The sequence below is a fragment of the Thrips palmi genome, unplaced genomic scaffold, assembly GCF_012932325.1.
Source record: "Thrips palmi isolate BJ-2018 unplaced genomic scaffold, TpBJ-2018v1 HiC_scaffold_5, whole genome shotgun sequence".
Taxonomy (NCBI): domain Eukaryota; kingdom Metazoa; phylum Arthropoda; class Insecta; order Thysanoptera; family Thripidae; genus Thrips; species Thrips palmi.
The window spans coordinates 12,596,620-12,868,510 of NW_023144632.1; the positions used below are offsets into that span (position 1 = coordinate 12,596,620).

The 271,891-nt window shown below is 57.9% G+C and overlaps 20 protein-coding genes and 2 non-coding genes across 42 annotated transcripts; 10 read left to right on the forward strand and 12 right to left on the reverse strand.

The window, feature by feature from the left end:
* The first annotated feature begins 12,964 nt into the window (after positions 1-12,964).
* On the forward strand, positions 12,965-40,526 carry LOC117650965 (proton channel OtopLc-like). The gene is made up of 9 exons (XM_034394641.1): positions 12,965-13,301; positions 37,309-37,555; positions 37,654-37,768; positions 37,848-38,079; positions 38,323-38,477; positions 38,562-38,841; positions 39,171-39,619; positions 39,692-39,901; positions 39,974-40,526. The coding sequence occupies exons 1-9, from the start codon at positions 12,965-12,967 to the stop codon at positions 40,424-40,426; spliced, it is 2,478 nt and encodes an 825-aa protein (XP_034250532.1). The 3' UTR covers positions 40,427-40,526.
* Positions 19,122-20,071, forward strand: LOC117650966. Its single transcript, XM_034394642.1, has 2 exons — positions 19,122-19,259; positions 19,693-20,071. The coding sequence occupies exons 1-2, from the start codon at positions 19,203-19,205 to the stop codon at positions 19,996-19,998; spliced, it is 363 nt and encodes a 120-aa protein (XP_034250533.1). The 5' UTR covers positions 19,122-19,202; the 3' UTR covers positions 19,999-20,071.
* Positions 40,527-42,763: 2,237 nt separating the features above from the next.
* On the forward strand, positions 42,764-46,392 carry LOC117651182. Its single transcript, XM_034394990.1, has 8 exons — positions 42,764-42,814; positions 43,733-43,912; positions 44,172-44,435; positions 44,518-44,781; positions 44,859-45,166; positions 45,354-45,615; positions 45,732-46,049; positions 46,178-46,392. Exons 1-8 carry the CDS (start codon positions 42,764-42,766, stop codon positions 46,334-46,336), a joined length of 1,806 nt encoding a protein of 601 aa, XP_034250881.1. The 3' UTR covers positions 46,337-46,392.
* A 92-nt stretch (positions 46,393-46,484) lies between these two features.
* Positions 46,485-55,569, reverse strand: LOC117651063 (glycine receptor subunit alpha-4-like). 2 transcript variants are annotated; one of them, XM_034394790.1, is made up of 8 exons: positions 55,336-55,569; positions 49,642-49,816; positions 49,258-49,570; positions 48,998-49,174; positions 48,755-48,910; positions 48,500-48,665; positions 48,268-48,421; positions 46,485-48,182 (listed from the first exon to the last, which is right to left on the reverse strand). In XM_034394790.1, exons 1-8 carry the CDS (start codon positions 55,449-55,451, stop codon positions 47,814-47,816), a joined length of 1,626 nt encoding a protein of 541 aa, XP_034250681.1. In that variant the 5' UTR covers positions 55,452-55,569; the 3' UTR covers positions 46,485-47,813. The 2 variants fall into 2 exon arrangements, with proteins under 2 accessions (XP_034250681.1, XP_034250680.1); XM_034394789.1 differs by lacking the exon at positions 55,336-55,569 and adding an exon at positions 52,435-53,036.
* An 841-nt stretch (positions 55,570-56,410) lies between these two features.
* On the reverse strand, positions 56,411-62,416 carry LOC117651062 (dolichyl-diphosphooligosaccharide--protein glycosyltransferase subunit STT3B). The gene is made up of 13 exons (XM_034394788.1): positions 62,022-62,416; positions 61,256-61,474; positions 60,929-61,172; positions 60,639-60,837; positions 60,201-60,551; positions 59,897-60,111; positions 59,623-59,810; positions 59,375-59,546; positions 59,101-59,274; positions 58,901-59,014; positions 58,680-58,804; positions 58,513-58,600; positions 56,411-58,401 (listed from the first exon to the last, which is right to left on the reverse strand). Exons 1-13 carry the CDS (start codon positions 62,216-62,218, stop codon positions 58,324-58,326), a joined length of 2,364 nt encoding a protein of 787 aa, XP_034250679.1. The 5' UTR covers positions 62,219-62,416; the 3' UTR covers positions 56,411-58,323.
* An 84-nt stretch (positions 62,417-62,500) lies between these two features.
* LOC117651059 (protein transport protein Sec31A) lies at positions 62,501-70,001 on the forward strand. Of its 3 annotated transcripts, none has more exons than XM_034394781.1 (23): positions 62,501-62,964; positions 63,563-63,784; positions 63,868-64,036; positions 64,121-64,256; positions 64,352-64,449; positions 64,538-64,680; positions 64,774-64,876; positions 65,002-65,166; positions 65,292-65,417; positions 65,508-65,846; positions 65,937-66,029; positions 66,116-66,212; positions 66,294-66,448; positions 66,550-66,700; positions 66,789-66,934; positions 67,012-67,176; positions 67,279-67,434; positions 67,521-67,752; positions 68,136-68,485; positions 68,569-68,655; positions 68,735-69,010; positions 69,089-69,160; positions 69,247-70,001. In XM_034394781.1, exons 2-23 carry the CDS (start codon positions 63,582-63,584, stop codon positions 69,433-69,435), a joined length of 3,651 nt encoding a protein of 1,216 aa, XP_034250672.1. In that variant the 5' UTR covers positions 62,501-62,964; positions 63,563-63,581; the 3' UTR covers positions 69,436-70,001. The 3 variants fall into 3 exon arrangements, with proteins under 3 accessions (XP_034250672.1, XP_034250671.1, XP_034250673.1); XM_034394780.1 differs by having other exon boundaries at positions 62,502-62,909; XM_034394782.1 differs by lacking the exon at positions 62,501-62,964 and adding an exon at positions 62,999-63,134.
* Positions 70,002-70,512: 511 nt separating this feature from the next.
* On the reverse strand, positions 70,513-74,513 carry LOC117651060 (protein SPT2 homolog). Its single transcript, XM_034394784.1, has 8 exons — positions 74,312-74,513; positions 73,766-73,909; positions 73,558-73,693; positions 73,252-73,412; positions 71,272-73,183; positions 71,016-71,175; positions 70,854-70,933; positions 70,513-70,763 (listed from the first exon to the last, which is right to left on the reverse strand). Exons 1-8 carry the CDS (start codon positions 74,369-74,371, stop codon positions 70,675-70,677), a joined length of 2,742 nt encoding a protein of 913 aa, XP_034250675.1. The 5' UTR covers positions 74,372-74,513; the 3' UTR covers positions 70,513-70,674.
* A 210-nt stretch (positions 74,514-74,723) lies between these two features.
* LOC117651061 (E3 ubiquitin-protein ligase RNF19B-like) lies at positions 74,724-108,645 on the forward strand. 3 transcript variants are annotated; one of them, XM_034394786.1, is made up of 12 exons: positions 74,724-74,975; positions 94,088-94,290; positions 94,535-94,671; positions 94,826-95,012; positions 95,177-95,291; positions 95,412-95,602; positions 95,689-95,833; positions 95,916-96,150; positions 106,118-106,563; positions 106,670-106,829; positions 106,917-107,048; positions 107,154-108,645. In XM_034394786.1, the coding sequence occupies exons 2-12, from the start codon at positions 94,089-94,091 to the stop codon at positions 107,589-107,591; spliced, it is 2,388 nt and encodes a 795-aa protein (XP_034250677.1). In that variant the 5' UTR covers positions 74,724-74,975; position 94,088; the 3' UTR covers positions 107,592-108,645. The 3 variants fall into 3 exon arrangements, with proteins under 3 accessions (XP_034250677.1, XP_034250676.1, XP_034250678.1); XM_034394785.1 differs by lacking the exon at positions 74,724-74,975 and adding an exon at positions 79,384-79,653; XM_034394787.1 differs by lacking the exon at positions 74,724-74,975 and adding an exon at positions 79,384-79,653 and having other exon boundaries at positions 94,829-95,012.
* Positions 100,708-105,525, reverse strand: LOC117651064. Of its 2 annotated transcripts, XM_034394792.1 has the most exons (6): positions 105,330-105,525; positions 103,657-103,809; positions 103,348-103,581; positions 102,842-103,186; positions 102,465-102,767; positions 100,708-102,374 (listed from the first exon to the last, which is right to left on the reverse strand). In XM_034394792.1, the coding sequence occupies exons 2-6, from the start codon at positions 103,780-103,782 to the stop codon at positions 102,084-102,086; spliced, it is 1,299 nt and encodes a 432-aa protein (XP_034250683.1). In that variant the 5' UTR covers positions 103,783-103,809; positions 105,330-105,525; the 3' UTR covers positions 100,708-102,083. The 2 variants fall into 2 exon arrangements, with proteins under 2 accessions (XP_034250683.1, XP_034250682.1); XM_034394791.1 differs by lacking the exon at positions 105,330-105,525 and having other exon boundaries at positions 103,657-103,914.
* Positions 108,646-109,337: 692 nt separating the features above from the next.
* Positions 109,338-113,710, forward strand: LOC117651067 (Krueppel homolog 2). 2 transcript variants are annotated; one of them, XM_034394797.1, is made up of 6 exons: positions 109,338-109,492; positions 110,223-110,378; positions 110,736-110,917; positions 111,007-111,074; positions 111,165-111,298; positions 111,418-113,710. In XM_034394797.1, the coding sequence occupies exons 2-6, from the start codon at positions 110,224-110,226 to the stop codon at positions 111,635-111,637; spliced, it is 759 nt and encodes a 252-aa protein (XP_034250688.1). In that variant the 5' UTR covers positions 109,338-109,492; position 110,223; the 3' UTR covers positions 111,638-113,710. The 2 variants fall into 2 exon arrangements, with proteins under 2 accessions (XP_034250688.1, XP_034250689.1); XM_034394798.1 differs by having other exon boundaries at positions 109,398-109,421.
* Positions 113,711-114,023: 313 nt separating this feature from the next.
* On the reverse strand, positions 114,024-116,132 carry LOC117651066 (15-hydroxyprostaglandin dehydrogenase [NAD(+)]-like). 3 transcript variants are annotated; one of them, XM_034394793.1, is made up of 6 exons: positions 115,929-116,132; positions 115,450-115,573; positions 115,266-115,372; positions 114,986-115,159; positions 114,733-114,887; positions 114,024-114,644 (listed from the first exon to the last, which is right to left on the reverse strand). In XM_034394793.1, exons 1-6 carry the CDS (start codon positions 116,019-116,021, stop codon positions 114,536-114,538), a joined length of 762 nt encoding a protein of 253 aa, XP_034250684.1. In that variant the 5' UTR covers positions 116,022-116,132; the 3' UTR covers positions 114,024-114,535. The 3 variants fall into 3 exon arrangements, with proteins under 3 accessions (XP_034250684.1, XP_034250686.1, XP_034250685.1); XM_034394795.1 differs by lacking the exon at positions 115,929-116,132 and adding an exon at positions 115,880-115,917; XM_034394794.1 differs by lacking the exon at positions 115,929-116,132 and adding an exon at positions 115,730-115,870.
* Positions 116,133-116,396: 264 nt separating this feature from the next.
* On the forward strand, positions 116,397-117,589 carry LOC117651068 (methylated-DNA--protein-cysteine methyltransferase). Its single transcript, XM_034394799.1, has 4 exons — positions 116,397-116,710; positions 116,853-117,004; positions 117,093-117,194; positions 117,276-117,589. Exons 1-4 carry the CDS (start codon positions 116,529-116,531, stop codon positions 117,470-117,472), a joined length of 633 nt encoding a protein of 210 aa, XP_034250690.1. The 5' UTR covers positions 116,397-116,528; the 3' UTR covers positions 117,473-117,589.
* On the reverse strand, positions 117,580-172,686 carry LOC117651058 (low-density lipoprotein receptor-related protein 2). Its single transcript, XM_034394779.1, has 39 exons — positions 171,975-172,686; positions 137,826-137,942; positions 137,266-137,397; positions 136,113-136,367; positions 135,344-135,598; positions 135,149-135,265; positions 134,483-135,029; positions 134,175-134,380; positions 133,889-134,080; positions 133,661-133,804; positions 133,367-133,576; positions 133,090-133,285; positions 132,758-133,011; positions 132,443-132,678; positions 132,156-132,360; positions 131,807-132,066; positions 131,506-131,719; positions 131,145-131,421; positions 130,875-131,052; positions 130,605-130,791; positions 130,122-130,509; positions 129,730-130,030; positions 129,411-129,642; positions 129,109-129,320; positions 128,774-129,033; positions 128,290-128,690; positions 127,986-128,207; positions 127,577-127,895; positions 127,286-127,487; positions 126,905-127,186; positions 126,659-126,817; positions 121,348-126,577; positions 120,943-121,239; positions 120,753-120,866; positions 120,511-120,663; positions 120,263-120,421; positions 119,886-120,144; positions 119,679-119,799; positions 117,580-119,596 (listed from the first exon to the last, which is right to left on the reverse strand). The coding sequence occupies exons 1-39, from the start codon at positions 172,228-172,230 to the stop codon at positions 119,252-119,254; spliced, it is 14,094 nt and encodes a 4,697-aa protein (XP_034250670.1). The 5' UTR covers positions 172,231-172,686; the 3' UTR covers positions 117,580-119,251.
* A 9,574-nt stretch (positions 172,687-182,260) lies between these two features.
* LOC117651110 (protein virilizer) lies at positions 182,261-194,323 on the reverse strand. The gene is given in 19 exon segments (XM_034394866.1): positions 182,261-184,509; positions 184,597-184,690; positions 184,781-185,173; positions 185,255-185,418; positions 185,541-186,062; positions 186,065-186,318; positions 186,405-186,658; positions 186,746-187,024; positions 187,108-189,926; positions 190,017-190,314; positions 190,398-190,484; positions 190,565-191,189; positions 191,273-191,558; positions 191,688-192,615; positions 192,700-192,891; positions 192,980-193,189; positions 193,268-193,403; positions 193,496-193,608; positions 194,096-194,323. Coding segments are annotated over 19 exon segments (8,148 nt in total). The 5' UTR covers positions 194,153-194,323; the 3' UTR covers positions 182,261-184,072.
* A 133-nt stretch (positions 194,324-194,456) lies between these two features.
* On the reverse strand, positions 194,457-196,785 carry LOC117651112 (enoyl-CoA delta isomerase 2, mitochondrial-like). 4 transcript variants are annotated; one of them, XM_034394876.1, is made up of 8 exons: positions 196,709-196,785; positions 196,037-196,186; positions 195,701-195,812; positions 195,445-195,620; positions 195,252-195,372; positions 195,077-195,166; positions 194,859-194,999; positions 194,457-194,765 (listed from the first exon to the last, which is right to left on the reverse strand). In XM_034394876.1, the coding sequence occupies exons 3-8, from the start codon at positions 195,800-195,802 to the stop codon at positions 194,607-194,609; spliced, it is 789 nt and encodes a 262-aa protein (XP_034250767.1). In that variant the 5' UTR covers positions 195,803-195,812; positions 196,037-196,186; positions 196,709-196,785; the 3' UTR covers positions 194,457-194,606. The 4 variants fall into 4 exon arrangements, with proteins under 4 accessions (XP_034250767.1, XP_034250769.1, XP_034250768.1 ...); XM_034394878.1 differs by lacking the exon at positions 196,709-196,785 and adding an exon at positions 196,460-196,476; XM_034394877.1 differs by lacking the exon at positions 196,709-196,785 and adding an exon at positions 196,307-196,322.
* LOC117651111 lies at positions 196,453-206,722 on the forward strand. Of its 8 annotated transcripts, none has more exons than XM_034394867.1 (11): positions 196,453-196,609; positions 197,786-198,265; positions 198,349-198,657; positions 198,755-198,903; positions 198,976-199,320; positions 199,395-201,177; positions 202,369-202,649; positions 202,745-202,920; positions 203,015-203,225; positions 203,309-203,452; positions 204,858-206,722. In XM_034394867.1, the coding sequence occupies exons 2-11, from the start codon at positions 197,920-197,922 to the stop codon at positions 205,026-205,028; spliced, it is 3,915 nt and encodes a 1,304-aa protein (XP_034250758.1). In that variant the 5' UTR covers positions 196,453-196,609; positions 197,786-197,919; the 3' UTR covers positions 205,029-206,722. The 8 variants fall into 8 exon arrangements, with proteins under 8 accessions (XP_034250758.1, XP_034250763.1, XP_034250761.1 ...); XM_034394872.1 differs by having other exon boundaries at positions 202,456-202,649; XM_034394870.1 differs by having other exon boundaries at positions 198,349-198,633.
* LOC117651113 lies at positions 203,441-204,841 on the reverse strand. The gene is made up of 4 exons (XM_034394880.1): positions 204,462-204,841; positions 204,129-204,314; positions 203,798-204,049; positions 203,441-203,722 (listed from the first exon to the last, which is right to left on the reverse strand). Exons 1-4 carry the CDS (start codon positions 204,579-204,581, stop codon positions 203,543-203,545), a joined length of 738 nt encoding a protein of 245 aa, XP_034250771.1. The 5' UTR covers positions 204,582-204,841; the 3' UTR covers positions 203,441-203,542.
* Positions 206,723-213,303: 6,581 nt separating the features above from the next.
* Positions 213,304-214,301, reverse strand: LOC117650504. Of its 2 annotated transcripts, none has more exons than XM_034393978.1 (2): positions 214,142-214,301; positions 213,304-213,958 (listed from the first exon to the last, which is right to left on the reverse strand). In XM_034393978.1, the coding sequence occupies exon 2, from the start codon at positions 213,938-213,940 to the stop codon at positions 213,350-213,352; it is 591 nt and encodes a 196-aa protein (XP_034249869.1). In that variant the 5' UTR covers positions 213,941-213,958; positions 214,142-214,301; the 3' UTR covers positions 213,304-213,349. The 2 variants fall into 2 exon arrangements, with proteins under 2 accessions (XP_034249869.1, XP_034249868.1); XM_034393977.1 differs by having other exon boundaries at positions 213,304-214,053; positions 214,142-214,288.
* A 5,130-nt stretch (positions 214,302-219,431) lies between these two features.
* On the reverse strand, positions 219,432-219,503 carry Trnae-uuc. Its single transcript has one exon. It is a non-coding gene; the product is annotated as a tRNA-Glu (tRNA).
* A 14,346-nt stretch (positions 219,504-233,849) lies between these two features.
* On the reverse strand, positions 233,850-236,902 carry LOC117650913 (protein extra-macrochaetae). The gene is made up of 2 exons (XM_034394558.1): positions 236,223-236,902; positions 233,850-234,228 (listed from the first exon to the last, which is right to left on the reverse strand). Exons 1-2 carry the CDS (start codon positions 236,619-236,621, stop codon positions 234,169-234,171), a joined length of 459 nt encoding a protein of 152 aa, XP_034250449.1. The 5' UTR covers positions 236,622-236,902; the 3' UTR covers positions 233,850-234,168.
* A 6,947-nt stretch (positions 236,903-243,849) lies between these two features.
* Trnay-gua lies at positions 243,850-243,940 on the forward strand. The gene is given in 2 exon segments: positions 243,850-243,886; positions 243,905-243,940. It is a non-coding gene; the product is annotated as a tRNA-Tyr (tRNA).
* A 10,818-nt stretch (positions 243,941-254,758) lies between these two features.
* Positions 254,759-256,979, forward strand: LOC117650432 (kynurenine formamidase-like). Its single transcript, XM_034393859.1, has 4 exons — positions 254,759-254,934; positions 255,018-255,247; positions 255,330-255,629; positions 255,709-256,979. Exons 1-4 carry the CDS (start codon positions 254,859-254,861, stop codon positions 255,949-255,951), a joined length of 849 nt encoding a protein of 282 aa, XP_034249750.1. The 5' UTR covers positions 254,759-254,858; the 3' UTR covers positions 255,952-256,979.
* The last annotated feature ends 14,912 nt before the right edge of the window (positions 256,980-271,891 follow it).

Here is a 271,891-nt window from a genome sequence, read left to right on the forward strand (position 1 = left end):
TTTCGGTGCGACCGCGACACCGCGACGCGGACGTGGACGTGACTCGGCCGCGCCGCGCTGCCCCGCTACCCCGGCGTCGAGTGCGGCGTCGCTCTTACCTCCAACCCAAGGCAGGGCGTCGGCGTCCTCGTCGGCGTCGTCTCGTGGCCGTCATTGCAGTGGACCGTACGGACCGTGCCCCCGCCGCGCGTGTCGTGTCCTTCGGGACGACCCCCCGACGAAGCCAGGACGTCGAGGGCGTCCCCGCAGCGTCGCGACGCCACGGCCAGCAGCGCCAGCAGCGCGGGGCCCATGTGCCCGTCCTGGCCCTGCCCTCCCGCCAAGGGATGTCAGTGACCGGTGAGTGCAGAGGTCGTACCTCCACCTCGGCGAGTGCTGGGCGCCGACGACGGACCAACCCCCGAAAAAGCCCCGCGCTGCAGACAACTTTTGCGCGGTCAGATTGAGGCGGCACACAGGTAGAGGCCTCGGAGGAGCCTAGGTACAGACGGCAGCAGGCAGATGAGAGGAATCGCAGTCCAGCGCAGCGCGCAGCCAAGCCCGGACGGCAGCATGACGGCAGATCCGCGCCCAGCCGGCAGACACTGCTGGCTGGGCACTGCCAGCCGCCACAGGGCACATGGCGGCACATGGCCACAGAAGGCACGTATTAGCAGTTAGAAAGTGTTCATCAACGTGAGGCAAGGCGCGGCGAGGAGCTGACCAGACAGACGGTACGGCACGGCGGGGCGCGGCTGGGGTCCCGAGTCCCGAGCACCGCGGAGTAGCCGAGGGAAGCCGTGAGCCGTTCTCAAAATTGGAAAAGCGCGTACGAGCCGCGCGGCGCTGGCCTGGTTGGCCTGGTTGCTGGCTCAAGATAGGGCGTCACCATGGGAACGAAAAGGGCCCGGAAGTGCACTCTGCGAGGGGCAGTACACTGCGAGCAGTACGGCTGGGGCCTGGGGCCGCTGTGACAGAGCCTGGAGTGCACAGCTGTTGGCCAGCTGCGCCACGGCAGTCTAGTGGGCCCGGAGCCTGGCCTGGAGCCTGGCCTGGAGTCTGGCCCGGAGCCTGGCCCGGAGCCTGGCCTGGAGCCTGGCCTGGAGCCTGGCCTGGAGCCTGGCCTGGAGCCTGGCCTGGGGCCTGGCCTGGGGCCTGGCCTGGAGCCCTCCTAGACCTCGAACTAGATAGCTACGGCGACGCTGTGCGCTGACCCAGAGTCGATGCCACCCAGGCGGGTCAGCCCCAGCCCATCTGCTGCCCAGCGAAAACACTCTCCCTCAGAGAAGCAAGACTCGGTGAACTGCAATGGGAGCGCAGAGCGACGCAGGAACGACGCGACGCCGAGCCGCCGAGCCGCGTGCCTGCTGCAACAGAGTGCAACTCTGCTCACGCCGCTCCAACGCCCCGCCCATCTCGATCTGTCGAAAATAAATTAATATCTCGTCACAGCGAGGAAGCGTCACGGCGCGGCCCCGCCCCGCCCCGCCCCGCCCCGCCCTGGCGCGGCCCGCTTTTTAGTGTCGCGTTTCTCGGCGCCGCGCCCTGACGGCGCCCTGACGGCGCCCTGACGCAACACGGCGCGGGGATTCGAAAAAGACTCATTTAGTACTGCCGCCTTGCCTTGCCCCCCTCCGTCGTAACGCCGACGCCGCCGCCCTAACTGCCCTTTAATTGCCGCCGGGTTACACGGAACTTCCCGGCCCGCCGGCCCAGGACGTACGCTGGTCGGGCGGAGGGTGAACTGTGGGACTGTCCAAAGTTGCTGGCAGGCGCTGACAACCCACTCACTCCCCGCAAAGACAAAAACGCGGGGCTTTGCGTGGACGGTGCGCGGTGCGCGGTGTGCGGTGCGCGGTGTGCGAAGTCCGCCACAACCTCGGCGGGATTCGAAGCACCGCCGCATCCCATGGCGCCTGCACTGTCGCCGCTGTCACCCCGCGCGAAAGCTCGTGCGTCATGTCAGCTGACATGTGCGTGTGCGTGAGTCCACTGAATTTTTAGAATTGCACTCACCTCTATAAAACGAAACGGCAGGCGGCCCTGTCGCCCCGGGCAGCCTAGCCAGCGTCCGTCCAGCCCGCGTCCCGAGGCGTTTATTTCGCGTTGCGTGATGGCCGCCTCGTGGTCGCGTCGCCAAGGCGTCGCGGTGCCGGGTACGGAGAGAAACGGAACGGCGAAGGGGATCGAACCACTTCCCCGACCATAGGCACGGCCAAGGGATGGTGTGACTCTCAGGGCGAGGGTGAGACACACCACGGCTCGTCCACTTTGGACGCGTCCTCGTTCCCTACCTCGTTGACGTGGTTCACGTAGTTCACGTCAGCCGGGGCATGGTGTTGCGGGCGTTGGCGTCGGCTTAATTGAGTCGCAGAAACTGCTCTGCGTCGAAGACGAAGGTCCGGCCGCAGACAAGAAGTCCGTCCCGGACTTGACCTGCTGGAGCACGCTGCCCGCCCCGCCACGCCCCGCCCCGCCGCGCCCCGCCACGCCTCGCCACGCCCTCGGTCTGCGCGTCAGTCGCCGTGAAGACGCGAGAACCAGGATAGCCACAAAAAGGGGATCGACGAGGAAAACGGCAAGCCTTCCCCTTCCCCTTCCTCCGCCGGGCTCGTGCCGCCATCTGGCCTGCAGGGGTATTCCGCGCAGAGCGGCAATGCGGCTATCGGTCGCCGTCGGTCCATCTCTCTCGCACTCATGGGACGTTCCGTATATGTGCGAGAGAGGCTGACCGACGGCCGCACTGCAGCAAGATGCGGCCTGCGGGGCAAGGTAGGCCACCCACGCCACGGCGAGACACCCGTGTCACGCAGTGTTGCCTATCCTCGACTCGTTGGGCGCCATGCCGTCGCGCTTGCTGTCTCCGCGCTGCCTCCGTGCGGTGCGTGTCTACGGTGATCGGTCTTGGACTCGGTCTTCGGGGCATCCGGCCGGGCGTCACATCGGTTTCGACTTCTCTCCGTCTCCGTGCTCCAGCAGCAGCCGAAATGAACTGGAGTCGGACTGGAATGCCACGCGAGCACGCACTTCGCGTCGCTAGGCGTCCATCACGCGACGCGACGCACCTGGAGTGCGGAGACACGGACGGACCGGTGTCGGGTGTGGTTCGGTGTTCGGCCGCACGGAGAAACGAGAAACCCGGCCGGGTTGGCCCGCCACGGCCCGCCACCCCAATGCTTGCCGCGAACTGCCGCGAACCGGCGGCGCGGCGCCACACTGGACCAGCTCTGGAGCACACCACCTCACTGTTAGCCGCACACTATTAGTAACACGCCGTTGGCATCGGCAACGCCGGGCAGCGCCTCATTAGCTGCAGCGGCCTTTCGTTTGGGCGTTTAGCAGGGACCGGCAGGGACACCGCCACGCCAGCCTCACCGCCAGCCTCGCCAGTCACTCCGGCATGACTCTGCAGAGACGGACTATCGGAATGCACGATGACAGCCTCCTGGGCGTAGCACAGCGTAGCAAGCGTAGCGGCCCGGCCTGGGTGCCGGCGGCCTCGGGCTGGTCGCTCGTCGGGCTCGGGGCGCTGAGGCCGTGTCAGATGCGGAAAGGGAGGCCCCCGTGCCTGCGGTGCCTCTGGCGAGCAGCAGAGCAGCAGCGAGCCACGCGCCGGTCGACGCGAAGCACCGCCAAGCACCGCCAAGCACTCCCTGACGGTGTCCCCCTCTGCCTTTTCCAGGACTCGCTCCGTCGCAGAGCAAAGAGCCCCGGATCGTGTACGCGGACCTCCGTAGGCCCGGCGCCGGCGAGGGTGAGTACGGATTCTAGGCCCCCGTCGAGGACAGCGTGGTGGCCCTCCCTGGCTGCAGGCTGGTTCCAAACACGGCTTTCATTTTCGGAAAGATTAAAATGGCATGACTCGCAGGGGTGCGAGAGAGACAGCGTCAAAACTCCGTTCGGAGTCAGTCTACCTGCCACTGCCGGTCGCTGCCTCGGTCGCTGCAGGGCGCTTTCGTTCCTCCCGGACGTCCCTGCGTACGTCCCTGCGTACGTCGTACGTGTCCTGGGGGGCCGGGGGCTGGAGGGAAAGGGGGGGGGGCATCCCCAGCGCGTGTCGCCGAGCCGTGTAAAAGGATAACATCCAGCGGCGCGAGGATGCGTGCGATCGGTGCGCGGCGTGTCCGGGCCAGCCGCGGCCACCACTACACTGGCCAACTTGGTTCCCATAAATCAGTATCAAGCCGAGTCTCCAGTCGTAGCCGCGCGCGCTCGTGTCTTCTGTCTTTGTGTGCGTTTGCGTACGTACGCGTGTAACGTGAAACAAGTGCCTCATGAGAGCGACAGAGACAAAAGAAACGCGTCTCCGGAATGGGGCTGCAGGTTGCTGGGCCCGGCTGGGCTCGGCTGGGCTCTCTGCTCGGGGGATGTCGATGTCGCGGTGTGCCCATCGTCCCCACTCCCCACTCCCCACGACGCGGCGAACGCGGCGTACAGCACCACGGCTTTCACTGGCACACGCCTCGAACCTCGAAGCGCGAAATCCGAGCAGCGAGCAGCAAGGGCGGCGCGGGACGCAGGGACTGACAATCGCAATCCGCTTCATAGAAAGCGCCGAGTTGCGAGTACGAGAGCGGCAGGCGCAGCATCGGCTCGCAGTGCCATCGTCGTTCTGCCCCTCTCGCACCTCCATGGAATGGAACCCCTCACGAGTGCGAGAGAGACGACGGGGCGACGAAAGCGCTTTCGGAATCGCTCTGCAGGTGCTGTCAAACACGGGAACAGGGACTGCCTGGACGGCATGTCGCCGGGCGGCCAGGCAGGCAGGCAGGCAGGCAGGCAGGCAGGCTGGCAGGTCTGCATTAACGAACGCAAAAGCTGGCTGGCCGGCTGTCCGTTTGTTTTTCAATTCCCGCTGCCGTCGAGGCTGGCCAGGCTCATCAGACACTAAGTGGCGTTCCAGCACCGACGACGACCACGACGACTAGCCGTTTGGCGTTTTTTGTTTCGACTCGCGGGTCTTGCAGTGTCGCGAATGCAGTCCGACGGGACAGCCGTTTTGGTTTTCACACGCGTCGTGGGTCGGCGTCGCGGGTCGGCGTCGCAGGTCGGCGTCGCGAGTCGGCGTCGCGGGTCGGCGTCGCGGGGTTCGGCGTCGCGGGTCGGCGTCGCGGGGTTCGGCGTCGCGGGTCGGCGTCGCGGGTCGGCGCTTGCTACAGTGCACTCGGTGCACGGTGCACTCGGTGCCGGGCTGCGGATTACGCGTTACGCCACCAGAAGGAAGGGGGACGGGGCGCCGGCGCGATTTCTTGCGCTGGGATTTATGTCTCCATCTCTCGGCGTCTCGGCATCTCGGCTCGGTCGGGGAGGTGCCGCGCGATCTGCTCCTCATCAGAGTCGCTTTGGCGCGCCGCTCCCGCTGCCCTTCCCCTCCAGGCCCTCGGGCAGCCTTGCCTTTCCTCCGCTCTCGATGAAAACGGTCCCTTGCACACGTCCTTGTGCTAATGGCACATCGGAGCCTGAAAATTGCAACGCATGCGCGCTCGCGCGCACACACAAGGGTCGCTATTCCCAGCTTCCGGCCATGTGCACGTCAGCAGGGAAACAGAGGAGAGTGAGGAGGGGGGGGCGTCGCCAAGCCAATGAGCGGCTCGGATTTTTAATGACCGCTCCGTGGATGCGCGTCGCGGCGCGTTGCGGCGCGTTGCGCGGGGAGGAAGCAAAGCCGAGCAAGGCGCACGGTGTCGCGTCCCTCGATACCACGACGAGAGCCATGAAGTAGGAAGCACACGTGTCCATTTCTCGTTTCCGAAGAGAAGACTCCAGCACGGCGCGGTTCATACTTGAAAGCCGAGAAAGTGAGAGCGGTAGGAAGCTAACCGATTGTTCAACGACTTTTACCAAAATATCGTCCCGAGCGGTGGGATGCGCGGGCTGCGTCTGCTGCGGATCGTTCCAGGAGCCCTGAAATGACGTTCCAGTGGCCTTTGCGAAGGGGTAACGGGCCCGCGCTGGCCTACGCCCTGGCCGCCGTGGCCGCTAAAAGGTGGCGTCCCCGCCCCGGGCCCGGCTGCAGACCTCGGGGCCCGGGGGCCTGGGACTGGGACTAGGAGCCCTGCAGGCGGTCGGCTGTCGGCCCATCCCGTCGGCATTGGCTTCCCTTGACCCTTGCCGAGGCTACGCACGCCATGCCGCAGCCTCGCCAGCCTGGCCCACGCCGGAGGGGCCGAAGGGCGAGCGGCGCGGACTCGGCGTGCAAACGGTGCAAACGCGGCGTGGCGGCAACACGCACATGGACCCACGCCCTCGCTCGCACTCCAACGCTCACGAGACGAAGCCAGGCCTGGCAGTACCCTGCCAAGTCCATCTACATGGACCACAAATTTGACTGTCCTTCTCAAAGGGCCGAGGAGGCGGAATGGCTGCTCCTCGGCTCGGGCTGCCCGAGCCCACAGCTTGGCAGCCCACGGAGTTGGAGGCACTGGAAGCTGGAGCCCTTCCAGGCGGCTACCGTCACGCTGGGCTGGGGCGGCGTCGGGGCGGCGGTCCATTTTATGGACTCAAGTGTTTTCCTGGTCACTTGAGTACTCGCGGCTCGCCGGAGCGGAGGCGGAGGTGCAGGCCCGGTCTTTGACGCCGTCGCCAACTGCCGGGCCCCGGGACTGTCCCGAGACTGTCCGCGACGGCGCGCGGCGGCACCACGCTGGAGTCGACCTGGAGCAGCCTGTCCTGGAGGCGTCCCGATGTCGCGGTAGACTTCATGTCCGCCCCGTGCGCGCGCAACGACCAGTGCTCCTTCTGCGGGTCCTTGGTCTGGTGGATGGCCCGCTGCGGTGAGTAGGCGGCAGCGACGCCGTCTCTCGGCTGAACTCTATTTTACTCGAGGCTGTCAAGTTTCCAACCGAAACGACGTGAAATGATTTGACGCCCGTAAAAGGGCTGCATGTCTCGGGCCTGCTCGGCCAGGCTTTTAAACGCTCTGCCCTCTGCCGCGCAAAGCAATAACAATAACGCATGGTCGCACCGTTCCGCGCGGCAGTACGATTGGTGCCACGTCGCCGCGGCCGTCGCGGTGACGGCACGACGGACCGACGGACGACGGACGACGGCCAGGCGAGGCTCGGTGGTGGGAATGTGGACCAGACCAAGTCGGACATGCGCTTGTTGCTGCAGGTTGCAGGCCATGGCCGGTCGTCCGGTCGGCCGGGAATTGTGATTGGTTCCCATTCTCGGAGTGCAGTCGAGGAAACTGGAAGACTGGAAGGCGGTGACCGGGTGACCAGGACATGTCGACTCGTCTGCCGCGCTCCGTGCTGTCGCCCTTGCGGCCCTGGCCGCAGTGTAACGGTGTGACTGCCGGGGCTGGGCCGGCAGCCCGCCGCGCACCGGCGTGCCGGTCAGGGTAGGCCACCTGCTCGCCGCCAGGCATGCGGCAGGCGTTGACATTTCGCCCCATTCTGCCCGCAGGTCCCAGCGCTCTCCTGGACGCCGGGGCGTCGGGGGCTGGAGGAGGGGCCGGAGGCGGGGCAGGGGGCGCGGCTGCCGCACCGCCTTCCGCGGGGGCGGCGCCGGGGGCAGCCCCCATCTCGTCCGGGGCGCCGGTGGAGCGGCGGCAGAGCGCCAGGAGGGCTTCAGTGTCCAGGCACTCCATCGTGTCCAGGGCCGGGTCGCAGCGCATCCCGCGGCCCCCGCCCCCGCAGCACAACCACCAGCGCTACTCCGGTGAGTACGTGGGCACGGCCGTTGTGGCGGGAGCCGGGAGCATTGGCTGCAAGCATTGGCTGGAAGCACTGGCTGCAAGCATTGGCTGCAAGCGGCGGCTAATGAAAGGGGCCGTCATTTGGCTCGTCGGCGCGGCCAGCAAGGATCAGGTCGCTCACACGCCATGCCCCTCTGTTGCAGATGACTCCGCGGCGAGCGTCAACACGGGTAAGTCACGCCGAACCACAAGCCGCGCTGTTCAGTTGTCCGCGAGAAGGACAACGGCGTCAAAGCGCACGCTGCAGACGCTAGCGAACGCCGTGCGCCGTGCGCCACACGGCCACACGCGCTGAGACGCACACACGCACGAAGTGTTGCCGCTGAGGCGGGCTGAGTGGTGGCGGCGCGGCGGCACGCTTGGCGGCCTGCTTCTGCCGCGCCTCTCCCCGTGCTTCTCCCCGCGCCTGCCCCGCCCCTCGCCCCGCCAGACCGTCGCGGCCGGTCGCGGCACTCAGTGGCAGTCACGATCTGCCTCGCCTTCTTCCCGTTCGCACTCTCCTCCCCCCTCCCCCTTCCCGGTGCCCGCAAACGGACTCGAACTCGGAGTCTCCAGTCACTATTCCAGCAGCTTTGCATCGCTTTAGGGTTCGATCCCGCGACAAAACGGCAAAAGGTGAGCACGGAGCGGGTTTGTCACTAGCGGTGTGCGGTGGGCGGCCTGCCTGCCGGCGCCCCTCGCCGTCCTCGCCGTCCTCGCCGTCCTCGGCGCCCCAAAGTGCGTGTCCATCCAGCCGGTGCGGCGGACCGCGATGCCGCTCATTACAGGCACCAGGTGCAACCGGGTGTCGAGGAAGGCCCGGCCGAACGGTACGCGTCGACCGGGCAGCAGGCCGGCGACGACACGGCGACGAGTCGGAAGGCGAGGAAATAAAGACATGATCCCCGCGCTACTCTACACCTCCGGCGCCGCACATACCACTTCTTGGCACCATTTCCATCCGCCCCACCCCGGCCCACCCCGGCCCAGCGCATTGCACTGCGCGGCGCTCCAACACCGCCGCCACCACCACAACAGTGCCGGCGCAGAACTGCACTCGCTTTCACGAGACAGGCTGATGGAGATATGCAATACTCTGCTTATCACTCTTAAGTACTCATGACGATCGGCCCACTGCTCATCCTTCCGCCCAGATGGGCGGACGCACGTACATCCAGTGTACATCCGCCCCGGCCGGCAGACGTACAGACGGACTGACAGACACACAGTTAAGTTTATTAGTTCATAAAATGTCATGTATCGTGGGGATTTGAGATTTACAGTATTTGGGATGATGGTATTGACTTGTGTGACACAGACAGACAAACAGACACTCTCAGGTACGCGAAACTTTGATGAAAGAAATTTGTTTTCTGTCCAGTAAATCACCAAGTACTTTTTACAAAGATGGTTAATGGAGGCCCGAGCCGGACTTGAACCAAGGTGCTGGAAGTGCGGACGCGGGATTGTTTTCGACTCGGAGGGCGGAGCGCGGAGGGCGGCGCGTGCCGCGTGCGTGCCGCGTGCGTGCCGCGAGTGCGTCAAAACAGCTTCATTCCCCGCCTGCCCGGCCCGGCGCTGCAGCGCGCAGGCCCGACCTGTCCGCTTCCTGGTCGTTGCTGGTCCATAACTACTCCATTCCGCGTAATCTTTATCGTCTGGTTACGCCTCCCACGCCCGGGATGCGCGGCGGGCCGTGGCGGCCGTGGCGGCCGGGCGGGGGGGCTTGCGGGCTTTACCTCGTTCACCCCGATTCCGCGGTAGGAGGCCGCCTCAAGCAAGGACACGCATGTGGTGTTCCCGACCCTACTGTCGCGCCCATTTTTCCATTCTCTCACAGAATGAGTCCGAGTCCCCAATGGATTGAAAGGGGCCTCTCCGGCCTGGCACCCGCCCTCAGCAGGATTCACCCTACCGCCTGTCTTGATGTCCTTCTCTCTGGGAACATGAACATGGTAGGCTGGACCGGAAGTGACCCTCTGCCGATTCAGGCCCGCGGAGGGGTTTGGGGATTCGCCCGGGAATGCGGTTCCATTATTCCGGAGCTGGAGCGCATGGCGACGAGTGCCCTCCCCGACCCCGACCGCGGCACCGCGGCACCGCGGCCCGCCGCGAGGCTAGAAGAGGCTGCGACTTAATTGCCTGTTAATCGAGGCAGGTGTTTCCTCACCCGGCGTGCGTTACGCGGCGGTGCAGGCGGGGCTGGCCGGGTCACGGGGCCGTTGCGTGGCGCCGTGGGGCCGCGGGGCCGTGGCGCGTTATGCCCGCAATCAGTGCGCACACATGCAGTAATGCTCGCCCACGTCTTCAACACGGAGAAAGTCGGCCGGACGCCCCCCATCCCCACGCGTGGCCTGCGCGACTTCGATGCCAAAACAATCCAACTTTGTTGCCAAAACAATCCAATTTTGATGTCAAAATGAATCTATTTTACAAATTTGATGTTAGGGATATCTTTGACGACATTTTGACAAGACTTGTTCCGCCTTGGGTCCGGAGGAAATGTCAGTCGGTACGGTAGTGTCGCCTCATAGGTAGGCAAAAATTCCCACGTTGTATTAGTGGAGTGGTGAGAGGGTACTACACTCTGCGTAGTGACTGAGCGATGTTCTCGAGACGTTGCTGGGTGGGCATTCCTTTTCCCCTTTGCGACTTAGCATACTAGTGTGGCGACACTGTGGGCGAGAGCTGGGGACTGGAAACGCCGTGGTCTAGCCCGTAATGGTAATGGTAATGGCTGGGTAGGCCGGCGGGCGACACGTGTGCGCGCGGGTTGCCTACCACGAGTTCGCAGGGGCTCCACGCCGGCGGCGGCGGCACCATTCCCATTCCAGTCCACGCTCGGTCATCGGCACTTTCTTTTCAGGGTAACCGAGTGCGATCGAACGGGGCAGCGTCTCCAGCGTCGGCCTCGCAGGCCGCGGAGCGCCGCGAGGCTCCTGGAAACGAATTCCCCCTCCCCGCCGCTGCCCGCCAGTTCCGCCGCCATGCCGCTGCGGCTCATATGTATAACACGGATCGCTTATCTGCGGCCAGGCCGTCCGCCTTGCCCGCTTTGCTGCTTTGCTGCTTTGCTGCGGTTTCAGACCCATTTCGCTCCAAGGCCGCTGCCTTGGCCTAGCAGGCCGCCGTTTTGCCGGATAGCGCCCCGATTTGCACCCTGATTCGCGAGGTGTTTGCTGTTCCGCGCGTGCGCCGTGCCGCGCCGTGCCGCGCCGTGCGCGTGAGTGCGTTCCGGCGGCCTTATCGCGGCGTTATGCCGCGTTGTGTTGGCGACCCTGCCGGCAAGCGGCTCGTCGATTAGTCGATGTTCGTTGATTAGTCGATGCTCGTTGATTAGTCGATGCTCGTTGACGGCCGTCGGCAGTGACGCGCTGGACGGACCGAGAGACAATACGCCGGGGCGGCATAAAGTTATTTGGGCTCCGAAATCGGGCAGCTCGGGGCTCGGGACACAGCCTGTCCTTTTTGGCTATAAGGGTGATGCTGTTTTGAGCGAAAAGTTCTGGGTGTGGAAACAAATGCGCTGCCTTAACTAACCCCGCCGCGAACCCCAAAACACCGTGTTCGAAAAAGTTGAGATTCACGGCCTTCCGCTTCCGGTGCTTCCGATGCCGGCGGCACCTGTCGGCCTGTCGGCCTGTTGGCTGTCCTGAGCAGCGCGCGCAGCGTGGCGCCGCGCCATGCCAACCGACTGCCGACGGAAGCCCATCACTGGGTTACAGTGTCGTGCGCTGCCGTCCTCTCAGCACGTCCGACCCAGTGCAGCCACTCTGTCGTGGCACACTGACCGCCAACCAGCCGCGCCGCCCCCGCCCCGCCTCGCCCCGCCCCGCCCCGCCTCGCCCCGCCTCGCCCCGCCTCGCCCCGCCCCGCCTCGCCGCGCCCTGCTCCTGACCGAATAAGTGCCTTGAAAGGCAAAACTTGCCATTTCCGCTTGCCGTGAGGTCGCGCAGTCGAAAATAATGTCAAAATGTCGTTCATGGAAGGGCCAGGCTCCTTCCATGGGCTGCACTGCGACGTCGGTCGGGCGTTCCGCGAACGTTCTCGAGCGCTGCTTGAGGCGCTCGAGGCCCTTGCGGATGACCCTCGAGGCCGCCGTGCTGAACTGCCGTTCGATGAGAAGGCGGAAACGCGGCGGAGCCGTGCAGATGTTCGTCTGGTCCGAGTTGTACGGCGTGGAAAGCGGGCCGGGGAGTGGACGGCCAGACGGCCACCATGACCATAGGACCGCCCAGCGACCCAACGCCAAGTCGCGCATCGCTAAGTCGAGAGCAGTAAGCACTTTCACGCGTCGCGACGCGTCGCCTTGTCTTTCAAACGGTTCATGTCTTCGCGCGGCGCATCCTGCTGCTGTTGTCGTCGGGGCGGGGCGGGGCACCAGCTTTGGCGCCACCTCGGCCACGCCGAGTGGAGAAGCGCAGTGCCGGCCGCGGTCCTTAGTCCTTGTTTCGGGACTGGCGCGAGGGCGTGGCGGCGTGGCGGTGCGGGGCGCCCCGTGCCCGGGAATGTGTGCTGCGACGTGACGGCTTGGCGACGTGACGAGACTCGCAGGGCCTTGCTGGCCTTGTTGGGGTGCCGCAGGTGTGGCGCGCGGCCGGCAGGGCCGGGCTAGGCGGGCCGGGCGGGGCACCGGTCAGCCCGAGGTTACTAAAGGGTGCCGCGGCCGCCGCGTGGGGTCAGTCCGTGTGTCGCCGAGGCCGCGAGGACGTCGTCGAGGACGTCGTGGAGTGTCCCGTCGCGTTGAGCCGGCCGTCGGTAAAGCGCGTGGAGCGCGAAGAGCGCGCTGCCGTTGGGTAACGCACCGCCCGCTGCGCCACAGGGTGCGTCGCGAACCCCTGCGGAGGCGCACGACGCACTGCGCACTGCGCACTGCACGCACCTTACCGTCTGGGCGTTTCCCCCTGGCGTGCTCCTCCCACGCACGTTCCTCGGCGGTTCCTCCTGCGCAGCATCTTCTATGCAGAAAGCGTAATCGCGGAGAGGCATCTCGTCATGGTGGCGGAGCTGGCGGGGCGCGGGGCGGCGGCGGGCGCGGCGGGGGCGGCGTGGTCTGGCGGCGACGGCGTGCCGAGCACGGGCGTGCAGTTGCTACCGCGCTGGCTTCGGAGCGCCACCCGGGAGCATGTGCCGACTACCTCGCTGCAACGCGCGCACGCCCCGCCACAGCGCCACGCGCGCCACGACGACCCGCCGCCCTCGTACACGTGGAGCGAGAACCGCCCCCGCCGCGCGTGGGGGGCCGTCCACGTCCCCGCCGCCCCCGGGTGGCCGGCGCCGCTGCCTCCAGCCACAGCCCCTTGGACTATGAGCCCGCCCCAACGCAGGCCGTCGCAGGACTACGACCCAGCCGGGGCCGCCGCGGGCCCCGCCCCCGCCCCTGCGCCCGCCCTCACCCCCGTGCAGCCAGAGACCAGCGTCGACGACCAGGATCACGTCGAGGACGGCCACGACGCGGAGCCCGGCCAGGATGACGGCCCTCCAGAAGCCTCCCCCCGGAAGAGGGCGGCCGGCGAGCGCGGCGAGCAGACAGGCACCTCGGCGAGGACCCCAGGCAGGACACCGGCCAGGACGCCGGGCAGGGAGAACTGGAGGCTGAGGGATGACCCCTCCATCGGGCACGTCTGGCCCAGCGACTGGGGAAGTGAGTAGTGCGTGTTGTGTGTGTGTGCTTGTGTGTGAGTGAGTGCGAGAGTGTGGGTGACAACGGCGCAGTGCAGCGACTTGAGAGTGCTAACAGTGTTCTTTTTTGTCTCGTGTCCCCGAGCGCTTAGAGTGCTTTTTGAAGCATCTCTTCCCCCTTCCCCCTGTGCCCGGTCCCCTGCCCGGCCTGCACGGTCCAGGTGATCCAGGGCGCGAGCCAGGGCGCCCTGTGTGACAGCGTGTTGTGGCGCTGCGCGCTGTGGCGATGTGGCGTTAGGCTGCACTGTCTTAGACAAAAGCCGCGCTAATTAGTGGCTTCTGCTGGTGGGGCCAGGCAGGGGGCAGGCCCTGTAGGGCCCTGTAGGGGCTCGGCGGCAGTGCCGGCAGACTGGGGTAGCGCAGGGTAGCGTGTCAAGTTTGACCACGGCCGGCCGCCAGCTACCGCCGCTACGCTGTGCCAGTGCCGACTCCCTGGGGCCGCCACCACCACCAAGCCACCACCGTCTCTGCCGTGTCATGTCGGAAGTGGCATTGATCCCCGTCGTGCCGCGCCAGAGCCCCTCGAGACTCTGAGGAGTGGTCGGGTTGTGAGCTGCGGACTACAAAGGCCACGCCGTGTACGCCGTGTCACCCGGACCGGAGGCTGCTGAACGCTGAATGCCCACAGTGGCCGTCTCGCGTGTTCGGCCTTTCATCGTGGCCAGGCCCCGTGGCTGGGCAGGCCCCGCGCGACGCGCACGCCGCACGCCGCTTTGCCCTTTGATCTTTGTGCTCCGCCCGCCCAAGCGCGCCGAAGCGTCCCGTCTGGCCGCGGTCCCCCGCGATTCTCTTTTGTACATGAAGACGAGACACCTTGTTACCGCCACTATGCTGCTCTGCTCCCCAGTTAGATAGCGTGCGTTTTTGGTTTGCCGTGTACGGCTTTTGGTCTGCCTCATACGGTTTTTGATTTGCCGCATACGGTTTTTCGTTTGCCGTGTACGGCTTTTGGTCTGCCTCATACGGTTTTTGATTTGCCGCATACGGTTTTTCGTTTGCCGTGTACGGCTTTTGGTCTGCCTCATACGGTTTTTGATTTGCCGCATACGGTTTTTCGTTTGCCGTGTACGGCTTTTGGTCTGCCTCATACGGTTTTTGATTTGCCGCATACGGTTTTTCGTTTGCCGTGTACGGCTTTTGGTCTGCCTCATACGGTTTTTGATTTGCCGCATACGGTTTTTCGTTTGCCGTGTACGGCTTTTGGTCTGCCTCATACGGTTTTTGATTTGCCGCATACGGTTTTTCGTTTGCCGTGTACGGCTTTTGGTCTGCCTCATACGGTTTTTGATTTGCCGCATACGGTTTTTCGTTTGCCGTGTACGGCTTTTGGTCTGCCTCATACGGTTTTTGATTTGCCGCATACGGTTTTTCGTTTGCCGTGTACGGCTTTTGGTCTGCCTCATACGGTTTTTGATTTGCCGCATACGGTTTTTCGTTTGCCGTGTACGGCTTTTGGTCTGCCTCATACGGTTTTTGATTTGCCGCATACGGTTTTTCGTTTGCCGTGTACGGCTTTTGGTCTGCCTCATACGGTTTTTGATTTGCCGCATACGTTTTTTTTTGCCGTGTTTTTCACGTTAGCCGCTGTTTTGAAAACACCTTGTTGGTTAAAAATATTTATATTTTATTGGTGGACGCTTTTTTGGTAGACACAATGATGCCATATCCACCTTTCATCTCCCATTAATTTTTGTGACGATTTATTTCCATTTACTTTGACAAGGCCGACCCACAACAGTGGGAAAACAAAGTAATGCCGAGCCTTTGCCAGGCCGCGCTCTGTTCGGCGACAAAGGCTGGGCGCACAAAGATCCTTCCCAGGCGACATGAAGCAGTCCGCGTGGCTGGCGGCTGTCACCGGCTGCCCGTCTCTGCCGTTGCTGCAGCCACTGCTGTCCCCAACAATGACGGAATCACTTTCCCCGCCGACCGGCCGCCCCGCCCCGCCCCGCCCCCACACGGATTGTTGTATTAGTTCCGGCAACATGGCGCGCACACGCACGCAGCCCGCTCTTTATTTGCCCCTCGAAGCGAGGCCGGGGGAGAGGGGAAAGGGAGGGGGGCTCCACGTGCTTGAGCACCGCCGATCCGCGATCCGCGTCACATTTCAGTTCGGTATTTTGCCTTTCGTGCCCATTTGTGCCCCGCCCCTTCTTTTTATTTCTATCCTCAGTAAAAGGTTACTTTCGGCGTGGTTCTGCATCTGCCTGGTCCAGGATTCGCGCTTCGCAGCTGCCGCATTGAGTGCCACGTTCGGAGCCCTTTGGAGCAAAGCATGATGGTGGTCACTGCAGCAGATTGGATGGCCAGGCGCCAGGCGCCTCACGCGTTGTGTTGCCGTGTTGCCCCGGGCACCGAGTACGCGGCAGTCTGATTCCGAAACGACGACTTCGTCGCGCTGTCTGTCTCTCTCGCACCCCATGAGTCTCCGATTGCGACCGAGCGACGAAACCTCTGCTCGGAATCAGCCGGCAGTGCACTGTCATGACTGTCATTGCTAACCAGGAGCAGAACGCGCCGTGTGTGCTCTGCCGTGGCTCTGCGCGCGACGCACGACTCTCTCGCCCCGCGGCGGCCGGGCCTGGGGCTGCCCGGGGCTCGGCGTGGGTGGGGCGGGGCGGCCTGCGCCAGGGCTGGGTCGTCCGAGAGCCCCTCGGCGGGCGCTGGGACGGGGGACGACGCGGGCTGCGGCTTGGCTTCCCCTCCAGGCCTTCCAGGCCTTGCAGTGCAGGCCCGCGGAGACACGTCAGGACGTCGCCGTCGGGCCGCCCGGGCAGGGCAAGTTGGGCGCAGAGCACGTGTAATTACCTTGTAGTGCGGGAGAAAGTAGTGTAGCGTCCCCCGCGGTGTGCGGCGCGTGCAGTGCACTGTGGGGCGGCGGGACTGTCGTGAAGTCACCCAGCGAGAAGTCTGCAGTCGGCCCGGCTGGGCCTGGGCGGCACTCCACCAGAACGCAGTGAGCGCACTCCCGACCCGACGCGTCCCCTCCGAGGGGCCCACCAAGCCACCGCCACAGACAATGGCCAGACCCGTGGCGTGCCGGGAGAAACGGATTGACTGGCTAAACCGATGGTGGCCGAGGCCGAGGCACCGAGGTGCGCACGTTTTGCGCCTTTGCGCCGACCGGACGTGCCGCGGTGGTGGCGTGGTGGCGGCGTGGTGGCGCTGCGAGGCCGCTGGCCCCATGGCGTGGCGGCGCCTGGAGACAGGCCGCACCTCCGGCGTGCCCGCGCGGCGGCCGGCCTACCCACACGGCGCTGCCCCGCGCCAGCTAGCGCCAGCTAGCGCCAGCCCGCACGGTAAGACCACAGGACCGCACGGTTGTGTGTGCACCGCGGTACGCAGCGCGCGGAGGCCGTGGAACCTCGCGCGGAACCCGGTTCCAGACAGAGGACGGACCTTAGCAGAAGCACTCGTTTCCAGGACTGAGTCTAGCCCTTGGACGAGCGGGGCACTATTTTACAAGGTCCGTCGACTCGTGAGTAAAGAGCAGGCTCGGACTGGCCAGGGCAGACAGGCAGAAAAATCTGCCGGGGCCTTCGGGTTTGGGGCCAGTAACGCCACAAAGTTGGTCAAAAAGTAATTGAATCTCCGAAAGTAGCCGTTTTTGCTGAATTGGGGTGGCCACTGTGTCCAATCTAGTCGCCGTAAGGCCTCCGTCGAAGTCCTAGTATTCTTAAGACCCTACTCTTTCATGCCCTGTATCGGGAAGACGTTGACCACAACGATTTTGGCTTTGACCGCAACGATTTTCCTACCAAGTTGGTCAAAAAGTGACCGAATCTCGTAAATTTGCTGATTGTGCTGACTTTGGGTGGCCACTGTGTCCAATCTAGTTGCCGTAAAAGGCTTCCCTCGACGCTCTAGTATTCTTAAGACCCTACTCTTTCATACCCTGTATCGGGAAGACGTTGACCACAACGATTTTGGCTTTGACCGCAACGATTTTCCGACCAAGTTGGTCAAAAAGTGGTCGAATCTCGTAAATTTGCTGATTTTGCTGACTTTGGGTGGCCACTGTGTCCAATCTAGTTGCCGTAAAGGCTTCCCTCGACGCTCTCGTATTCTTAAGACCCTACTCTTTCATACCCTGAATCGGAAGGCACTTGACCAGCAACGATTTTGTTTGGCCGACGGTCCTCACCAAGTTGGTCAAAGGGTAAGAAATCTCGTAATGCTGATTTTGCGGACTTTGGGTGGCAGTGTCTTATCGCCGGGCTTTCCGTCGAGCTCTGGTAAAGAGCCGCGACTCTATCATACTAGGGAGCGTTGCCCGGGGTTTTGGCGCCGCAACGACCGACCAAGTTGGTCAAAAAGTGTCGAATCTCGAAATGTGCGTTTGCTGACTTTGGGTGGCCACTGTGTCCAATCTAGTGCCGTAAGGCTTCCCTCGACGCTCTGTATTCTTAAGACCCTACTCTTTCATACCCTGAATCGGGAAGACGTTGACCACAACGATTTTGGCTTTGACCGCAACGATTTTCCACCAAGTTGGTCAAAAAGTGATCGAATCTCGTAAATTTGCTGATTTTGCTGACTTTGGGTGGCCACTGTGTCCAATCTAGTTGCCGTAAAAGGCTTCCCTCGACGCTCTAATATTCTTAAGACCCTACTCTTTCATACCCTGATCGGGAAGCGTCTGACCCAACATATTTGGCTAGCCGTCGACAAGTTGGTCATGAAGGGTACAGAAACCGTAATGCTGATCTCGCGGGACCGACGGTCCTTATCCGCCGGAGGCTTGCCAGCTCGAGCCTGTACCGTCTTGCCCACTTAGGCGCCGTATGGGGATGACGCCGCGACGACGATGCCTCTGACCGCACGATGCCGCCGTGGTCAGTGGTGTGCGAAACGAGCCTGCGGGCCGTCAGTGCTAGAGTTCCTGAGCTCGAAAGCTTCTAGTACCGATAAGCGCCCACGTTTGGCTTTACTCGCCCGATCAACTGTCCAATGTTAAAAATTGAAGCTCGTAATTTGACTTTAACTTGTGTAGAATTTTGCCACAGCTTCCAATACACGTTGTAAGATAGTTACGGTTTTCTGTATAGTACAGCTTAGTCTTGTCATACAATCGGCATGCTTACTGACCACTATATACTTGACGGTTGTCGAATGTTGGCAAACGAAAAACTGTATCGGATTTTGCTATCCGCCTGGCATTTTGAAACCTCGACTCTCGTAAATCCGTACATGTCCTCCTGTACGCCATTTGGCGGAACAAATTGTTGCGCCACGCGCGACGGCTGTCTCCACAGCTTCTTGTCAGTCGTCGGTCTCATCAGTGCGACTTGCATGTCGCGTTAGCCTACCGAGGGAGAAAGTGATTCGGCCGCGGGCTGTGTTTAGAAACTGCCGCCGACTCGCAGACTGGACACTAGACTCAAGGTCAGCGCCCCGGCCCGACGCCACGCGCACCGAATCCAACTAATCCCTGCGGGGTGGTTCCAAACAGGTATTTTGTCGCTGCGTCTCTCTCGCACCCTCACTTCACCGAACAGCCCGTGAGTGCGAGAGAGATAGAGTCACGAAATCCCTCTTGGGAATCGCTCGGCTTTCCGCAGCGGCGTCGTCTCTGATTAACCGATCGATTGCCAGATGACGGCGTCCGCGCGGGACGGGACACGCACCCGCCGTACACCGCGCCGGTCCGTGGCGCGGGGCTGCAGACTGATTCGTCGCTCTGTCTCTCTCGCTCTCTTTCTCATAAAATGTGCACCTGTCGCTCTACCAGGTGTCAACACGATTTGCTCGTGACGAATATTTCATTGTCATTGCCTCGTGCCTTGGGCAAGATAAGACCGATGGCTCACGTAGAGTATAAAAATGTTGTCCCGTCAAGAAATACTGCAGTGTCAGCGCCACCATGAGTGTCAAGGTGTTCACTTTCTGCTTTGCCTTCGCGGCAGTCTGCTATTTGTCGGTAAATACTGCTCAATTCGAGTTTCGCCATGGCCTCACTGTGCCTAAAAGTGTTGAACAAGGCATGCAACTAGAAGCACTCGAGCCAAAACGCCATACACTGTAAAAAGTGATCGGAATTTTACCATACAGAGTGGTATGGTGAAAATTCCTATGCATGTATAGGAAATACCGAAATTCCGATGCATGTAAAGGATTTTTGCTATACAACAAATTGAGCTTTGCCACTTTATCATAGTTTTGGATGCATCCCTAACCGTTTGTCGACTGCTCACCAACGCAATCGGTGCGAAGTAAATCATTTTCATTTCGGCGGTGCCTGCCAAACGAAAGGGAGAATGGAAGGGATTTCTCTCCAATCCCATCTGAGAGTCAGCAAAATTGTCCGTTGCCATTTTCGATTGCTCGCTTCTCAGGTAAAATTGTCCCCACAGCAGGTGCAGGCCGGCCGGCTGCCCCCGGGACTGCCCAAGCCCAAGTCCAGCTCCGTGCTGACCGCCGCCAAGCAGCAGGCCTTGCTCCAGGGCTGCGTTCGCAGAGTGGTGAAGGGCAAGGAGAAGACCGTCCAGGGCCAGAACTTCGTCTTGTGCTTCCGCGACACGTACATGGCGCTCAAGGTCAAGCCCGCGTTACCGACAATCCTCAAGGACATGAACCAGTGCACCCGCCCGGGAGGATTCAACAGCAAGAGCGCGCTGTACACCTCGCTGGAGAACTGCGTTTTGAGCCTCGTCGGTTAGACAGAGAAGTCAACGTGGAAGCCACACTGACCCACCACTAATAAAGTAAAGTTTTCCGTTTGTGTTGCTTGAAGCTCAGTTTTTGCGATCGTAACGAAATTCCCGAAAGTACTGTAGCATTAACGCATTAACTCTGACGGTCACTTCCAAGACTAGAGCGACACCGACCGGACGAAAGGGAGAGGAGCTCGGAGAGGAGCGGCGGCGTTCGGAAAGTGGCGTGTTGGTCCAGGGACACCCAGTGACACCCCGAGTCCAAACGAAAGTGAGTGAGGCTCTTGATCGACACGCATAGCAGGTGCCGGCCTGGTGCCGGTCGGCCGGCCACGCCGGGTCCTTGTTGGTCCTTGTCTCCCCGCCTCCTTGTCGCACCGCGGCCCGCGGCACGCGTCGCCACTCGTCCGGGCGGCCACGCGCCGCACGGGGCACCGCCTCGGCACCGCCGGCACCGCCCGCCACGCCGCCTCGAACTGGAAACCGTTTCTCCGGAGAGACTCGTCTCTCTCGGCGCGGTTCTCGGCTCGCCGTGCGTTCAGGTCTCCGTCCCCGTCTCCGCCGTGTTCCTTCACAGCCTTCACACCCCTGCCGGCCTCGCGCGCCGCGGGCCTCGCTCCGAGCTGCCGGCACTGCCGGCGCATATCGGTCCCACGCATCGGCTCGGCGCATCGATTCACGAAAAGCGGCGCGGCTCGGCGTGGAGGAGCACCGCGAGGAGCACCGCGAGGAGCACGCACTCCAACGCGAGCCTCCCGCCGGCAGCCGCCTCGCCTCGCCGCCCTGCGGCCCGACACCGTTCCCTCCACGCTTCTCTCGCGCAAGGCCGCCAGGCCACCAGGCACCGCGCCCTGGCATCGCGGCAGGGGATCATGATTGGAATGATGATCGTCATGATCGGTCGTGATGATGGTGGCGGCCGCTGCTGCTCGTGCTGGCTCGTGCGCGCCGGAATGTGAGATGCTACACACAAAGACACACACGCACACACACACACACGCACACGTGCAGTACTCCGCACACGTCCATGTGACCGCAGTGATTGTGCGTATGTGAAAATACATTTTCTTCATTCTCAAGATCCTACTGAGCTTTTTCTTCGTTATACGAACAAAAAGTTTAGTATTATGACAGCACAGCGAGGGCACCTATGGTAAAGGGTTCTCAGTAACTTACGACCAGTTTCTTCATATTACGAACGAATTTCTCAGTATAATTGACAGATTTGTATCATAAAGAACTGAGAATGGGCTTAGTACAATGACGGCACGGCATTTTTCAAAGTGGAAATTGGGAGTGTTCTTCCCCTTTTTGTGTGATATGGGTCTTGTGGTATTGTGCAGCTAAGACTTGATCCAATGCCACGCCTCTAGGTTCGCATTTCGATATCCAATATGCTGGCGACGGGCCGGAATGGTGCTCACGACTACGCGCGCGTGCGTGCGATTTTGCAACACGATAGCACTGCCCGGCCCGTATCGCAACAATCTGCAAGTCTATTTTCTGGCCCGCGCGATGATTCGTTTCATTTTCAAAATCTCCCGAGAGTCCGGCGGCCGGTCTTCCTCGGTGCTCCTGTTTTTGGACGGGTACACACGTCATCGGGCCTGGAAGGAAGGAAAGCACTTTCTGTTTCCGAGGACGAGGACGTGGACGCGGACGTGGCCGCCGCTTAACGGCCGCCCGCCCCACGCCGGCCACGCCATCCCGCGGGACCTGGACTGGATGGCCGTCCCGGCCGTCCCGGGTCCGAATGGGGAGCAACAATATAAAACCAAGTCGGTTCAGAAACGGCAAGGGACCATCGTCGCCTCGAGGAACCCGGCGAAAGTCGGCAGGCCCTCTCGTCTGTGCGTGTCTCCCGCTCGGTCCCTCTGCGTTCGGTAAAAACATCTTAAACTTGTTGATAAAGACGTGTCGCCCGAATGACATCGCCGGACCGCTCGGCATGCAAATTTCGTTACGAAACTGGAATCGGCGTGTCAGCGCGTCATCGGCGTGCTCTCCGCCGAGCGCAGCACGCGTCCGACGGGTCCGGCGCCCGCGCGCATTGTCCGTGGCCAGGCGGCGCGGCGGCGCGGCGGCCCGGTGGTAGTGCGGCTTGGCGGACAGCCGGTGAAAGAGGCGGAGGCACTCGCTCGTCGCTTCTTGTCCTAGTCCTGTTCCGGAATACCTAATAAACCGAAACTGGGCGGCGCGGCATGCGTCCCGCCTGCCGCCTGCTCGTCGTTACGGGCCGCCTCGCGCCGCCGCTCTTGTTAACGAAAAAAGCAGAAAAGTGACGGCTTTCTTCCCGGCAGGGTCCGTCGGGGTCCTTCGGGTTCCTTAGCCCCTCCCACCGGGCTTGCCTGCTTCTACCACGCGTGGCCGACAGTGGCGTAGTGGGAATCAGCCGCTGCACGGGGTATCTGACGGAGGGACGGAGCAGGAATGATTGCCCACTTGCGGCACTTCCCCCGTACCGTAGACACAAGATGCCGCGACACCCCCTCGCGTGAGCGGCTGTCTACTTTCGACACCTTCCTCATTTCAGAGGCAGGCGACCAGAGCAGACACAGCGATGAAGCGTCGCGTCGCTCTCTGTCTCTCTGGCGTCCCTGCCCCCTGAGTGCGACAAAGAGAGACGAAACGACTCCTCGGAATTGCTCAGCAGGCGGCGAGGGTGGGGCCGTGGTCCGAAGCCGGCCTTGGCGACGTCAAGACCGTCAAGGCGGCGATGGGGCGTCGGCCAATGGGCGCGGAGCACTGAGCGGCGTGCTGCAGCCCCCGGGGCACCCGGCCGCCGCGCCTTCCCCGCCCCAGGACGGGACGGGAGTCGGCGGCCCGCCCGGCCCGCCCGGCCCGGCCGGCGTGGCTGGGAGAGCGGCGGCGCGGCGAGCGGCTAGTCGGGTCCTGGTCCCATGCTGGTCCTGGCGTCGTGGTCCAGAGTCCAGCATCCAGGCGATCCAGGCGCGGGGCTCAGGTGCAGCGGACAGCGTCACACTGCCCGCCGTCGCGCACGCGCGAGGTACGCCTTCGAGAGCGTGTTGGATCGCGTGTCGCTTCACGCGTGTGTGTGCGTGCGGCCGCGAGTGCGTGTGTGTGTGTGAGTTTGGAGAGCAGTCGCGCCGAATCAACGTCACCGCTTGTCGACCGCGGCGTGGCACCGCGTCCGCGTGAAGCGAGTGGATACCCAAAGGGAGGCAATCAGTTGGCGTGTGACTTGCAGTGCATCGGTTAGTTGCGAGTGACATTCGGTGGTTCGACGCCCTCCCCACGCCGCCTCTTTCCGTTCAGCTTGGCGGCCCCCGAAGGCGCGGAAGGCTCTGACGCGGTCCGGCCTGCCGCTCGCGGTGCCCGCGGTGCCCCTCCGCCGCCACCACGTCCACGCCATGCTCGTCGTGGCTCATCAAGATGTCGCCGTCCAAGCCGGTGCCGCCCATGCCGGTGCCGGGCGGCCTGGGACTGTCGCTCGCGCCGCTCGCGCCGCGCACCTGTAGGGACCCGCGCGGAAGGTCCTTTCCGCTGCCGCCGTCGGGGCGGCCCGCCTCGGCGCTCACCCGCGACAGCCTGGAGGGCTCCTCGTACGTGCCGGCGCCCAGCCGACGCCCGCACCCCGGCCGCGCCGGAGCTGTCGCGCCGCCACCGCCCAGCGGCCTCAAGAACAGCAACGGTAAGAGTCGGCCCGCCCCCGCCGCCCCCGCCGCGTCCGCAGACCCCGCGGCCCCCGAGCCGCAACGGCCGAGCCGCCCCCCGCCCCCAGGCGCGCCGCGGAACGACAAGTGCGGCCAGCTGTGGCACCTCGGCGGCGGCGTCGTCGTCCCGGACGACTACCAGGAAGGTGAGCGCAGCGGCGGCGGCGCCCCGGGCCACGACCCGACCAGGACGCCCACCGAGAGGAGAGAGGGACGCCGCGACGCCGCCACGGGGATTCGAACCGGCAACCGGCACGTTTGGCCGCGCGGAGCTGCGTAGCGGTGTCAGCCCACTTGCATACGGCCAGGTGGCAGGCGTGGCAGGCCGGCCGAGCCACCGCCTGGTTTTACGGGCCGTACGGTGCCTTTTCCACACGCGCTGCGGGCGTGGCGTGGCGCCGCGTCGTGGACGCGCAGGCTTGCCAACTGTCGCGGCCTACTGCCCCGCGGCAGCCGCGCCGCAGCCACACCCCCTGCCCCTGCCCTCGCCCAGTGCGCCCCCGCCGCCCACCCCGCCGGCCAGTGGCCGGTGGCCGCGATCTCGCCCTTGTATCATGCCCAGTACCGCAGAGAAATTCGCCGGTCGCGCCGGTTTTTCCTACGCTCTGCCCGGAGACGCTCTAGGACGCTCGGTGGCGGGGCCGGTGCCAGTGCCGCCAACATGCAGGCCGGAATGTGGGCGGGACGAGGCCAGGCTTGCCAACTGCCGCGGGCATCGCCCCGCCACGCTACGCCTGCCCGACTTGCCAGGCTGGCCGCATCGGCACACCAAATTGACGCCTGGTACCCGGCCCTAGTTGGCGCAAAGCAGCGGAGCGCACTGTCTGCCCCGCCACGCCCCGCCACGCCCCGCCACGTCCCACCACGCCACGCCACGCCCCACGGTCCAGACTCTGCAGTACAGACGCTGGACGTGAAGGCAGTTACAGGGTCGTTTTGGATTGATTGCTGGAGAGGCCCTGGAGAGGCCCTGGAGAGGCCCTGGAGAGGCCTGACGGGGACCGGGTCCGCTCCGTCCGGCGCCGGCTTGGGGACTTTCACTGACAGGGCGCCCCGCGGACGCAGCCTCGCCGCGTTCAGCGCGCTCGGCGCCTCGCTGCAACACGCCCGTCGCTAGAACAAGAACGGAGTGGAACAGAGAGCAGGCGCGGCCGGAGGGCGCATGTAGGAATGCATTGCCGCAAAAAGCCTTGCACGTTCGAACTCCTTTCCTTGTGCCTGCACTCACTGAAAAGCTGGGTAGTTCCCCTCTGCGGCCCAACAGCAGGACAAGCAGGCTCCGACTGACCAGGGCAGACAGGCAGAAAAATATGCCGGGGCCTTCGGATTTGTGACCAGTAACGTCACCAATTGGTCAAAAAGTGATTGAATCTCCGAAAGTAGCCGTTTTCGCTGAATTTGAGCGGCCACTGTGTCCAATCTAGTTGCCGTAAAAGGCCTCCCTCGACGTCCTAGTATTCTCAAGACCCTACTCTTTCATGCCCTGTATCGGGAAGACGTTGACCACAACGATTTTGCCTTTGACAGCAACGATTTTGGGACCAAAGTTGGTCGAAAAGTGGTCGAATCTCGGAAATTTGCTGATTTTGCTGACTTTGGGCGGCCTCTAGTTGCCGTAAAAGGCCTCCCTCGACGTCCTAGTATTCTTAAGACCCTACTCTTGCATGCCCTGTATCGGGAAGACGTTGACCACAACGATTTTGCCTTTGACCGCAACGATTTTGGGACCAAAGTTGGTCAAAAAGTGGTCGAATCTCGGAAATTTGCTCATTTTGCTGACTTTGGGCGGCCACTGTGTCCAATCTAGTTGCCGTAAAAGGCCTCCCTCGACGACCTAGTATTCTTAAGACCCTACTCTTTCATGCCCTGCATAGGGAAGATGTTGACCACAACGATTTTGACTTTGACCGCAATGATTTTCCGACCAAGTTGGTCAAAAAGTAGTCGAATATCGGAAATTTGCTGGTTTTGCTGACTTTGGGTGGCCACTGTGTCCAATCTAGTTGCCGTAAAGGCCTCCCTCGACGCCCTAGAATTCTTAAGACCCTACTCTTTCATGTCCTGTACGGGAAGGCTATTGACCGCAACTAGTTTGGGAGCGGTAGCCTCACAAAGTTGGTCATGAAGGGTAAAAACAATGATGATCGGGGGCCTTTTGCGGTCTTATCTGCCGGGGCCTTTCGGGGGCCAGTCCGAGCCTGAGGCCAAGCAGGCCGTAGAGAAGGGACGGACAACGATGTACTCCGGGACGGACCTGGCAGATCTTGTCTTGTTCCGATTTCCATTAAGGTTGTCCGTCAAAAGGGCAGTCGCATCCTGGTGTGCCTAATCACTCCGGTGCAGTTTGTCTCAGGCTGGAAGGCTCACTCTCCGCATCGATTAGTTTCCTTTCAACAGTCCTCGGCTACTCGGCTAGCAAACCGCATTGAGCCGCTCGAAAAAAGGCCCTGTTTTTTAGCGCCCTGCCGAGCGGGGCGTTTCCACGGGCCGCGAAGGTGTTCGCTGCTCGTTGTCCACCGCCAGCGCATAAATCGACTGGCTTTATCGAACGGCTTCTTTTTCGTGCCCGGGCCGGGCGAGGCGAGGCGGTTCGACTAGCTTGTGATTCTGGCAGAACCCAATCCGCGAAATGAAGTGGTCGGCGTCGCCACCGGACATGAGACGAGTCGGGACGAGTCGGGACGACCTCCCCTGATCCGCGACACCAGGCCGTGTGGGCCTCGGCCCTAGCAGTGGCCTGCCGTGGCAGGTACAGCCGTTATGGTCATCGGCCACTTTATTGGCCCAGTCTGGCTCAGGAGCGCCGCGGGTCCATCGCGTGTCGGCTGCAGTGCTGCCGTTTGCCATAAACCCTTCGACTCAACGCGAGCACGGCGAGTGCGTACTGCGTGCAACAACGCTTCATTTTTTTCTGCCTTTAAACGATTCCGTGCCTTCTCGCAGCTCGGCCGTGCAATCGCGGCTGTCATCACCCGCTGCAGGGCTGCGGCTCTAGCGAGGCTCGCACATCACCGTCGCCCCCCTCGCCTCACGCTCTCCCTCGCGAGAAAAATGCGGCTGCACAACAACGTCCACGTCCTTGGTGCAGATTCAGGCGTCGGCTGACCCACAGAGCGTCCCTCCGCGCGAAGACGCTCGGCAGCCGAGGCCGTGGCGGGGCGGAGTGGTGGACGGGACGCCCGGGACGGCTGCCGTTTCTATCAGAGCCGAACCAATCAAACTCGAAATGAAACTCCACGTGGCTGCGCCTTGGCTGCGCCGCGGTCTCTCGGTCTCGGCAGATGGAATTCCGCGCAGGATGAGCTGCTGCCGCCGGGCCGTCCGCGGACTCGGTCGACCTGGCCGACCTGGCCCTCGCGGCGGCCCGGCGGCACTTCTCTGGTCCAGGCGGCCGCTCTTCGCGCCACCTAACGCGCCGCGCGCACCATTACTCCGGGCCGCAAAACATGACCGCGTGCTGCAGCCCCGCCGCCTCCCAATGGCGTCCACTTAGCACCACGCTGACGACTCGTCGACGAGGGAAGTGCCGACCTGGTGGACCTGGCAACCTGGTCGTCGGGGGTGTTCGTCTTCTCCAAGTGGGAGAGGCGGCACTGCGGGGCAATGCGCACGGCCGGGTCGGAGGTTAACTCACACTGTGCCGCCGTCATGCCCACCGCCGCGCCGCCCTGGCTTGTTAACTAATCGGCCCGCTTGCTCCACTTGTTGGCCGGGCTGGACCCGGAAACAAAACGCGGTGCGATAACGCGCCCAGTGCGTGCACTGGCGGAGGGCACACAGAGAAAGCATGGGAGGGGGAGGGGTCCTGGTGCCCCACCCTAGCCCTTGCCCCCGCCTGCCCTAGCCCTAGCCCAACCTAGAATACATTTCACGGACGCGTGGATTTAGAAACCGCCACCTCCCCGAGCCTCGGCCCTCTGGGCCTTCTGGGCCTTCTGGGCCTTCTGGGCCGCCCACCGTGCCTTACGTCCGCGGCGTGGCGCCGCGTGCCTCTGCGGGAGGGGGGTTCCCTCGGCGCGTGGTGCGGCCCTGCCCCGGCCCCTTCCGCGCGGCCGCCAGTCGCCGCCAGCCACCGCGCGCAGCCGAGCGCCTTCCGGACCGCGAGGAGCCTTACCGTCTATGCGGGACTCTCGCGGGGGCCATGGCCTTCCCCGCGGGGGGTCCCTCGGGGACGACGCGGGCCGCCACGAGCACCACGAGCACCACGACCACGGGCCGGCTGGCGACCAGCTGGGGGCCCCGGCGGCGGACTTCGGGAGGCTCGGTAGGTAGTGCCGCCCCTCGCCGAGGCCGACGACAGCACAGAGGGACATCGCCGCCGTCTCCACCGGACCTGCGGACTCTTTGACCTGCAAGTGGATTGTGTTGTGTGCTGTTAGTGCGGAAGTGAAGCTGGCCGATGGCGACGCAACCCGCGCACCGATTGGCGCTGGTTGCTGGTCGGCCGCAGACCGCGGCGCCGGCGACGTTCTCACCGGAAGCCCGAATCCTCGACCCCGCCCCGCAGCCCCGCCGGACCGTCGCAGGGCTCCCAGTGCTCCCAGGCAGGCGGCGCCGATCCTGGATATCGGACGCGAATCATGTCGCCGCGTGCAATGCAGTGCAATGCAGTGCAATGCCCCGTGCGAAGCGGAACAGCCCAAGTCCGCGGTCCGGCCCGGAGCAGCGTGGAGCCGATGCGGACAATGACAATGGACCGGATTACGTGGAGCCAAACCCCCCGCCCTCCGCCCTCCGCCATTCCCCACCGTTTCTTCCTGACGTCAGCGCGTCAGCACGAGGAAGCTACACTCGTGCGGCGTGCGTGCGTGACGAGTGTGTGGGGATGCGCCGCGCGTGTGTGTGCGTGTGTGTGCGTGCCGCCGCGTGTGTGTATGTGTGCCGCGTATGAGTGTCTCCTGGACAACATGGGGGCGGAGTCGGTCGGTAAACGAGCTCTTCGTGAATTTCGGGGAGAAACCGCGTGCGTCGCCTCGCTGTCACGAAACTAGCGACTCCACGCTGCAGCGGCCTCACAGCAGTTAAAACACACACACAAAAAAAGAAACTAATCTTGCTGAATCAAACCCCGGCTCGAGTTATTAACGGCTCGGCGATCGGACGTGAGAACCCGGCGCGTGTAGTGACAGGCGCTTTTGGTTTCTTTGGCCTCCGCTGCCTAATCGCATCGATCGTCATCGACGCGCCCCAGACGTATGGCGGCACGGCGGCACGGCGGCCCAGGCGATTCGTCTTCGGACGTTTTGCCGGCTGTCCGTCTTGGCGTGCGGTGCCGTGCCGCCGTGCCGAGCGGCGCGTGGCCAGCAATCCCCTTTGGGCAAAAAGAGGTCCTGCCGGCGGTGCTGGCCGCCTGCCAACCTCCAAACCCCTCCGCCTCTTCATTAGCCGGCTCGCCTTTCTTCGGCCGGACGGCGCGGCGCGCGGCACCGCGGCACCTCGACGGGGCCCTTCCGTCCTTGCGCCTTCCGGCCTGCCCCGCCCTGGCGCCAAGGACGCGGCGTCGCCCTGCAGGCCCTCCGCGGGGCCCGGTCCCGGCCGCCCTGCCCCGGATGGCTATTCAATGCAGGGAAAGTGGAGTTGGGGCTGCGGCGACGCACCGTCGCCACTGGACGCAGAGCGACGCGGAGCGCCTCCGGGCGACGTCGCCGCATCGCCGCATTGCCGCCGAGCTAGCCCACTGCCACCGCGGCTAGCCGGTGCTAGCCGGCTGGCCAGGCCGCCGGACAACACGTTCCCTAGACCGGTCTTATCTCGCTCCGGGGATTTCAAATTTGGGAAACGGTAATTATACGGCCGGGAGGTTGGGCTGGCCGCGCTGGCCGCGCTGGCCGTGCTGGCGGTCGGACGCGGCACGCCGTTAGGTTTGACACGCCGCGGCCTCGGCGCATGGATTCCATTATTTTGCTGAAATATTTAACCGGCCGCCGCGGACCGCGGACTCGCTGCGAGCGCGAGCGCGATCCAGGCTTTGCCGTTCTCGAGAAGTCAGGCTCCATTGCCGCGGGGCGCCGGGCCGGAATGGTCGGCGGGCCCTAATCTTGTTCCTGCCAGAAAACGGCGCCGCGGCGATGGCCGCTGCACTCGCATCTCGCACCACACTCCGAAGACAGGTGCCATTCCCCCGCTTGCCCCTGCCCTGCTCCCGTGCGTCTCGTCCCGCGGAGCCGCGGAGCTTATAGCTTTCCCCGGCGCTGCCGCTCCGTCCGCGCGTCCGCCCTTCATTTCGGCGTCCTGCCGTCCGTCTCTGGCTGCCCTGGCTCTGGCCCGCCGGCCAATCTGACGAGTTTATTTTCCGTGTTTATGTTTCTGCACGCCCCCACCCCCGCCGCTCCCTACGGCCCCCGCTTTCCCGCCGTGGTCCCTGCGGTCTCCAATTCGGGCACGCTGCGCCGCGCTGCGCCGCGCTGCGCCCTGTCCCGTGGAAGTCGATCCCAGGCCAGGCCTCCGGTGCCTTTGGTCGTCGCCGGGTCGGCGCGATGACGGCGGCGGAATCGTTTTGTTACCTTATCACTTTCTCCGCTGCTTCCTAATGAGATGAGCGCCCCGCGCGGCCAGTGGAAGGGGGAGGGGAGGGGGGGGAGGGGTCTGCCACGCTCCGCGACGCGCGAGTTATCTGCTACGACTTTGTTACGTGGCGGGCAGTGCGGGCAGCGCGGGGCAGTGCGGGGCAGCGGGGGCCCGGGCAGCTCATCGCCGTCACGGTGGTGGAGGGCGCCGGCGCAGTCATGAAACGATTTTAAACCCGCATCCGTGACGTCACCCTATTATTAATTGCAGCTCGCAAGCTTCTTTTCCTTCTTTTCGGCGGGCGGAGCGTTCGTTACTTTATAATTTGGCCACTCCCTCCCCCCCCCCTTCTTCTCATCGTGGTGGTGCCTCGGACACTCGCGTAACTCGCCTACAGGGGAACATTCGGAGCTTTGCACCCGGTGGCGCTAAGTTGGATCATGGTTTGATGCAGGCCCGACTAGTCCGACGACTATTCAAGAACTGCGGCGATGTGTCGCTCCGATATGCTGCAGGATTGTGGCGCCTGAATTTATGAGCTACTGGCCCATTGCCGCCTGGGAGTGCGAGTGTGTGCGTGTGTGCGTGCATCAGTGAGCGCGCGCGCAGGGACCTGCTACAGCCGATCTGGAGAAAGTATATGGCCCATGATTGGACCCCTCCGGGTTGTGTGCCCCGAAATGTTTTCTGTCGGTTTCTGTTGGTGTCGAAGGCGGACTCCCGCGGGCGCCCTCGAACTCTCGCGGCGTCCCACGCACGACGGATGGTTTTGGTTTTGCGCTTGTCGCAGCCGCCGAGGCTCGGGACAGGCAACAGGCAACCCGCCGCCCTGCGGAGACCTGCCGTTGGACCGCAGCCGGCTGGCCGAGCGTCCCCCAGAGCATCGCTATGTCGCTGAAGATGGGCGCGACCTGGACGGGCCTGAATCGGCAAAGGATCATTCCTGCGGTCCAGCCTATCATGTTCATGTGTCTCCTTCGCACCACACTGGAGGCGCCATCAGAAAGACAGCGACGAAACGACTTCTCGGAATCAGCCTGCTTGCTGGCGCTCCCTTTGTTTTCTCGTCTTCTCCAGACGGACTGTGTTGTTGCCATTAAGTGAGGAAGACGGAACTGGCCTCATCGTTTTACGAGCAGTGCGCCGTGCCGTGCCGTGCCGTGCCGCACTGCGCGGACAAACACGTGCATCTCATGAGGATCACGGCGACGATGACGACGACGCCGTCCACTTTCGCCGCCATGCCATCGGCCGTCTCGAGGCCGCCCCGCCCCGCCCCGCCCCGCCCCGCCCCGCCCCGCCCGCCCCGCCCCGCCCCACGGAGGGACACTCTACGGGCATTTAGACGCGTCGGGTCGGATTTCAAGAACGGCAAGTGAATGCATCGTCCAGCGCGACGTGCGCGTCGGAGGAAAGCGGAGGATAGACCCGCGGGCAGTTGTTTGCGGCAACGAGGATGAGCTTTTCCAGTTACTCATTTCTTAGACCATTCGTACATCCTACATATTTATTCTAGAATTAAACACGAAATTAAATCATTACCTCCCCATTTAGTTAAATGTGTCTTTTCAAATAGGTCATTAATTTACTGCATTGCTGTCTCGCTCTCTTGCGGCGAGCTTAACAAACTTGGCTCTTGGAGACTCTCTAAAGACCTGTCCAAGTCCGAGCCCCTCCCGGCTGCCGACTGCCTTTAATGATGCCACTGTAGGTCACTAGCGCAGCGCTTACCAGTGGCGGCGAGCAGGGACGTGTCACAATGCGTTCCGGTCAGCTCGTCAGCTCCAATGTCAGCTCCCCGGCCGGCCGCATACAGTCGGCGCAGGCGGTGCTGCAGTCCGGCCGGCCGGCGCGGCCCGTACAAGGAGGCGGACCAGTCACGTCAGAAGGAGGGACGGACGACGGTGCGTCGGCGTCGTCCTCAGTCCTCGCAGTCGCGGTCGCGCTTCGGTCTGGTCGCGGTGCGTCGCGGTGGGTCGCGGTGGTCCCGCGTGAAGTGTGCCGGCATGTGAGGCGACGACGGCCACGCTCGCCGTGTCGCCGTGGTGCCGCATGGGGTCCTCCGCGTCCGTCAGAGCTCGCCATGGCGGTCCGGGCGGCCAGGGCCATGCGCCGCCCGTCACGCCGCCGTCGCCAGGCGGGCTGGACGTCGACGGGCTGGGTGGGCTGGTGACGCCGCCGTCCGGGCTGTCCGTCGCGGGCTCCACGCGCGTGCTGCTGCTGGAACACCCAGACCACCCGGGCCTCCTGGGCCGCCACGCCATGGCCGCGGACACCGCCCCTCGCCGACCCGGCAGGAGCCTCACGTTCGCACCGCGGCCCGACCGCGTCCACGGCCCTCAGATCCAGGACGACGTCCAAGACGTCCACGACGAGGACTGCGAGTGGGCGCACGCCCAGCGGTCGTTCGTCGTAGACGGCGGACTTCACGGACTTCCACGCGTGCAGCGGGAGGCGCCACGAGGGCGCCGAGCTCGCGGGCAAGCGCGCCGAAGCCGCGGCACCACGGGTATGCGTATGAAGCGGACTATAAGAATGCATTCGCAACCCAAGCGAATGCGCCTCGCGCGGGCGCGTGTGTGTGCCTGTGTGTGTGAGTGTGGGTTTGTGTGTGTGTGCGCGCGCGAAATGCCACGGGATTTGAACCCTGGCCGGCGCTCCGCCAGCAGGGACACGCAGCTGCAGGTGCGGCTGCAGGTGCGTGGTGGAGTAAAAGCATCCTGCCCACTGGCTCGTTGCTTTTGACTGATGTCCCCGCCGTGGCGAAGGCCCACCCTGCGGCCTTGGGGACACCAGGACGCCGTCGTGGCTCGGGCGACGATCTAGCCACAGCCTCTCGGCGACGTGGGCCGAATGCGAGCACCAGAGGCTTTGCGTCATCCCGCTGCTCACGTCCGGCGCGTCGTCGCGGTGCGTCGCGGCGGCGTGAGACGTCCTGCGGGATATGCGATCGAACCACTTTCGCGCCGTAATGTCTAATGTCCCCGCGCTGGACGGCTCTTGGTGGCGGATGGCTGCAGGAAAGCGGTTGGGTCTACTCGGGTCTGCTCGTTCGCTCGTCAAGCCGGCCGGCCGGCCTCCGTCCCCCGCCCTTCGTCCATCGTCCTCCGCGAGTGTTCGCCGCGCCGCCCGACTCCGACGCCGCGCTCCCCGTGTGTTCGCGGTCCATCACTCTCCAGTTTTTGTGCCTGCCAGGCGCTGCCCTTGCCGCCGAGCGTGGAGCGGTGTCCACTTCGTGCCTCAGTTCAACAACGCAAACTGCAGGGAATGGAAGTTTGGCGTTCAGGGCAGAGCGTCTCGCTTAGCGCCTGCGAGTCGCGCCATGCTGTACCGCGCGGCACCGCTGTGCGGCGGGCTGGCCTATCCGCTCGGCCGGCAGGGGCTCTCAGCGATGAAGCCTTTCACATATTCCAAATTTTTGACTTTTCACCACTATTGGCTTCAATCAGATTCCGTGGAACAGTGCTCTCGTCGCTCTGTCTCTCTTGCACACATGGGGCGTCGTCAGCGCTGGGCTTTGAGAAAGAGAGAGGGAGCGACGACAGCTATGTTCGGAATGGAGCCGCTGCAGCACTGCAGCTCGATCCGGACATGACACTGTCGACCCACACGCCCTGCTTGTCGCTGCCGCGCTGCCGCGATGCTCCGGTTGTCGCCACTGGCGTGTCCTTCATCGGCAAGGAGAAGCAGGCCGCGCGGGCCAGGCGGCTAGGGGCTGCCCATGCTGGCCTTGCTGGCCATGCCGTGCGCTCCGTTGCACTGCCCAAGTTTGTCGCCGCGTTTCTCCCGTTTTTACCGTCCCTGATTGGCTCGGCCTGCCAGTGACTCCGGCATCTTGCGACATCTCCGGACTCGTCGCGGCGCTGCGTGCCGACAAGACAAGACAGGCCATGACGAGGACGTCGCCGTCGACGCGCCGGCGACACTGAGTGACAGTGCGGGCCGCCTTTGCATTCCCGGCCAGTCCAGCTCCGGGGCGTGGTGGCGTGGCCGTGGCGGTCACGATCGTGGCCGCGACCTCCGCGACGGCCATCGCGACGCCCTGGCGCTCGGCGTCCGGAGCGTGCGTGCCCCCGGCGCCGCTTGCCTCGTGTCCCTTGCGGCTCTGCCCGCCACCCGCAGCGAGTGGGCGGTCTGGCTGCTGTGGCACTGCGCAGCGCACTTTGGCTGCTTTGGGCGTTTGACGGAACGCGGTGCACTTTCTCGCCCCGTGAAGAAGCGCTTTGGCGGCGCGCCTGCCCGGCCTGCCCGGCCTGGACACGTACACGCCGCGGCCGGCGCGGCTCGGCTCGGCACGGCCCGTGTAATTGCAGCAACCGCGGTGTTCGCGTCTCGGCGGCGCGGACGGCCGGCACCGCGCTGCTGCGCGGACCAAGGGACCAGTTGTAGTCGGCGAGAACGACCGCCGTCGTGCCTGGCCGTGCCTGGCCGTGCCTGGCCGTGCCTTGCCGTGCCCCGGGCGTCGGACACAGCAACTCTTTGCAGTTGTTGGACCAAAAAACGCGGGGAGGGGACGAAAGTGGTGCTCGCATGATGAGTGTGATTGTAGGCGGGGTGCAGTTTCCCCCTGCGGGGTGAGTGGCCAGTCCTGGACACGACTCCACCCGCCAGCCTGCACCGGGACCACCACGCCCCGCCCCGCCCCGCCACGCCCCGCCACGCCCCGCCCCGCCCCGCCCCGCCCCGCCCCGCCCCGCCCCGCCCCGCCCCGCCCCGCCCCGCCCCGCCACGCCCCGCCCCGCCCCGCCCAACGCTGGCTGGTTGCCAACCCATTCCCTTTCCCGGTGTATGCCATGCGGCCCAGGCGAGCCTAGACCTCGGCCTAGACAGAGAAACTCCAGCCCGGCTGCTAATACGGCCTGGTCGCATGCATCATTGTGGACACTAGAGTCGCCTCGCCGCGAGCCTCCGGGCTGGAGGCCGCTGCCGAAATCTAAGTGGACGATCGGGACGTGTTGCGACCCGCCGACTTAATACTTCAATACCGGCACGAAGCAAGAAGCGTAGTCCGGGTGTTTATCGTTTGTCCGACCCTGTTTTGCCCATACTGTGTTTTTGTCCGACCCATTCTCTCTGGGTCAGGCTGCAGCTGGAGAGCGTCTCAGCGGCGCTCCATTGATTCAAACAACCGCGGCTTTCTCGCTCTGTCAATCAATACATAACTGCAGGACAGTTTTCCCAAAACCTGTCGATTTGTTTTGATAAAGTTTGTTCTCCTGACGATAAAGAAAATTTCAGCGAAAGAGGGCACCCCGGCGAACCGGCCCTCTTCCCTGCGGGAGTGGTGCTCACCAGACAGTTCCCCCATCTCATCACAGGAGCAACCTCAGAGTTAAACCGCAGTGGCCCCGTCATTGGTCACGTCATCTGTGATGTGGAGGAGTCCTCTCATAGTAGGCCAGGCTGCCACCTTTCCCAGTAGTTGGGTTTTGATCCCCGGCCCCCTTCCCACTCAGGGGCCATGCTACTGGTAGTCAGGAGTCTGCGTCACCCTGCCCAGCAGCGGAACCACTGGGCTATGAGAGGCACGCTTGTCGTCGGCCGATTTTGAACACTTGAACCGCCCTCGTGAGCGATGAAAGCTTGGTAAAAACATTTCGGACCGGACGGGTGTCGAACGCCGGACCCTTCCGTCGATACCCGACGCCTCACCGCTCTCGACCACCACGGCTCGTGTGGAAGAGACTGTGGAACAGAGTGCTTTGAAGCCTAGGTTCGCGCCGCGAGTCAAAATGTGTGGATGCTGGGATTCGAACACTCGACCCATCTGTCGAATGAAAAGTACAGACGACTCTCCGCACTCCGCCGCCGTGAGGCAACGCGGGTTCGAACCGCAGCGGGAGACTCAGTGAAACAATGAAAAAGTGTGTTAGTACCACTTCTTTGCATTTGTCGACTGCTGGGCGATCGATTCCTAACACACTTTTCCGGTGGATCGGAGCGCGGCGCCGCGCGTTGGCAGCGTCGCAGAGCTGCAGCGGCGGCGGCCGCGGAAATGAGTGTCACCATCTGCGGAGTGGCGTGGCGTGGCGTGCGTTCGGCGCGTGCGCCGAGCGGCCTCCTTCCTTGACGCGCCGTCCACGCCGGGCACGCCGGGCCGTCCGCGCCCTGACGAACATTGACGGCGGACTGCCCCGCGCCTGCAGCCCCGCCCCGCCCCGCCGCCAGGGCCCGGCCGGCCCTGCCCACCAGGTAGCCGTGGTAGGGCGGGGCGGCGCCGCGGTCGCTGGCGTGGAAGTTATAGCGGCCGCGCCTCGCGCCTCGCGCCTCGCGCCTCGTGAGCGATATGATAAGGGGGCGTTGCGGCCGGACGACAGGGCCGAAGCAATGTTTTGGAATTATGGACTGTAAACAAAGAAGGGCGTCACGGCTCGTCGCAGCGGTGCCTGGAGTCGAGCCTGGAGTCGAGCCTGGAGCCAGGAGCCACGGCCGGGCACTCGCGAGCATTTCACTCGTGGCCGTGCCGCCGTGCCGGCGTGCCCGTGGCGTGCGCCGGCGTGCTCGCGTGGCCACGGACCGTGGTGAGGCTTCTTCCTCATATACGTCCGGGATGGCCACTCGGCGAGACGGAGGCATCCGGCCGTCTGTCTGTCTGGAGTAAAAGGATCATTTCCAGCGCCTTATTTCTTTATGCACTGGAATTCTGGGGCCCGGGGGCCACCGACACCAGCTGCCTCGAGTCCTATGGGCTTTACGCTTCGGGAGCGAAGTGGTTGCCAAGCGGCGCTCCCTCTACCCTCCTATCCTTTCCCCTAACGGAATCAATGCGTTGACACGTAGTGTCTCCGTCGACGAATTTCCCATGGCCCTTCTCATGGACTGGATCCACCCCGAGTTGGCCTCCTCCCCCGCGGCGCTGGGCCGTCCACGCCGGGCTTGCCGCTTGCCGTTGCCGTGCCGCGGAGTGAGAAAGTTGCGCTGAAACACAGATGCCTTCAGTCGGCAGGCGATCCGCCTCAATGCGGAAAATGTAGGCGTTCCCTTTTCATTGCGCGCTTCCGCTCCGTGCCTAGTGACGAGTGGACGAGTGACGTCACCGCGTGGGGGTCGCGGGTCGTGCCCCAAAGCCCGCCAATTTCAAATGGATCGATTCGTGCAACTGTCCTCACGGCTCCTTGTTTTTTCCTTGTTGCAGTGTACAATGAGCACCACGAGCGCGACAGCCTGAACGGGGCCGCCTCCTCCGCCGCGGAGTCCCCCACGGGTCTCGGGGGCCTCGGCGGGCTCGGCGGTCTCGGCGGCCTGGGCGGCCTGGGCCTCCCGGACAAGAACGGCGTGCACGGCCGATGCGGACGCCTCCGGGGCGGCCGCACCTTCCTCAATCTGCTGTCGGGCGGGCGCGCCAATGTGGCTGCCGACATGCTGGAGCACACCGAGCCGTTGTGAGTGCCACAGTGCGACCGCGAGCACGCCCGCGGCCATCCTCCCCACCATACGACTCCGGTTTCTCTCGCTAACGCGCGTCCTTTCCCGGTTGCAGCTGCCACCTGTGGGTGACGCTGAGCTCGCTCTACGGCAAGCTCGTCATCGTCTTCATGCTGGCCTTCTGCCTCACGGAGGTCATGGACAACCCCGTGAGGCTGCTCAGCTTGCAAGTGAGTGCCCTTGTCGACGAGCATCTCCTCGCACTGTGCAGGGAATCCTGGAATCCTGACGGCGTCTCTCTGTCCTCAGGGCGTCTTCCTCATGTACCTGTACGTGGGCAGCATCGCCGTCATCATCTGCATCTACATCTGGGTGCTGATGGACTCGTGCGCCTCCCTGCACCACGGCGACCCCCGGCGGCCGTCGGCCCTGGACGCCGAGTGCGGCCACGCCATGTCCCGCTTCGGCTCCCTCAAGCGGGCCCACATCTCCAGGGACAAGACGTCGGGCACCAGCTTCTACCTCCGGGTGGGCGCGCTGGGTAAGCCTGCCTGCCTGCGTGTTTGTGGTGACAAACGAGGCGAGTAAATCTGAAAGTCGCTGCGGATGACACCCCATTAGCCGGCGAGGCCGTGCGTTTGCCGCGTTTGCCGACCGGTCGTGTTTTAATTCAATCGGCTGGCAGCTCCATTCCCACGTTTCTTCGGATTTTTTTCGACGCCAGACGGACCGCGTGTAAATCAAATTGAGTGTGACGGTCCCTGATTCCTGCATTTGTTCGCAGCCTTCGGCCTGGGCACGCTGGTGTTCAACGGCCTGGAGATGGCCATGCACTCCATGATGGAGGGCTCGTGCCTCAACGACGTCGTCTTCGTGCACCCCGTGCTGCACGGCCTCTTCACCTTCCTGCAGATGCACTTCCTGTTCGTCAACTCTCAGGTGAGGCATCGCGCGCCCGCGCACCTCCCGGCGGGTGGCCCTCACTGCAAACAGCCAGCCTAACTTGTTTTGAGTCGAGTGTAGGTGCTGGTGGAGAGGTTCGGACTGGCGGCCCGCTTCGGCTTCATGCACTTGGCGGCCACTAACCTGGCGCTGTGGATCCGCCTGGTGGTGTGGGAGTCGGGCAACGAGTGGACGTACTTCGTGCACCTGGCGCAGAGCGACGGCTACTCGTACTCGTACGACGGCCGCGGCGACCACGTGCCCACGCCGCTGCAGCTCCGCGGCTTCCCCCGCTCCGTCACCGACAGCATGACGCAGGCCGCACTGTCCGCGCCGCGCGCGCGTCGCGACCTGGGCCTCGGTGAGTACGAACGGCAGCGAGATAATTCAAACCAAGTCCATCCGTCAACCCTGTCAAAAGGCCATAAAGCCGGCAAGCGCTAATGGTCAGTCACAACCACGGACGGGCGTGCTGCCTGCCTGCCTGCCCGGGGGGGGGGGGCTGTGCGAAGCGCGTCGAGCGCCCGGCGGGTAGGCCTCCCATCCGGCAGCGAGCGCCTGTCGGGCGGGCCGTGCAGCCTCACAGCGCCGCGCGGCGGGCCGGCCTACCAGGCGCTCTCCGCTGAGATTGTGTCCACTGTCCACCCGCTAACCGCGTCTGTCGTTGTCTGTCCTGGTCTGTCCTCGCAGCCAACCACACCTACCGCACGCACTACCAGCCTGTGTCGGACAGCCACATCTCACAGGTGGTGTCCCTGCACCAGTGCCTCAACACCAACTCGCTGGGGCAGCTGTGGACGTCCTCCATGCCGTTCCTGTACCCCTTCATCATCCAGTTCAGCCTGATCGCCGCGGCCGTCACCTTCGTGATGGGCCAGCAGGTGGGCCGCGACCGGCTGCCCGCCGTGAAGCACCGCAAGGGCTCGTCGGGCGGCGTGCTGAGCGGCAAGGCGTGCGGCGTGCGCACCGCCATGCACGCCGCGGCCCTGGACTGCGCCGGCGCCTCCAAGGGCCTGTTCCTCGGCCTGCTGTGCCTCGTGGCCGGCATCGTCGTCATCATCATCTTCCTCGTCGTGAAGGAGGACACCGACTTCCCCGCCGAGACCGTCTTCTGGCTCACCACTGGCGCCCTGGCAACGGTAACAAAAATGAAATAACCGGCAAAACGTCTGTTGGAAGTAGATGACTACGTGGCCCTTGTCGTGGCGCAGGTCCTCACGCTGAGCATCCTGATGACGGCCGTGGGGCTGGTGCAAGTGCGCAAGCTGTCGCACTCGGGCCGCGAGCCGTCCGCCCTGGACCGCCTGCTGTCGTCCGCGACGGTGGCGGGCGTGCAGCTCTACACGGCGTTCGGCATCGTGGTGGGCGCCGCGGGCGTGGGGCTGGTCCCGGACATCCTCAAGCCAGCGCCCTCCTTCCCGGTCAGCATGTCTTTCTGGATGCCGTTATGCCGAATCGAATTCCCTCTGACAGGTTTGTCGATTTGCCCGCAGGACGGCGCCAGCGTTGCTGCCCCGGACGACGACGTGGTGTCCATCTGGCCGCCGATGACGCCGGACCAGCGGCGCCACGCCATGCTGCTGGCGGTGTCGGGGCTGCAGATGCTGCAGGCCTGCATGCAGAGCACCATGCTGGCCGAGGCGCTGCGCCGCACCTCCATCACGAGGCACCAGGCCGAGTCGCGGCCGGCGCGCCAGGTCGTCACGTTCCTGCTGTGCGCCAACGCCGTGCTCTGGGCCTACGACACCTTCGTCACGCAGAGCTGGCTGAGCCAGGAGCTGCAGCTGCGCTTCTACGGCGTGCTGGCGTGGGGCGTGGTGTCTCGCGTGGGGCTGCCCCTGCTCGTGTTCTACCGCTTCCACTCGTGCGTGTTGCTGCTGGACGTATGGCGCCGCTGCTACCAGGCGCCGCCCCGACTGCAGGACCTGCTCGACCCGGGAAACTGACGTCGGCGGCCGTGGGGATCCCGTCGTGCCCGCCCGGCAAGGGCGACCGCCACCCCCGGCCCAGAAGGCCCACTGCCCACCACCACCTCCACCCCCACAGACCCCCGGCCGCGGCCTCCGCCCTGCGCTGGCAGCGGCCCCGCCGCCACTCCGCGCCGTCCACGCCGTCGCCCCGCCTCGGCCACGACGCCGCCCACACTGACGACTCCGACGGCCTGGCCAGGGGCGACGTGCCGTCCTGGCTGGTGCGACTCAACGCCAGGGTGTCGCAGCGCGTGGCGTCTCACGCGCCGCGCCCTCCGATCCGCACCGACACCTCCTCGGCGTCCGAGCAGGAGCCGCAGGAGCCGCAGGAGCCTCAACTCAACGAGCGACCCCCTTGCCCGGAGCAGCGCGAACACCGCGCGGAACAACGCGTGGCACGCGAACAAGTGCGGCAAGCAGAGCAGCGGCCACCACAGCCACTTCCAGAGGGACCGCCCGAGCGGCCACCAGAAGAGCAACCGCCCGAGCGACAGCGCGGCCCACCGCAGCTACTGCAGCAGTTGCAGGAGCAGCTGCGACGAAGACCGCAAGCGCCCCCGCCTCCGCCCGCGCCCCCGCCGCCGCCTCCGCCGCCGCCGCCGCCACCACCAGCACCCCCGAGGCCGCCGCAACACCCGCCTCATCCAGCTCGGGCGGCTGTGGTGGAGTCGACTGCGGCGAGGATGCCGCAGCAGCCGCCACTGCCGCCTCCTCCTCCCCCCCTCCCCGGGGACGTCCGACCCGCAAGAAGGCCCTAGAGGGAGTCCTGGTGCTGGGTCACCGTTCCGCAAGGCACCCTGGCACCCCAACCTCCACTTGTTCAAGTACTGAAGCGTGACCCCCCCTCCCCCCTCTTCCCCATGCGCCCCGCGCGGTTCTGTGCCTTATTAGTTTGTCCCTGGTCCTTTTTCTCTCACGCTTAGACTTTCGTCGCAGCCACTGGTCGGATGGGAGGGCGGCCTAGCAGCGCGACGCGCCGGCGACACCGACACCAACAAGGCCGTCAGGAGGAAGGCCGCGCCGCTAGCGCCGCCAGCCCCTCGCCCGACCCGTCCCCGAGCTGGATGGAAAGCCTAAGTATGATGGTGTAAGGTGTATACGGTACTGATGCAGTATTATATTGTGTGTAGAGTAGATTATGACCGGGACTAAAACGTCGTGGTAGACGACTACAGTAATGCTGGGTCTATAGTAGCTCAGATGAGAAAGATGTGAAAAAGATGTCTACGTTTCCCTTTTGTGTTGTTACTGTGATAGGCAAAGATTTGGTTGTTTTCAAATGAAAATTATTGTTATCGTTTTTGTTTATTGTTTCTTGTTATTTTTTTTACTTGAAATTTTTTTCTACTTTGTTAAAAATGAAGAATCATTCATGGCTAATTTATTGTTTATTCCAAAGTCAATATTTATGTATCGAGGTGAGATTCTTTAATAAATGCAAATTATGAAAGTAAGTGCGTTTGGCTAGGTCTTTATGATAACATACTTAGTGCACCAAGTACAGTATGCTGAATGAAACTGGTTACAGTGTCATAAACTTGGTAACTTTGTACAAAAAGAGCTCTTTTGCGTAAAGAGCTAAATACTGTATAAAAATGTGTACCTACAATAATAAATAATTTTACTTTAAGTTTAAGAGAAGCTTGTTCATTTCCCATCCCAAGAGCCCATCCCAAGTGTCACAGAGCTTGCTGCAAGAATTCCATCATTTTTTCTACATTTCTGCATGGTGGAGGGGAGCTTCATCTCCAGCGAGGGCGTCCTGGTGGCGCCAGGTTTGTTTGGTTGGACATTGCGGCATGTCGTCAGCGAGCGTCCAATAACCGCGCCGTGAGATACTGCAAACTGCCTTCCCCGCGGCGCTTCATTTCGGCGCTAAAATTAACGCAGGGGCTGCAATGCCGGGAGGGGCAGGGGGCGGTGGTAGTTAGAACAATGAGGTGCGCGGCGGAAGACACCGAGGCTTCCAAACGGGGAGCCGGGGACCACCACCCGGTGCCTCCCGGCCGACGACGCCATCCGAGCGGACTTGGGCGCGGGTCGCGGGGTTCGTCGCCAGGCGAGCCGATTCCGTCTACTCTCCTACACTAAGTTTAGCCCACGCGTCTGGGGGGAGGGGGAGTCTTCGGCAAGCCGCGGCGTGCAAGCCACGCGCCGCGCACTGCCGCACTGCCGGCACGGGGCTCGTGCTAAGTGGCGGTACGTGCGGCACGCGCGAGCCTGCACGAGTACGCGCGTGAGGTCGTGCACGCGCCGGCCCGTGTGTCAGTGCGTGTCAGTGTGTGAGGCGGGTGCGCGGCCGTGCACCGAGCCATGGCGACCAAGCAGCTGAAGCAACACGTGAAGCCGCCGGCGCCGCAGCAGGTGGGTCCGTCCCGTCCCGTCCGGCCGTGGTGTCAGCGAACGGGTTGCTTCGGTTGCTTTATGGCGCGAGTAAGTCATCGGTAACGAGGCCCGGCCGACGCCGCCGCCGACACGCCGCCTCGCAGATTCGGCAGGAAGGGCAAGGCGCTCGGAGCGGAGCGCTGCGCTGCGCACTGGCCGCGCGCCGCGCGTCCTGCGCATCGGGCGGCCGTGGGGCGGCCGTGGGGCGGCCGTGGGGCGGCGGCGCGGGGGAGAAAGGGGCGGGGCAGCGGCCCGGCCGGTCAGAGACCCCTCCCTTGCCCCTCTCCGCCCACTGCGCGGCACAACAAACGAATGGACTCTTCTGGCCCAACGTCGCCTGGATCAAAGTGATGTCAGTACGAATTTCCGGTGTTTCCTCATGTTGCGCCATCAGCTTCGTTCTGTCCGCAGGCCGCGGGCTAGTACAGTGGAGTGGGTGGCTTGCCGGCAATAACACTGATTGAAAGCAAGTCGGAAACGGCGGTGTTCGCGCGGCTAATCGACACTCGACTGCCAACGCGCGTCACTTATTAAGGGGAAAATCACGCCGCTGGCACCACGCCGACCACGCCCCGGGTACACGGCCCGTATCGGCGCGCTGGCGGAGCCCTGCGGCGACACGGCCACACGGCGACACGCGCACAAAGTAACCAAGCGCGTGGTCGCCGACCGCGTCGCCACTCCCCGCCCCGCCCCGCCAAGCCACTCCACTTGATTTACACGCCGTCGCCGCCGTCGTCGCCGGCATGACTTCGGCCCCGGAAAACGACTTTAACAAAACCGCTTCCTTCCGCGGCTGGCGGGCCGCATGATGGACGACAGTGGACGACAGGCGTCGCTCTGCCCCTCCTCGCCGTGCCCGCTCTGACCGTTTTGCGCATTTTGCGCGTTTTGCAGGGTCCGTGCGCGGGGGCGTGTGCCGGGCCGTGCGCGGGGCCCTCGGCGGGGCCTGCTTGCGCCGTCTGCGGGGCGCCGGCCGGACAGCGCTGCGCGGGCTGCGGAGGGGCGTACTACTGCGGCAAGGACCACCAGAAGCAGCACTGGAAGCAGCACAAGCCCGCCTGCTCGCCCGTCAAGGTGGGTCCCCGTCTCGGTGCCCGTCTCGGTCCCCGTGGGTCCGCGACGAACTCAACGCTCATTCCGCGCACAGCGCCTCGTTGCTCTGCCCTGCACAGTGGCGGATCCAGAGTCGGTCCGGGGGGGGGGGGGGACCTCACTCTGCACCGCCACAGAGTGTTGCTTTTGGCCTGCCTTTTAGGCGGCTATCTAGGAGTGGGGATGGGGACAATTGTCCTTTTGCGCCCCCCCTCTCCTCTCCTTACACTGCTTCCTGCAGGAGTCGCGGTCCGCGGAGATGGGCCGCTTCCTGGTGGCGGCGCGCAACCTGGACGCGGGCGAGGTGGTGCTCAAGGAGGCCCCGATGCTGGAGGCGCCGCCGCCCAGCACGCCGCCCCTGTGCCTGACGTGCTACAAGCCGCTGTGCGAGGCGACGGCCCGCGACTGCCCGCGCTGCGGCTGGCCCATGTGCAGCACGGAGTGCGCCAACAACCCCAAGCACCGCGGCGAGTGCAGGCTCACCATGCAGAAGAGGGGCAACAGGGTGAGTCCGGAGTCCGTGGCTCGGCCGAGGCTCGCTGCAGGCAATCCGTGATGCCTTCGTGTGCTGTGCCGGCGTGCCGCAGATGAACATCCGCAACTTTGGGCTGCCGCACCCCAGCTACCAGTGCATGGCCACGCTGCGCTGCCTCGCCCTCAAGGAGGCCCAGCCCGCCAAGTGGCTCCGGCTGCAGGAGATGGAGTCCCACCACGAGCAGCGCCAGGGCTCGCCCAGGATGGAGCAGGAGCGCTTCGCCGTGGCGCAGTTCATCCTCCGCGTGTTCCCCAAGCTCCGCGACGAGGACAAGATCACCGAGGACGACATCCTCAAGGTGTGCGGCATCCTGCAGGTGAGTGTGCTCGGTGTCGAACTCTTCCATTCCCAACACGGCGATCAGAAGGTAAAGAAACCTCTCTGCCCGCCCAGGTGAACGGCCACGAGGTGCCCCTGAGCGAGCCCCCGCACGTGGCCGTGTACGACAAGGGCTCGCTGCTGGCGCACTCGTGCCGCGCCAACTGCGCCAAGAGCTTCTCGTCAGCGGGCGAGCTGGTGGTGCGGACGTCCACGGCCGTCAAAGCCGGCGAAACCCTCACCATCTGCTACACGGACCCCATGTGGGGCACGGCGGCGCGCCGCCAGCACCTGTTCGAGACCAAGTTCTTCTGGTGCCGCTGCGAGCGGTGCCTAGACCGAACCGAATTCGGCACTTACTTCAGCGCGCTCGGCTGTCCCGGGTAAGGACTGGCGGCCCTCAACTGCAGCAGGCTGGTGGCGGGTCAGTGGATTCGCCTCTCTCGCACCCATCAAGTGCCTTGAGTGTGAGAGGGGCCTTCCGCTCGGAATGAGCCTGACAGCCGCTGACAGGCGCAGAGAGGCTGAGTCTTCCTAAGTCTTCCCTGTCGGCCCGTTGGCCTGTTGCAGCGAGCAGCCGGACTGCCCGGGGCACATCCTGCCGGACGACCCGCTGGTGGAGGGCGGGGCCCCGGAAGACGGCGACCCCGACATGGGTGACGCCATGTACTGGCGCTGCTCGCAGTGCGACGTGAGCATGCCGCAGGGCTCCGTGCTGTCGCTGCTGCGGAGGGTGGGCGAGGACCTGGCCGAGCTGGACAAGGACGACGCCGAGGCGTGCCGCATCTTCCTGCAGCGCTACGGCGGTGACGAGTTCCCGCTCGACCTCAAGGTGACCCCAGGCTGACCCCAGGCTGACCCCAGGGCGACCCTTTGCCCCGCTATCGGACGCATCTGCCGCCATTCGCGACGGATGTTGATTTCCCGGCGCTGCTTGTCCTGCTGCAGGAGAAGGACGCGGTGCGGCGGCCGCTGCTGTCGCGGCACCACTTCTACCTGACGGACGTGCGGCTGGCGCTGGCGCAGCGCTACGGCCAGGACGGCGCCGACGCCCAGCAGGGCCTGAGTCAGCTCACGGCCGGCGAGCTGGCGCACAAGCGCGCGCTGTGCCACCAGCTGATCCAGTTGGGCGAGAAGCTGGTGCCGGCCGAGCACCGCATGCGCGGCTTGCTGTGGTTCGAGCTGCACGCCGTGGAGGCCGAGGGGTCGCGGCGCCACGGCCTCGACCAGGGCCCCGACCCGGACGCCCTGCGCGCCAGCCTGCTGGTGAGTCCCAAGTCCCATCCCGCCGGCTGGGCCACGGCCTTGCCTTTTCCAATTAGCTGCGTGTCAAAACTGCTAAACGGCGCTGCGTTTCGCGATTCGCGTTTCGCCGCGGTTCGTCTGCCCGCCAGGAGTCCCGCCGCTGCCTCGCGGAGGCCGTCAACCTGCTGCGCTGCGAGCCCCCGGAGCTCCCCGAGGGCAAGGTGCTGCGCCAGGCCCGGCTCAACCTGCAGGACCTGGACCAGTTGCTGTGCGCGCTGCACAACGCCGTGGGCGTCGCCCCCATGTGAACCCACCTACCGTCACTCTGCTGTCATTCCCACCACAATAAAACTTAAACACAAAACGCCGAGTTCGTTAATTCGCTGTCTTCTTTCAGGCTTTCAAAAGCAATGATCGTACGGACTTTAGGATGCTGGTAATGAGGAAGAGCACAAGCATCATTTACAGTTTTAATATATATTTGCGACGAATGAATACAAATAACTTAAATAACTTAAAGCGAGGCCTTATGAAACTAGTTTGAATACTGCACAAATTGCTCTGAGACAACAAAAAAAAAGGAGCCCAAATGGAGAAAGAGGAAAGAGGGCAAATAACCGGAGTCGGTCGCAAAATCACACGTGGCAAAAATAATAGTTATGAGATAAAGTTTGGGATTGACATTCGAGATTGGGGCGAGGGTTGCGGGTTTAAACATAATACATGGCAAAATTACATCTTTACGAGAAACTTAAACCTAGATTCACACTTCAGATCGTCAGTCACAGTCGCAGCTTGATGTGCCGAGTTCGTCAGTCAAGACATCGGAGTGAGTTGGTTTGCCTGGCAGCGCCTGCGTGACAATGGAAAACCAGAACCACTGCGCGTCTTGGATAAGACCCGGAAAAAACAGTCATATTACGCAGTCGAAACACACGAGAGAAAAAAATAAAGGTGTGTCGACGTACAGTATTACGACTGTCCCTGTCGTACCATTATACGTAGCTTACACAAAATATGGAAGTGAAGCGCCAAAAGTGCACAGTGGACATGCGACCCGTCTTCAAAATGCTTTGCAAGTAATACTGTGTGGGAGTTCGGTGGAATTGAACACGCATTTTTTTTAGCCGTTCACTATTCAGTCTCATAGATAAGTGTTTTCTCTCTTGCATTTCGTTTCTTTTCCGAAGAACAGCCTTTCACGTGTGCCATGGTGCCGATGCCCGAGCAGGGCGCGCAACACCCATGGTAGAGGCAGTTTTGATTTTGATTCGTTTTCTCGGCTCCGCACAGGGAAGAAGCCCTCCTATGCGCACATCACATCACACCCCAGATCCATCATAGATACTTAGTTTGATCAATCAAAACTTGAAGGGGGGTGATTCCCATTTCGGAGTTCTTTGCTAGCAAAAGTGGCCTACCCTACATGACCATCCTGATACCCTACTAGTGCCACCACTTCAAACGCGGATTAGATTGAAGGGTTGCCTCAAGGGCCATAGCATCCGGGCGCGTGGCCTACGTCACGGCCTACGTCAAGTCTTACGTGGCCCTCGAAGCCCTCGTGGCCCGAGCCAGTTCAAGTCCAAAGTAGGGCCTCCCGCAGAGTCCGGAGGAGTTGGAATATGACGAAGTCCCGGGAACAAACGCCGCCTGGCAACACGAGTGGCCGCCGGGCCGGCAGCGGAGACGTCTGCCTGCGTCCAAGTCCAGTAGACGCGGGGAGACGTCCGCGCGTCGCCGCGGCGCCCGGCCGGCCGGAGGCGAGGCAAAGGCAAAGGGCCCTCAGATCCAGACGAAGCCCCAGTACAGGACGTTGAACACGACGAAGCTGAGGGGGAAGACGACGCGACTGCGCCGGTCGATCCACTGGGCGATTTCCTGCGGCGTCATGGTGGTGAAGCCGTGGGCGGCGTGGCCCGGTGCGCTCAAGCCCTGCTCGCACTGCGCCATGTTGTTGGCCTTGTAGCCCTTGCTGCCCTTGCCGGCCTTGCCGGCCGCGCACTGCGCCGGGATGGGCACCACGATGTCGTGGCAGTCCGAGCTCAGCCCCGGCACCGAGCCCGCCGCCAGCGTCGAGTTGAGCGTGTACGTGGACGAGAAGGGGTCCCGCATGGACTCCAGCGAGCCCACGCTCAGCGTATTGGTCTGGCTCTGCAACAGGACAAGAGGAGCGTCAGCCTGGCCGCGTGCTGGGCGCTGGCGGTGCGGGGCAGACCAAGGGGCAGAGTGCACTCACGAAGAGGTTGCCGTCGGACGGCTTGCGGCCCTCCTCCACCATGTCCGGGCACGACCGGCAGCGCTCCATCATGGTCTGCTTGCGGTGCAGGGTGGGCGTGAGCGTCGACTTGAGCACGTACTTGGTGTTGACCTTCTTGAGCTCCACGTTGTTCCTGCGGACAGATTCGGAACGCGTTTTAGTTCCGCCGGCGGCGAAGGCGGAGCGGCAATCGAAGCCTAGGGTCACTCACTTCCGCCTCCAGATGGTGTTGACGAAGGCGAACTCGACGAGGGAGCCGAAGATGAAGGCGGTGCACACCATGAACCAGATCTCCGTCGCCTTGATGTACGACACCTTGGGCAGCGGGCTGCCCGAGTTGCGGGTCAAGGTGATGAACGTCAGCATGGTGCTGGTGCCTGAGCGCGGCGCGCGACAGATGAACCAAAAGTAAATTAAAGGCACGAAATGGAACCCTTCTCTGGAGTGATTTGTGCACGGCACTTACCCAGCGTGGTGCGACCGGGCACGGCGTTAGGGTCCAGCCAGAAGGACACCCAGGACACGACCACCAGCAAGATGGAGGGCACGTAGTAGTCCATGATGTAGTGGCCCACCTCCCGCTTGAGCAGGAACTGCACGTTGAGGCGCGAGTAGTTGCCGCCTGGAGACACCATGGTGCACGCACCGCGTTAGCCAGTCGACCAAACCACCACTCCGCAAACAGCTCTGAAAAGGCCCCTCGCCTCACCGAATTTGTCCAGGCCCATCTCGTCCACGGTCATGTCGGGCGTGTACTGGTAGGTGGCCTCGCTCTCGTTGGCCCAGTGGCTGCTGAGGCTGTACTCGGTGAGGCGCAGGCCCGGGTCCAGGATGACGGGGTTGTCCTTCTCCCAGTGCAGTTGCATCTCGGTCGTGTTGTACATCCCTGCAGCAAGGTAGGCCACGTTATTGTAATAAAAAGATGTCCAAATTTAAAAAAAAATATTGGCTGCATAGAGAAAGACTCACAGCTCTCAAACACCATAGGGCACGACTGCTGGTCGAAGGGGAACTTCTGCAGGTCCATGATGCACAGCATGGTGACCTTGATCCTGGTGGAGAAGAGCACGGTGCCGGAGGGCTTGATGGTGACGATGACGTCCTCCTTGCCCGCGCCCATCACCCGGGACTCGTGCTCGTTGACGAGGTAGACGTGTGGCACCCAGATGCGGTCCCGGATCATGGTCTCGCCGATCACCTTGGTCAGGGCGGGCGACGTCTCGGAGAAGGCCAGGCGGGGGTCCGTCCAGCGGTAGCGCAGCATGATGTGCGCCGAGAAGCGCTGCGGGCACGATCATCGGTTCGAATCCCTGCTCACTCCTTTTCATTCATATTTGAAAACGAAAAAGTTACCAGAGTGTGCGCCTCGACGGAGCCGAGGTAGTAGACAAACATGCGCGTGTTGATGGGCAGGGGGTCGCCGTCGTGCTCAGGCCTGGCGAAGCGGTCGTAGCGGCAGGGGTCCGTGAGGCGGACGAGCAGCTCGAACGAACTCAGGTCAGGCTCCAGCGCGGGGCAGTTGGATGAGCTGGAACGAAGGTCAGTCTGTGGGCTTTCGGCAGCTTTCGGCAGCTTTCGGCAGCTTTCGGGTGTCGCCTGCTGAGCGCCATGTCAAGGGCCACGGCGCGAAAGTTAGGGCTGTTGTTTTGTTTGATAACAGACGAGACAAATAATGGCAGTGATGGGCGGACGCGCTCGCCGGCCCACTTCTCGTCGCGAGCGCCGCTAGATAGAGCGGGAACAAGTTTCGCGAAAAAGATACTGTTCAAGTGCGGCGGGCCGTCCGGCCGTCGGGCACCTCCAACGGTGACGTCACGGTCACGCCACCGGCGACCGTGGGGGAGGCCGTGGGGGAGGACGTGGGAGTCCACGGTGCAGGCCGTGGGGGATGCCGCGGTGGAAGCCGCGGTGGAGGCCGCGGGAGGCTGGGTCGTGCGGTGGACGCCGAGAGGCGTGGAGGCCGCGAAGGCCAAGGCCACCGAGTGACGCAGCCCTGCATAAATGCAGCGCTCGGCGCGTCGGGACCTGGTCGGGGCCCTGGGATGAACGGCCACCGCGGCTTGGTGGCGTCGGGGCGGGGAGGACGACTCTCTGTCTCACTCCACTCGAAAGAGAAAGAGGAAGGGACGCTCCAGCCCTGGCCACTGCGCTGGCGGCGCTGGCGGCGCGGTACATCCGGTACGGCAGACGTAACTGCCGTTGTCGCGTAGGTGGTGAGCGCGGTGCCTTGGGGCACTGCGAGGGCCTGGCGAAACTCTTACGGGCACTGCGAGCGCGGTGCCCTGGTGGAACCACCCACCGAAGGGGCGCCTCTTCTCTCGGAGAAATCGTCACTTGGGAGGCCGAAAACTCCAAGGCAAGGACACACAGTGCCGCCAACCTGCCAACGCCACAATCCCCGGGAGCCCCGGGAGCTGGGAGCCGAGTGAAGTGCCGCGGCGCCGCGCCTCTGTTTGCCAGGCGAGTGTTTTATTGGGGGGATCAGCGAGCATCAGCTGCGAGGCGAAACAGGAACAGAAACAGAAACAAAAACAAGCTGCCGTGACGAGCCAGATAAGGCGAGCGCGTGGGCTGCGGCAGCGAAGGGATGGGACGCCTCGGCTTCGGCCTTCAGAACGCCCTTGCACTTCCAGTGCGCCTGCGAGGGCGGCATGGCAGTGTGGCCACACGGCACACGGCGCTGCCGGGCCGGCAAGGGCTGCAGATAAGCCCCGGGGTTTGGCGCGCGGCACCGCGTTTGTGCAGCCGAGCGGGCCGAGCAAACAGGGCCCGGCTGGGGCTGATAACGGCAGCCAAGGCGCTCCATTAAGGTGGAGATGTGCGCGCCCCGCGGCCCTGCGGCCCCGCCACCTGGTGGCGCTGCCACCGCCGCGGCAAGAAAGCGACGCGGTGCATTGGAGCCGTCGCAGGCCTAGCGGGCGACCGGACACTAGCCGAAACTGTGTCTCGCAAACTTGGCGGAGAGTTGCACGCGACTTGAGTTTGTTTCGCAATCGGCGAGGTTTACGACTCTAAGACCGCGAGAGTCTAGTTTAGTCTGATTGTCCTGACTGGCCGCCTCGGATTCCCGCAGCGCCGCAGCGCCGCAGCGCCGCACGCACGCTGTCCCGGTGGCCGGAGCCCGGAGCCTGCGGAGCCCAGGGTAGGCCACGAGGCACGGGCGTCGGGCGGGCGGCCTACCCCTCGTCCGGCAGGCGTCAGGCCGCGCGGAGCGACGTCACGACGTCACGACGTCACGACGTCCACCCGGCCTGCGCCCAAGTGTTCAAGTGTAGTGGCGGAGTAGTCGATCGCGTCGACCGGCATCTGCGCGCTCAGAGGCCAGACGAAAGGAAATGGGCGGCCCGAGTCGTGGTCTAATTGCGGCGCGACGGCGACTTATCCACTCAGTAAAGGATTTCCGCGGGCGCCCTGATCGCGCCGAGCACTGATAGCACCGCCCTGCGCGGCACGGCAGCCACGTGGTGCGTCACGCGTCGCGTCGCGTTGCATCGAGCGCGGCGATAATTAAATTGACGGACGATGACGTTTACGAGCAGTAAACCGGGCCAAGCAGTGCCAAGCAGTGCCAAGCAGTGCCAAGCAGACGGTGGCAGCCAGGGCAGCACGGCGCACGTACCGTACCGTACCGTACCGTACCGTACCGCGCGGCACCGCCTGCCGCAGACTGCCTGCGAGGCACTGCGAGGCCGAGGGCCGCCGAGGGCCGCCGAGGGCAGAGGACCTCATGCTGTAGCGAGTGCGTCGCCAGGTGCGAGCCGCGCGCCGAGCGACGGTGAATCACGCGGTGATTTGCCGTTTGGTGTACACGAGCACGATACAGTACACATCAATCCTACAAACTTTCAGAGTTCGAATGACTGTTTAGCGATTGCTTCGACAAAGAGTGCTAAATCATCCTCAAACCAGTTTTGTCTTGCTTTATAGCAGATTGTGACAGCAAGACAACAAATCTCAGCATGATCTGGGGTGAATCGCTAGTCGGCTAGTCATCACCTGGACTGTACTTCATGTAAACAAAGCGTGCCAAATCATGCTGAAATTTTGTTATGTCTTGCTCTGTAATGAGGATTGTGACAGCAAGACGTAGGAAATTTCAGCATGATCTGGCACTCTTTGTATACATGAAGGACCACCCCGGTGTACCTCTCGGCCTTATCGTGACACAAGTTGCGCTTCGGAATTGGGCAGACTCGCCCAGTCCCTCTCCCAGGAGGCCCCACGAATCCTCGAGTGTGTGTGAGAGAGAGAGCTTGCAGCCCTATGACCGCACCGCGCACGCCCACACGCGCGTGGGCCAGGGTCAGACCAGTCCTGCAGAACGATTCCAAACATCGCTTGGTTCCCTCCATCCATCAGTCCGGCTGCCATCGGGCCGCCATCGGGCCGCCATCGGGCCGCCATAGAACGAGCCGCTAGACGCTAGACATTAATTAGGCAGGGCCGGCCTCGGCGCGGCCCGTGCTCCGCGGCTCCGCGCTCCGGTCGTGTCGATTCCATTCGGCCACCTTCGGATACTTCCGGTACTTCCGGTACTTCCGACTTGACCCGCGCCCCGCGCCTCTCGCGTCACAACCGGGTACTTGATTGGCGCGGCACGGCATGACCACGCACGGCCCGCCACCACTCGGGGCCATTCGAGTACCCGCTTCCTCCGACAACATCCGGTCCTGGGCAGTCAAGGAATCGGCTCTCCGAGACGCAGCACTGCGCAGCACTGCGGAGCACACACGCGGAGAATGCTGTTGGCGTTGTCGATCCGACTGGCGGCCATGGCGACTCGGGCGACTCGGGCGCCGCCTCGACGCGCATCCGGATCAAATCGGTCTCGGCGCGCGCACGCCGCGACGTCGAGTGCCGCCACTCGAGAGCCGCGCGGGGCCGCGGGGCCTCCGCACCGGGTACTTGTTCCGGGCACTCGAAACCGGGTACCCGTCGAGTACTCGATGCCTTATCGGCGACATCGGGTACCCGCTCAGCGTGGAGTGCGGAACGACCGTGAAAAGTTGCAAGGCGGGCTGGGGTATCTCGTACTAGAGCCTGACCCGAACGAACGCTGATTGGCCGATGGCTGATGCAACTCGCGGCCACTCGCGGCTTGTCGGCTCAACGCGTCCCCGTGCACTCGCCCCGCCATGCCATGGCCCCGCCATGGCCCCGCCCCGCAGCCCGCAGCGCCGCAGCGCCGTGTCGGGACGTCCGCGTCCTCCTATGCCTTATACGGCACCGGCACCGACAGCAATTAAAGGCCCTCTCTGGAGACACGAAACGCGCGAGGCGCGCTCGGACTTGAACCTCGAACCCCGAAAACTCGGTGGTCGGCGGAAAATGAACGCTGGCCGCTCCCTCCAATCAACGGGCAAGAGCTTTCTTTTCCTTTCCTTTCCCGGGCCGCCCTCCGCGAGGCAATCCGATGACGCGGCGCCACAGCGTTTTCGTCGCCCTGTCTCTCTCGTACTCACAGTGCGTTCCGTGCGAGAGAGACAGGGCGACGGAGCAGCCTGCCTCCGATTACCGGCGTCGCGACGTGCTGCGTGTTTTCCTCCCGGAGAGAGAGATTCCTGGCGGGCGACGCACCGCGCCTCGCACCGCGCCGCCTCCGCCACCATGCACCGCTCCGGGGAGACGGAAGCCTCTTGCGCCTCGGTGCCTCGAGCCTCGACGGAAGCTGTGGCGGCGCCGTCCAATCCGAGCGGGCAAAAAGCGAATCAAGGTGACAGGGGAGCCCTTGGCGGGGGGAGCCCTTGGAGAGCCTCGGGCGCGCCGCGCTGCACGTCGGAGCACGTCGAAGCGGGCCGCTCGATAAGGGAACCAGAAAGAGGTTCGCGACGGCCGGTGCTGTCATGCTGTCGCGATGTCGCACCCACGATTTGCAGGCCGCCGCTCCGGAAGTTGCAACTCGACCTCCAGACTTCTCCCTCCCCCCCCCCCCCCCCAACACACACACACCACACGCCTTTTCCCTTTTAGTGTAACGCAGAGAGGAACGGCGATCAGTGCAACGAACGGGCAGGAAAGGCGGCTCTCGGTCCAACACCGCGGTGGAGCCCGCGTCGGCCATGGCGTCGGCCGTGACGTGGCGTGTGGACTTGATTCGCGAAACAAGAAACAAGAAACAAGGTCCCCTGATTTAAACGACGGGAAAAGCGGAGGCGCCGTGCCTGCCGAGGCGCCGAGGGCCTGCTGATAAGAAGACACGGCACACACTACCGCCGAACGCCCGCCGCACGCCTACACGCAAGCAGACAGTCGGGTGTTGTCGTCTGGGGTTGCCCTCACTCTCTCACCGTCCGCGGCGGGCAAACGAAATGCGCCAGTTGGCGGCGCCGGCATCTGAAGCCTCCGCCGTCTCTTCTCTTTCAGCTGCCGCCTTCCCCCCACCTTTCCCTCTACTAATTTGCCTCGCATTGTCTGCCAGTGTCTGCCGGCCTCCCGGGCCGCGCCGAGCGCGACACGTCACCGCTGTCACCGGCAGCGCGAGCGCGGCGTGCTCGGTGGCGTGCGGCCCCCAGGACGGCAGACTCCAGCACCAGCCTCCGACGCGGGGGGAGACTTTGTCGCGCGAGTGGGTCCTGGCGGCCCGGCGGCCTGGCCACTGCCACCGTGCTGCTGGGCGGGCAGCGCGGGGCGCGGCGTAGCGGCCCCACCCTGGTCCCGGGCCCACCGGGTCCACCCCAGCCACCGCGGTATCAAGTCTTGCGGTCGCAGGGAGCTCCGCCACCGCCCCGCTCTGCTTTATCGGGCCGTCACCGTGCACCGTCGTCATGGCCGCCTGGCTGGCGGCAGTTAGCTGTGGCGGCTGTAATTCGGCGAGCACTATGCCGCCGCACGCGGTGCCGCACGCGGTGCCGCCTGGCGGCCTGCCTGATTCACGGGCATGGCAGAGAGAGAGTCATCAAGCGGCAGCGGGGCGGCACCTCGCACGCGCGCGAGGGAATCGTCCGGGTTAGCTGACTCGAACTGAATCACTTTTGGCAGTTTGTTCGATGTGACATGCGATTGAAAGCCTTCCTGCTCGAGGAGGAAGAGATGGCGTCACAGGCTCACCTGTCCAGGTTTGCCACAGCCCTGCTGGGGGAGGCGACCGCGCTCACGGCGTCGGCGGGGCGCAGCATCCCGACGCAGCAGACGGCGCCGAGGATGGCGAGGGCGGTGCTGGTCATGGTGGCGGTGAGGTGCTGCTTCGCTGCGCGCCTTGCTGCGCGCCGCCACCAAGCCGACTGGCGCAGACTGGTGCCGCGGGATGACCAGGTTGCCTTTGGTCCGACTGCGAGTCCTTATCTTGGCTCTCAGCGTCCTGGCCGGCCCGGGCCCCCACTGCGTCGCGGCGGTCGCGGCCACGGCGCCGCACTTAAGCAGTTCAAACAGTTCGGCGCGGGCTACGCAGGGCTGCGGGTCTCGCGAGGCGGCAGCAGGCGGCGGAAGGATTATCGGGAGCGACCTAAGACCTAATCCTAAGCTCTGTGACCACCGCGACCACGCTATCGGACTATCGGTGCCGATCCGGACTCGGCATGGCCACGGGCAGAGCACGGTCTGCACGGAGGGCTGTGGGTGACTGGCGGCGTGCATGGCCTCTGTGTCTGTGCCTCTACTGCCTCCCGGCCGTGTCCCTACCACTCGCCGTCTCCGTCTCGCAGCCCCCTCCCCTCCCTCTCAAGACTGCGGACGGACGAACAGCCAGCGGGCTAGCTGCTGGCTCCCCTTGGTAATGCCGGGTAGGCCGGCCCGCAACACAGCCGTGTTCGACGGGACTGCCCAGCGCACGGCGATTGCGATTGCGATTAATGCCTGGACCACAAATGATCGTCTGGCTTTCGGGCCCGCCCGGCCATGTCGGTGATACACCAGCACGTGACGGGGCGTCCCTACTGAGAGGAGTGGTTTTCTCGGTAGACCGGGTACATACACCCACGCATCTGGGCATGTAGCGGGAGCAGCTTTTGGCCGTTCACCCCTACACACCTTAGCCGAGTCTCATTACTGGTCCGCTGGAGCGCGCAAAGACGAGGAAGCCATTTCACGGGCCATGTAGTGGCATGGGGCTCTCAACAATTATTGGGTAGATTTTTGTAGACTTGAGTTATTATTAGCAGGAGTAAAAAAAGATAAAGTGATCAAATTTCAACAAGACAGTCCAATATATTTTCACAGTCTAACGTTTTTAAAAAATATTACAACGAGTTTGTAGCTGACAACTTTTTAAAACAATTTTTGTAGGGAGGATTCCATCAGCACACAGTTAGTCTCCACCATGGCTGCATTGGATGAAACATGTTAATGTCCCTGAGAACAAATCTTTTTGCAGTAAAAGAAGTCCATCCCACTATTACTGGCAAACATTATGAATCATTCTCTTCTTTTATCAAAACAATCTGACAAGTTCCATTATCATTAATAGAAGAATAGTGGGGTGGGTGAAGATTATTTCTGGCAGCCACTCACAAATTGTCAACATTTTTGTTCATTTTTAGTTTCCAGGATAAAAAATATTCTAAAATAACAGCTTTAATGACACATTTTCAATTTCACAGCACAGCCTTACAATGTGTTTACAAAACGACACTCATTGAAACGATCACACAAAAAATACAGAAGGAAATGTGCAAAGCAGTGCATTTTAACACAAAGCAGACTCTTCTTGGGAAGTAAGTAAATCCCTGTGTGAACCGTAATCTGATATAGTATGAGCAATGAAGAAAGAGTCTTCTCCACTTCATCACAGCAACACCGCAGATGGAAATCCTAAACCACAGGACTGTCAAAACTATGTGAGAGCTGCTTACTGACAACCAAACACTTTGTACAAAATAAAGTAGACTATAGACCTCATCTAACATTGAAGAATGCTTCATTCAGCAACTGCATATGTAAAGCTTAAATTTGACTGGCGACATTCAGTCAGAAAAAATGTTTTTGAACTAACACTAGGCAGAAAGAAAGGTAGAGGAACAGGGGTTGTAACTTAAAAAACAAAAAAATGGTAGAAAGTAAAACTGGATTTTTTAAAATCCAAATTTAAGATTTTAAACAAAAATGTGACAACTCCCTGTTGACTCTTGTCAACCGTTGCTTGGCCATACGGAAAAACTTAACTGGAATGGATTATGTAACACAGTTACGTATAGTGCAAAAGGAAACTCGTATTCGGAGGAAGAAACATTTGCAAACTATGAACAACTAGAGTTTAAAATTATTGTACGACAACAAAAACTTAACTAAATTTCAACTAGCCAATCAGAGGAGCTAGTAATAATTAAGGAGACATCATTCATCAATGAAAGACAGACTTCTACCTGCCATGTCAATAGTGCAATCCAAGTGCAAAATTGCACAGTCAGTCACTAAGAAAATTATACTGTCAACACTTCTTAAACCTAGTTTGTCCATAAAAGGAAGGTTGAGAGTTGTTTCGCGCGCCGAGTGGGGCCCAGCCGGTAGTTCTTAGTGAGACCGATAGCACAGCAAATACTCAGTCAGTCACTAGTCTAGCATTTACCAAAGGACAAAACTTAAGCTAAGTTCATCATTCTTTGTGATTTAATTTCAAATTGGAAGAAACACACAATCAATTTCATAAAAAATTTAAATACTCCTCCTGTTAAAGAATTGGAATCAAGAAAATAGTTTTAAGTGATGTTATATAAATTTGAGATCCTTGAATTGCTCATTTCCAAATTACTCAATGCCTATGGCCAGTCTTCTAAAATTCGACTGTTGGAAAATCTTTAGTTATAGGCGTGACATGACATTAGACCATGGAAGGATAGCAATTGCTTGTCGCTGTGCTAATGTATTTGAAAACAGGGTAAAGAGGATTTTAAAAAACAAACAGTTTATTTATTTCCAGATTGTTCAGTATGATGGCTTCTCAGATTTCAATTTATGCTGAGAACAAGGTTATTGAGGAATAATTACCATTACTCAGTATTGTGAGGAAATATTGTAGTTAACAATTATTTGGCAGTCTGGTAAAAATTTGAACTGGTCCTTATGATATATGGCAGAGCCATGAAACTGGTATTTAGTTATAATTTAAGCTGTTTTGGTGGGCTTCTTTCCTTTGACAACAGTTGGCTTGTTCTTGATAGAACCTTTCTTCCTCTTGTTCGTCTGTAAAATAAAACATTTCAATCTTAAAACGTGAACGTAAACATACAACTAGCACAATGAGTTTCAATAAACATTTCAAATTATATGGAATGGCAGAAAATTTTTATTTACCTTCTTAGAAATAAATATTTTTGACCTTTTGATTTTCCGATCACTCAGAGGTATTCTTGGCCGATTAAATTCATCTGGTTTTTTCACTCTAAGAAACATAAATTCATTAGAGGGCGACGGGTAATATGAGTGAAGATCATGTAAAAGTAAAGTGCTCTCATACTAACCTGTATATTCTCACAAGCCAATGTTCTGTCGTGTAGGCCTCTTCCAAATAAGTAAGATCAAAGTTTTTATTACCAATTACTACGTTTCTTGTGCGATCAAATCCAGGAGTTGATCGATAATCCATCTATGTATTTTTTAAAAAGCAGTAACAGACAAAATTATTACACAGACAGAAGGTGAAACTAGCTAATTTCTTCAAACAAATAATTTTAACACTAACCCTTAATTCTCCAAATCTGTAGTAGCTAAGCTTATACATGAGACAATTCAATAATGTTGGAGTTCCTTCAGAATCAACACGAAATTCTCCTCTCTCAGTGAAGTAGTCACTTTCCTGTTAAAATGCACAAAAAACAGAAATATGAGACAAGAAATGCAAGTAGTGCTTAGCTTTAGTAACTCCATCATGTCAAAATTTACCCTGATATCTTTAGGATGTTCTCCTTCAGCAATTCGAACCATCCAAAGGAACTTGTTTATATCATCTCCAGAGTATCCAATGACACCCCCAAAAATAACCAGAACATAGTCCACATCCAAGGAAGTCATGATTTTGTACGCTTCACTTTCATTAGATGACATAGCTTTGCCTACCTATGAACATAAATAAGCAGAATTTCAAATAAACAAAATTTTAATGCTTTAATGAAAGGGACATTAAAAATTAGAACTCAATAGGTCATTATGTACTTACTAATGCAATATGGCTGTTATTCCACGTATTGTTGTCCACTAATGTTGTTCGATTTGCCATCCCTGCTATTTGGTAACCATAATCCCACCAGCTCATAACCCTAGCATCATTGTGGGTGTTTTGAGAAAGCCAATAGTATGCTTCACGGAAGTCATCTAAAATTTGTCTAGTTCTGGAAGCACAAAGAAAGCAAAAAATTAGCATTGACTCAGATAATAATAAACTTAGGATGCCTTCTATTAATTTACCCATCCTGTCCATATGAAGCAAGAACAATGCTGGGACTAGAGTAAGCATTGCCAGTAACCCAAGTACAATGCACAGCAAACATCATTAACATCATGAGCATGGCCATCACAATAAGACCTCTCACATTGCTACCCAAGCCATCCGATTCCTTTATCTGCTCATGACGCATTCTTCTCAGTTTCCCAGCCTGAACACACAACAGACAAATGGTAATACAACACAAAATGATGAGAAGGGGGACGGACCTATGTGATCCTTCCTGAGTCACCTTACCTTGTCATACAAGTTACGACTGCTCTTTTCATTGGAGCCATCATCAGTCTCAGAATCAGAGTCTGGGGTAGACATAGTTTCTTCCTCTTTAAGGTACAACCCTAAGAGATGTGAGAAGGCAATGCCACTGAGCACACACACCACAGGCGTAAGAGTGAGCATGAGCCGAACCATAACACCAGCAAAGTAGACAGCACTCACAGCATACAATACAACTATAAAGAGAATGAAAAATAGTTAGATCCTCCTCAGAAGTCAAGATTATATAGACTTAAAAGAACAAATTCAGAAGCATTTTACTTACTGAAAACTCTTTCATCATTGATATTCTTGATGCAATACCAGAGACCAACAGGGAATGTAGTAACAAGTATATGCAAATCAAAGAAGAATGAAAACCATGTGGTAGGTTGATGCTCTGATACAGATGCAATGATGGGAATGTGAATTTTGGCATAGCCTGTGTCCCACAAAGAGTAGAAACGACCACTCCATGGAGCAATAACACCAGCATATGTCAATAGCACAACAGCAAGGAAGACAACACCACCAGCCCCCAAAACAGCAATCATGTAAAAGTATCTCATTTCAGCCTTTGTTAAAATAGTTTGAACATATTTCAGGAAAGAAATAGCCATCATCAAGGCAAAAACACCTATAAAAACAAAGAAAAGTAATAGTAAATTAATTGAACATCACCAATACTTGAAGATTAAAATCATTATGATGAATTTTTACTCACCACTAGCAGCCATATGCTCAGAAGTTCGAATGGGCTGGAAACCAACAAATGGGATTTGCATACTCATAATGAGACCGAGTATGTAGAAAGTTGTGTAACTTGTGAACAGACGGGATGAATATCGTCCCATGAGCAAGAGCGCAAACACATGCAGAGGAATCAAGTTGATGATGAAGACATAGCCACCCCAAGCAGAAACCTAGAACAATAATGAGAATACGTGGTAGGAAACAGGGTTATTAACTTCAAACACAAAATGGCAGTCCAAATCTTGTTGAACTGGAACTTACCATGTAAAAGTAAGACAATGCCGTAAGGGAGGCCCAAAAGATGGATCCAGTTTTAACAGATCGCACCCACAAGAAGTATGTGATCTGGAGGGCAAATATAGCAATACCCTCATTGTCATAACTTCCAGCCACAGACCGACTTATGTAACCAGGAACAATAGCAATGAAGCAAGCAGCAAAGAGACCTGCTCCAGGCGACCAGATTTCTTTGGTCAGGAAGTAAGTAGATATTGATGTGAGGCCACTGTAACATAGAGGATAAGCAAGTTGAGATGGTGTTCAAGCCATTCAAAAATACAATACACCTGTGTTCAATGAAAAAATTACCTGAAAACAGGGGCAAGGAATACACATATATCTCTGATGTTGACAGGAATGTTCAAACTGTGCAAGATGTAGTGAATACTTCCAGATGTTATCATAAGCCCAGGGTACACTGTTCCACCAACAATACGACCCAGTGGATACCACGCACGTTCATCGAACCAATTGAGGAAGTTGTAGAAACCATGTTGGACCATGTATGCTGTCGACCGGTAATTGAACCTGAAAATAACAAATCTATGTAAGTCTACAAATAATAGTCATTTTTAAATGAAGGAATAAATAACTGTGTGGGTGATTGAGATTTTCCAAGCAGAAAACTGCATTATGACATATTGAATAAATAATATTGGCAGCATGAAATTCTATAAGATGGAAATAGAGGAATAGAATGACCTAGCGGCATGAAGGAGCAAGCAGATGTTCATCACTTATGTCCAAAACTAACATAACCTCCTTACAAACTAGTAAAACACAAAATTTCAAACATATACGAAGACGAATAACAGCAAAAGCAAATTAAAAAGTTAAAACCATACAGAAGTCAATATAACGGCGGTAAATCGAACAATAAAACAGCAAAAGAACAAGTTTGACACGAATCATCCGGCGTGAACATGAGCCACACAAATCGATATTTACAGCGCAGAATAACATTGCGGACATGACAACTTTTGAAGATGTACAAATAAAGGCAAATGCAAGCTCCGGAGAAAGGGCCAAGAAAGGAAATTAAGCTAAATGGCTAAAATCGTCGTGTACAACTCACCATGGGTCGAACTCGTGAATGATGCTTTCGAATCTTATGACGGCAAAAAGCCGAGAGGCAAAGCCAGAAATCCATGCTAACGCTAAAACTGTAAATGTTATTAAACTTTTCCAGCCTGAAGCGTTGGAAAACAGGCCCTGCTTCTCAGCATTGAGAGATCTTTTCGGCCTCGGATCACCGAAAGCTCCCATTCCCATGGTTGTCGTCTACACTACACTTCCATCAACAAATAACCGACACGTATAACAGGAAGGGTTACCACTGCCAGCGTAACACTGCCAAATCAGCAAAGTCTGCAGACACTTATCAACAGTGTCGGTGGCAAGTGAACCTATGAGAATAATGGACACTCAAATATGTTTCGTTGTCGTCACTACAATAGAAAGCATATTTTCACATAATTTCTTTGGAACCGGTCTATGAGTTTTTGACGCGAGGGGTGGGTGGAGTGTGGGGGAGGGGCGGGGAGAGGAAACCCGGCGTTGGTTATATTTTCATAGAAGTTTCGGAAATTGTGGATTGATTTTACAGTTACTACCACGTATCTGATGAAAGACACACTGAAGAACCGTGAAACTTCCCTTCTTGTCATAATGTCACAAACATTTTGGAATAATTCCGTTTCCCGAGGGGAGTGTCCAGTCCGGTCAGCTGTTTGACAGGTCGGCCAACGGATAAATACGATTTTATTTTTATTGTTTGTCCCTCTCTTTTGATTATCTCTTTGATTAATTGGGTTTGAAAATTTCTAAGTGATGGGTCCTCGTCTTGAGGAATTGTCAAACTTAGCAAACAAAGCGTGACGCGGAGTGGTCTGCCAGTGGCAGTCTGCACCCTGGCGTCTGCTACCGGGGCTAGTTTCGTGTCAAAACGCCACGTTGGAAGGAGGTTTGTACTCTACAAGAATCTGAAAATATTCCATGTAGTAGTAGTTCCGCCTTAAGTAAGTTACTCATTGACATTGATTGTGCTTCGAAATATAAGGTTGAGTCCAAAGCAGCCTTCCAATATTATGTCAAATCGTTACTTTAACTATTTGTTGTGTTCACTCTGCCAGTGCCGCTTGTTTTGAAAGATCAGAAAGTACTTCCGAACGGAAATCGGCCTTGACACGTATGTTTTCCTTGGCACATAAGTGACTCAGGTAGTTCAAATCGAACTTAAATCCCTATAAACTCGTGATGATACTTCAGTAATTTAAAGGTCTTAAACAGATTCATTTAGGTTTAATTTGAAGTCCATAACCTCTCAAATTCTTGATTATAGTTTTTGTTGACACTATGCATATCGTCTGTTATTCTCCTAGAAATATCTGCATTTTCCAAGTTTTTAAAGTTATCGTTGCTTTTCTACATTAGTGACAGACTTAAACCTAAGCCCTCAATCTTTCCCGTGTTATTCTAAATTTATTGTCGGCACTTATATGTTGTTTCAGTTCCAATTGCTCTCTGCTCCAGCTGATTCTTTATAATTTTTGAAATTCTTAGATGTCAGTCTGCTCTCTTTGTTTTATGTTGCCTTTCCTTTGATTGGTTTTACAGGTTCTGACAAAACATCAAAATGAAGGTTAAGGAACTCGACAAGACTGTAAATGTGGCTTGGTCACCACCAGCCCAACACCCCATCCTCCTGGCAGCAGGAACAGCAGCACAGCAACTTGATGCATCATTTAGCACGTCTTCAACTTTAGAGATCCATGCTCTCAATTTAGGGGATCCAGGAGTGGACATGCAGATATTAGCTTCCGCTCCAAGTGAACAGAGGTAATTTTATATCTATCTCTTGACCTTTGTAACTTTTGAGGTGTTGTGGACCTTCTTTGAGTTCACCTTTGTCACTTCTGCAGATTCCACAAAGTTGTGTGGGGGAACAATGGAGCCATTGTGGGGGGTTGTGATGGTGGCTTGGTGCAGATTTACAATTCTCAGAAACTTCTGTCAGGAGAAAAGGTTCCCATAGCTAGACAAGACAAGCACTCTGGTCCTGTACGAGCCTTAGATTTTAATCCGTTTCAAGTAAGTTGTTCTTTTTTATTTAGTCTTTATGTGTCAGATTGAAATTTTGTTCTGTATAATAATTAATTTTATGATATCTTTTAGTCTAACTTGTTGGCTACTGGTGCTGCTGAATCAGAAATTTATATCTGGGACCTCAATAATATCAGCACCCCAATGACACCAGGAGCTAAAGCCCAGCCCTCTGAAGATGTTGCTTGGATATCTTGGAACAGACAAGGTTCGTGTTTCTGCTCTCCTTATATTAAATAGACTAAAAAAAAACCTTGAGACATATTTTTATTTTTGGGCTGCATGGAAACTTTTGTTTTGCAGTACAACACATTTTGGCATCATCTTTCGCTCAACGCTGTGTTGTTTGGGATTTGCGGAAAAATGAACCAATTATTAAATTGAGCGACAGTCAATCAAGGGTAATTTAATGTTCAATGTCTTTTTGTTGTATTTTGCCCTTGGTTTTATTAAGTTACTTTATTTTTAAAATAATGACTATTGCTGCAGATTCGTTGGAAGGTTGTATCATGGCACCCTGAAGTTGCAACTCAACTGGCTTTGGCCTCTGAAGAAGATTCTGCACCTGTTATTCAGCTATGGGATTTGCGATTTGCTACCTCACCCATAAGGACACTAGAAAATCATCAGAGGTCAGGAATGAATTAGTGACTGAATACCTCAAATAACGATCCTGCATTTTCTTCTGATTTTTCAATTGTTTTGGCTCAATCTTGTTCTTTTAGGGGTGTTCTCTCCATTGCATGGTGCATGCAAGATCCAGATTTGTTATTGAGCTGTGGAAAAGACAACAGAATTCTGTGCTGGAATCCCAACTCAAATGTTCCTGTAAGATTTACAACATTTTGTGCTTGACCAATAATAGTTTGACATGGGCCACTGCTGGTACTCTATTTGAAATAATTTCTAAGAGATCTTTTGTGGCTTAATTTCTGATTAAATTCCTAATCTAGGGCGGTGAAGTCATCTGTGAAGTTGCCTCAACAACTCAGTGGAATTTTGATGTTGCCTGGTGTCCCAGAAATCCTGCTTTGATATCAAGCTGCAGCTTTGATGGCCATGTTAACATATATTCTCTTACTGGTGGTGCACAGCCACAGGTTCAAACAAGTAACAAGGTTTGTTTTATTTCTTGAAGTAATCTCTGTTTTTATTACTATACTCAGTATATATAGTCACTGGAAATTCAAGTATCTTTTACCTTGCAAAACAAAAATTATCTGAGGGAATAAATTTGTTCCAGATTGCTGATTCTTTCCCAGGAATGGAAAGTTATGCCCAAGCCACCCCACCCCAACCAGCGCCAGTCTCAGTTGACTTACGGAAACCGCCAAAGTGGTTGCGTAGGCCTTGTGGTGCATCATTTGGTGTAAGTTCTGTTATATGTGCATTTATTATTTCATACCCTTTACACAAAGAATAAACCCAAGTCTTTGAATTTGACTTTCTGTCTCTCCAGTTTGGTGGTAAGCTGGTTTCCTTTCAATTCGACAAAGCAGCTGTGGCTCAGCATGCTGCGACTCCACAGCAGCCCGGATTCATTGCCCCACCTGCTGTTGCACGAACAGTGTCCATTAGTCAGGTGGTGACTGAGAGCAACCTGATGGCACGGGCTCAGGCTTTAGATATGGCTCTGCAGCAGGGAGACTACCTGGACTTCTGCAGAACTAGGTCATCTAACAGCCACACTGCCCATGAGAGATTTCTGTGGGAATGTCTTCGAACAAATTTTGAGCCAAATCCGTCATCTGAAATTCTCTCTTTGCTTGGCTTTGATTCAGAGGAAGTGAACAGGAAGGTAAGCATTTCCTTGTGGGTATAAATATAAGTTTTTTAGCATACTATATTTTGGTTTAGGTGTATTTATTGTTAATTAATTTCTTTCCAGTTGAGTGCTTTTTGCACACAAACAAATGATTTAGCCTCTGCTGATGTAAATGGCATTGATAGTATTACCAACCAAATGAATGACTTGTCCTCTGTAAGTTTTTTAAAACTCTCTTTCCACTTGAATTTATATCTTATGCAGGCTCCATTAGATTATTTTTTTTCGTGTCTGTTCTAAAGGTTTCTGGTGATGATGCGTTTAGTGCTATTGCTGCATCAACACAATATAATAAGAAGCCAGAACCAATTGCATCATTTAAAATAGTCACAGGGGATGGTATGTTATTTTGCTCCTTTGAATGTCTTATCTATTTTCTCCAGGCTCTGTTGAATGTTTTCTGTTGAACTTTCCTCACAGACCCCAGTGGATTGATCTGTCAAGCATTGCTGCTTGGCCACACCGAGGTTGCTGTTGAGTTGTGCCTTCAAGAAGGCCGGCATGCAGATGCCATCGTCCTCGCAATGACTGGAGGACCAGATTTACTGGCCAAGACCCAAAGCAAATACTTCCAGGTAAGTTATGCATTTGTTATTAATTAAAGTAAAGATCAAAGCAAAATTTAAAAAAAAAAAAAAAAAAAATTGGTGGAGATTTACAATACTATTATTTTCAGAAAAGTAAAGGTTACCTGTCCACACTGATGGCTGCCGTTGTGACTGAGAACTGGAGCCAAGTGATAGCGTCCTGTGACTTGGAGAGCTGGAAGGAAGCACTTACTGCAATTCTCACTCACACACGAGGAGATGAATTTTCTAGTTTATGTGGTATGGATTTTGACTGTTATTTCTATCATCATTAGTTTTCTGTAGCATTACGATCATTTTTTATGTTGAATGGAATATTGGTTTACAGAGCAGCTAGGACATCGTCTGGAAGTGGAATCTGGGGGTCTTCACAAGCAGAAAGCCCAACTCTGCTATGCTATTGCTGGCAACTTGCACAAGTTAGTGGACAATTGGATGACTGCTGTTCAACCTTCAACACCAGAGCAGATGCAGGTAATGATCTGGTCTTTTTTCCCCTTTGCAAACCTTTGCGGCATTATATGGTTTACAAACTGTTTAATTTCCAACAGGATCTGGTGGAAATGGTTGCTGTTCTACGTACTTCAATTGAAATTAAAGGACGAAATATTGATATATCTGGTTCCTTGGCTAACACCCTATCTCAATATGCAGAATTCCTAGCTTCTCAAGGGAGTTTGGCCTCAGCTCTCACATATCTCTCTAATTCTCAAGATGTAAGTTTAAAACAAACCCATATCATAAGTTTCATACATTTTCTTCTTAAAATTTACATAGCACACCATCTTGGGTTAACACCATTTTTTTCTGTACTCAAGGAAAAAATGAATGAACTGCGAGACCGTCTCTCAGTAGCTTTAGGTTACAAGCAGTTGCACTCACAGCAAGTTGACCCTAGACGAGCAAGCCTCCAGAACCAGCGAGGGGTCCAACCAGTGGGCAACCGACAAGCCCCTTATTTCTACAACCAGACCGTGAGTGCCTGATCTGGTGGTTCCGGCGGGCCTGCCGCTCTGCCGCATGAATGGTTGCTGACTCTGTAGTTCTCTGCTTGTTGCAGCAACCCCAGCACAGCTTCCCTCCAGCGTCGTACAACCCTCCTCCGTCCATGCCAGCGCCTGTTCCCGCCCCTGTCCCCATGCAGCCCCTTCCTCCGATGCAGCCTCTGTCGGGTGTGCCGCCACTGCAGGTGCAGCCCTTGCAGCCCTTGCAACCCGCTCCGCTGGCCGGCCCTCCGCCAGGACCCAGCGCCAGCCCTGGACTCGGCATACCCAGAGCACCCTCGGTTACAGGTAAGCACACTGGGCACTCGGGGTCATGGCTGTAGCGGGACCATCTTGTAAGGAAAATAATGGAATGTGATTTGCCAGATGGCATGAACCAATGGCCGCAGTATGGGTTCAGTGCTCCTTGGGGCAGGGCCCCAAAACTAGCGAGTGAGTCTGTGATAACTTGAAGTTGAGCTTCATGCACCAGAATTTATTTCTCACCTCACTAGTGGATACCAGGAAATGCATTGAACAAAAGCACATGTAATTTTGCTTTCTTTGTTACTCACAATTGTAACTTCTTTTAGTGAACTAATACTGTTGATAGTTTCTGTTTTTGTGACGATATGTATTTTAGTTGAGTTGAACTGGTCCACTTTGCTCTAACGAAGTCAACTTACTTACAGGCGGCTCTTCAGGGCGGAAGTACGTCTTGGACCCATCGGTTCAGAGTGGTCCCGTGGGATTCCCCCCATCCAACGCCATGTTCGGCCAGCCGCAGTCGCAGCCTTTCTCTCCGCAGCCAGCGGCTCCGTTATACCCTGTTCAGCCTCAGAACCAAGCCTACCTTGGTCAGCCGCAGAGCCAGCTCGGCCCGCCCGGCCAGAGTCAGGCATATCCATCGTACGGTTCCCCAGCCTTTGGAGAGGTACCCGCGCCTGGTCCTGGGCCTCTTCCGCCACCGCCCACCAGTCAACCCCCTCCGGGTTGGAATGACCCTCCAGCTTTGAAAAACAACGCCCGCCAACGGCCCAAGGTATCGTGCTAACGTTGAATGCTGGCAAAAGGAGGAAGAGGGAGGAAAGCACACGGCGTTACGTTCTCGATTTCTGTCTCCAGGCCATTAAGACTGAAGCTCCACCTGTAGCACCAATAACCCATCCATTATTTGGAGCAGTTCCCCAGGAAACAGCTCCACCCCTTAATGTAAGCTTGGGCTGTGGAAACCTCACAACTTGGACTCAACTCGATATAAATTATGCTTTCTTCTCTCTCTTTTTTTAAGAATATGAATGGAGGATATGCTGACCCTATGGGAGGTAATGCTGGAGCCTACGGTATACAGCAGCAAAATGTTTATCAGCCACCGAACGTGTACCAACCTCAGATGATGCAACAGCAAATGATGAATCCTCATGAGCCGCCAGAGCCTGTCTCACAGTACGCCCGGGCAAAACCTGAACCACCACCACCTAAAGCTCCGATCCCAGATGAACATGTGGTTTTGCAAACAGCTTTTGATGATTTGCGGAATAGGTGCTACCAAGCAGCAGCCAATCCGGTATGAATCAGTTTATGAATTTGATCATCACATGTGATAATCACAATCTAAATATTAATCCTATCACTATCATTGTAGCAATCCAAGAGGAAGCTTGATGATGTAGCCAAAAAACTTGAAGTGCTGTATGACGCTTTGAGAGATATGAGGGTAGGTCTTTCCTTTTTTAATAAGATACAAAATTCTTAATTTTAATCTAGAAATAAAAAGTAAACTATTTATTTTTAATCTTGCAGTTATCCAACAACACTCTTCAAAGCCTGCATCAATTAATGCAAATGGTTCGGATGGGAGATTATGCAGGCGGTCTCAACTTGCACACACAGCTGGTATCAGGTCCCGACTTCTCTCAAATTTCAAGCTTCATGCCAGGCCTGAAAGTCCTTCTGCAGTCAGCATTGCAGCTGGGAGTTTATCTTCAGTAAAGGAAGCCTGCTACAATGCTAAGCACAAGGGCATTTAATTTACTATTTAGAATAAGTGTGTATAAAATGTTTCATTTATCTTTTATTATAAATATTTGATAAAGTATATTTTTAATGCCTCTGTTTATTATGAAGGCTGATGAACTGAAGTCCTGTTGTAATTTGATGTTTGTTGTACAAATGAGTGTCCTAGTGGAAAGTCTATATTGTGAATGTTAGTGGCAAATAAATTGGAGAACATTTATCAGGCTTTGATAAAGGTTGATCGATTGTGACAAACCTGCAAGCTGTATTTACAGGGTATCCACCTACATACCTTATCTCTTCGAACTTCGACTGAATTTCATAAGAATGATGGCCATTACCTAATTCAGTACCATCTTTTCTATGTTTCTATGGTTGTTTCTACTTCAAAGTCCTCTTATTTCCCCAACAAAGAGCTCAGATTATTTTAGCCCACATTCAGTATTTGATATTATTGGTTGCCTGTTCCATGGTTTATTGTTATTTTTACCAATTTGTGAGGGTAAATGTTGACAACTTCGATTATAGCTCACTTGGAATTACGTTTTGTGATCTACTCTGTGTTCATGAGCTGCCTATAGCTTATTCCTTAGTACATGACAGGAATACCTCTGAGATTCTGATATGGGTGGCAGAAGGTAGGGTTCTCTCTACATTCTTGCTCAGTATTAACTATTTGGAGAAAGTTCTGCAACTTTCCTATAATTTAACCTGGGGTGAGGTTAATCAATGCACCACTGACAGGCCTGACGTCCTACAATCATTTAAAAAAATAGGCAAGGAATGGCGTTAACCTGAATTGTGTGGATATTGTGATAGGCAGTTGAAAGTGACTTGCTTTAGCTAATATGTTCTCCTTAATGCTAATGCAACAATAAAACATTATTTACTTAGCATGACTTGAAGTTTAATCCACTTTACATTTTAACAGCTATAATCACCCTCTTATTTGAGGTTCCCAAATTTGGCTGGACTTGAACAAAAAGGAAAAGAGGGAACACAAAAAAATAAAGGAATATGGAAAGTTTTTGGCACAACAAGAAAAACAAAACAAAACTTGAACAAAAATGTACATTTCAACTGGAAATATATACAGATATAATCAATCAACAGTCTTTCAAAACTATTGGTTTTCTTAAGTACAAAATTTTACAATAAGCTTAACAATTGGAAATATATTAATTTATTCTGCTTCTACGGAGTCCATAGAAACTACTATCTTCTACCCCTCTTCATGCGATGAAGTGCTTTCCGCCGTTTTTCCCTTTGTTCCATTGCCATGTCTTCTAAATCTTCAATCAACCCTGCAATACACAAAGACAAAATTGGTTAGAAACAAAAAGGAATTTTCTAAGCAGTTAAAACTTTTAAAGAAAAGCAAAGTTTATATTTACCTAATCGTGCACTGCGACTCTCTTCACGCATTTGTTCTGCAAAGCTAGACACTTCAATATCCTCATCATCATCAAGGTATCTGAAAGAAATGGAAAGGGCATGATGTGAAAAATCATATCAGGTTGATTATGATACAAAATTTTGTTCATTACAGTACTAACTTTGACTTGTCATATCCAAAGATGTCTTTGATATATCTTGAAATATCTTCTGCATTGTCCGTTGGTCCATCATCAATGAAATCATCAAGATCATCATCATATTCATCCTCGTCTTCATCACTTGAGTCTTCAGAGTCACTCCTCTCATATTCAAACCGTTCTGAAAAAGTTGAAAAGAAAATTTATCATACAGTAAAATACAGAAACTCAAGTACCACACTATTTAAAAAAAAAGGAATAATATGATATTTCTTACTTTTATTGGCTGCAGCAGATCCTCTCCTAACATCAGAAGGAGGAAACTGTCTAGATTTCAGGTCACTAGGAGGGAACTGTTTAGGTTTCAAGTCCCTAGGTGGGAACTCCTTGGGTTTCATGTCCCTGGGTGGGAATTCTTTCCTCTGTAAATCTCTTGGTGGGAAATCTTTCCTTTGAAGGTCCTTGGGAGGGAACTGTTTTCTGGGTTCAGGGGGCAAAGGCTTCTTGAAGTTATCTTTTGAGGATTGTGGTTTTGAGTTGTAATCTAATTTGGGTCTCTTATCTGATGAACTTCCTCTATCCTCAGCATCCCTTTTCCTGTCACTGGAACTTGATGGCCTTGATTTATCAAGAGAGGTTTTGGTTGAAGTAGTTGCTTTAGATGAAGATGATAATTTGGGTTTCTCTTCTGGTTTGCTGGAGCTTGACTTCACAGAATTAGATTTCTCTGCATTTTTATCATTCAGCTGCTTACGGACTATAGTAACCGGGTTATCAAACAGATCCCTAGTGGTATCTTCCACAACTTTGATACGTTCTGTTTTCACTTGAGGTAAAGTTTTTTTAAGATTATCACTAGTTTTGTTAGTTTTGAGAGGACGTTCAGGCGAAACGCTATCCCTTTCCCCAAACAAATCAAGTTTGTCATATTTTGAGACCTTTTTAGGTTCTGATTGCTTCAATTTGTCAGAAGAACTGGACGACTTCCTTGCAGCACTTTCCTTTACATCTTTTTCTCGTCTTTCTCTTTCCCTTCGTTCTCTTTCTTTTTCAAACTCACGTTCTTTCATCTTTTCTCTAGCTCTTTCTCTATCTCTGTCTGCTTCTCTTTGCTTATCTAATAGCTTCTCTTTCTCCCTCTCCCTTTCCTTCTGCCTCTCTCTATCCATTTTTTCTTTAAGTCTTAATCTTTCTTTCTCTTTCTCTCGTTCCTTTTCTTTATCTCTGGCCTTTTCTCGTTCTTTTTCTTTTAATTTTTCTTTTTCTTTCTCACGTTCCCTCACCTTTGCCTTCTCCAAATCGCGCAGTTTCTCTTTGTCTTTCATTCTATCTTTCTCTGTGAGTTTTCTGTCAGACATTTTTCTGTCTTCCTCATTTACTCGCTGAATTTTTGGAATTTTAGGCAATGATGTTGGAGGTAATTTAGATTCACTTCTAGAAATGCTGATTCTTTGAGTATTATCCTTGGTTTTAGATGAACTTGAGTTAAAGTGGTCAGCACTAGTACTACTTACGTTCAGTTTGTTTCTGATAGAATGTCCATTACTTAAACGATCTTTTGAGGCGAGAGGTGACCTAGAACGAGAACGTGATTGAGAAGAGTGGTGAGATTCTGGAGTGTACTTTGAGCTTGATGATTTACTGTTGCTGTGACTATTTCTTTCGGTAGGCTGTTGATTTCTGTGCCTATCCCTGTTCTTGTCAATCAACCTCTCTTCTTCCTTTGATCGCAGCTTTTCTGCGTCTTTGCTTACATGGCTACTGTGGACACGAGTTCCATTTATATTTCTGGGACTGTCATCTGCTCTTGATTTGGATGAAGATGCTTTCAAATATTCTGAAACTTTCTTTTCTCTTTCCTTTTGTCTTTCATGTTCTAATTTCTCCTTTTTGGTCATCAAACGTTCTGGCTCTTCTTTAACTTTTACAATCTTTTTTTCAACAACAACAGGTTCAAATTGCTTTTTCTCTGCTATTTTCAAAAGAGATGAGAAATCAAGAGGTGGTGGCATTGGAGGGCGTTTTGGTTTGGGCTTTTCAATTTTTTCAGGTTCTTCACTTCTATCTCTACTGTTGCTTCGACTTCTGTGATCATTAACATTATCTTCATCATCTTTATTTCGTCGTCTTCTTTTATGAGGAATATGTTCATCTTCTCCTTGGCGAAGCAATGCTTGGCGCACACGATCCTGAAAAGAAGTTAGAAATGAGAAATGATAGAAATAAATTTTAAGAGAATGCTCAGAAGAAAGCATACTTTAGTGTTAACTAAATCCTTGGCTGTAGCCCGGTTGTTTGGTTTGTAAGATTTTTTCTCTTCAACAGGAACTGCATTATATTTTTCCATCATTTTATTGTAAAATTTTGATGCTTCTTGAGACTCATATCCATAATCATCTTCATCACACTGCTTTGGGCCTGAAAGAGAAGAGATATTCAAAAATTTAACCAAGTGAGAAATAATATATCAGAAAAAAAACATTGTTTATTGCATTGGCTGGAAATAGTTAAGAAACACTATCAAATTGGGTCCACCGTCAACATGTTACGAAAAGAGACATACCATTAATGGTATCTGCTGTGTTAACTGTATCAATTGCATCATTCAATACTGATTTATTGGCTGATTTGGTGCGCTTGAGCATGACTTGAACTCTCTTCCTTGCCTTGCCATCTTGGTTTCTGAGAGCCAGAAGTTCCTGCACAAATACACCTTGAGTCAGTTGGCAATTTACACAACAAACTATGTAGGAAGTAACTTGAAATTGTACCTCTCTTTTTCTATCATCCTCTTGTTTCTTTCTACGCTCTTCTTCATCTTTTTTGGCTAAAAATTTCTGTATGTTGGCAGACAGACCTTTAGAACGTTCTTCCTTTTTGGGAGGAGAAAATGTTGTGCGGTAACAGTTCACCGGCTGAATCAAAACAGAAAAATCAGTTATTTAATACTAGGTACCAAATTTGATGACCACCACTGGGTTGAAGTAACAACGTCCTGCCTAATTACAGAAAAGAATAATAATAAGAGTGTTACATTATGTACATAATTCATCTGAAACTCGGGGCAAGTTTAGACCTCAAGTTTTGACTGGCTGGGGAGCAGAATAAAGCAGAATGGGAGGAAAACACCCATACCTTAACCTAGGTTAGGAAGGCAGAAGTTGACAAAGCAGGCCACTGAGTGGAGAGAGGCCAATGAAAATCAGAAGTCCAATGCACATGAGGACATGACTTTAATTGTTATGGTTACTTCAAATAATGTTTCGAAATTCAACCTGCTTTGCTTAACAGCTGTCTAAAACCGATATACACCTCACCTCTTTAGTCTTTTTCTTTTCATTTTTTTTCGCTTTATGAAGTACTTTTTCAAAATCCATTGTTGCTGGATGTCACTCCGATTAAATACGATACTGCTGTTCATGAATATAGGCAATAATCATACGTGTCAACACATTCTGGAAAATTCACTGAGGAGGCAGGACCACCAGTCCAAAACAAGGACAGGCGGACAGACAGACAGACACCCAGCTGAGGGCTGTGAAGCAGAACACCAAACGAAACAACAAAAAGTCTGGTTGCTCAATCTACTCAAATTACAAGATGATCTTTAAATAGAGAATCTACGTAGTGCGTTGCAACTTAAAATAACACAAGGGAGACCCCGGAAGAACTTAGGAAAACAAAAGGTTTGACGTGTCTGACCGTCGAATGGACCGCTTGGTTCAAGTAGAACAAGCCCTCCTGAAGGTTTCTGACACAGAGAGCGACCTTATTCAATCATTTTACGGTTTGATGAATGGCAATAATATGGAGATGGAATTAATTCCTTCAACAGAGGATTGTTGTGACTAGTTATATGTTTCACTGGAAATAGTTTGAAACGCGGCTCAAGAAAGTGACACATATTGGAGAAGGGACGAGGCTGCTGCTGCTGCTGCTTGTCTTGTGTTGACAATTGTCTGCCTTTAATTACCACTCAAGGTACGTGCTAAAACTAATTATTTATATGTTTGTGTTCCTTTATTTTTCAGTTAGTTTGTCTCTTTGCCCTGTTGTGCTGCGTGACAACGGGGTTGCATTGTCAACATAACCTCTATTGTTAGTAGGGTAACTTGTGGATTCTTTATTGAATACGTAAATGTTTCAATTTTAGGGGTTTTTGTTGTAACTGGTCTTATTTTATGTGGATTCCAAATGAATTGTTTACTGCGCCTTCTTACTAGGCGACTATTCTGGACTTTTTTAAAATACTTTTTACAATTTTATTTAACTTTTTAATTTTCCTCGCTGGTCTTACTTATTTGGGGCGTAAGGTACAACCGTTATACTCTCTGCCTTTTTGTCGTACTCAAGTTATTTGATATCACAGACGTATAAATGAAATAATAGTCTATATCCTATGTTTCAAAATCTGTCATTTGTTACTGCATGGGTTTGTATTTTTTCTTAAATCTTACAGTTCCTAGGAAAAGACTTTTTCACTTATGCACAGTATATATTTGAATGTCAGGAGAAGGGCTACTCTCAAACCCAAACATTTTAAATTTAATTGCAAGCACTTCATGCAGTTTTTTGTTCATGGTAGCCTGGTAACATTGGTGGCAATTTTTTAATTTTGCAGAGTGCATCCTCATTCTCTACTTGGAGAAAAAAATGTCAGGATTGCATGATTTTTTTTTAAGGTGAGGCCAAGGGATCCAACCCCTGGTTGAACAGCAACCAATGGGGATGATGGCAGTATAAATAAACTGCAGAATTGCAGACCAAAGTGAAATACTAGCATTTAGTGCCCATGGAGGGTGTTCAGACCGGTCTGAGAGTCTGAGAGACCGGTCTCAGACGCGCCGTCTGGCCGTCTGCGCCCTGGCCCCTCGTGGGCATGCTATGTTGCCGGTCGCCAAGTGATGAACACAACCCCGGGTCATTGTATCCGAATCGCTGTAGGTAGGCCCGCAGGGACCTGCTAACCAGTCCGCCCGTCGCCCGCCGTCGCCAAAGCGAGTGAGATTGGAGGGGTGGCGAGGCGAGGCGAGGCTCTGTAGTACAGCCGGAGCTTCAGGATCGCTGGAGCCGCCGGAGAGGATAAGTTCCGATCAGTTCCATTTGTCCTGTCGTTGGAGCCGTGCTTCCATTCTCTTCTCCCGACTCGGCGCGCTGACTGAAGTGACTGCATCCCCCTTGCGCCCAGACCGTCGTTTGCTGTGGTGCGAGCGATGCGGATGCGAAGCGAGTTTGATTGGCGGGGTGCGCCTCGCGGTGTGCCGTGGCCTGTGTTCTGTGTTTCGGGTCGCCGCAACCGCAGCCCAGCCGCCCCGCCGTGGCCCGCTTCATGGGGATGCGATGCTCCGTCTCTCTCCCACCCTACGGCACGTCCCGTGAGTGCACGAGAGACGGAGCGACGAAACCATTGTTTGGAATGGGCCTGCAGAGGCCCAATTAGCGGGAAACACATCAAAGCGTCGACGAGGCCGTCGACTGATCCCGCTCTGTCTCTCTCGCACTCGTGGGGCGTCCCGTGTAGGTGCGAGAGAGACCGAGCGACGAAGGCGGCAGGCAAGCAGGCCGACCGGGGGCGTTCCTTGCGTGTCACGCTGCAATGGCACAATGGCGCAGGCATTTGGTGCAAGGCTCGGTTTCGGGACACATTTTGCGCCACGCGTGCGGGGTTCTATAACGCGATTGAATCTTCCCCCCAGGGCGGGCAGCAGCTCCAGCAGCTCAGTGTACCGAACAGCGCCCTCTTTTTCTGTCTCTCTCGCACGCACGGGGTGCCGCGCCGGAGAACCTGGGCAGCTGGTTCGGAATCTGCCCTCAGGCAGAGCAGAGCGGAGCACCCCGTCCCGTGTACACAGGTACTGTACACACCGCGGGCGAGACGCGCGCGACGCGGCCGGCGAAGTAGCTGCGAAGCAGGAAGCCTGGCAAAGGGCTGCCATGGGCTGCCATCCCCGCCGTGCCGGAGAGTGCTGGGCCCCGAGGCCCCGCGGGCATGGTGAGGTGCGCGGGGCTGCGGGGGCCGCGGGGGCGTCATGGTGGGGCGAGGCGCGTGGGTTCCGCGGGCCGAGCCGCGGGCGCTCGCTGCTGATAGGGTGATACCGTGTTCGATACGTGTTGACAAACAGCGTGCACCGCGGGACGGCATGACGGCAGTGCTGGCGCCGCTGGCGCCACCAGAAGGGGTAGAGTGCCGCTTTGTCGCGCTTTGCCGCCGTCGCACTGTGGATTCAGTGGATTCGGCCAAATCTCTAGACGCGTTTATCGAGCTGCTTTGTCGCTAGACAGGACTCGAACCGAGCGTGCGACCTCACCAATGGACTCCTCTCGTTCGGAGAGAAATCCTTTGGTGGGGTCACTCGTTCGGTTCGAGTCCCGTAGCGACTCTGGAGCTCAAAACGCGTCTAGAGTTTTGGCCGCCTCCACCGGTCTTCTGGCCCACTGTGCGACGGCTCGGCCAGTACAGTGCTCTACCAGTGTGGCGTAGTAGGGGATGGCGATGAATCGCGATGCATTGATCGACTGCGCAGAATAGCACTGCTCCCTGTCGCTTTTTGGGGCCCCCGCGGGCCGGGGGGCCGAACAATGCCCCCCCCCTCCCCCCACGCCACGCCACGCCCCCTCGCGCTGAGGGGTTGCCCGTGCATTTCAATTTGGTGGCACGGCGTTTTGTGGAGTGGATTGCGCTGGGCCCGGCTCCGCAAGAGAGCTGCACACCCATTGAGCGCTCTCTGCGCCGCGCCCCGCCGCGCCCCGCCGCGCCCCGCTGCGCCGCCGGGGCGGTGGGTCGGAGGCGAAGACTGGAGACGCGCGGTGGTTTTGTCGGGGCCTTGGGGGTACGTCGCGCTGTCTAACAACGGGGCTGCAACTCTGTGCCTTTCGCTTCGTTCCCTGGCCTTGTCATGCGGAGCACACTCGGAAAACAGCAGCCTGGCCGAGCGGCGGCGCCTGGCCCATCACCTTGGTCGCGAAGGTCGTGCCGAGGCCGTGGTGAGGCCGTGGCGAGGGGCGGGTCCAGGGCCAGCCTCCTCGTCCACCTCGAGTGGGCGCCGCCCGTGTGTGTGCTATTTGCTCGCCCCTCGGCGCGCGCGCGCGCGCGCGCTGTGTGTGTGTGTGTGTGTGTGTGTGTGTGTGTGTGTGTGTGTGTGTGTGTGTGTGTGTGTGTGTGTGAGAGAGAGGGACACAGACACGGGGTGGAGGGCGCGTATGTCTCTTTGAGGCTGCTCGCACGGCACGAACACGATACATGACGAATCTGAGTCGAAGCCCGAGCGGTTCTTTGACAGTGAGGTTGCGTGGGGCCGTGGGCCGTGGGGCGTGCGCCCTTTGAGGGACGTTCGACGGTCCGTCGGCCTTGGACCGCCCCGACGTCCCATCCCCCTCCGCTCCCACCCCCCGTCAATACTCCCGGGCCGCACTGCCGCTGCTGCCGCTTGCCGCTCTGGCGCCATCTGGGGCACACACCCTTCTTGAGTTCATTTGCCTGGAGATAGGCGCATGTACTGAATATCACTGAGTAAACGTACTACTTGACGCACTCGGTACAGTTCCCTCTTCTTGATTCAAGAGGAGATGGTTATCGGCGCGGTGGCTAATCAGAGAGAAAGGATCCCCAGACCGTCCGCGGCTCCGCGGCCCTGACCCGCCCTGACCCGGCGACCCCCGCCCCGATACGGCGGTAGCGCGCCACCGGCAGCGCGGCTACGCGGCAGCGGCCCTGATAAGCTTGCGCCGCCGGCCAGAAAGCACGTTTCCCCGGACCGGGGTGCGGGGACGCGCGGAGCCCCTCCAAGAGATGCAAACCTGGGAACGCGCGCCCTTCGCCGCTCACCACCCCTTGTTGGTCCAGCGTGCTTCACGCGAACCTCGCTGTCCAAACCCCGCAGTAGACCTTCCGCCAGGTTCCCTTCGGTTCCCTTCGCCCTCGCGGCCACCCTCTGGCCACCCTGCGCCACCGCGCGACCAGCCCCACCGCAGTTCGCATTGGTTCGCGGCGGCGAGAGGAGGGAATGTCGCGCCGCTCTCGGCCACCCCCAGCCACCCTCCGCCACCCTCCACCTCCCTCCGCGTCGCATACAGTGCCGTGCCTCTGGAGGAGCGCGGCGCAGCTTCCGTCTCGTCCGCGACGTCCGCTGCGTGCTGCGCGTGCAGCGAGCGAGTACGGTGCAGTGAGTGCAGTTGGCGTCGCGCCGCGGCGTCAACAGCTTAGGGTTTTCCAGTCTCGCCCCGCCCCTCCCCCTCGCACTGCTTGGCAAGCTCGCGGACGGCTGGTATCGCGGCGGGCGGGGCGCGGCGGGGGCTGCGGGGGCTGCCTGAACCGGACGGCGGCGGGCCGCGGCGCGCGGCGCGGCGGGCACAGCGCTTGAGCGAGCGGGGCGAGAGGAGCGGAGCCAGCCAGCTAGCCAGCCAGTCGGGCTGAGGCGCTCGGCTTGGGCGTTGCGAGGCAGAGCGTGGCGGCGAGTGGCGCAGCGTAGCGCAGACTTACGCCTCTCTGGCCAGCCAGTCCGGCCAGCCAGGCCGCAGCGTGTGTTGGTGTGTGCGTGTGTGACGTCAAGTACTTTCGCTCGCGAGTGGCGTGTGCGTTCGTGTTGGTGGGGCAGTGCAGTGGCAGTGCATCACCGCCTTGGATAGTCCGAGCAGCGCGTCGCTTGGGTGCCGGTTGGAGGTATGTCCCTATCATCTGTCTATCTCGCGGTCGGCTAGGTGTGTCCGACTGCCCGTCGATCGGAGAAGCGAATGAGAGCCCTCGGGGAAGTGCCTGGCCCGACAGTGGAGGCTTTCTTCTGGGCCCGGCCTGGCCTGGCCGTAGCGGCCGCGGTGTTGCGAGCGCTCGACTTGTGTTGGCTCGGTCGCGAGGAAGACGCTGGTGCGCTGTAATGCGCTGCGAGGCGCTGCTGTGCGCTGCGGGACGCGCAGGTGGCCATGACGGCGAGGCTGCCGTCGAACCGTAAGGCCATACGCCTCCCGGCCCACAGGCCGAGCCACAGGCCCAGTGCGCTGGTTCCAAAATGTTCAGCGGCTCATTTTTGTGCTCAAGTTGTTGCGTGTTTGGCGCACGTCGCACGCCGGGGCGAGGCCGGCGGCGGGGCCGGCGGGGTGGGGCGCCGCGTCCTGTGTCAGTTTCGTTGCGAAAGAGTGTGTCCCGGTCCGGTGCGTCCCGTCGACCCACCGCGCCCGCGGCCCGCGGCCCGCGCCGCCAGGGTCAATTTGGACTCGTTTTCTTTCCTCTGACGTCCTCGCCGCGGTGACGCAACGCGACGCAACGGCGACGCATAACGCGTCGCAACGCGACGCAACGCTACGTGCGCCGCCGTCCGTGCACCTGGCCGAGGCCTCCCACAACAAGTTGGAGACGCATCGCGCTTGGCGTATCGCCGGCTGAAAGTGCATTGGCTGGGTGCGCGGCGACGGGGCTCGCCGACGGACAGCACGGCCCCGCCGCGGGGGTCAGCTGTGCGCCAAAATAAACCAGCGGGCCGCGGGGGAAGCTTGCCGTGCACCCCGCCGTGCGCCGCGCCGTGCGCCCCGCCCCGCCGCGCACCTAGCCGCGTCCAGCCAGCACAATGTCGCTGTTTGTCCAGCTCGTTGTGTCGCGGCAACGCGCCGCGCTCTAGCCTCTTGCCGGCTGTCCTCGGTCCGCAGAGGCAAATGTTTGAGCTGGCCGGCGGCCTCGGCGCGTCGCCTTGTCGCCAAATCATTGGCTGGCTGAAAGAGCTCTTTTATTTACTTTCGGACGCGAAGACGCCGTTGGCACGCGCCGTGGCCATCACCGAGAGGAAGCTCTTCGGCGGCGCGGCGACGCGGCCTCGTGGCGCTGCATGCAGGGCGTGGCAGGGCGGCGGGGTGGCTGCGGCTGGATGTGCCCCGCCGTGCGACTGCATGGCGGTGCGGTGCGGCGCGGTGCGGGGTGGCTCCGTGGAATGAGGGCGGGGACGGGCTTTCCTGCAGATGCAGCGTGCTCTTGGCGGCCATCCCGGCCGCCGTGCCGCCGCCATCCTCGCCGCCATCCTCGCCCCCTCCTTCCTGGCACCGCGGGGATCCGCGTCCGCTCGGCCGCGCGTGCTGCAAGCTGTAATCGATGGTCGATATTTATTGCGAAGGGCTTGGAGAGGGTGGCGCGAGCTCGTCGGGACTGAGGCTGGCCTGCGCTCGCCGCCCCCAACGGCACCTTGATGCACACGGCCGCGGGTCCGTGGTCCCCGCAAACATGTCCCGTGGCCCCGTCGGCCGCTGCGCGCCGCCCTGCGCGCCGCCCTGCGCGCCCCTGCGGAACGATTCGGGACGTTTGTTTTTGGCCGGCGTGCCTCGCGCTCCCTCGGCCCGCGGCACGCGCCACGAGTGCGACAGAGACGGCGCGTCGAAACCCACGTGCGCCGGTGCCAGCCGGTGCGACGGTCACGTGTGACCCCCGGGTCGCAAATCCGATAAGGCGCGCTTGCATGTGTGGCGCTCGGCCGCTCGGCCGCTCGGCCCCGATTCTGGCGTGACGGCGGTGGGGCGGGGCGGGTCGGCGCGGCGCGGCGGGTCGGCCTGACCTTTGGGGTCGGGTCGGCGCGGCCGCCCGCGCTTGCCCGCGCCCTCCACGACTCGCCGCTAGTCTCGATTGTTTTGGTTTATCGTGTTGGCCTGACGCCAAAAATACCCGGCGCTGCTTAGTGGGTCATGCCATGCCTGTTGTGGCGCGGGGCGGGGCGCGGTGCGGCGACGGCCGGCCGCGAAGGCTGTGCGGCGGCGGCTCCAGATGGACGCGGTCCGCTCGCGTGTCTCCGCGGAGAAAGCGCTCCTCGCGCGGTGCAGCGCGGCCTGACGCGCCAGGACATGCCGGGACGGCGGACAGGGCGGCGGGGCCGTCGCGGCGCTGGCGGGGGGCGGACGGACGGACGGACCCACCGACGTGTTTGCGCGGTGGTCCTGCAATTCGAGGGTTTGGCAAACCTGCCAGAGGGGCCGCGGGGGAGCAGGCAAGGCGAGCAAGGAGCAGGGCGAGCAGGCCCGCGATACACGCCGGCAACGCGGCGTGCGGGTCGTTGACTCTGTTGACTCGGCCAGGGATGCTGGCTGGGCCCGCTGGGCCGTGGCCCCCGTGAGTGTCCGTGCCTGCGCCACGTCGTGGACGCCCACCGCGGATAGCTTGTCGAAGGGACGCACATGGCGACCGCGGCTCCCGCGTGGCGCAATGCGCGGTGGCGCGGCGGCGCGGCGGGGTGGGCTGGGGCCCCACCGGGGGGCGTCTGGGATGTCTGGCTGATTTGTGTCTCGTTTCAGGTGAGTTGCGCGCGGCGTCTCGCCAGCTTCGCCATCAGACTGATTCCGAGCGCTGGCTCTCTCGCGCCTCTACAGATCGCTCCATAGGTGAGAGAGAGCGACAGAAGCACTCTTCTGACCCAGCCTGCTGCGATGCGGTGACCCTGGACAGCGGACAGCAGCGGTAGAGGTCGGGTCCCGCCTTGTCCCACCGCTCCCCACGTTGTGCCGCCTGCTCCTGCGAGTGACAGTGCGAGTGGCTCCAGGCCGGTCCGGGCGCCGCCCAAGATATCCTACCCCCTGTCTGCCTGCCGGCCTGCCGGCTCCTTTGCCCCGGCCACGTTATATCACCTGGCAGGGGTCCGGGTCCGGGAGGCAGGGCTGCGCGGGGCTGCGCGGGGCTGCGCGGGGCTGCGTGCAATCCGCAGGCCGAACGGCCGAGCGCACGACAGTCTCGTGAACAAGCCGTGTGGCGTGTGCCAGAGCCTCTAGGGCTCGAGCCATACGGGGGGTGTTGCGGGGTCTGCTAAGTCGGCAGCGCAAGTCTGATTTTGCTTATTCCTCTCCCTCGGCGCCGGAGAGGCCGGTGGACTTGCTGCGCCCTCGCTCTCTCCAAACCGAGGCAAGCTTCCGACATGTCCAATATCCGATCCCAGGCGATATTGCGCACAGCACCGGGCAGCACCTCGCAGCACGGTAAACTTGGTTTTCGCGTGGGCGCTGTAATCACGCCCCCGTGTGTGCGCTCTTTAATTATCGCAAACAGCAAAGAGCCGGAGAGGAACCGCGCTTCAAAGGGGCCATGGCGCGATGCGTTGGGGCTCCAGTGGGGCGTGGGGCCGGGTCGCGAGGTGGGTCGGACCGCGCCAATCAGCGCCGGGCTCGCGGTCGCCTCGCCACACTGGTGAGGCTGCTGACGGCGCCTTTGCTTTTGAGAGGGCCGCCCCCTCGGTCGCCCGGGGCCGCCCCCAGTCCGTCCCCTGGAGTTGGCTTTCCTCGTCGACAAGTCGCCTCACGGCTTGAGCGTCGCGATGCGGTAGTAGTGGCGACTGGCGACGCGGAAGCGCGCTCACTGCATTGCCGGTGCACTGCACGCGGCGCGCGGCGCGCATCCAGAAGCAGCGAAGCAGCCGGCCTCGGCAAAGGCCTGGCCTCGGCGAAGGCCTGGGCGACTCGCTGCTTTTTGCCCACCTGCCCGGTCAAAAGTCGAAGTGGCTGCGGTGCTGCGGAGTGCCGGGGTCGGTTTCCTTCCCCTTCCGGCCGTCATGTCGTGTCTATCGCTCGGGGCGGGGCCAGGCGGGGCCGCGCGCGGCATGTCTCGCAGAGGTGACACTGTTCTTTTGCGTCTCCGCGGACAACAGAGGCAGGCAGGCAGGCAGGCAGCAGCGCGGCTGGCCGCGGTCCCCGTCGCGCTTCGCGCTATCAGTCTGGGCATGGCCGCATGGCCGCATGGCTGTCGGCGTCAAGGTTGGCCGAAGTCTCGCGGTCTCGCCTTGTTTGCGGCCGCCGAAGGCGAAGAACGCCCCGGCGCCCTCGAGGCCGCCGTCGTCGCGCACCAGGCCGCAGCCGCAGCCCCGAGAGGCTCCGACCGACCGCCACCGACGTGGGACCGAGCGCATCCCGCTTGTCGCCCGAGTGGCCCAAAATGATGTGGCGAGATTCACAGAAATCGCCGACGATTTGGAGATAAGGCGTGTTTGGGCTGGGTCGGTGGTCGCGGCCTCGCCGCCTCGCCGCCTCGCGGCCGCGTCTCGCCTGTCTCGCCGAGTGCAGAAAACGCGCACAGCTGCGCGCCACAGCCCGGCCGGTGGCTGCCAGGCTGGCTGGCTGGCGGTCGCCCAGATGCAGCCGGCCTGCCTGCCCTCCTCCGGGTGGGATGGGATGGGATGGGACCGGACGGCCAGTGTCCAGTCTCGCTGGTGCCGACGTTGACACGGCCAGCGGCCACGGCGCCGAATGGAACTTTTTATTGGATTCAGGGCCCCGCTGAGCCCGAGGCTGCGCGGCGCCGCGCGGGTCCGCGTCCCTGTTTCGCAGCGGCGCCGGCTGGCTGCCTGGGTGGCCTTGACAGATTTGGGCCGCGCCGCGAACGGCGCGAACGGCGCGAACTCTTGGAAGGTGTAAGTGAGGCGCTGGCAGCTGGCGGCACCGGGCCGGAGGCTGCCGAGGCCGGAAGCCCGCACTGGCAATGGGGAATCCAAGCCAGGGGAATCTCGGCGGTGAGTAATCGGGGTGGGGGGAGTCCGCTAGGAGGAGGCCGCGGCCGCGGAGCGCAGTGAGTGACGCAAACCGGATCCACTCCACTCCGCGAATGCAAGTCAAACAAGTAACTAACTTGGAATCGGTTTAGCGGTGCCTCAACGGCCTAAACGGCCTCGAGCAAGCCCGCACTGCCCGACGCGGCGCGGCGCCCGGTGTGTACTATGGCGTGGCGTCGTCCTGAAAGACGCGCCGATATCTGGCGGCGGGCCAGCGGGGCCTTACGCAAAGGATGACGGCGGGAAGGGCCGTGACGGGGAGGGCCACTGCGGAGGGGCCACGCGGAGGCGGGTTCGATCGGAACATTGCTTTCTCCGTGACGACTCTGCGCGAGCATCTCATTGAGGCGGGGCGGGGGCTGCGCGGTCCCGAGGGGAAGGGGGTGGAGGGGGCACGCGGCGCATTATGCTCGCGTTACGTGTGTTATGGAGAAAGCTCGCCATTCCGGTCACCGAGGAGGCCAGTCCGGGGCGGGGCGGGGCGGGGTGGGGGCCGCTTCCTAGGCCGGCAGCGTCGCGTCGCCGCCGTCCGCTCGGCCGCGCTGCTTTTCGGCCTGCTTGGTGGCCCCGCGCGCCAGGACTCCGCCCCGGGCCGGAAGCACTGGAAGTTCGGGGCCCAACCGATGGTTCTCCGCGGCAATGCGAGCACGTCCCACGCCCACGTCTCAAGCGTGTCGCGTTACTGGGGCATGTGACGGCCCGACACGGCCCCTGCTGGCGGTGTCACGACGGCGGCACGACGGCCGTGCCGAGCAACCCTTGCGCGGCCCCGCCTGCGGCCCCGCCCCGTTAGGACGACAACTCGAGTGGAGTGAAACGCGATCGCTGGGCTAAGTGTGCCATGCCCTCGCCGTGTACGTACACAACTCACTCTCTCACTCACTCGCGCGAACACTAGCACGCTTCGCTTTGCTGTTTGAACTCGGCGCTGGAAAAGGCCGGCCATCCCGAAATTGGAGTGGGCCGAGATTGGGGCTGGGACCGCTCGGCCGTTGTCGTTCAATTTGTTGTGCAGGGCGTCGCTGGCGGCGTCGCCCGGCACCGGCCTCTCCGCCTCGCCCCGCCGGCCGCTGACGTCACGGCGACGTCACGCGCCCCGTGCCGGTGCTAGTGGCCCCGCCTCGGCCGTCGGCGTGCGTGGTGCGCGGCCGCGTGCGTCCAGCGGGCCGGCCGGGCAGTGCAGCGGCCAGCCGGCCGTGGCGTAATGTTATGGCTCGAGGCGCGGTGTTTGCGGTGCGCTGACCCGGCCTAGCCCGGCCGAGGCGCGGTGCAGTGCAGAATGCACTTGGCCAGCTACGCGGCTACGTGACCGCGGCGTGGCCGGCGCATGTCACGCTGCTCGCTGCACTGCACAGTGCACGCCGGCGAGGCGAGAGAGGCGAGACTGCCGCCGCCGAATTGGTGGAGTTGCTAGACGATGATAGTGCACTGCATGCCGGCGGGCCGGCGGCAGTGGCGAAGTGGCGACGTGAAGCGCAGTCCTGGGGTCGTTCATTGAATCGATTCGGCGGCGGGGCCGGGCCTGGCCGGGCCGGGCGGGGGCAGGCGGGGGACGACAAGTGGCTGGTGGCGTTGCTGCCGTTGTCGTCGGACCCTCGGTCGGGTCGGCCCGGGTCGGCCCGGGTCGGACCGTCGGACCTTGCGGCCGGGGCGCCCACGGCGTCTCGCAGCAGTGCATGAGATTGGCGCCGGCTGGCGAAACTTTCTCACAGTTTTGCTCGCGTTGCGGCGTTGCGGCGTTGCGCGGTGCACCGGGTGGGCCGGGGTTGGCCGGCTGCACTGCCGGTGGCGTGGCGCCGCGCAGCAGACTGATTCCGAGAGTCGTTTTCGTCGCTCTGTCTCTCTCCCATCCACACGGACCGCCCCGAGTGCGAGAGAGACAGAGCGGGGAGAACGACTCTCGGAATCAGTCTGCAGTGCCTTGCTAATGAGGTGCAGCGCCCCCGGCCGCCCTACCGCCCTGCCGCCGTGCCGTGCAGCCTGGAAGTGGAGTGCGGTTTCGTGTGGTGCCGCGCTATGCCGCGGTCAAGGCCAGGCCCGCCAGGCCGCGCCGTGGCGACGGCCGCCGACGAATCTGCGAGGAGGCGGTCATCTCGTCAGGTGGCTCGCTTCGCTCACCGTCGCCCTCCTCAAGCCTCGACTTGAAAGTGGCCGAGTCGTCCGCGCTGGGCGCTTTGTCCGCCCGGGCACGGCGCGACGGGCACGGCCAAGGCTGTCGTGGCGAGCGGGGCGGCGGTGGCGTGGCGGTGGCTTGCGGGGTCAGACAAGTTGTCAAATCGCGAGGCGAGGCGGCCGGCATCGCGTGCAGCTGCCCGCCACTTCAAGGCGCGGCCACGTCGTTCTGCCTGCCTGCCTGCCTGCCTGCTGTCTGCCTGGCCGCGGCTCCCCACGACACGTCGCGGGGACTTGAAGCCGCGCCTCCCTGCGATGCGCGTTGCGCCGCTGCCCTTCCCTAGGCGCGGCCAGTGCCTTGGCCAGTGCAGCCTCGCACTCTGACGTGGCGGTCGGCGTGCTCGGCGTGCGCGTTGATTATGCAACGCAAACAAGACCTACTTCTCCCCGTTTCTTTGACGTTTTCCTTTCCCACGGCACTTGGGTTTCCCTCCCTGTTGAAAGGGGCCGGGCAGCGCGCAGAGCGGTGCGAGACGTTTGCTCCGGCTGGCTCCATGCCGTGTTGGCTGCCTCCTGGCTGCTGGCGCGGAAAATGATGTGTGCCCGGAGTCAGTGGCAGCGCCGGCTACTCTTTGACCGCCCGCCCCGAGCCCCGACTTCAAAGCGCAGTGCGTGTAGTGCTTGGGGCTCTCCGCTCCCGGTGGCCCCCAAGGGGCAAACACGGGTCGCTGACGAAACGAGGGGCACGAGCGGCCCTGTGGACGAGATGGATCGAGTCGCTGGTTGAAGCTGGGCGCCATTTTCGCTGCGTCTGCGTCTAGAGTTTCCCCGTTAGGTGGAGTCGGTTGGCGGGGCGGCGCGCGTGACGCGCGTGGCCCCGGAGTCCACGTGCCGCTGGAGTCGCGTGCCGTGCCGCCGTGCGTCCTTGCCGGGAACCTCGGGGCTTGCCTCGGGGACTCTGGGGATGAGCGGCGCTGGAATCGATATCGCCGGACTCTTTTCGGCTCGCAGGCTTCGCCGGTTGACTTCGCAAGCTTCGCAGGCAAGCCCAAAGGCAAGGCCGCGGCCCGGCGCCGGGCCACGCGCCGGGCCACGCGCCGGGCCACGCGCCGAGCAAGGTCCGCCCGGGGCTGTGCACGTGCCGTGCCCTACCGTGCCTGCCCTGCCTTGCCGTGTCAGGTCGGGTTACACGCGGGCGCGGAGCGAAACAATGCGAAATGCGATGCACTGGCAGACGAAGCCGAAACTGGTTGGAAGCGGCAAGCGACCTGCTTGTCAACTCGCCAGCTCGCAGCATCGGAGCGGGGCGCGGGGGGCGGGGCGGGGCGGGGCGGGGCGGGGCGGGGCGGGCGCGTTCGGACAGCCATTCCGAGCCGTGCGGGGTGGGTCGGCCGTTCGATCGGTGAGCTTTTGCAAAAGCCTGCTTCCTTTTTAGCAGATTTTACACATTAAAACACACTCAGACTAGAACCAGACACTCTAAGGTGTCAGCCAGCTCTGTGGTGCAGGCCACGGCACAAAGGACTTATTTACAATTTTATATACAATCACAGAGATAAGAACATACTGTCACAACTTGCACGTAGGATAGTACCAGACGAGTATCATCGGCTTCCATAAACGTTCTTTGAATGGAGATTTTTCCATTGCCGCGAGTCGCGGACCTTCCTGTACAGTGGCGTGCCGTGCCGTGCCATGCCGTGCCGTGCCGTGCCGGGCCGCCTCCGCTCGCCGCAACGCCTCCGCAGCCGGGATGCGTGTTGCTGTACAGTGGCGTCGGTCTGTCGGCCGCCGCGGCGTCAACGACCCTCCGCGACGTCCACCTCGTCCGCGCCGCGGAATACACCTTGGCGTCAACACGGCCAGCACGGCCAGGGACCCCCCCGAAGTGGCGGCGGCGGCGGCTGCCTCGATATCTCGACATCCGGATTGGCCGCAGTGGCTACACTGAAACACAGAAATAATAAAAGTCTGTTTTGTGGGGATCGCGGTGGGCCGGGGTGGGCCCTGGCCGGGGCCTTGTCGACTGGGACTCGCGGGACGAATGAGAGGCGCCAGGGCAGCGGTTCTCGACCTTGGGGTCGCGACCCTTTGTAGGGTCCTGGAACAGTATCTTGAGGCCTGGTGGCTGGGGTCACGCAGGGTCGCTACACTTGTCAGACCACACTCGCCCGGTAGGCAAAACTGCGTACCGGTTTTGCGGGCATTGACGGTGCCGCCTTCGGGCCTTCGTGCTGCCTCTGACCACGCTTGACTGCTTGACCTCCCCGGCAGACTGCTTTGACGGCTCCGAGGAACTCGCCGACGCAGACGCGCAGACGCTGTCCCCCGGGGGCCGGTCCGGTCTGAGTCCGGTCTGAGCCCGGTCGGTCTCAGCCGGACTAGCTCCTGGCCGGCGGGCCGAGGCGGCGGGCTCCCGAAACGGCATACGATCATGTGTGGTCTAGCCCGTAATGGTAATGGTAATGCAGGGGCGGGGTAGGCCAGCCCGCCGCGCAGGCGTGGGTTGCGGGCTGGCCTATTGCTGCTCGCAAGGCGCTCGCTCCCCTCAAGCCTCAAGCACACCCGCCGTCGACCGTGCGTCGTGGCCGCCGTGCGCCGAGCCGAGACAGACGCTGTTTATCACCTGTGTCGTTTTATGAGTCACGGATGCGCGCTGCCACTGTATTCGAATTTCAGAATTATGCATATTTTCTTGTTCGGCCCATTTAGCGCCACACCAATTCAACTGCCGCGACGCCTCTGTAGCTGTGAAACTCGGCACTCGCAGAAACATGTGGTCACTTTTAGCCGTGTGCAGAAAGTACAGACGGGGCGCTATCTCGAGAGTTACATAAAGTTTGTGTTTTTCAATTTGCGCGCGTTCTGTCTGGACTGCATTTTGCGGCCGCCGCCTTGCACCTGTTTAGACGCTTGTTGCGCGTCGCGTTGTTTTTTGCACCGGGCAGGCCTCCGCCTCCAATGGGACTTGTCTTTCTCGTTTTCTTGGTCGCGCTGGCTCCAGGGTGTGGGGGCGGCGGTGCCGGGTGGTGGTAGACCAGGCAAAGACCTGCTGCTGCAGTGGCCGCGCGCACGGCGTGCCTGCCGTGGCCGCGGCTGTCTAGGCCGTCGCAGTGGTGAGGTTGGACTCGGTAAGCCGCTGCCGAGGCCGGAGGGCCTGGAGGGCCTGGAGGGCCTGGAGAGCCTGGAGGGGAAGGCGAGGATCTCCCGGTCAACAAGCTAGCCGAGCGCGCTTGGGATGCCAATAACCAGTGGCGGGATTGCGTCGCTGCCTCGGGCATTCCATGACCCGGAGGCGGAGGCTGGAGCCGGCTGGAGCCCCGGGGGCGGGCGGAGGAGCGAAACGCTAGACTGATACGCAGTCGGGGCGCGGGGCCCGGGGGTCCGGTCTCCGCCGGACGACAAGGGCGACCCGGCGTGGAATGCGGCGCGCGGCGCCCTGGAGTGCTGGAGTGGCAGTGTAGGGGCTCGCGACGCCGCCTGGAGTCTCGCAAGACGCCTCTCCAGCGCCTCCGCCGCCTCCATCGAGTGCCAGAGGAAGGTGGTGACGCTGAGTGATTGGGGACGGAGCGTGCTGTAGCCTCGCGGAGCCTCGCTACCTACGCCAAGCGGACACCCGATTCCTCTCTCTCTCTCTCGCACTCTTACGGCACATCGCATGCGTGCGAGAGAGACGGAGCGACTGAAGCTCCGGGAGGGGAGCGTGGGCGGTGGGCGGGCTTCCCCCTGATCCGCTTCTGCTAGCTGCTCTTCGGCGGCTCTATTTTGATGCTAATAATGCGAGCTGCTGGCGCGGCATGGCGGGGCCGTGCCGAAGGCTTTGTTGTTGTACCCGGCACTCCTGGCCACTCCGCGTGGTGTTATTGGCTTTTGATTCAAACTGGCGGCGGGAACGCAATAAGCCACCGAGTGCTCTCCGCCGCGCTGCTCCCGTTCGCAACTTTTCGTCTGGATCGCGTGGAGGCGGGCCGGGGCCGAGGCGGGTCGAGTGCTTTTGTTTGAGGTGTGTGCTGTCTGGCCGAGCGTTGGAGCGGTCCATCCCGGCAGGGATGTCGGTACCGACGGACTGCTTCGCCAGGCGCCTCAGATTGGACCGTGCTGGCTGCCTGTCTGGCTGGTAGCAGGCAGCCCTTTGCATTATTCATTGAGGGTCCGCGCGCTGGGCGGGCGAGGCGGGCGGCGCTAGCGACTCAGGCAGGGCGCTGCGCCGCGCTCCGCCATGCGCCCAACAAGTGGACGGGGCCCTAGCCTACGCCGCATCAGCATGGCAAGGGCGCCTGGCTGGGCCTGGCTGGGCAGACTGCGCCCTTCAGCCCTTCGGGTCGTGTGACTTAACGCGGGAGGTAACTCGGCCCGACTTGTCTGGAGAGCGACGGCGGCGGCAGGCGGCGCTCCGCAGTCCCGCAGTCCCCTCAGCGCCCTGTCGCCCAGCCCAGCCCAGCCCAGCCCAGCCCAGCCTGCCGCCGGAGCGCGAAAGCGAGCGCAGTGCTTCCTGCTTGGCGCGTCGTGTCGCCAACAAAGCCTGCAGCACCGCCAGCACCGCCAGCACCGCCAGCTTGCCAAGGTCGGCCGGGGCGATACTAGGCGCGGCAAGGCGCGGCAAGGCGCAGCAAGGCGGCGTAGTGGGGCTCGGCCGGGACGGATCGGGACGGCCTGTCGCGCCGCGTTGGCCCAGGTTAGTGTCCGAGCAAGTCAAGTCCGAGGCTGCAGGGCCGCGGCCCGGCTGGCGAGGCCCGAGGGCCCTAGGCTGGCCGCGCTGGAGCCTGGAGCATGGGCCTGGAGCTGGAGGGCCGTCTCTCCGCGCGTGGCAAGGTCACACCGCTATTAACCTCAAGGCGGCGGCGCGGCGCCCCAGTACGCTGCTTCCGAACAGGGCTGTCTCTCTCGCACCCGCGCGGTGAGCGAGACGGAGCGCGGTGCGGATTGAGTCGCCGCTCTTCTCGAGGCAGAGGTTACGACTCCCCGACACGGCGGCACGGCGCGTCGCCTCGCCCGCCGCCCACGCAGGACTGCACTCTCAGCCTTCGGACTGTTGGTGGAAACATAAGACTTTGTCGCTGAATCATTCAGATTGTGAATCCCAGCCGCGTCTCACGCTTGCAGGTGGTAGACATTTGGGTCCACGCTGTCTGTCACACCGATGTCACCTGCAAGCGTGAGGACTTCTTGACTTCTTGATGCAGAATGTGTCGTGTCGACTGCATGTCACTTGCCTCGTGGGACAGTGCACCTGCTGTTTGCTCCTCGCTCGGCCGAATGCATGCGTCGGACGTCGCCTGTTCGCTGCTAACGGAATTACGTTCCATCCCTGCAAAATTGATCCGGAGCGCCTGTCCGCTGTCCTCTGGAGGTGCCTGGAAGTAGTCGCGACGCCCGGTCCCTGCCGGCGTGCCAGCTTGTTGGTGCTCCGGGTCGGGTCGAGTCGAGGCCGCACTATGATCTAGAATCCCGAAAACGCGGAAAAAATTCCTACGGCCTTGAAATCATCCTCTAGTGAGTATTTTGGGTCGAGGAATCCGAATCCGACATTAGTTTTGAGCTATGCATACGTGCTTTTAAAAGAAACTGCATAAAAACCTTAAAAAGACTAAAAATTGCTAAAACATTGCTGTATAAGATAATTGAAGTCGGGTTAAGAGCTGCTGGCACTAGTTTCGAGGTCTGGGACCTTTACTCTGTAAAAAGAAGGGGTGTGAAAGAAGGAACACAACGGTGAAGCGGCTTTACTCTGCCATTCAATTTTTTAAATAAAATAATTGAATTTTACACGGTTAACAACAACCAGTTGAATTTCATTCAATGTATAAAACGAAAAAAAATGTACAAAATATCCGTCCAAAATGTCAATTTGCACCCTGAAGACTCAATTCTGATGTCCTTGAGTTCATTTTCTGTATCACGTTTCTCAATCTCGGAAGTTTTCTGCCTATTTTTTGTGATTTTGAGTTCACTTCCGGTGATTTTGAGTTCACTTCCGGTAATAACCAAGAGTAAATACATATTTGTCCTTGATAGCACTTTTGAAGCCCGTTCGTTTCATGTATGTATGTGTCCATGTGTGAGGAAAGGCAGGCACGGATGGCATTTTGTCTTAAAAAAGCTTAAAAAGACCCATATTTGAAGGCTATAAAATCCCGGGGTCGCAGGTGGTCGCAGCATTTGCCGATGGATTATCAAACTATGGGGACCGGACTACTGAAAAAAGACCACCTGAACCCGCCAAAACCCCGCCATTTTCATCCCGGCTCTCGCAAAAAATTTGAATTTCACTAATTTTGCCAAATTGTGTAGAGATGTTTTCCGGCTTTGCCATTAATCCGAGAATGACACATAAACAACATCCTATAGTGCAAAAGAAAGCCTGAAAAAAGACCTTTAAAATGGTATATAGTGTTTGAGGGTTCAAACTCGCCTTCTCAGAGAAATCGAGGACGGACTGAACCTCAACGAAGAACGTCATCAAACGTCTAGTCAAGTTTGACAAATTTGTCAACTTTGGGAGCCTTCCATTAGTCGGAGGCGACCGACCAAGGTGTTTCTTGACTTGATTCTTGTCAGATGGACATTCGAGGATAGTTTAAGCCACACGGAAGCCAAATCAGAGCACTTTTGTTATTCCGAATTTTTTCCGCGTTTTCGGGATTCTAGATCATAGTGGGCCGGGCGTGCCTGCGCGCTGCGTCGTCGCTGCCTTTGGCTGCCTTTGGCTGCCTTTGGCGTCAGTTTGCGCAGTACGGGCGTGGTGACGCGCCTTGGTCGTGACGCCCCGCCCCGCCCTTGCTGCCGATTACCGCGGACGCGGACTGCCAAATGTGACTGGCGGGTGGCGCGGAGCGAACGAAAGCGGGATATTGGCAATATCCCGTCGCTAATGCTCGTTGGTGTTTTGCGTTTTGCAGGGCTGCGCGGGCTGCGCGGGTACGCGGGCGCCACGAGGCACGTTGGGGCGCCACCGCGTTGGGAGCGGTCCGGACGGCAGGCCGCTGCGGCCCCGCCCCTCGCCCCGCCCCTCGCCCCGCCCCTCGCCCCGCCCCTCGCCCCGCCCCTCGCCCCGCGCCACGCCACTGTAGGGCGCTGAGAGGTGAGTTTGGCCGAGTTGCCTGCCGAGGGATAGTTGTCCAAGTCTGGCCGGAGGGGAATTATAAGCCCTCAGCTCGATCCTCGGCTACCCTCGCCGTCATGGGCGCCGACGAATGCGGGCAGCGCTCGGTCGATGTGGCGACGTTCGGCGTGCCGCGCGCGTCGTCGCCGTCCTCGTGAGTCACCGGTCGTGCGGGCGATAAGGCCCACGCCCGCCGCCCTATAACCGCCGGGTGGACGGCAGCGCGGCCAGAAGGCTGCCGACGCGATGCTCGCCGGCGTCCTCCGCAGGCACGCTTCCTTCCTTCCTTCTCTCCAGTCAGCGAGGCGACGGCCAAGGCGACGGCCAAGGCGACGGCCCGGCCGCGAGGACGCCAGTGATAAGCTGTCCTTCTCTGTCGGCAGGATGCGCGGGTCCCGCAAGGAGCAGCCCCGCGGCGACGCGGTGCGCGCGGAGGCGGGCGCGGCGGGCTGCGGCGGTCTGGCCGCGTCGCAGCGCAAGCGCGGCTTCACGCACTTCTCGCTGACCAGGCTGCTGTACGCCAGCCCCCTGATGCCGCGCAGGGTCAACCGCAACAACTCGCAGCAGCGCTCCGCCAAGTCCAGCGGTGAGTATGCCGTGTCACGACGCTGCACAGTAAATGTATTTGCAATAACGATTTTGTACGTGGCCGCACACAATTTCGAGCATACGAAAATTTTCGTAAGTACGTACTGACTTGTTTGCGGAATGACGTACATATTTGTAACAGGGCTCTGCCACACAATTGGAAGTTTTGTCCTCTTGCCACTCTACCGCGAGTGCAGTGGGTGCAGTGCGGTGCAGTGTTTTGACAGCCTGTTGCGTTGCAGACGAGCGGGGTGCGTCGGCGGCCTCGGCGGACGGGCCGTCCTCCCAGGACGTGGAGCGCGGCGACAGGGCGGACCGGGCGGACAGGCTGCAACGCCTGCACGGCCAGGCCTCCGCGTCGGGCGCCGAGTCCGGCAAGGTACGTGCGCGGCAAGGCCGCCAAGGCCGACTGTGTGGACCACCGTATCGATTGACAGTCTTCTTCTCTTTATCTCTCTTGTCTTTTGGCGGGCCGCCAATTCCTCACACACTCCTCAGGATTTTAATTTTGTCTTTGTCCTATTATGTTGCAGCAGTGGTCCCTTGGCATTGTATGTCCTTTGTGCTTAAATGACCAACCCAGCCAAAACTACCCAGAACTTCTCACCTGTGCGCACCGATCGTGTTATGACTGTTTCCAAAAGTACCTCCGAGTAGAGATCTCCGAGTCCCGTGTGAATATCGCATGTCCCGAGTGTACGGCTCCCATGCATCCGAGTGGTATGTTCCGCTTCATCCATATGCAGTTACTTTGCCAATAGATCTCTCTTTTTTTATATCTAGCGTAGAGAGTTCACTCCTAGCGTCCGCTTTTGCGAGTTTGCGCGGTATTTACTAGTGCTACACCGTGCACTGTGTCAATTTGAAAAAAATTGTTGTTGCAGATATTCGGATGATCCTAAATGATAATGTTATATTTGAAAAGTATGAAGACTTTATGGTGCGGCGGGTCTTGGCCTGCGATCCGGACACCAGGTGGTGTCCCGCGCCCGACTGTAGGTGAGTCGGGCCGATGGCGTGGCGTTGGCGTGACGCCGACCCTGGCTTCGACCACGGTTCGACCGGTCTGTGGTCTCCGCCGGAGTCCTTGTCTAACTGCCCCCTGGTCCCTGCCCGCAGTTTCGCCGTGATAGCCGCCGGCTGTGCTAGCTGCCCAAAGATTAAGTGCGGACGCGATGGCTGCGACTCCCACTTCTGTTACCACTGCAAGGCGGAGTGGCACCCCAACCAGACGTGCGACTCCGCGCGCGCCCTGCGCTCCCCCGACTCCAAGTCCACCTCGTCGACGTTCAACCACCACGCCCGCCTCCGTGAGTGGCCCGGGCTGCCCGGCGAGTCCTCGGCTCGGTCCTAGGCCCGCCAGTCCCGGTGACGCTGGCTTTGCTTTCCGTTGCAGGGGACGACGTGAAGCCGTGCCCGCGCTGCCAGGTGCTGATCGGCAAGATGGACGACGGCTCGTGCAACCACATGCAGTGCGCGGTGTGCGGCGCCGAGTTCTGCTGGCTGTGCATGAAGGAGGTCACGGACCTGCACTTCTTGAGGTGCGTTGGCTCTGCGTTGGCTGTGCACGTCGGTGCCGTGAGTGGTTCGGCCAGTTCTAACCGCGACTGTTTCCCGCCGCAGTCCGTCGGGGTGCACCTTCTGGGGCAAGAAGCCCTGGTCGCGGAAGAAGAAGATCCTCTGGCAGCTGGGGACGCTCGTCGGGGCGCCCGTGGGCATCGGCCTCATCGCGGGCATCGCCGTGCCCGCCATGATCATCGGCCTGCCCGTCTGGGTGGGCAAGAAGATCTACACCCGCTACGAGTTCGCCAACAAGCACAAGAGGAACCTCGCCATCTTCGGCGGCGTCACCGCCACTGTAAGTATAGGTTCCCTGTTCGACGGGCCAAACAGCCCGCAGCGTAGGCAATACGCCGCGCCGCAGTGCCGCCGCGCTGCCCACACTCCAGGCGCTCGCTGGACCTACCCCGCGCCCAGCCACACGCCACGCGCAGCGCTGCGCCCTGGAGTGGGAGTATCGCCTCGCCTCGGCGCCAGACTCCGCGAGACGCCGCGCTGGCCCGACCTGCCCGGCCCGCCCCGGCCCGCCCCGGCCCGTCGCAGCGAGGCTCCGCCACGCGGGGACTCCGTCGCGATCGAGTCGTTTGCCATCGCGACGAAGTGAACCGGAAATAGGACTGGAAATGGAAAACTGTTCCGGTCGGACTCACTTGATGACGGGGCTGATTCCATCACTTATCAGTCGGTTACGAAGCGGCGGCGGTGCCGGGCGGTGGTGGCCGAGACGGAGGGGTGGAGGTCCGTTCGCGCCAGCCCCCCATGCCGTCTGCCACCGCGCGCCGCGAGACGGGGCAGGGGCTGGGGCTGGGGCTGGGGCGGCGGGCTGTGGAATGTGTACGCACCGCACAAGGGGGCTGGCGCGCAGACGGAGTTTTGCCATTATATTTCGCCTCCCTCGGGGTTCGCTGAAGACTTGGCGGAGAGCGTCGAGCGCACGCACACGCCTTGCCTCGAGTGGCTCGGGGCTGGCGGCAGGCGGCGGGCTGGAGGTGGAGGTGATTATCATTTTGCCGGTAGTTGAATCAAGTTGACGTCTCGCTGACTTGGCTCTGATGGCGCTGGCTTCCCTCCCCATCGGGGCTGGAATTAAAGTACACCCCCCCCCCCTTTCCCCCGGTCGGATGAGGAGTTTGCCGCTTGCCCTCGCCCTGCCGGCCCTGCCGCAGGCGAAGGGAAGGGAAGGGTTGGGGCAGGGTGGCGGCGGGCAGCGGCCAGCCAACTTGCTGTTTCGGCTCATCTTTATCTACCCCCTATCTCTGTCCCATCCTATTTGTCGCTCGCAACCCCCCCTCGTTTCCATCCCCTCTCGTCCTCGCTCACTTTTTGTATTATCACGGCTGTGTGCCGCTCTTGTTCGTTTTCTGCAGCGCCGATCCACCCCTCTTCCCCTTCCCCTCTCGTGCCTCGCTTGACGCGGCAGCGCGGCAGCGCAGCAATGAGATATTCCGGGAGGCAAGGTGATATTCCAGGCAGCGCTGCGGCTGGCTTGTCTCCCCCCGCCCCGCCCCGCCCCGCCCCGCCCCGTGACCTCAGCCCTACGGCCGCTTCCAGAGTGCCAGTCCGCTGCCTGACGTGGAGGAGACAATTAGTTCTCTGTGCGTTTACCGTCTGTCTGCACGGGAGTCGTCTCCGTCGGCGTCCGTTGCTGGCGGGCTTACCGCCAACAATGCAGCCAGGGCAGCGTAGTCGGCTTTGCGCGGTCGGTGGGTCGGAGCGGAGGGCGGGTGGGGCAGGGCACGGTTCGGGTCGGGTCGGGAGGCCACCATCAGACACAAAGCGGCTCCGGCTCTGGGCTGGGCTGGGGCACTGCCGGGCCACTGCTGGGGCTCCCCGATAGGGAACACGGCTTACCACTCCGATGATCGGTGACTCGATGCGCTGGCTGCTCCATCCCCAACGGCGCTCCGCCCCCACCCCTCGCCCCCTTCCCGCTCCCGGCCGGACTGCGCGCTGAGCGCCAGTCTTTCTTCCTTTGATCCCTCTTGCCAGAGGCACCCGCTCTGCGACCGCAGTGTTCTCTACGTGTGGACACGGCTGGATTTGGCGGTTCTGCCGAGGCTTGTGCCCACCTACCGACTCTTGAAAAAGAGTGGAGGGGAAAAGGGGGCGCTGCGCCTCTGCCCGCGATGGGTTCGCGTGCTCGCGTGCGGCGGGCTGGGCCCTGGACGAGGGGCAGGGCTTGGAGGAGCTCCCCGAGGCCCTGGGGCTCAGGGCGTCGCGGTCGCTTGAAGTGGAGCCAGCGGGGCCAGCAGAGCGACCAGCCGAGCGACCGCGACGTCCCTTCTTTCCCCCCGATTCTCGATTCTTGAGTCCCCCGGCGCCGTCCCGTCCGCCTGTCTGGAGCGGGCCGGAGCGCCCGGTATGATTTTCATCCGAGGCGCGATCGGTGGGGCGTGATCGGCAGGGGTAATGGCCGTGCCGACCCGCCGCGACCCGCCGCGACCCGCCGCGACCCGCCGCGACCCACCGCGACCCACCGCGACCCACCGCGACCCAGCGCGACCCAGCGCGACCTGCGTCTCACCTTCCAGGGGTGGCGAGCGAATTGGGTCGGGATGGGCAGTGGCGGGTAGGGGCTGCAGGTGGGGTAGGAGGCGGGCGCTTCCGTCCAAGTTATTGCTGCGGGTACCCGCCCGCGCCCCCACCCCCCGCCCCGCTGCACTCTCGGCCGCGCACGGTTTGGGTTCGCGGTGCGACGCGTAGTCGGTGGCGTGCACGGATGCCGCGTGACCACTGGCTGCGGAAGGGGAGGGGCAACGTTTTGATGGGTGGGTGGACGCCGTGGTCCGCGTGTCCTCGTGACAACAACGGTCGGCCGGCCGCCGCGCCGCTTGTCTGGCTGCACGCTCCGCCGCAGTCCGAACCCTAGTCCAGAGTCCAGTCTGCGGCGGAGTTGGGGCGGGCGTTAATCAGGTGCGTTCGGGCCGGAGCGGTGCGGCGTGCTGGACGAGGGAATTGCCGCGACAGAGTGGCGCCGCCCCCGCCAGCCGCCCCCGCCAGCCGCCCCCGTCGTGCACCGGCTCCGAAGCAAGCTCTGAGGCCAGGCGGCCAGGCAGCCAGGCAGGCCGTATTGATCGAGATGCTGGGGAGGGCTGCGTGCCGGCGCGGAACTGCGCGAGGCCGTGGTGTGGGGCGGGGCCGGGCGGGGCCGGGCGGGGCCTTGGTGGGCACACGCTTGGTACCTCCACTCCACCAGCTGAGCCTGTTGGAAGGGCCGGCCCGACGCCCCCTCGGGGCGGCGGCGGGCGGGGCGGTGCGGGGCGGCGCGTGGCGGCGTGTGGCGGCCCCGCCTCGCCAAGTCGCTTGTTAATGACGTCACGTGGCCCATCCCGATGATGATGAGGATGTACGACTTGCCGCTGCGCCTGCATCTTCCTCGCTCGGGTTGGCCCGCCGTCGCGCCGTCGCGCCGTCTCGCAACAACTTGAAGGCTTTCTGCTCGGCTCGGCTCAGACGGGTGTCTGGGCGGGGCGCAGCGGGGCGGGGCAGACTTCCCTGAAAGTTGTCCAAAGTTGTGCCGGCTGGCTGGCGGGGAAACGTGGCCTGGAGGTGTCGCTGCAACGCGGCCCCCGCGCCGCCCCTCTCCACCTCGGTGCTGGCTGACCGGGGCTTCCAGACAAGGAGCCTCATTGGGGCCACCGTCCGCTCCCCGCCCCTCCCCGGCTGATTCGGACCGTCTCTCTCGCACCCCTTCTGTGAGTGACAGAGAGACGGAGCGGCGGCAATCATTATAGAGGAGCAACTGCAGCGCATCGGTGTGGTCTGTGCGTGTCGCTGTGATTGCTGTAACTCAGTCGCCATCCCGCTGCCGGGCTGGGATGGGACAGGGACCTGGAAAGGGCTGCCGCCCCGACATCAACAAAGAGATCCATTTCGCTGGCACCTGACAGGAGTGTGGTGCGGCGGTGCCTGAGGCTCCCCCCTGCCCCCCCTTTTTCCCTGGGTCCGTGGTATGCGCGCTCCTTGGCAGCGCTGGAGAGAGGAGAGAAAAGGTAAAAAAAGAGCGAAACGCTGTTTAAACTTTTCAATATGCTGGCTCGCCGCCGCTCGCCGCGCTGTGTTCCTACCGTGCAATGCGGTCGGGGCGGAGGGACTGAGGGACAGAGGCTGAATACCTTCCCGGAGTTCTCCCCGCTTCGCCTCGGCTGCTCCCTGCGCCCTGCGCCCTGCGCCCTGCTCCCTGCGCCCCCAGCAAGCAAGGCCCCGCGCGGCCCTGCGCCCTGCAGTGCCCCCTCCTCGCCCCGCCCCGAATGGGATGCCAGGGCTATTCGCTGCGTTTAGCGGGGCTATCGGCTTTGCCGCCGGCGGGCGGCGCTTGGCGGCGCTGCGTGAGAGAGAGAGAAGAAGAAGAGGAAGAAGGGCCCGAGTGCCGTGGCGGCGGCGGAAGTCAATTTTCCAGATAAAGGATGGCCGAGAAAAAAAAGGGGTCTTGGATTCAAAAAAGAAAAGAATCATCAGCGGCCCCCTCCCCTAAAAAATAACCAAAAGCGAGCAACACTTTGTCGCTGGACTGAAAGGTCGTCGCGCCCCTCGCGCCAGGCCGCCTGCCTCACGATCTGGGCGATCTCGCCGAGCGCTGGGACGAGGTCGGCTCGTCTCAGCCGTGCAGGTGCAGCGGCATCCCGGGCGGCCCGCTCGCATCCCAGCGGAGCGCGGCGACGCCGTTCCACACCGCGCCGCGTGCCGCGCGCCGCGAGGACTTCCGAGTAAAGGGTCACGTGGCCGGCTGGGTCTGCTTGGCTTTCGCCGCGTTGTGACGCCACGGCGGCAGCGAGCAGTGTGGGCACGTGTTCGCGCTCGTGCGCGCCCTGGAGGGGTGGGGAGGGGTGGCGGTGTTTGGGTTGACAGATCACAATTCAATCGGCAACATTTCTGTTTATTCCGAAATTCCACAGGGGTTTCGCTTTACACAGTGTTAGTCCGTGGGTTTGGCCCGAAAACAGGAAGGCCAGCATGTTGCCATGATGCCGAACACAACAGTGCGGACGTCTTTATCATTTTAAAGACTTTGTAAAATGAAAAAGAAAACAGTGCTTACGCGGCCATTTAAAATAAATAAAGCTTTAGTTAACTTTTACAAGATAAAATATCGCTCCTGGCGTTTCCCTCCCAAGCGGACCGCGGAGGTCCGCGAGCAGTCTTTGTGCAGTCGCTGTGCCGGTCGCAGCCTCGGGGCTCGTTGCCTGGCTAGCCCCTCGGCGGCTCGGCTTGCCCCGCGGACGGCGGGACGGGCGTATCACAAGGCGTGCGCGTGGCGCGGCGCAGGGTGCCGAAAAAGAAACTGGTGCGGCACTGCGGCGTGCTCCCGCGGAGTCTCCGCAAAGAGATTCCTATTTTTAGAGGGATACAAATGGCACTGGCTTGTTGACGAGTCGCGGTGGCTGTTGTTCCCTTGCGCGAGCGGGGCGGCCGGTGGCCCCGCCCGGCCCCGCCCGGTCCGAGGCGCGAGAGCAGTCGGAGCGGTGCGTTGCGGTGCGTTGCGGTGCGGCCTACTTTCCGAGAGCGTTCCGGGACGCGGCGCGCGCCGGCGTGCTGCTCGAGTTTCGCACTCCGCGTGACCAGCATTCTGCAGTGCCGGGCCTGTTGGCAGTGTGCGCAGTGTACGCACGCCTGCAGTCCTATGGTGGACCCGGACACCCGGGCGCCTACAAGAGCGCCGCGCCCCGCCCCGCCCCGCACCGCCACGCTCTGACCACAAATCGGAAATGATACTTCCGCCGCCAGTCCGTCGTCCGTCGACATCTGCCAGCCTCTGCCAGCGCGCTCGCCGCCATTCTTTTACTTTTCAACTTTTTCACCGTTTTACTTTTTTTCAACTTCGGCAGGGTTCGGTCGGGTTAAACAGTGCGGCAAAGTCTTTGGCGAAGAATATCATTTATAATTTAAAGTAATTGGCGTCAGTCAGAGTAATCGATGAAAGAGAAAAAACGTGATACAATATCTGGCCCAACGTGACGCCTGCATTGCGCCGTTTCCTTTACATCTGCTGAGTAGTTAAACCTCAGTGACAATCATAAATTATTACTTCTTGTGAGTCGTACGAGGAAACGGAACGATAAATGGATTTGACGGCGGCGAGAGAGAGCATCCCTTTCGTCGGTGCGCCACACTCGAAACACTACACAGCACTGGCGCGCCTTTGCCCCTCGCTTGCCTCCTTTCGCCTCTCGCCGCGGGGCTGCGGGGGCGTCTCTCCCAACGTGTCTCTCTCACACACACTCGCTCATGCGCTCAGGCGTCGGGCTGCTCCACGGGGCTGAGGGGCTCCACGGCGTCCCCGCTCTGGACGTCGAGGGCGCCGTCCTGGTGCAGGTCGGTGAGCACGTCCAGGAGGCGCTGCTCGGTCAGGGGGTCCCCGATGGCCACCTCGACCGAGCCGATGCACAGCAAGATGGCGAGCAGCTTGGAGCGCTGCAGGTCCGCGTCGAGCTGGCGGCGGTCGTAGCCGTGCTCGGCCTCGATGTCCACGCCCAGGCGGCTCGCCGTGGACGTGAAGCTGCGCCAGTACGTGTCCACCAGGTCCTGGGGAGCAAGCACGGTGTTTATGGCAAGGCCGTTGTTGGCGCCCCCCCCCCTCTCCCCCCTCGGCTGAAAGGAAAGTTTTGCCCTTACCGTCTCGCTCTCGCGGCGCAGCGCGGTGGACAGGGAGCTGAGCAGCAGCAGCGCCAGGTCGTTGGTGGGCCGTGAGTACGTGGCCATCTGCCAGTCCAGCACGGCGCACGTGAGCTCGCCCTGGTCGCCGCCCGCGTCCTTGAACAGCAAGTTGTTGCACCAGAAGTCGGTGTGCGTGATGAGCGCCATGCTGCCCACGGGCGCCAGCAGCTCCGTCATCAGGGACTTGGTGAGCGGCCGCAGGCGGGCCAGGGCGCGCGCCACGGGCTCCATGCCGGGCCGGCGTCGCAGGAAGTCGTCCACCTGCCGACAGGGAGACAGTGAGAGTCGCGGCCGCTGGTCGTGGTGCTGACGGCTGACGGGCTGCGCGTTCTCACCAGCGGCATGCCCCGCTCCACCAGCTCCTGGTACGACTCGCTGGCGCGCTCGGCGGCGAACAGGAAGGGGTAGCGCTCGGACAGCGGCCGGCAGTCCGGGTCGCGCAGCTTGAGCACCAGGGTGAGGGCGTGCAGGCGGGCCACGCTGGTGAGCGCGGCGCGCGCCTGGTGCAGGTTGAGGCCAAGCGAGAAGGGCTGGCCCTTGTAGCCCTGCGCCTTGAGGTTGTCCAGCACCAGCAGGCTCTCTGGCGGCGCGATGTCCGTGGCGGGCGCGTAGCGTGCGTAGTAGCAGCGCGGGATGGGCAGCACCGAGTCGGGGTCCAGCGCCTCCAGGTCGGGCACCACCTGCAGCACAAAGCAGAGAGAGGGTCACGGCCCGCCCGGCCCGGAGCGCCTGCGGGCCGCGGGGTAGGCAGCCCAGCCCTGCGCGACAGGGCAGCGCGCCGGGTGGCCTATGCCCGACTTGGCGGGCGCTCTGCCCGGCGGCGCTGCCGCGCCAAACGCACCTTGGTGTAGAAGCTGATCTCCCGCAGATCGAACTGGGCCTCGGTGACGAAGAGGCGAGAGAAGGGGTCGCTGGGCAGCAGCTTGACCACGAGCGAGAGGGAGTGCGACGTCTCCTCAGCCTCGCGGCCGCGCTCGAGCGCCAGCAGCAGCTTGTAGTCCACGCCCACGGCCACGATGTCGCTCAGCACGCTCTCGCTCGCCGCGCACCCCGGCTTGACCGTGAAGTCGCCCACCTGTGAGCAAAAAGGACAAAAGTTAAGGTCGTGGGTTCGAATGGCGGCGCCCGATGACAAGCTCGAAGGGCCTACCTTGACGCAGAGCTGCTGGTCGGTGGCGTAGCGCTGGCGGTGGTAGCACCCCAGGACGTCCTCGAGCCACTCCTCGTTGATGGGGCACTCGTCGTCCAGGGAGCCTTCGTCCTCGCTGTCCGTCATGGCCAGGCGGGGAGCGTCGGCCAAGTCCTGCAACGCCGTGCAATCGGCGGTTATGTAGTCGTCGTTGAGGGGAGTGCAACAGACACGCATCGTATCGGAGTCCCTGTCATGGGGGCCCTGCGGGGCCGGGCCGGGCGGGGCGGGGCGGCTGAGTGGTCATCTTGTGGAGTGGTGGCTGCCCTGTCGTGTCGTGTCGGAGTGAGTGCCGAGCGCCCTCGCTGCATGCAGCGAAGCGAGTAAGATTGAAGCGCCATGCCGCCAGAGTCCCGTCCCTCCCGTCCGCCCCGCCCCACCCCGCGTCGTATCACCGGATTTGAACTTGGCCGACCGGCAACAAAAGCGGCCCGGCCGTGGCCGTCATGGCCATTCCGCTCCAGCCAAGAATGGAAGAATGTCGACGACGGCGAGCCCTGCCCTGCGCCGCTCCGGGGCACTTACTCCTCGTTTTACGTGGCGGGAGCGGCTGGAGCCGACTGGAGGCGATGGCGCGCGACGCCATGGCGACGCCGAGGTGGCGGGGTGCGGCGGGGGCCATCCTTAAAGGTTGCGCAAAGTGCAGCGTGCAGCGCCAAAGTGCAGCAGTGCAGCGGTGACGTCATGGCGTTGCCACAGTCACGGCGCGGCCGGCAATCACCGCCAGCCGGCGCCAGCCCCTGACGGAACGGAGCGGCGAGCCACGGCGCGGCACGGCGGCCGCATCGACAGGCCATGTCGGCCGGTCAATGCGGCCAGTGGAGTTTCGATGATTGATGCCCGGGTCCCTGGCCGCCTAGTCGACAGGCGGCCGGAAGCCCCCCGCCAGCGCCCCGCTGCGCGTCGTGTCCAGGCCTCCGGGCCTCCAGGGGGACTTGTCGCGCTCGTCGCGCTCGTCGCGCTGTCATGTCTGGCGTGTCCTTCGTCATCACCGCCTCGCTGGCAGGGCGCGAAGCCGGCGGGGCCGGTGTGCGGGGCGGGGGCGCCTTAAAGGTTGACAGTGCACACGGGGTGTGTACACTGACCAGCAAACAGCACTCAGCCCATCGATTCGAAAAGAGCGGGGATAAGCGTCCGGCGCGTTGAGCCGTTGCGCTGCCCGCAATAGCCTTTGTGGCGTACATCGCTCCCTACCTTGCCCCCCCCCCCCCCACACACACACCTTTGTCATTTTCTGCGAAGCGTTGGCAAAGTGAGCAAAGGGCTCTTTGTGCGTATCTTTTTAAAGAGTGCGCTTGGCTGGTCTCACTGGCCGGACGGAAATAGCACGCTGTCGTTGTGTGGTGCAGTGCCGCCTGGCCGCCACACCGCGCTGGAACGGGACGGGCGGCGGCGCCGCGTGTGCGGGGGGCACCGCGCTACACGGCGCTACACCACCACGACGACATGGCCACGGACAGGAAGTAGAGGCCTTGCTCCCCCGCTGCCAAGGTTTTGAGGGTTGACACAGCGTCGCAAACACGTCGCCGCCAATGCCAAGCTCCCCTGGAAGCTGTGTGGCCAACGTGTTGTGCGTGGGTTCGAGCCCCGGCAGCGCCGCGGTCTGCGGCACGGTGAGGCGTGGTTTTGTTTACCTGCAGGGAGGGGGGAAGGCTGGTGCTCCTCTGTCGTTGCTCCAGGGCGCCGGCTGGGGGGTTACTGTCTACAGCGGCATGGTAGGCCGCGGCGAGGCCAGGCTGGCCGACGTTGTGGTGTTTGCGGGGTCGGCGCGGGCTGCGGGGGCGTGCAGACCCGACGAGCCTCGCGTCGTGCTGCGTCGCGGCGCCTCCGTGCAGACCCACGTCAAGCCCAAGGCCCAGGCGGCTAGCTCGGTAGGGCGACTAGACTCGACTGGCGGGCCGCGGCGTGCCGCAACGCCCTGCCCTAGGCCCGCAGGCCTGCGCTGCCATGCCCCCGTCGTGCCCTGCGCGGCCCTGCGCAGTGGGGAAGGGGGGAGTGTGCGCTGCGCGCCCTGGATGCGCACGGCGAGCGCGGGGAACGCGGCGAACGCCCGCCTGGCCTGGTCTCCGCCCGCGCCTCCCCCCCCCCATCATTTTCCGGAGGGGGAGTTCATCGGTACCCTCGGCCGGCGTTTGACCCAGTGAGTCGAACAGAGCCTTGCCCCTTGCCATCTTCCTTGCCCCTCGAGCCGACTGACAGGCACTCACAGGCGAGGCGCGAGGCGGACAGATAAAATGAAGTCAGAGCCTTGGCCTCCCCTGTCCTACTGTCCCTGCCCCTTCGCGATTTCCAGGCCGAACAGCTTGACGTTCGCCCAGTCTAGCCCTAGCCCAGCCCGGCGTGCGTGCCAGTGTGGCGGTCCACCTGCCTCGACGAAGCGTGTCCGCATGACCATGACCCACCCCCTTGTGTCTGTTTGCAGATCGTGGCCTCCCCGTTCCTCGCCGCGCTGGCCGTGTCCATCGGCGCGCCGGTGCTGCTCTGCTACGTGTACGGCGTGGTGCCCGTGGCCATGTGCCGGTCGCGCGGCTGCGGCGTGCTGAACGCGGCGCAGTGGCTCAGCCTGGACGATCTGGACGGCCTGGACGGCGGCGTGGCGGACAAGCGCGCCGACCAGGAGCATGACGGCGTGAGCCTGAGCCACCGCGGTGTCGTCGTCAACCCATCCATCGGGGAGGTGTCCATCTCGATGGGCAGCGGCAGCCACCTGGAGCGGCTGGGCCGCGATGGCGACGCGGAGGGCGCCTTCGTGTACCCGTTCGGGCCGGACAGGGAGGACCAGTCCGTCAGCAACGTGGCCATCGCCGGGGCCAGCCTCACCGGGGCTAGCCTGGCGGGCTCCATCGCCGGAGTGTCTGCTGGACAGAGGTAAGAGTGTACAAGGCGCGGTCGTCACTCGGAATGCCTCTGCCCACGTACAGTCGGTACAGTGTACTCACGGTTCGCCCCTCGTGGCCCATGGCCCTTCCTGCAGGCTCGAGATCGTGGACGTGGCGCAGACGCACCGCTTCAGCATGACCAGTGAGACGGCCTCTGCAGCGACCAGCTTGTCGGAGAAGTCCGTGTCAGCGTCACTCAACGATGATGGTGCTGCTTCTACCAGAGCTCTCGCTGGATCCATAGCAAATTATAAGGTCGGTCGTTGTCAAGTCTTTCTCCATGTCTGTGATTTTATTTAAAAATTATCTTTTTATCTATTTTAATATCATCTTAATTTTCAGATGGATTCAGTCTCAGGAGTTGTAAGCGTTGAAGACACAATATCAGATTCCTTTGAAGAACTCGCTGCAGGTCCTGTTGTGAAGCGTGCTGATTTTTCTACAAATAGGCGCAGAACAAATCCAGACAGACAGGTAAGGCTGTTCAAAATGTATTAATGCTTGCCTTGATGTTAAATGAAAATTCTACATGTATTTTCTAATTGTTTGTGTTTCCTGTTTGGATTTGTTTTCATTCAGACAAGTGACACGGAAAGTGCTGGGAGCTGTTTTGGAGGCAATGAAGACTGTGTTTCTGTGGATAGAGTGCGGTTTGATGATAATGTTAGTTTCATTGAAGCTTCTTCTAGCCCAGTATCTGTGGGTAGTGTTAACATCAGGGCCAGTGAGAAAAATTCAGAAAACTCTCAGCCACAAACTGATTCTGTGCAAAGTCTCAGTTTGCCTTTAGGAGTATCCAAATCTTCAGGAGCATCTACAAATAGTGGAGAAGGTAAATTAACTAAGCCTTGTAAATCTACTGCTTTTACTGGAGTTGACTTAAGTGGCATTGAAATTTCAGTCGATGGCAAGCCTCTTGATGTTATTATTGAACCTAGCAATATGATGGGTTCCCTAGATGTCTCTATACCAATTAAAGTTGATCAACCAAGTAACCTAGAAATATCAACTTTATGAATTGTTTTGTCTTGTACATTACCGAAATACACTAGTTTAACTCTAATTGCAAAGAAAAATGAAAGTAAAAATTGTTTACATTTGAGTGCTCAGTGGGCTTGATTAGTTGCATTATGCAAATATTAAAATTCCTGTGTTCTCTTTTGTTTTAATGACCCTATGTGTTTCTACAGTGTTCAGAAGTAATGATGCGTCATTCATATTCACTGCTCAGCAAAAGTTTTCATTGTAAAACTTTCATTATTTCTGTTTAAGTCAGATGTAATGCTAAGTTTGAAAGCCATGCAGATATTGTATATCAAGACTGAGATGCCTGTCCTCATGGGGGCCTACGCACCCTCTCTTCTTGTCACATTTTTTTCATTGTCTTATATCTAATGTGGCAACGTTTCCAAACATTTTTTCATTTAACCTTTATGAATAGCATTATTGTTTTAATGTCTTTATTGTTCATTTTCCATAATTAAATTTGCTTCTTTAAGCAATAAACCTGTTTGTTTCTTTGTATATGATACAATAATAAACCCAACCCATTCAGAAATTGTAATATTTATGTGTATTATTATACCTATAATTTGTGATGTTAGATTTCTAACAATGTTACTTCCAGATATTATAGACTATGTGAAGATGTATATTTACTCAATGTGGTACCAGTGGTACCAGTTGGATGGTTTTTTGCTTGCAATCCAAATGTTAAAGTAAGTTTTAAATGCTTATTTTATTCTCAGTCCTAAGGTGTTTTATTGTAGATGTGCCCTGGAGGCTTGTAAGCTCACATAGTTTTTATTTCCTTTTTTTACAAAAGAAAAGTATCAAGGGAAACATACATTCAAATTTTGTGAATAATTTTTTTCTCCCAACTTTTGAATGTTTGTTAAAGAAGGATTATGCAAAAACTGAAGTTTTTGTAGAATTTTTTTGCTGTTATATTCATTAAGGTATTATTACCGAAGTTTAAATCAACTCTTGACTTGAGTTTCCCTTGATAAGTATTAAATTATTTGTATTGTCAAGTCTGTTGCTATCATTAAACATTGCCTGTATCAGCAGATTTATGTTTTGTGACATTTTCTTTTGCCCAATTCCCAATTCTCGATGGGTAAAAGAGAGGTGAAAAGGATTTTACCCTGGTTTTACCCTGGCTTTACCCCGGCTTTACCCCGCTAAAGCCAGAGGGAGGAGGAGGAGTTAAGCTGAATACACGGGACTTGCGCTAACAACTGAAGGCGGGGCAACAGAGAATCTGAACAGACCAGAACACCCACAATCAAAACTGGATTTGCAAAACACTGGGTTCCTCCTCAGTAATTGTACCCTCGGTTCAGTCGTTTGAGTAGTTACGTAATGCTCTTCGCGACTGCAACTTCATTTCTACACAATGCTTGGAGGAGACGGAAATGGGATGCATTGAGAACAATCGAGATGTTTCTCCATATAATGCTCTCCAGTAATCAATATGTTGTACAAGTAGGGGTTGACGGATACTGAAGCATCAGGCTTGCGCAGCGTTTAAAAATTAAGCGCTGCAAGCTAGCAAAGATGGCGCAGTATTGAAGTTGCCAACTTGATAAAACGAAAGACCTCTTCAATTTTGGTATAACCTGAGTTTCATTTACTCACCTTAATCAATAGAAACTCACGAAGAAGTAGTCAAGCAAAGCAAAATTATTGTTTTTCAAAATTTGGTTATCCCTTTTTTGAAAGCAAAGCTAGATTGAACACGTGGTGATCCTACCGTTGGGTTTTTGGCAGGTTTGTGCCTCTTCATATCCGCTTTCCTTTTTTCTTACGTGAATCAGCGAAGTTTCTCCTCCTCCTGTGTCGCAGGTAGTTTGAGTTCCATACTGGTAGTAGGTGCTTCGTGTCGTGTCGTCCGCTTTGTGAAGAGAAAGCTCCAGGTTAGAAGCGTTTGATTCATGAATATTTTCCGCACCGTCTTATTTACGCTTTTAATGACTGCATGAAACGTTCATTGATTTGTTGGTTGGTTAAGAGTCATGGCAACTTGTTCACTTATTGGGTTCGGCAGGATATTGCTGTCGTCATGTCTCTGTTATACCCATTTGCGGTGGTCTTAATGGCTATTCTTGGTGATTTTTGCTGGAATTTTTTAGTTTCTACTTCAAAACGCACCTGTTGTCAAATATGGTTTCTACCTTGAGTTCATGCCTTTATGTCGTCCTCAAAACTGGGATGCTTAATGTTTCATAATCAATTTTTTTTAATGTAGACATATTTTCTTTTGGGTTAATTTTCCTTATGTTTAACGTACTCTCTTGGCCCTTGATTTTGTTTCAATGCATACAGTAATAGGTAGATCGCTTGTCATGTGTTTAAATATCATCGCATGTACATTTTCGTCACAAGAGTTATGCAGTTGTCCTATTTGTGCAATTTAAGGTGAAAATTTAAGGTGATAAAGACTTCTTTTTACTTTTATTCATATCTAGTTTTTGTTTGATATAATGCACTTCCATTTCTACACTGATAATGACTGGCACTTTCTCAATAATTGTGCACAAGCATTGTTACAGTTGCGACAATGCTTTTCAAAAGATAAGATTAGATTAACAGAATGTAATATGCTTGAGTAACGATTCAATGACTGTCCTTTACCTATGTTTCCAGAATGGCTGACTTCGCTACGGGTGGTGTTCATCAGCAACCAAAGGGCTGGGACGCCCTTCGAAAGCATGTTTTGCAGTATAAAATTGATGTTGCCTTATGGGCAACTCGAATTGCAACATTGGTGTTTACCATAGGCTACTTCATCCCTTTATTTTGGTAAGAAGTTTCATTATATTATGTTGCATTTGATAACAGTGCTGGTACTGTCCAGTGTGAATTTTGTTCAGATCGATTGGGAGTCACTTTGAAAATTGAAACTAATGCCAATCAACCTCCAGTGTATAAGGCTTAAAAAGAATCTTTCATTTCTTTGTGTTTCTTTTTTTTATTTTCCTCTTGAGGGTCGACATCTCTATGCCTATTGATGCCAGACTGGCTGACCTTGAGTCTAGTGTTCAGGGGTTTTGATCTTTTTTGGGTGTGTTTTGTTTTCTTCTGGTTATGCTCAAAAGTCAAAAGTCACCTCTCTTATCAATTCTCAATGGGAATATTACAGTACTGAATTTCTTACAGGAATCCTTACAATGCATACTACAAAGCATTAATGGCTAATGCTGCCACAAGTGCACTACGTCTACACCAGAGACTGCACCCAGTTTCTCTGACTAGGGAGTTTTTGATGCGACTTCTCACTGAAGACAGCTGCCATTACCTCTTCTTTTGTATTATTTTCCTCTATGTGCCACCTGTTACACGTATCCTTTACTGCTCATTACAGTGTATTATTATTTATTCTCATTTTTAGAAAAATGGTCCATTTGTTTAATCCTTAATTCTGAGACAGTGGTCCTGCTTCCTGTCTCTCTATTTGCGCTTCTGCATTCAGCAAGTTACTCTCTGCAGCTTCTTGATGTAAGTTTCTTCATACATTTTACTATAATCATAGCATGCCAATCTCCATGTGTTTTTTAAAATTTGTATTGAATTTTTCTCTTGTCCTAGACCCTTGGCCAAAATTCCTGGTGGGGTGCTCGTCTTGCCATTTCATTGGTGGAATTCCAGTCAAGAAACATTCTCCGTTTGATTTCATTCTCTGAGATTTTCCTCATGCCGTTCACCGTTGTCCTTATTCTGATGTAAGTTGTTGCCTTTGGTTGTTGCATCATTTATTGTTTGAGTATTTTTGTAAATATTAAAAGCAATATTGTTATTTTATTATTACTTTTATTAATATTCTCATGTTATTTTATTTTAGGGGCCGTGCTGGACTTCTCACACCTTTCATGTACTATCAGTTCCTGCTCATGAGATACCGTTCCAGGCGTAATCCATACACAAGGAACATGTTCCTGGAATTGAGGGCTCTTCTAGAAAATTTAGCTAACCATCCCTCTGCCCCCGGGTTTGTTCGTAATTTGATCATGACAATTGTGGCATTCACTTGCCGCTTGGCCCCTGAGGTGCCAGCTCAGTAGACAGATTCATGACAGTATGATCAACCATCTTTATGCTCCGTTCCTTTCAAAAGTACAGGTTTTTTCTGTTTTTCAGTACCATCTCCCGAACATCTCCCAAAGCAAAATTGTTTTATTTTTATTATTGTGCATTACACCAGCAGTTAAGAATATCTAAATAACTGTTAAAAAACACATTCAAATATTCTGTGATAGTTATAAAAAAAAGATTTTTCTCCAACCGTTGTTGACATTTCCCTATCGAAGCACATTTCTTTTTCTTTCATGGAACTATTTCATTAAACTTTACGCGTATCAGTTCCCATTTTTAATTAAGGGTTGATTTTTACTGTCCAAATCCTATCAATGTTTTGCTCACTCTTTTCCACTCAATGTGGTTATTAGACTGTTTTTATGTTGTTACAAATTTAGTTTCCCTGTGAGATATCATGTCAATGCCTGAGGACAAGCTGGACCTTTATTTTGAATGTTTTTAGTTTTCTGTAATTGGCTGATATGTTTTCTGTTTACGTTGTACAGTTAATCACAATAAACCAGGAGAATGCATTGGCAAAGTGGACCAAGTAAGATAGACTGCATTTTCTTTGAGTAGTGTTACAATGTGAATAGTTTCACAAATCTTTAAGAGTCCTCTCTTTTTGCTCTTTTATTTTCTTGTTCTTTGCTTCTGTGGTTTTGGAACATATGTTTTTGACTTTTAATTTTTTGTTTTGTTGCAATTAGTGTGTAAGTTATTTTTATGTGCATGGAAGTAGTTCTGAGATTACCTTGCTAGGACAGAATTCTCTTTGTCAGTAAAAACTTTGTTTACAATGAACGATAATGAATGTATTGTTTGCTTGATTTTGAGCTCTCAGGGTTATGTTGTGAATGTGATTCTTTACGAGCAAACATCAGTATTCTCTTAGTTTGCGAGGTACATAGCTGGTGCCTTGTAAGTCTGTTTGTTCTGTAGGTTATATTACAATTTACTCTGTCTGAGATGAAATTGCTGAATGCTGGTCCCATTCATTTCTTTTCCTTGAATAACTGCGGAAAGTGTTCTGCTCGATTTTAGCTAGTCTGGGAACAGGAAATTAATTTTGCAATGTTTGGGTTGTCACAAATATAATCTTTACTGTGATCACTTATGTGTACTTGATTTGTAATTTCTTGTTCTGCTGTAATTATTGCATTTTGTGATGTGTTCTGTTCTACACTTTTTTTCTGTTCCTTTGAAGAGCTACATTTTTGGGCAAGGTATGGCACAGGTGCAGAATTTTTTCTGTGGTTACTTGATAAGCTTACATTTTCCTCATCTTGCCATCCTGCCTCTAAAAGTTTACAAATTAGTTGGTTTGTTACAAGATCTATAATCTGCATTTGAATTTTTTTCATTGAAGAACAAATTAGGTACTTGTGATAGTTAGATTTCATTTTTTCTTCAGAGGTGTCAACCCTGTAGTTTTATAAGATGGGTGTTGAACACTTACACACTTCACTAATTCCTGTTATTGACCTTGACTGAGAGAATGTTCTTAGTAGATGTATATGTAGATGCTTTACTTTGAATACTGTCTTTTATACAAGTGTGATACCACTGCAATGATTTGTATGTACATCAATTCAACTTTCATTTGTCACATTTACGCATTGTAAGATTCTTTGTTACCATCATGCAAGCATAGAATATTAATTTTAAAAAAACATATTAAGAAAGCCGAAAATCAAATTTTCAAAGTACATAGGTCATTGGGTGTGTTAATTTTGTATCCTTATACTCGCTGACTTTGTTTCTTTTAAATGTGGTGACAGTCCCATTGACTGGACCTTGCGGTACTTTCTTTCTTTCTTCATTAACATCTTATTGGCCTAATTTTTGGGTTCATTTTTTATTAAATAAACCTATGCTGCTCCTCGTTATCCATCTCCAATTGTAAGTAAATGGGTGTATAAGTCTGGTCAAGGACTAATCTGCATTTAAAGATCCTCTGTAAAAGCGGTCTGAACTTTGCACCATTAACAGGCATTTTTTGGATAGACTTTAAGTGTTCTACTCCTGTAAATAAAGGACGGTACTTGGTGTTTAACATATGTTTTGTTTTTCTTTTCTTTTCAATGTGTGCTTGTCTGCCATGAAGGGAACCCGGGTCATCCCACCCATGAGATGGCTCATCGAAGATCCCAGTGAGCTACTTTTACACACCTTACAGGCTCGACCCATAAAGGCCTCATCGCTCTTCTTCGAGGCAATAAGTGTTAGAGCTTCAAGCAACCATGATATCTGCCCTCGAGGGGTGGCAACTCGTCGAACCCTAATAGTGAATGGGACAGAAGTGTGCCACCGGAGCGGTCACCGCACTAGAGAGGTTGTTCTAAACAATAGGTAAGTTTTATCCACAAAGACTTCAGTGTTGGATTATTTATTGTTCCATAATTTTCAAGCAATGAGGCCAGCTCCAATAACAATAAACTCAATATGATACAGGATTTAACATCTGTAAGTCGAGCAGAGGCTTCTTATTCAACCTACATAGGTATACAATATATAAAGGATTTAAAAACCAATTAAGGCACCAGAGCATTGTCTATTGCAAAAATTAATCTTCATTCATAGAAGAAGCTCAAAGCTGAAGTGCTACAAAGAAACCTTTTCTTTTTCATCCTAGATTAATGAAACATTTGAATACAATATCGTTTCTACAGAAGTTAAGTCAGAATAGTACTGAACTATAAAATACTATAATGAAAGAAACCTTCTTTCATGATAGTGTTCCCCTAACGTAGAAGAACTTGTAAAACTAATATAAAGTAAAAAACAAGTAAAAAATGTGTAATTATACTGTACTTTTAAAAAAAGAAAAGAAAAGAATGTTGGAATGCAGATGGTTATTGAGGGCTCCTGAGATTTGTATTCATTTAAGAAAAGTTGACCTGGTATGGAGGTTGACCATTTTCAACTGACCAAACAGTCCCACTGACAGCTTTGTGAAGAATCTGGACCAAAGCCTTACCAACACATTCAGGTCTAGAAAAGAGGTTCAAAAAGCATTGGAAGAAATATCAAAGTAGAACACACAGCATCAAAGTGAGGCATGCACAAAGCAACAACTTACTTCTGAGGCGATGAATTAGCAGTATCCCTTTGCCAGGCTTTCTCAAATTCTGCTGAAAGTAACTGCTTTTTTACATTCTGAAACAGCTTGGTGTCAGTTGCTGAGGGACAAAGAGCTAGAATACGCACACCAGTTGTGTTCAAGTGGTACAAGTCCTTTAAAGAGAGAAAATTTAAAATGACATACAGGTATATTTTAAGTCATACTTGAAACAAAATGAGTTTAAAAGAGCATTGATAATCATAATACTTACCCCATATGACCGAGTGAAACCCAGGATTGCATGTTTGGTGGCAGTGTAGATTGGGAGGCTCACATAGGGCCTCAGGCTCACATTGGATCCCATGTTGACAACTACACCACCACGTCCTCCTCTGTCTTTGCCCATGAACCTGAGAGCCAAGAGTGTCCCCCGAATCATACCGTTCTAAAGAAGAAAGGAATCAAATAATATTTTTAAAGCGTTGTAGTCAGTGTCATTGCTTAAGCAGAAGGAATTTTACGCAATGGCAAAACTTATATAATTCACTCACAAGATTCACATCAACTTCTAGTTCCCATAAGCGATCATTCATAATTCCAGCATTGTTCACCACAATGTCCAAGCCTCCTAGTGCTGCCATTGTTGTTTGAAATGACTCTGTGGAACAAAAAAATGTTCTTACGTTTTGCATTTGCTTAAGTTGGGGTTTATGACCTTTAAAAAAGTGGTGATACCTTCAAACTGAGGATAGTCAGTCACATCACATTGACAGAAAAGGATTTTATCCTTTCCATACTTCAGGCTGAGCTGCTTCACCAAGTGCTCTCCTTCAGCCATGTCCAAGTCACAAACAGATACCTGAGAAAGAGAGAGTCTTGTCCTGAACTAGATCTTAATTTTATCGCTTCGAAAAAAAAATCAACAATAAGCAAACGGATAAATATAAACTAAAGGGATACAGCGAAAACCATGGAGCACAAAGAGCAAAGTCTTAGATGAGGAGATAAGATTTACCGCCAATAACCAAACTAGCATTAAGTAACCACCAAGCATGACAGAAAAGAGAGAAAAGAATGTGTGATCTAATTGCAGGGGTTCGTGATGGACAAGTGTGTCGATTAAATAGTTTGAAAGCAGCTGTCAAAACAAACTCGGACCCCCCACCCAAACAACACCGCCCAGCAGCCGACGCCCGACGCCCATCTCGCCTCACCTTTGCACCCTGCTTCAGCAATTCCTCACAACAAGCCCGGCCTATACCACCGGTGCCTCCAGTAACTAGAGCAACTTTTCCTTTCAAATCCATTTCACTGCACGGAGTGCCTGCTAATCACTAACAGCTCCGCTCAAAAAGTTTGGGTCCTGTAGCAGACAGGAAAGAAGCAGACGCCGAGAAAAAGGAAAGGGGAGAGGGGGGGATGCGTTCTGAGGTCAGGGGGAGGGGACAGGCGGGAACAGGTTGGGCAAGCGGACGGCGATAATCTAATTTCTGTTTTAAATTTCTGTTTTAGAGGTGTTTGGATCCCTAAACCACACTTTTGAATAGATTCTACCTGTTCTTAAAATTATAATTTTGAAATGTTCGGCATGACATTCGCAACAACTCACATTCTGCGAAAAGTGTACATTTTTTTGGATTTTTGTTGTTGTTGTTTGATCATTTGTAGAGTCTACCTTGTCGGACTTCCTTTGTCGCTTGTCGTACAGTGTTTGAATACATCAACCAACAACAACAACAGCTCGTAGCCAGAGCCTATCGCGTGTTCGTGCCGGTCAGTCAGTCAAAATTACCTCTATTTCTTGTGATCTTGAAATGAAGAGCTCGACACGATCGCGGATTGCTGCGGCTTGCGGCGACGGAAAGAAGAGAACCCTGGAGACATTTCGAGTTTCTACGCCAATTGGGGAAATGCTACTTTGCGTCTGTAGCCAAGGGTTACACATGATTTATCAAAAAGACAATATCACAGACGAGAACTTCGTGCCAGATACAAGGTGAAAATTGCATACTTGTTTAGCATAATTCAAGATTTTAACGATTTTGTTTTGTTTGTGTTATGGCTCCTTTTGGCCTTGAAAACTTTCAGCTAATGCGTGGTGCAGGACATGATGTTTTGTTTGTCTGTTCTGTCTGCAGCAAACACACTTCTTTACTCAGCAACCCTCCACAAGATGAAAAAGTAAAAAATTGTCTTGAGAATTGTCTAAAATGGCTTGAAACGTATTTTCACAATGTTGGCAATGTATCTCATCTTTGCATCCCGTTACTGTGCCCTCTCTCTGTGGACGGTAAGAGGCTATTGATGATTTTATATGTACTGTCGTCAAAATACTATAAACCATGCAACTTACCAAGAAAAAAATCTGTTCTTTCTAGATCTCTCTTTCCGAGAAAGAGTTCTTTTTTACTTGGTTGATAAGGTGCCATTTGGGAAAACTATTACTTATGGAGAGCTTGCATCGTTTGCTGGAAGCCCAGGTTTGTTATATTGCGTCAGTCATAATTAATTATTTTTTAGTCTTTAAAGTTTATGCTTACTGTTTTCTTCATATCTCATAGGAGCACAACAGGCTGTTGGGACTGTAATGGCCTCAAACCCTTTTCAGTTGATTGTCCCATGTCATCGAGTGGTAAAAAGCGGTAACAAGGTGGGAAAATATTCAGGTGGTTGCCGCAATACTGTCAAAGTATGGTTACTTCAGCATGAGGGATTAAGTGTAGATGAGACAGGCTCAGTGTTAACTCAATTGGCATAATTGAAATAAAACTTTTGAATGACTACTTAAAATTAATATACCAAGGAAGATTTGCATTTATATGTCCTGTGACTAGTGTGCGGTATGAGAGACAAAATAAAGTTTGATTCAACTGTTCTAAACTTTCTTTTTCTGTCAATAACATACATTATTTTACAGTTCCAATATTCAGGTTAGAAACATTATGTACATCATTGGAAATTATGAGACAGTTCATCTGTTTTCATTAACAATTACACCGATTCACCTCTAACCTATAGAAAAATAAACAGGATTTAATCTCATTTACAGTATTTAGAAGCAGTTTCTTCATAGATTTCTAAATAGACTTAGAATTTTCAACATGTATAAAATAAAACAAATGAATAATTTTAGAGCTTGTAAGCAAAACATCTAAGAAACTGGCTCTTCATCTACGAACCAGGTACAGAAAGGTGTTTTGGGATTAAGCCCAAGTATGGCCATTAATCAATACTAAATTATTGAAAACATCACTTCACAAACATCGCAATTAGCTGATAAAAACACAATTTAAAGGCTGTATTTACTCCCTATTATCACAATTTAAAATCATCAGCTCTGTATGCACCCATACATAATGAATAGTGTGAGCTGTTCACAAAGAAGTAGGCAATGCACTCTCTTAAAGACTAAGTAATAAGACGGAATGTGTAAATTTAAATTTGTCTAACACTTACTAGACCAATCTTCTACAAAAATTATGTTCAAAAAAAAAAAATTGGATTATTTTTAATTTCAATCAATAAATAACATCTAGAGTAGCACTATTTATATATATAGATATGCATGTATTTATATATATAAATATATTAACAGACAAGTCACACACAAATCAATTACGTGTGTGTTGTTGAGCAGGTCCCAAAAACTGTCCTTGGTAACAATCACAATGCTAAGAGACACTTCAATCAACATTGAGGCACCAGATGTCTTGTTATGGCATAAGCTGCAGCAATCAGCTCACTTTGGATTATAAAGACCTGTCAGTTGTGACATGTTGGCCGCATTTAACTAGACAGGTCTTAAAATTTCCCTCTCCCTCTCCGGCTTGCATCTACAGCCTAATTGTCTAAAGGTAGGAAACAAACAAGTTTAAGAACACAGCATTGATATTCCCTCATTTTTCTTTTCATAATAGACCAAATGAAATAGGTTGAGTTGCAACACTTTCCTAAATTTAAAGCAAATAAAAAAAGGTTTTAAGAAGTTCTAAAAGTTCTAATTGGCTGAGGAAAGCTCAACCTAGCTAACAAACACAATATGTGTCACTAGTGCTAAAAAGAAGGGGACAGTCAAATAACATAAAATACTAGCTTGTTTCCAGTTGTTCACAGTATCATGCAATAAATATTGAGAATACCCTAATCGAGAAAGTTCAAGGCAGAGAGAGAGAGGAATAGGTGGGCCAACAATCATTAACAAAAACAAAAAGAATAAAATTACACCACTTAACAAGTCATAACATAAAATACATACAAAATTATTGACACAATATAGTCTCTTTTCTTTAGGATATTGAGATTCAGACAAATCCTATGCTTGCTAATAATATTTTAAGACATTGTGTGTTTGACCTCTAAGAAACAAAAGAACACATTTAATTCTTGTTTCTAATAAAATCATAAATACACTTGAAAATTTTGGGGGAAAGAAAAGAAAAGGTTTAGTGTGGTGTGAGCACAGCATAGGTTTCCACTAGCAGTCTGGATATACCACAAAATTTGTACGTCCTCCCGCATTTGATGCGGTTCAGTGTGGCTAGCAGTCTGACCGGTCCTCTTCGACAAGCTTTTGTGTATCTTTGCCTGTGTCTACTGAGGTAGGGTCGAGTTCTCGGTGCCGTATGTGAATTTGCGGAGAAGACCGCTGAATAACACTGGATGGGGCTAGGATTGCGGATGCTGGTTCTGGACTTGACATGACCCCAGCATCTGCGTTGAACTTTGACTTGGCGACATCTGCTGGCACCTCATAAATGCCACTGCCGTTTCCGGGGCCAGTGCCGCCCCCGCCTTCACCGCCAAGCGCGTCGTACATCGGGTTGCTGAAGTCACGACTCTTGGCACCCATATCACCCAGATTGTATTCGACATCCAATGGCTCCTGTGAACACAACAGACGAGGTAAAAATAATTTGTTCTCCACTCACATCAACATACAAGGTACACAGAGCTAATTTACTCACTCCTCTTTGAGATGATGGACCATTTGGAGGAAATGACGATGCTCCAAACTCAACATTAGTCCCTTGTCGGAATGACACACTTTGGGAGTTAGTGAGCCCTCCTAGACCAGACCCTTTACCACTGTGCAAAAGAAGAAACGGCAATGTTATTATTATTTCTAATGATTACATGAAATTCAGCCAGCAATGAATGGTATCTAGACTTACAAAGGTCGTTTCCGGTGCACGAAGTACACCGCCCCCGCAGCTAGAAGGAGCAAGAGGATGACGACGATGGGTATGACGATGGCCGCAGTGCTGGCCGCAGACCCCGGCGCCCTGGTGCGCTGCACGTGGTCGTCGCAGTACTGGCCGTGATAGTCGGGCGGGCAGGCGCACTGCACGTCGTTGCTGCCATCAGTCTGTCGGCACAGCCCACCATTCTGGCAAGGGCACACCAGTGGCGCTGGGCGCTCCTGCTCCGCCGCTGAAAAATTGACAATTTTCATTGAAAATTTTGACATTTATTGCTAAAATTTGTTTCAGTTCTCATATTTTTCTGCCCTTGCCATTTAGAAGGGAAAATAATACGACTGCAAATGTACCTGCATCACACACAGCTTCACTCGACCCTGCTTTTCTTGCACCAGAGCCATCTGGGCAAGCACAACGGAAACCTCCAGGCACAATGAGGCACAGATGAGAGCAATGGTGGTCATGGCAAGGATCACTGATGGAGGTGTTGTACCTTAGCTTATGGTAAACTGCAACAGAAGTGATTTTATTTTTAAAAAGAGCTCTTTGGTTAAATACTATAGTGCCATAATATTTTAGACATAGTATGGTAATTTACTTTTGACACCAGTTGGGTTTGTGAGATCTCGAGCAACAGTAACTGGTACACCTCTTCCAAATTTATCTTGTTTTATAAGTTCTCCTGTATCCCGTGTTACCCAATAAAGTGTGCTTTCAAATACATCCATTGAAATCGGGTGATGAAGTTTATCTGTCAAACGAAAAAGAAAATGATTAAAAACTATCCAAGGTGTACTTCCGTTGTTCTGTTTTCGTTCTAATATGCCATTGATTTCTTACCTCCTCTTATAACAGTCATTCTGTTTGATCCATCTTGTCTGATACTTTCAATTTTGTCCAATTTTGCATCAGCCCAAAACAGAGTGTGATCCATGGAATAATCAATAGTCAATCCTAGAAAAAACAAATAAATGTAAGAAACAGCAGTCATCAAAGGTTGAAGTAATTTTAAAACAAGAGGGCTAGTTACCTGTAGGGTGGCGAATATTATCAACAACCAGGGGACGTCGCCTTGATCCATCCATCCATGCCATTTCTATTTTGGCTGTGGAACCAGAATCAGCAAAGAACATCCTACCATATTGTGGATCCACAGCTACTGACGTAGGCGCTTCCAACACACCAGACACAAGGGAACGCCGGTACCTCCCGTCAGTCTTCGACACCATGACTCGGCCCTTCTGTTTCGTTCCTGATCTGTCCAATTCTGTCCAGTAAAGATTGTGAGCAATCCAATCAACTGCCAAGCCTGTTGTTTTCCAGGTGCCTGAAAATGAAAAGAGAAGTAAGTCAATGCATGGGAAAGGTAGATAAAATCCACAAACATTTTTCTTAGAAGTCACGAAGTACTTCAGGCAATTGCCAAAACACTTACCTTTGGTGTTTAAATCTTGAGCATGTCCAATTTTGGCATTTCCATTTTGGGCATTCAACATAAATGACCGTTTGATGGTACGGTCATATGAATCAGCCCAAAACACCATCTCTGATTTAGGATCAAAATCAATAGCTTCTATGCGTTTTTCATCAGCAATGACATCAGCTTCTCTCCTTGACAAAAGACCGTAAGCTCGGATCTCCGGACCACTTGAGAAGATTATGGTAGTCTCAGCCATATCCTTTGATAGTGTTTTACAAATACCACCATCAGACAATGCAAAGCCTTCTCTACAAGCACAGCCAAAGGTTCCATTCAGATTGTTACAGAGTTGGGAGCATGTGTGTGTTCCAGTAGCACATTCATCTACATCCAGGCACTTCTTCCTATTTTCTGGTGATATTATGTAGCCACTGAAGCAGGTGCAAATGTATCCCCCATCAGTAGTTAGGTTCTGGCAGTGGTGCTCACATCCACCCCTGGTGGCTTCGAGGCAGACCTTATTATGATGGCAGCCAAGTTCATCTGATGAGTCACCACAGTCGTCAGCGTAATCACACACCATGCTTCGTTCAATACACTTTTTATTAGCACACTGGAACTCTGCATACGAGTCACATGCTTTGTTGTTACCCTTACAGATTGCCACATTATTCTCATCACTTCCATCACCACAATTGTCTTGCCCATCGCAGAGCTGGTATCTTGGAATGCAGCGGTGGTTGTCACATTGGAACCTTCTGACAGTATCACAGCTGAAGTTGGAACATTGCTCAGGAGATTCATCAGAGTTGTCTCCACAGTCATCAGCTCCATCACATAGGTCACCCTGCATAATACATAGGTGGTTGTTACATTCAAATTTGGACTCTGGACAGTAACGACCATTGGGATAGCGTGGTGGACAATTTAGTTCATCTGACATATCACGGCAGTCTCTATCCCCATCACAACGGAAGTAAGCAGCTATACAGTGGCCACTTGCGCATTGGAATGTTCCATTCTTACAACTAAATCCAGAGCAATTGAGCTCATCACTGCCATCCCCACAGTCATCATCATGATCACATCTCCATCTATTCGGAATACATTTGTTGTTGTTGCACCGGAATTCAGATTCAGAGCACTCTCGGTAAGACCCACGGCACAGTGCTTCGCTCTCATCACTGTTGTCACCACAGTCATTTTCAAAGTCACAAAGCCATCTTTTGGGGATGCAGCGGTTATTGTTGGCACATTGGAAATCTCCTGTTTCATGGCACTTGGGGCAATTCTGTGGCAGTTCATCACTGCCATCTCGACAATCATCCTTTCCATCACAGAACAACCATTTGGGAATACATCTGTAGTTAGCTTGGCCTGGGCATCTCTGCCAACCATTAGGGCACTGGCGCTGTCTGCATTTATACGCTGGCTCATCAGAATCGTCTCCACAGTCATTGTCAAAATCGCATTGCCACAACTTTTGGATACACCGACCATTTTTGCAGGTAAACTCTGTTTCAGGATCACATTCACGGTTGTGACAAATTGCTGGGTCTTCATCACTGGCATCCTTGCAGTCAGCATCTCCATCGCATTTCCACGAATTCAGAACACAACGTCCATTGGACCTACATTTAAATTCTAGGTCTGGGCATGGCAGCTCACAATGCTTCTCATCAGAGCCATCCGCACAATCATCAACTCCATCACAAATGGTGGCAGATGCTGTGCAGTTCCCATTGTCGCACTGATAGGCTCCAGCTCGGCAGTGGCGGCTTGGACAGGAAGCTGGTTCGTCTGATCCATCCTTGCAGTCTCTTTCACCATCGCACTTCCAAAACCAGGGAATACATTTTTCATCAGATCCCTGGCAATGATGTTGGCCAGCAGTACAATTTGCTACACAAGTCTTGTTGTCTTGAGCGAGGAAAAATTGGTTTGGACAGGCGCAAGTGTATGTTACTGGGCTTTGTGTCTCACCATACCCATCCGGGCTAGGATCAACTCCTGGTACAGGTTTCAGCAAGCACAAATGTGAACATCCACCATTGTCTGCACCACATGGATTAGGATAGGGCAGCTGACGTAGAGGATGGAAGATATGAATATCATAAGGACGATGAGTTGTATTGCGAATCACTGCTAGATCTTTACCAGTAAATTTATTAGCTTTGCTAATGGCCTTGAGGTTCCAATCTGTCCAATAAATGAAATCATCAAAGAGGGTAATGGCAAACACATGTGGCACTTTTTCTCCAGATAATACGACATGCCGATGATGCCCTTCAAGATCAGTAGAAGCAATGTAATCAAGATGGGCATCAGCAAAGTAAATGCGGTCAGTAAAATAGTCGATAGTGAGGGCATTGGGCCAAGCAATGTCATTATTCCAGTTGAGAATACGTGTGAAATTGGAACCATCCATTCCCATTTTACCGATGAATGCTTGAAGATGCCAGCTGGTGAAGAACAAATATCCAATGCCAGGGTGCACAACTACAGCTCTCGGATCAGGAATGCCAGCCTTGAGAGTCTTGCGTCGAGTGCCATCCAATTCAGAGACATCTAAATGCTTACTGTGTCTGTCAAGCCAGTAAAGCTTTCTTCCTACCCAATCGATTGCGATTCCTTCCAGGCCATGACTGTCATGCCTGATGACAGGTTCTTTAGTACCATCACCCCCAATGGTTGACCTGAAAATTGTTTTGGCTGACACATCACAGAAGTAGATTTTGTTGTCCTTATAGTCATAATCAAGGGCAACAACATTCATGAGATCTTGATGCATCAAACTGTACTGGGAAGCATCTAGGGACATGTTGCGGACATAATATTTATTAGTGAATAAAATCCACGGCTTTGTGCGATCTCTGCTTTTGCAAGTATGTTCATCTGGCTCTCGGTCATAGTAAGCTTCATCACATTTACAGTAGTAGGATCCTGGAGTATTCGAGCACAACTGTGAACACACACCAGGTGTTTCAACACATTCATCTATGTCAGCGCATGCTTTACCATCACTTAATAATTTGTAGCCCTGGTTGCACTCGCAGAAATATCCAGTTAAGGTATCAACACACTTGTGACCACACTGATGAATTTCAACCTTGGAGCATTCATCAACATTGCAATGCAGCGGTTCATCGGAGTCATCTGAACAGTCAGAAACTTTGTTGCACACCAATTGATATTCTATGCACTCCCCATTAGTACATTGGAATTGTCCAGGGGCACAAGTTTTGTTCTTCTTCTCACATCCCATTTCATCTGAGTGATCTCCACAATCGTCTTCTCCATCACATTTATATACACTTCCTATACATTTGAAATTTTGACAAGCAAATTCTTGAGGACTACAAGTTTTGTACTGTGAGTTACATTCCTTTCCTTCATCTGTACCATCTCCACAATCGTTGTCATGATCACACAGCCATCCCTTATTAATGCAGCGTCCATTCCCGCAAGTGAATTGTTCGTCACTGCATGGCTGTGGTGTAGGGCAGCTGTGCAAAGTAGTATTTTCATCTGCACCATCAACACAATCAGGATCTCCATCACACAGCCACTTGCGTGGTATGCACTGAGCTCGATTCCAATGCTTATTTTCTGTGCAAGTGAATTCCGTTTCTTCATCACACTTCCTATCATTACATTGATGTCTGTTATCTTCATCAGAATTGTCCAAACAATCATTATCGCCATCACAAATGTAAATCCTTGGTATGCAGTTTCCATTATCACATGTAAACAGGTCACCAAAGCAGGTCCTTCCTTCTGATTTGCAATACTCTGGCGGCTCATCAGATCCATCACCGCAGTCATCATCGCCATCACAGTACCAGGTGGCTGGTATGCACCTATGGTTAGGGCAACGGAAGCTGTTTTGGGGGCAAGTTCTTGGTGCACAATGCATGGGATCTTCATCACTGTTGTCTCCACAGTCATTATCGCCATCACACAACCAGTATGGCTCAACACAAATGTTGGTCTTCTCACATTTCAAGTGGTTTACAGGACAGGTGGTGTTTCTAGGGCAGCGCTCATGTGTCTCATCAGTTGTTCCATTATCCTTGCAGTCATTGACTCCATTGCATACTTGAGACATGGGGATGCAACGGTGGTTGGCACAAGTGAATTCTCCAGTGGCACAAGGAGGGTAGTTACAGTCCAATTCGTCAGAACCATCACGGCAATCATTCTCATGGTCACACTTCCAGGAGCGGAAAATGCACCTACCATTATTGCAACGGAACTCATTTGGACTACATGAGTGATAGGTACAGTAGTTTAGATCTTCATCACTGTTGTCACCGCAGTCGTCATCACCATCACATGCCCACATGCGTGAGATACACTTTCCATTTCGGCAGTAGAATTTACTGCTATCACATGTCATATTCTTGCGAACACACATTCGGTTTTCGTTGACAAGTTTGGAATTTTCATCACATTTACATTCAACTGTCCCATTGGGACCGGGGTGACAAGATTGATAACATCCACCATTGTTGATATGGCAAGGATTAACAGAACATTTTTGACTTGCTGCAGAGAATACGTGGATATCTCTTGGGGAATCTTCTAGGCGCTTGACCATTTCTATCATATTTGCACCAGTGTATTTCTCAGCTCTATAGACCCCACGTAGTTGTAAATCAGTCCAATAAATGTATCCTCCATGGACAGTGATGGCAAAAGGATAGATTGTAGCTGAAATCAAAACTTCCCGATTTTCACCAGTCAAAGTTGACCTCTCAATTTTCTCTCTAACTGCATCAGTCCAGTAAAGCATTCTGTCATCGTAATCAATAGCCAAGCCACTTGGCTGCGACAAATCTTTGTCTATGATTGCTTTCTTAAGAGAGCCAGCCATGGTTGTACGGAAGATCTTCCCTGAGAGTCCAAAACGTCCCCAGTCAGTGAAGTAGAGCGATCCATTGCAGGGATCTACCACAATAGCCCTTGGCCGTTCTACTCTGGCAATCATCACCAAATCAGAGCCATCAGTATTCATTGCATAGATGCTGTTGTTGGAAGAATCTGTCCAGTAGACTTTCTTCTGAGTCCAATCATATGAAATGCCTTCAGGGTTGATACCTCTAGTAATAATATTGTGAATGTCATTTGCATTAGGATCAGTGCTAGACATGTAACCAATTTTAGCCCATGGCCTGATTTGAGTAAAAAGCAGCTTATGATCTGCATAATCAAAATCAACCCCAACCACATTAGTGAGATTGCCCTGCAAAAATAGAAAAAGATATGGTAGAAGGTACTTGAATTGAAAGTCTTTTTAAGTTTATCAGTAGACAACAAAACATACCACTGGCCTGAATGGAACACTTGTTTCCTTAGGGTCAAGATGAATCGACCGTATTTCTGTCCTTGTAGAAAAGACTAAATATTCAGACACCGTGTCACATTTGTTACCATTTTGAGGTGGAGATAGCTCACCAGTTGCACAATCGCATCTATAGTGAAACTGCAAAATGAAGCAAAAATATTTTAACATTATGAAAAAATAAAACCAAACAACAGCATTTGACTAAAATTTGAACTGTGTAAATACCTTGTTAGATGAAAGCTCTTGTGGATAGGAGAAACAAAGCTGGTCACAGTTTCCATTGCCCAATCTTTGACATGGGTTAGTATCATCTGGTGGTTGATTAGTAAGGTCAAATATAGCGATGTCCCTTAGCTTAGCAAGGTTGGTCCTAACTTGAGTTGCTAAAGATGTATTGCCAGGGAGTTTTGATGCTCGGAAGACAGTGTTAAGGTTTCGGTCAACCCAGTACACATCTGACATGTGGATAGCTACACCCATAGCATTGGGTAAATTACGACGGATTACCTAAAAACAATAATGAAATCAGAAAAATCGGTACATCTTTTCTTGGAGCCTACTTGCGAATCGCGAAATAGTCAAGGCTTAGATAAAATAACTACATACCTGTCTGTTTCCACCACTGTATGAAACCTTTTGAATCATGTCAAGCTTAGAGTCAACCCAATAAACATCATGAGTGAGCATATCTACTGTGAGATCACGTGGGTTGCTGATTCCTGATGTAACAATTGGCTGCCAGTTTGTTCCATCCAGGTAGGCTTTGCCAATGCGAGGGTACTGTCCGTAGTCAATCCAGTACAACAACCTGCAACAAGACAACAAGCATTATGTAAAACTTCAAAGAAAATAGAGCAAACATTAAGTAAATTTTCTGTTTTGGTAAGCACCGCGCACCTTTTGACAGGATTCACTGCTAACTCTCTGGGTGCGTCAGTTGTAGTTCGAACTAAAACCTTCCTGTGGGAACCATCTAGCCAGCACACTTCAAGGTAGTTCTCATGAGGAAAAACGTTTGTGAAATAAAGATTCCCAGCAATCCAATCAATCGTCAATCCCCTAATGCCATTGGACCCTATTCCATCCTTCACAACAGGCTCCAACTCTGTGCCATTGGGTCTAACACGGAAAATTCCATTCCACACTCCACGATTGAACTCAACCCAATAAATCCAATTGCTTTTGTAGAGAACATCCACATGTAAGATGTGATGATCTGAAATACAAACAAAGTGTTTCTGTTTTCTTTTCTTTTTCTTTTTTAATTAGATGAAGAAAATGTAAACAGGTCATGAATGCAACATACTTGGGCCACTTATAGGAACCATTGCTTCAGAAGAATCCTTAAGACTGTACCCTCGTGTTATATCCAGCTGGGACACAACAGCAAAGGTCTTGTACGGTGAACAAGTGACTTGATTTTCCTTCCGGAAACCAACTGAACAAGCACACACCCTGGAATTACCGTCTGAGGGAATACACAGTTGCTCACAGCCACCATTGTTGTTCATGCAAGGGTGATTCACGGCTGTAAAAGACAAAAATGTTAAACAAATTTGAAACAATAAAAAAAGAAAAGAAAGAAACAAATTGAAATAAGCAATACTTACAAGGTTGCTGCTTTTGATAAACTGCAAAAGTCTTTAGGTCAGGCTCATTTTCCAATAATACTTTAGGGTTATCACCACTGGGTAGATCCACTCTGCCTATGCGCTCATACTTTGGATCAAGGTAAAACAGACGATTATCATAGACACCTAGAGCTTTAGGCTGTGCAATGTTATTGGTCTCACTCAGTAAAGTACGGAGATTGTTTCCATTAACATCCATTACTTTAACATAACTTGGGTACTGAGCACTGAAGTAAAGCATCTTTTCTTTCAGGTCAATGGTGATGGCTTCTGGACGTTGAATATCATCCAGCAAAATAACAGGTTTTGTTCCATCCATATTCACTTTAGCAACCTTTGGGGGAACTCCATAGCCGCCTTCATCCACCCAATAAAGCTTCCTAAATTTACAAAATAAAACATTAAAATTGTTTAAAAAAAGGAGATTTTAAAAATAAATTTAGTTACAAAAAATATTACACACCCTTCAGTAGGATCCAAACACATTGATTTTGGCTTTGCAACAGATGTTTTGTTTCCATCATTGGCTAGAATGACTGAGCGATGCTTAACTTTGCCATCAACTTTTACAGCTTCAAAGTTAGAAGCCAATCGGTTTCCAATATATAAATTCCTTCCAATCCAGTCAAAGGCAATAGTGTACGGAGCACCAACAATACCAGTGGCACTTCCCAAAAATTCAGTCTTATTGCCTCCACCATAGGGAGTAGTCCAAATTGTGCACTGCAAATGTTTAATAAACATTAAAACAGGAAAGGTTAATAAGTCACACTCCTATTAAATTGTATTCAAAATTACATTTTCTCTATCATCTTTGTCATCATCATCCTTCTTGTCGTCATCCTTTCCTTCAACCCAGAACATAGTCTGAGTTTTCCTATCATAGTCAATGTGAACACCACCATCTATTCCAACAATTGGAGTGAGAGATCCACTTGTTTTGTCTCCTGGTGCCATGCTCACATCAATAATCTGTGAACCTCTCATGACCAATAAGAAGGGATTCTCCTCTGTAAAATAAAATATAAATTAATAGGAACTAAGACAAGAGGTACGTATAACAAGATTGGTGGTTTCGTATTTCTGGGCAAAATACATACCCTCCACACATTGGCCATTCTTTGTTGTCCTGAAACCAGGCTTGCATTTGCAAGTGTACCCTGTTGCAGATGATGGTGAAAGAAGACACAATTGTCCACAACTGGCTTTGACACATGGGTTGGGGGAATCTGGCTGAAGTGATGGATGGTTCACATGAATGCTGAGAGGCTGAGATATCAGGTGAGAGACAACCGTTTGGTTTTTCCCTCTGTACTTATGGGCCGAAAGTACCTAAACACGTCCCGAAAATAACATAGATATAGGAACAGTAGAAAATAATATAGAGTCACACAAGTAATGGCAAGGTGTGATACTAACTCTATTAAGCTGTCGATCCGTCCAATAAATTGTGTCCTCAAAAACTGTAAGCGAGTGAGGATGCAAAAGATAGTGACTGCCAGCAACAACTTGCTGCCTTCCTGTTCCATTGTAATAACAAAAATCTATGAAGTCCAATTTGGAGTCAGCAAAGTACACTCTTTTGTTGGCTACATCCAGAGTCAAACCATTGGGCCAGTAAATTTTAGTACTAATTATAGTGCTGCGATTTGTGCCATCCATACCAATGCGCTCTATTCTTGGATTTTCACCCCAATCTGTCCAAAACAGCCAGCGGGCTCTGCAAAAACAGAATTCCATCAGTTTGACCATGTAAATTTTAATTTGATGAATTAAAATAATTAGTCTTGCAAAATGACAGTCCTCCTTACCCTTCACTGGGATCCAATGCCATTCCACGAGGTTGAGTAATATTTTCTTTGAGTAGTACCATGCGATCTGATCCATTTTCTCGCGCTACTTCAATTGTACCAAGTCTTGAATCCAGCCAATACAGATTTCCTGCCACCCAATCATATGCTAAGCCTTCTACTAAATCTAAACCTGTTGATATCACGTCTTGAGGCTCACTATCTCTGTCTAGCCGAGAAATCTTCTTCAGCTTCATATCTGACCAAAATATTGTGTTTGTGTGCATGTTGGATGCTGTTGCAACAACATTTTCTACAATTATGGGCACTCTTTGCAACCCCTGATCTTTCAAGTCAGCCACCAAAATAGAGTGCCGATTGGATATAACAAGGAAAGCAACACTGTGATCTGAAAAAAAAGAGTAACAAAAAATGCACAATTTGTATTAAAAATAGAAAAGTAGTCAGGACAACAAAAGAATAAGTGAAGAAACCACAACTTACTAATGGCTTTGCAGGTCTTGTTGTCGAATTCGAGTTCATATCCCTTGACACAGCTACAAACAAATCCTTTTTTAATGTTTGTGCAGGTTTGTGAGCAAATGCCAGGAGGTTCACATTCATTGAGATCTTCACATGTTACAGTGTCATTGGAAAGAACTTCACCAGATGGGCAAATACACAAAGCTCCCTGGAACAGAATAATAAATAAACGAAGAAATAAATACGGGACTCTGTGCTGAATACGTGGATTTAATCCAAACAAACCCATACATTTGGTGTTTGCTGGCACCCATTGGAGCAAAGACCAGCTTGATGCTGACATTCTGCTAGATCACAGCCCTCGCCTTCATCAGCACCATTGGGACAGTCCGCCTTATTGTCACAGAGTTGAGTAATGTTGATGCAACGTTCAGCCACTCCAGGACATTGCCATTGGCCAGAGTCACACCTAAAAGTGTATGCATCAAGATAATAAATGGAACCTGGTTTTGGAGGCCTTGGACAACAAAAGTATCTTACAAAATCAACGTATTATCCTACCTAAATGGTGGAGGTCCACAGGCATGTCTTGGGTCCTCATCAGAGTTATCTCCACAATCATTATTTCCATCACAGATGTAGGCCTTGAACACACACTTTGAGTTGTTGCACTTGAAGAAACCGTTCTGACATGCTACCTCGCCGCAAGTTGGAGGCTCGTCACTTTCGTCGTCACAGTCCGGCTGGCCATCGCAGTGCCAGGATCTGGGTATGCAGATTGCAGATTGAGCACACTGGAACTGCTTCTCAGCATCACACTGATCTGGCGCAATGGAGGCTGTTTAAACAGACAATAAACAGTTAAATCCTCTTTATTTAAAATTATTCTGTAAATAAAATAAAAATGCAGTGGTGCACTTACGACATCCTAGTTCATCACTGCCATCATTACAATCTGGAATTCCATCACATTTGTATGATTCTTGAATGCACTGCTTTAAATCTGCACACTTAAATTGCGTAGCAGAACATGTAATTGGAGGGCACCCTTCCTCATCCTGATTATCAAAACAATCATTGTCACCATCGCAGACCCATGACTGAGGGATACAGTGGCCAGATCTCGGACAAGTAAACTGTAAATAAAAGCATTGTTTAGAAAAAAATGTCATGTGGAAGTTTGTTTCTTCTTTTACAGGGACAAGATTGAAATTGGACCATACCTGGAAGTAGGCACACGTTTTCTCTGCACAGAAATCTCCTTCATCACTACCATCTCCACAGTCATTTTCAGAGTCACACTTCCAAGTGGCTGGAATGCAGCGTCCATTTTCACAGAGGAACTGAGATACCGAACAAGTGACATTCACACATCCGGTTTCATCAGAGTAGTCACCACAGTCATTTTCTGCGTCACAATGGAAGTTGTGGGGAATGCAACGACCAGACGCACATTGGAAGTCGGTTTGGGCACAAGTAGGTTCTTCAAAATAAAGAAAACAAGAAGGCATACTCAAACAAAGTGTAAAAGCAGACATAAAGTACCATTTGAAAATCATAAGTTTCACTTACTGGTACAGTTTTGATCTTCATCTGAATTATCCAAGCAGTCATCATCCCCATCACAAACCCACGCCTTTGGAATACACCTTTGATTGTTGCATGTAAAGTCCCATGCATTTGGGCAAGCGGCTACTGGAGGTTCAGCATTGGGATCTGGTTGGCATGTTTTCTCATCATTTGCAAGACGTTCACCATAAGGGCATCCACATTTAGCCTGTCAAATGTTTATAGTAAATACAGAGACCAAACGGCCAACAAAAATAAAACTAACAAACGACTGTAGAATTGCAACTTACATTAAGACCCTCACTGGGATTGCTACGATGAACAGCAAAACAGAGTTTTTGACACCCCCCATTATTTATGGAACAAGGTTGCTTTGTATCAACAGTCTGGACAGTATCACTGTATACTTTGACACCATAAAGTCTGTTGGTTTGAGGTTCTCTAAATAATATTTCTTCTTTCTCACCAGTCAACTTGTGCATTTTTATTATGGCATCTAATCTCCAATCTGTTATATACATCCATTCTGAAATACCGAATAATAAAAGTGATTATTGGTCATAAAATAATAATAGAAAACAAAGAAAAGCAATTGTTGAACATACCTTGGTGGACTACAATGGAAAATGGATGTCTAATCAATCTTGAATTGACAGTCCGTACATCAGTTCCATCAAGGTTTGAATGCTGAACATGATCTAACAAGGCATCACACCAGTACAGGCGGTCTTTTACAAAGTCGACTGAGAGGCCATTGGGCCACCCTAGAGTGACATTACGGAATACTAGCAGATCTGTGCCATCTGAATTTGCCCTGCTGATGTTTGCAGGCCGGTCCCATTCAGAGAAGAAAATATACCTACACAGAGAAAAATTTTAACGATGTGACTTTGAGCACAACAACTTAAATCAATTAAAAAATTCAGCAATTACTTACCCTTTGTTAGGATGAACAACAATAGCACGTGGCCGTTTTAAATTTTTCAGAAGTGTCCGCCGATATGTGACATTTCTTGTGCTGAGAACATTGAGAGTTCCTTTCCTACTGTCAATGTAATACAGGTTTTTGGATGCCCAGTCAACAGCAAGACCTTCTACACCTTCATTCTGGGATGCAAGAACAATCTCTCTGCCTAGAAGTTTCAATCAAAAATTCTTCATCAGTTTGAGAAAAAATAATTGAAACAAAATCCTGAAACCAACTGGAAAATTACCTGTTCCATTTTTATGTATCCTGTAAATAACGTCTTGGAGAACATCGGAATAGTAAATGAATTCTTCTTTGGCATCAAAGTCGAGACCAACAAACCGGGCTCGACGTGAAACTACTGGTAAAATAGCATCACCAAATCCCTCAATCACAGGGTCTAAAATACGTCCCTTGATGAACCTCTGCTGGGATGACATCAGGAACTCCCTCACCACTGAAAAACAATATCAACCAGAAATAAAGAGCGTGTCATGACCCAAGTTGCATAATATGCATTATTAATATCAATAGAACTTACAATAACAGTTGCGTTGATCACTGGCCAGCATTGAACCAATGTTGCAAGCACACCTATATCCAAGTTGGTGCTCATTTTCAGTAGAGGCAGTGACTATACACATATGTTGACACCCTCCGTTATTGTTTCCACAAGGGTTGGTAACTGTATGAAATAATCAAATAAAATAATCAGAGACTACAATAAAGATCTAAAATAAAATACTGAAGGAAGTGCCATAGAACTTACCTCGCTTTTGAACTAGACTATGTACAGCCTTAACACTCCTTGGTTCACGCGCAGACTTATCTTTGTACACCATACTCATGGATTCTGACCCTAAGAACTTATCTACACTCATAATACCCTGTTTAGTTCCATCTGACCAGTACACACGATTTTCAAATACTGTAAGGCGGGAAGGCGAGGGAACTGACTGGCCTGAAAGTAACAAATACACAACATTTTCAAATTGAATTGTTCTAAAGGGTTCTTAGAAATTTCATGATGCCCAGTTGACATTTGACATACATACCTCGCACAACCATGTGTCTCCTATTACCATCATAATCAACGGTTTCAATGTAGTCAAGCAGAGAGTCACACCAGAATACTCTCTTGGCAACTATGTCTACAGTGATTCCAGAAGCTTTGTAGGCGGCCTCGGAGACAATTGACTTAGTGTTTGTACCATCCATGTTAGCACGCAGGACATGGTTACTGTCCGCAATGAACATGAGCCTGAATGTTGTCAAGAGAAAAGAACAAGAAAAGACAGTGAGATTGGAACGGCAACGATTGCGGCCGTTTGTAGTGGCGACGCGAAGCGCAAAGGACGCTTACCCTACGGTGGGGTCGAGGGCGAGGTCGGCAGGCGCGGTCAGGTTGGTGCCCAGGACGATTGCGTGGAGGCGGTTGTCGAACTCGAACACGTCGATCTTGAGGCCGACCGAGTCCGCCACGTACAGCTTGTCGCCCACCCAGTCCACGGCGATGGCGACAGGCGACCACGTGCCGGGGAGCATGATGTCCGAGGCCGTGGCGTCCGCGGCCAGCCCCGTCGGCGCCGTCGGCTCGCCCAGGAGCGACTGCACGTGCACCTTGCGCGTCTTGGTGTCGGACCAGAACAGCAGGTTCTTGGCGTAGTGGAAGTCCAGACCCGCGGCACCCGTGGCGTTGGCGACGAGCTTCTTGTGCTGGCCCTGGTCGTCCATGCGGTACACGGAGCGGTCGTACGCGAAGAACAGCTGCAGCATCCCGGCGCTGTTGCGCGCCGAGCAGTGCGCCTTGCCCGTCAGCAAGTAGCCGGGGTCGCAGGCGCACGTGTACGAGCCGTCCGTGTTGGTGCACAGCTGGTCGCAGAAGCCCCACTCCTGGCACTCGTCGCGGTCTGCAAGCGAGGCAAGGCGAGGCAAGGCGCCACGGTTAGGGTGGTGTCCGACTGTCAGGTCGGGGCCTACACTGTAGGCCTACACGGGAGGCCTACCGCCACCGCCGTCCAGTACGTACCGATGCAAGACCGCGAGTCGTTAGCCACCTTGCGGCCCTCGGGGCAGTAGCAGGCGCCGCCCGTCAGGGACGCCTGGCACTTGTACTCGCACCGCAGGGAGGGGCAGCTGCTCGTCGCTGTGGAACACCAAGACCCTCGTCATTGTCGTCAACCCCCATTCCGTTGGACGCAGGCCCACCGTACTCGGTACTCACAGCACGCCGCCTCCTCGTCTGCGCCGTCCGAGCAGTCCCTCTTGCCGTCGCAGAGCTGCGACCGCTGGATGCACTTGGGGCTGTTGTCGGCGCCGCCCTTGGGGCACAGGAACTTGTTCTCCGGGCAGGCCGTCGCCGTGCAGTTCAGCTCGTCGGAGCCGTCCGTGCAGTCCCGGTAGCCGTCGCAGTGGAAGGACATGGGGATGCAAAGGGCGTTGGCGCACCGGAACTGCCCCACGTGGCAGGCGGGGAAGTCTGCAAAGCGTGGACAACATGGAGACAACGAAACAAACAACAACAACGCGGAACGACGAGAACGGCGCCACACTGTGGGAGGGTGCGTACTGCGTTCTCAGCGCGCGGCCCATCTTCCTGCATCTTGCTGCAAGGGGCTGGCCTGGGCGGGCCCCTGCGAGGTAGGCCGCCCGCCCGCACGCGTGTCGTCGCAGCGACCGGTTGCCTACCTCGACTTCGCAGGCGCGCTGGCCGGCCGTGAGGCAGAGGCAGACCCACGGTGGGCAGACCCGGCAGACCTCCCTGTCCCCGTGCCGCAGCGGCCGCAGCCCTGCGCTCCGAAGAGGCCGGTCGCCCAGCTGCTCTCCGCGGCCGCCGAGGCTGGGGCTGGGGCTGATGCGACCGAGGTGACCCTTCAGCACCTTGCATCACAGCGCACAGTGTTCAGGCCTCCGGGGCCGGCATGCAAGAACAACAACCCGACCACGCCCGGCCGCCTCGCCATGGCCTCGCCGCGTCGTACTGTCGTACTCACTGCAGTTCTCCTCGTCGCTGCCGTCGTGGCAGTCCGTGCGGTGGTTGCACTTGAGGGCCAGGTCCACGCACTTGGTGCCGTCGGCGCACCGGAACTGGTCCAGCTGGCACGCCATGCCGCCGCCGGGACAGTCCTCCTCGTCGCGCCGGTTGCGGCAGTCCGCGTATCCGTCGCAGCGCTTCTCCTTGGGCAGGCAGAGTCCCGAGTTGTCCGTGCCGCCACACCGGAAGTCGTCCGGCTGGCACTTCCGGTAGGCTGGAAAAGCAGAAGGCCAGGTCAGAGCGGTCAGAGGGAGCGCGTTTTCGGTAGGGTGCCGCTGGCGGCCGCCCCGCCCCACCCGGTACCCGCGGCCACGAGCAGCCGCTCGGCGCGTCAAAGGAGAGGGCGGTGCTGCTTGGCGCTGCTTGGCGCTGCGTCGGTGCCTGGGCGCGGTGCGGCGTGGCGCTTGCAATTAGCCCGACCGGGCCATTACGCGCCTCGTTTCAGCGCCCGAAGCGCCAGGCAGCGGCAGCTTTGATTCTCACTCCACGAGCTGCAGCTTCAATGCAAGCCTCGCGCCTCGCAGCGCTGTAAGCAACGCCAAGCAACGGGGCCGGCCAGAGGGAAAATGGGCAACAAAACACGGGCCTTGCCGCCGTGCCTCTGGACCAAGCTGGACCGCGCCCAGTGAGAGGGTAGGTGCCCGGCCTAGAGCGAGTGCTGCGGCACCCCGCCCCGCCCGTCAGTTAGGCCTAATACGACCCATTTGCTCGCCCAGGGGCGGCTGGGGCGGCCGGGGCAGGCACTCGCAGCAGCACCACCCCGGCACGGAACTACCTCCCTTGAGCGACGCCCGCGCCGCGCCGCGCTGCGCCCTGCCCGGCCATTCCGAAAAGCCGTTCCGGCGCTGTCTCTCTCGCACCCCGACGCAACGGCCGTGAGCAAGAGAGAGAGGACGAACGATTGTTCGGAATCAGTCTGCTGGCTGCGCCGGGTGATTAGGCCCACGGCAGACTCATCGCGTCTCGGTAATGAGAGGGGGGGGGGGTGTCTGCACTATCCATTTGTACCGACGACCGCCTCACCGACCGCAGCAGAAGGCTGCGAGGGAAAGGGACGGAGAAAGGGCATGGCCAATCAGAGAGGGGGGAAGAAGAAAAAGACGAGCACTCACTGCACTCAGCTTCGTCCGTGCCGTCCACGCAGTCCACCATCATGTCGCAGCGCTGGTACGGCGGGATGCAGTACGTCTTGTTGAACACGTACTGGCTGCACGACAGGTGTCCCTGCTCGCACTCGGGCGGAGCTGCAAACAAGAACAACAGCATCAGCACGTCGAAGGGGAGAAAATCCAAGTGGCGGCCGGCGAATGTGTCCCGCTCGCGTCACTTGAAAAAGCATCCATCAAAACTTGGGTGAGCCGGCCGCGCCAGCCCCCAGAATCATGCATGGAATATCGGCTGCTTTGACGGCGACCAGATTTCCGCCGAGAGGCGAGGACGGGCGCCTCACAAAGTCGCAGGACGCCCTTATTTCCGCATTCACGGTTTTTGATAGAAGCCGAGAAGAGACTTTGAACAAAGGCAGCGCATAAAGGAACCCTGGCGCTATGGCTGCTCAAAGTCCGTCAGCCGAGCCACCGACCCAAAAACGTGAATAGGGGGCAAAAGGGCGTCACCTTAGCGTCGCTGCGCGACAGTGCCGCGGTGTTATAGTGTAGGTGTCTGTACTTACGGCACGCCTGGAACTCGTCCTCCGCCTTGTCGCAGTCCTTCTGGTAGTTGCACACCGCCACCTGCGGGATGCACTTGCCGTCCGAGCACCGGAACATGTTGGGTCCGCATTGTCCGTCTGCAACACAACAAAACACCGGCGGCGTTAGCACGGGAGACGCCTTGGGGGAGGAGGGGCTCTTCAGGGGGAATGCAACCGGATGCAACGCGGAGCCGAGGCCGCCGACGCCTTAGGGGTGTCTTGGGAGCCACCGAGTCCACTTTAGAGGGCTCAGTCGGTACACAGCACACGCTGCTCCGAGCCGCTCCGAGCCGATTTTACTTGACGCTCCCCGCCTCTCGCTGGGCGCTCCGTTCGGCACGCCAGCCTTCATCAAAAACGGTGACGCCGAGGCGGCCGACGTGCGGCGGGGTGGCGCAGCGAAGCAGCGACACTGGAGGAGGAGAGACGGCAGGGCGGCCGGCAGCCAAGCCAGCGGAGGCCTGTCACGACGCAGACTCCAGGAGAACGGCGACGCCGCTGGAGAAATTATTTATCTGGAAAAGTGGACCGCGAGCCGAAACACCCCGCCCGCCCCGCCCCGCCCGACACGCGCACACCACTGGACGTCGCAGCACGACATGTCACGTGTCACGTGCGACTGGCACACTGGCAGACTGGCACCTGCAGACGCTGCGCCGCGCTGCGCCGGCAGTGAATAATGTAGGGCTTCCCCTTGGCTTATCCACGGCAGCGCCGAGAGCGCAGCCTGGAGTACGAGACGAGGATCGCTGCGCGGCGCTGCCGTGGCGGTTCAATTCGCATTCGCCTCGACGAGGACGCCACGGCCACTCACTCACTCGCCATGCACTTGCTTTGTCTGCGCTCAGCCAGGGCGTGGCGTGGCGGGCGTGGCGCGGCGTGGCGCTGCGCGACGCGCCGTGTCATGTCGCCTGAATGTCTGAATATTCATCGCCGGCGTGTGGACGCCGACATTTGGTTCCACGGATGCAGACAGGCGGACTGTACCCACAGCACAGTGCATCCTGGAGGGGCGCCCCGCCCACCCCAAGTGCTCTCTGCCGCAGAGCAGGGCCGAGTGAACTCGGCCGCGCGCTCACCGAGTGCGTCTGCCGCTCCTCTGCTCCTCCGCCCCGCGAAATTACTTGCACCACTTGAAACAACTTGCAACGAGAACGCACGAGAAGCAAACCGCCGGGCCCGGCCCACGGCCCGGCCCACGCCAGAGGCATTTAGCCGGCAGTAGACAGGGGTTAGCCAAATGCACTAGGCGCCGTGCCACGCCGTGCCACGCCGTGCCACGCCGTGCTCGGTGCACTCCGGGCGGCGAGGGCTGCGCCGGCCCGCTCCTCGCTTCGCCAGTTTGTAAATCACACACGCTTCGCTCCGCCACTGTGTGCCTTGCTTGCTGTGCCTCGCCGAGCCTCGCCGGCGGGGAACGCGGGGAACGCGGGGCACAGGCGCCGAACTTTGCCGACGGAGAGCGGAAAGCGGAAGGCACACACTTCTGCTGCCTGGCAAGGCGAGCGCGGGGCGGAGCGGAGCGGATCGGCGGATCGCGGAGGCCCGCAGGCCCGGCCGATATAAAAGGCGAAAAAAAAACCAGGGGGTATAAAGTTTTCTTCGTCGTGTCGTAGCGAACAGAGCCCCCTTCCTCCCCACGCAACTTGTCGACCTGTCAGGGCCAGCCGGGGCCAACTTGGAGCGTGGCGTGGCGTGGCGTGGCGTGGCGAGGCGTGCCGCGCACGGAGCACGTATCGACAGCATTAACACGCCGGTCGTAGGGGTGGCAGCGGCAGCATCACAAGTTTTTCATCCGGCCGCCCAGCCAGCCACCTGGCCGATCCGCGCCGCGATCAGTGACGTCATCCGCACAGCGCAGCGGCGGCCACTGGAGGCCACGGGAGGCCATCGGCCTCACAGACAGACTGCAGGCCAACCCGGGCCGTCCCGGGCCGTCCTGCTGCAGGCTCATTTCCCGAGTCGTGTTTTCGCTCTGCCTTTGTCGCACTCGTTGCGTTGGGCTGCGCGAGAGACAGAGCGGCGGAAAAGACTCTCGGAATCAGTCTGCTGCGTGCCATGAATAAAGGGTAGGCAGCCACCAGCCAAGCCGGTCGGGCGGTCCGGGGCGGTCGCCACAGCCACAACTGCAGCAGCGCCAAGCGCGCCAAGCTGAGCGCAAGAGTTCGTCCGAGCGAGAGAGTCTCATTAAGCAACGGAGCGCACAAAATACCTCCCTCGATATCCCGCCGGGCCTCGGGCCTCCAAGACGAGATGAGTAACGAGGCGCCCTTCGACCCACTCCGCCTGGCCGCGCCCCGCCCCGCCGCCCCGCCTCATTGGCACGGCCTACATGCAGTACACGCAATGCGACCCGGGACGAGTGGAGTAAAGGTGCGCGCGCGCCCAGCCGGGGCCGGGCTTTGGGCAGGCTGGAGCCGAGCCGGGGCCGGGGCGCCGGGACCGAGCACCGAGCCGACCAAGACAAGACGGGGCTCGCGTGCCTGTGGTGCCTGTGCGCGGCATTGTTGACGCCCCCACCCCACCGCACTCCCACTCCCCCACCAGGCCCCGCCAGGCCCCGCCAGGCCCCACTCCCCCAGTCAATGGCCGGAGAAAGCTCAGCTGATGAGTGAAGCCGGCCCAAGCCGCGTTGTCCGCGCCGGTACGGCCGCCGGGCCCGGCTGGAGGCCAGGCCAGGCCAGGCCCCCGCGACCGCGACGTGCACCGCGGCGTGCACCGCGGCGTACAGGGCGTGCCGGGCACAGCGTCTGCACTGCACATGGGGCAGACGTGGCGTGGGCCGAGTACCGGGAGTCAGCCAACAACATCGCACATCGCACACAGCGACCCAACCACCGTACCCAAACACAGCTCCCACTTGCGCGCCATACCCGCCACCACCGCCCACCCCATTCCCGGAAAAATGTCTCGCGGTTGCTCGGCCCGTGGAACAGCCCCGGGGGCTGCGGTGGGGTGCAGCCGGTCCAGCACGGCCCCAGGCAGGCAGGCAGGCAGGCAGGCAGGCGAGGCGGCTCTCAAGCGCACCCGCTACCGCCACGCCGCCATGACATGTGGTTAGGGGGACAGGGCGACGGGACTGCGGGGCTGCGGCCAGGGCGACGTGCGCACGGCCCGCGGCTAGGGCTTGGCTTGACGCACTGGCCGACCCAGAGGCCGACCCAGCCGCAGTGACGCACTGTGCACCCCGGCGCCCCCCCCCCCTGCCGCCGCGAGCCCTGCACTGCGCTGCACAGCCACGGCCAGACAAAAGGTGGGAGATTGCCTCGCCCCTTCAACCCCTCGTGCATCGGCCGGTAATTGAAAATCGGAAGCAGGGGCAGAGGCAGACTCGAGGGGCGTCCAAACGACAAGAGACGATCGGTCAAGTGGTCTGGGGTCGGGAGGGCCTAAGGCAATAGCGGCTGGCTCGAGGGGGCAGCCCGAGACAAACCCCGAGGGCTGGCTGGCCTGCCTGGCTGGCCGCCTGGCTATTCGTCTTCCAAAGTCCACGGTCCACGGTCCACGCGGCGAAGACGCCACCACGGCCCTTCAGTTGATATGACTGATGGATGGCCTGGCGCTAGTGGCAGAGCCTGCATCCTCTGGGCGGCCAAACCCACAGCCCGGGGTGCACACTACCCCGCGAGCACACAGCGGCCCCCCCGCCACCACCCCGCGGGCAGCAATAACTTTGAAAGGGCTTGAAATGATTCAGCTCAGGGCCTCATTTCGCAGCTGACTCTGTTGGCGCGTCGGCGTCCCATCGCTGGATTTGAATCGGATTGGCGCGGCAGTGCCCGGCGCCCGGCTGCAGTCACCGTGAGTCCAGCACAGCGCTTTAGGAGCTCAACGCAGAAATAACAGGGACAAGCCTCGCCGAGTTGAGGGGCCGGATTACCGGATGACAGAGCGAGGAAGACGCCAGCCGGAGAGGGGGGGGGGCAGTAGAGATGAATCGAGCGCCGGAGGGCCAGGGGGCAGGGGCCCGGGGGCCCGGGGGCCCGGGGGCGTGCCGCGCCGCCGCCTCGCCGTCACCGCGCCCCGAAATGGAATAGCGGAGGCGGGCGGCGGCACCGGAATGTCATCACATCACTGCAGGCGGGCCGAGGCGGGCCGAGGCGGGCCGCGGCGGCGCGACAAAGTTGGAGGAATGCGGGGCCGCGCGCCCGGCATCAAATCCTCGACGTGCATGTCGACAAGTTCTTTTACGGCAGCCTCAACGTCGGCAGACACCGCGCGGTGCGGCGCGGTGCGGCGCGGCGCGGCGACGGGGTGGCGGCCTGCAGGCTGCAGGCGCTCTGTGGCGACCTCCAGGGCAGGGAGCCACGCATTGCGACTTGCTGCCTGTAATTGCTATTTGCGGGGTGCGGCGGGGTGCGCTCTCGGCCGGTGGCTGCGGTGTCCACGCCGACCGCACCGCCCGGCAGGACAGCAGCGACAGCAGGACAGCAGCACGGAAGCACTTTGCGACCTGCATCAGGCCGCGGCAAGGGGATAGGAAGGGGATGCAGGGCAATGCAGGGACGCTGAAATGCAGCAGGAGCGAGGCGACCGCAGCCCTCGCTGCGTCGCTGCGTCGGCCTGACAGGCCAAGGGAAGGGGGAAGTGGCCGGGCCGTGTGCAAAATATTCATGCGCAGTCCGGCGACCGCGTTCCGCCATTACCGCGTCGAGGTGTGACACTACACTGTGACACGGCCGGACAGCGCGCCGCCGCGCCGAGGGACGACGACGGCTGTCAACCCTGTCACCACGAGGCTGTCCTGTCCGCTCCGCGCGACCGGCGCGGCAACGCGAGCCTGGCCCCAGTGCATCTCGCCCACCTCGCGTGCAGAAGGGGTTCAAGTTCCACGGGGGTAGAGTCGGGGGAATAGGGGGAGGGGGGCAGCTGAAGAGCCAACCCGGCACGGCACGCGCGCGGGCCACGGGGCCGCGGGGAGCTCCACTTGTTCTGTCAAGATTTATCTCAACCTGCCGGACCACCCTACCCCAAGCCACCCCGCCCAGCCCCGCCGCTTGCGTAACCAGCTGAGCCCTCCAATAACTGGGGGCGCTGCCGCGCTGCCGCGCTGCCGCGCTACCCCGGCGACGGCCCGACCTCGCCTCGCCCTTTCCGCTGATTCAGCGGCAGAGCAATACAGCGGCAATACAGCGGCGCAGTAATGGGATACACCAGCAATCAGCAGTAATCTGAGTCGGGCAGTCGGACTCGGCGCCGCGCAGCGCGCAGCGGCCGCAGCTCCGGGCCGGCAGGCTGGGGGGAGGGGCAGGGGCGACCCTTCATCAGCCACTTGGCCCGGCGACCGACTACGCTGCCCGAACTTCTCGCTGTCTCTCTCGCCCCCTTACGGCACGCTCTGTGAGTGCGAGAGGGACAGAGCGCGGAGCGCGGGCGACGGAGCTCGACTGTGCTGCGCGATGATGGCCAGAGCACCGCGCGAGTCGCAGGCAGGGGGATGGCGCCATGGCGCCGACCACGGCCCCTGGCTGTCACTGGCCCATCTCCATCCTCCTGCCTCGGGGATATTGGATGTTGGATGCTCGCGGCGACGCTGACGTTGGTCACGGGTCACAGCAGCAGCCTGCAGGTTGCCGAGGCCTCCCCGAGGACGTCGAGAGCCCCTCGAGGCACCTCGAGAGGCAGCCCGTCTCCGTGCCGCATCGCCCTCGGCCAGCCCACTGCAGGCCACTGCAGCCCCTGGCCCTCCCCTCCCTCTCCTTCAGGGCGCCGAGACGGCCGAGACGGGGACCAGCCTCGGCTTATTCGCCCCGCAGAGCCCCGCCAGGTGGCAGCACCGTCGGTGCCAGATTGTGGTTGACACTGGCTGCACTTGCTCTCGCGACGCGTCTGTGGCCTGTTCTGTCTGTCTAGGCGGTGCACAGTGCATCGTAATTTTGAGAATATTAGTATAAATTTTGACGATCAGTGCGGGTCAGGCATCGCGGATGTGGTGTGTGGTGTGTCTGAGTGGCACTCATCCCGGTAAAACTTATTTCCAAACGTTGCACCGAAAATACGCCGGCCGGTTTATCGGGACGCGCTCCGACGCTCTTTCGTGAAATCGAATATTATTGAGAGTTTATGCTAACTAGACAGCATATACTCGCAATCCGACGTAACATTTCACGTAGAATCAATTGATGTGGTCGGTTTTGCAAATTGTTGGAGGATGTCAAGAATAAAAGTGGATGTGAAACACGCGGTTAGGTTAGGTGGCCCGTGGCGTATTTTCGCAGATGTTTCGTTTTGCGTCAAATGCCTGTCGCGTTTCGCGCCGTACTGATCGACGGTATTCCTTCGAATTTTAAAATAAAATTAGCGTGCACTCCACGCTCCTAGTCGAAAAATCTCCTCAAACTTCGCCAAACGTTTTTCATTTCATGCGGACAGCTGACAGCGATGTTTCACGGACGGAATAAATAAACATTTTACTCTTTATCTCCACATTCCATCACAGAACAGAACTTAAACCACTTGGTATTCGTCCCGAAACTTCCTTCCATGGCTAAAAGAAGGCAACAAATGAATATAAACTTCGTATTTCAAGCTCTCGCGAGCCAAGGCACCCGGCTGCTGCGGAGCGTCCATCAGGTGTGAGCGCTGTGTCGACCGCTGTCATCGAGCTTCCAAGACTGGCCGCCAGATGTCAGCCACTTTGCTCTGCGGGGCGAATTGCCTTGGGGCAGGGCAGGGCAGGGCAGGGCAGGCCAGGGCAGCGCAGGGCAGCGCAGGGCAGCGCAGGGCAGGGCAGGGCAGGGCAGGCCAGGGCAGCGCAGGGCAGGCCAGGGCAGGCCAGGGTCACTATCGGTCCGTCCAAAGTGTCGAGGGCGTGAATCGCCGCAGCCCGCATGGCGGCGCACGGGCCTTTGAGCTCGGCAAGGACGCGGCGCGCGTGAAAATGCACGAGACGAGTGCCGATAGCCGATGCAGGGAGGAAAAAGAGTCATGGAAGCGGGGAAGGGGAAGGGAAGGGGAAGGGCGCACGGCTGGCTGGCAAACTCACGGCCCGGGGAACAGACGGGCGGTCCCGCCAGCATCGGCTCTTCCGCACGAAATCGAACAAGCGAACGCGCGCCGCGCACAACGCGGACCAGCGGGCCATGCCGAACGGGGCTTTTGTTGCGCTGTCCCTCTCGCACCCCTCCGGCACGCCCCCCGAGTGCGAGAGACTGCCGAGAGCACTGTTCGGCGTCCGCCTGCAGGAGCGCGTCGCGAGGGGAGTGCGAGGGGCAGCCTGCCGAGCGCCGCTCTGTCTCTCTCGCACCCTGCCGGAGAGCCCCATGGGTGCGACAGAGACAGAGCGACGCAACGACTCTCCGGAATGGCTGGGCTGCTGGCGATGACGCGAACCAATGTGGCATATTGAAAAGGCGTCGAATCCTCATGGCGGGCATTCCCGCGTGAGGCGTCCACAGGCGGCGCAGTTATTGTCGTGTTTCGTTCCACCCGTTCCACGCGACGAGCCGACAAGCCGACAAGCCCGATCGCCGGGGGAAGGGGGGCCTCATCACGACTTGGTTGCAGCCCACGGCACCCTTGTCGTTACGAGCAACGATGCCAGCGCAGCGGCGTGGGAGGGGCTGGGTGCGCCCAGTGGTGCAGCAAGGGGTAAACGGATTAAGCGCGGATGCAGCCGGCTGCACCGGGTCCCACCCCCCTTGTCCGCCCCTGCCCCGGCGCTGCAGTGGGGCGTGGGCGCCCACCAGCGGGGCTTTTCGTCATGGCAGAGAGACAAAACTCAAGCAGCATTTTAACGATTGTTATTCTGGAGATGAAGCTCGGAAGACGCAGTCACGGAGCACGAGAACATTTCTCAGTGGCCTCGTTTGGCTCCAGCGCAGGTACCGCCGATCCGAAATCCTCCATTCAGGCAGGCAGACAGCCAAGCAGGCACGCACAGCGAGGAAGGGGGGCACGGCGACAAGGTGGAGGACGCGCGCCGTTCGATTTCCTCTCGTTAAAAGGAGCTCGGTCTGCTGGCTCACTTTTGTACCAAAAACGATTGAAAAAGAGGAGCTGCGCAGCCTCCAAGGATTCCGTATAATGGTCCTCGGGAAGCCTCACCTCACGGCCACGGCAACTACCGAGCCAGCGCCGAGCATCGCCTGCAACCCCTGCAACCTCCAACCTCGTTCGTATCCCCTGGGCCAAAGATCGTCAACGGGTGGATCGCGTTGGATCGTGCTCGCCAACATCGGCCCGGGTCGGTCCCGAGCCAAGCCCTGGCGGGCGTGGGCCCGGTCGGCGACTGGCCCAGCTTCGAGTCCCGGCAGAAGCCTGCATTTTTGTCGGTCTCTGGTACCCTTCAGGTTCTTGAAAAGGAATCTCCACGGTATTTATGTGTGCCGTGAAATGTTAGTTGCGGTTGCAGCTCTGAAATCGCGAAAAAAAATTATAGCGCCGCCGGGACTCGAAGCTGGTCAACGGTTTGGGCCAAAACCGGCGCTTCGGTTTGGTTCGGAACCGACCCGAACCGACATTCGGGAGCACGATCCATCGCGATCCACCCGTTGACGATCTTTGCCCTGGGCAACGCCCCGCCCCGCCCCGACTCAGATTTTCAGCTCCAATCAGTCTAATAAAAGTGCCGGGCGTGCCGAGGCGAGGCGAGGCGGCGGCGAGAGACACAAAATGAAGAATGAGTTTGATGGCGCCTGGCGCGCTTCTATAAGGGGCAGGGGAGAGAGGAAGGGAGGGGGCGAGGGAATGGAAAGATAATCAATGCGAAATACTTTTCTGTAACAATTTCCGCTGCGCTTGGGTTTCGGAAATTCAACTCGCAGAGCCAAAATGAAAAAGACGACAAAAATGAAACAGTGAAGCGGCAAGCACGCGCGATATCGCTGGTTGTTGCAGGCCGTACCACGGCATGCCTTTCCATGCCGTACCATGGCATGCCGTCCGATAAGGAATCCGCGCCAAAAAAGCGGCTCTCAAATCACGAGGGGGAAGGGCGGGGCGAGGCAAATTGGAGCGACACAATCGGGAAACCGGGAGCGGAGTCAATCCCGATGCCGGCCGCCTCACAGTCACAGGGCCACGCAGGGCCGTGCCACTCACTGGACGCCTCATTAGCATTCCCCCGACTCGACTGCCATCGGCTGCCTCCTCGATCAGGGCTAGCGGGGCTGGCGGGGCTGGCGGGGCTGGCGGGGCGAGGCTGCCCCCGTCCGTCTAGCGGCCCCTTGAGTCCCGAGCCCCGTCGCAACCCTCGAGCGAGGCGGCCCAGCTCGGCTCGGCCCGGCTCGGCCCGACTCGGCCCGGCTCGGCTCGGCTCCACTCCGCGTCGCCGACAGCGCGCCGAGCGCCCACCAATCAGGGGATAGGCAACCCGCTGCGCGCCAGGGCGCGCCGGGGCTGCGTCGCCACGCTCGCAGGCGCTGGTCCGTGCCGTCGACAAGCAGGACAGCAAGTGCCACCGTGCCACGCGCTGGCATGCTTTGAGCACACACCGCGTGACTCTCTTGAACTCTGTCTCTCTCGCACACACGTGATTCGTGTGACAGCGGGCGCTCGTCGGCTTGCGCTCCGGTAATGGTCCCTCGTGCGGTTTGGCCAAACGCTCACATCCTGCCGCCCAAACAATCCGGACACTTTCGGACACTGTCAGAAACTGTCCGCAGTTTGGCCGGCGAAGCAACGCCGGCAACGGGGAGGCGAAATGGGCAGCTCGCCGCGACGCGGTGCTGCAACGCAACACGCAATCAAACGGCACGCGGCGCACGCGGAGCCACATTCCCACGGCGGCGAGGATAACCCCCGCAGCCTCCGCAGAGCGCTTCAAACGATTCCCGGTGACGCTCCCGTTTCCCGTTCGCAATCTACCTGTCTTTCATTTCGCATCGCGCACGGGCATCGGGGCGTGCGGGGCAAGGTGCGGGGCCACACAGCGTGGCGTGCCGTGAATTAAGCCTCCCCCGCGCTGCCGCACTGCCAACAGCCCGTGCGCGCGGTGGTCGCGGTGCCCGCGGCGCCCGCGCGTTCAGCCGGCGAGAACAAAGGCCGTGCCGAGCCATGCATGCGCCATGCGCTTTTCAGACTTTTCCAAAGAACGGCAGCCCCGGGCCCTTTTCGAGCTTTTCGAGCGGTTGGCCACGTCGGCGGCCCTGGTGCATTCATTGGCACTGGCGCGGCAGTCCTTCAGCCCTTCATGCCGACCGTGGCTCTGGTCCTGGGGCCGAGCCGAATCCATGGCCCACAGCGGGGCAAACTTCCGCGTCGCGGGCGGGGCGGGGCGGGGCGGGGCGGGGCGGGGCGGGGCGCGCATCCGCTGACTTGCACAGAGCAACCGCCGCCGCTCCCCAGCGCAGACCACCCTTCGGTGCAGACGCAGCGCTTTCAGAGGACAGCAGGAAATGCGGTGGCAGTGGCCGAGCCCGCCGGGCCAGCGCGCACCGGGCCGTGCACCGGGGCGTGCAGTGACAGGTACGCAGACCGCGCAACCCCTGTGGGGACGGGGCACTTCCAGGGGGCACGAGGATGTGTGGCAAGCATCACGCTCCGCCTCACGTTGCCAATGAGCAATCCCTTAATGAGGGTTTCCCGGAGAGCAGCCGGCAGAGCGCGACACTGGCTGATTGGTGCGCGCTGCGCGTTGTGAACCGTGTCACGGGTTCGCTTCCCCCCTCCCCTTTTTTCGCCACGCGCGGCGCGGAAAGGCGCGTGGATGGCACTGCGCGCCGCACCGCCGCATCGCCGCCAAGCACCGCGCACCGCACGCCGAGCGGGACGCACACTTTTCCAGCTGGAGACGCCAGAGAACACTTTCTCCCTCGCCGTCTCGGTTCACACGGGTCTCACACACGCCTGCGCGCCAACACACTCGCGCGCGCACACACACACACACACACTCAGTCTCGCCGTGTCCCGCAGGGCCACACGAGGGGGCAGCGATGGAGGTGCGCTTTGAAATGTCAATGCGCGGGCGGGGGCGGGGGTGAGGCGGGGGCGAGGCGAGGGCGGGGCGGGGGCGGGAGAGGGAGCGCGCACAGGCACAGGCCAGCAGACACCACGCTGGAAAATCTTGGCCATTAATTTCACGTATCGCTGTTCGACTCTTGCATCCTTCCACTCACACACACTCACGACCAAACAAATATCCTTGCGATTGACCACGGTGTCGTGGCTGGAGGTTAAAAACAGATTCTAGGGCCGTCCTTTCCGGTGTGTCGCCGGTGCGGAGAAAAGGTCTGCGAGGGCCCCTCCCCAACGAACACACACGCGCGCACTCGCACGCGCCTCGCCCTACGCCTTTCTTGAGACGCTGAGCGTGGCAAGGCGTGTGGCACGGCGTGTGGCAAGGCGGCAACAGGTCGAGGAGCCGCATAGGGGAGCCGTTGGGGCGGAACATCTTGGCAAGTCCGACATCCCTCCTTTGAGGCGTCTCCTCAGCAGTCTGCACCGCCACGCCCCGCTCCAACCTCGGCCGTGTCCGTGAACTAGCTGTACCAGCCGCACTGCGCGACGACGCGGCCCGCGTCCAAGAAGCGCCGTCATCCTGTTTGCGCCTCACGCCCCCGGACCGCCAGACTCGCCTGACGAGCGGACAGTGCCGCCAGGACGCCGCCAGGACGCCGCCAGGACGCCGCCAGGACGCCGCCAGGACGCCGCCAGGACGCCGCCAGGACGCCGCCAGGACGCTGCCAGAACGCCGCCAGGACGCCGCCAGGACGCTGCCAGAACGCCGCCAGGACGCCGCCAGGACGCCGCCAGGACGCCGCCAGGACGCTGCCAGGACGCCGCCAGGACGCCGCCAGGACGCCGCCAGGGGCAGACTGGTTGCCGAAAACACGGCATTGCAAGCGGGGAAAGGCGATCACCGGCTGGCCAGCTTAGCATATGCCAGGAGCAGCATCAAAGCTACCTCGCCCTCACTCCGCACACCCGCATACTCTGAACGCATGGAAGTATTTCCCCGAACGCTTCACTTCAAGCGTAAAGTCTTTCAAGCGTGGTAGTTTGCTTGACTGGAGCGTAGATGAAAAGCTATTCGAGCGTACCACTACTCTACGTTTGAAGCGTCCAAGCGATATGGCGAGAGCGGACCGGAGTACTGTACCGCGCTGTTATAACGACGCGTGTGCTTTGGGTCAATACGGAGAAGAGAATGCACACGGACGACACACACAGCTCGGTCTGCCCGCCAAAACAACAGAGTGAGTGCACAGCGAGGGGGTTGGTTTGGATAGCGCTGGGTGTGTCTCTCTATCCTGCGAGAGGGAGGGTCCGGGAGAGTCGTTCCTCAGCCTACTCAGAACCAGAGCGGCAGATGACCAGGAAGCAAGATTATTGTTCACCGGGGAGCTGACCCGAGGGGGTAACCACTCGCGTAATACCCTGTACACCAAAACCGTGTATTACGCGTAATACACGTGATCGTAATACCATTTTTGGGCCAAATGTGCCAAATTTTGGCATTTTAAGGCCGTAATACACGTGTAATACACCGTAATACAGCGTAATACCGAGTAGTCTGTACACGATTTCTTGAAGTGTTTACCCCCTCGAGCTGACCACAGCGTGCCTGCACTGGACAGAGTGCGAGGGGAGCTCCCCACTCCGGGCAACGCAGTGCAACGCAGTGCTTGCTCCTTGGGGGTCTGGGCCGGGGCCTCACGGTGGCCTGGGGCTTGCCCGGCTTGCCTGGCCGCACCGGATGCAAGCAGTGAGCAGCCCTATTACTCGGCCGGCCTCTGATAGGCGGAGTGGCCGGTGCCGGTCCGGCCCGCTCAGGGCCCGCACAGGGTCGGCACAGGGCCCGCAGGCCAAACGGTGGCTGAGCAGTGACGGCCCGCGCGGACCCTGAGTGGACGGGGGACGGCTGGACGTCTGGGCCACGGCACTGCCACGGCACTGCCGACCGGGCCAACCACGCACCACGCACCCGGGTGTGCGGCCGAGGGGGCCGAGGCCCCAGCCCGGACCAAAGGATGGCCTGCATCGAACTTCGATGACCCTCCTCGAAAAGTTGGGGAAGGTACTGACTTGGGGAGGCCGTGCCGAGGCGGGGGCGGGACAGGGTGGGGTTGGGTCCAAAGAGCACTAGAACCGATGAGAACGCAAAGGAAAGTCCTTGGCCACTGCTGGATTGAACGCAGTGACCACCCAAATTCAGCAAATACGAGAACGCTTTTACCCCAGCTGGATTGGAGGCAGTGGCTGCAATATCGGATTTTTTGACATGTTGACAGCTTTCCAGGGCCGGCGCCGGTCCACCAGGCGCGGGGCGCGTTCGGCACGGCGGCTGGGCGGGCGGACGGGCCGGGACGCGTGGCCTGGAAGTGCATCCGAGCCGAGCGGAGCAGAGCCTGCCCTGCAGCCTAATGAGAACCACATTAGCATGGCGGGGCGTGGCGGGGCGGGGCGCCCCCCGCGGAACTCTCCTCCGCATCAAGGACTGCGGTCGGCTGCGCCAGCCTCCTCCGCGCCGCGGCCCGGTTGCAGCGTCCGGCGCCACAACTCTGGACAAACAGAAAATTAACAGTAAAGCTGCAGCGGCAAAGCCGCGCTCGAGAAAACTCGGCCGGGCCGCTGTTTGCGGAGAGGCGCGGCGCGGCGTGGGCGGGGAGGGGAGGGGGTCCTAGCCCCAGGTCAAGAACGTGAGGCAGCCAGGCGGCCGCGCGGGCCCAACTCTTTCCCTGGCCGCAGCACTGCCGGCACTGCCAACAACGCAGGCAGGCCCGGTCCCTTCCTTCCCTCCCCCCCCCCCCTTTGCCCGGTCAAAGAGAGTCCCGCCGCGGTGAGCCCCGCGGCCCCGCCGACGCCGCGCGACCCGTTCCGGAAAGTGTCCCGGCGGGCCGGGGCGCCGAGGCGAGGTGGCCGTCGGTAATCCCGGCTTCAGGTTCACGGTCGGCGGGAGCAGGTTTCGGCCCTCGGGTCTTCGGGGCCTTCGGGGCCTTCGGGTCAAGGAAGACCATGCCCCGCGTCACTGCACTGTGCGTACGCCGGGCCACGGCCACGGCCACGGCCGCCAGGACGGCATCGAGGACCGCACAGGTGATTCGGACGCATCGAAGCCAGAATGGGAGCGCACCGCGCACCACCTGCGGGGCCGCACGGGGGGTTCGGAGCGAGGCGCCGCCAAAGCGCTTAATTAGCGCAGCGAGGCACCGCGGAGTCTAACGAGACCAAATAGACCGCGCTGCACCGCCGTCAAGCCGCTCAAGCCCCGCGCAACACGCTCGCGTGCCACGCAGCACGCGAACAACGCACGAGGCACGCCTCGCACGCCACACCGCGAGTGAGCCTCCACTCGACACTCACGTCCACTCACAAAGACATTTCCTAAAAAAAAAAACAAAAAAAAAACGCCCGTGTGTCGGCAACCTGTGAGACAAACGCCTGTAAGTAGGCAAGTAGCATGGCTAAATTCACTACACTCACTCCCAATTGCACACCAGTTTAGTCCGTGGCAGAGCCCTCGTGGTCGTTTGCCGCGTTTGCCCAGCCAAGCACCGGCATAGAGGGCGTCGGGGACACAAGGTGCACGACAGGCAGCAGTCGGGCCACCTCAGCAGGCTCGGACTGGCCCCCAAAAGGCCCCGGCGGATAAGCCGCAAAAGGCCCCCGATCATCATTGTTTTTACCCTCCATGACCAACTTCGTGAGGCTACCGCTACCAAACTAGTTGCGGTCAACAGCCTTCCCGTACAGGGCATGAAAGAGTAGGGTCTTAAGAATACTAGGACGTCGAGGGAGGCCTTTTACGGCAACTAGATTGGACACAGTGGCCGCCCAAAGTCAGCAAAATCAGCAAATTTCCGAGATTCGACCACTTTTTGACGAACTTTGGTCCCAAAATCGTTGCGGTCAAAGGCAAAATCGTTGTGGTCAACGTCTTCCCGATACAGGGCATGAAAGAGTAGGGTCTTAAGAATACTAGGACGTCGAGGGAGGCCTTTTACGGCAACTAGATTGGACACAGTGGCCGCCCAAAGTCAGCAAAATCAGCAAATTTCCGAGATTCGACCACTTTTTGACGAACTTTGGTCCCAAAATCGTTGCGGTCAAAGGCAAAATCGTTGTGGTCAACGTCTTCCCGATACAGGGCATGAAAGAGTAGGGTCTTAAGAATACTAGGACGTCGAGGGAGGCCTTTTACGGCAACTAGATTGGACACAGTGGCCGCCCAAAGTCAGCAAAATCAGCAAATTTCCGAGATTCGACCACTTTTTGACCAACTTTGGTCCCAAAATCGTTGCGGTCAAAGGCAAAATCGTTGTGGTCAACGTCTTCCCGATACAGGGCATGAAAGAGTAGGGTCTTAAGAATACTAGGACGTCGAGGGAGGCCTTTTACGGCAACTAGATTGGACACAGTGGCCGCCCAAAGTCAGCAAAATCAGCAAATTTCCGAGATTCGACCACTTTTTGACGAACTTTGGTCCCAAAATCGTTGCGGTCAAAGGCAAAATCGTTGTGGTCAACGTCTTCCCGATACAGGGCATGAAAGAGTAGGGTCTTAAGAATACTAGGACGTCGAGGGAGGCCTTTTACGGCAGCTAGATTGGACACAGTGGCCGCCCAAAGTCAGCAAAATCAGCAAATTTCCGAGATTCAATCACTTTTTGACCAACTTTGTGACGTTACTGACCAGTCCCAAACCCGAAGGCCCCGGCAGATTTGTCTGCCTGTCTGCCCTGGCCAGTCCGAGCCTGCACCTCAGGCCGCACACGCTATATTCCGATATTGTGGACGTTCTGGGCGCTTCAGCCGGAGCAGGCGGCGACATCAAAGCTATCCGTTGAGTGAAGTGGAAGGGGGGCACACTGGCGAACGGGACGCGATCGAAAGGGGCCGCCACGAGCACGCGCGCACGTACACATACACACACTCAGGCATGACGCTCACAAAGAAATTAGGAAGCAACCCCTTCCGCCCAGCGGGCCGGACGGGCCGCGAGGCGTCTGAGAGATAGCGTCAAAGCCCAACAACGGCCTTGGCGGGGGCGGGGGCGGGGGCGAGGGGCGGCACCGCGTCGTCGATGCACTTCATTTAACCGGCATCAACTGGCGGCGCGGGGGCGGCGCGGGGGCAGCGAGGCAGGGCCGAAGGGGAGGGTGAGGCCGGCAAACACGGTGGCGTGGACGGATGGGGTTCGGTGCAGACAGCCCGGCGTGCAACCAACGCCCCGTAGGGGTGCCCGTCCGTGCCCGTCCGTCAAAGAGCCTCCACCATAAGTCCGCCCCGCGGCGGCTGCCAGGCTGCCAAGCGGCACCGCGCCGCGGCCCGCTGGCTGATTCCTCTTTATCCGGTCCAAGGTCAGGCCGTGGCGGCCGGTGCGTCCCGGTGCCTCCCGGTGCCTCCCGGTGCGTACCGGCACGCCTCGCTGCGCTGCCGGCTGGTTCCGGCTCGCGGCCAGCGCCCCGGCGCGGAGGCCGGCGGAGGCCCCGGCGCCAGGGCCCAGCCCATTCAGCCAGCCCCGCGCAGCATAGCGCAGCCCGGCCCCCGCGGTCCATGGCACAGCGACAGCCGAACGGAACGGGAACGCTGCGAGCCTCGTTCAAAGCACGCGCCATTTTTCATACTGTCCGGTTGCCCGGCCTCGCCCTGCCTCGCCCTGCCCAACCCGGCCCCGCCCACGGGGAGCCACGAGGAGCCACGCAGTTGGCAGCCCTGCGTACTGCGCGGCGTAAATGACGGCCACAAAAGACTACACGTCATTCTGACAATCCGCGGGCAGGGCGGGGCGAGGCGGGGCGGGGCGAGGCGGGGGGCGAGGCGGGGGGCGAGGCGGGGCGGCGAGTAGAGAGGCCCGCACCTACGTCACCGTCGGCACGCGTGCCGCGCACGCGCCGCTTGGCGTGTCCGCGCGCTGCGCTCGGATTACCGCCGGCCGCTACAGGCCGTGAGCCGCGCGCCGCGCGAGCCAAAACGAAGCGATTCTCCATAATGACAGGAGTGAGGGTGAGGCGCGGTGCTGGCGTGCGCGCCGGGCCCGGGCCGGCCCGAGGCTCGGCGCCCAGGCCGTGCCTCCGCGCGCCGGCACCAGCCCGGTCAAGCCCGGCCACTGTACACTGTACAGGCGCCAGGACTCTGGTCTCCGGGACCAGCCCAGCCAGCAGCCCAAACACCAACATTACGTGCCTGCCTCCGCGTCACGCGCTCACCCGCCCGGTTCGCCCAATGGAACTTTTCGGGCAGAGCGGCGGAGCAGGCGCGGAGGAAAGGCAAAAACACACCTAGCCGCCTAGTGCTGCAGAGGACCGGACGGCATCGTGGCGACGCGGATAACAAACAAACCGATCCGCGGCGACGCCCGCCTGGTACAGCCGCCGGCCCGGTGCAGTGGCCTCTCCGGGCCCGTCGCGCTGCCTCCGGCTGCCTCGCAACGCCCCGTGCAGCACGGCGGCATGGCAGCGCATGGCAGCGCATCAGTAATCTCAGCCGTTGCGCCATCACCGCCGAACCCCCAGCCCAGGCAGCCCCGTGGTGCTTCTGCCAGTCTTGTCCTCCCTCCGCCCGGACCGCGGACCGCGAGGACCGCGGCGGGGTCGTGCCGCGCCACGGCTGCGCCACCGCCATTGTGCAACCACATTTGCATGTACCGCGGTGCCCCGCGGTGCCCCGCCGCCATCCTTGCCCCGGCATCGGACGTCGCCTCTCATTGGCTGCCCGCCGCACAATGCCACATCAACGGCGCCATATCCGCGACACGCGCCCAGCGTTCCGCCGATCGACTGTTGTCATTGTCTATGAAACGGACAGGACAGCCCCGGACAGCCGGCGGGGCTCGCGACGTCTCCATGGCGACGCCCCCCCCCCTCCCCGCTTCCCCCGAGCGGCAATTTCGGTGACAAACAAGCAGCCGAGCGATGTAGCGGTGGGCCCCACCTGGCCCCACGCAGAGCCCGGTCGCGCTGGTCGCCAATCTTCATCTCCTGGGCACGACGAACACACACAGCGGCACACAGCGTCGCTTCCCGGCAATCGGCAATAACGCGTTGTGTCTACACGCCGCGTCTCGATCAGCCTTATTGCACGTGACATTGTGTGAGTGTGTGTGGGGGGGGGGGGATCGGTACCAGCAGGTACCACAGCACCACGCGGCCGTGCACAGCGTGCTTGGCATCCGGGATGGAGGGGCGGGGCGTCAACAAATAGGCATTCCGCGCGCCGATGTGTCACGTGGCGAGCCGTGCCCACCAGGCCAGCCAGGCCACGGAGGAGGCGAAGAGGCGTCGAGACGAACGCACCACGCGATGCGCGATCGACGACGACCTTGGGGCTGCGGGGGCCGCGCGGGGCGCACGGGGCGAGTGAGTACCCCGTACCTCCTCTGGACGCGGCCAGAAGCGGGCACAGGCCAAGCAGGGGGAAGTCCCGGCAGCGCCAACCGGCTGAGCGCGCCCGCCCCCCCCACATCAAATGGCCGGTGGATGCGTGCGTGTGTGTGTGTGTGTGTGTGTGCGTCGCCACCGAGGCGCCGGCTCTGATTACAACCTCAGCGAACTTGAAAGGCCGGCCACAGTTCCGAGAAGCGAAGCCGCCGCGCTACCGCGGTTGGGTTCATGACGTGTCTCGCTTTGCCCGGCCGACCGCCGTGGAGGCAGGGCACTGTAAGCACTGCACGGACGGCACGGCAGGGACTAATTGTCGCCAAGTGGCCCGGCGCACACAACCCAGAGTCCTAGGACTCCGAGCCAATCAGGGCGCATGAGAGGATGGGATTGCGACTTGCGAGCCGCGAGTGCTGCGCGCCGGAGAGAGTGGAGGGAGAGGGGGGGGGGTCACGCCATTTACCCAGTGCACCAGCGAGCGCGCACGCGCCACGCCACGCTCGGCCTGCAGACTGCAGAGGCTCAAGGCGCCAACCCTCGGGCCCGGTGGCAAATCGCTTGTTAGCATAGGCGGACCCATTGGATGCGGACCGCGGCACGGCGGTGGGCTCGGGCTCGCCACGTCACGTGGGCAGGCTCCACGCGGCCCGCGACGCGCCGCGACGCGCCGCGACGCCAGTGGCCGGTCCCCAGTTTTCTGGTGGTGGAGAATAAAAATGCAAGGGAGACCCCGAGGAGCCTTCGGCGAAGCAACAGGCTGATCCCGAACCGTCTTCCGTCGCTCGCTCTCTTTCTGACTCTGTTGGTGCGACCCGTGTGGGTCCGAGAGAGCGACAGGGCGACGGAACCGAGAGGGTCATCAGGAATATCAATAAATGGCATTGCTAAATACGAATGCACACATCTGCCTAAAAACTAGTGAATATCAAGAAGTACGTACTGTGTGTACATGTGACTTTGTGAGGACTATTGAATACTACATAACGGTGTGGTGTGACGCAGCAGAGTTGCCGCAAAGTTTGGCCGAAATATCCCGGGCGGGTGATACAGGAGTGGGTGGGAGTGCCCGCGTCCCGCCCATTCGGAAGGAGCACTCCGGAAAAGCAACCCGCGGACGACCAGCAAAGGGACGCACCACTGCCACCGCGCACCGCGGCCCGCAGGTCGCAGGTCCACTGGCTCTCCAGGCACAGCCGACGGCCGGGCGAGCGGGGTGGGGGCGGGGCGGGTGAAGAAGGTTTCACCACTTCAAAGTTCGCAAAGCAACCCCCCCCCCCCCCCGGGCTGGCCTTTCTGGCCTTTCGAATCACCAGAGTGCATCACGGCGCGGTGGCCTCAGGTCCTCGCCGTGGACCGAGTGCAGAGAGCGCCAGCCGCGCAAGCGCATCGCCTCGGCGCACACGTAGGGGCTGGCGGTTTTGCAATTAATCGCAGGTGCAATGCGATTTTTTCCAAAAAAAAATCGCGATACGATTATGTTTTTTTGGATCCTAGCGATTAATCGCAAAATCGCAATAAATCACAAAAACGCAAATTTTTTGTGCAATTTTTGCAATTATAGCAACTTTGTGCAGTTTTGAGATTTTTGGGGGGATTTTGAAATTTTGACATTGGGGGGGGGGGCTTTGCGATTTATTGCAAGCAATCGCGCAGCCTGGCGCAGCCTGGCGCAGCCTCCGCCAACGTCGCGCGTCACGCAGTCACGCCACTAGTCGGCGTGTCGGTGCGAACACCAAACACCAAACAGCGTGCAGCAGACGCCTCGTGACTTGCACCGAACGGGTCGCGCGGGCTGCCGAATTGCAGCGACGCCGAGCGACGCGGACAAGACGGACAGAGTGGGGCCGCGGACGGACGGGGCGGCACGGCGGCGGCACGGCGGCGGCACGGCGGCAGCGGGGGACGCCAAATGAATGGCAGTTCGATTCCCAACGGCAGCGGACGGCCATCGGATGCATCGGCCGCAGCGCCGCGGCATTCCCGCCGTGCCGACACGGCCGCGCTGCAACTTCCCGATCGCTTGCGTCACGCCGGCCGCCCCGGCCGTCCCCGGCACGTCGTTGTCGTGGAGGTGCACGTCCGGGGCTGTGGCTGAGGCAGGCTGGGACTGCGGGCCGGAGTGGGACGGATGTACCCCCACGATGAATGCACCGGGGTACGTACAGCCATGGCGGAATGGTTGTACCCACCCCGGCAGGCCGCACGTCGGGGGTACATTCATCGCGCGATGGCTGTAACCTCTTCCGGTCGGATTTGAAGGGGGTACAACCATCGCGCGATAGTTGTACGATAGTTGTACCCCTTGCGGATAAGTTTGCACCAGTTCAAGTATCGCGCGATGGCTGGAGCCACCTCGACAGGATGCCAGACGGGGTGCATTCCTGGCACGACACTTGCACGACCACCGGGCCGGGTTCGGGCGAGGTCTAACCCTAACCTAACCCATACAACACAGTCGAGGAGGGTAGTTGGGCAGTTCCCCGCGGGGACTGGACCGGTAGGTAGGCCGCCGCTTGCCGTGACCCAGGACCTGAGGACCTGCCCGCACGCCGGGGCCGGGGCCGCCCCGCTGCCGCGCTGTTTTGTCACGTTCCGTCGGAAAGCACACGCCGCAGCGCCGCAGCTGAGCCCAGCGAACCGTGAACCGTGCAGTGTAGTGGCTTGGCCGTGCCTCGCCGCCATGGCGCTGCCGCCCGCCCCGCCCCGCCCCGCCACTCCATTCCCAGAACAGGCAATCGGCGAGCTCTGACAAAGGAGGGGCCCATGGCGGCCCATGGCGGCCCATGCCGATACGTCCCCCGGGCTGGCCGCTGGGCTGGCCGCCGGCTGGCCCTGCACGTCCCGCCCAGCACGCGGGCATAACGGTCGACCGGCGGGCGGACGACGGGACGGCGGCCCGGCCGGCCACAGTTACCCGCACGCAAAGTTCAGAAACCTTTTGTCCGCCCAAACGTCCAGCGTCCCACGACGCGCCCGAGTCGCCCCGAGACCCGCGCCGAGTCTCACGAGGACTCGCGCGACGTCGCGACGCGGTGCGGTGCCGCGCGGTGCCGCGCGGTGAGTGGTGCTGCGGGGCGTTGCGGACGGGCTTGCTGATGACACACATCAACACGCAAATGACGCTTTTAAAGCGCGCGGCGGGGACGGCGGGGCCAACAAGACCGCCTAGTCGGCGGCGTCGCCATGAGGCTTCCATGTCGCGCCGCAGTGCGCCTCTTCTGGGGCTCCAGCCGGCCGAGACTGCCTCGCTAAGCCGCGCTCCTGGAATGATGGAACCACGAGCCGACCAAGGTCATGTGTGGAGCCGAGCCGAGCCGAGTCGAGCCGAGCCGAGAAGAGCCGAGTCGAGCCGAGCCGCGCCGCGCCGAGCCGGGTCAAGCCGGCTAAGGCCCGTTACTCCGACCGGTGAGGCATACTCGCTGAAGAAACGATATTCTCCTTCGCCATGCCTTCGCCCCACTCGCGGCTTGCTCTCGCCGCCCATTTCCACGGGCCGGCCGAAGAGGGGCGTAGAAAAAGGGGAGCCGAGGCTCCGTGACGGTGCAGGGCGGCAGGGCCTGGCCTAAGGCCTGGCCTACCTCAGGCGCCTCCCGATCGGACTGGTTGGCTTGGCTTGCTTGGCGCGCGTAGGGACAGCACCCCCCCGCGGCCCTCCTCCTGTCCTTCATCGAGGACGCTGCGCTCTACGCGCGGCCCTGGACGCGGCCCAGGACGGGCAGGAACGGGACGCGAAGGGACGCGCAGGGACGGCCGGCCCGGTAATTGAATCAAAAGTTACGAGGGGATTTGTATCACTTATCGCCGCCATTGGCCGTCACAAGCGGCGGCGCGGCGGACGTCACTCCGAGGACCCCCCACCGCACGCCGCACGCACGAGGCGCACTAGAGACCTAGAGACTGACGGAGAAGCGCGGGCGCCGATAAGCGCACCAACAGTTTCTCATACTCCTCGCGCGCGGCCGGAGAGCTGTTTCATATTCCAGACAAAATGGCGGCGCACGCACTTAACGGCTACAGAAGGTTTTTCGGTCACAGCTTCCAAACCGTTCTAGATAGAGGGGTATAGTAAGCGAGCCGATTGTAGGTCTCTGTACAAGCTACAATCGGCTCGCTTACTGTACCACTCTAACTTGAACGGTTTTCGAGCTGTGGCCGAAAAACTGTTCCGGTTGTCTGCTGCGCTCCGCCTCGCCCCACCTTACCGCACCGCTCTCCGCTCCGCTCCCTGTCCCCTCCCCGCTCCCCTCTGGGCCGGCCCAGACAAAATGGCCGCTAGCGCGCGACGGCGCCCGCGCTTCTCCGTCAGCCTCTAGGTCTCTAAGGCGCACGACCCGCGAGAGCCAAGACGCTGGCGATGCCTGGCGACCAGGTGAGGTGCGAGTTAACGGGACCTGCCCTGTATAGTCGCGCCTTGCCGCCTTGCCGGCTTGCCGGCCCGGGCCTGCTGGTCCGTTCAAGGCGAAGTTCACGGTGAGCCACACAGAGCCCTCTCTCTCCCTCCCTCTCCCCTCCACTGGCCTCCGTCCATACCGGTGCCAGTCAGCACCGTGTCCCACACACCCACTCACACATGCACACACAATGGGCCGACCGGCCGAACAGCCAGCCGGGGCCGAACGAGCAGCCGGGCCGCCTCAGCGCCTCACTACGCCCCGCCCCGCCCCGCCCCGCCCCGCCCTGCCGCGCCTTGCTGAGCGTTGCAGTGTCGGCGGACGCGACTTCCGGACCGGCACGGACAGCACTGCGGTGGCCGGCAAGACGGCAAGGCGGCCACGGGGTGGTCCCCTGCAACGGGGTCGATGGCAATCACTCGCAATTTTTGGTTTACTGAAAATACGAATGAATATTACGAATATTTCCCAGGTCACAATGAATTAACGCGAGAATTAAAAGGATGGCGGTTTGAGAGCAGTATTACCGCCGCAAAGCTGTCCGAAGCGGCGGGAAATGAATGGCTGTGATTGGGACCGACTTTGGGCGGCCACGGCGTCTGAGGCAGCCAATCGTAGGGCGGTGGTATTTAGACCTCCCTTTTGCATGCATTGGCCACAAAAATAGTAAATACCCCCTCGACGGGGGTGGTGAGCACTGGCCAGCACTGGCCTGGCCGACGAGACGGTGGCGGCCGGGGCCGGGACCGCGGTCCAGGAGTCAATGAACCGAAGCCTGTCTTCTAGGCGCGCTCTGCTCCGACATCATTAGCATGTCGTGGTGCGTGCGGGCCGCGGCCGAGAGGAGGGCGGGGCGGCGGGGCGAGAGCGAAGCGCCGAGCACAACGCCGGCATGGCCATGCATGGCCGCAACGGTGCGCCGAAAGGCCGCGCGCAGGCAACCCGCGTCGCTTTGTGACACTCACTCGGCTCTCAACTTCGGCGAGGCGCCCTTCCGTCCCCGGTGGCGGTCTCGACGGTGGGCCGTCGCGGTGTCCGTCCCCGCCGTCGTGGCCGCCGTCGTGGCCGCCGTCCGCCCGGGGAAATGGCCGCATCATACAACGACACGCGGCGCGGGGCGCGGGGCCTCGCCGCGACGCAACACGCAGTTAAAGGGAGAAAAGAGAAAATGGCGTGCAGTGCAGCCACAGCCACAGCCGCCAGGCCGACCACACCGGGGCTTGGGCCCGTCCGCCGTCGGGCCGCAGTGCAGCCGCAGGGACAGGACGTGTTCGGGTCGGGGGAGGGGGCATGCAACGGCCACCGCAATGTTTCGAATCAAACTTCGGAGTCGATCGTCGCTGAAACGCATCATGTGCAGGGCGCCTGCAATGGATTCGGAACAGGTCCATATCGGGATAACAGTTTAACCAAGCAAGAAGGACGACCCGAAGGACGACCGAGACCTCACTTAGTTGACCTTAAAAATTGTTGAACAACGTCATTTACATTTCTGCCCATCTCTTTCTTAGTCACCAAGAGATGCAATTCAAGCGGTCGGTGATGCTGTGACGCTACTTCGGTAGTCAAAAAGTCACGCCGCTTTGAGAGCGCATTTCGTTGCGTCTTTGTATTTTGCCAAAGAAACGGTGGTTTTGTCTCGGAATTTCTAAAATTTGACCGTGTGAACAGCAGTAGTACAGTATTCACATTACACGTACGTCAGCGCACGAGGGAAAAAGCTACCGCGCGACTTCGAAGCAAACATTCTTGGGCGAAACTATGAGGCGCTTAAAAATTACCGTTAGAAGAAACGTGGCACTGCTCGACCGATAATCGTCACACCAGCATCTCATCACCCAATTTTGAAAAAAGAAGGACCTTGTCACTGGACTGCCTCAGGCAATGCCGCCGTACCGAGTATTTGGGCATGGCCAGGCATCGCTGCAGCGCGTTGCTGCGGCGCACAGCGCTGCAGTGTGCTGCCCCCCCCCCCCCCTTTCCACCAGTCGGGGGGCCGGCAGCGCACTTTCTTCCGGAATGGCACGGGGCCCGCGCGCGCGCATGGACGGAGCGGGAGGGGCCGGCACGGCGCGGGGCGGCGCGGGGCGCGTCAGGGGAAAGGGGGAACGCATGAAACACACACGGCGCGGGCTTCCAGCGAGGTCAGTAGCGTGGCCCAGCGTAGCGCGGCGAGAGGCGCCCCCTCCCCACCCCACCCGCCGGGAGCTGGCCGTGCCGGCCGTGGCGCGGCGGCAGTGCCGAGGGCCCAGGCGCAGGGCGCAGGGCCCGGCCGGGCAACAACCTGTGGCACACACACGGCGGGGCACGGCGGGGCAGACGGCCCGTTTGTGACAAAAGACGGCAACGCGCCGCGCGGGGCGTCTGCTAGTGTGCCTGCCTGCCCTGCCGGCTGGCGGCGTTTGTTAGGACGTCGGTGTCAGGCACGGCGCGCACGGCCAGGCGGGCCAGGGGCACAACGGCCGCGGGGATTCAATGCCCTCTAGCCGAGCCCGATCGCTAACCAGGTCGGCCCCGCGAGGACGCACCGCGCGCACCGCACGCACTGGGTGAGCCCCCGGGCCGGCGCCGGTGCGCAGCTGTCGCATCGCATCCCTTGATGTTGGCCTTGTTCTTCGTTTCCACTTTCGCCGCGCCAGGGTGATTATCACCGTAGGTTGTCACTCGCGTTCCCCAGGGTAGTGCTTCTAAACTAGACCACATAGGATGTTGAAATTTGTTTTGAGCTCGCCCCTTGGGATCCTTTACCACCCCCAATCTTGAGTTTTGAGCTGCCACTTCTGAATCGGCCGTAATAATATCGAGAAGTGGTCAAAAGTGAACTCCGTCCACTTCCCCCGCACCAAGTCGATTTCGAAAAGAGGTGTTTAAAAACCTTCTGCGAGATGAAAGCAGACTTTCTTGTGACCAACATTTTAAAAAAAGTATGTGGGGTCACATCATCGGCCACGGTGACTTTCTGAAAGCAACAGGTGTGAAACAGCACGTCATCAAAATTGTTCCCCCAGTTTTCATGTGAACTCCGTCCACAGTGCTTAATTTGGGACGAAAATCGCAAAAATAGCTTTAGTAATGCGACCCGAGTCAGGAATTGTGCATCTTTCTGTTCTGCATCCACCACCATCAAAATCAGCTGGCTGGTGTTGCGGGAAGGGAATCCAAGTGGAATTTAGTCTTCGATTCCGCTGCGTATGTTTTTTAAAACGAACTCCGTCCACCCCCTTTTCTCGAAAACCAATGTTCCAAAAGTGCCCCGATTTCTTCAAAAGTTAGGTTTTAGTGGCCCCTTTGATAAGCGCTTGGTCGGAAGAATCGTATCTCAGCCTAGCGACCAGTGCGTGGCGAGATACAGTGGTTGTAAACGGTACAAGAAATGAACTCCGTCCACCCCTTTTCAAACTGCATATTTTAGCTTAAAAATCAGGTTGTCCCGTAACAAGATTGATCAGAATGAATTGTGTCGTCACTTATATGCACTTAATAGGCACCACAGTTCGTCAGACCTGCATTTAAATCGTTTATTTTAAAGGGGGAAATGGCGAACATAACCTCAAATTGTCGTAAGGCGCATAGGCACCCATACGCCTGTGGTTGCCTGTTTGCCCGGCGCTTCTCTCTGTTCTGTTCAGCGCTGTGCTGTGCACTTAGCTGGGGACATTTTACTTTCTTCCACTTCTGTTTTGACCACTCTTTGGCATAATCTAGGACCGTTACCTAGCCTTAGAACTTGAAAAAACAGCCATTGGAAATTTGATTATGAACTATAATTTTCTTTTTGGGCTGTCATTTCAAACCCGTGGGCCGATTTCGCGGAGGCTTCGTATTTTTACCCTTCTAGTAGTCCCATATCGCCTCCGCGCAAAAAGAAATTTCTTCGGGAACCTTTTATTTCAAAAGTATCCTCGGGCTAAAATGACAACCTACGCTGATAATCACCCTGGCCAATTAAAAGGGCCGCGGCGTGAGAAGGAGAGGGGGGAAGGCCCCATTGGCGCCTGAATCTGTAATCAGCCTCGTCGGCGCCACCAATTCAAGGCGCACTTTATCGAGTACGGACTCGCCGTGCCCCACTGGCCCCAGGTGCCCCCTGGCCCAGTCAGCGGCGTGCCCCCCGAAGCGCCCCGCCCGACGACCTGGCCTCGGATCGGGCCTCGGCCATGTGGGGTCCATTTGCCAGCTTGCCGGCGCCAAGCGAACGGACGAGCACGCACAAAGCGCAGCAATCGAAAAAGAGGCTGAAAGTGGGAAGAGGCGCGGTGCCGATGCGCCACACATGCTCCAGGGGGGCGGCGGTGTGGTGTGGGCAGGGTCACAGCCATTGTCTCAGTACACAGGGTGTACACTGCTTGGGCCTGGCCGTGCCGGGCCGGCGCCGCGTCCAAGTCGGTCCAAGTAGCCCCGGGGGCGGGGGCCGTAGGGGGCCGGGCCAGACGCCCGCTTGTCCTGCTTGCCCAAGTGCCTGCCAATAGCCATCCAGAATGAAGAATGGCACAATGGCACAGGACGCCTCGCACCGCTCGCACCTCGCATCGGGGTCAGTGTCGCCACTGATAAAAGCGCGGCCGGAGCTGCAGCGAAGGGGAGCACGGGCAGCACCGCCAGCAACACGATAGGCTGGACCAGGAACGGCCCTCCGAGCCGCGGCTTCGGCAAACAAGCTCAAAATCGAGTTGCACTCCGTGTCGCGCACGGCGACGGCTAAAAGCACCTAAAAGCAACAGGGGCGGAACTGTGTTCGAAAGGAAAGGGGGCGTCAGAATGAGATCAAAGAGAGTGGCGAGGTGAGTGGGAAACGGTGAGCGGCAGAGCAGGGAAGGGGGGGGGGGGGGGGGCGTCGCGCCGCTAGCACCGCCGGCCTGCCCTACTTCGCCAATAATATTTGACCAGTTGCAGCGCGGCTCCTGCTCTCTGCTGTCGTTGACCTCGCGGCTCATTGTTTGTTGTGCCCCAGGGGGCCACGGGGGCCAGGGGGCCTGGGGGGCCAAGGCGCCCTCGCGGGCTACAGGTGGCTCGTCCACGGCGTCCACGGCGTGCCCCGCCAGAATGGAGCCGTCGCGTGCCGCCGGCCGTCAGCAAGGTGACACCATGGCGACACCGGAGTGAGGGAGTGGCGCCTGTGATATCGTCGCCGTGATACCGCCTGAACGGCCACCGCGTTGCGCGGCGTCGCGGGTCATCAGGTGCCTCAGATCCTCCGCCAGCCTCGCGCCCTCGCGCCGCGGCCAAGCAGACAGGCAGACAAGCAGACAGACAGACAGACAGACAGACAGACAGACAGACAGACAGACAGACAGACAGACAGACAGACAGACAGACAGACAGACAGACAGACAGACAGACAGACAGACAGACGGCGCACTGGTCTCCCCGCAGCGATGCAGCGCTGCAAGGGAGAGCTAAGAGTCTCGCGAGTATACAATCACGGTTGGCAGCGAGTGGTGTTGGCAGCACTGCTTGTTGCTCTTGTTGTTGTTCACCAAGGGCGAGCTCGCTACCCGGTGCAACAGTCTCAACTACAGAAGCAGCCCCCTCCAAAAAGGAAATGCAGGAGAAAAAATTGTGGTTTCTGTTCCATTTTGAGAGGACTTGTACTATTTTCTGGAAGGAGGCAAGGGTTTAGCAATTTGGAAAAGCAGACTGGTCGTAAAGGGGCGTAAGGAACCGTCGTAAAAAGGCGCGGTAAAAGTGCGACGTTGTCGTTGTCCGACCACGGCCACGTCCACGCCGCCACGCCACCACGCACGTGGGCCGTAAAAAAGGAGCGCGATTTGGAACGGCGCGCCGCCGGGCGGGCCGTTGTGGCCATTTGGCGGCGCATTTGGCGGCGCATTTGGCGTCCCTGGTCCCTGCGAGGGGGCTGCACGGGCTGCACACTGTACACTCTGTACACCGAGTGCGCCGCGGACAAACCCAAGCACCGGACAGGCCAGCGTCATTACAGCCAAGGGCCGCCAGGACGAGCGGGACGACCAGGACGGCGAAATAATAATCAGACGAGCCAGTGGCCCAGGCCGCCCAGGCCCGAGCGTGGCGCATGCGACTCGTCCGGCCGTCCCGTCCCCGCATGTCCCCGCCTGCACTCGTGCCCTCGCCCGTCAGACTGGTCCGGGCACGGCGGCGCGCGGCGCGGCGGCACAGCGAGTACCTGGTACGGACGGGTACCGCGAGTCCCGGCCGGACCCCCTTCCACAACGAGTGTCGCGAGAGGCCGTCCGCCCCGGCCACCGCCCGTGTTCCGGCGACTTTTCAGCATTTCACGTCGCTGTATAAACACGACAGAGACGAAAGCTCCGCGCTCATCCCCGCGGGGTCGCCACAAGGGAAACGGGAGAAGGAGTTTCATTAGACGAAGGTACCGAGACGGCGACCAAGACGACGGTAGCGGTGCTGCAAAGGCGGCGGCGGCGGCGTGGCGGCGGCCCGGCCGCGTAGGTAAAGGCAGACGGGAGACGGCGGCGGGGTGCGGCGGAGGGTGGGGGAACGACATCGCCCCGCCCGCCCCGCCCCACCCCGCCGGGGCGCCTTAACGGGACCTTCCGTAGTTACATACCTATCTACCTGGCTACACTGCCAGCGAACTGTCACTTCCGATAGCCCGGCCCCGCCCCGCCTCCATCAGCCGCGCTCGCCGGCCCGCTGCCTGCTGCCTCCGGCCAGACGCAGCCCTGCAGCCTGGTGACCTTATCGCCGCCAGGCACACAGGGCGGGCGAAGGGCCCGAAGGGCGAAGCCAGGCCGCCAAAGTCAGCTTGGCGAATTGGGTACCGACGTCGCGGCACAGACGTCGCAGCACGGACGGAGTGGTGAGTAGTGTGGTCGCGCGCCACATCCGCCGCGGCCAGGCAGGCCGATTACGAACAGCCCTCTCTGTATCTCCCTTTCGCACTCGTGGGGCGGCGAGACCGGGCGTGACAGCGTTGCCACAGCGTTGCCACAGGGGTGCGAGAGAGACAGGGCGACGAAGCAGTGATCGGAATCAGCCAGCAGCCCGCCCACGGCCTGCGCAGCATTCCGCACGCGCGCGCGCACACACACGTGCACGGGCCGGGCTGGGTGCGCGGTAGTGCGCGGGGAGCAGTGTCGCACACCGTGTCCTCGAGGGCCGCGCGATCCGTGCGCGTCCACGCGGTATCCAACAGGAGCTCCAGGCCGCCCCGTGCGTGGCCGTGGCGTGGCCGTGGCGTGGCCGTGGCGTGGCCGTGGCGTGGCCGTGCACTGCGGTGCCGCGCCGCACCGTGCTGACCATAAACTTGGTCGGCTCGGAGGCCCTAGGCGGCCCCTGGACACGGCCTAGCCGTGCTGCCTGTTGGGTCTGCTGCCGCTCCAGGCTCGGATTTCCAGCGCGGGTTCCAGTTCGCCGGCTGGAGCCTTGCTGGAGCCTTGCTGGAGCCTGGCTAAGATAGGGCCATCGGGCCGCGCGCCACGCAGAAGGAATACGTAGAAGGCAACGCGGTAGGCGCCTACACTCGACAACGCCAAGCCGCCTCGCGGCGCCTCCACGCCACGTCGCGGCCGCGGGGCGACTTGACGTGCAGCGCGGCGCAGCGTCAGCGAGGGCGTCAGCCTTAGCCTTCCTCGGGGGACTGGGCTGAGTGGTGCCGTAAGCGCTTTCCGGTGTCGCCGTCCGCGTGTCTGCGACTCTTTGCGTCGCGCAGCGCGCAGCCATCCTTCCGTCCGACAGCCGTCTCGCTTGCGCCCGCCTGCGCCGCTCCCTGGGCTTTACAGTGTGGTGGCGCCAAAGGTACGGGCAAAGGCACAGGCAAAAGCGCACGTCAAGGCACAGCCAACGGCGAAGAGGGGGTCCCAAGCATCCCGTGGGGCATGCACTGTTGAATCAGCGGCGGTTATACGAAGGTGGGGAGGGGTCACCGCGTCACGTCTCCAAGGTGGGCAACACTCTCTCGCTCCCCCACCTTCCGGTCCTGAAACTCTGAATCTTTGTTTGAAACAGCCCCCGCGCCGAATCGGCCGGGTGCTAAAATCTGAGTCCGCTCACTTGCTTTTTGCCGCCTAATGATAGGCCGGCGTGATTACTTGGCGCAATGCGGCCGCAGCCTCGGCCGCAGCAGTGTGCCGCGGCGCCTCGAAGCTCGAAGGGCCGTGAGGGCCGTGACCGCCAATCGCCAGCCTGCCGGTCCGCCGCCCGAAAGGTTTTTTTTGGACAGGGTGCGCGGCGCCGAAAATCGCCTTTCCCTCGCCGTGGTTGCCCCAGCTGCCCCGGTTTTGGGTTTTCGCGGCGAGGGTTCGACTCCCGGTGCCGGCAGTCCCGGCGCGCGGCCGGCTGGATTTATTTATGTCCCCTTTGTCCGGACAGAGTTAGCATAGACACCGGAATCCGGTCCGGTGGGGCGGGGCGAGGCGGGGCGCGGCGCTAACAAGTACAGTCCGCCACAAAAACTGCCACTTTCTTCTCGCTGACCTGCATCGGGGCTGCATCGGGGCTGCATCCACACTCCCACTAGCAAGAAACACGCCTTTGTCGGCCACGCCACGCACCACGGCGCAGCGCGGCTAAGGCCTGCCTACATCGCGCCGCGGCGCCCTCTCCTGGGGCGGGACGCGGCGGGACGTGCATGCTCACCGCCCCACGCACCTTCACAACGTGTTCGCGACTCGCTTCCAGCCAGCTTTCGGCGGGCTTTCGGCGGGCTTTCGGCGGGCTTTCGGCGAGCCGTTTCCTGTTCGCCGCGCGCTTCCTGCCCATTTTCCTTTCCCAGTCGCCATCCGTGCAAACACCAGCAGCACGGCGCCCGAAGCATCCAGAGCATCCAGCGACTTCCACTCACAACATCCGTAGAACGAGTCCCGGCCGTGCGCCGCGCCGCCAGAGGAAGCAGTTGATTCACTTCTGTACAGGAAGTAAAACATGTCCAGCAGCGGAGCCTAGCGGAGCCGGCCGCGCTGCCGCGCCGTGCGCTGCGGGTTCGAGGGGGCGTTGACTGCGGACAGCAGCCCGCTCCTGCAAGACTAATGCAAGACGGCTCGCCAGGAGACAGTCTGCCAAAAAGGACGAGGGCGCGAGCCAGGCCGTGAGCCAGGCCGTGAGCCAGGTCGCGGCCCAACGTGTCGCGGGGAAAGTCCGGGTCCCGTTCGCTCTGTCCAGAGCGGTGGCATAGGCGGCAGTCCAAAGCTCAGCAACGCCCCGAAGTCTCCCGTTTGAAGTACAATAAGTGTTTAGGACGTGTGTCCAGGACGTGTGTCCAGGACGTGTGTCCAGGACGTGTGTCCACGACGTGTGTCCAGGACGACGGCCGAGTGAGTGCAAGACGTGTCGGCGGCGACGCGGCGACGCATGGGCCGAGGGCGGCCGAGGGCGGGACGCTCGGGATAAGGATGCGGGAAGGACTTCCAATTCAATCAAGCAGCTGAATGCAGTGTGTATATCGGGATGGGCCGCTCGATGTCGAGCCGAGTTCCAGCCGAGCAGGGCCGAGCAGGGCCGAGCCAGGCCGCGTGGCTAGAGGCGTAGAAGAGCCTGGCTGAGCAGCGTCGGCTGGCCAAGCAGCCCAGGCCAGGCCCTGCCCAGGCCAGGCAGGCAGCCCGGCCAGCCGGCGAGGCGACGGCGGAGTAGAAACTCGGCGAGGTCGTTGACGCCGGGCCGGGCTCTCTTGGCTGGGCTGGCTGGGCTCCAGCCTATGCCTCCAGCCCGGTGTGCCAGTCTGTGCGCCTCGCTGCCAATGCCGGCTGCCGGCGTGGCGGCGCGTGGCGTAACTACACCGGCAGGAACGGCCAGGCACGGCCAGGAACCAAGACTTGGCAGTGCGATCGAACCCGGACTCTACCGGCGCAGACGGCCTGGACAGGACGGCCCAGCCCAGCGCCGCTACGGTCCAGGGCCCAGGCAGCCCGGGCAGCCCAGGCAGGCTCAGGACAGGTTGGACGAGACGGCGCGCGAGACCACGATCCTGCAGATCCAGCACAGCACGCCAGTCTGGGGCCTGGAGTCCGCCGAGTCCACATCGGCCACCCTGCAGGTGCCCCTGCGTCAACCTCGCATGTCATGTCCGTCTGTCAATAATCCACAGTGAGGCACGTGCTGTGGCGGCAGCCCCGCGGCAGCCCCGCGGCCTGCGTCATGTGGGGGCGGGCGGCGGGGCGGGGCGGTGGGTGGCGGCGGAGGGTGGCCAGTGGCGCAGGTGACGCGGTGGCCGTCGCCCAACCTCATCGGTATTGACCCCCTCACAAAGTCTCGGCATGTCTTGCGCGCGGTCAGTCACAACACTCAAAGGCTCGAAGGGGTCCGAGTCCACCGCGCAAACTAACGCGGCGTGTACGGCGAGGCCGGGAGTCGAACCCTCGCCCCCGGCCTGGCCCCTGGCCTGCCCTTCCGGCGGGAGGCTGCGGCCGTCACGACGCCGTCACGACGCCATTCCGTTCCCACACGAAACGCCGCCACGCCGATAACACCTGCACGACCGTAAACATGCGTGGCGCGGCGCGGGGCGGGGGCGGGGCGGGGGCGGGGCCCTGGGCTGCATGCACTCGGGGGAAAACATTTACACGGCCAGGATTCGAACCCACCCCGCGCGTGACGATGGTCCCAGCCGGGCGACGCGGCGACGCGGCCGCGCCACGCTGCCCCAACAATTACCAGCAGAGGGCGAAAGTCCCTCGGCATGGCCAGGCCGGGCCAGGCCAGCCCATGCAAGGCAGGAGGGCGTATCAGTCCGGGAATCCGGAGCATGGCACCAAAGTGGGGGAGTCAGACTTGCCGGGACTATCAGCGAGGTGGCCGAGGCGGCCGCCCCTTTCGCATTCCGGAAACCTTACAAACTATCTTTAGCTTCACAAACAAAGGTAGCTACTAGTAGTAACAAAGTATTTTGAGCATTCATAAGCTGACAAAGAAAATACTTAGGAATTTCCGAATCATTTCTTCGTATGACAAACTAGATAGTTTTTACCTTACATAAGCTCAAGATACTTCGCGAGGTTTTGAGCGTGCGTCGCGCCCCATCCCCTCCAAATTCATCTCCACAAGTTGGCGGTGTGCCGCAGGTCGGGCGGCGAGTCGCGGTGAAGCCGTGGACGAAGACGAAGACCTGGGCCCTACTTATTCGGCTTTGCCAGCGCCCCGCCGATAAAATGTCTTCGCTCCGCGATTCCAGAGTACTGACAGGGCGTCAGGTGGTATCAGCCTGCAGACCTGCGTTCATTGCGCGCCCGGGCTCAAGACGGGAGGAATTCTGGAATGCCAGAACCCAGAACAGCCTCCCCGTGCCGTGGCCGTGCCTTGGCCGTGCCCTGGCCACCTGCTGGTGCACCGCCAACAGCAGGCTCACGCGGTCGCGGGTTCGATACCCGCCGAGCGCACACATTGATGGTCCACGCCCCGCCCCACCCTCACACACACATGCACACATGCACATGCACACACACACACACACACACACACACACACGCTGACGTGGCTCCGGTGCCGGCCCCGGTGCGGGCGGGGCGTGGCGGGGAGGTAGATGGGTAGGTAGACATGCCATACCTGTCGCAGTGGTTCTGAGCGCGGCCACTCCGCCGCTGCTGGCGGTGGTGGTGGTGGAGGTGGCGGTGGCGCTGCAGGCTAAGACCAGCAGGACTAGGGCCAGGGCCGCCTGCCTTGCCGCCTGCCTTGCTGCCTGCCCGGCCATCCCGGCCATCCCGGCCATCCCGCAGGCTAAGGGCAGAGTTGGCCCCGGCCTGCCTCGGCCACGGCCGTGCGGCAACCCTAGCCGCGGCGACTGGGAACCCCGCCGCCACATTTCACCAGGGCACGGCGGGATGGCTCATGAACTCGTCATAAGGCTGGCCACTCGATGAAGAGGTATCCGAAAAGTAGGGGTGCCACTCGGCCGGCTCGGCGAGAGTAACAGGTGGCACGAGGCTCTGTGGCCACTTGTTGTTGCACTGCACTGCACTATCGGCACGCACTCACACACACTTTACACACACACACACACACGCACACGCGCGCACTGGGCGACACCGGTTCAACGAGGACGGTCGCGTCCGGACACCGGTATAACCTCTGATGGAAAGTCCAGGATCGGTTCGACGGGGTCCCGCGCGCGAAAGAGGGTGCCGTCGCGATGTGGGGAACACCCGGGCGGAGCGTCACGCCTCGTCACGCCTCGTCACAGCACGTCACGGAATGAGTGTGACTGGGGGCACGGCGATACTGCGTTGCACGTCACAGCACGTCCGGCTTCGGCGGTCGCCTAGCGCCTACTGGGGAGGGAGCGCGGCGCGGTGCGGTGCGGAGTGGGGGAGGGGGAGCACCGCCGCGTACCGCCGCGCCGCGCACCGACCAGCCAGCCAGCCTCGGCGCGCGGCCGCCAGGAGGCGCGCTCGGCGCCACGGAGTTCCTCCGTGGTGGAGCGGTGTAGCGGTGGTGGTGGAGGTGGTTGGTGCCCCAGCCCGGCCGCCGGCCCAGCCGGAGCAGCCGGAGCAGCCGGAGTCGTCCCAACTCACTCTCACAGTGTGAGTGTGAGGCTCACACTCTCACCGCCCTCTTGAGCGGGTTGGCCGCGCCCGTCCCGTCGCCTCTTCCCTTCTTCCCGAGCGCACAGCGCACACATGACATTTTCTTGTTGACGGCGCGAGGTTGGCGAGGCAAGGCGAAGCAAGGCGAAGCGGAAGGGTCGCAGAGCGCTGGCGTAAGCAAAGCGCAGCAAAGCGCAGCACAGCGCAGCACAGCGCAGCACAGCGCAGCAGCGCCAGCAAAGCGGTGCCGTTCCGCAGGTTTCGCCGGGAGAAGGCCAGTATAGCCTCGACGGCACTTTATGTATTCCACGTGATAATTTTCTCATAAATAGAGCCGCGTCGCCATTTTATGGATCGTGGATTGTTTTCTGGTTTGTGTTTTTTATTTCCCAGGGGACAGGTTTGGCCCGCGCGTCCGTGCCGCGCCTGGCACGGTCCTGGTCCTGACGCCATGCTGGCGACTGGCACCGCCAAACCGACGCAGAAGACGACGCAGACGCAAGCGGAGAGGCGGTCAGCGACGTCGCGACCGGGAGGGTCGCGGGTCGGCCCCCGCCCCGAGCAGTGTAGGTGGTTGACGCGGCGGGCACGGCGGCACGGCGGGCTGACATGGAGCTCCGTAGACGTCGCGAGGCGAGCAGGGAGGGGAAGGGGAAGGGGCGTGATAAGCTGGTCGAGGGTCTCAATCATATCTAGCCGCCCCTCGGCCCCCGACCCCCCGCCGCCACTGCCCGGCCCACAATGGAGATGGATCCTTGACACGACTGTCCCGCTCAGCACGCTCATCCCGGCACCCGCGCAGGGTCTTGGCGGTCTGGACCAACGACCCCCCCGGTCCGCGGTAACCCCGTGCCGCACTGTCCCGCACTGCACCGCAGATTTGGACGTGGAAATGAGAAGAAACGGCCAGGACCACAGGACAGTGTCGGACAGGTTCTCGCCAGGCCGCGAACACAATTCCATTCCACCGGCGAAAGAGGCAAGAGGCGGTGCACGGCGTTTGCTCGGTCACTAGGTCGCCGCTCCTCTCGCCGCGCCCCGCCTGGCCCCGCCTCGCCCCGCCGGTCTCTGCCGCTGGCTGGCCCGAGGAGCCGAGGAAGACCAGGCCGTTGCAGACTGATTCCACGGGTGGCCCCGCTCTCTCTCGCTCTCCTGCGACGCCCCGCATAGGTGCGAGAGAGATATGCCGACTGCCGCACTGCGTGGAATCACTGGCCAAGCCAGTCCGGCCCCGTCGAAAGGCGTTGCTCGTGTCCGACGAGCGCCCGATGGATAGGCAGCCCGACGGCACCACTGCGTTGGACGCAGGGCGGCTGCCTACCTCGCACTATTGCCACGCCATTCACGCAGCGTGACACGCCCCGAACCATGCAGCCGAGTGCAGCAGGGCGAACGCATGGAGAATAGAGGCGGCGCTGCGGGCCACTGCTAGCTTCTAGCTGTTAGCCACAAGCGAGGGCAGTCGTGTCGCGGGCCGCCCGTCTGCCGCCTCCACATTTGGTAGCACGCTAAACCTAGGCCGCTCCTCCGCGCCACCGCCGTCACGACTTGCGACAAAAGCTGGAAAGCGAGCGCGGCTCGCCTCGCCTGCCGTGAGGCAGACTGTCCCGGAGCAATGGTCCAAATGTGTCACTTTGGCGCAAACAGCTGATGGGCGGCTAGTGTCCAGCGCTCGAATCGTCGAAGCTCGTCGGAGATTTGGCAGCAGTGCCCTGCGTCCGGCCCAGCAGCCCAGCCGGGCCTTGCTGACGCACGGAGCGCGGCCGCAGCATCACGGCAGGGCCCCGCGAGGCGCCGGGCCGGCGGGGACGCCAAAAGCCGAAAGGTTCCAGCGCGGCCGCCTAGAAAACAACAACGCCGTCGAGCCGCCAGTGTCGGCGACGAGATGAGACTCATGACGCTTTTTCTCGCCATCCACTCGAAAATAATTTCCTCGCAGGGCCCTGCCCGCCTGCCCGCCTGCCTTTCCCTCGCCGAGCTTCGTGCTTCGTGCCGCGCGGCGCGGGGGCGCCAGCAGCGATAGTCGCCCTTTTTTTGTGTTCTCAAAAGAAACAAACAATTTTCACGATTTGCAGGAGGTGGGCAAGAAAAGCAACGGAGCCCGGGGCTCGCGACGTGTGGCGCGGCGAGATTAATGCACGCGTCCTGACGTCGTGGCGTCGTGACGTCACGGGGTGGCGGCTGTGCTGGGCTGTGCATGCTGCTGCAGTAGAGGCCGCAGCGTACCGCAGCGCGGCGCACTGTGGCGGCAGCCTTAACTTTCTCCTGAGCCAATACAGGTAACACCTGCCCTGCCCTGCCCTGCAGCAGCGCAGCCCGCCGTCCACGGCCCAGCGCCAGCGCGGTCCCACGCCAAAGTCAACGCCCGTCGTCCGTCCTCCCCGCGCAAACTTGAAACCATATTCCGTCATGGGACGTGGACGACAGGGAGGTGGGCAGGTTGTCGAACCCTCCCAGAGGGCGTCGCTCGTCGCTTCGGGGGCCGGGCAGGATCGTCGGGCATACCGCACCTGAGAGCCCCAAGGCCGCTTCCACCTCCTCGCTGGGGGGACTCGCGAGTACGGCACGTCGCGTCGCGCCGCTCTACGCACGGAGCGCTGGGACGCTCCTCGGCAAAACGTGGCCACCTAGACAGGCGATGTTGCCACCGCCATCACCGTCGGCTCCGTCCCCGTGCGGTTCACCGAGGCTGCTGCACACTGTGTAGTGCCGCGCGCGGAGCGTCACCGTGGTCGCCGCCTTCGTTCAGTTCGGCCAACACGGCGCGGCGCGGAGGGGCGAGGAGGGCCTCGCGGGGCGTCACGCGTCACGCGTCACCACACGCGGAGTCACATGGAGAGGCGCACGGCCGGGCCGCCGAGCCCGCTGGGTGTAGGTTTTTGGATGCTGCCAACATGTCCGCGCCGACCTGCGCGCTCTCTCTCTCTTTTCTGCCTTTCATCTTCCCTTTCAGCGGCTCGGCGGCTCGGCTCGGAGGCTCGGCGGAGGCTGCACTTTGAGCGTCACGCCGCGACTCCAAAGCGCGAGGCGCGGAGCGCGACACAGTCTGTGGCGCAGACAAATTGCACCTTCGCTCCTCCTTTCCCACCCACCGGCCCCTGCGAGTCTGGTCGAGTCTGGTCGAGTCTGGTCCCAACCCCGACACAATAAACGCCGCGATTCGCCGCACAGGAGTCAAAAAATAAATCAAGAGCCTTTTGTTGTGCAGTGCGGTGAGTGACCCCTGCGCGCGATTCTCTCGCATGAAAGTGAAAAGACTGTTTTCAAATATGAAATTGTGTGATTCAACGCTCACAGTGCACTCTGTTTACGTTAAGAGTGCGAAGACGGCTGAAATGGGATGAATTGTTCAGTCAAGGAACCGCGGAACCGGGGAACCCTCTGTTCCTGCTCCCCTTCTCGAAGAAGGTTTCGGCCGGCGTCGGGTCGAGTGCAGAGTCCACAAGCAGGAGAGGATCCGGGTGGCCCACGTCAGCACAAGACGTCCCGGCCGACCACACTGCGAATAGCGTTCTGCGAATAGCGTTCTGCGTTCAGCCGCCCATCCCGTCGCGTGCAGTGCCCGGCAGTGGCCGGCAGTGCCTGCAGAATGCAGTTGGTGGAACTGGGACCGCCGCGCGGCGCCACGCCGCCGGGTTGGCAGCTCCGGTCGGAAGAGAAAGAGAGAAAGAGGTGTGGGGAGGATGGAGGATTGCGGGCGGAAGCTGCGGAAGATGTGGGTCAGAAGACAGAAGACGGCCGGTCGAGCTGCCTGGGCCATCGGCCATCGGAGGACAGGCGCCGGGCCGCAGTTTTTATCTTAGTGTTCAAAATTGGCACTCTGGTACGTTGGGTATATTATACGTGCGTGGAGCGCGCTGTGTCGGGCATCCGCTGGGCATCGCTTAGGTTCCGAAGCAAAGTGGCAAAAGAGTGCGCCAGTACGCTTTTCTTTCCGTCCTCGGACTTTGAGTGACGGCCCGGGGCCGGGGCTGGTCGGGGCTGGGGCCGCCGGGGCCCACACGCGTGAAAACGCTTCGCTTCACAATGAGTGCGCTGCATACGCCATGCCGCCTTCGCCGAAATGGCCGTGACTTGCAGCACCGACCTGCCGAAGGGGCCCCAGGGGCCCCAGGGGCCGAAGGTGTTGTAGCCGTCGCCGCGTCGCCGCGCCGCCGACGCAAAGCAACGGAACAAGCAGGGCGTGGCGTGGCGGGGCGTGGCGGGGCGTGGCCGGCGGGCGGGCGGGCAGCAAGGTCTGGTAGGACCGAGGTGCACGGGCTGCCCACCCGCTGGCAGTGGCGTGGCGTCGTGGCAGATGACCCTGCTGTCGTCTTGCCGTCTGCTGCAACGCTGCAACCCGCTCTATCGGTTCTCCTGCTCGGCTCTCTGCCGTTCCGCGCGGCTCCGATTTCCAATCCTGCCCGGCCCGACCATCCCACTCTCCGAACATTTCAGTCCGAACCCGGAAAAGAGACCCCGGCCCCGACCAGCAGGCAGTCCGCCAGCCCCCCTCGCGAAGACAGAGAAAGGCCTTTTAGTGACTTGAATGCGCAGGCGAGACCGAAACGAAACGAATGTATTTTGATCGGACAAATTCAAATCGTTTTGAAATTAGCCCTTGTCACAAAGGTGGCCCAACAGGTCCAGCGCCGCGCGCGAGGGGGTATGCACTCGCGTAATAGTCGGTTCACTCTGTCTGTAATAGCACGCGTAATAATACGCGTAATAGTCGCGTAATAGTCGCGTAATAGCCGAAATGGTCAAAATTTTATCAATTTTGGTGTGTTTTAGGCCGTTTTTAGCTAAATTCCGATTAATTTGTGGCGTAATAGAGCGTAATAGCGTAATAGTCGGTACACAGGTTCAGAGAGCGCATACCCCCTCGGCCGCGCGCTATGACGTCAAATGAGAACAAAACAACAACCTGGTCGCATTCCCTGCGCTGCCCCCTGGCTGCCCCCTGCTCCCTACTCTCCGATCGTCGAGGATGCTGGAGAGGGGATGGATGTCTGTCCGATTTGCCGTCCAACCCTCGGCCACTCCCGGCCGGCCCCAGCCAGCCCCAGCCAGCCCCACCGGCCCCGGCAAGCCCCTCGGCCCGGCACAGCCCGGCACAGCGCGGCACGTGGCGACGGAATTATTTTCTGCTTTCCGCACTTCACTCACTCCCTCCACAATCCCCCCCCTTTTCCGTCGCCTCGAAACCTCCATGCCACATCGAAAACCTGTTTTTAACCGGTGCACCAAATAAGCTTGCTTGCGGCCGAGTCCGTTCCCCAGGTCAAGTCTGGTCAAGTTCGCCGAGGGGGGCGTCCTCTACTGCCGCTGCACTGTTGGTCCAGGAATGTGACGTCACGTTCGCTAGAGTGAGAATTGTACCGCGTTCGTCTGTACGCGATCTCACATTCGTTTGATCGTGACACGGACGAATTTGGGATGTCACATGTCCGTTGTGAGGAAGACGATTCCGCCTCGCGCGACCTGCTCGCAAGCTCAGATAGATGCAGTTGGTTCTCATCATAGTCACCACGCGGCCGGCAGGGCAGGGCTGCAGGACGGTGACGATGTGGATCGGCGGATTGGCGCATTCTGTCGCATTGCCGCGGCGGGCCGGGCCGTCATTCAAACTAATCGGCCGCCAACCATGACCGCCGCATTTACATCGCCACTGGGCCGTGTCCGTGACGGCTTGACGGCGCCGTGACGCGGGATGGGCCCGGACGAGCTTCCAGACGGCGCCCCTCCCCGCCTCAATCACCCACTGCCTCCTTCTTCTGCCTTCATCGTGGACTCGATCGCGGACATTCTGCAGGCGCTGGACTCGCTAGAGGCGCGACGGCTCTAGGGGCACGGCGATGACAGCGCCCGCCCTCGATGGCGGTTCGGCCTGGTGGTCCACGCCGCCAACGCCGCGGCGGACCGGGCCCCGTGTCCTGGTTCCGCCCGTCCTGCCCGCCAGTCCCGGACCGTCCCGGACCGTCCCGGACAAAGGCGGCAAGGCGGCGTGGCGGCATGCAGGCCGCGTGGAGGGAGCCTTGTCCTCGCCCGGAAGGAGGAGGGATTGACACGGAAGGGCAGGCCTCGTTCGAAGGGCGGAGGGCGGCCGAGGGCGGCGAAAGGAGTGGAGCGCAGCAGGCGTTGTCGTGGCCCGGCCGCCCCTCCCAGACGGCAGGACGGAGCGGCCTGGCGGCGCCTGGCGGTCTCGAGAGTCTACAGAGGGGCGGTCGGGCCGGGGCTAGAGGCGGGGCGAGCTCAATGGATTCGCAGCACATGGCAGCACATGCACGGGTCACGGGCGGTCACGGGCCCTGAAAACGATAAGCCCAGAGGGGGCCTCCACCTCAGCGGTGCACGGCGGGCTAGAGGACAGTCAAGGTGGGCGTCACTCTGGGCACGTTCTGAGCCCGAGGAGTGCCCAGAGTGACCAAGGCACCACGTACTTGCGACATTCCTCCCTCCACAAATAGGACCACTGCGCACGTTGGCAGGTTGGCAGCGTGTAGCAGCGCGCCATCCCGCGTGGCCCGCGGAGTGGGAGACTTGAACGCACGGCCCGTCCTGGTCTAGAAGGATTCCCAGAGTCATTTTCGTCGCTGTGTCTCTATCGCACGCATGCGGCGTCCCGTATGTGAGTGAGAGGGACAGAGCGACGAAATCGACTTTCGGAATCAGTCTACTCTGGAATCAAGCCGGGCCGGTTGCCTACCCGCGCCGCTTCCGCCCTATAGAGAGTCCTACATCGGAAGGGGTAATACGTAGGGCTCTATTCCGCCCTACCTCTGCGGTGGCGTGGCCTCGAGGCCCCGGGTTCAACTCTGACTCCGACAGCCAAAAGCTGTGCCTGTCGCGGCCCGGGTGAGTGCGGCACTGCGGCACTACCGCCACAGTGAGTGCTGCGCCGCCTCACCTTCACCGCCTTTACCGCTCCCGTTTCGTTGTGTTCCTCGGAAGGAAAAGGAATAAATAGAAGACTGTGGTTTCGGTTTGGCTTTCCTTTCCTGGCAGGCACAGCTAGCTGGCAGTTGCAGGCGGCGGGGCGGAGTGCAGCCACCGCACCATGCTCGCCGTGGCCACCGTGGCCACCGTGCCCCCCATGCCCCCCATGCCCCCCATGCCCACCATGCTCGCCGTGGCTGCCGTGCCCACCATGCCCACCTCACTGAAGATTCGTCGCTTCCTATGGCGCGGCCGCGCGGAGGTCTTCGATCGCATCCACCCAGTGCGCGTTGTGCCGTGCGCCCCGCGACGCAATCGAGAGCATGATCGTGGACTGCACGCGGGGCGCCGGTCGGGGTGGCGCCAAGGCTGAGCGGAAACCCCGAGCCACGCCGCCAGCAGCCGCCAGTCGGTACCATCGGTACCATGTACCATCGGTACCATGTACCATCGGCACCATGTAACATCGGTACCAACCGCATGCCTCGCGGCTGGCTCGTATTTCGCAGCTGCAGCCTCACTCTGTTCGACACGCGGACGAGAACAAGCGGAGATATGTGTGTGTGTGTGTGTGTGTGTGTGTGTGTGTGTGTGTGTGTGTGTGTGTGTGTGTGTGTGTGTGTGTGTGTGTGTGTGTGTGTGTGTGTGTGTGTGTGTGTGTGTGTGTGTGTGTGTGTGTGTGTGTGTGTGTGTGTGTGTTTTAATACCGGCAGGTTGGCATCTGCCGGCAGTCGCCGATGCTACCTGTTGTTTTTGCCGTTGTCGCCGGGCTGCTATTTTGCACAGCGCAGCGCCGTGCCGTGCCGTGCCGTGCCGTGCCGTGCCAGTACCAGCCTTGCCTCGCCGCGACCACGCTGCGACATCGCGGCCGATCACGACGGTGCACTGCGGTGCACTGCGATTCACCTGGCAGGGTGAACGAGAGGCCCCCACCTGGTGCGCCACCTTGTTGACGAGTTGACGCCGCGGACACAGATCGATCTGATTGGACCAACGCGTTGTTTGGCAGACCGCCCTCTCCACTCTCGCCCACGACCGCGTCCGCCGCGTCCGCCCGCTGCTGGCCGTGCTGGCCCAGGCCGCGCGCCTGGCCGCCCGACTCCAGGACGTTCAGGGGTCCAGGGACCCAGGATGGTCCAGGACCGACGGAGGGAGCGGTCGGGCGGTGCATGGCGGCATGGCGGTGCAGCTCAGGCTTGTTCGCGCCCAATGACCATTGCGGTTCCCGCCGGCGACGCGGCAGCGGCAGGCTCTGCGAAAGGTGTACGAGGTGTACCTGCGATCTGCGCGTGCTTCGCGTCCTTTGCGTCTGCGTCTTGGTCTTCGGCGGGCCGTGTGCGCAGGAGCGCGGAGCAGCACGGCCGGCGTTGCCAGATTACGCATGCGGTGCGATGAATTGTAGGAAGTAGGCGGTGGGCCGATGCCGATTTGGGTTGGATGATTTGGGCGGGCACGCCGGCCGGCCCGGGGTTGTGCGTTGCCCGCGAGGGAACGACCACACTCGCCCCGCCCCGCCATCAGGCCCTACGGCTATCCCGACTCCTTGACTATGTGGCTATGAATGGCGCAGTTCCCACCACGTTCAAGGAGAAATGGAGTGGAGTCCACCGCCCGCCTCCATCCAGCTGCACTGTGACTGTGCACTGGCGGCATAGCCGGCCTTAAACGTTGTGTGCCCCCCTTCCCGCCTCTCCCTTTCTCGCTGTCTTTCTCTTTCTCTCTCTCTCTCTCTCTCGCTCGCTACTCCCACTCCCGCGAGCGCGCCTGGTACCGGCAGGTACGTTCGCTCTCCGACCCCAGCCCCGCGCCCGTCCCTGGACTCCTGACTTGGCTCAGCTTCGGGCACGAGGCACGGGTACCGAGTTGCCGGCTGGGCGCGGCGGAGTCGCGGCGTCGCGGTCCATGTCCGCTCCGTCACTACTCCACGCCCTCCGAACGCCTTTGGCCGGTGGCGCTACCCCGCGTCTCAAATGTGTAACAGACTAGCTCCATATAGCTAACTCCACTAGCTCCAACAATCTAGCTCCTTAGCTGACACACTCTTCCTCGCAGTTACCATGTGTGGGAAAAAAAAGTAACCCCAGAGAGTATCCAAATGTTGACGTTAGGGATGATTCTGATTTCAACCAATGAAAGCAAGAGAAAAGGAAATAATCATTGAAAAAGAGAAAACACGGTAGTTTTATTTTTAACAAATTTAATATGTAATAATTTGTCTTAAGCTCGTCTCTACCAATATTAACACTTATAGATATATACAACTTTCTGACAGCCCAGTCATCATCGTCAGCATTGAGCTGGACAATCATTTCTCGTAAAACATCTATCTTGAAAATTCCTCCTCCACATTTTATTGTTTGGCTTAGCAATGAAAATGAATTTCTGCAAGTCTACATCAACACCGTCCCATTTAATTAACAGTCTCCAAAATATGGCAACAACAACAAAATTGATCTCTCCTTCCAAAAATATTTCTAGAATAAATATACGGGCTCAGTACATTATCAATTAGGTAAAACCATTGGGAGCAGATATAATGCCACAGATAAAAAAAATAAAAGGGCCAACGTATCACACTTTTGGCAAAATACATCTAACACTACACTTTAGGAAAACCAGAGGGAGCATTCACAAAAATAAAAATGATCCATTCAGCCTTAAACTTAACATATAAAATATATATTTCTGATTAAGTAGATGAACAGGTTAATAAACAATATGTTCAGCGGCAATCACCATCACCTAAACATTTCAATCAGGTTCTATTTTTAAGTTTAATTAAATAAGATAGAAATGAGCAAATCAATAAGTTTTTTTCTTTCTTCAAGGTTCAACCTTACTGGTCTAAAGGTAATTCCAAATTTTGGTTGGTCTTAATCCCAATACTGGAAACTGGTTTAGGTTTATCTACATAATGTAGGGAATGCAAGCACATAGTTGAAATCAACTTCAGACGGCTTTTTGCATTTCACAATTTATCTGGGACCTATGTGTTTGGATAACGAGTTGTTGAGATGAGGATTTCAAAGTTTATCCAGAATGATCGATCACAGAAAAGGAAAACAAATCAATTGGATTCTTTTAAATTAGCTTTGAAAAAATAATTGTTTAACTTTCTTGAAGTCTAAGATTGAAACTGTGTAGGAAGAAAAATGGGACTTAACATGTTTAAAATGAAGCATCACTCTATGAAGACCCAAACACAAATTAATTAGGAACAAAAAACATTTCAATTGATATTCAATTGTCCAAAACCAGATTGAAATTTAAAAGGAAAAAAAAATGCACAGTGGCAGTCTTATTTAAACAGCTTATGAAACATAATAGCCATGCCATGAAATAGCATATCACCTCACAAAACGTAACAACTAGTTGCTGAAGGGTGAGAGCACTATACAAGGAGGATTTCATGACTAGACTAACACCCACAAAAGAAGAGGTTGCTGACATGAAAAAGAGGCAACCAAAATATGGAGTCTCAGCTGTCAGGATAAAAGGTTTGAAAATACATGAGAAAAGGATTGACTTAGCATCCTGAAATAAAATAAGTCACATCTTTCCAGTTCCTTAACATCAGACTGAGGTGATAATGTTTAGTACTATTGTATTCCTGATGTTCAATACTGAAAGGTCAATACAATGTAAATAGCATCTTAACATGATAACAGCAATGTCGAACTAAGAATTTACTTCTTCATAATTATTACAGGAAAAAAAATATGAAGAAAAAGTCATTGACATTGTAACAAACATGAATGAACCTGATATTTCCAGCAATCATTTTCAAATGATTGAAACAGACACATAAAATGTACATAACAATAACATTTAACATGTTTCTTAAATGCCACAGTTCAAAAGGAAATATCAACAGTTTTGAGAAATCTCGTTAAAAGCATCATTGGTGAATTCCTAATGAGAATACGCTACAAAACTTTGAACAAATTGATCACCACAAGAATAAAATATAGAATTTCAACAAAGCTGTTGCGTCACAAAAAAAAAAAAAGGATGTGTGTACAGACAGTGAATTCTTGCTCTAACAGTCATCAGTGTTTAAAAAGGCAAATGAATCCCATTGATAGGAATAACTAATCACTTCAAAATAGGCATTGTTAGTTCAAGATTTCACCATACAACCAAAACAACACAAAAATAAATTTATTGCAATAATCTGTCGCTGGCGTCTGACTAGACTTGTCCTCAACGAGTAAACGTCCGCTGGTGCCGCCCTGAGTCCCTGCGGTTGTTGGGGCCACCGCGGCCCATGGGCCCGGGGCCCGGGCCGCCCCCGAAGCGGTCCCTGTCCTTGCCCCCGAGTCCAGGCCCGGCGTGGCCGGCGTGGCCGGCGTGGCCGGCGTGGCCGGGCCAGTTGGCGCCACCGCCAGCCCGCAGTCCGGGGCCCCCCAGCCGGCCGGCCAGGTTGGAGCCTAGCTTGTCCTCCGGCCGCAACATGCGACCATGGGCCTGGCCGTGGCCGCCGTGGCCGCCGTGGCCGTCCCTCTGGTCCATGGCGCGGAACTGGCGCTGGGGCCCGAGACCACCCATCTGCCCCTGGCCCACCCCCTCATGGGGGCCTGGACCGCCTGGACCCCACGGGCCGGGGATGTCATTTCGCAGATTCGCTGCCCGCAGTCCACCTGGAATGGAATTCAATAGAGAGAATAAGGACACATTCCAAATCGCCCTCTTCCTCTTAGTCAAAATGCAGACAAACTCATACACACCTTCCCGTCGATATTGGTGGCCAGAGCCAAAGAATCTTCCCCGGTCCGAGCCAAAGCCCCGACCCCGCCCTCTCGAGCGCGTGGCCATCATGTCCTGCTGAAACATAACACCAGAATAATTCCCTAGAGTCACATTCAAGTTACCAAACAATGAACCAAGCACCAAGTAGTAAAGAGGTCTTACCTTTGCTGCCCTCATGGAAAGTTTGTTGTACCCAGTGGGCCCTGTAGGTTGGGCACCACAGGTTTCAAGAGCCACAAAATCATCCACGTGAAGAGAGGGGGGCCTTGATGTATTGGGAGGCCTAGAACGAAATAGATCTCCTCGCTGAGGAACTGGGCGACTAAATCCTCTGCCTCGCATAGGAGTGACAAATGGTCGCCTTGTTTTCACATCTGTGCTTAAGTACTTTGCATCTTCACCAGCAGCCCGTTTTTTTGTAATTTCAGTATCTATACGGTCAACATCAACTTCATCTCCAAGACCAGCTCGAAGACGGCATAAACGAACAGACTCTGAGAGGAGGTGCAAATCTGGTATATTCTCTCTTGCAAAATCCACAAGATCGCATGTAACCTACAAAAGCAGTCAGAAGCAAGAAATTAATAAGTAGATAGAAAAAAGTTCATGGAAATAAGGCAAACATAATATTCTCACTTGTTCTGAGTCCTGATCAGCTTCATCAGAGGTAGGAACAGAAAGCCAATAACCCTGGCACAGTCTGTCATCATCTGGCTCACATATGGTGAACACATGTCGCAGAGCAAATTGGTTTAGGAGAGTTTCGGGTGTTGGTATGATTATTTCTGCAATATCGGCAGCTAGAAAAAAAAAGAAGGCAAAAAATCGGTATTTCAATTTGTTTTTAGAACAGATTCAAAATTTCTTAAATGTAAGGAAATTACAAGATAAACAATCTTCTTCATATATAATAGAAATGTACCTTTGACCTCAGTTTGCTGGTTGGAATCATCATCCAGAATTCTGATGAGTCCAACCACGCTTTCATGTAAATTTTCCAAAGATTCCTCTTCTATGGAGCACTCTCGAAGCAGTTTCTCTAAGTGCAAAATAGGATGTCTTTTGTGGGATGGTTCACCATTTTTGACATCCTCAAAGGGAATAGGTAAATCTGTCCGGTTCCAGCCCACCACTTGTATCAATTCAGGTACACTGAGTACAAGTTTCCTTGCAGGTAATCCATCATTACTAGGGGGTTCAAGGTCTACATTTTGAGGTTTGGGTGAAGGATGTAGCTGTTGGTTGCCAAGTAAATTATGTGGTAGGGTGTTCTGGTTTTCAGTCTGTTGAAGTTGGTTCTCTGAATGATCAGTTGTCTGTAATTTCTTTAGATCTTCTGTAACTTCTTCAGCTGGCTGTGTTTTCACTGTTGGACTGACATCTGTTTTACAGTGGTTCTCTGAATCATCTGAACCATTATTCATGGATAGTTCATCAACCTCATGGGTTGAGCTTCTTCTTTGATAAAATCTAAATCTTTGGCTCCTCCAGCTTGGTGAGGGCTTTCACATTTGATGGGTATCTTGTTCCGAAACAAAACTGATTCATTGTCTGTATATTCCCCATCAAGTGTAATACACAATCTCAACAGCTCTAATGAGGTAGACAATGTGGATAACAAATCAGAAGAATCTTTGCTAAAGGAGGTGCAAAACTTTGAAAATAAATGCCAAAGGCCATCTGTTTTCCTAAGCAGACAACTGTAAAAAAAGAAAACAGTGGTAAATTCCACACAAAACATTACAAGGCCCAAAAAAAATTAGGAATGCAAGAACAAAAAACATACCTTCTCAAATGGTAGAACCCATAATCATGCTCCACTAACATTAGAAATGTGCGAACAGTTGGCAGAAGAGTGGTGAAAGAGTGATGTGAGTTTGACATATGATCCAACAAAACTGTACAAAACATTGAGAGAAGATCTCGTGGTGGGAGGGCACAAGCCAAATATATCTGGTGACTTAAGGCTGAATCGGATCCAGGTGTGGGGGGAGGCACGAGTGATATGTCAACATCACAGAGCGATTGGAGCACTGATACCTGGATACAGAATACAACATTATTTAATCAAACACAAATCCAACTTAATTTATACTGACACACATAGCAAAGAGCTTGTTAACTCACCACACACTCTTGGGCTTGAACATGTGATGAAGAATCATGTGCATTTCGTAAGATATTGCACAGGTGGGTGACAAGCTGAGGGAATCTTTCATCAGATTTCACTCCACTGCCACAAACCCCTGCACATAGAAGGTTTAAAACCGCACACTTCACAGATGCATGCGAAATTAGACAAGCCAAAAAGTTGAGTAAGCGAGCTGTATGGCTGGTACAAGGTCCTTCAGTTGGTGCAGCAATATTTGGTGGGGCTTTAGTGTTGACATTCAAACTGACAAGAATCTGCAGACAGAGAATAAAAGTTCAGAAAATACAAATTAAAGCTTACTGAGGAAAAGCTAATTTGAGTGTAAAAGCACACTTACTGCATCCAAAACAGATCTGGCAACAACAAGAGCTGTTGGAGCAGCCAGGTCAGAAAGTTGGACACACACTCTCCTCAGCAACTGAAGTAGGGGTGGACATGAACTTCCACACATAGTGGAAATAAGGTCCCCAATGACAGCACTCTGTGAATGCAAATGTGCACACCAAAGTTTGCGACTACTCATTGCTAGGGCAACTTCTTCAGGTGGTAAAGGTGAACGAGTTTGGACAGGGAGGGGCAAGGGCAGCAATTCAGACACCATGAGCAGGCCAGACATGAACGTATGGGCATTAGTCGTCACATACTTCAAGACTTCAGCCATCATCAACGTCCACAAGCTCTTGTTGAGACCCTCACTCTCAGACAAAGACTCAAGCTGGACTGGCTGAGTATAGGCCAGCAGAGTCTCAATGACTTCTTTGCACCCTCTTTGGGCTGAATCAGTCGCTAGGGCTCCACTTGGGAAAGCATGCAAAAGAGTGTAGGTCTTGAGAAGAACACCAATGGCGGTCAAATCTCGGAAGTCTGTGTTACGGCATTGGATAACCAAAGTTAGCATATGGCGCAGCAGCTCCAGTGCTGGCAAGATGATTGATGTGATAACAGCTCCTCGCATGCCCAAAAATACAGAGGCATGTAGGGCAGGCTGGTCGTACGCCTCACACATTTTGGCTAGGATTGCTGTCATGTGCGAGACACCATCAAGTGAAAATAGTTCCAGAACTACAAATTTATGCTTCAGTTCCAGATAGGAAAATTGATAGTTTGCATTGTTGTCAAAACAGTTCTCTAGGCTGTAAGAAGATACAGCAAGGTGCCGCAAAATACGTAGAGTAGTGATGAGCTCCCCTGGGAATGTAGCTGTTTGGTCAATATTCCTCTTCACAATATCACAGAGTTGTGATATATCATCATAGGAAAATAGCTGTGTGTTCTCAACAACTTGCAAATAGGGTACGACTTCATGGAGTTTGGAATTTGAATTTCTTGCAATCCTCAGAATTTGTAAACCAAACTGTTGAAGAAATGAACCATTCTCATTGAGCTTCACAATACAAGTTATCAAATCATCTACAAAATTCTTCCCTGGAAATTTTTTATACTTGGTATCAGCTTCAGGGGCAATGTATGTGGCAAGGTTCAGCAGGACTTTCATAAAATCTCCTCTACTTAAGACATGTATGAGGGAACTCTTTCCCACATTAGAAAAGCTAAGATAATACAAGCCTAATAAATTCTCAAAAACTTCGTGCCTCTCAGGATCCGTGTTCCCAGAAGATACTGCATCCAGTATCAGGTCAATGAAATGAAGAGCTTGAAGACGGTAAGCAATGCACAATCCTAGGTATTGTGATGACGATGGCGAGATTGTAGATTCGTCAAGAAGTTCATCACTAGAAGACTGTTGTAAGAGAATGCGTAGTAATACATTGGTAGAATCTGTATGAGTTGCCAAATATTGCAGTCCCTCATGAGAATCTGCTAGGGCTTTGATTACATTGAATAAAGGACTCAAAACTATGCTACAACTCATTGTCAGAGGTGAAGTCAGAAGAACGTTACAACACTCCAAAAAACTGTGACAGTGAAGAAATGAAAATAAAGCAGGATAGGGACGCTGGACTTCTTGACAACAGGCACCCAAGTCAAACTGTGCATGGCCTGGCAAAAACCTCTTTGGCTGAGCAAGCATGAGTGGAGCTTGGTTGTAAATTGAAGTTATTTCTGAAAGACAAGCTACCAGAGTGTCCATCAATTCAAACTCTGATGAGTTTTCTACAGAGGAAACATCAACAATAGATTTAAATAAATTGTCTATTAATTTCGTCTTTTTCTCAGAAGCATCAAGATTGATACTGATCAGTGACTTGACAGTACTTTTGAACTTCTCAAGAACTTCATAAAAATGTAGTTTACGAATTAAATTGCACAGAGCAAATTTAGTCCGGGATAGTTTTTCGGTCTTAAACATTAATATCAATGCTTGATAACCGTTCAGTCCTGAATATTTCTGAGTACCATGTAAAGAGACCCTCCTTTTGAAATAACGGACTGACTTCTTCCCATTATCATTCACTACAATCTTCTTGAAGACAAAATTTCCTCTCTTAGAACTATTTTTGCAATGCTGGGGGTTTTCTTCCTGTAACCACTCAGGTTGATCTTTTAATACTGTCTCTTTGCTTCTCTTCCCCTCTGCATCTTGTCTTTCTTCATTCAACATTTCTAAATGTGTCCCTTCCACTGTTTCTTCATTTAGATTGCCTTGTAACTTTTCTAGAGAAAATGTTTCATTTTTACGAGTTTTACTGTTGGTCTCTTCATTTAGTTCCATTTTTTCTTCCTTGAATGAAGTATTTGTATGTTCATGTCCTTCATTCTTCACCTGGGTGTCTTTGGCTTTCTCTTCAAGCTCTTCAGGTTCTTCCTGGACAAATTTGCTTTTCTTTGAATTTTCTTTCTTAAATTTAAGCCTGTCAGCCAGTTTCAAACCATTTACACGGGGTACAGACACTTGCAGGAGCAAGAAATGTTCAACAGCAAACCTATTGCAAAGACTGGCATCTAATGCTCTGAGAATCATCAGTCTTATAGATAATGACATGCAATCCATATGGTAGAGTTGTAAAAGGCGTTGATGAATTTTTTCATTCACAATGAGGAGCTCAGCCAAAGCTCCACTACACATACAAAGAATCTCTACCAAACGAACTCCAACTTTGATGTGACGTATTTTGTAACCGGGTTGAGGTTGCAGGAGGGCCATGTTAAAATTAAGGCCGACTTGAACCCAAGACACAAGACGTTTAAGAATGTCTGTAAAATTTTAAAAAGTTAAGTGATAAATCAGTTTTATTTTTTCTTTGCTGATTTAAAGAAATTATTAGGGCTGACTGATGCACTTACCTATTCTTTTTTGAGTGAATGGGAGGCCGGGGAGAATCACATTACAAGCCTGCTCTGCTGCATGAACCCAACCCTCTCTCATTTCTTTTTTTGAACAAATATCGTCAAACTGTAACACAACTTCCTCAAGCTTATGAGCTTCTTCAGGCATTTCTTCAACCAATAAAGGGATTTGCACAAAGCTCTGGTTTTCAGAATTTGAAGTAGTTTTGTTATCTCTTGAATGTTTTTTCTCTTGCATCTGACATTTCCTAATGAACTGAGCTTCAGAAGAAGATATACATGGGTCCTTCAAATACTGGAACCAAATCAAAAGCAAAGTTCAATACTAATGCATAAAATAAACAGAGGCAGATGTATTGCCGAGAAGAAGAAACTCACCACCAGGGGCTGATAATCAAAGTGGAAAGGATTAAATGCTTTACTAAGCTCCTCAGCTTCATCAGGGAAAAAGTCCAAGTCCTGAAACTGATTAGGTAAAAGGCTGTAGTGGGAATCTTAGAGACAAAAATCCAGATTTGTGAAATCCGCTAATGATGCAATCCTACCTGACAGTCATCGTCAATATCTTCATCACTGAGGATGGGTTCGAACTGCTCTCCATCAAGACTTGCTTCATCTTGATTGAATGGTGAATCCACGGCACTCGAAACAGCTACAGAAAGATGTATGGCATTGACTGGCGAGGAAGTGAGAGAGGCGGTGGCGGTGGGAGGCGTGCCAACGGGCGTGCCTGGAGCAGCCGACGGCCCGGGCGAAGTGGCCGGGGGCGTGGAGGCGGTGGAGGCCCCCAGGGTGACTGCGGCGCCGGCTGGGCTGCTGGCCGAGATGGAGGCAGGCACAGGAGCGGCATGCTGGTTGGCGCCACTCGCGCCACTGGCGGACGGGTGGCACGCTGGCGAGGTGGCCAAGGCCAAGGCCGATGTGGGGACTGAGGTGGGCGCTGTGGCCGAGGCCAAAGATGACATGGGTGCCGAGGCCGTCGAGGACACTGAGGCCGCGGGCGAGGCCAGAGGGCTGGGCGTGGCCAGAAGGGGAGGCCGGGAGGCCGCGGCAGCCGCCGCAACCGCGGCAGCAAGAACCGAGGTGTCTCCACCGGAAGCCAGCAGCGCCAGGTGGGCCGCAGCTTCCCTCTCTCGGGCGTCGTCTAGCATAGGGTCCACGGTCAACGGCCTGTCAAATGGCAAAACGCATGTCAAAATGGCAATGTTTGAAAGGACACGAGAGTTTGGACCATCACGAGAAAATAAATGCACCTCATGACACCAGTTTTAAATTCATCAACAAAATCGTCTTGAATAGGGGTGCCAGCTGTGTTGTCTAGGTTTAGATCTGGGGAGGCAGTTTTATCTGCTGCAGATTCAAAATCCTTGGAGCTCTGTGGGGGCAATGAGGAAGAATCCATTTCTGACCCACATAAGTTAGCACTGTCCAGCTCAGCATCAGGATCAGCTTCAGGAATTTCTCCTTCAGATATTGATTCAACATCACCCGGTGATATTGATCCAAACTGAACTTGAGAGGGAGGTGGGGAAGTCATGTCTGAAACAAAAAGTGTTGATACTTTCTAATTAAGATGTTGATAAGCTTGAAGAAAGAACAAGCCCAACAAGTAAAATAATAAGAATAGAAAAAAATAATTGTTTAAACGTTTTCTATCTAGTAACAAACCTTTAGATTGTGGAGGTGGTGGGATCAATGATGGAGACAGTGGTGCTTTATCTTCAGGAGGAGTATGAGGTCTCTTGTGTGGCACATGGGGAGGGATGGGAGGCGTTCTGGGGCGCTTCCTGCTGGGAGCTTCATCGCGATCCCTCTCCTCTGCCCAGTCGGCAGCATGAGACCCCCTGTCCCGCTCTCGGTCCCTGTCTCTCTGCCCTGCGTAAGGAGCAGCCCGGTGATGGTCATCTGGTGAGTGATCACCCCATGAATTGGAAGATCTATTGTGGTCCCTGTCATGGTCCCTTTCTCTTCGAGGCCATTCTCCACTTCTTCTCTTGTTGTCCCAATCAGGATCACGGTCTCTATCTCGATCACGAGACACTGCTCGATTATAGTCTCTTGAGCCACTGTTGCTGCGCTCTCTCACTTTGTCCCTGAGTCTATCCCTGTCATCTCTTCGGCGTTCCTCCCAGTCTCTGTCTGTTGACCTGTCACGGCTTCTATCACGACTCCTTTCCCGACTTCTGTCATGACTCCTTTCACGACTTCTGTCATGACTCCTTTCCCGACTTCTGTCATGACTCCTTTCACGACTTCTATCACGACTTCTATCACGACTTCTGTCACGACTTCGGTCACGACTTCTGTCACGACTTCTGTCACGACTTCTGTCACGACTCCTCTCCCTGCTGTACACATCTCTGCCGCGCCCTCTGTCTCTCAGTCGGTCTCTGTCACGATCAGGCTCTCTGCCTCTGTCACGATCTCGATCGCGTTCGCGGTCTCTGTCACGTTCGCGTTCTCTATCTTTCCTGTCCCAAGGCATTTTGTCTTCAGGGCGAGAACTGGTCGTTTCCCATGGAAGAGGCTCAGAGTCGTAAGGGCGTTGACCATCCTTTGATGTGTCATATCCATCATTCACCCTAGTGAGGCCCGACTGAAAATTTAAAATGTAAGTCAAGATTACACAAAACAATGAAACACAAAATAGGACACATTCCGTATCCATTGCAAGACATACTCGGGAGGCTTGAGAACCATGGTTTCCTTGTTGGCTCCAGTCGTCATGATAGTTATGATTGATTGGTAATGAAGTGTAGTCTCCCGATACAGGCCCAAGAGGCATTGATTGGTGTTGCTCTGTTTGGTAACCACCGTTGTACGGATCACCCCGATTAGAGTCTACCATATAAGCCCGCTCGGCTCCAGCAACCTTTTCAGGGATTAGCATGACAAAAAATTATTTGAAGAAGATGTGGATATCAAACTATTTACAATGCACAATGATTAAGATATTTCACCTGGGCATGCTGTTGAACCCATTCCTGAGTTGCTGCACTGGCTGCAACAGCCTCTGGAGGTAGGGATTCAGACCCGAGAGGTAGTGTGAGGTGTGAATGGGAATGAGCATTTGTAGGAGTCTGTTCTTGCATGGCGTCCCGGGGAATTCCATACACTGCCAAAGTGATAGTGGTATACCAGCCCCGGAGCACAAGACCATCAGTGGGCACCTAAATGGTAAGGGTGAGTAATATATTCAAGAAACAATCTGCAGTAAATGGCAAAGGAAAGGACAATAAATAACTTACCTTTCTTTTGCACTCCAGGTGAATACTTCCATTTTGTTTGTATTCAAAACCACCCAAGCTTTCAAATGTGCACGCTCCAGATTTTTCCAAATCATTTACAAAAAACTCAATCTCAAATTGTGAAGGGTTGGTGGCTCTGTTGAGATCAGCAACAATGAGGATGAAGTTTAAAACAGAAAATAATAGATCCTAGAAATTAAATGATTTTTATCTCCTTGACAAACTTACCCAAGTCTAACACCACCAGGGAAATCAGCTTGAACCCTTGCTCCCAAAGGGATGATGCGAACTTCACTAATATATACTATGTTGGGAAACTGCACAAGATCTAAATTTATTTCCTGAAAAAAGTGAAAAGTTTCAAAATTTTGTTTACACTTTAAGCAAAGGACAAGGGAAATAAAATTAATCTTTCTTATACTCGATTTAAAACAATAAAATTTAAAAAACCAACAACATTGAGCATGAGCCGTATCGGGTGGAGAATAAAATTAAGGTTGGATTCAGAATAAAATCGTTCATAAACCCTCAACTTTGAAAGGTTATGTTGCCCACAAACGTCAAGTATTCAACAAGAAAAAATTAACCTCATGAGAGAAAGACGATACGGATTCGGACCAGAGTGTCAAGAGACACAAGAAAATTCCGATACCACTTGTATTTTGTTGCCACAATTAACGAAATAAAGTAAGTTTCTACTTATGCCGACGCTACATCCGGCGGTTCGACATAATAGTGACAATAAGTATTCGAATAATAAAATAAATGTGAAATCGAAAAACGACTGAAGGGTCGCAAAGCTACTGTGAGTCAATTAACAAAACTTACTTCAGAACTTTCATGAGAAAACGTATCGAAAAATACAAGTTCTGCATTTTCCGCCATGACTTTTCCCTGAAGTTGAAGTACTTTCTTCTTTCTTCTCTTCTTCTTCGCAATGTTGTTTTTCAGTCACAGCCTTCCTGCATGATACAGCACGTATTCTACTGGACCGCGAAGTCAGTCAATGTTTGAATCTGTTTTGACGCCCGGCTACTTTCGGCCTAAGGCATCTTCGGCTTTCTGGATGAGTTTGGACGCAGACTGGAGTATGGTAGCTTTCTCCACCCGTTCTCTGATCCTCGTGACTATCTCAAGCATGTACCGTACTTGGTAAGTTTCTTGGAAGCAAAGAATTAATGGGCACACGTTTCTTCAATGATATGACATTTATTTTCTAGACAATTGTATCACATATGTGAATAAAGTTTACTTTCGTCGTGATGTAATGTGTGTTCAGGTGATGCATACAATTTCACTTACAGAAAAATTTTGTCCATATTCTTACATTTAACTTGAATTACAGTTTACTACGTTTGGCGCTGAAAAAATTAGAAACAGCATTCATACAATCCTCTGACTGCCATCGCTCTACTAACTGTTCACATTCTTTGCGATTAGCTTCATAAAGAGCAGCACGATCCTGGGACCGAAGAAGTCGCTTTCCATAAATCAGAGACTAAAAATGTAAAAATACAATTTTTTTAAACTGGAAAATTTACAAAGCAAAAACACAATTTTCCACAGAACAATAACAGAAAATTTTACAAACCTTAGATGGTAATTGAGCAAGAGCATGTATCCGTTTCCAAATTTCATTCTCATCTGTGGGAGCATAAACTTCAGAAACAAAGCCCCAATTCAATGCTTCAGCTGAAGAAAGAACTTTGCCAAAACTCAAAAGCTGTGCTGCCTGTGGTACAATTAAAACAAAGGGAAATTTAACAAATCAATTGAACTTTGAACATCACAGTGTCAGATAGTACAGACCCTAAGAGGTCCAAGCAGCTTTGGAAATGTATAAGAGGAGCATCCTTCTGGAGTCAATCCCAATGCAGTAAATGGTGTAGAAAATGTAGCCTGGAAAAATTTTGAAGTAAAGAGATACAGTTATTTGAAGTAAAAAGTTCAAACAGTTCCAACATTTTCTTTAACATTCTCTTACATTATTTGCACAGTAGACAACATCAAACAAAGCAAGAGTAGTTGTGGCCAACCCCACAGCTGGCCCATTAACTACGCCAACCAAAATTTTGGGAAAATCGATGAATGACTGAACAAATGTCCTGAAAATTGAAGATCAAAATAAACCGTGGTTCAAATAAAGTGGTAAATAGAAAAGGGAAAATAAAACTGACCGTAAAATGGCAGCTGCCTGTTCAAGAGTTTTTTCCAAATCTGAGCCAGACCAACTTAGGTAACCACTCAAATCGTTACCACTGCAGTAATAACTTCCTGAGCCAGTGATTACCGTTACCACAACATCATTATTCAATGCACCGTCCAGCAAGGCTTCTGGGATTTCCCTGTACATCTGGGGACAGATTAGACAAGTGCTTAATGCATTCACTTTTACAAACAAAATAAGAATAAAATTGAGGAGTTGAAACTTACATCTTGGTTAATAGCATTTCGTTTTTCAGGACGATTTAGTCGTATCACTTGCACACCATCCTGAACTGTCACAGCCAAAGTTTGATAGGTTTTTTGGCTCATGCTGATGGATCTGAAAATTATTTTACATGACATGAGTAACAAAAAGAGAGACATGATATATGATATTAATATCATCTCTGACAGAATTTGAGTAAAAAACTGGCCCTTTTGAAGTTACAGTTGTTTCTAAAAAGCATACCTGTTGATTGTATGACAAAAAAAGTAGAAAAATAACAGAGATACCAAATATTAAGTTTTCTTGACTTGGAGCGTCCACGTATGCACGACACCTACCTTTGACTGGCTTATCTTGGGGGAAGAATGCCCAATCACTCTCCAGATCACTCCAGTAAAAAAATAACGGGAGGAAAACAAGCAAAAAACTGTGAAGTGTGAGGGACTCTTCGCCGGGGTGTCCTTCACAATTCACACCTCAAAATTGGACTGAAAGAAAATAAATTAAGTTACGCCATTAAAGGAGTCTCGGCGTGAACAGAACAAACGTCAGCCACGAACAAAGCTGACTTCAAAGTACGAAAGATAACTGGTACGAGTAATAATAACCAACAACACTCCCACTATCGTGGGAACGGATGTTGGTATTCGCACCAACACTGCATGAATGGTGAATTGTCCAACAATTGACCAACGGACTAAGTCATTCTATTTTTGTAAATTATCTCAAGTTCCACATTCTTGAGAGAATTAGTAAAAAACCTGTGGACTCTGAATTTCATTGGAACACCTTCCGAAGTAGATTTCTTGGCGTAAAGTTACGTTGGCCCCATTGCAGGGGGCATGTGTTACGAAATGGAGTAAACGCATTCTGCATGCGCGTAGTTTGACCGCCTTCTTGGCACTTTAAAGGTAAATGTACAGTCCCGATTCAAATTCAACAAAGTCTAGGACAACCAGACTTGTTTCTTGCTTTCCCTAAGCTGCTAGCTCCTGCCCAATCGGCCTTACTTTTTCGTGGTTTCGTTTCGAGAATCGCCTCTCTTCCCTCCTCCCTCTCGTGTGTCCGACGGTGTACTGCAGCCTAAAAAGTAGGCCTTGAAAACTTAGTGAATGGCTGAAGGAAAGCGCTTTAGCCGGGTTAAAATTTATTTGTGATGAGTCCTAAATGAACACTGGTGTAGTGTTTGCATTCCTAGTTGTGAAATTTTAGAGCCTCGATTGGTAGTTGCCGTTAATTTTGTCTCATCAGGTGACGGTCTGTGACGTAGCCATGTTAAAGGTGCATTTATTTACCAACTTTTTGATTTTTCGGCAAGATTAATGGAAAGTTTTTGAAAAGTAGGCCTTTATCTTTCGATGGTTCGTTATGATATTTTCTTAACTCTATCTAAATTTTTACATTGAGCGCGTATCTCATTCTGTGCTTAAATTGTGTAGCCCATAGTTCCGGGGTTAGGTTCGTCGTTTGACCAATAGTGCATCTCATATACTGTCAGTGTGATGCACTCTGTCTTATTCTACTTAGTGTTATAGTTGTTTATGAATGTTTCCTGCCTCTCCTTTTCACTATGTTCGGCAATTTTTTTTAAAACCTCACTTAGTTTCCAATACATGTTTCTATACTGTCCTCAAGTATCTGACCTCTCTGGATCACAGGACTAATTTTACCAACTGCATTTTTAATTCCAGTTGGCCTAATTATCTTAGATGAATTTATTTGTAACCACCGTCAATTTTCTAAATTCCATTTTAATATGTGACTTAAACTAAGGATTGTTAGTTTTGCACTTAGTATTATAATGAGGCCAAGAACGTTTTTAACTTAGTGACGTTACTTTCTGCAAGCTCTTCGCTTTCTTGTGTTTTCCAGTCCTTCAGTTTTCTTTGTTTTAATCATTTTCTTCGCTCTTTAGATCTTGGTTACTTCCATTTTGATTTTAAATAAATACAAGGTGGTCCTATGCATGCTACTTCCATTCTGCCACTGCTTTTAAAACGCAATTCACAGCTGTGTTAAAATTTTATTTTTTGTTTCCCACTGCTTCATTTATTTTGTTCTCATTATGTTTTTCTTTCTTTTTGCAGTTCCTTTTAAAATCAGTGGCCTTTATTACCTCACCAAGCTTTTATAGTGTTTGGTAGCTATGTATTTGCGCCTCTCTGGCAGAGCTTAGCGCAGTGTAAAATTGCACATTGCACAGCTCAACCAACACGTAGAAATGGAGCAAGATGGAGCCTCGGGCTTACTGCCCCTCTTGCCTTCGGTGCCAGTCCTTGTTCCGGTCACTAACCCTGAACAAACTGAGGAGCAAGATTCTTGTAGTCTGACGGAACTGGTTCCTGTGCATTCAAAACAGCATACTTCTGCTACTGACCGGATTCTGGCTGCAGAAGAAGAGTTGGTAGATGATCCAAATCCAATAGATGAGGACACTTCAGAAATGCTGGAAGATACGATTTCACCTTCCAATGACACTGGTTCAAAGACAGTTGCACCAGGGAGTCAAAAATTTGAGTCTCTTGGTGGACTAGTAGGGTCCAATGATATAGATGCAATTGCTCCTGGTATGTTGGTTTTGGGCAACTGTGGGTGTGTGCATATATCTCTGCTTCAAGATGTTTGTACTATAAAGTTGACTTTGTTTTAGATTTGTCGGCAGAAACAATGTCAGAAACTGCCTCAGAGACTTACTCTGAAGCTAACTCTGATGCTCAATCTGAAAAGAGCCAGCAAAGTACTACTTCATACCATCTACCACCTCATGTACTCGGGAGAACTGTTGAAAACCCGTCTGCTGACATCTCTCCTGGACGACGTGTACAAAAACCGCGACTGGGTGTGAAAGTGCCCTACCGGAATCTTACAAGCCAAATAGTCACACAGAATGAAATTGCCCAGGAGATTTTTGAACGTACTGCCAAAAAGCATCCTAGTATGGTCCAGAGTATTGCAGAAAGTTAGTGTTGCTGTGTCCAGTGGCATGAAAATATATACTTTTCATGCTCAATAATAGCAAGTTATACATTTTTAATATTTATCTTTCTATCCAATAGGTCCACCAGTTATCCCCAAAACAGAGATATTTACAAGGAAGTTGACTCAGCGTCTTTGCAGTTCCATCACGTCTTCTGGTACTAAACCCAAAGCACCAATTGTTCCCGACTCCATTGGTGGAGCTCTGAAAGCACTTCTACCAAATAAGGTTTATTGCTGTGTAATTTTTTTATTCCAAATTTTTTTTTTGTTGTTTTTAACAAGTTTGTTTCATTTGCAGCAAAGCCCTGCCATTGCTGACGGGATGCGCTTGTCCCCTGGTTTTACTTACAATGAGAAGGATAAGGCGTTGGACGATGCTGAGTTGCTGTCCATTTTAGAAGGTGATGGTGACCCTTTGTGGCTCCCCGAGAAGTTACTTCGGAAACCAGAGAATCCTGCTCCTGGTACTGCCCCTGTGGCAGCCGGGCAAAGTCCTGTTCCAGCACCAACCCCATCTCCAGCTCCTCCTCAACTTTCTCCACCTAAACTGGATCCAGCTGTTGAAAAAGAGCTTGCTTTGAAGCAGCTCATGGAACTTCCCATTGCATTTCCATCAAAAAAAATAGAAAAGAAGGATAAGCCGGTAAGTTGATTTTTGTGTCTTTGGTTTGTCTTGTAGATGTCTGTACTTCTTAGTTATTTGCTTTGATGAATCAGGAAAAGCGTCCGCGCAAAGGTGCTAAAGCGAGAAAAGATGCTGAAGAAGTTGCTCCAGAGCTCTCTTCAAATGTTCCCAACCCGGAACTTGCATCAGGCTTATCAAATGGAGGAAGTGCCGAGAATGCACCTCCAGCACCACCTGTGACACCGGGATCAACATTGCCAAGCACACCAGTAGCACCAATACCTCCACCCGATAATATTACTCCATCAGACAATTCAATTCAAGTAGAACAGGCACCACCATCAGTTCAAATTACTGCTAATTCTGGAAAGAAACCGTCATCAAACAGGAAGCGAAAGATGACTCCGGAAGTAGAAGCTGTACTGAAAAAAACAAAACTGTCCAAGAAGGAGCCTGTGCCTAATGCAATTCCAAGTGCAAAGACCAAAGGAAGCAAGGCTGTCCCCAATCCAAGCACTCCAGCTGACTCTGGTAAGGCAGTTGATTCTGGTAAAACACCTGAAACAGGGAAGAAGAAGACTGCAAGCAATAGGAAGACTCCTCAACCAAAGACTGATGTTGAGGTTGTTACCAATGGCAATACGGATAACAACAATAAAAAGAAGGTGGTAAAGAGAGTAAGTAAGGGTAAAACAGAAGATGAGACACCCAAAAAGACTGCTTCTAAACCACCTCAAGCAAAGAGTAAGACTCCTAAAGATGACAAGAAGTCTCCTCCAAGATCTCAAGCTTTAGCACCAGCAGTGAAGCAAAAATCTGGTGAGATAAACAATGAGGATGCAACAGAAGTGGCCAAGGATCAGCCAATGGAAGTGGATGAAGCAGTTCCTTCTTTGAATCCAGTTGAAGAGCATGCAGATGTTCAGCCACAGCAAAAGAAACCGACTAGAATCAATCGGGAGTTGGAGCACCTTTTGGGTGATGAGGGAGCAGTCAACATGCTCTATTCTGTCGAAGGTCACAAGCGGAAGGGCAGCAAAGACTTGGCCTTGAAAACTCGTCTTGTGAAAACTGCTGTGATGCGACTAAGCACAACCTCACAGGGGCACATGCCTGTTTCTCTACGGGCTAGACGTAGCATGAATGTAGCAGAGCCACCAAAACTAGTGAAGATGAGTGGAAATCGAAAACAAAGAAATCATTCTTCTGAATCCTTTGATGCCATGCGATCACCACCTTACTTGACACCAGTTGAAGGTGCTTCTCAGATGTTCTCTCCTAGACAAAAATTGACTGCCGATGACTCTCGCATCATTCGTCGTCACTCTTCAAGCAGTTCATTCTCAAGCCCTAGTGTGAGCCCTCGGAGAGTCAGTGTCGAAGAGTCAAATATGCAGCAAGCTTCAACTTCTCAGAGATCACCAAGCAGCCCAAGGAAGAAGGGAGTTCCAATTTTCATTCGTGACAAGGCCAAAGCGCTCACATATGATGGCAAGAAGAAACCCAAAATTCTAAATCCTGCATTAGACCCTGCCTTCATCAAGAAAAAATTATTGGAGCTTCAGAATAAAAAGTACAATTTATTGCCGAATCCTGCTGCGATATTAGATGCCCAGGCCAAGTCAAGTGTGGAAGTTAATGGCAGAATGAGTACAGCCACTGCAAAGAAACTGGCTAAACTTCATAAAGCTCAATTGCTCGCTGAAAGGAAGGCAGCTCTGGAACTTGCCAAAGCTCAGAAGGCAGCTGAGCAGCTCCTTCAAGTTCAACGTGAAGTGGAGGAACAGAACAAGGAGGATGCACTGCCAATCTCCCCTACTGCCATTAAGCAAGAGGGCAAAAAGAGCTCGGTGCAACTCAGCCCTGACGCTGCAAGTAAGTGTATTTTGTTTGCTTATAAACCTATCTACTGTCTTTTTTCTATAAGATAATACTTCAGGGTTCCTAACAAAGTGACTGGAGTTAGAGATTCAACCCAACTTTATAACTCCTATTACTAACGTTTTATCTCAGTACTTTCAAAGTAATAAAAAAAAAAAGTATTTTTATACATGTTAATTGCCCCTGTCGGTGATAGCTTGTCTGTAAGTTGTTGCAAGGGCAACTGTGATGTGCTGCACGTTCACTGCAGAACCTCATTGTGTCCCAGCCCTCATCAGTGTTTACCCGCAGAATGTAATTACTTGTTGCCACTGCATTGGTATGATACCCATGGCATGTGTTGACTCCACACTCCTTATGTAGCTGAAGTTGTTTAACTTGCTGTAGCTTCAACAATGCATTTCACTAGTGTAGATACTTTGATGGCAGCAGTCAATCACCTTATGCTCTGTAGTCTATTGGAATTAAATTTCACTTTGGTCATTACTTTTAAAAAATGCAATATCGGTGATTTTTTTTTCTATCTATTCTTTTGAAACTGGTAGTATAGATAAGGGTTGAGGTTAAAGATCTGGTAATATCTTAGCTTGCTGAATTGTGTTCTCGTGTCAAGAGTCCAATATTTTTGCATGGTCATCATGAAGCCTTAAATTATCAACCTGTATTCCTTTTATAATTTCTATTTGTTACTTACTATATCGCTTTCATACCTTTTCTTGGTATGTATGAAGATATTTGTTAAAAATAGTTTAGTTTCTACAGTATTTTCTCTTGTACTAATGATCAGTTACTATTACTTGCGAAATTATATGGCCACATCTCCTGATTTCTTAGCATTGCAAGCAAGTCAAGCCAGAAACCACCCATATTGCTATTGCTTTGCACAAATCTTTTACATACTGTATCTGCCATCACATTGGTGCAGTATAAGCTAGACACCTGAAATTCAGTGGTAGTGTGCTTTTCTCACCATCATAAGTCTGTCATATTTTTAAGCCTCCAGAGCATGGCTCTCTGGGTGTTGCAGTTCCTAATTAACCAATTTTCAAGTTTATTTAATAGAAAATGTAGTGGAATAAGGTTTGTTCTGCATGAGTTTGTAGACAAGTAGGCTGAGTAGAAGTGTTTGTACCTAGTGTAGTGCTGTTTTTGCACTGTAGTGGCAATATGTGATTTATTTTGCAGGCGAGGCGTGTGAGTGCCCCTTTGGTGTTTGCTTGGCCAGCTGTGCAACCTGCGTCACCGGGCCCCTATTTTGTGTGTCTCCAACAGGCTATTCAAACTTGCTCAAAAGTCTTCAACCTAAAGGGAAAGGTGGCTCTGTGGAAGAAAGGCAAAGAGCCACAGCAAGACATTGTGCGGGAACATACAACTACAAGGAAATCACAGTTCGTCGCTATGACAATATTTTCCATGTGATACTTGCTCCAGTTTCTACCAAAATGAGTAGCGCATTGAATATACAGGTATAGTGTCTGCCAACTAGCTGTTATATCATTGGATTCTTTGGATGTTAATGTTTCTAGTTGTTTCCATGTATTAAATTTTATATCTTTATTAGGTTCTTCGAGAACTTCGTGATGCTTTGCAACAAGTGCGGAAGGATGATCAATGTAAAGTGGTACTGCTGACATCTACTGGATCAATTTTTTGCCAAGGCATTGATTTATCAGCTCTTGTCCACAACAATAATGAGAAAAGAAAGACAGCTGCATTTGAAATGTCATTAGCTCTCAAGTAAGTTAACTTTTCTTAGGGCATTTCATTTGTTTTGAGTCATTGTTTTTGTTTTTTATTTATTTAATTATTCATTTTGTGTTTGTTCTTTCAGGGATTTTCTGAAGTGTGTTGCTCATTTCCCTAAACCGCTGATTGCTGGTGTCCAGGGATCTGCTGTTGGTCTTGGAGTCACCATGCTTCCCTTATTTGACATGGTGTTTGCGAGTGATAAGGCTACGTTCCACACACCTTATGCAGAGTTGGGCCAAGTACCTGAGGGTGGAGCAACTCTCACTCTGCCTCACTTGCTCGGACATACTGCTGTAAGTTGAACATCAAAGAATAATCCCGGCACCATTTTGTTTTCTGTTGCCAAGTAAAATACATGTTTTATCTTCTCCTACAGACAAGTGAACTACTTCTGAATAGCCGCAAGATGACTTCAAATGAAGCTCTGCAATGTGGGTTGGTGACACGAATTCTGTGGCCTGATAGATTCATGGAGGAATTGATTCCTATCATCAAGAAAATTGCTCAGCAGTCTGCACAGGTTTGTTTATTTTAGTTTACTCTCAAACATCTTATCAGTAGCACACATCTATAGAAGCAATAATTAGCAGCAGTAGAAAAAGGTTAATCCTTACTGTGGGTAGCAGAAGGCTTGGTAAACTTGCCCTTCATACAACAACTCATTGCCCTTGATCATAGTGCGATTTTTGTTCAAGCACATGTGCCCTATTGGGCATGAGCATCGGTAGTAGGTGGAAAAGTAATCAGCTCGAATGTTGCCGCAAAACTCTGAACTTGAACATTTTTGCATCTGAAACCCCAAAAGTGCAATAACAAGCTGAAATTATAAACACTAGTAGGGAAAAAGAAAATACGTAAGACTTACCGGTTTGCACATGTATTGAGTGACTATGATTGTTCCATTTTCTGGATTCTGAATCACTTGTTTCTGAGGCTGCTCTTCCCAGGCAAATGCAGATGGGCAGAAACATGACACATTAACTGACAATTTTCTTTCTTCTTCAACTGTTGGGGTGGGGCTCACAGGAGTTGATTCCAACTCTGTCGTTGTTATGGCCACTGTAAGGGCTAGCTTATTTTGGCCACATTCAGACAACTCACTCACATCATCACAAAACTGTAAAATACATTATTCATTGTTAGTTGTAATATTTGAGTTTTGCAAGTTCACGCAATGATGTCCCCGTCTCTTTCACCTTCAACTGACTTCTGTTGTCAAGGTGCATGGTTTTATTTTCTGGATAGTCCGACCATTCGTAAGGACATTCTACCCGTAAGCACCTGCACAATCTCTGTACAATTGGAGACATCCAGAACCGCTTGTGCAGCACACTACAGACTGCATAGGATGTGCATATTGGAAGGTCTCTTTCACTAATAGCCTGGATATCATTTTAATATGTTATTAGTGGTTTGATTGCCATGCTCTAGTTGCTCCGTAGTGGTCTGGTCATTTTTTTCAATTTTATGATAGTAATAAAGAAAATTTCATCCATTTTAAGTGTAAAAGAAGTGAGTGAGCTACTTACTGGGCCAGGGTACTCAAAATGGACTGCCAATAATTTCTCATCTATTGAAGCAAAACATCCCACTTGGAATAGTAAAACCGTCCCTGAAATTAACACATTGGAGAGGATAAAAAAGTGCATGCTGCTGCCTTGCAAGACTGTGCTCTTCTGTCCGGTATTATTAGACCTGGGTTACGCCCTGGCTGCTGCCAGGCTCAGCAAGATTGTGTAAACAGAGAGATGCTTCAGTTTGTAAACAATGTGGTTCTTTTCTCCCTTTGGCCCTCTTCCATCCTTCTGCTGATGAAGAAGAACATATATAATGATTTTCTCCTGTTCATCTAGTTCTTCAGTGTTTTTTCTTGCCAACTTTTTAATGCCTGTTGCTAATTTTTTTCTGCTTTGTTTGTGTTTTAGTCAATGGAAGCTACGAAAGCTCTTCTCAGACATGGACTCCGCACCAAATTTGATGCTGCTTTGGAGTCTGAAACACACCTTCTTGTGACACATTGGACAAGTAAAGAGTGTCAGACATCTTATCAGAACTGGATGGATAATGGAGAAGTTTGTCTTCAACGAACAACTTGAAGTCAATTTGAACATTTTCTTCCATTTCTTTTTAACTAGACTACTTTTACTCTGCCTTTTAGTTACTCTTTTCATCCCCAATCTACCTTAGATTAGTTTTGGAAGATCAACATATTGCATATTTCTTTTGTCATATTGTTTTCATTAGAACACAGTCTTGTGTTGCTTTCCTCTTTCATCAAAAGTTTGTGTTCCAAGTTTAAGTTAAAGCAACTGTGCTTGTGTCTGGTGTGTAATGTGTGGCTTCCTCGGAAGATCGTTGAACTAGTCTAGAATCAAGAAGGTATGGAAACCATAAACTGTATGTACATAAATCATATCATTCATCTGAGTACTGTTTCACTGCTTTAGCTTCTTTTTTTTTCTGGACTGTGTAGACGTGTTTGCAATGTGCTGTTATCATTTACCTGTTGTACAATAAGAAATATATCAAAAGTTAATTAAAGTTTGTACATACAATGTTATAGAAATTTCATTTGTTGCAGTATATTTACAGTCTAAATTTCTTTATGAGAACTTTAAAAATGTTATGTCTCTTTTTAGTATGATGCCAAGTTTAACTATTGTGCATATTCTCTGAGCATAAATTTATAGCTTTGAAAGCAAAATGTTTGTATTGGGTTCTATCAGTGATAACCTTTCTGTCTCTTTTAAGTATGATGCCAAGTTTTACTATTGTGCATATTCTCTGAGCATAAATTTATAGCTTTGAAAGCAAAATGTTTGTATAGGGTTCTATCAGTGATAACCTATAGAATATTGTACCACTGAAACCCTGTTTTTAAAATGTTATGTTTGGTACTATGAGTTGAAGAAAGAGATGACTGTACTGAAGGGAAATAAATGATAACATTACTGGAAAGGTGTAGTTGTGCAGAAACATCTGCAGTGTCTAAGACACCAAAATGAGCAATAGACAGACTTTTTAAAATGACAAGGGTATTACTGTAAGTTTTCTGCAATAGAGTGTTATTTTGGTAGATGTATTGATTCAGAGTATATAGAAAGTTGACAATCTTTTGTATTGTAGTTTGTTCATGTGACTGATGAAAAATTCTTTTTTATTTCTTGTTTTTTTTTTTTTTCTTAAAGAGCATTCTGATTTATTGTTGATGTAGGCATGTATGTAATCATGAGTTGCTGATCTCTGTTGTGTTTTCCTTACTTTTGTTTTAAAGAAATTGGACTGTAATTCAAGTTTCCACGTAGATGGATCCAAACGGAGTATTAATTTGTTTTTATTTTCTCGCCTTTAATTTAATGCACTGCATACTCTCCTGTCACGCATTAATGCCAATGTGGGCCTTATGTTTTATCACTGTTATGTGCCTTCTCCATTTGTATTAGTGAAAAATTGTGCCTTTTTGTTAGCACACATGTTTTTGTGTGTTTTCTCAGTTTTGTATGCACTGTAGAATCATTTATTGTTTTTTAATGTTAATCTTTATAGATATCTCAGTTGTCTGATTTTTCAATATAAATCTCTAAATTAGTTCAGTTAAGATAAGAATCACTTGAAAAATTTGGCCTGCACTGTAGTGTTTGTGTAAGAAGTACATCTCAAAGCAATTCTATTTGAAGGCTGGCACTACTTTTTAAGAGTCTGTTAAACTCCTCACTTATGAGCATAAGACCCGTCCCTTATGCTGTAAATAAATCAATGATGAATTAAATCTTATATATGTGGAAGTAAATACTGTATGAGGACTTTTGTTTTCCCCAACCGTCATCCATGAATCACTTACAATTTAATACAAACACCGTCAGTGGCTTAAATTCGTTCGAACCGGTGCAGTGCGTCCAGCGGTCTCCGGCCTTCCCCCAGGCTACCACTGGCTCAACGATACAAATACTAGCACAGTCCCTCTTCGTTGGACCATTTCTGGACCCTTTCTTGCACTAAATGCGATCCCTCTGCCGCCACACCAGACTTCTTAGGGAGGAGGCGATGACCGCCCCGAAGCACCTGTCCCAAAGCACCTGAAAATAGGCGACCCGCAATGCATGTCTCGGTAGGTAAGCAAACCCCCCGGAGGCCACATAAACCACCAGGAGGATCGCCAACCACGCCTGCCCGACGCCTGCCCCACGTTCTCCCTAACTTCGCGCCAGATGACTTGTCCTCGCGGTGCTGCGCGGCATGCCAACACATGGAAATGGTGGCATGCGATGACGGTGTGGCCATGACATGACGTGACAGGGCGGTGTGGTCCTTCCCCGATTGGTCGTCGGCGCGATGGCGCGATGGCCGGGGCGGTCGGGACGGCTGGGGTGTTCTCGTGGCGCGGGGACTGGTCGGGGAGCCCGGCCAGTGGGGCTGCTTGCAGCTGACGCCCCTGCCACGCTACGCGGTGCCACGGCCACCGCCACCCCCAGACTCGGCTCGGCGCATTACACTGGACAGGCGAGCGGGAGCGGGTTGCCTGGTCTCGACCGGTCTAATGCATTCAGTCGTTAAAGGATGAGAAAATTTGGCGGCTCAACACTTCCACAACCTACTGCCCGACACGCCGACACCGTGGGGAAGGGAAGTTGAACGGGTAGACCGGTGTTTTGCAGACACTGCACCAACAGAGCCAAACCCACACCTTGCGATTGGTGAAGCGGCAGCGGGCGAGTGGAGTTTGACTTAGTTTGACTCCCTGCCGCGATTGCCATGAACACGGCTTAGGTGAGGCTCAGGTGAGGCTCAGGAAGTGGGGCCGCAATTTTTGCACGAGTCGGAGCAGCGGAGTCTTCGGAGTCTATCCTCGCAAGGGACAATCGCGAGCGGAGGGACCTCCCTTCAACATTTTTGTAAGGTACTTGTCACGAAAGAAGTTGCGCCTCCCCGCGCCTACCACCCCAGCCATCGCCTCTGCGGCGGCGGGGTGCTGCGTTGGTTGTCGGTGTGTGGCGGCGAGGGAGGGGAGGGGCGCGACAGTTAGCTTTTAATCTGCATACACTATCCGGCGGGGTTGGCGGCCACCAGGCGCCACCTGCACTAGCAAGAGGGAAGAGCATCCCTTGGGGGACACCGCTCCCTCCCTGCCTGCCCCTGACGACCCTGACGGCCCTGACGTCTCGATGCGACATATGCTCCGTTGGACTCCCCGTCCCGCCCCGCCCCGTCCTGCCTGCCGCGCGTTCTCTGCTTTGCTCCTGGGACCAAGGCGGGGCGGGGCAGGCGGGGCGTGGTGTGGCGGCCGCGGTTGCGGGTTCGATCCCCGGCGGGGGAAGTTGCCGCGCCTCGACGGTTTGACGGCTTGAAGCATCGTGCCCGCTCTGCGGCCCGGCTGCGCGGCCTTCGGCGTAACGCGCACGCGCTCCCTGCACCACCGCGGCGCCGTGGCGTCTGGGCGGGGCGGGGCGGGGCGGGGCGGGGTCTCTTCCTGCCCGTGGCCGTGCCGCGGGTGCAGCGTAAAGGGCGTCCGTCCCCCGACACCCCAAACTAACGAAGGCGCGCTTGCAAAGCTCTTACTATGATGTTGAAGAATTGATCGGACACAGTGCTTTGCAAAGAATTCATTTTATTTATTGAATACTTCAGCTCGGCAGGAAACCGGACACAGTGCTGTTGTAGCATGGTAGCCTGCAGACTGGCAAGCGAGTGGATAGGTCGACTGGACACAGTGTTAAAAAGGTTGGCTTAATTTCTTCATTCCCCAACTATTTGCAGGCGACTGAACACAGTGTAATTTGAGCTGGACTTTGTGTCTCTTACTATGATGTTGAACATTGCAACAACGGGTGCAGCAGCTAGTTCGGCAGCTTTTTCTCAGTGCAGGGGCTGGTCTGGGGTGCTTTGAGCTGCTTTACTTGAGCCCCTCCCCGCGCGGCCTAGCAGGGCCGGCAGGGCCGACGCGAGCGGAGCGCCCCATTGGCCGTGCTTGGCGCCGCCCCAGGGCTGGGGCGCGCTTACCGCGGCGGGGTGGGCCGACGGACCGCGGGGGTGGGCATAGGGTGGGCGTAGGGTGGGGCGGCTGAGGGCCCAGGGGCTGCATCGATTTCTCCGCCGTGCCGCAGCCAGCCTGCCAGCCCCTAAGGCACATAGGGCCGCCTCGCCCTCGCCCTCGCCCGCAAGGCGCACTCGCCTTGCCTGGAATATGGAGTCCGCGGTCACCGTCTGCACTGCGGCACTGCACGCTCATTGCAGACTCATTCGACGCTCTGTCGCTCTCGCACCCGAACGGAGCGCCCCATGAGTGCGAGGGAGACAGAGCGACGAAAGCGCTGCTCGTCGTAATCCCCGCGTTATTGCGAGTCAAGCACGCGGGGAGCAGCCTCGGGTGCAGCGCCGCAGCGCGCCTGGATTTGCGTGGCTTGGCGTGGCTCGGTGGGCTCGGCCCGCACGTCACATGGCGAGGTGGCGGTGCAGCTAAAGGGGCCCGGCCGGGCAAGGCTTGGCGGCCACCCTCGGCCACCCTCGGCCACCCTCGGCTAAGCGCTAGTTAATGAACCCGGCCCGCGGCCCGCTTCCCGCGCCCCACGTCATCGCCGACTTGAACCGCTTGTTCGCGGTGGGGATCCGTGAGAAACGGCGCCAGGGCGGCTGTGTGGACGCGGCGGCGGGATGACGACCGCCTCGACTCGACGGCCACACGAATAACAGGCAAAAGCAAAAGCACGGGCCTCTTCGTGACCTTGCGTATGTGAGAAACCGGCCCAACACTCACACGGGAAAGGGTGATGTACCGTTCGGCCGCCGCCCTGCGCAACGCGCCCGGATGGCATCGCGCCGGCGGGTTGACGAGGCGGTGTCCGCCAGGGCGTGGAAGACCACTAACGGGAATGACCCCGCGCCCCGCCCGACTTCATCTTCCTAATGGCCTCGGTGGTGCGGCCCAGCTCGGCCCAGCCCCACGCACGTGCAACTACGAGTCCCCTCGCCTTGCCCGCGCGTGGCGCGACCCTGCGCGACCCCCTCCGGGGCGGTGGTGCTCGGATTCGGACGGATAGGACGGATTCATCGACGAGAGTGTCTTCAACGAAACTGGGGTTGAGACGGGGAACACGGTTTCAAGGCGTTCCGTCGGCTTTCCTGCGTCGAGGTTTCGAGTGGCGACGGTGAGATGCGGTTGGTTCCGCGGCTCAGCTCAGGACGGCTCAGCTCGGGAAAGCTCAGCTCAGGAAGGCTCTGCGGCTCAGCGAGGACGGCGAGGACGGCGATGACGCACCGGCCGCCCTGCCTTGGCGTGCCTTGGCCCGGCTCCCCCAGGGGACGGATCGCGGCCGGAGCGTGGCGGCCGCGCGGCGCCTCCGCGGCACGTGCCTCGCGATGTTCATTAGTGCGGCCCCGCCCCGCCCCGCCCCGCCCCATCCCTCTCCGGGCAGTGCGTGCGCGGATTATTAAATGGATACTAAAACACGCTTGATTCGTGTTTTAGCGTCGCGCAAAGGAGACGCCCCGCCCCGCCTGGCCCCGCCGCGTGCAGCTCGCTCTCTAGCGGCGTAGAACCTCGTCGTCCTGCTACCCAGCCTGTCAGCGTCCGTCCCGCGAGGCGGCCCTGGCCGGGCCTCCGCTGCTCTCCTCTCGGCCAGCGCGCCGGCGGAAGGGAAAATATTGATGTTCCCACAGAGTCGTACATTGGCGGGGCCGCCAGGCCGCCACTCGTCGCGCTGGTGACGGACATGCTTCGGGGCGGAGGAGTAAAACCGCGGCGTCTCGCGGCGGCGCGCCGGTATTTTCGGATTTTCGAGCCGGGATATCGGCGCCAGAGTTTCTGCACGCGCAGACTGACGAACGGAGAGCCCCGCCACGCCCCGCTCGGCCGGCGCGACGCGAAGCATGCTTCCGTTCTGGCGGGTGCGGCGTCCGGCGTGTAGCGCCCGGCAGGTAGGCCGTCGCTGCGATGCAGCGCACGCGTGCGCGACGGATGCCTAGCTGCCGGGCGATTGCAGCCGGAGCCTGGAAGCCGGACCGGGACTTACACTTATTTGGTCTCTCTTTCGTCCCGTCCGCCGTCCGCCGTCTCCCCCACTGCAACCTGCTTCTCACGCGGCGCGGCGAGCGTGGCGCTGCCCGGGGCTCGGAGCCTCCCCTCCTGCACCTGCACAAACACCATAAGCCGCTACGGCGCAGCGAAATTGGACGCTGGGGCCGCGGGCCGCGCGAGCGCCGCGGCGTGTAGGGCCACGCGACCGGCACGCAGCACGCGGCACGCGGCACGCGGCACGCGCGCGATAGACATCTACTCCGTGGGGATGGCGGGCTCGGCGCGCCCGGGAACGGCGGGGATGCACGACGCGGCGATAACCACCGCCGCCGGCAGGGGCGTAGCCAGAGCCAGGGGCGTAGGCGGGGGCGTAGCCGGAGCCAGGGGCGTAGCAGGCGCAGCAAGGGGAGTAACAGGGTGTAGTCAAAGAGCCCTCCCGAAGGACCGTCTCTCTGTCTTTGGTGTGAGAGAGCCCGGTTCGGCGAGAGGCCTAGCTAAGTAAGGGTCGTGCTGGTCGACGTGTCCGCTGGCGCTCCACTGCCTTCTCCCAGATGGGTTCTACCGCGGCTCCCACGCCGCGCACCGAGCGGGGAGGAGGAAAAGTGAAGGGGGTGGGAGGGGGCAGCCACGCGACCGGAAGCGGAACCCATAGGCTGCTGAGACAAGACGCATGGCCGCACCCCGCTCGTGTGTGTGTGTGTGTGTCTGTGTGCGCACCACGTCGCGGGCCGCGCCGGAAGCGCCGCCAAGTATAGCGTTCGGTGGGAACGGGCGCTCATGCACGCCCAGCCCGTATGCGGCGAGCTGCGTGCCGCGGTTGCTGCCGTTCGAGGGGCAGTGGCAGTGGTCACCTTTGTCGCCTTTCGTGTTGGTCTCTCCCGCCTGTCGTGCCATGAATGTACCATTCGGAGAAGTGTACCTGGGAGGGGTGCCAGAGGGGGTACATTTGGTACATTCATCGCGCGATGGCTGTACCCTCTTCCGGTCGGATTGCACATGGCTTTGAGGCGGCGCGTCGCGGATGACTCGGCCGACACGGCCGGCACGCGCCTCCCCGCGATAAAAGTGATGAGGCCGTGTCTGTCGGGGCGAGAGCCTCGCCGGCGCCACGGAGCCACGCGGCGCCACGCGGCCGGCCGAGGCGGAGCGCGGCCAAATATCCGCGGAAGCACACTGCTAAAAAAGGGGGAAGGGAAGAAAGAGTCTTTTCGAGCGAGGGGAATGTCTTCCACTGAAATGTCTCACATTGTTCGTAGAGGGAGACGGCGACGGGGAGGGTGCAGCATTCCGCGAGCAGCGACTAGCGTTCCATCACGTCCAACTTTCAGACTTCTTTGGATGAATTGCCACGACGAGTGTTGGTTGAATTCTGGTCCGGGTCGATTTCACACTTTGACCGCCCTGGCACAAGTTGCGACTCAAATCGGACTCCTTGAATTTAGTGTATCCGTGGTATACCCTGCTTTGTGCTGCCCGGTGCCCGCGGCCGGTCATCCCTGGTCACCCTGGCCATCCCATCCCTCCCTGCCGGCAGCGCGGGTCCCTTCGCCGCCCCTCCGCCGCCCCTCCGCTCTACACCGCTCGCTGGCTTATTGATCGCACTTGCCTACCCTCCAGGGGTGGCACGCCGAGCGGCACGCTCTACCCGAGGCCCTACAACGGCAGCGGCGTCGCCACCGACGCCCCCGTCGGCCCCGAGCACTGCCGCCACTGCCGCCGCGTCGACGACTCAGCGACTGCATGCATGCATGTGCAGTGGTGGCGCTGCGTGCACTGGCTCGACGGGAGGAGCGGTGCCGAGTTCATTTTGGCCCTTTGTCCATTCATTCTGTGACGCAATTGCAATTATCCGGTGCCTCCGCGCGGCACGATCTGATTTCAGCCTTTCGGACAGACGGCCCGGACGGCCCGTGGGGCGGCATTGAATTTTTCATTCCGTGTGGATGGACGCGCGTTCACGGCGCGCCTCACGGACTCGCGTCACGCAACGCGCCGGCAGCCCCGGTCACGGCGAGCACGCCGAGCACGCCGGGGAAGATGGCGAAGAGACACCGCGCCGGTCGAAGGGTTCTCTGTCCAATTGTTTCTGTGACTTTTCGCTGTGTCCTGTGGGGAGGGCTGACGAGGCCTTTGTGCGGGGGCGGTCGTAGAGTCCGGGGCGTGGCGGGGCGGGGCGTGGCGGGGCGGGGTGGGGCGCCCTGGCGCTGAGGCGCGCGCTCACCGGCTGCACTGCAATATTAAAGCCCAGCAAACAGTGGGGCGGCGCCCGGCGCGGCTTCGCGTGCCACCCGGGGCGCAGCCAAAAATATGCTACAGAGTTTTGAAATTGAAGTTTTCCGCCGCTCAAAAATTTCATTTTGAGATTGAGAAGTGGTTTTATTGGCTTCATTTTGAAAAAGTCTTCATTCACATCGCGTCACCAAAGCCGTGAGCGCTTGCCGAGATGACATCGAAGATGCGACGGTCGGACAGGGAATCGAAAGTGTACGCGGGCAAATGCGGCCGGCACTTCTTGTTGGGGCACATGGCCTGGTTGGCGCAGAGGGGCTTTCCCGCCCACGCCTTGACGTAGTGCTCGCAGTTGCACCGCAGCAGGTGGTAGTACACCGGCCGGCCGAGGTGCTCTCGCGCCCTGGCCACTGCCCTCGAGCCGAACAAGCCAGGGCCGCGATTCGCACACTTTTTGACGCTGCTCTTGCCGCCCCCCTCCGAGAAGTGGACCTCCTTCACCACGTACGAGGGCGAGCCGGGCTGCACGTTGATGAAGAAGCCGGGCGTGTCGGAGGCCAGCAGCCAGTGGGCCACGGGGCCCATCCTGCACCAGATCATGTCGCCGGGGTTGGCGTTCATGTGCTCCAGGGAGGACAACGCTGCTGCTGCGCGGCCCGCCAAGAGAGCCACTCTGACGAGAAGGAGAAAGAGCGTGGAGCGAGCCGCAGCACCACAACCTTGTCCTTGGAATGGTCTCAAAGATACGGCGCGGTGGCGTGCCAACATTTTGTCAGTAACTGGTCACTGGAACATATGACAATTGTGTATTCCCCTCGTGTATTTCCCTCGCTTTGTGTGTACCTTTCTTCTTTTATCAGTTCAATCAGTTCAACGTCTGCCTGCAAGGAACAACAAATGCATAAATAATTTTCTTGCAAAGAGCGCGTAGAACAGCTGCTCGCTGTGGCGATGTTTTCGACGACTTACCGAAAAAACGGGGAAGAATCATGTGCTCCCTTGAAAGAAACAAGCTGCAGCCTCCGTCTTCTGAACCTCTGAACTGGTTGTGATTGTGCAGTCTTGAGCGTCTCGGACCCTCGAGCTCTATCGCGCCGCAAGCGTTGCCCCCCTCCCCTTGCCGCGCTCTGGGACAGCGTGAATCTAATCGAGCAACGGTTGCTTCCGCCAGCTTGCGATAAAGGTATTTCGAAAGAGGAAAAGACGGCGAAGCGCAGCGATTCTATGTGCTGTTCAACTAACGTCCCCTCGCCGACTCTCGGGTGCACTCGTAATGGATGGGAAGATGAAAAATAATTCGACCAACCAACCCTGCGAACCCTTTCGCTTCACCATCAAACTTTTTCCTGCCAATGTTTTGGTGAGTGACATCGTCAATTATAGATTTCATCACGGGTCCAACGCGGTCCATTTGAAAACAATCATAGACACTCGCAGAGTGAGGGGATAAGAAAGGGGTGGCGATGCTCCTCGCCAAATGGTCTTCGGAGGCGAAAACGGCAAAAACGGCCAAAACGGTGAAAACTGCGCCGGCGATTCCGCGGCGATCCCTCAGCGATCTGCTCCTGCATGATGAATGCGCTGCGCGCCGCGTATTGGAAAGAGAGAGAGGGAGAGGGAGAGGGATTGAGAGGTGGATCGGAACGCTGCAATCAAATATACAGAGCCGCTCGGTGCTGGAATGGCCCGCCTGCATCCCCGAGTCCCCAAGGGCATGGAGGCATGGAGGCAGCGCGCGGACCGAGTGCATTTTCCCCCTTTCCGCGCATTTTACGCGGGTCTTCGCGGGAGGAGCGTCAGGGGACCGCGCGGCCGGCCTCCGTCAGGGTGCTGGCAGCAACCGTGAAACCAAAGTGTCGGTGGGAGCGAGGGTCAGCCTTGGGGCCAGCCGCCGCGTCACTTCGGCCGAGGCGCCGCCATCGGCATGCCATCGGCATCGGCCCCCGAGGAGCCATGGTCGCAGCCGCCAGCCGCATTTTGGGGGAAGCAGCACCAGGAAGTTGCGGGGTAGCGCAGTAGCGCGGACGAGGAGGCAATGCACGACAGGGCAGTGACGTCGGAAGAGGCATTGCTCGGGACAGGCCATGACCATGAGACGCCACTACACTTGCATGCATGCACTGCTCTCAGGTTCATGTACAGGTTCAAGATCCGACAGCCTCGACCGAAAAGATCGACATAGGCCAACAGGCGGCCTGGTCGTCAACGCGCTCGCGACATTTATTTGTCGGCGCCACAGTTGTCGCTGTTGCGGTGGAGGAGCGGCGCACCATCCCGCGAGGGAAGGCCGCCCCCGGCCGCCCCAGGCCGCCCCAGCGCGCTGCAGCGTCACCGGATCCATCGCGGGGGAGGAGGGCGGGGTGGCGCCGGGTGGGTAATGCCGCTCTTACATTCATGAAGGGAGCAAGTCAAGTGCGCGCGCCATTCCCCTCGGCGAACACGTGCGCGGCTCCGCGACCCTCCCCCCGCCGCCCCGCCCCGCCTCAACGACGGCCACCCCGGCCTGCGCGCCCTGCGCCCTGCGCACAAGGGGGCTCAACTCCAGCCGAGAGGAGGCTGCCCGGCTGCCTCGCCAGCAGTGTAGTGCTGCGGAGCTGGAGAGGGCTGGGGCGCCACGCACCACGCGCCTAGTGCTGCCAAGGACCCTCACCCATCGTTTTGTCCGATCCGTTAATTTGTTTTGATCATGTTTGTTCTCCACTTTTAAATAATTTCCAAACACATTTTAACGCAAAAATAGAGTACCAAAAATAAAATCAAAACGATAAAGAAAATTTCAGCGAAAGAGGGCACCCCGGCGAACCGGCCCTCTTCCCTGCGGGAGTGGTGCTCACCAGACAGTTCCCCCATCTCATCACAGGAGCAACCTCAGAGTTAAACCGCAGTGGCCCCGTCATTGGTCACGTCATCTGTGATGTGGAGGAGTCCTCTCATAGTAGGCCAGGCTGCCACCTTTCTCAGTAGTTGGGTTTCGATCCCCGGCCCCCTTCCCACTCAGGGGCCATGCTACTGGTACTCAGGAGTCTGCGTCACCCTGCCCAGCAGCGGAACCACTGGGCTATGAGAGGCACACTGGACGCCGGCCGATTTTGTATACTTGAACCGCCTTCTTGCGATGCAAGCTTGGTCAAAATATTCGATACCGTACTGAGTACCGAACCCCGGATCCCGCAGTCGGGATCCGACGCCTCTGCGCTCTCGGCCACCACGGTCCGTGGGCAACGCTGGGCGAAGGGCAGGCTTTGAAGCCGCTGGTCCGAACCGTATCGTCAGACAAAAAGAGCGGGAAGCTGGTATTCGATCGCTCGATCCGCGTGTCGGATTGAAACATCTCTACACGTTCGGCCACCGCGGCTCACTCGTTCAGCCGAGTGGCGCAACGGGTCCAAACCGCATCGGGAAAACCACTCCTAAAATGTAAAGAATTGCTGGGAGTCGAACCCCAGCCCCTGTGCGTGATCATGATTTCCTCGGGATGCCACAGTGTGGAGCCACGAGTGGGACCTGCAGCATAGTCGCTTGAAACAGCGGCGGCCGAGCGCGCAGAGGCGTCGACCCGCACCTCCGGGAGCTAGGGTTCGACTCCCAGCAATTTTTTACATTTTGGACATTTCCGGACAGTGCCGGGTGGGTGTCGAACGCCGAACCCTCCTGTCTCTCGTGGCACCCGCAGCTTATGAGATGAGATATGGTCAGTGAAACGGATTGCTTGAAGCCAAAATATCGCCCGATCCTTTCCGCACTTGGCAACCACGGACCACGACGGTCAAGGCAACGGGTTCGAACCACGATGGGATAGCCAGTCAAAACACGAAAAGAATGATAGGACACCCCACCTTTCTTTCCTCATCCCTCGCCATACCCTTGGTCTTTCCATCTCTGGTGACCCCTGGTTTTACCCTGGGCGCGTTCCACCACGCGGGGTGTAGCGAGCGGCGGTGGCGGGTGGGTGTGGCGGGGTAGGGTGGGTATGCCGGAGGTGGCGGGTGGCGGGGTGTGGGCGGGGTGTGGCGGGGTGTGGCGGGGTGTGGGGGGGTGTGGCGGGTGTGTGGCGGGGTGTGGCGGGGTGTGGCGGGTGTGTGGCGGGGTGTGGGCGGGGTGTGGCGGGGTGTGGCGGGGTGGGGTGGGGGGTGCGGGTGTGGCGGGTGTGGCGGGGTGTGGCGGGGTGTGGGGGTGTGGCGGGTGTGGCGGGGTGTGGGCGGGTGTGGCGGGGTGTGGCGGGGTGTGGCGGGGTGTGGCGGGGTGTGGCGGGGTGTGGCGGGGTGTGGCGGGGTGTGGCGGGGCGGGGGGTGTGGCCCCGGATCCAATAAGCGAGGTGGCCGGTGGGCGGGCGCTGGGGGCTATGCATTCCGACCCTCCCCGCCAATCAGGCAACCCTCTGGCTGGCGCGCTGGCGCTTCGCGTCGAGCTTCGCGTCGAACCTCGCGTTGACACGTGCGCGGCTGCCGGTCTCGGCGGGGCCGCCTAGTACGGTCCAGAGTGGCGGTCCAAACGACGACGGGCCGGCCTAAGGCCCCAAGAAACTCGTCCAGCCCCTTGAACCACAGTCCAACGGCCAGGCTGGCCAGGATGGCCAGGCCGTCGGCTGTCGTGCTCTCGAGCGGCCGGAGGGTGAGCCGGGCCGGTCTTCCCTCCTTGTCTACCCTCGTCCATCCTCGTCTCCATCGCTCTCCCCTCCCCCGCCGCCTTTTAGCGCCACCCCAGCGGCAGAGCGGCCTCCCCTCGCGCGGTGCGGCGCGGTGCGGCGTGTATGAAGTCATCTCTCAATCACTGTGGCGCAATTTGCGCCGATGTAGCCGTGACGGGGTGGGGAGGCTGGGCCGTGGTAGGGGCGGCCGGATAAGGCCCCGGAGGGAGAAGGAGAGCGAAGAGAGCCGGGGTCCAGGGCCAGGGCCTAGCCTCGCGGCCAGGGCTATGTGTGGCGGTGGCTTGTCCTCCACGGGCGGAACAGAACGACGCGAGCTTGGTGCGGGCAAACTGGAAAACGACAGTTGTTGCGGCCCGCCGTGGTGCCCGCCGGCCTGTTTGCATGACGGTGGCCTGGCGGAGGCCTCGGAGTGTCTCTCGGAGGACAGATGGCGAGCCCCGTGCGCCTCGTCCGCCGCGTCCCCGTCGGCAAGCCGTCGGCCACTCCCGGGAATGCATCCGTCCCTAATGAGAATGCGTGTCGGGGCTGCGAGGCAAACCGCTTTCGGCGCGCAGCCCGCCGTGCACAGCGCTAGCGTGCTAGCGTGGCGCCAGCCATGCGCCAGCGCAGTGCAGCGCCGCGCCGCGGGGACGGTGATTTCCCATGAGATGCCGCCAGCCGGCCTCCCGCCCGCCCCGTCCCGCCCGCCGCGCCACGCTAGGCGGATTGCGGGGTAGTGTTTCGACCGCAGGGTCAGGGCGGGACAGAGACATCACCGGCCACCACACCAACGCCTGCGCTGGCTTCGCTGGCTAGCCTCAGCTCACCCGGCCGCTCAGTACGCCTGGGAGGCAGGCATCCCCTCGGACTCGCCTGCGCTGCGGGCCGGGCGGGGAGCACGGCGCGCTGGACTCGACTCGCCTCGCCTTCCTCGCCCGCCACTCCGCCACTCGGCGGAACGATGAAGCGAGATGAAGTCACCGGGCGGCGTCCGGTGATTGGTACTTCGTGGCTCGGGATTGCTCTCTATTGTCCCGCGCTTGTTTTCCAGCGATGGACTGACGCGATACTGATGGCAAATTACGCGTTCCTCAAAGCCCTACAGATTGAAGGTCTTTCAAAACGTTGAACGCGTTTCCCTGGCGGTCCCGACTGACTCCTCACCGGGGCCAGGGCCGGGGGCCGAGGCGGCGGGGCGGTGGGGCCACGGGACGAGCCAGCGAGCCAGCGAGCCAGCGGAGCCAGCGCAGCGCCCGGGCCGCGTTCAAGGCTCAAGGCCGCACGGCAACATTCCTGTTTCGGTTGTTCGGGTGACGCCGTACCTCCTCCCGGTACCACCAGTACCACCGCGTATGCAGCCTTGCCGTGGCTGGAAGGCCGAAAGGCCCCACGCGCCGAGAAAAATTCAACACACAGAGTAAAGTGTCAACACAAATTTTGATAACTCACAAAAATTACACAAAAATTTCCCACTTACCACTTACCGAAGTGTTTCTATCGCGTTGTTGCTTTCACTAATATTTGAAACAGTGAAATGGTTTCTGTACCATGTGTAAAAATTTTAATCTCGTCATTCGTAAGTTACTTCTTAACCGAACAGAAACGTTGGACCAAAAAGCGGGAAACAAAACATTCCGGTACCGGGAATCGAACCCGAGCCTCCTGGGTGAAAGCCAGAAATCCTAACCACTAGACCATACCGGATTGGTGTGGAGGGGGAGCCCACGGCCAAAACTAAAGCGGTCACGACGCCGAGCCGCTGCTCCTGCTCCCCTCCCCTCTGCGCCTGCGCCGCGTTCCGCGGCCGTGCTGCGGTGAGTCACCCGTGCGGCGTGCGGGCATCTCTCTCGCGCTCACATCTTCCTCCCACAGGGCTGATCCAGGCGATCCGCGATCGGAACTTTTTTGGGAGGGGATTTGATTTGAAGTCGGTTGGAACGGTTCGACGTCCGAGCCACGCACTTGTGGCCAAGAGTCCCTCTTTCTTATGCCATTCCTGCCTCCGTTCGCAAGGCGTTATCTCGAGTAGACATTCAGGCGGCATCGACGGGCACGGCACGCCGCGGCCGCCGCGGCCAAGGGGCGGTGCGTCGCCGTCGTTTACACTCCAGGAAGTGCGTCATTGTGGCGACTAATTCGCTGTTGCTGCACCGCGCACCGCGCTGCGAGGCCGCGCACTTCAAACAGGGGGTTGGGGCAAACGGCGAGCCGCGTCGCCGCGTCGCAGAAGTCAGTCAAGGGGCGGCGGCAGCGCGGCAGCTGGGCCGTGTGAGGGACTTCCCTCTCGTTGCAGAGCATTATTTAGGACCCCAAGTCGCGTGCACTAAAATTAACCGAAGTTTCCTTCGGTTTGTCCTGCCGGGGCGTTCCGAAGGGGCGTTCCCTCCCCGACGGCGGGCCGCGCGGTCGCGGCGCGGCGCTCGGCGCGCCACCCTGAGCAGCTGGCTGTTATTTCTGAAGGCACACATGTTCATCGCCGCGCGCCGCACGCGCCCGACGGCCAAAGACGGCCGCGGCCACCGCCGCGGAGGAGCGCAGCGAGCGCGTCGTCGTCTGGATCCGCGGCGTGGCGGTGTTCACCGAGAGCGGCGAGAGCAGCGACGAGCCATCCGGTATCCGCGATGGCACTTGGGGCCGCGGCCACGGAGAAGGCCTGCACCGCGTGCACGTGCGGGGCGGAGTCGCGCGTGCGGAAGTCGCGGAGAGCGGGGAAGGGTGCGCCCTCGCGCTCGGCGCTCCCCCAAGCAAGCCTCAACCGCAATGCGTATCTGTATCGGCGCGACCGGCACAGATTGCAATCAGGAAATGCAGCGCAGTGCCCCTCATCCCCGGCGTGCGCTGTGCGTTGCCGTGCCGAGTGGACATTTTGTGCCAAGCCTCTCCTCTCTCGCTTGTTGTGACCCCTTTTGTGTTTTAAACGGTTAGAGTTGGCGAACGAGAAAAAACAGACCGCACAAAGGGTTGGTTACCTCCTTCGTCTGGAGGGAGACATCGCGGGCCCCGTGTCGCTTACAAGTTTGCGGCCGCATTCATGGCCGGAAACGGAAAGAGAGCGAACCGCGAATCAGCCTCGATCAAACCGCGACGGGCCGACTCCAAGACGCAATTTCATCCAGAGAAGGACGAAAAAGCGACGGGAAAAGTCCGGGAGAGATGTCACGACGTCGGCGGACGGGGTTTCCCCTGACGTGGTGTTGTTGTGCGACGACATGGTGGCACCAAACAGACTGGGTAGCGCTTGTAGCGCTCGGGAACCGGGGATGGGGATCCCGACGGACGTCGGCCAGACAAACGTACAGCACAGCCCGGGCCAGGACGGGCCAGGCCAGGCCGGCAGGGCCGCACATGTCGAGGGGCGGCGGGGCCATGGCGGGGCGTTAGCGTTAGAGTCCCCCTTCGCGGCCGCCAGCCCGCAGCCCGCAGCCCGCAGCCCGCCAGCCGCCACAGCTGCTTGCTGCCTCTGATGCCTTTGCTGCTATAAGCGGCTGCGGCGCTGCGGCTCACGGCGACGTGCAGCTGTAGGCAGCTGTGGTCTCCGTCGGGGCGGCCGGCGTGAGCGTGCGCGGCCTGCGCGGCGCAGCCGTCGCGGGCACAATGACTGCCCTGTTCCACGTGCTCTGGCCTTTGCCAGGTTTGCCTGTTCGGCCTGTTCAGACCGAGTTCACAAAAGGCCAGCTCACGCAATGCGCGGCGCTCGGCGCGCTGCGCGCTGCGCCCTTGGCGGCGCCTTCCACTGCCAGCGTGCCGCGGCGGTTCTGGACACGTGTGTACACGTGGGTACTGCCAGGCGGCTCAGCCGAGGGCTCAGCCATCGCCCGCGGCCTGGCCGCCTTGCCGCTTCGCCTTGCCCCGCACACGTGCACCAGAGACACTTTTGTCCGCCCCAAGCCGAAGCAAGCCGGCAAAGCGCGGCCGCCGCTTCGAGTTGACTGCACGTGCGCGGCGCGGGGAAGGGGGCGTCGCGACGCCTCGCGGAGTGGAGCCAGCGGGGGCGTCGGCTGGGGGCGGGGGCGCTGGGCCCGACGATTATTGGTGCAGGAGCGGCTGCTGAGCTATTGACACCACGCCGCGCCGCTGATGCAACGCGTCCCCAGGCCGCACCCCGCCTCACCGCCCCACCCCGTCCAGGTGTCATCGCGCAAGCAAGGGGAGGGGGAGGCGGGGGGAGGCACGGCGTCAAAGGGGAGGCTGCGTGAATGGGCGCTGCCTGCGGGGCGAGCGGGGCGAGTGACGCAGCCGCGTCGGCCAACGCAAATATTATCGCTGGCCGCCCTTTATGGAGGGCCAGCAGCAGCATCGCCGTTCAAGGCGTTCGATAGGTTGGGTTATGCGGTCTAGGCATGCGCTAATTACTCAAAGGCATCCCACTGCACACCTTACAGGCCTTACAGGCCTTACAGGCCCTACAGCTGCCGCCCCTGCCGCCCTCACACCTGGGCCGGGCTGCGGGACTTCACCTGGACGCCGCCAGATGGCTGCGCTTGCTGCGCTGACCTACAGCCGGCAGCTGGCGGTTGGTCTCGGTTGGTCCTCGTGGTTTGAATACGCGGCGTGCAACCCTTGCCACTTGCCACCTGCCCGCACTGCGCCATTGCCCCGGGGCAGGCGCCGAGCGAGGGCCCGGGGCAGCTGGCAGTGCTGCCCTCCACGCGCCCGTCCGGCTGCCGTCGCGGAGGGGCAGGGTTCACTGCGCACTGCATGACGGAGTCCACACCGTCCACACCCGCAGAAGGAGGGAGAAAAGGCAGACCCACCTGGAGAGCGCGGATTCGAACCCGAGCCGGTCCCGGCGGACCTGCCGGACTGACGGCCATCCGCCCTCCGCGTGATGCATGCGACGGCGCCGATGAAAAATTGGGCGGCATCGGCAATCCTCGCGGTGTGAGTGCGCGCCTCGCGCCTCGCGGGAGGGAGGAGGTCGCCCGGCGGCCCCGCGGCCGCGCACGTGCACGCCGTCATGGGTACCCGTTTGTCAGCGAGGGACGCACACCTGCGTCGCGGACTGCAGCGCGTCCTTCGCGGCGTTCGTTCGGGCGGTGTCATCCTCCAGGTGCCTTCTGCCCTTCCGCCCGCCCTCCCCCCAGGGCCTGGGCAGTCCCCCGGCAGTCCCCGGCGGCGCGCTGCCCACCTGCAGAATCGTTGGGCCGTTTAGCGGCGCACCTGTTATCACAGCGCCAAGGAAGCGCGGGCCTGCCGGGCCTACCGGGCCTGCCGCCGGACATACGGGCAGGAAGTGGCGGCAGGTGGGGCGGGGCGGGGGGGCCGCGCGGCTGGCATGTGTTTAGCATGGAACTGACACCTGGCACTGCGTGGATGACATGACGACGGGATCAATTATGGACGTACAAGGCTTGGCGTATCGAATTTAATTTTTCTGCGGGTCACACGGGTCACAACTTTGACGCCTTCGCGGTGGACACGAACCTGACGCCCTGCCGATGATTTTCACCAGCACTCTCTCACCGCCCCGCCGCCCCGCCGCCCCCGGGATGCGGCGCGCCGACACCTTTATGACTCGCGGGGCCTAGAGCCCTAGCGGGGCCGGACAGAGGTGGCCGGGGCGCGAGGCGGCCGCCGGCAGGGACTCGGCAGGGACTCGGCAGGGACTCGGCGCTGAGAGGCCGCCAGGTCGGCGTCGGCGTGTCTCTCGCACCTCGACGCTCGACGCGCCCACCTTCGCGCAGGCTGAGGATTCGGTCCGTTTTGCTGAAAATACTCGCCGCGCGCGTTTCGGCGTGTGTTCCGACGTGCTGGGAGTGCCACGGCTAGCCACGGCGTGCCTCGCGGCGAGGCCGGGGCGAGAAAATCAAGTCGCTGTTTTATTCGCCCCGCAGGCCCTGCAGGCCCTCACCTCGGAAATAAACAAACACTGTTTTGTGTGGCGAAGGGTGAAAGTGGGTACACGCGAAAGGGTGGTCTTCCACCCCGTGCGGGGAAATGGACTCAACTCGTTAAATGTGGCCATTGAATGTTTAATTGAACCCCTAGCAGCTACTTGGCATGTGACTGGGGCAATGGGAGTTTTCCTTGCTGGGCCGCGGCATCGGCGCTGGTCCACCCGCAGGATTCCCCCGCCGCATTGTTCTGCATTGCAGGGCTGCGGGGCTGCGGGGCTGCGGGGCCACTCCCACCTGGAGGGGCAAAAAATCGGTGTGATTTGGTGAATACCCGGCGTCGTGCCCCGCCCCGCCTGGCCAAGCCTGCCCCGGGTTTGACTGTGTGATGGGAATCCTGCGAGAATCCGGTCGTAAAGTTGTCGAGCCCCTATGCCGCAGTGCAGCACCGCGCTACAGCGGTGCACTCCGGGGCCACGGCAGCCACGGCACCGCACTGCAAGTCCCACGTGTGCTCCGCCCTCCGCGCTGGTCTCCACGTGTGCACACAATGCCATTCAGACGCATCGGGGCTCCGCGAAGACACGTCGAAGACTGCAAGACCGCCGTCGTCCCGCGCTAGAGGCGGTTCGAACGGTCGAATCAAGGTGTGCCTCCAGCTACCCACGTCACGAGCCACGATCCGGCGAACTTAGACGACTGCCCTGGGGGGCGGGAAACGCATGTTACGACAACCAGCCCAAAACACTATGCCGCCAAGCCGATCCAGAAGATGGCTATCACGACCACTCCGGAGCGCCGAGGTTTGTGACCCTCGGCCTTCGGTGCACCTGGCCGACCCGGCCGACCTGGCCGGGCTGCTCTACGCGGCGTCACTGGGTGGGGTCGCAAAAAACTGCAGCCTTTGCACCGCGGAGTCGCGCCCGGGGCGGTGGAATGCGGGTTCTTTCTTTACTACACTGTTGTTATTGTTGTTGTTGTTGTTGTTGTTGGCGACGGCTAGATACGCGGCGGGCGATACGTGCCGACCGCGTTTTCCATGTCCAGACATCTTTCCTAAAACTCGAAAATGAGATCGGGCTCGGGCAAAGGGTGGCTCTGTCCCGTCGGCCCACCGCCGTGCCGATTCGGAGATTCGGATCTCTGTCCACTGTGCAGGCAGCAGCGTGTGAGGCGGCCGAGGCGGCCGAGGCGGCTGAAGCGGCCCCGCAGGTGTTTGGAGCTGTGTCGGAGGTGGCTGGGCCAACAAGCGGGGACAGGTGTTCTAGGAAGGCAACAAGTAGTAAAGAAAGGGGATCGGATCATTTCCAGAGACCCATTTTCCCTTCTTTTGTCTTAATTGATTCATTTTCTGCCTTTACGGGTCTATTCTGGGCTGGGACGACCCGAGATGAAATCAAAATACACAGAGAAAGTATGGGACATTTTTGTCATTTGCCTTACTTCTAAACGTTCCATGCGATTCATTCATACCCACACGGCGGCTGCGCGCTGCGATAGGTCAGGGTCGGGGAGGAACCGTCTCTGGGGCGCACATGTGTGTATCAGGGTGCGATGCAACATCTGCGGCCCGTCGAGGCGGATGGCCTGCACGGCTGCGTGGCCCACAGCACAGCAGGCCCACACGGCCCACACGGCTGCAGGGACTGCAGGGCCCTCAGGTGTCGTCCAGGTGACGAACCAAGACATGCAGGCATCTTTGCCGGGCTTTGGCTTTGTCGGCGCAGCCCAGCGGCAGCCTAGCCTAGCGCAGCCGTGGCAGGGCTGCCCGGACCAGGCTGGACCACCCTCACAATGAAGCTGTGAAAGAAGCATGGGCCGCTCAGGCGGCACCCACGGCAGCACCATCGTGTGTGTGTGTGTGTGTGTGTGTGTGTGTGTGTGTGTGTGTGTGTGTGTGTGTGTGTGTGTCAGGAAGACGACACTGTTGCACGATCACACCCGTGGGGGGGTTGCGTGTTTTGGAGAATTCTTGCAGGAGTCGCGTCCGATCATTTGGCGTACGCGGAATGGCGCGCCGCGCTCGCACTCCACGCGGCTGTCGGGCCCTGCTGCCGCGGCCGCTGCACGCTGCCTCTGGAGAAGGCGGCGAAGGGCTGCGTCTTGCCCAACTCGGTGTTGCGCCACGCGCCGCCGCTCCCCTCGCGTTCGTCGCCGCGGTCGCGGCGGCGGTGTGCTTGATATTCATACGACGCCTTGTTTTGCAATCAGCCCATTCGCAAAGAGGGTGGTGCGCTAGCAGCGCTAGCAGTGCTCTAGCGGCAGGAAAACGGCGTGCCAAGATCATTTCCTTGAGCCGAAATAAATCTGCTGTTTTGTTGTGCGAGGGATGCGGCACTGATGCGGCAGCTTGAAAAGTGGCCATCTGTCTCCCCAGAGCCCAAGAAGACACACACACACTCACTCACACACACTCACTCACACACGTGTGTGTGCTCACACACACACGCTCACACACACGCCATACTAGGTGATTGGTCAACATGGCCATCCTGTGTGCTGGCGGCGGCCTGCGCTGCGTGCACACGAAAGGCACTGGGTTGCCCAACGCGTCACTGGCGCCCTCCAAGGGCCACCCTTCTGTCGCGCCATGGCGGGGCATGGCGGGGCCTGGTGGCCCTCGCAACCCTTGCAGCGTGCGTTTCTCAATCGGGGAGGGTCGCAGTATGTCGCACCTGGCGGGGAGAGAAAAGACTGCGGGGACATATCGGACATTTACGAAATGACCATTTTTGAAGCTCGTAAAACAGCTTCTTGATTCTGGGTTTCTTCTTTTGTCGGTCGGCCGTTTGTCTGGCGACGGGCTGGGTGCGCGTCAGGATGTTGTCCGATTCCTAGATTCTCGGCTGGCTCGGTACGGTACGTCGCAGTACCCTTCGAGCAGGTTGTGGAGACGGATGGCGACGTGCGTTTCCGTGGCTCCTTCAGCTTTCAACGTGGTGGTGCCTTGGTGCCTTCTCGCCGTACTGCTTCTGTATCGAATGCCATTGTGGTGTCGTCGTCCAGCGGGGGAGGAACAGGAGGATGATGCAGGTGTTTTATGGCGTCCTCCTGGAGGGTCGGGCTGCTAAAAAGTCACTACTGACTGAACTGATTTCCGAAGGCGAGCCACTCGGGCCGTCGGCCCTCCCTTCCCGAGGAAGAGAAGTAAAAAGAAGCAAGGGACATTCGCAAATAATTTTTACTCAAGAAAAGGAACAGGTTATTTTTACAGGTCCCCCAAGTACCCCCAAGCTTTGACAGTGCAATCGGATTTTGCCGACACCTCCCATCCAGTTGTAAAACTATCGGATTTGGAACAAGGCGCAAAAACGCACCGCGCGGAACAAGAGCTAAAAGGGAATCTGGTCGCCGCGTCGGCATGTCGGCGTGGCTGGGGATCACGCTGGGCCTGGTCGTAAAGTTATTAGGCAGCCACTCAGGCCTGTCCGGACAGTCCGACGAGATGCCAAACAAGGGGGCGGCCCGGCCTGGCTCGGCCACCCTGGCTCACCTGAGTCAGGTGCAGCACTGCGGCGCCATTGTCTCCAGCGGCTCGCCTCGGCTTGTCCCCGCTCGGCGCGCTCGGCGCTGGAAGTGCTGGGCCAGGCGTCGCAGGCAGTCGTATATTTTACTTTCGCATCAGTTATCAAAGCCTTGTTAATTGGAAGGCGCCTCTGTCCCCGCACCCCGGACCCTCCACCCCGCGCTACTGCTACCTGCGCAGCCAATGCGGCCATGTGGCCCGGATTTCTGCCGGCACTCGGGATGGGTGCCCGGTGGTGCCCGGTGGTGCCCGCCCCCGCACCCTCAGGTGCAACGACAATACCTTCTCCTTCTTCCCAGCCTCCTTGTCCTGCCGAGGCCGATGCCCACAGCTGCGTTTGGTGGCCGGAATGCGCGTAGCGTCGCGTAGCGTAGCGGCCGGGACGTGGCCGACGTGGCTCCGCATACATTACGCCGCAGCGTCCACCGCGCCGTGTGAGTCACGCCGTCACCACCGCCATGGCCCTCCCGTCACCGTGCCGGCCGTGCTGTCCACGCCGTCTACGCCGTCTACGCCGTCGCCGTGGAGGAAGGCTTCCTCGCGCTGCGCCGCCTCCCCGAGGGAGGGCCGCGTGCGCCGTGCGCCCCGCCCCGCCCCGCCGCCCCCGCGAGACCCCCGGGCGACGCATTGAGCACGCAGATGGTCGCGGCTTCCGTTGCGAGGGGCCCACGGCTCAGGGCTCACCCCGCGGTGCAGCGCGGCGCCGCTATCCTAGACCGGGTGCCGCGCCGCGCCCCGCCGCGCCCCGCCACGCCCCGCCTCGCCCCGCGCCACAACAGCCGGCAGCCCGGCCCGCATCGAGCAGCTTCGAGCCAAAGACGGCTGGTTCGCACCTCGGCGGCCGCCGCGGCATTTGGTGTGGACGGGCATGCCCGGCAGGCCGGCGACAGCTGTGCGGCAGCCATATGGGCCGCGGGCCGCGGGCCGGCCGCGGTATGACGAGGCTCGCCGCCGGCACAGCCACGACACCGCGCACCGCGGGCATATGGTCGGTGGCCGGCCGAGTGATAAGCGCCGCGGACAGCGCACCTCTCCAGGCCGGCGCTTCCGCGGCCTAGCGGGGTGGGTCTGGGGCCGGTCTGGGGGTCCTCGAGGACGGCGAGCGCCACGACCGATGGGGTAGACGGGATGGCCGCAGCCAATAACGCCTCATCCTATTCATTAGCCTGCAGCAGCACAGCGAGCATGCAGCGAGCAGCGCGCCAGCCCTCCGCGGCGCCACGAGGGTGGCCGTACAGAGGGGATTGCCTCCGAGTCACTTCGAGTCTCCGAGCGACGCCCATATGGCCGCGGCGCGGCGGCGTCCCGGTGCTTCGCTCGCGCTGCTTCGCGCAGACGCCGCAGACCCGTCGACAGCTGGCTGCCCGTCTGCCCTCCCCTGCCTGCCCGCCCGCCTGCCCGCCTGCCTGCCCCATGGGGGCGTATGGCGCATCGCATCGTGCGGTGGTCAGGGGTCCCAACACCCGGGGAGGCCTCCACATTTTACGCGGCCCATTTGCAAAAACAGAGGTACTGTAAGCGCCTCGCTCTTGGCCTGCTTCGCGTCGGCCTCACGAGGCGCCCACTGCACTGGCGGCACCCCCACGGCGCGTCTCTAATTGGGTGGTGCTTGTGCATCTTCTAGGAAGGCGCCGTGACGTCACACCCCCGCCCCCTTTGGCAGAACACCCAGCTGGCTCGACCGGGGTAGGACGAGGCATGCCGACGTCCCGGCCGCCTGCTGCGTCCTGGCGTGGCGCTGGCGTGGCACTGGTCGGAGTGGCGGGCGCACCTGCTAACTGCCACGACACCTGCACCACCGGCATGGCAGGCATGGCGTTCCGCGGCGGCCCGGCCGAGGCCCTGCCGAGGGCCAGCACGGCGCTGCAGGAACACCTGACATTCGCCTCCCCGTCGATATCCGCCGGGCTGCGCGCCGCATTCCCCGCGACGTCGCCGAGGCCGTGGACGCAGTGTGGACGCAGTGTGGACGCAGTGTGACGGCCCCTCCTGCTTGGGGCACGACGATCGGCGCAAAAAGCGGACGCCGTCCGTCGACGCGCAGGGCGCAGGGCCCGGGGCCGCCGTCAGCATGCCGTCGGCGGCTCGGCCCCCGCGACGCTTAGCGCCCCTCCCGCCAGATTTACAGCCAAGTGCAACGTCCTGGTGCCGCCCCGCCCTTCCTCTGTGTGCAACTGTGTCGCGCTGTCGGGCTGCTGTGGGCTGTCACGGACGGCGACGGCCTGCCTCCAGGTGCGCGGGCCGCCGAGCAGAGCAGTGAGCGCCCCCAGGGCCGTCTTGACGCGGCGTGGCGGTAAAGCCCCGCGACTTATTGGCGGCGACCTCAAAGAGCTGAAAGCTAAGCGAGGCGGGGCGGCTTGCAAGCTTTGTGCGTGATCGCGGGGGGCTTGGCTTGGCGCTTCGCGCGCAGAGTGGCGCCGCACCGCGTCGTCCCGTTGGCCCGTTGGCGGTCGTCCAGGCCGGCCGGGTCTCGTCGGTCGCGTCCCAACTGTCCCAACAGTCCCACGACGGAGGCCTCTCCGGACGCCGCTGTGTCGCTGTCCGCGCCTTGCTGCCTTGCGCCTTGCTGCCTTGCCCCGCGCGGCAATTAGCGTGCCGGGCTTCCGACTGCCGACGGGCGCCAATGGGCCGCGGATGAAAAACAACGACGAAAAGACCTGAAAAAGCGGCGACTTCGGTGCGATTTGCTCGAGGCATGCAAAGTGGTTCGAATGTTGCAACGCGATGCAACGGCAGCGAGCGCCAGCGCGGTCGTGGCCGTACTGCGCGGCGTCGCGTACGCTCGCACGGGCACGCACACACACACGCACACATGGCCGTGCAACATGTAATGAGCACCCCGTGAGAACGCAAAGGCGAACGGATTGGATATAAATATCCCCGGCATCCACTGCCGAGCAAGACGTCAACTTGCTTGTCCGCCGCGGCCGGCCGGCCCCGCTGTCCGGACTTTTACTGCGTCTGCCGATTTTACGACAAACCAACCTCGGCGTGCGAAACTTGCTCTGGCCAAGGCTCCGCGGCGAATGGGCGAGTGGGGGTCCGCGGCGCAATGGCTCATACTGAACACGAGCTGGAGCAGCACCGCGATGAAGAGGATGCCGTCGGGAGGGTTGTCGAGAGGCGTAACGTTATTCACGGGCTGAGGTAACGCTGCAGGCGGCGACGGGGGGCGGGACGGGGTGCTGGAAGAGGCGGAGGGTACCGATAAGGAAGCGGAGGAGGGGGCGCGTCACGACCGCGGGCAGGCACTGCACGCCCATCGCCGCGGCCGGCGGCCCGACGCGACGCACCTGACCACTCGTAAGGCGGCGCGCTGTGTCCTGCGCTACGCGCTGTGGCCAAAGCCCGTCCGGGATGTCGCGCGGGCCTCCGGAATACCAAGCAGCAGCGCGTCATCCTCGCCCTGGCCCTGCCGTCGTCGTCCTGGTCCTTGCCGTGCTCGTCCAGGCCGCGTGGGAGACGGTGGAGGCCAGAGGGCGGAAGGCGCCTCCACCGTGTGCCACCGTTATGCAGCGGCGGCCTGGGCGTGGCGTGGCTTGGCGTGGCGCCTCTAGCTGCTCTGGGAGCGCTGCCGTGCGCGTCGGCGCCGTGCTGTGCTGCTGCCGCCGCTGCCGTGCGCGTCGGCGCCGTGCTGTGCTGCTGCCGCCGCTGCCGCGCGCCGCCGCAGGAAGGCCGCTGCGCCGCTGCACCGCCGTGGCCCCGCGCCGCCAGACCGCCAGACCGTTATGCAGCTCCAGAATGGACATCTCGGGCGCCAGCGCAGCGCAGCACCCAGACCACTCACATGACACTCTCCATCAAAAGCTGTCGAGGCTAACTTGCAATGGTCGAATATGTGGATGTGGATGGATAGCCTCATCTACATACGTCTCTAGAGAAACGGCCGAAGTAAGTCTAAACGACTGCCTAAAACGTCTGAGAAGATTGGACAGCGTCAATGTACGTGGGGAATGGATCAAGGTTCAAAGGACTGCTTTCAAATTTGTACTCGGTGCGACCCTCGAACCTCGTCCGCCGCAGCCGCAGCCTTGTGCAGACCGCGGAGGCGCCACAAAGAGGTCATGTCGGGGAGGGGAGCGGCGGGGTCATATCGCCGGGAGCACCATGAACGCACGTGCAAATCGCAGCAAGGCCGCCCCGCCCCGCCCCGCCACATGCTGATCGGAACCGCCTCGCGACCCGCCTCCAGGAGCTCAGGACTCAGGAGCCACCTGCAAGCGGAAGCGGAGTCGCGGGGCTGCGCGGATGCAAGCTCCGCTGCGGCGCACCGCGGCCCTACTCCGCGATCCGCGACCCCGCGCCGCGAGGCCCCTAGAACCTCGTCTCGGTCGGCGTCGTCGGCGTGCCGGAGGGCGGGCGGGGCGCTGCGCCGGCAGCTGCAGGTGAACGAACTTCCGAGGAGCGCAAGCCGCGACGGGCCGTGGCGTCGACCCATAAGGCACCGCGAGCCATGCATGGGTGCCCCCGTAGCCGGGTGGCGCGGCGGGGCGCGGTGTGGGCGCGGCGGCCGGCACCCAGGAAGGGGCACAGCGCGCAGTCGTACGCCTCGCCTTCGCCTCTGAAAGGCCCGCTGCTCCTTTTACAGCGACGAGACCGTTGCACCGGGGACGGCAGGGACGGCGGGGCGGCAGGGAAGTGCAGCGCGGGTTCGGCCGTCGCCGCCCGCGAGGCCATCGATCAGGCTGTTCATCTGCGTCCCCGTCTGCGTCCCGGAGTGCATGGAGTGCCACGCGGCCGCAGAAACGAAAATAAAGCGGCAGGACGACGTGGCGCGGCTGCTCGCAGGACGCTGGTCGCGTGTCCTGCACCTCGTGACGGTCACGCTCGCTCACGTACCGGGCCGTGACGGCCACGTGACGCCGCGTGACGCCGCGTGACTGCTCGGCCCACATTCAGATGAAAGCGGCGGTGCCCACGCCGCCGCCGTGCTGCATTGTCCGATGCTTCGTCGCTCTGCCTCTCACCCTCACGGCGCGCTCCAGGAGTGCGAGAGAGACAGCGACAGCCTCGTTCGGAATGAGCCGCGGCAGGGTGCACTGCACTCGGGGCCGCGGCCGCTGGCGCCTGGAGCTGGAGCCGTGCCTGAGGAGCTCATGAGCCCTCCAGCCCGCAGCCCAGCCCGCAGCCCAGCCCGCAGCCCAGCCCCAGAACGGGCAGCGGTACTAATTGTCTAACGTGCTGGAGAAAGGGAAACATGGCCTGCGGACTGCAATACTACTTTCCTCGCCGCCCTCTCTCACACTCACACCCACGCGCGCCCTATGCACATGTGCGAGAGAGACAGGCCGCATGGCCGCATGGCCTTGCACGGCAAATGCAATCGACGCTCCGCGGTGTCGGTCGAGTCGCGCGAGTCACTCGCGCCGCGTGCTGGGCGTGCCAGTCCGCCATCCCCTCCTAGACAGCCACTGCATTGCGCGGGTCATGATGCGGTATGCAAACGCGGGGCCGTGACGTCATCGCCGACGGCCGGGAGCCTCGCGGAAAACTTGCGTCCCGTCGGTATTCGAACCTCCGCCACTGCCCTCACCCCATCGACCGGCTTGCGCGGGTGTTGCAGTGTTGCTTAGGGGCCGCCTGCTAGTACTACCTGAATGCGAACTGTACCTCAGTCGATCTGTCTCTCTCGCTCTCACGGGACGTCTCGTTGGGGTACGATAGAGACAGAGCGACGAAAGCAATGCTCAAAATCAGACTGCACAGGCACCGGAGGTACGGCCAGCGCCGCGCTGCAGTGTTACGTAACGGGCGGTATCCTCATCCTCCAGGCCCGCTGGCCACTGGCCGGGCCGGGGCAGCAGGGCCGGGCGGCGGCATGGAGGCGGCATGGCGGCAGGGCCGGTTAGGTAACGCGGGAGTGGCTGACGCGCTGCTGCAAACTGGACGCCGGTTCCGCGTCCAGCGTGTGCATTATGTAGTGGTTTTCCAGTGTCTTTGTTCCATTTTGGCCTCAGCCTTGGCTTCTTGGCTTGAAATAGCTTGGTCCACCGCGAGGTTCTCTCTTTCCAGTTTCGGCATGGGGGGACTGCCCGGAGGCGCACAGGGTAAAATAGGACATGAGATTTAGATTCATACTTGTTTAATAATAATTAACCTTATCCAGACATCAGTCAAAAGAAACAAAAGTTGGTGAAATAATACACCAAACAAGGATGAGATGAATGTATGCTTTCACAAGTATGACTAACAGAGTCAAATCTTAAATATATTCCTACTTTATACAGTTTGTACAAAGAAAGAAAATTCTAACATCACAGACAACAAAATATACAATGCCTCATTAATGACAAAATGATCTGTGTGGGGCATCAGTCAACAAATGCATCAAAATTCATAACAACCGAGTCACAATTTTGACATAAATTTTCAAACCCCCTGTATGCTTACAAAACAGCTGTAGAACTTCAAAAAACGAACCACATTTGATGCTTCACAAGATGCAATGTATAGTCTCCTCCCACTCATGATCACTTGGATTAATAAAAACAAAATAACGATTTTCATAAGAAAATAACAGGTACCTTTCACTGTAGAGTGCGTTATCTCAGTGATTCCACAAGTGTAGCTTAATTTTTCACTTCTGTAGACATTTTAGCCCGAGTTCAACCGGGATAATTTTCAAACTCAACCAGAAAGAAGTCAAAAGAAACGCATCCTACCAAGAATTACAAAATAAAAACCATAAAATATAAAAGGGGAAAACAAAATAAATTATAATTCAATAAAATATGAAATAGCTCAAATGGTGCTCATGCACACAGTTAGTGAATCTCTATTAGGACTGCTACACTTGAAATTTACACAAACTCAGTCGCTGAATACACGCCGCAGGATTTGTCGTCTACATAATAAGTGGTTCCTAACGTGAACAGATCCTGCTTGGGGATGGCGAAGTAATCCTAGGTGGCGCCGCGACGGCCGGCCACTTCCGGGGAAGATGATGGTGACGTGATGACAATGATGGCGAAGAGAGAAGAAGAGAGAGAGAGATAACGAAAACGATGACTCAGCACGACACCGGCCGGCTGTCTGACGAGGGCACCTTCTCTCGTAGGTGGCTGGGCGTCTGCAATCAGAGAAAGAAACGAAACCTTTAGTCAGGATGTCCAGGGTCGCCAGGCGACATGCCAGGCGAGGTGCACAACACACAACTTTGGGGAGTTGGAGTGGCCGCGCGTTGCGGCGCGTCCTTCACTGTAAGTGCGTCACGTCGCGGGGAAATGCTAATCCGTATGCAAAGCGCCGCTTTCTTGTCACCGAGTCCTTGTTGAGAAAGAGAGAGCGACCGGGACGGGGACGGCCGAGTCGCGTGACGGGCCATCGACCATCGACGTATTCGGGGCGGGGTGGGGTGGGGTGGGTACCGAGATGACTTACCGCGTGCCGCGGCGGGCGCAGAGCCGGGGCTGGCGGCACACCGGCACACCCACGCCGAGCAGGCCGAGCAATGCCCAGGTGTCCCACACGTGCCGAGAGCCGAGCCCCACCCAGCCTGCCCCGCCCCCCACTGACCCGCGAGCGACCCGGCATCACGAAAAGCGCTTTTAGGTCGCGGGTTCGAAGACTGCCAGGGCCGTGACAAGTTTTTGGGGCCCTCGCTGCCGACGTCACGCGCCGCTGGGCATAAAATCGGAGCGGGAGGGGGGGGGGAGGCTGGTGGCGCCTTTTGTTCGCCTCCAGCCCGCGGCGCCGCGGCTGCCCTGCTTCGAGCGGCGAGGCGGCGGGTTGCCTAACAAGAGCTGACCTTTCGGCGCTCGTTTCCTCGCTCTCGCACTGTGCGAGACGGCGGGACGCCCCATGGGCGCGACAAAGACAGACACGTAAGCGGTGTCACCGCCATGCTAATTGAAAGCTCGCGGCACTTCCAGCGGACGTCCCTCCCTCGTGCCGCGCCGTGCCGCGCCGTGCCGCGCCGCCACTCCGCAGCGCAAGACTCGCACGGCGCAAGACACGCGGCCGAAGCGATAAGTCAGGCCTTGGATTCGCTTTACTTCGCTTCGTTCCTTTTTGAGTCCGGCCGAGACTGCCAACAGGGTCTTAACAGAGAAACCGAGTCGGGCCGAGGCGGTGCCCGGCCGGCGGCCTGCCCGGCCCGGCCCGCCACAGAACGCGGACGGCGGACCGGCGGACCGGCGGACGCACGGACTGGGCGAACACCTGCACGGCCTGGCTCCGCGCCCGCTCCCCTTCTCCCCCTTCCCCGCATGGACCCCAGCACCCATTAAGAGAGCGCCGTACACAGTTCGACTGTTCGACAAGCCACGGGCACGACCAGCGCGGCCACAGGCATGGCGCCCGGCGGTCGTGTCGCAACGACGGGGAAGTACCCGGTACGTAGTACCCGGGTCGTGGCGGCCCCCGGGAACGCGGCAGTCATGGCCTGGAGAGCGCCCAAGGCCGGCGACCCGGCAGCACGGCGCCAATTTCCAAGTCAGCCACATCGAAACCACAGAAGCCGCGAGGCGAGGCCATGAGCCGTCTCAGTGTTTTGACTAGCAGCTGCGGGCCGCGGCCGTCGCGGCGTGGGGCCGGGGGCGGGGGCGGGGGGCTCCGGGTGGGGAGGGAAGGGGCCCAGGGAATGATTTCGCGTGTGACAGTTGCGGCCCAAAGTGTACCGCGGCCCCCACCAGCCCGCCCCTCCCCTCCCTTCCCCGCGGCCGGACTGAATCACGACCCTTGCAGGCCTTGCAGGTGTTCAGCTCGGCCCGGCCATGGCCCGGCTCGGCTCGGCCTCCGCTCCGGCGCAGCGTGGCCCGGCTCGACTCGACTTTGGCAGACCAAAGACCGCGGTCTATCGGGGACACGGTTGCGGGGGAAAACCACCAAATGCATTGGAGGCGCGAATATAATTTTGCTTTGAAATGTAAGCGACGCATCGCGGTAAAGGACAACGTCGAACACCGTACACCCCTCCCCCCGCTCCCTCCAAGGAGGCTGAATCGATACCTGGTGATGTCCCAGCGGTGTAAGCCGCTCACGGCCAGCCAAGACCCACTACCTCTCGCCTCGAAACGTAAAACTACGCTACTCGCTACGCTTGCTACTCGACAAGAAACCCACCGTGATTGAGGTCTGCTCCTGGACGGCGCATGTGCTGCCGGGGACGATGGTGTTGGGCACGCCCAGCACTCCCAGGGGCTGGCGGGGCTGGCCGCTGGCGTGGTGCGACCGCGCGGACACCGCGGGCACGGTGGGCAGGGCCGTGGTGATGAGCGCCTCGGCGTTGGGGTGCGCCTCCAGGGCGTACTGCAGGTCGCAGATGTAGTCGATGACGTGCTGGATCACCTCCAGCTTGCTCAGCCGCTTGTTCTTGGGCATGAAGGGCACCAGCTCCTTGAGCTTGGACAGGTACATCTGCACCTCCTCGTTCTCCACGTCGCGCCTCTGCTTGTGGACGCGGCCGACGGACACGCCGTTCACTGAGCCCACGGCGTCGCACACTGCGGTGGTGGCCTTCATCGTGGCGAGGAAGAGCGAAAGGGAGAAAACGTCGAACACTGACACTGCACTGTTCACAGACACTGGCGACACTGGCGGTGCTGTGGTAATCCAAGGGTCACAGGCACTGCACTGATGCACAAGACTGACGGGTTGACGAGTCGACGAGACACGGAGCAAGGCGAACGAGACGGCGAACTGCACGACGTCCACTCGGCTCAAAACTCTCAGCTCGAATGCCCTCCCCTCCCCGTGCGTTTTCCTTTATACCCTCGGCCTCCGGCGACGGCCGCGCGGAGCGCTAGTGTCGCGCCAAGCCAATGGTTCTCCGTTCTCACGCTGGTGCTGCGGCAGCTGTAGCCAACCAGAGGGCCGCTGCCCGGCTGCGCGATGTTTTGAAGACCCCCTCCCTCCCAGCAGTGCTTTCGCCGGCGGCCGCGCGGGGCGCTCGCGACGCGAGGAGGAATGCCGTGGGACTGTCGCGTCCACTCGCCGCCACGCCGCCACGCCGCGCCACCACCTCCGTGCACTGCACTGCATGCACTCCGCGGCCGCGACGTGGGGCGTGGGGCGTAGGGCAGGCCATGGTGTGGCGCGCGGAGGGCCGAGGGCCTGTGCCTGTGAATGGCAGAGCATGCAGCAGGCAGGGCGTGAACCTAGAGTCCGTGGCGCCCCGTGAGCGCCGTCTCCGGGACCCAGAAACACGGCCGCACCGCGGCCAGGGACTGGGGCCGCGGCCGCACCGCGCGTCCTCGCGTCCCCGTTATCTACGACGGGAAGTGCCCGGGCACTGCCGATCACCGAGGTGCCCGAATCGGCGCCCTCTTGACTTGCGCACCGCGCGGCGTGGCGCGGCGAGGCGAGGCGTGGGTGCACTCGCCCGCGCCTTGCCGGTCCGTCAGTGCGAACTCTTGTCATTCCGGTCTGGGGTCGCAAATCGTCGATCTCAACTCGAGCACGAGATTGACAAGTGCTGTCGCGTCGGCACTAGGAGGCCAAATGTGGAACTTGTTGAGGGACTCTTCGCGCAGATTAAGGTGTCTCACTCGGGCGTTGCGGTGAACCTAAGAGATTTAAATGCCCCACCGCGCTACCGCGCTGGGCTCTGGTGGCGGTGTAGGAATGTGGACTCGCGGCGCAGCGGCGTCGCCAGCGCCACGGCACGGCCACGGCACAGCCAAGGCATCGGACACTGCGCCGCGCCGCGCTGTCCACTGCGAGGCGTGACGGGTCAGTAACCCTTCCCCAGGTGCCCCTCCGCCCCGCCTCTTCCTCTCCTCTCTCTCGCTCTCGCGGTTTATCTGCCCTCTCCATCCCGCTCGCAGGCTCGCTGGCGCGCTGGCTGGCGGACGGATCGCTCTGCCAAGTCGAAGTCGCCTCGCCTCGCCACCCGGCCGGCCGGCCGACCCAAACTTGATGCCGTCATGTCGTTGTGGGAACGGCTTACAGCGCCACTTCGGAAAATCAGTCGCGGACCCCCGTCGACAAAATCTCACGGCGCGGCGGCGCGGCGGCCCTCCCCTCGCCGACGCAGCGATGCACCCCTCCTTCTCCCTCGGCTCCTCGGCCACCCCTCCCCGCCCCTCCCCGCTGCGCCCGCCCGGGCCGCCTTCCCCCGCGCGCAGTACTTGAATGCGTTTAAATAGGGGAGTCAACTTGTCGCATTGTCTGCGTTTTTCCCAGGCCGCGTTTCGCGTTCCCACAGTGACGTCACGAACGGCACCGCCATTCATCCGACGGCCAACAAGTCGCGCGGCAGCTGCGACTGGCTGACTGGCGGAGCGGACTGCATTTTTCGGAAAGCTCTCGGCGCACTTGGTCTTGTTGCCTCGGAGCTCGGCAGCACGGCGGCCACGCAGCTATGCCATTCATCGCGCCGCCACTGGCCGCCACGCCGCCGCGCCGCATCTGCCCCACTTCGCCCATTCGCCTTTGCCTTTTCCGCCGTCGCACCGAAACGGGGCCCGTTGGGCCCGCGACACGCGCACCCCGGGCATGCTGCTCCAGCGCCGAGGCCGCGACCGAGGTCGCGACGTCCCACGGACGGCAATCCTTGATCTTGGCGACGGCCCCAAACGGACGCAGCCAGTTGTAGAGCTGGCCGTCAGACGAGCGAGCCTGGCCCGCGGCGCCGCGATGCTGTACGACTGCGACGTGCATGCGGCAGAGCGGGCAGGGCAGGGCGCGACTGAGAGAAAGGTCAGGAGCAGCGTCTCGTGGCGTTTGAACCCGGCCGACTGCGGACTGCGCCATGGCCTATGGCTGCCTATGGCTGCCTATGGCTCTCATCGCGACTCGCGACCACTGTGCCTCGTGTGGGTCGTGGACTCGAGGACCGCCCAATTGGTGGCAGCTGGCCGTCACAGCCATCTGCGGGCCGCCGGGCCTGCCTCCCCGGCCCCGGCGTCACCGCCCGATTGTCTAACATTCACATTCACATGGCGTGGCGCGGCGCGGCGGCGCGGCAGGGCTACACGCAACGGAGTGCACGTGTGTGAGAGCGTGTGGCGGTCCAGCTGTGGCGCGGTAGTACGCACAGCTGCGGGGTAAAGAAGGGTGCAGTTGTTGGGGAGGAAGGGGACGGTCCCCGGGACGCATTCCGCAAGCAGGCCGCGCAAGCCGCGCGGGCCGCGTCCGCACCGCGTCCGCACCGCGTCCTCGCGGCTCCCAGCTCCCTGGCCAGGCCGGCCGCGTCACCGGGTGCGCCGGTGTACCCCTCGCCGCCAAACTGTGGGCATGCTTGGGGGAGATGAGGAATCAGGACCGCGAGCGCGGCGGGGCGCGGGACGCGTCTGTGGGAAACGGTCTCGAGGCACAGCCACAGCCACCACAGCTGCTGCAGTCTGCCCGGCCATGTGGCGGCGGCGTCGCCTGCTGGAGTCGCTGGAGTGCTGCTGGGGTTCCGCGGTTTCCTCCAGCAACGGCGGAATGAGATGAAATGGGAGTTCGAACCGCTCTCGTTGCGCAGGACCGCGGGGACTACGGCCGGGAAAGTGCCCGATGTCGGAGAAAGGACTTCTCAGAAGCGCGAGACGGAGTGGACTCGGCCGCCGGGCGTTAGAGTCCGCTGGGATTCACGTGGTGCACGCACCTGCACTCTTGGCCGACTTTGCGACGGCGAGGCGTGCAGGTCCGAGTCCGAGGTTCGGTCCGAGGGTCCGGATGTCGACCTTTTCAGGGCGGCATCATCGCCGTCGCCGAGCTTTGCAGAGCCGATGGCGGCGCTGGAGGCGTGGTCTATCGGACTGCCTTCCCCGCCCACGACGAGCCCATGGGAACGGGGCTGCCGACGTGCACCTGTGCCCAGGCCCGGCCTGCTGGCTGGCTGAGGGTAGCTGAGGGGTGGGCCGCCCTGGCCGCCCTGGCCGCCGGGGCTCAGATGGCGTGCTTGGCGTTGGCGCGCGTTGGCGCCGCCGCCAGCGAATCGGCAGCGAGTCCGCGGCCTCGACGCCATGCCCGCCATGCCGGCGAACGCCTTGCATGCAGGACGGCTGGATGGACGCCCACCGCGCCGCACACCAAATCAAACCGCCTAACAACTATACGGAAAAAAGTCACCGTGAGCAAATTAACGAAACCGCTTTTATATTGATTCAGAGGCTTGGGACACCGCAGCACTCACGCGCGCACACACGCACAAGGGCGGGCCGTGCAGGCAGCCCGTCCCGTTCCCCGTATCTCACGGGGCTCGCGATGATTCACCTGATGGCAGGTCAGACGCATACCTCCACTCGGGCAACCCTTTAGGGGGAGAGAGAGAGAGAGACGTTGGCGGGCTGCGGTAGGCTGGCCGGTGGGTGGCGTGGAGGGCCTCCACTCGTGAAACATTAATCAAAGGGAAAAGTGGAGGACGGGCGACGAGCCGGGCTGCAGGTTGACAGACGTGCGTGAAAACGGTGTGGCGCCGAAGCGCCGAACAGGTACAAGAAAGGGCTCCGCCGGCTCGGTCGGTGGCTGGAGGGCTCGACGGCCCCCTAGGTGTGTCCCCCGGTGGGGCTGCGGGGCCTGCCCCACCCCCGCCCCTTCGAAAACAGAGAAATAGACAACAAAGCGGCCGGGGAATGCTATTGGGACGTGAAGGATAATTGTTTGTGATCAAAGTCGCCTCCCGAACCCGCACAGTCCCGCACACCTGCAACAGGTTCATGTTCGGCGTTGGGCTCCACGGCTCCACCAAGGCTCCAGCTCCGCAGCTCCAGCCCGGTCCATGAGTCCCGCACTGGGACTGAATGCCTTTACGGGGTCATTCCCGACGTTGTGTCGATCACCTCCCGTATCTGGCCGGATCTGGTGGCCGCGGCATTGCGTCTTACGGATGACAGAGCACGACAGGCCGTGACTCACGCGTCCGAAAACAACAGCACCAACAACGCCCCGCCGATGATGCATCCTATGCGATTACATCGATCTCCAACGACCATCATGTCGATGATTATTCCTTCCACTTGGCTAAACATTCCCCCTCGCCGTCCCCGCTTTTTCTCTTTTTAATTCCCTTCCTCTTTCGCAAGAAGATGGGGCACTGAGCTTCTTCTTCCTCCTCCTTCTCTCCCTGTCGTTCTAGGGACTGGCGAAGGCAGATGAGGCGGCTGGAATTATGCAAGAATTCGCAGTAGCTGGACCGAACCGGCTCCCACACGACAGGTGTGTGAGGGTCCATGGGCCCATGGGGCTGCGGCCTGCTGAGAAGCCTGCTTGCCGAAATCACGGAGGAAATGCCGAAGATAGGGGCTGGGACTGATTTATGTCACTAAGCGAGGCCAGGCAAAGCCACCAAAGCCAGCGAAGCCCGGAATGATGATGCTGCACTGCCATCGTGCAATTTACATGACAAGAAGGGCTTATCACTCGGCCTGGTGCTTGCAAGGCCTGCAAGCTGCCCGTGGCGTAAATTATTATCGACACTGCGACTCGATTTCTGCAATTGCACCGCCGATTTATGGCGAGTCTTATTGAAATTCGCATAAAGGAAGTCTTGGCGACGTTTTTATTGCGACCGCTGTGTTCTGCTCGCGAAAAAGTCGTGAGGTTGTCGCGACTACACGGCCGTGTTTTTTTCTTCCCTGCCGTTGCTTTTTTCACTTTGCAGCCTTCATATGTGATTGATTCTCTGAGCGTTAAAAAGAAGCCCGTCGGCGAAAGAAGCCTCCCTGCAGCAGCAGCCTCTGGGGCCTAAGTGGCCGATTCGTATGCGGACCGTCGAAAAACGTGTGCGCCGTCCGTCCCAGCGTCGCTTTTTTCCACCGGCCGGTCAAAGTTTTTTGTCGCCGGTCACTTCTGCGATTTGAGAAAACAAGCCACACCTGCGCGACGGCACGCCGAGCGGCACGCGTGTTTGTTTTGGAACTCATTGCCAATAAATAATTGCCGGCAAAATTGGCGCGGCCTCTCCCAGAGAATTTCCTTTGTTGGTCCTGCCACGTCCTGCCCAGCCTCGCAGAGATTTTTCGGACCGGGGTTTGAGGCGGGGCGCGGCGGGGTGCGGCGACGGGTACCGATTGAGCAGCAGACTCTGGTCGACCTTCAGCGCGGCGGCCGGGCGCGGCCGAGGGGCCTGGGCCTGGACCTGCCTGGACGCCACGGCCTGCACGACGGCCAGGGCCGCGGCGAGGCGAGGCAAGGCACGCACCGGCGGGATGTACACCACCACTCTGCGCCTCGCTCTGCGCCAAGAGCTGCGCGCACCTGTCCTGGAAACTAGCGCAAAGGGTTTTAATTTGCCGCCGGGCTGGCCGGGCTGGCGGCTGGCCGGCCCCGGAGTCGAGTCCCCGGCCGCGGTCGCCGCCTTTCCTTTTTATTGCACTATGCATGGGCACGCCGAGCGGGGCGAGCGGGCCCAGCCGCGCCAACCCGAGCCAAGCACACCTGCATGCCCGGAAATTGGAGTACGTTCGCAGCAGTGCAGCGCAGCGCCAGCTCGGATTTATGGATGTCTCTCGGAATGTCCTGCGCCCGGCCTTGGGCTTCGGGCCTCGGAGGGTGCCTCGCAACGAAATGCGCAAGACAGTATAAACTGAACATCGAAATAAATTCGAACCTGGGGATTTCTGTCAACCCTCCTCCTCGGATACGGCTGTGACTCCCCCGCATTATGCCAATATAAGGTTGTCTTTGATTCCCCGCCCCTTTTTACCTATTGCACGGACGTTGCTTTCCCGAGCGCAACGCCAGCTTGATAAGGTTTCACCACCCCGAGCCTCTGCCTGCACCCTCCAGAGAGCCGATTCGGAACACTGCCGTCGTCGCTCTGTCTCTCTCGCATTCATGGACCGTCAGGGACGCGAGTGAGACAGAGCGACGGAGCTCGTGTCGTGGCACCCGACTCGCTATCTGGACGAGGCCGCCTCGCCGGATGTGGCCGACATCTCAGCTTCACACCTTTTGAATGCCGATCTGTGTCCTGCAAATACCGATGCCGTGGTGGCGTGGTGGGCGCATGGGTCGCGGCACGGCATGGCGTGTTTGCACAGGTGGTTCGGACCGGCCGTGTGGGACCCCGCCTCTCCAGTCCGCGCGCTGCTCGGCGTGCCCATTGGCGTGCCCATTGGCGTGCCCATGCTCGGCCGCAGCCCGCCGTTGCCTCTAGGCCCGGCTGCCCGGCCACCGCTTGATAAGGCCATGCGCACACACACACCCGCCTGGTATGGGTTGTCAGCACTTGCCGGCGGCCGGAACGGATTCGACTCTCGGTCCACTTCACACTTCCTCGACAACGCGCTGCGTATCTGCATGGTGCCACTCCTCGCCCCAGGCCTCAGGCCCAGGTCCTTGGGTTTCGGTATGCCGGCATCCACGCAAGTCCCCCGTGCTCTGCAGCTGCTGCTGCTGGTGTGGCAGCTGCAGACTCAGCTGGCGTCGGAGGCTTCCATCTGGCGTGGCTGCGCAGCTGGGAGACATCAGAACAACGAGCTGGCGAGCACTGGCGAGCGGGGTCAAACTGCCGGGTCGCCGCCAGCCCGGCCGCCCCGACGCCCCGCGACGGCGGCCGAAAGTACAGCGGAGGCTGGCGGCTGGCTGGCTCCACCGCGTGAGCCTGGTCGCGGCCGCGAGGGTCGCGAGCCGAGCGGATTCGCGCTTCGCGCCTCGCGGGCCAACGCGCCGCCGCGCCGCACCACGACTTGCCGGGCCGTGCCGAGCCGAGCCAAGCAGGGCAGCCGGGCCGTGCCGAGCTGCCCAGCACCGGGACGCGCGCTGTCCCGGGCCTCAGCACTCCCACCACACCGCGGACCGAGCGGCTCTCCTCATCCCTCCTTCGATAGCTCAGTTGGTAGAGCGGTGGACTGTAGAGGCGTAGGCATGCGGGAATCCATAGGTCGCTGGTTCAAATCCGGCTCGAAGGATCCTTTTTCCTCGAAGATTCGGCTATCCTCTGGGCTTCCTGCACTGACCCTCGCGTCACGAACTGTCAAATAGAAAAATCGAACAGATAAACGTGCAAAACACTGTCAAAATAAAATTTTCCTTCAATCTGACAGCATCTTTCTGTCACGGGAGTTTTTCTGCCCGACGTTTCACATCATATTTCTCGAACTACCTATAATATCCAATCAAGGAAAAGGTGTTTACTGGTATCTGCAGCCAAACCCGATTTCTCAAAGATACACCTGTTGCTCGGCGCGCTCAAACTGGCGCGCTGGCGATGCGATGCACCTTGTCGCGCTGACTCGTATGAAAATGAGCCCCGAAATGAGCGGCAGCCGGGCCAGTACGAGGCGCACCAGGCGCACCAAGCCCGCGGGGGGCATGACGGCGAAGCGGCGCAGGCGCACGTGAACTCGTCGGGAAACATGTCGACCAATTAACGCGGTGCAGGGCCCTTGGACGCCGAAGACGAGTAGCCACGCTCCTGTACACCACCAGCAGCACCAGCAGCACCTGCCGCGGCGCTCAGGCCCAGTGCACTTTGCTCGTTTTGCACGTGGCCCGGGCTCATCAGCATCGCAATGTAATTTTGGAGCTACATGACTGGCCGATGAGCAGTTTGAATTTGAAATGAGTCGCTTCTGCCTTCGGCCGGCGCGCCGCGCGCCGCCCCGGTCGACGTGGACCCCGCGTCCCGGTCCCCGCAGCCGCCGGCCCCGCTCGTCCATCAGCAAGCGCCAAATAAATGGGCCCGCTGCGCTGCTGCGCCGCGACGCCGCAGGCTGGCGCTGCTGCTTGCTGCTGCTTGCTGCTGCTTGCTGCTGCTGCACATGCGGATCGTCGGGACGGTCAACACGGCCCGGGCCCAAGTCCCCCGCGGCGGCTGATGAGCTGCGCGCCGCGCCGCCGTGTACGACAGGTAGCCGACGGACGGCCGTTTTAATATCGACAGCTGCACGCTTCGCTGGGACGCGGCGTCCGCAGCGCTTGCAGCGTTTGCAGCCGTTGGCGGCGACGTTACGATAATGAGGCGGCGCACCCAAATTGCAAATTTTGGAGCGAAGGCCCGGGGCGGTCGCGTCGGCACGGCATCGCATCGGAGATGTGTTCCCCTCTATTTTTGCAGAGTACTAGCGCACACGGCGAGGCGCGCGATCTCGGCGGAGGCTGGCAGAGAGGTTTACGCACTGAGCCCCGCTGCGCTGCAGCGCTGCGCGGCACGGCGCGGATCGCGATACAGCAGGACGGTAGCAAGGTAGCAAGACGGCGTGGCATCACGCACCGCCAGATCTGCGCACCTGTGTACTACTGCTGCCTGGCGACTGCGCGACCCGGCAAACAAAACACCGCGCGGTTCGACGTTTCGGGCGGGGCAGGGCGGAGGCTGGGTGAGACCGTCTGTGTAACGCAGTGTCCCGTGGGGGCGGGCGGGGCGCGGTGCCGGGCCAGCGGCCAGCTATCCGCGGCGGGATCGGATTCAGGAGGCTGTGTTCGCCGGACCCCCGCTGCTGCTGCCGGCTCTGCTGCCGGCCCTGCTGCCCTGCCCGCGTCCTGATTCATGGAGCACGGCGCGCAGGCCGTGCAGGCCGTCGCGGTGTCACGTGCCCGTATTTATGAAGGCGTCGCCGCCCTGGTCTGGCCGTGTCGCCGTCGGCGCGGTCGGCGCGGCACGGTGGAAGCGGCCAGCGTTTGCGGCCTGCGTTTACGCTTACCCTTGCCCAATCGTCCGCGCGGCGTTTCGGCCCTCTCATTTCGCAGAGACGCCGCGTCACCGCCGGGCCCAAAGGACGCCGGGCCAGCTCGGCCCTTTGCGACGCGTCGACGCGCCCTTTCGCCGAAGCGGGCCGATCGGCCGCTCCAGGAAGGGCCGCCTTCACCTCGACGTCCGGCCCGGCCTGCTGGGCCAGTGGAGTGGAGGGCGCGACGGCCAGCCCGACGGCCAGCCCGACAGGCCTGAGAGGCCCACGATAACGCCCGCACGGCGTCGCGTGTTGTCGCGTCAAGTGTTATCGGCTGTCTCTGGGCTGTCCTTCCCCTGGCCCAGCTGGCGCAGGGCGCATCACCCAGCCGAGCGTCTTCGAGGTCGTGAGAACGAGGGCTGCGCTCCCCGCCTCTTGACCTGAGATTGTGTGGGCTGGCCGGGAGAGCCGGGTGTCTAGTGGGCAGGCACTAGCGAGCGCACTAGCGCTGCCTTTGTTGTGAAAATAGAGACGGGTGGCGTCGGCCCGTCGGCGCGTCGGCCTGGAAGGGTTGAGAGGCTGAAGACGTTCGGCTCGTCACGGCCCGGCCGCCCCGCCTTCGATAAGGCAAACAGCAAGAGCCTCGGATGTAGCCACAGCCACAGCACGCACCAGGGGGCCCAGCCAGGGCCGGAGGGCAGCACGGCCAGCTTGTCCGCGCGCTGGGTGCTTGCGGCGCCATCCGACCGCGGCCCTGGCCCGGCCCGGCCCCGCGTGGCGAAACGCGAGGGCACGCCGCCGGCCGGTCGCAGGCAGAGATAAGCACTCCCGACTCGCCCCCGGGTGGCCGGCAGCCCCGCCAGCGATAAGGACTCCATTCATTGAGCAAGGCGGCGGGACGGCGGGACGGCGGGTGTAGGCGATGAGACATGGTGGCCGCGGCAGACGCGGCAGACGCGGCAGTCGGGCTGTCTGATTGGACGGCCATGCGGTGGGTGGGCCTCAGCAGCCCCGGCCTCGACAGCCTCGGCCCCGCGGTCCATGTCCGTGACCATGACGGGACGCTCGTCTATCAATCATGGCGAGCCGCGGGGCCGAGGGTTCGAGCCCCGGTAACTGCCAGCCTCTTCCTCACACTTGGGCCGGTGTGCCCCAACTGTCGGGACGGGAGTACAATGCATCACATCATGCCGTGCACGGCACAGCCGGCCGGGGCCTAACCGATGTGCCCGTACAAAGCACCCCCACCCCACCCCTTTCCTCCCACCCGTATGGATTCTGGGACAGTAATTGTGGCGGTCTGGCGCGTCTCGCCGCGTCTCGCACCGTCTGGCCGCGTCACGGAGTGCACCACTGAGGCTGGTGTGGTGCAGCGCCCCGTCGCCCCGCCCGCAGCTCGCGTGGCCCGCGCCGGCCCCGCTGCCGAGCGATTCGGAAAATTCGCTGTCTCTGCCGCACTTATGGGCTCTCCATGAGCGGGCCGAGATGCGCTGGCGACGCGCTGGCCATCCGCAGGACGAGCCGGGACACGTCATAGTCGCCTCCAGGCCCTCCAGGGCGAGGAGGGCGTCGAGCACGTCGAGCCGGAAGCAGCCATACACGTGTGTGAACCGGAAAGGCGCCGGAACGTGCCGCCCGAAGAGGAGAGGGGGGGGGGCTGCGACCGTGAGAGGACTCCCACACCGCGTCGCACCTACTTAGGCCCACCTTTATCACCTCAGTCGCCGGTGCGTTTCTTTTTGGCAGCGCGCTGTCTGGATTCTTGAAGATCAAGATGGCCAAGATCGCGGAGAACGGCCGCCGATGGGTCGGCGCGGTTGGCGCGGTCGGCATGGGAGTCAGGTCGTGTGAAAAATCTCACAGTCGCTGCGGCTGCTCCGCGCTGCTCCGCGCGCCGGGCCGCCGCTCTGTTCGGCACGGTTGGGCGGGCTCGGGGTGGGGAGGGGGGGGGGAGCGGGGCACTGGCAGGTGCAGAACGTCCATCCATGAATGAAGCGGCACAGGTGTAGAGCCACCCCGCCCCACAACCCGCGGCCGCGACACGCCACGCCACGCCACGCCGAGCATGAGAACATCCTCGGCGCACTGATTCGTTTCGGAAGCTCGCGGTGTACAGCACGGCCGTCGACAGCCGCCCTCGTCACCGGCGCCGCCATTAAGCCCGATACAAATCGGCGTCCAACGCGCGGCCGACCGCGGGGCATGGCAGGGCCAGGGGCTGTGGGCCGTGGGCCCCGCGGACCGCGATGCCCCGCACCTGCAGCGCGCCGGCATGGTCGGCAGCACGTCCCCGTTGATGATGCCTGAGAAGCGGCGGCGCGCCGGCGTCCCACAGGAAGGTGGCCGCTGCCGTGGTCTCGTGTGAAAGTCCCACAGGAACCGACGGCGGGCCGAGGCCGCCGAGGCCGCGCTCATCCCGTGCGAGGCGGTCCTCATCGTGATTCACTGATTCACCCGGAGCACGCCCAGCACCCTCAGCTCGCCTTGACAGCGCGGTGCGCGGCCGCCGAACTCTCCCGCGCGGACAGGTGCGGGGAGGGGATGAGGAACGACGGGAGCGACCGGCCGGCGTTTTCAGCCGCGGCGAGGCGCCAGACGTCAACAATGCCGTGTTTTATGGGTCGCGGTGTTGTCGCGGCCCGGCGCCTCATTTAGATTTACACGTGCCGACTGGAGCGGCCGATGTTGCATTAGTCGCGCGTGACCCGCATCGCCTCGGCCGCCGTTCGGAACAGTGTCGGAACTATTCTGATTATTCAAACGGCTTCATCAGGGCGACGGCGGCAGGGGAGACATGGCCGGGCCAAGCCCCGGAGGCACTGCATGCACGACACACCAACACACCGACAGCCCACGTGAACACCACCGAGCGGCATTGCACGCGGTGCATGCGGCATTGCGCGTCGATGGATGTTGAATGGCGCTTTCACAGTCGCGATTCTGCGAACAACAAGCGGGCCGGGGAGCAGCCGGGGACGACGCGCCGCTCAATGCGACCCTCGGTGCGCGCTGCGCGCCCCGGTGGATGCAATGCAGTGCAATGCACGCCACGCATGTGGCACGGCCGGGCACGGCCTGCAAGGCCTGCAACGAGACGCTGGCGCCTGTTGACGCGTTGCGACACATTGTGGGCAACAACAATTAGGCCATCCGACGCCCTGCCACAGTGTGCCACAGTGCCACACCCGGCCGGCTCCTCGTGTGACAGCGACGACCCAAAGGTGTGCTTGGCCCGGTCTTGCGACGCCTATTCACGCCGAATGCGTCCACCCAATTTGGGGCTCTGACCCGTCGGGATGTGTCCCACCCCGGTGTCCCACCCCCGAAAAATGCGTGTGCACTTCGTCCTCGTTGCCGTGCCACTGCAACATTCCGCGACCCAACAGCAATCACGCCACCAGTAAATCGCGGCGGAGAGTCTCTGCCTTGTCATAACGCCGTGAGTTTCATTCCTGAAATATGGCGTCGGGGAGGCGTGGCATGGCGTGGCGCGGCGTGGCGCGGCGTCACCGTGGCGCGGATGCTCGTCCTGCTGGACGTGGCGGCAGCGGTGGCGGTGTGGCCACTATTCTAATATTCTAACTCTGCGCTGTGCGGCCAACAGGCAGCAGCCTTTTCCACGGGGCCGACGAATGCGGCCCTCTGAATTCGGCATCGATTGTGGAGCCCCGGCACTCAATTGGTCATACGTGACGAGCCCCCGCCGCCCCCGCCGACCCAACCAACAACCTCTGCTGCAGCGCTGCTGCCACCACTTGACGACCAAAACGAGCAAACGGTCTGCGCGGTCCTTCCGAAAACCGAACGAAAAGGGATCGTCGAGTTTACCCAGACCGAACAAAGGCCCGGCCGGCGACAATAGCCGAAAGCAGAAAACAAATCTCCTTATAGGGACGCAGGACGACGACGCAAGCGGTGTTTACACAGAAACATTCCATATTTGTTTCACTACTGAGTCGGCTGGGGGGACGCTATTTGCGCGAACCCTTTTGGAACAAACTCCACCGAGAGGTAGCAAAAATGTTGCCGGGGTCGGGGTCACGTCACGACGTGTGCAGGGTGCTCCAGGTTCCAGTTGTGGGCTTGTGTGCCTACGGTCTACAGATTGCATCTTCGCACATCATCTACATTTCTTCTTTGACCGATAGTCTCAGACATGAACACAGTTTTAGAGATGACCAAATGTTTTCTACTCGGACGTGTGCAGTGTGTGTTGGCACAAAATGCGGTAAATGGATTTAGGCTGGGGTGGGGGTCCTGGGGTTGTTCCGAGAAAGCCGTCCATTGATACGTCTCAGGTGCGGGGCCGGCATGGCCGGCACACCGCAGGCCGAGTCCGAAAAAAACGTCCATCGCTCGTCTCTCTCGCGCGCATGGGGCGCTCCGCAAGGGTGAGAGGCAGAGCGATCGACGGAGCACCGCTCGGAGACAGCGTCCAGGGGGCTGGGGCTGGAGGCTGGCACCGGGACCGTCTAATGCAGACATTCACACGCGTGTCACTTTGAGCCCGCCGCCGCCAAGGCGCGTTGGGCAGGCATCGGGCGATGGGGTGCCCGTCCCTGCTTGGCGTCTTCACCGGAACACCGGCTGGGCAGCCAGGCCAGGCGGGCTGCATCTAGCTGCATCCCAGGCTGTGTCCAGGACCGGCCAGCAGCGGCCTTTTTGAAACCCAAACCCTCTTGGACCGCAAAGCTGGCCCTCGCAGGAAAGCTTGCAGGCCTTTTGTCCAGTGCAGGGGCAGGGTCCCGGGGGACGCAGGCCTCGTTACTTGGTTCATCTTGGCCGGGCACCCTCCGCTGGAAACTTCCCTCCGGCAAAGCTTCCGCAGAACCATAGACAAAAGTCACAACGCGTTATCCGAAAAAGCAGAAAAACAGCGATCCACCTTCCCTGTGGTTCGGCCCCCACCACTTGCTTCGTGACGCGCCCTTTCCGCTCAAAATTTACGCGGCCGCGCAGTATAAATACTCGCGGTGGCTAATTTAATGGCTGCGGGGACTCCGTGTCAGAGTCGTGTGTTTTCAGCAATTTTACAGCACGCCCGGCGTCCCGGCGGCCCGGCGTCTCGGCGGCCTGACACCGTCGGCCGTCCGTCATGGTGGCGAAACGGCGAACGGTGGGCGGGCTCGGGGAAAAGATGGAACACGCGCAACAAACATTCCCTCCGCCATCCGTCGCAGGGCCGACAGTGCCCCCACACCCCCGACAACGCGGAGGCCGCGGTCCTCTGCAACTTGTGCAGTCGGATGCTGGCCGGGTAGCCCACCTTGACGGCGACCACGGCGGCCATATCGCGAGCGGCGCGCCTGCCCCTGCGCGCCTGCCATGCCTAAGCAGCAGGTGTTCCTGCCAGCTGTACTGCGGACTCCCGGCGAAGCTACAGGCTCCACAGGCGAAGCCCGGCGTAGAGCTCGCAAGTCATTATCATTAGTGCATGAGCACGGATTGACTGCAGACACACCGCCGCCCCGCTGCCCGGCGCTGCCCCGCCTCCGGCAGGTGTACCAATGACTTTTCGCCAGACATCCGCCGCGCCGTCGTCGCCGTCGCGGAGCCGCGGTCGAGGGAGGTGGTGATTCCATCCATCGGCCAGAGTGCAGGGAAAATGCGGGGATCCACATTAGCACCAAATCACCTCCAGGCCCAGGGTGAACGACCCCACTGCAGCCCGGCGGAGGCTGCACTGCACCGACTGCACCGCTGCGCCCTTCCGGGCCTGCCCTGCAATAACACTCTAGGACCGAACCGCGGCGACCCTGTTTATTACATCGGCCCGGAAGAGAGCAATAAAAGCAGAGCAAGAAACGACCCCCACTTTACCCCGTTTGTGTTTCGGGAAAGGAGTTCATGGACCCTCATTGCCAATGGACAGTGTGTCGGTGACCCGCTGGCTGCGTGCGATACGGACCGCGATGTGTGCCCGCGTGCCGAATCGAATGCCCTCGCACGCGGCAACAGCAGCCCTTCAGGGAAACGAGACAACAAGACAATGCACTGCTGCGCTGGCCACGCGCTGACTGCGTTGACGGCCGACTTCCGTCATCGGGGCTGCCGTGATGCCATTATCAGGACATTCTGCTTTGTTTCGACACTCGGGACGTCTCGAGTCTTCTCCGTGCCGAATCGCCATCCTTCACAATTCGGCGTCTTTGGGTCCGTCGGTCCTTCGTCACGGCGTCGTCAACGCAATCAAGCTATTGCTGAAGTACTTTGTTTTTTTTTTGTCAAAGATGCAGTTATATGCCGTTTTCCCCTCTTTTTTTTTTCAAGGCCAGGCTGGAACAGTTAGATTGCCCCCACCTCCTCCATGAGCACGACGCGCGTGCATACATGCCTAGCGTGCGGAGTCGCCGTGTCGTTGGCAAAACATCTTAATAACTTGGCCAAAACAACAACAACAACACGAACAACGACCATAAGTTTGAATGGCGGGCCCCACCGCGCCGCCCCGCCGCCTCGCCGCGGCGCGCCATGCGATTGGCCGTTGCCGCTGCCATCGCCAGGTGCGTTGTTCGAGATTGCCACGCGGTACCGCCAGTGTACCACGCGGCCACCCAGGCGGCTCGGCGGGCAGCACGGCGTGGTGCTCGTTGTTGCGGGGGAGTGGCTGCAGCGTCCGCAGCAGCGCGGTGCGTGGGTGCGCCGTGGCCTGACCGGGGCGGTGGGTGCGGTCAGGGGGTGGAAACTCCTATGGCGCGGCTGAAGCCAAGCTCGGCGCGCCGCGCTACGCCACGCCACTGCCCAGCCGGCCGGACGGCGGGCGGAGACGGTCTGCCGCCGCGTCTTTTATTGCTCAGGAATCACTTAAAAATTGAATGTTATGAGATGCTATGATTTTTAAACAATGGATTAAGACCCAAGGAATCGCCCTGTCACATTCATTTTGCCCAAAACTTCCGTCATTTCGTACAGTTTGTCGAGAAAACTTGCGGCGGAGCACGAAAATCCAGACTGCAGTTCATATTTTATTTTTTATCGGGTATTTTGGTTGCTCTGACACGTATAGTGTAAGCGAGTCAAAGTTTCCTTGTACTTTCCTCTATCCAATGCGATACCCGGATGTTGAAAAAGACAATCCGCAAAGAAATGCACCGTCATAAAAGATGCGACGGCGAAATGACAGTTTTCGGCAACATTCATTTCCCGCTTGGATTATAATTTCATCTTTGAGGTTATCGAATAAAGACACCTCCTATGCCATGTCAAATTTTATGTAGATTCCAAATCTGTCCTCGGATTTGAAATCCGTTGAAGGATTGCTGAAATCGAAACGGATTAAGTTTGACTTGTAGAGGTTAGCCGTAGAGCTCACGTACACATAACCTCTACAAGTCAAACTTAATCCGTTTCGATTTCAGCAATCCTTCAACGGATTTCAAATCCGAGGACAGATTTGGAATCTACATAAAATTTGACATGGCATAGGAGGTGTCTTTATTCGATAACCTCAAAGATGAAATTATAATCCAAGCGGGAAATGAATGTTGCCGAAAACTGTCATTTCGCCGTCGCATCTTTTATGACGGTGCATTTCTTTGCGGATTGTCTTTTTCAACATCCGGGTATCGCATTGGATAGAGGAAAGTACAAGGAAACTTTGACTCGCTTACACTATACGTGTCAGAGCAACCAAAATACCCGATAAAAAATAAAATATGAACTGCAGTCTGGATTTTCGTGCTCCGCCGCAAGTTTTCTCGACAAACTGTACGAAATGACGGAAGTTTTGGGCAAAATGAATGTGACAGGGCGATTCCTTGGGTCTTAATCCATTGTTTAAAAATCATAGCATCTCATAACATTCAATTTTTAAGTGATTCCTGAGCAATAAAAGACGCGGCGGCAGACCGTCTCCGCCCGCCGTCCGGCCGGCTGGGCAGTGGCGTGGCGTAGCGCGGCGCGCCGAGCTTGGCTTCAGCCGCGCCATAGGAGTTTCCACCCCCTGGTGCGGTGCCCCCGCTGGGCGTGGACCCGATTCACAAATTTTCGCTCATTGACGATGGAGATGCGAATGGAGCCGTTTCGCGAGGCTTGACGTCGACCTCGGGGTGCTCCGGGGCGGCACGCCGGCACGCCGGCACGCCGATTTGGCGTTTGGCGGCGGCCTTTGGCTGCCTTTGGCTCGCCTGGGTGGTCCGGCGGGGCAGCGAGGCTGAGTCTCCCTTCCCCGCGGCTACTCGCTCATTCCCTCATTCCGCATCTGCATAATGGCACCGAAATTGCCTGGCCATCTCGCCATCTCGCCGGCTTCACGCCCCAATTTGCAGCCCCGCACGCGCGCTGCCGCCGGCCTGGCCCGGCCGCTCCCAGACGCCCTCTGCGCCGCCCGCCCTGCCCGCCCTGCCTCCCCGCCGCGTGTCACGTACGGGCGCCAGCACCGCCAGCACTTTGCTTCTCATCGACTCCTCGACGCCGCGGGCTGGCGGGGCTGGCTGCCGGGCTGGCCGGCTGGCCGGCGAGGCGCGGCGACGCGTGCACCCGGCAGACGAATGGCCACGGCGGCGTCGCGACTTCGTCGTTTCGCGGGGCGGAGTCGAGCCAAATCGCCGTGTTTTCTGAGCGTAATTGGTCGTTTAGGCCCCATTTCTCTTCACGCTGCTCCGCGGAGCTTCGCTCGGTGGGTGTGGGGTGCGGGCGCGTGGGGTCCAAGGGAAGGCCCCCCGCACATCGCGGAGGAGATGCACCACGACGAAGGCGTTTGGCGACGTGCGGCCGACCGCGGGGGCCATCGCTCACGGCGTCATTGGGTGCGTGCCCTGGGGGGCTGGGACGCCGGCAGGGCCCTCTGGCCGCACTGTCCTGGTCAAGGCGAGCGCCGCCTCCAGTCTCCCGTCGTCGTGGCTGGCGGTGAATATTGACCGCGTTATGCAACGAGCAACGCGTTCGGCCGTGACTCGCACGCCGCACTCGCCGCACTGGCAGCACCGCGACCTTCTCACGCCCCTTTTCCATACATCACGGCGATAAGCCGCGCGCCCCTCCCCGCCGAGGTACAGTGTTGTGCGCCTCGCTGGGGGCCTTGGCCAGCCTTGGCGTTGGCGGGCCTGGCGGGCCTAGGCGGGCCTCGCTGGGCCTCGCCTGCCATGGGAGATAGAGAAGGCAGTGGCTGCTGGAAGGGGTTGACGCTTTGTTCGGCGGTCGGCCACTTCCAAGATTCGCCGGCTGCCGCCTAGTTGCTGAGCAGCACTCGCTCCGCGCACCGCTCCAGAGCTCCAGGATGGCGTCGTTCCTCGTCCAGGCGGTGCTGTGCCTCTGCGCGGCCAGCCACGCCGCAGCCGCCCCCGCGGACCAAGGTAAGCTGGGTCAGGTTGAAGGCCGTCCGATGAATCCAGCTCGCCCCGCCAGTCGACACACTGCCTCCACTTTTCCATCGCAGCATCCCCACTCCCCGCGGCCGCGGCATTCGACGGCCCTCTCGACCTGACGCACCCCCTCAGCAAGGCGGCGCAGAACTGGCCGGGCGCCCGGGGCTTCAACTTCACCCTCCAGGTCGCGCAAGAGTTCCCCGAGTTCGGCGGCTTCGTCGCCTTCAACGAGTTCTGCATGGCGGAGCACCTCGGCACGCACCTCGACGCGCCCTATCACTTCAACCAGGCCGGCTGGAAGGTGAGTCGGGGCCTGCTGCAATGCTGCCATGCCGCAACCTGCCATCCGCTACTCCCCAACCTCTGCGACGCCCCACCCGCAGGTGCACGAGATCCCCGTGAGCCGCCTCGTAGCGCCCGGCGTGCTGCTCGACGCGTCCGCGGAGGCCGCCGCCAACCGCGACCTGTTCCTGGGCGTGGAAGCGCTGGAGGCGTGGGAGGCGAGGCACGGCCGCGTCGCTGAGGGCAGCGTGGTCCTCGTGAGGTTCGGCTGGGCCAACAAGTACGCCGACCGCAAGGACTACTTCGGCGTGGCGACGGACGACCGCACCTCCAACGACACCGAGCACCTCAGCTTCCCGTCGCTGTCCGCGGAGCTGGCGCGGACCCTCGCGGCGCGCAAGGTGGGTAGTACAGGTGCCCTCGCACTGAAAAACAACCGGTGAGTCCTATTCGAACCCGGGTCCGTCTGTCGTTGCGCAGGTGGCGGGCGTCGGCGTGGACACTCCGTCCGTGGATCCGGGCAAGGCGGGCGACCACGCGCCCCTCGCGCACCGCGCGCTGGCCGCCGCCAACGCCTTCAACCTGGAGAACGTGAACCTGGCCACGACGCTGCTGCCACCAACCGGCTTCACGCTGCTCGTCATGCCCACCCTTATCGTGGGCGGCACGGGGGCGCCCGTGCGGATCGTGGCGCTCCCCGGGAAGGGCGCGCTGGCCGCGTAGCGCCGCGCAGCGTCCAGCGATGGAGCCATGGAGCCCCGACTTCGAGAGGTGTGATTGGCCAGCGAGGAGCTGCCTAATCGCACCGTGGGAACAGAGGGAGGGGGAGAGGGGGAGAGAGGGGTCCCAGGTGTTTTCGTTGTCGTTTTTGTCCCCGCCGCCGCGGCCTCGCATCACCCCTCGCCGTCGTTCTCGTCCTCGGCGTGGATGTCGACACACGGCATCTCGCTGCCCCGGGAGAGCGGGAAGGGACGCGCCGCGGCCTTGGCCGGACCGAACCAACTGCAGTACGGTACTCTGCAAGTGCGAAAACGGTTTCCAAAATGGCCCCGGAAGGAAGCACCCTTCGGGCGGAGCGGGACGGGGCGCTTCCTCCCGATGAGAAGGGGAAAGGGGGCGAGGCAAAGACCTTCAAGCGCACCGAGCCGAGTCCTCGCCGGGGTCCCGGGGTCGCGGCACGGCAGGCATGGCGCGTCCAGCGCATGCACGAAGTGCACGAAGGTGTGACGACATTGCGGCGCAGTTGAATGAGACGACGAGCAGCCTGAGCAGCCCGCGCGGCCCGGCAGGCACCTGCCGGCGTGCATCCCAGAGTGCTTCCGCTTCCAGGCTGGCCAACTGCCCCGCCATGCCCCACGCTCCGCATTCAGCGCGCCCTTTCTGCACCCGCTGTCGACACTTGAGCATTTAGCGGCGTTTTGGTGCAACCGCTCGCGGCTATGGCCTGGCCGGCCACGTGGTCGGGCCACTCTAGAATGTCGCGGCGGGCGGGTGGCGCAACCCGCGGCCAACCTCCAACCGAAGCGACCTTTCACAATCTCCGGGGAAGTGTCCCTTCCCTCCCTTCTATCTCATTGTAATGGGAAGCAGATAACCTCCTCCACGCAGTGCCACCGCTCAGCCCCCCCCTCTTTTCCTCTCGTTTCCTCAATGGCTCGAAGTAATATTTATCAATGGGCTCCGGGGGACTTGTCAGAAATCTATGGAGTGTGGAAATGTATTTTGTAAAAATAAAGACACTTAGAAATTCACTCAAGACTCACACGTGCATTTTCAGGAAAACCTGGAGCAACAATATTTTTCATACGAACAGAGTGGCGGTTTGGTTCCGGCGTTGCGCCACAGTCAGGATTCGCACTGAAGGGGTGCAAAGTGGGGAAGGTGGGGGAAGGGTTCGGGCAGGGGAAGGCGAGGCTCTCATTGTGGAAGGTAAGAAACCCTCCCGTCTGGTAGCCGTTGGGAAGTTTTGGCGGGAGATGCCGCGAGAAAGAAGTTCAAATTGCTTGTTGCCTTTTCAGAATTCAACGTTCTTTTTCCACTGCATTGCTGCATGTTTTATGTAGACGGGGCTCCTGCAACCAAACCGCCCACGTCGGCCTGCGTCATTGAAGTAATTACTGAAAGAATTGATAAAGTTGCCCTTAGCCTCGCCGCGTCGCCGCGTCCTGCTGGCTCCCGCATCTTGCAGCAAGTTGTGCTGCTCCAGCCCTGGACCCCTGGACCCCAGACCAGCATCGCAGCGTCGCAGCGTCCCAGAGTCCTGACCCGAGCAACGCACTGAGCAACGCGATGCGGCAATGCGGCCCGAACAATGCTTTCGGCGAGCTCTGCCTCTCTCGCACCGACGGCGCGTCCCGTAGCAGTGCGAGAGAGACAGAGCGACGGACGCCTCTGTTCGGAACTGCGTGCGTGCGTAATTATTATCAAGGTGCGCGCGTCGCGAGGCGAAAAAAAGATTTCCCACGCACCCTTCTTTCTTTTTTCCTTTCTCCGTGTTTGACGGTGTGGGTCTCACGGGCCGTTTTTTTACGCGGTAGCCGCGGCAGCCTTGTCGCCCCGCTATTCACCACCGCTGTGTCCAAGCAAGTCGTGATGCAAGTCCAGAGGGGGTGAGTGACGCCAAAAGACGCGGAGGGCGGCTCGCTCGGCCCGCCCAGGTGCTCGCTCGGCGGCGTGGCGGCTTGGGGAGGGTTCTCACGGGCAGGACCGCCATTGCGCAAATGACTCGCTGCACCTCGCCGTCGACGGCACGGCGGCACGGCCACCCTGCGCAGCGCGCGCACCGCTCGCTGCTCAAGCAGCGCCCTTCCTTCCTCGTTCCGAAACGCGCCGCGCCCGGCCGCGCCTTCCCACGTTCGGCCGGACCCACCCTTTCTGCTGACGGACCGGATTCCGGCCGTCTGGTCGCCGCCAACGGGGTCCGCGCGGCCAGTCAGTAACAGAACGCCTTGGCAGGCGGTGTTCGCTTTGGCGCCGGCGCGGCGCGGACTCGGTGGCGCCAGGAGCACGCCGTCGACGACGGGCCGCCCGGCCGCCGGGCTGACGGCAAGCTGACGGCCATGGGAACGCCGCGGCGACACCGCGACAGCATCACGGCCGCGCTGAGTCCGCGTCGTCCACGTCGTCCGCGGAAGGCAGGCAAAGGCACCACACACGTGTGGCGCGGCGTCGAGGTTCGAGCGCGGCTGGAAATTGGCGCAGGAAGCAGCCCATCCGGTCAGCCCGGCGATTCCAACGGCTCGCTGGGCTGCTCCGTCTCTCTCGCACCCCAACGGGACGCCCCATGAGTGCGACAGAGACAGAGCGGCCAAACGGTCCTTCGGACTCGCCCGGCTGGGCCCGGACTGCTGCGCGGCCGTCGCGGAAAAGCGACTCTCAGTTGCCTGCATTGCCTGCATCCGGCATCGACTCGATGCACACACCTGATGGGCGCAGTGCTTTGAGTTATGAAAAGGGGGGAGAGGGGCAGGAAGCCTCCGGTGGTCCCTTCCCTCCCCGCCCGGGCAGCCCGGACCGCTACGCCGCGCCCCGCGCCGCCCCGCCCTGCACGTGTTGTTCACGGGAATGAACACGCAGGACGAGCCGAGGCCGCGGAGGACCGTGGAGGACACGCCCAGGGCACGGTGTTGGACCGGGGACGCGACCAAGACCCTGCGCCAGGACGACTGTGCCGCGCGCCGCGCGGTGCCGCGCCACTGTGTCGCTGATTGGGCGACGGGGAAGCCCCTGGGCTGGGCAGGCCTGGGCGGAAGGGAAGGGAAAGGAAAGGGCGCAGCGGAAGCGGGCACACTGGCGGGTGGCCGCGTCCAGCGCGGGGCGGCGCGGGGCGGCGCGGAGCCGGATGCGACACGGAGGCCATCGCCGCCACCGCCATCACACGCCCCATTGCACCCCGGCCGTGCCGGCCGCCTGCGTGCCGTGTCGCCTCTGTCCCCGTGTTTTGATCCGCGCGATGTCGCCGCGTCACTTTCTCGGAACGGCCCAGCGGCGGCTGCTCTGATGTGGGCAGCTGGCCGCCATCACAAGCAGCTGCTCGCGCCACTGCCGCCTTCTCCGCCTTCGCGCCGCCGGGCCGGGCCGGCCCCCGGCACGGCACGTGCCCTCCAAGTACATGCGCCATGCGCCGCGCCTGCAGCTGCGACTCGTCCCGGCCCTCGCCCCGGACTCCCGGACGGCCGCCGGCGACTCCGTTGATCGCAGCCGCAGCATGCAACGACGCCTTGCTCGCCCTCAAGATGGCGAACTGCTCAAACCCGCGCGGCCTTCCCCCTGTTCTGGTTCGAGGGCGGCAGGCCGCGGGCCACCCCTCAACAATATGCGGACCGGTGCAGCGCGAACATCGCGCCGTGGCGGCGGCCGTTGGCGGCGACGTGCTCGCCGCGCACCCCGTCTTGTCTTGGGTTCGAGTTGGCACTTCCCCCGCGGACCACTCCTGTTTCCCACGCGGTCAACCACGTCAAGGCGTCTCGAGGCGCGCCATCTGCCGCGCTGCCCCGCGACCTGCCGGCCGGCCGGCGTCGCCTCGCGGCCCACGCCCTGCCGCGCCGCCGCGCCGCCGCCGCGTTTCTTCGTAATTACCCCAAGAAAGCCGGCCGGCCGGCCGGGCCTTCACCGCCTCGCCGCTTCGCCTCGCCCGCTCAAACAGTTGCATATATTTGAGGGCGATTCCGGGCGAGACATGCACGGTGGCGGCGCACAGGTGTGCCTGCGCCGCCTGCGCTGTCGAAGACAGGTGGCCTAGCCTCAAGGGGTTCCCGGGCCACGCCGGGCAAGGCCGGGATGGCAGATGTTTTCGGCCGTTGTGCGCGGACAGATGGGAAGGCCAAGATGTTCCGCGGACCGAAGACCAAATCTCTCCTTCCCGCGCCGGCGTGGCGGCGTGTCGAGCGTCGAGCGCACGCAGGGGAGGCCGAGGGCCGCGCAGAGCCGCGCAGTCCAGGCCCGAGGTGACAGAAGACGCCTTTACCTCGCGGAGGCGCCCACACTGGCGACCGCCACGACGGCCTGCTCCTTGCTCTTCGGGAATAAGTGGCGGCGCGCGACCCCGACGTCCCCGATGACACCTGCCACGCCACCCTCACCTGTCCGGGTGCGAGGAAGTGGCGCAGTCGTGTGTGTGCGTGTGTGAGTGTTCACCTGCCCCCGATGCCCTAATATTCGGGGCGGCTGGCTGGGCCTGCTGCGGGCCGCCGTGGCGTTCGGCGGTGTTGCGCCCGCAGCTGCATCGGATGGTCAGCTGACGGCGTGCGAGAGAGACGGCCTGCTTGATCGGCGTCCTCTAGGCCCCGTTGTGCGGGCCTGCAGGCCACATGCAGCTACGGTGGCACCTGTTTCACGCCGTGCAGGTGCTTGCCGATATCAGGTGCATCCGCCCGCCTGGCGCGGCCTGGCCAGGGCGGCCGGGCCGGGTGTCCGTCGCCGTGCCCAAACCGCCACCGCTCTGCTTGTCCAGCCGGAGGACGCGCCGCGGCGATCTCGACATCGCGATGCGACGCCCTCGCGTCTCGCGCGTTGTGTCTGAAGGTGCAGTGCGCCAGCGTCGGCCAGCGTGCAGCACGGCGAGGAAGCCCGTCTGTGTTGCTCCCACCACTACTGCAGCTGCAGCAGCACGCCGCGTACGAGCCGTTCACTTGACGCCCCCGTCCCCGACGGTCGCCCACTGCACGGCCTGCACGCCAGCATGTAGTCCAGGCCGACGTACTGCGCCGTGCTTGCGGGGGCCGCTGGGCCGCCGGGCCACCGACCGAGGTGGACGATGGCCACCTTCCTTTTCTGGTCAGAGTAGTCCGTCGCCATGGGAACAACAACAGAGCAAAATCTGAAATCAGGTGTCTGCTGTAAGCGCCGGCCAGAAGCGACCGCGACGCCCCGGCCAACGCCCCCAACGCCCTCTCGCTCTCGCCTGCTGTCGGTGGCAACGACGCTGTCTCTGTCTGCGTGGGCTGCTAACGCTGCCCGCCAATGCACTGCACTGCTCCACAAGTCCGTCGCGCTCTCGTGTCCCGTCGCCATCTCTGCGCCCTTCGGTGCCTTAGCCTGTGCCTAAGGCTGTGACGGCCGAGATCCTCACCTGGACGACTCTAAATGGACAGTTGGAGCTTGCCGGCACGTCTGTGAGCACGGCTGCGTGTGTGACTGATGTCTGGAGCCGAAGCCGCCCACGCCGCACGCCGCGGCATGGGGCCATGATGGGGCAAGGCACGGCAAGGCACGGCAAGGCGCAAGGAGACGACTCGGGCAGGTGCAACGACCTCTCGAGGCGCGGCTTGTCTCGGTCTCGAGGTCTCGAACTCACGTCAGCCCGGCGCGCGAAAACCGCAGCCGCCAGCGCGCGGACGTTCGGGCGGATACGGAATCATGGAATCGAATCCACGCCAACCAACCAGACAACAACACCCGTACGCGGCTCCCGTTCGGGCGTCCGGCACAGTGTCTTGAAGTACAGTAGTTTCAGCCGCGCGCAAAATTGAAAGGATTGAAAGTGGGATGGATTGTTGCTGGGTCCGGCGGGCGGTCGGCAGCGCGTCCATTCATTCCGAGCGGGGAGTACTGTAGCCGGCGTAGCCAGGCCGCCAGCCAGCGGACCGAGACGGGGCGAGGCAGTGGCTGCCCCGCCGGCCGGACTTTACCGTCGCATGGACGTAATAAGAAGAAAGAAGACCATTGCGCCGCAATTTACCTTGGCAGGAAGCGCGCCAGGCCGCGTCCAGAACGTCCTGGCCGTCCAGACCGTCCAGACGTGGCGGACGGGAACCGGGCGGGCGCGGCCATGGCGCAGCGCAGCCAGCTTGGTTGATTCCGAGCAGTGCTTTCGTCGCAGTAGAGCGTCCTGCAGTAGAGCAAGGGAGACAGCGAGAAGACACTGTCCGGAAATGTCCAAAATGTAAAAAGTTGCTGGGAGTCGAACCCTAGTCCCTGGAGGTGCGGGTCGACGCCTCTGCGCGCTCAGCCGCCGTTGATTCAAGTGACTGCGTCGCAGGTCCCACTACTGGCTCCACACTGTGGCATCCCGAGGAAATCATGATCACGCGCAGGGGTTAGGGTTCGACTCCCAGCAATTCTTTGCATTTTAGGAGTGGCTTTCCCGATGCGGTTTGGACCCGTTGCGCCACCCAGTTCTGCCGGTGAGCTGCGGTGGCCGAAGGCGTTGAGATGTCTGATCCCACACTCGGATCGAGCGATCGAATACCAGCTTCCCCCTGTTTTTGTCTGACTATATACGGTTCGGACCAGCGGCTTCAAAGGCTCCACTTCGCACTGCTACACTCATGGGCCGTGGTGGCCGAGAGCGCAGAGGCGTCGGCTCTCGACTGCGGGGCCCGGGGTTCGATACCCAGTACGGTGTCGAATATTTTGACCAAGCTTGCATCGCAAGAAGGCGGTTCAAGTATACAAAATCGGCCGGCGTCCAGTGTGCCTCTCATAGCCCAGTGGTTCCGCTGCTGGGCAGGGTGACGCAGACTCCTGAGTACCAGTAGCATGGCCCCTGAGTGGGAAGGGGGCCGGGGATCGAAACCCGACTACTGAGAAAGGTGGCAGCCTGGCCTACTATGAGAGGACTCCTCCACATCACAGATGACGTGACCAATGACGGGGCCACTGCGGTTTAACTCTGAGGTTGCTCCTGTGATGAGATGGGGGAACTGTCTGGTGAGCACCACTCCCGCAGGGAAGAGGGCCGGTTCGCCGGGGTGCCCTCTTTCGCTGAAATTTTCTTTATCGTGGTGATTTTACTTCTGTCACTCTGAACACACTTTGTGTTAAAATGTCTTTGGATGATTGTCCTGCATCCAGTCTTGATTGACATTGAGAGTGAGCCGCGGGTGTTTAGATCCATTGAGCGCCTCGCAGTGCCTCAGAGCCTGCACCCTGCACTCTCTGCAGTCATTCATTTGCAACGCTCCCACGAGACGCCGCCCCCCGAACAACGACAACGGAGTCACACTTGGGCACTCTGGAGGCACGGCACTACCACGGCACCGCCACTACACTATGAATGAACGGGGAAAACAACCGGCGCGGTTCGCACGCACGCCACGCACGCCACGCACGCCGAGAGCGCCGTGCCGCGTGCTTGTGCCCTGCCTCTTTTTAGCGTCCGTCCGGCCGTCCGGCGGGAATCTAGCGAAATGACGGGACGAGCAATGCCATTGTGCGACGTTTATAGGAATGTTACTGCCGCGGCGCGGCGTGCCGTGGCGTGCCTCCTGGTCCAGATAGCCCTGTCCCTGGCCATTCATCGCCAGGCATTCGCCGTCTTTTTCTGCGTCTCTCTGGCCGCCGCAATTTCCCCTTACTCCGCGTAAACACTTTGCTGCGGATGCGAGCCATTTCCAAGCGATTCATTCACTTTTTGAGCCGGACTGTACCGCGCTGTACTTGTTTGTCACCGATTGCGGCCCTGCGCTTATAGTGATGCCGGATGCCACACGCTTAATTGTGCGTCGGCCTGCCCCTTCGGCCCCTTCTCGTCGACGCGGGGCGCGGGGCATCGCGCCGGGCCCCGTCCTGTATAAGGGCATGCCGGCCGGGGCGGTGCGCGGCTGCCAAGTCAAATATCGAAGCGCGGCGACGCGCGTCCCGGCCCGCCCCGCCCGGTCAGCCTGATCCCGCGCGCGCGCACATCTGGCGCGTATTTGCAAGTCGCCTAGCCTGGCTGGCTGCGCTGGGACCTGGGACCAGTCGGTTTATCCCGGCAGAGGCGGCAGACGGGAGAGGTCTTGACGGCGAGGTGCCGCCGCGGATCATCGAGGACCGCGCCAAGACGCCGACGCGGGCCGCGGTGTCCGCGACATTTGTTCGATGTGTTCCGCCGAATTGCGAGTTATCAGCCGAAACGCGGTGCGGCCGGACTCTGACGGACCTCGGCGCCCTCGGCCATCTGGCGTCGCGGCGCTCGGCTCGCTCGGCTCGCTCGGCGCGGTCCTCTGGGCTCGTCGATTAGGCGTGGCCTTATGGGAGGATGTCCTGGCCGGCCGGCCGGCCCGGCCGCGACGCGCATTGCCCAGTTCAGTCCGTTCAACCAGATGGCCGGGCCGGCCTGTGGCCCGGCCAGGCTGCGCAGGCTGGACTAGCTAGGCCCCACCAGATGGCCGCACGGCGCGGACTGCGCGGCGTGGCGGCGGCAGGCAGGTGTGCACCTGGTCAATGACCAGACCACCGCACACCACCGCGAGCGGAGGGGCCGCGGGGCCGCTGCGCGGACCGCCAGCTTGTCACTCCGTGCATGCAGGGCGTGCATGGCGTGCATGGCGTGCAGCACGGGGGTCATTGCCTTGCAGGCGCCGCGGGCTTCGGGAACACGGTCCCGCCATTACGCGTTTTTCAGCCAAACAATGGCTCTGCACTCAATCGAGTCAGACACGCTGGCGGACGCGCGCGACAACCGTTCGCAATCGCTGCGCCTTTCAGTCCGCGCTGCGCGCTGCGCGTCACATGTCATGTCTGTTGCGCGTTGCGCGCGGAAATAAAAGGGTGCGTGGTCGAAACGCGGACGGTCGATTGTAGAGCAATCAAACTCGACTTTAACTTTAATGCAGTCCGCGCAGGCGCGTGCCCCGGGCCGGGCCGCCGAGGGCCGGGCGGACAATGTCGCCAAGCGCCTCGCCACGCGGCGCGACGCTCTACTCTGCTGACGTCCGCGCGTCCGCCTGTTGGCAATTTATAAACTATACTAAGATTCAGGATGGAAGAAGCCGCTGCGTAGCGCGGTGGTAGGTGACGGCCGACTACCTGACTCCGGCCTGGTGTGGGGGTGGGTCCCGGAGGGGACCGACCGGCGGGTCCTTTTGTCTCCACGCATTTATAATGAGCGTTGTAAAATCTCTTGAAATTACTTCAAAATTCTAGAATTGCTATAAAGTCAATGCAGATTCGAAACCACAGGAAAAATCTGAGCAATTCAAAAAAAAATTGGAGATTTGAGTCGTTATTACTTGCCAGTGTGATAAACAGGTTCAATAGGTAAAAATTGTCGTAGAAACACGCCGTTTTCACAAAATTTCATAAAATTTTACGGTCATTTCAAAACACCCATTAATTACAGAAACAATTTAATATTTAAGGTTTCGACTTTTGCTGCATTTAAAAGCCCATTAAAATTCGACTGCCCCCTGTTCGGAATACGAGGGTCGCTCTCCACCCGCACAATGGGGCGGGGGCTCCGGGGTCCGTGTCAATGGGGCCGGACGGGCCAGGTCAGAAATGTTGTTGCGGTAGCGGAGGAAGCGTAGCCAGCAGAAAATTTGGCCAGCGGCTTCTTCCATCCTGAATCCTAGTATAGTGTCTTCGCCGCCGCCGCGCTGCCGCTGCGCTGCCGCCGCCGGCGCGTGCTGGCGTTTATGTAAAAGCCGGCTTATGATTCGAAAATAAACCCAGTGATGCGTCCCAGTGACACAGTGTGGCCGGGACGCCGGCGGGGGAGGGGAGGGGAAGTTCCCACGCGGCGCGCGGCGCACGCGACCACCCCGACATGCTCCAAGCACCCACAGCATTATACTCCGCTGAAGTGCACACACGCACAGTCCGCACCGAAAGCGGGCACCCTCGCGCCGCGGCGCCGCCTGGGTGGAGGCCTCGGTGGGGGAGCCGTCGGCGTGCCGCTTTTTGGCCGAGACTGTCCGATAAGGGTCGTATTGAAAGACAACAAAGGCGCGGGCGGGGTGGGCGGGGCGGGCGGCCCGCCACCCTCGGCGAGCTCGGCGTCGACGTGGAAGTGGCGGATGTCCCGGACGCAGCCCTCCACGGCTGGCTGTGGCTGGCGCTGGCCCGGCCGTAATCTGGGCCGTAGTCCGGGGGCTGCGTCCGGGCCGCGACGGAGACAGCCCTCATCTGGACCCTCATCCACCCAGGCCGGAGGGGCAGTGCGCCTCGTTCCCAAGCAACAAGGACGAAGAGAGGCCGTGTCCTCTCGGCCTCGCTCTCCGTCTCTCCGTCGCTTCGTCGCGGGTAGTTTCATCTCGCTAATTGACATGAGTCTCAATTTGTGCGATTCGCGCGAGTGTGGAGCTTTCCCATGCACCCTCCCAGCCCCTCCGCTCGCCGCCGCGCGCAGCGCCTCCTTGACGTTTGTTGTTGTTTAGTTTAGTTTGTTGCCGTTGGTGTTGTTGTTGTTGTTGGCCGCGTGCGGCCGATGCGCACTACCCGCCGCCACTGTTGTTGCAGGGGATTATCCCCGTTTGACATCCGCGGCTCCGCGGCCCTGGCCGTGGGAGTCGCGGCCGGCCAGGATCCCGGAAGGGGGAGCGGGATCTCCATCGCCATCGCCAGGCCATCGCCGTCCGCGGCCAAATCAGGGACTTGACGAGGGTGCCGGTCGCCACGTCGTTGCCGCGTTGCCGCGGGGGAGGCGGGGCGGGTCTCTCGGATCGGGAGCATATTGAGGGGTGGGCTGGAAATGGGCGTGAGAACGGCGGCGGCGGCCACGTGCGCGGAGTGGCGCGGCGCGGCGCGGCCTGGCCGTGGTGGACAAGTGCCTAATGCAGCCGAGCCGCGGCCAGCACGTGCGCGACGGCACGACGGCCAGTTTAGGCCGGGCTGCACTGCGCATGGCTGCGGGCTGCGCACAGGCTGCGCGTCGTCCACGGCGTCCACGGCGTCCACACGTGTGCGGTGCGCAGGGCACGGCGTGGCACGGCGTGGCAGGGCGGCCCGCCTTGCCGTCTCGCCACGGCCAGACAAATTGCAAACCAATACGAGGCGGCGTTTTCGTATTTTGAAACCACTCGGCCGGATTAGTGTTATTGCTTTCGGCTGCTGTTTTGAGTTGGAGTTGACGATGTGCTGCTGGGCTTGTCGGCTTGTCCTTCACCGCTTCGCCGCTGTTGACGCTTCCAGCAGCACGCCGTCAACGGTTGGTCTCCGAAGCAGGCCGCCTTTTCGGCCAGCCGCGCCGTCTGGGCCACGACTGGCTGCGGCGCTGCGGCCCTGTCGGCGGCCGCCCCAGCCGCCTGACGCTCATGGCCTCGAACAGCTGCGCCAATGCTGCACCAGTGCTGCACCGAGACCATCGAGGCGGCGTGCACGTGCATCCTGCCGGCCGGGCCGCGTGGAGGCTGGCGAGCTGGCGTCCTGGCGATCAAGGACTGGCGGTCCATGGACTTGACTTGCACAGGATCGGCCTTGTACAAAGTACTTCCCGGGTCGTGGCACTAGAAGAGAGAGAGATGGAGATGTTGTGCGAGGGGTACAGAACTAGAGCCAGCTTTTTCGAGAAGCCATATGCACGTGGATAGGGGTGCGCGGGCGAACGGGAGGGGTGAGCCGGTGCGCTGCTGAAAATAAACTCCGATACCATCTGCAAGGCTGGCTTACGCTATCCTCGGGACGGTTGTAGGCTAGTGCGTCGTACCGACACTGGACAGCATGGAATCGAACGCCACAACGGCCAGGCGGCGCGCAAACACTCCGGCGACATGTGGAGAGGTGGAGAGTGAGAGGGGTGATGAGGGGGCGAGAGGAGTGTGAGGCGAGAGGGCGAGGGGTGCCGCATCATAATGGCCGGGCTTTGATTCGTCATGGTTTATTACCCCCTTAAGCCAGCAGCTCGCACACAGACTTGGAATGGCATTATTTGGACGCGTTTTCGACAACAAGTTCGCAGATGTCCCGTGAAGGACCGTCCGGGGCAGGTCGACTTCTCCAAATGGCACAACACCTGCAGGCTGTGGGCTAAGCAAGGTCTGCTTTTCGTCAGGAGGTTAGGGTACGCCGCGGCGGCGCGGAGGTACTGTGTTATCCGCGAGCCCCGCCGCCGCTCCGGCTCGACGTAGATGAAGACAATGAAGACGGAGCGGAGTCGCGCTGCTTTCAGGCGCGACAGGCGATACTCCGGCCCGCTGCGATACTCTCTCCCCGAGGGAATGACAAGCTGGCCGGCCGGCCGGGGCGAATGGCAGACTCGACTCAAACTCACATGGGAACGCGACACAGTTTGCGCCATTTGCACCCCATCTGCCAAAATAGTCTCACCCCCTCCTCGCGTCGCCTCGCCACCATGTGCGCTGTGCCGCTGTGCGTGCACCCTTGTCGCAATGTTTGCGCATCGACTGGAGCGGTACTGGAGTAGCCGGCTTCATCAACGGCCCGACATCATAATCAGAACGCGCCGCCTCCACCACGCAGCGGACGCAGCGCGGTGGCCGAGGCCGGGGGCACCGGGATTTGTCGTGTTCGTCTGGTGCACTGGTGAAACCATGGGTGAAACGATCTCACGCGCGGTTTTCCGCCGTCCTTGCTGCATGTTTCTCTTTGCCAACGACATCTGATTTCTCGCCTGACTCACCGCCAATAAGGCCTCGCGACACGCAACGCGTCGCAAACGCAACGCGCCGCCTTCCCCGGGCACCTCAACAAGACAATGACAAAGCCACCGTGTTGATACAGGCACTGCCGTCGCCGCCACTTTACGGTTATTGAATTTGCGCCACAGCGTGCTGCAGCGGCAGCACCAGCACGACATGTGGCTGCCGCGCCGACGGCCCTCATCACGGCAGAGCCGCGCTTCGCCTCCTCCAGACTTCAGGGCGCAATTCGCACCCAGGACGCGGGCGCGTTTCGTCAGCCTGTCTCTCTCGCACTCCTACGGAACACCACCTTGGGCAGCCACCGCTCTACTTTGCGGCGTCTGCAAAACGCGATTGGCGCGTCCCCCGGATGACGTGCGTCGCAGCGCGCAGCGATCGCGGCGGCGGGATAGGACGACAGCTGGCCCGGCCCGGCCGGCTCGCCTGCACTGATTCCGGCCGTTACTCCACTGCGAACCAATCACAACGGAGCAACTAAACATGCGGCGTGCGTGAGCGCGTCCACCTGCAGGCCTTCCAGGGCGCTGGGCTGGCGTTGCTGGCGCTAGGCGCTAGTACACTTGTGCGCTGGGCCCATTAGCCAACACCCCCGCAATCGCTCGGCGACGCTCTGCAGGGCGTAAATCAGGACGCCCTGCGGGCCACATGCCCGCTCGGGGCGCTCGGCTGTTTTGCCATCCTCGAATAACAGAAACAGAAAAATGTTCCAGGAACGGCCAGGAAGCGGCGGCGGCCGGCTGCTAAAAAAGAACAGGCGACGAGTGTGTGGAGCAAAAGCGGCGCGGGGGAGGGGCGGGGCGGGGCGAGGCGAGGCGCTTCGGGGCGGGGCGGCCGCACCTGGGCCGGGGCGGGCTGAGCTGGGCCTGTTCACACCAGCTGCACCGCACCCCCGGCCCCGCTGCCTTGCTGCTCTGCTTCCCGCCGCGGTGGGTATTCGTGCTGTTCGAACGTCACATGTTTCCGGGGCTGTGAGACGACATGTGTGGCGGCCAGGGCCTCGGCCAGAGCCAGGGCGCTCCGTCCAGCCGGACGGACAGAGACGCCACTGTTGCAAACCCCTCGCCGCGACCGCCTTCACCACCGCCGCGTCCTTGACGGGGACCTCACCCGCCACGCCGGCGTCCTTGGCGCGCCCGGGCGTCCTCGATGAAGACCGTTGGACGTTCGCGGACCGCGAATACACATGCGCACGTGTGATTGGTTATTAACGGACGCGTTAGGGAGGGTGCGGACAAACAACTGCCTCCCCCCGCCCCTCCCCTCCCCCTCACCCTCCCCGAAGTCGCGCAGCTGGCCGGCTGGCGGGGGGTGGTTGCGCGGGAAAAGTCGACGCGCATGTGTCGCGGTGGTGGTGCTTGCACATGTGCGGCGCGGCCTGGTGGGCCTGCCTGGCCTGCCTGGCCTGGGGTCGCCGCATTTTTTTAACGGACAACCCAGGTTGCGCGCACATGCACGCGCACACACACACACACACGCACGCACAGGGAGCATCGCATCGATGCGGCGATCGGCGGGGCCTGGCCGCCCTCCGGCGTTTTGGTCCTTCCCCGCAACCTCCCGACGCAGGTTGATGGCCGCGGCGTGCCACGCCGCCCCACGCCGCCGCGGAAAGCAGCCGGGTGCGCACACTGCAAGTCCTGACAAGACACGGCGGCGGCCCGGGGCACATGGCGGAACACAAACACACGTGTGGCCCAGAACGGCATGTAGGACGCCCTAGGACCGCCTTGTTCGCAGGAACGGCACAACAGGCCGACGAGGCGGACGAGGGAGGAGGGGCTTTTTGAAGCTCGCCGCGAGAGAGGTCGTTGTCCCTCCTGGGCCCCGCCTGTCCGGCCGGCCAGTCGGTACAGTACAGCGCGGCACAATACGCCACGCACATGGACACATGGGACGCAGCGCACGCGTGCCCGCCCTGGCCGCGGGGATTGCCCCACTCCCTCCCCCGCGTTCGCCGCTTGCTTGGCCCTTGTCTTGTTGGTGGTTCCTTCTGAAAGGGTCTCTCAATTAGCAGGTCATTTCCCGGGCTGTCAACATCTGGGTCGGCTTCGGCTGCTCCTCATGTCCCCGTTTAGCCCGAGCTTAGTCTCCATTCTCCTTCCCGACTCCGTCTTCTGCTGTACTTCTCTTCTCTTTCTATTCTGTTCTCGTCGGTTGTCGAGTCTTTTCATCCATTCCATGCATTTCACAAGCAAGTCTTCGATGAAATGGACAAGTTGCTTGTTACCGTAATAGTTTGTTGAGGAATCTGGGCGGGGAGGGGCGGGGAGGTTCCCCCATTTTTTCATTGGCGCGGTTCGGGCGGAAGCGACACCAATTGCTGCGATGCAGGGGCAATGTAGGGATGAGGGATGCTGGCCGAGCCCGCACTGCGTGGCCCTGCGTGGCCCTGCACACCATGTGTCCCTAGCGGTATCTCGACAAACACATGCTGTGCCCTGCCCGCCTCAACTCCTCCAGATATGAGATGCCGTCATAGGCCCGACCCAATACACACACCCGGAAATTTACGACCGCCTTTCTTCGGCGGGTCACTGCACCGCGACGCTCCGCGCAGTTGTTGGCCGTCGAGCCTCTTGAACCCTGAATGGGGCACGCTGGGGCACGCTGGGGCACGCTAAGGCACGCTCGGGAAAAGACTTGAGAGGCCCGGCAGAGACATAAACGCAACCCCACTTGCCGATTCTTGAGTAAACGAGGGGCCGAGGCCACGGTCGGGGCGGTCCGGTAGAGCACGGGGTTGCCGTCGCGACCGCGCAGTTGGCGCTATGAGCTCTCCGGTCTCCGGTCCGCGAAGTGAATGTGGAGGAGAAAAGAACAGGCGGTGACATGAGAGCTGTGCCGGGGCTCGGCTCGGCGTTGGACGGCGACCCGCGGTGCTCCACTCGCGGCTATATCTGTCTCTCTCTCTCCCCGCCCCGCCCCGCCCGCCGCGCTCCCACGCGGGCGCGGTGGCGCGGTGCAGCGGGCCAGCTGTCGCCGTGGACACCACACGTGTTCACACACGCGGCGCCGCGCGTGCCAACCACACCAAGAAAAATTAACTTTTAATAGTCGTGTGGTTGAGTGTTGGTGGGGCTGCGGGCCGATGTGGGTCGCGGACTTCATGACCGAGGCCCCACGGATCGCGAAGGTGGCCGTCCATGCCGGCGGGGCCTGCCGCAGACCAGGGCAACCCCAGTGGCAGCCCCGTGTCCAGCCAATGCTACGGGAGGAGCTCCAGAGAAAGCGGCGCAAGCGGCGCGGTGCCGCCCTGACGTGCAGTGCTGCAGTGGCGGGGCCGCGTCAACGCCCCTCCGAGCGCCGAGCGGTGGGCGGCGAGCGGCATTGCCCCCCACCCCACCCCGCCCCGCCCCGCC

Bases quoted from the DNA above. Each gene is read 5' to 3' on its own strand.
- LOC117650965 (XM_034394641.1), top strand. From the start codon at position 12,965: ATGAGCCCGCCCCAACGCAGGCCGTCGCAGGACTACGACCCAGCCGGG. The intron at 38,080-38,322 runs GTAAGCCTGCCT...ATTTGTTCGCAG, and splicing joins CCTCCGGGTGGGCGCGCTGG to CCTTCGGCCTGGGCACGCTG. The intron at 39,902-39,973 runs GTCAGCATGTCT...ATTTGCCCGCAG, and splicing joins AGCCAGCGCCCTCCTTCCCG to GACGGCGCCAGCGTTGCTGC.
- LOC117650966 (XM_034394642.1), top strand. From the start codon at position 19,203: ATGAGTGTCAAGGTGTTCACTTTCTGCTTTGCCTTCGCGGCAGTCTGC. The intron at 19,260-19,692 runs GTAAATACTGCT...TTGTCCCCACAG, and splicing joins CGGCAGTCTGCTATTTGTCG to CAGGTGCAGGCCGGCCGGCT.
- LOC117651182 (XM_034394990.1), top strand. From the start codon at position 42,764: ATGGCGACCAAGCAGCTGAAGCAACACGTGAAGCCGCCGGCGCCGCAG. The intron at 42,815-43,732 runs GTGGGTCCGTCC...CGCGTTTTGCAG, and splicing joins AGCCGCCGGCGCCGCAGCAG to GGTCCGTGCGCGGGGGCGTG. The intron at 43,913-44,171 runs GTGGGTCCCCGT...TGCTTCCTGCAG, and splicing joins CCGCCTGCTCGCCCGTCAAG to GAGTCGCGGTCCGCGGAGAT.
- LOC117651063 (XM_034394789.1), bottom strand. From the start codon at position 52,640: ATGGAGGGAACCAAGCGATGTTTGGAATCGTTCTGCAGGACTGGTCTG. The intron at 48,911-48,997 runs GTGAGGCGAGGG...TGGTGTCTCCAG, and splicing joins GATGGGCCTGGACAAATTCG to GCGGCAACTACTCGCGCCTC. The intron at 48,422-48,499 runs GTGAGTGACCCT...ATCTGTCCGCAG, and splicing joins AACACCATCTGGAGGCGGAA to GAACAACGTGGAGCTCAAGA.
- LOC117651062 (XM_034394788.1), bottom strand. From the start codon at position 62,218: ATGGGAATGGGAGCTTTCGGTGATCCGAGGCCGAAAAGATCTCTCAAT. The intron at 60,838-60,928 runs GTAAGTTCCAGT...TTATTGTTCTAG, and splicing joins CATTGTCTTACTTTTACATG to GTTTCTGCTTGGGGTGGCTA. The intron at 58,805-58,900 runs GTTAGTGTTAAA...AAAAATACATAG, and splicing joins ACAGATTTGGAGAATTAAGG to ATGGATTATCGATCAACTCC.
- LOC117651059 (XM_034394781.1), top strand. From the start codon at position 63,582: ATGAAGGTTAAGGAACTCGACAAGACTGTAAATGTGGCTTGGTCACCA. The intron at 64,681-64,773 runs GTCAGGAATGAA...TTGTTCTTTTAG, and splicing joins ACACTAGAAAATCATCAGAG to GGGTGTTCTCTCCATTGCAT. The intron at 66,213-66,293 runs GTATGTTATTTT...CTTTCCTCACAG, and splicing joins TAAAATAGTCACAGGGGATG to ACCCCAGTGGATTGATCTGT.
- LOC117651060 (XM_034394784.1), bottom strand. From the start codon at position 74,371: ATGGATTTTGAAAAAGTACTTCATAAAGCGAAAAAAAATGAAAAGAAA. The intron at 73,694-73,765 runs GTACAATTTCAA...GTATTTGTGCAG, and splicing joins AGGATGATAGAAAAAGAGAG to GAACTTCTGGCTCTCAGAAA. The intron at 71,176-71,271 runs GTAAGAAATATC...CAACTTTTTCAG, and splicing joins ATCTGCTGCAGCCAATAAAA to AACGGTTTGAATATGAGAGG.
- LOC117651061 (XM_034394786.1), top strand. From the start codon at position 94,089: ATGCGCGGGTCCCGCAAGGAGCAGCCCCGCGGCGACGCGGTGCGCGCG. The intron at 94,672-94,825 runs GTACGTGCGCGG...ATTATGTTGCAG, and splicing joins CGGGCGCCGAGTCCGGCAAG to CAGTGGTCCCTTGGCATTGT. The intron at 106,830-106,916 runs GTCGGTCGTTGT...CTTAATTTTCAG, and splicing joins GATCCATAGCAAATTATAAG to ATGGATTCAGTCTCAGGAGT.
- LOC117651064 (XM_034394791.1), bottom strand. From the start codon at position 103,872: ATGCGTGTCTGTTGCACTCCCCTCAACGACGACTACATAACCGCCGAT. The intron at 103,582-103,656 runs GTAGGCCCTTCG...TTTTGCTCACAG, and splicing joins ACCAGCAGCTCTGCGTCAAG to GTGGGCGACTTCACGGTCAA. The intron at 103,187-103,347 runs GTGCGTTTGGCG...TTTGTGCTGCAG, and splicing joins AGATCAGCTTCTACACCAAG to GTGGTGCCCGACCTGGAGGC.
- LOC117651067 (XM_034394797.1), top strand. From the start codon at position 110,224: ATGGCTGACTTCGCTACGGGTGGTGTTCATCAGCAACCAAAGGGCTGG. The intron at 110,918-111,006 runs GTATCCTTTACT...ATTCTGAGACAG, and splicing joins CTATGTGCCACCTGTTACAC to TGGTCCTGCTTCCTGTCTCT. The intron at 111,299-111,417 runs GTAAGTTGTTGC...ATTTTATTTTAG, and splicing joins ACCGTTGTCCTTATTCTGAT to GGGCCGTGCTGGACTTCTCA.
- LOC117651066 (XM_034394793.1), bottom strand. From the start codon at position 116,021: ATGGATTTGAAAGGAAAAGTTGCTCTAGTTACTGGAGGCACCGGTGGT. The intron at 115,574-115,928 runs GTGAGGCGAGAT...TCTCTTTCTCAG, and splicing joins TGCTGAAGCAGGGTGCAAAG to GTATCTGTTTGTGACTTGGA. The intron at 114,645-114,732 runs GTAAGTTGTTGC...CCTCTTTTCTAG, and splicing joins GCTAATTCATCGCCTCAGAA to ACCTGAATGTGTTGGTAAGG.
- LOC117651068 (XM_034394799.1), top strand. From the start codon at position 116,529: ATGAAGAGCTCGACACGATCGCGGATTGCTGCGGCTTGCGGCGACGGA. The intron at 117,005-117,092 runs GTAAGAGGCTAT...TGTTCTTTCTAG, and splicing joins GTGCCCTCTCTCTGTGGACG to ATCTCTCTTTCCGAGAAAGA. The intron at 117,195-117,275 runs GTTTGTTATATT...CATATCTCATAG, and splicing joins ATCGTTTGCTGGAAGCCCAG to GAGCACAACAGGCTGTTGGG.
- LOC117651058 (XM_034394779.1), bottom strand. From the start codon at position 172,230: ATGTGGCGGCGGGGTTCCCAGTCGCCGCGGCTAGGGTTGCCGCACGGC. The intron at 132,679-132,757 runs GTATGTTCAACA...TCGGTATTTCAG, and splicing joins TTCCATTGTAGTCCACCAAG to AATGGATGTATATAACAGAT. The intron at 130,510-130,604 runs GTAAGTTGTGGT...CTTTTTTTTCAG, and splicing joins CAAGACCTGCAAAGCCATTA to ATCACAGTGTTGCTTTCCTT.
- LOC117651112 (XM_034394876.1), bottom strand. From the start codon at position 195,802: ATGAGCCAAAAAACCTATCAAACTTTGGCTGTGACAGTTCAGGATGGT. The intron at 195,167-195,251 runs GTAAGAGAATGT...AAATTTTTCCAG, and splicing joins TTGTCTACTGTGCAAATAAT to GCTACATTTTCTACACCATT. The intron at 194,766-194,858 runs GTTTGTAAAATT...TTACATTTTTAG, and splicing joins TTGCTCAATTACCATCTAAG to TCTCTGATTTATGGAAAGCG.
- LOC117651111 (XM_034394867.1), top strand. From the start codon at position 197,920: ATGGAGCAAGATGGAGCCTCGGGCTTACTGCCCCTCTTGCCTTCGGTG. The intron at 198,904-198,975 runs GTTTATTGCTGT...TTTCATTTGCAG, and splicing joins AAGCACTTCTACCAAATAAG to CAAAGCCCTGCCATTGCTGA. The intron at 203,226-203,308 runs GTAAGTTGAACA...CTTCTCCTACAG, and splicing joins ACTTGCTCGGACATACTGCT to ACAAGTGAACTACTTCTGAA.
- LOC117651113 (XM_034394880.1), bottom strand. From the start codon at position 204,581: ATGCACTTTTTTATCCTCTCCAATGTGTTAATTTCAGGGACGGTTTTA. The intron at 204,315-204,461 runs GTAAGTAGCTCA...AATGATATCCAG, and splicing joins ATTTTGAGTACCCTGGCCCA to GCTATTAGTGAAAGAGACCT. The intron at 203,723-203,797 runs GTAAGTCTTACG...TTGGGGTTTCAG, and splicing joins CTCAATACATGTGCAAACCG to ATGCAAAAATGTTCAAGTTC.
- LOC117650504 (XM_034393978.1), bottom strand. From the start codon at position 213,940: ATGTTGGCACGCCACCGCGCCGTATCTTTGAGACCATTCCAAGGACAA.
- LOC117650913 (XM_034394558.1), bottom strand. From the start codon at position 236,621: ATGAAGGCCACCACCGCAGTGTGCGACGCCGTGGGCTCAGTGAACGGC. The intron at 234,229-236,222 runs GTGGGTTTCTTG...CTCTGATTGCAG, and splicing joins AGGAGCAGACCTCAATCACG to ACGCCCAGCCACCTACGAGA.
- LOC117650432 (XM_034393859.1), top strand. From the start codon at position 254,859: ATGGCGTCGTTCCTCGTCCAGGCGGTGCTGTGCCTCTGCGCGGCCAGC. The intron at 254,935-255,017 runs GTAAGCTGGGTC...TTTCCATCGCAG, and splicing joins AGCCGCCCCCGCGGACCAAG to CATCCCCACTCCCCGCGGCC. The intron at 255,630-255,708 runs GTGGGTAGTACA...GTCGTTGCGCAG, and splicing joins GGACCCTCGCGGCGCGCAAG to GTGGCGGGCGTCGGCGTGGA.